General features: G+C 40.1%; 4 protein-coding genes and 1 long non-coding RNA gene across 5 annotated transcripts; 3 read left to right on the top strand and 2 right to left on the bottom strand.

The window, feature by feature from the left end:
- Positions 1–32080: 32080 nt before the first annotated feature.
- Positions 32081–210509, bottom strand: syn3 (synapsin III). The gene is made up of 14 exons (XM_063004723.1): positions 210447–210509; positions 180730–181128; positions 157870–157927; positions 144802–144893; positions 128564–128720; positions 126340–126429; positions 71248–71310; positions 66819–66961; positions 57151–57225; positions 55815–55917; positions 37763–37894; positions 36608–36650; positions 34285–34432; positions 32081–32397 (listed from the first exon to the last, which is right to left on the bottom strand). Exons 2-14 carry the CDS (start codon positions 181122–181124, stop codon positions 32274–32276), a joined length of 1623 nt encoding a protein of 540 aa, XP_062860793.1. The 5' UTR covers positions 181125–181128; positions 210447–210509; the 3' UTR covers positions 32081–32273.
- Positions 96920–119578, top strand: LOC134323254 (metalloproteinase inhibitor 3). The gene is made up of 5 exons (XM_063004709.1): positions 96920–97043; positions 110583–110665; positions 114009–114120; positions 117349–117470; positions 119381–119578. The coding sequence occupies exons 1-5, from the start codon at positions 96920–96922 to the stop codon at positions 119576–119578; spliced, it is 639 nt and encodes a 212-aa protein (XP_062860779.1).
- LOC134323244 (uncharacterized) lies at positions 160698–161950 on the top strand (the record flags this gene model as incomplete). Its single annotated transcript, XM_063004698.1, has 1 exon — positions 160698–161950. A coding segment is annotated over one exon (897 nt), but the record flags the coding sequence as incomplete, so codon positions are not given.
- Positions 210510–219410: 8901 nt separating the features above from the next.
- On the top strand, positions 219411–221879 carry LOC134313656 (uncharacterized). The gene is made up of 3 exons (XR_010012346.1): positions 219411–219556; positions 221485–221566; positions 221667–221879. It is a non-coding gene; the product is annotated as an uncharacterized LOC134313656 (long non-coding RNA).
- si:ch73-252i11.1 (uncharacterized protein LOC553517 homolog) lies at positions 221846–248990 on the bottom strand. The gene is made up of 12 exons (XM_062994692.1): positions 248685–248990; positions 242754–242886; positions 241043–241403; positions 239742–239792; positions 239525–239648; positions 236260–236416; positions 232965–233085; positions 231209–231305; positions 231009–231087; positions 226170–226300; positions 225713–225864; positions 221846–224844 (listed from the first exon to the last, which is right to left on the bottom strand). The coding sequence occupies exons 1-12, from the start codon at positions 248945–248947 to the stop codon at positions 224372–224374; spliced, it is 2142 nt and encodes a 713-aa protein (XP_062850762.1). The 5' UTR covers positions 248948–248990; the 3' UTR covers positions 221846–224371.
- Positions 248991–249699: the final 709 nt, after the last annotated feature.

Genomic DNA, 249699 nt, shown 5'->3' with positions numbered 1-249699 from the left:
ATCTTTATTTAACTGATAAATGTACAACCCCAAATTAGAAACAGTTGGGACAGAATGGAAAATGCAAATACTAAAAAAACACAGGGCTTCTTACATTTACTTTGACTTTTATTTGATTGCAGACAGGATGAACCTGAGATATTTCATGTTTTGTCTGCTCCACTTCATTTCATTTATTAATAAACATCCATTCTGCAACACATTCCAAAAAAAGTTGGGACAGTAAAGCATTTACCACTTTGTAATGTTGCCATTCCTTTTCACCACACTTAAAAGACATTTTGTCATTGAGGATACCAAGTGATTTAGTGTTTCAGCTTTTATTTTGTCCCATTCTTCCTGCAAACACGTCTTAAGATGTGCAACAGTATGGGGTTGTCGTTGTCGCATTTTTTGTTTCAAAATTCTCCACACATTCTCTATTGGGGACAGGTCAGGACTGCAGGCAGGCCAGTCCAGTACCCGTACCCTCTTCTATCACAGCCATGCCTTTGTAATGTGTGCAGCAGGTGGTTTTGTATTGTCTTGTTGAAAAATGCATGGACGTCCCTGAAAAAGAAGACATCTTAAAGGCAGCATATATAAGATCTCACTGTACTTTTCTGCATTAATGCTGCCGTCACAGAAGTGTAAATGACCTTTGCCAAGGGCACTGACACAGCCCCATACCATGACAGACCCTGGCTTTCAACTCAAACTCAAAAGAAGCTTTATTGGCATGACAAATAAGGACATTCGTATTGCCAAAGCAAGTTACAGGGAAATATAAAAATAAAAATAAGAAAAAACAAAAATATACAGAACAGTTACATGTGCAAAAAATATTATAAAATAGAATAAAATATTAATAAAAACAGTGCAAAAATAATAACAATAAAAATTATAATATTTACATTAATGAGGTAGAAAAACGATCAGGGAGGTAAAGTTGGGGATGATGTTATAAAATTTAGGGAAGAATTTGGAGCGGACGTGGTGGTACTTGGTACACCGGGTGAGGAAGTGCAGCTCCGTCTCTACTGTACTGAGAGTGCAGTGCTGGCACAACCTCTCCTCCCGGGGCAGCCAGGACCGGGTGTGTCGCCTCGTCTCCACGGCCAGGTCGTGTGCGCTCAGTCTGTACCTCGTCAGGGTGTTTCTTAATTTAGGGTCGGATACTGTGCTCAGATAATCTGCTGCACTGTAGTGTCTGTTTAGGGCCAAATAACACTGCATTTTACCTTGAGCTTTAGTTTCAGTTTCCCAATAATTCAGATATTTAGTTCCGAGTCTTTGTGTAATTTGGTTTATTCTAATTGAGTTTACAGATTTCTCCTGTTCCTGAGTCTTTATTGTGTTAGTGTGTGTTATTAGTGTGTCGGTGTGTGTTAGCAATGTGTTTGTGTGTGTTATTAGAGTGTCTGTGTGTGTTAGTGGTGTATCTGTGTGTGTTAGTGGTGTATCTGTGTGTGTTAGTGGTGTGTCTGTGTGTGTTATTAGTGTGTCGGTGTGTGTTAGTGGTGTATCGGTGTGTGTTAGTGGTGTATCTGTGTGTGTTAGTGGTGTATCGGTGTGTGTTAGTGGTGTATCGGTGTGTGTTAGTGGTGTATCGGTGTGTGTTAGTGGTGTATCTGTGTGTGTTAGTGGTGTATCGGTGTGTGTTAGTGGTGTATCTGTGTGTGTTAGTGGTGTATGGGTGCAGTGACTCAGGACCAGTTGGATGAGGGGACTGGTATGTTTGCTCAGCTCTTGGTGTTTCAGGGCTTTATAATGATAAGATTGGGGGTCGCTCTCATTTAGATGGTTCCAGAAGTTGATTGCTCTTCTCTGTATGTTGATAATTAGTGGCTTTTGGACTTGTTGCTGATAACAGTTTGGATGGTCTTTTTCGCCTTTGGTCCGGAGCACACGGCGTCCATTTTTGTCCAAAAAAGACCTGGAATGCTGATTCATCTGACCACAATACACGTTTTCACTGTGTGATGGTCCATCCTAGATGCCTTTGTCCTAACTTTTTTTGGAATGTGTTGCAGGCCTGAAATGCAGGAATGGAGGTATATTAATAAATGAAATGATGTTTAGCAGACAAAACATGAAATATCTTGGGTAATTGTAAGAAACACTGTGTTTTTATTTTATATGCATTTTCCATACTGTCCCAACTTGTTTGATTTGGGGTTGTAGAAAGACGTTTATATTTACAAAATACAATGAAGTTAATCAGTAAAACATTAGAAATCTTTTCTTTCTACTTTAACCAGTTAATAAAGATTAAAGATAATTAACAAATCACACATGGTTATTTTATTGTGTTTGGTAAAACATCCCAATTTTTCTGGAAATGGGGTTTGTACATTTTTTAACGTTTGTCCAAACATCTTGAAACATATTCACATGTTTGTTGCTAAAGATTTTATCTTAAAAGTGTTGGTTTTTTTTTTTTAGTCAGGTGACTTGAGAAATGTTACTGCCCTCAGTTGCCACATTCCCTACCAAGTTCTATACTGTCAACAAAGTCAACAGTTGCTAGTTCATCAGGTGCTTTATAGATTGAGTTTCAAAGCAGCTGCACACACACACACAAACCTGTGCTCAATGCTAAGCTTGAATGGTACAAAAAAAAGCATTTCAATTCGACTCCTGAGCAATTAAAACAACTTCACTTTAAAGGTCTGAGACATGACTGCCCGACAAATTGACTGCCCTGCAAAGAGCCCTGGCTGTTGGAATAGGCAATATTCTCCTCCCAGCATTGCATTGACACTGAGGTACTTTGAGTAATACAATAATACTGCTGAACCTGATACACTCAGTACATCTGTATCTGTGTGGGTTTCCTCCAGATGCTCTGATTTCCTCCCACCTTCCAAAACATAGAAGGAGATAGATTGGCTGCTCAGAATTATTCATAGAAGTAAATGGGTGAGTGTGTGATTCCATGCAATGGATTGGCATTCGGTTCAGGATGTAATACTAACTTGCCTGTGTTTTAAAGCGGACATAAGATCCACCAAAACACTGATGAAATATTTATTGAAGATAGAATAAATACAGGGTCAAAATTATGTTAACACTTGAATGGCGGAAACCATTTATTCAAAAAACATACTTCATATGTGTAAGATGATTTACAGGACAGTCTTAACCTGTGTGCCATCATGTTCAACACACAAAAAACAGCGAGCACGAGTACACACATTTCGCAGGGAATAGATCCATTAGCGTTAACATAATTTTGACTCACCCTGTACAGTACAGTTGCCTGATAAATGCATATTTTGACAAAAGACTTGCGATGTAGTTAACTCTATTGAGGTTTTAGCAGAAAAAGTCATGTTTTGACACATAGTACATGCCCTTCATGACCCAACCTCGTTTTTGTGGGGTTTTGGATCTGCATGAAAAGCACACTGACCAGTGCACCTTCTAATAGCCAGACTGTTTGGCCCGATCTTTCCTCAGACATAGACAATCATGTCTGTGTAGATGCTCGACTAGACAATAGAACCTATGAGAGCAACACTAAATGACCTGCCACCCTGATAGTGGACAGCATGAACCTGGAAACAGCTAGAAGTTGTATACCCAATCATGATACTTTCACCTGTTACCAATTCACCTGCTTACTGTGAAGTGTTTTAAACTGGTGTAACTTGAACATATCAAACTTTTACGCACAAAGTCACAACTTTAACTTTGTTGCAGGCATTAAATCCAAAATGTGTTTATTTTTACAAAATACAATTAAGTTGGTCTTAAAACATTGACTTTTTAACTTGTATTTTCAGCCAGTTGAATAAAGATTCTTGTTTTTCTTGAATTCAAGAATTGCATTCCAGAAATGAGGTTTGTAGTTTATTTTGGGATCCCAAGCAAAACAAATGTTTATTGGGTTTGATCCCTGACAAATGGTTGGTGAAATGTAAATAGTTTAAGTATTATTTAACATGAATAAAATTTACATTATACATTTACATTTGTTTTATTTATCTTAATATAAGTGAGTCTTCAGGCAACTTCAAGAAGCCTCTAATCATATAATGGTCTCATGTTTTAAATAGCAAGCGATTTGGGATGCTTAGGAAAACCTTGTACTATTGTCACGTGGGAGAAGCAAGGACCCAAGGATGCAGAGAGAGGTGTTAAATAATAGTTTTTTTTATTAAATAATTATAATAATAAGCAAATAACGGCACAAAAGGGAAACAGCACAGGAACGGGGACGAGCTGCTGGCGCCACTAGCAACTGTAAGGGAAAAACAAAGACACACACAAGGGAAAAAGCGCAGTCCAACACGAGGCACGAAGCCAGGTCGCTCAGGTGCGAGGAGTTCACAAACCTCGTGCGCCACCGCTAGGGGGATAAAAAGAAAGCCCTTGCACTAACTAAGGCTGCAACGGGAACTAACAGAACAAACAGAAAACCCGGGTAAAGTAATCAAAAGAAAGGGGGAAAAATCAATTTAAAGAAAAACCACTCGAGTGTATCTCCAGCACTACAAGGCTGGGAAGGAGCCGGAATTGACACGGCTTAGAGAGCGAACCACTCGTGCGTTAGCACCAGTATTTAGAGACTGGGAATAACCGGAGCATAACGGCTTCTACGTGAGCCACTCGGGGCATTACGACCAGCATATTGCGACTGGGAATGGCCGGAGCGATAACGGCTATACGCAAGCCACTCGGGCATTACTGCCAGCTCGTTGAGACTGGGAATAACCGGAGTGCAAACAGCTTCAGCGTAAGCCACTCGGGGCATTAAGACCAGCATATTGCAACTGGGAATGCCCGGAGCAATAACGGCTACACGCAAGCCACTCGGGCATTGACCCCAGCTCGCAGGTGTACTGGGGTTGGCCGGAGCGAGACTCGGCTTAAAGAAAAGCCACTCGGGCACTTCCGCTAGCACGTAGTGGCTACCAAAGTAAAAGCGTTGGCTAAGGAGGCAAAAGGGCGGATTCGAACCGGGGCTGTCAGACACGGAAAAGCGGTAACTTCACCGATCAGCCATTCCGGCTGTAATGAATCCATGGCAGCTTTTGGCTTACAAGGGTGCTACCAAATGTCGGTCCATTTGGTCCTAGCTTCATGCTAGCGCTGTTTGAGCTAACTGAAGCCAGGAACCACAAACAAACAACAGCGCGCGGGCTGTAAAAACCGCACCAGCTATCCCTAACCAATAGAACCAAAACCCCTAACTTACCTCGGCCTTGCGACCTACACACCCCAATGCCATAAGGGCACCGGGGGCTACCACTGGCCCTGCAAAGCCGGCAGGTATTGTGCCACCATGCCAGGAAAAAAAACAAAGGAAAACAACCAGAAGGTGCGACGCCTGCAGCCTAGCGACGCCCCCCTTAAGTAGGTATGTCACAGCTGCAGGTCGTTCGCCCTAACGAGCTGGCCGTCTACATGAGGCCATGCTCGTTGGTGATCTGTAAAGCCTGCAACGTCAGGAACCGATGGTAGGCTCTACTGACGCCGCAGACACCTTACAACTATAGCTAAAGTATCAATACACATTGTAGCTGCTGTACAGAAGGCACATTTCCAAACACATATTCACCAAATAAAAAAAGTACTATTATTGTGCTTCTGATCCACAGTGCATTTTAAGACTTTGTTGAGTTTGTTAGGAGACTGGGTGTTCCCAGGAGTCATGGTTGGATAATTACTATTGCATATCTGAGAATAGCATCCATAAGAGTCCACATCTCTCCCCAGCTTCCTGTTTCTCACTGAGCAGCTCATAAATTATATTGAGACATAAAAACATATACTCCCAGGTCAGGAATAGTATACTGACGAGGGTTATGCATTATAGCTCATCTATAGCTCTTGTGTTTTGTGATGCACAGGTTTACTGCTGTATGGTAAAGGGTGTGTAAAGGGATTAGTTCCATAAACATGACTAAACAATAATTAAAATTCATACTGACCTAAGCATTCATTAATTCATTTATTCAATAATTTTCATTTTAACTGCTGTCTTATCTTGGTCAGATTGTAGTGACACCCAGAAACAGTATACAGAGTAACACACTTACTTGGGGCATATATAAAAATATAAAATACAAACTACAGTAATATTAGTAAAATAAACAAAGTACATTAATATTAGTAAAATAAACAAAGTACAGTAATATTAGTAAAAAATAATAATTAATAATAAATTACTGATTTATAAATGAGTTCGTATACTCATCCATCAGTGCATTCACTCACATATGATTGTAAATTTGTAGTATTTGCAGTAAGACCAAATAGACATGGAAAAGAACATACCAAACCCCTCACAAACTGTATTTAACACAGCTCAGCTGCTGAATATGTTCAACAGCAAGCTACAGAGGATTCATGTCCTTCTTATATTTATTTCCTAACTTAACATAAAGCCTGGTTCTATTCCAAGTTTCAAATGTAACTAACAAACTGTGCTTTCCTTTTGGTATGCCATCAAATAACTCATTAGCATAGTGGTGGCATTCTCCTCACATTGTGTTGGGACAAAATACATACACATCCAATTTCAGGTAGGTTGATTACAGCTTTGGCTGTTTAATTAATGGGCATGATCCTGAAGCTTTTGTACAAACCAAATCAGAAAAAGTTGGGACAGTATGGAAAATGCAAATAATAATAAAAAACAGTTTGGGAGTTTCTCACATTTACTTTGACTTTTATTTGATTGCAGACAGGATGAACCTGAGATATTTCATGTTTTATCTGCTCAACTTCATTTCATTTATTTACACTGACACAGCCCCATACCATGACAGACCCTGGATTTTGGACTTGTTGCTGATAACAGTGCACACGGCGTCCATTTTTTCCAAAAAAAATGATGATTCATCTGACCACAATACACGTTTCCACTGTGTGATGGTCCATCCTAGATGCCTCAGAGCCCAGAGAAGTCGACACCGCTTCTGGACATGGTTAACATAAGGCTTCTTTTTTGCACAGTAAAGTTTTAAGTGGCATTTGTGCATGTACAGTGTATCACAAAAGTGAGTACACCCCTCACATTTCTGCAAATATTTTATTATATCTTTTCATGGGACAACACTATAGACATGAAACTTGGATATAACTTAGAGTAGTCAGTGTACAGCTTGTATAGCAGTGTAGATTTACTGTCTTCTGAAAATAACTCAACACACAGCCATTAATGTCTAAATGGCTGGCAACATAAGTGAGTACACCCCACAGTGAACATGTCCAAATTGTGCCCAAAGTGTCAATATTTTGTGTGACCACCATTATTTTCCAGCACTGCCTTAACCCTCCTGGGCATGGAATTCACCAGAGCTGCACAGGTTGCTACTGGAATCCTCTTCCACTCCTCCATGATGACATCACGGAGCTGGTGGATGTTAGACACCTTGAACTCCTCCACCTTCCACTTGAGGATGCGCCACAGGTGCTCAATTGGGTTTAGTCCATCACCTTTCCCTTCAGCTTCCTCAGCAAGGCAGTTGTCATCTTGGAGGTTGTGTTTGGGGTCGTTATCCTGTTGGGAAACTGCCATGAGGCCCAGTTTTCGAAGGGAGGGGATCATGCTCTGTTTCAGAATGTCACAGTACATGTTGGAATTCATGTTTCCCTCAATGAACTGCAGCTCCCCAGTGCCAGCAACACTCATGCAGCCCAAGACCATGATGCCACCACCATGCTTGACTGTAGGCAAGATACAGTTGTCTTGGTACTTCTCACCAGGGCGCCGCCACACATGCTGGACACCATCTGAGCCAAACAAGTTTATCTTGGTCTCGTCAGACCACAGGGCATTCCAGTAATCCATGTTCTTGGACTGCTTGTCTTCAGCAAACTGTTTGCGGGCTTTCTTGTGCATCAGCTTCCTTCTGGGATGACGACCATGCAGACCGAGTTGATGCAGTGTGCGGCGTATGGTCTGAGCACTGACAGGCTGACCTCCCACGTCTTCAACCTCTGCAGCAATGCTGGCAGCACTCATGTGTCTATTTTTTAAAGCCAACCTCTGGATATGACGCTGAACACGTGGACTCAACTTCCTTGGTCGACCCTGGCGAAGCCTGTTCCGAGTGGAACCTGTCCTGGAAAACCGCTGTATGACCTTGGCCACCATGCTGCAGCTCAGTTTCAGGGTGTTAGCAATCTTCTTATAGCCCAGGCCATCTTTGTGGAGAGCAACAATTCTATTTCTCACATCCTCAGAGAGTTCTTTGCCATGAGGTGCCATGTTCAATATCCAGTGGCCAGTATGAGAGAATTGTACCCAAAACACCAAATTTAACAGCCCTGCTCCCCATTTACACCTGGGACCTTGACACATGACACCAGGGAGGGACAACGACACATTTGGGCACAATTTGACATGTTCACTGTGGGGTGTACTCACTTATGTTGCCAGCTATTTAGACATTAATGGCTGTGTGTTGAGTTATTTTCAGAAGACAGTAAATCTACACTGCTATACAAGCTGTACACTGACTACTCTAAGTTATATCCAAGTTTCATGTCTATAGTGTTGTCCCATGAAAAGATATAATGAAATATTTGCAGAAATGTGAGGGGTGTACTCACTTTTGTGATACACTGTAACTCTGTATTGTAGTGCTTGACAAAGGTTTGCTAAAGTAATCCCTCACCCATGTGGTTATATCAGCTATTGTTGAGTGGCAGTTCTTGATGCAGTGCCGTCTGAGGGATAGAAGATCATGGGAATTCAGCTTAAGCTTGCGTCCTTGGCCTGTATGCACTGAAATTCCTTCTGATTCCTTGAATCGATGAACTACATTTTGCACTGTAGAGGGAGAAATATGCAAATCCCTTCCAATCTTTCTTTTGGTTACATTGTTTTTAAACATTTCAATCATTTTCTCACACATTTGTTGACAAACTGGAGATCCTCTGATCATCTTTGCTTATCAAGAACTCTTTTTTTGCTGCTTTTTTCCAAACCATGATTACAATCACCTGTTGAAATCACCTGTTTGGAATCACATGATTATTTAGTTTTTTCACCTCATTACTAGCCCTAAATTGCCCCCATCCCAACTTTTTTTGGAATGTGGTTCAAACTGTCTGCAATCAAATTAAAGTCAATGTAAGGACACTGCATTTTTATTTTATTTGTATTTTCCATTCTGTCCCAACTTTTTCTGATTTGGGGTTGTATATTCATTGCTTAATATTTAATTGTAACCCCTTATTGTCTTGTTTAATCTGTTTATAGTGTAATAGTGTAAGGTTTTGATAAATTAATAAGGGGATTTGGCCTGTGTATATATCCCCTTCTCTTTATGCTTTGAAAGGTTTTTTGATTACAGCTTTGGTGTTCCACCGCACCTTTGGGTGGGGTGTTGTATAGTGAGCAAACCACCCTTGGATCCTTTCTGGCCAGTAAGATTAAAAGAATTCGAACTGCATGTCATGGATGGCATGTGGAACAAATGAGACCCAGTGTACAATTTAAGTGGTTAAAGTGTAGCCATCCACATCCACCCTGTTAATGAAGGCTGCTGCAGTTGCAGACGTGATAATGCGCTTGGATTAAAAGCCACATGGTAGTTGAATATCATTAGATAATCACACTTCATATATTAGGAGAGCGTGATCTAGAATCAAGTCATTTGTATGTGTATTTGTATGTCATCAAGCTATGTTTACAGCAGTGAGTGGGTCCTGTTACATTTTGGATGATACCCTAAAATAGATTCTTTAAGTGGATCATGCTTATAGTCATAATGAATATTAAAGTCTCCAATAATTATAGCCTTTTCGGTTGATAGGACTAATTCAGAAAGAAAATCAGCAAGAAATTGTAAATAAGGACTAGTGGCCCGGTAAATAGTAATTAGCTTAAACATATCTGGAATAGTCCTGATGAGTGTCTAGGTTTAAGTGAAGCAGCTCCTCCTGGATACAGTTATGAACATAAGCCACATCTTAATGGTCATAAAAAAGGAGTAGCCACAATTTATGGCCTCACTGGTAAAACAACTCCTATCAGCCTGTTAGCTATGCTGCAAGAAATAAGAGCAGCATCCTCCCACGAGGGGTGGAAACCAAGCCCTCAATGGTGGACTAGTTGTCTACAAAAGCAATGTTGTTTTCCGGGCAACATTTAGACATCCAGCAGTTTAGCAATGCTAACCTGCTGTAGGTTTCGCCACTGCACCAAATTGGTAAGGGACCAGAGCATACTGCTGCCTCGGACATCATTCTAGCTAACGTACTGTAGACACCTCTGTAACATTACTCATTCAGATTTTCTCAGATGTACGTCATTAGTGCCGACGTGAATAACAGTCTTTAAATATCTATGTTTAGCGTTAGCCAGCACATTTAGATTTGCTCTGACGTTGGGTGCCCTGGCCCCCATGAATATAGATGACTATGATTGCTTGTGTCTCTATAAGGGTAGCAATACGCACGTGTCGAAGCTGAGAGTCTCCTATAACCAGAACACTATTTTAACAGGTTTCTCAGCGAGTGCGTCATTAAGTTGGGAATACCTGTTAGACACATGGACCTGAAAAGTTTGGTGCTTAGGCCTATGGCTATGTCACCAAGACGTCACCCAGTCACCTCACTTTGAGGGCTGTAATGCTGGAGTCGGGAGCTCTACCTCTGAACTAGTGGCATTCAGGTCTGTTAACACTGTTTCTTAGCATTTCCCACCATTACTTTTTCTAAAACTTTTCTAAACTCCAAATGCACCCTTCTAACACTGAAATTTTATCTGCCAGACTAACTACTAATGATGGAGAAAGAATAACTGAACATACCACAATGAGAAAAAGAGCTGCTGCAGGAGCCAGGATAAGATTGAAAAGATACTTAGATTAGAATGATGAGTTGAAGTGCTGTTTAAGTTGGATCCTCCAATTCCATTTATTCTCACTCAGTGTTTATAATAGGGCTGGCAGTAATCAAGCTGGGTGTGTCTGGTCTAATTGAACTTCAGCTTGACTTTGTCCCTGTGCACAAAGTGAGCTCCAAGTTTCATGTGGATGAACTCCACTGGCATACACATAGACCTGTCCTCAACCCAAATAAACATGATCAATTGGAAATTTGTAACAAATTTATACGTCAATTGCAAATCAACCCTTCTTGCCCAATATAAATGCTCGATTTTATGAATGCTAATTTGACACAATAGGCACAAATTCTTACAGACATGCTTCAAAATATCCAATATGAAAAGCCTTTCCAGAAGATTGAAGGCTATTATAGCTGCCAACATTATAATGCCCATGGTTTTGTAAAGGGATGTGCAAAAATCATAGTCAGGTGTCTATGTTTTATTGGCCATATACAGTACTTTATATAATGTAAGTTATCAAGTTGCCACTCTGTACTTCATCAGCAGTACCTACACAGTCTGCAAACATGTCCAAATATCTTAAATATGCAAATATATTTCTAAACTATCACATATTTGGCTACATTCTATGTTTTAACTATTATTACTAATTATTTTATAGTCAAGACATAATATAAATGTCATTGCAAGGTTTTGAAAAGTATGGACTCATTTAAGCTGCTGTGATGATAGGAGTTATTTACAGGGTGACTCTAAAAAAGTTTGGGAACCACAAAATATAGCAACCAAAGACATCACTTTGTGTTAGTCATGCTGTGTATATTGGTCTTAGTGCCAGTACACACTGCATTCCTCCTCTACTTCTCCTCCTCTGTTGCTCTGTGTTCACTGAGGTATAGCAGTTTCTATGGAGACCAAGGTCTTTCCTTTTTTGTCAACTTAAGAAAGTGCTGCATCTTATTTTCTTTTTTTCTTTTTAGTGACAGGAAAAACACATGTTTAAAGGCAATGCAGAATGAAGAAACACACACACAAACACACACACACACACACAGGCAACGGGAAGGCTTTATCAAAAGGGAGAAGGCTGTGAATGACGTACATGAAGACCTTGGGAAGAATTTATAAATGAGAGAATATTGTCAAAGCACTTTTTGACTGTAGGCTTTGTGTCAAAAAAAAGATTCAAGTAGGTCTGTGACCATTCACTTAAAAAAAAATATTTGTAGTGTTTGGCACTGATGATGAATGGGAAAGCCTGGCTCACAATTAATGTTCTAATTTATCCCAAAGGCCACTGTAGTTCCTCACTCAAAACTGATCAAATAATGTCCAGATACTTTTGGCCATATAGTGTCAAAACTACAGAAGGTCTAGAGCCTATAACAACACTGGGTGTAGGGCAGAAACACACTGATGTCGTTCCAGCATTCCAGTAACCAGCCACCTAGTGGCATGCATACAAAAGTACCCAGAGGAAACACAAACAGAGATAGAACATGTTAAACTCTTCACATATGTTGACAATAAACAGATATCAAACCCATGTCACTGAAGCAGTGTGAAGCATATCCAAGCAGCATCGAGTTTTCTGGGCTTAAAGGCATCTGGGTTGGACCATCAAACATTGGAAATGTGTATTGTGGTCGGACAAATAAGTATTCCAGATCTTTTTTGGAAGAAGTAGACACTGAGTGCTCCAGACCATAGATGGAAAGGACCATTCAGACTGTTATCAGCAACAAGTCCAAAAGCCAGGGTCTGTCATGGTGTGGGATTGTGTCAGTGCTCTTGGCAAAGCTAATTTACACTTCTACCCTTCAACCAGTTTCTCTGCTGTAAAAATTCTTTCCCTCTCTACTTTAGTCAGTGTTACCCTGGGCCTCAACAGATTGGGAGTGTAAATATGACTTTTGATTCAGATATTTCATGTGGCACTGTAACGGGTCGATTACCTGCGCTGCAGTTGGAAGTGCAAGTCGACCCGTCGTAGTCCAAAATGAACTGCAAATCCCAGGAGCTGCAGCAGCGCCAATCTGCGCTAATTGGCAGCACCTGATTGCGCTCTATTTAAGAGATCCCCATGCACGCGATCAGGGCTGAGACATGTTCAGTCTGTAAGTTAGTTGGCCAGTGTGCGTTCCTCCTTACTTTCCCTAACTTCTTACAGAAGTGAGCGACTTCTTAAAGCTCGAAGGATACAAACGCCTTTAGCGTTCACTTCCGCATTCCAGAAGCCCTTTTTCCTACGCCAGCGATTCTGCTGCTAAGTCGACTCCGAGTTCAGTGTCGTTTTACCCAATTGACTTAGAGTGATACCGTAATCGACTCCCTTGTGATTTTTTTCTCCTTTTTCTCGGTTTAGAATAGCAGAGAAGCATTGGGGCCACGGCTCTGTGTCGGGAGTCTGGTGGACTGAGTAGGTGGGTGACTGGCCATGGTCGTGGTTCCACCTAGCGCTCTCTTCTGATTACACTTAGTGTGTTTTTGTCTACAACAGTGAGAGGTTCTTGGAGTCACCCTCTCATCAGTTTTATATTTTCACTTTTGTTTTCACAAGCAATTTCCCTTCACTTCCACTGCAATTGGGTCCAACCCCTTACTGGTGAGCTTCTCCCCGATCAGGCGCACCAGTGCAGTCCGTTACATGCACAGCTTTTACACCGGCTTCCCACAACATTTTGAAGTGTATCTGTAGGAGTTTGTGTCCATCAGGTAAGGCATTGATGCTGGACTAATAGATTTGGCCTGCAATTGATGTTTTGATTTCTTTCTATGGTGTTCAGTAGCGTTAAAGTCAGGGGTTCATTCAAGCAACACAAGTTCCTTCACACCAAAAACCATTAAACCATGTCTTTGTTAACCTTGTGTACAGGGGAACAGTTCAAATGGAGCATGAAGCAGCATTTTTCAAATTATTGCCATAAAGCTGTGTTACGACCCAGTCTAGGAGACAAGGCCATAACATTTATTTGTAAAGGAGATGAGGAAATAATGCTTTAAATAGACTGGTTTTTCAACTGGTAAAAATGAACCACAAAAGAGACAGACCACACCAAATGCGCGAGAATGGGTTTATAAGAATAAGTGCAGATATTTACAGAAGGTGGGGAGAAGTGATAACGGATGACCATTTACAATTGCTTCTTACTATATACAACATACAGCAAACAACAAACGGATAACAGGACAGACACACTCGAACACTGACGGCAACACTAAATATACAATAAGCACAAACAACGTGACACGCACTAAACAACGCAATCCACAAGTCACCGGAGCCACAATGTCAGTCTGAGCCGAAGCTGCCGAATAGATGCCGATTCTACACTCTTGAAGCATAAGCCCCTCTTCTTCTCCAGGATCCGCCATGGTGATTGGTGATTGGCGATGCCACTGCCAAAATGCGATCGATTCGCTGTCCTCTGGTCAAGCCTCCTGACGGAACAGCGATCCATTGGGCATTTTTGCTGGAGAGAGATGACGGCACCAAAAGCACATGAGAGTGTGAATACTAATAATTCGCTGCGTTAGTGCGAATGCTAATAATTTGCTCCTCAACCGGGCATTAACATCCCCACCCACAAAACGAAACCCATACAAGGTTGTCAAGTCCCCTCTTATGCAAGATTTCTAAATTATATCCTTGCAGTATTAGAGACCACCTCATTAGCCGTTGGTTTGCATTAGTTATTCTGTGTAGGTACAGCAACAGGTTGTGGTCTGTGAAGACATGGATAGGACTACTGCTGCTACCCTGGTAGACCTCGAAATGTTGCAGGGCTAATAACAGTGCCAGGGCCTCCTTCTCCACTGTGCTGTAGGCGAGCTGATGTTTTAGAAACTTTTTTGAAAAGTAGCAGACCGGATGATCAACTCCAAGCCCTCTCTTAAACGAGTACAGCACCTGCACCTGTATCACATGCGTCTACTTCTAATTTAAACGGTTTATCAAACACTGGTGCAGCTAACACAGAGGATTCACGTAATAGGATCTTGATGGATACAAAGGCACTCTCAGCTTTGAGGGACCATGCGAATGGTATGTTTGCATGTAACAAGTTAGTGAGGAGGTTTACTAATGTTGAGAAATTTTTATAAATTTAATAGCTGGCCATACCAAAGAAACGTCGCAGCTCTCGTTTTGTGGTAGGCACAGGAAAGTTCTGCATTGCCTGGACCTTGGCATCTAGTGGCTATACCTGACCACTTCCAACAACTTTGCCCAGGTAAGAGACAACACCTTTTCCAAATTCACACTAAATTAGCTTTTTGGCAAGCAAAAACAGTTTTTAAAACTGACACATACTCTTCCCAGGATTCAGTATAAATGACTACATCGTCCAGGTAAACAGCGCACTGGGAAACATCGGACAACAACATGTTCATAAGGCGTGGAAACATTGCTGGTGTATTCCATAATCCAAACGCCATAACCGGAGAAATGAGTAAGGGAAACCTGCCAATACCCTTTTAGCAGATCCAGCTTGGTTACAAATCTGCTGAACCGACAATATCCACACAATCCTCCATCCTTTGTTAAAAATAGGATTCAAATGTAGTTATTGAATCGACTTTTCGAAAGTCCATACAAAAGCAAAATGTACCATCCGATTTGGGTACCAGTATACAGGGCAATGACCACAGACTAAAACTAGGAGTGGTGAGACCGTCTTGAACTAAATGCGCCGTCTCCTGCTTAATAATTTTGCATTTAGTAGTATTAACTCTGTATGGATGTTGTTTTATAGGTGGATGGTCACCGACCATCAATATCACTGAGGTGCTCCTTATGGTGTTGGAGAACATTTCCGGGAATGAGTCAATCAGGGTATTTAAATCTTGTTGTGCATTTGGAGACATTAAAGCTAATTTTGTGTTTAAACTTTCTAGAGCCATGGAATTTAGCAAACAAACCCTAGGCAAACCATACAGTGTCTGGGATGGATGGGCACGATACCGTTTTAACAAATTTATGTGACACACACAAGCTTTTCAATTTTCATTACTTAGTTTTTCCAAAAACGCCAACCTGAAACGAACGGGGTGCCGACTTACGGTCGTACCCCTTCTTTATCTGATCCTATGACTGCATGACAATTGGCAGCTTGTTTATTATCCCAGTTTTTATTCACTTTTGAAAAGACTGCACATACTCAAACACTGACTTAGGCTTAGATTGTGCCTTCAGGGATAACCACTGTACGATAATCCTGGTGCTCATAAAAACGGAAAATCGTTCATCCCAGTCTTTCACCAACCCAAAACAAAATGTACGAAACATATCTTTGAAAGTCTGGTGAAAATGTTCCAGGGCTCCCTGCGACTCAGGGTGGTATGCCGTGGAACCTTAATGCGTTATCACAGGTTTCTTTATTATAAGTGTGACAAGAAATTAGAGCTTTGGTACGACTGTATCACTTTTGGCAATCCAAATGTGGTACAAAATGAATTCAAAGCCTTTCCAATGACACGAGAGTGAAGGGAACGAATTGGTACGGCCTCTGGGAAATGCACATTATTGTCTTTTATATATATATAAATATATATATTGTTTTATGCATTTTCACTTGCCGAATTGCATCATGCTTTCTCTCCACCAATGCTGATTCCCACTCTGATTGAGGAGAACAAAGCTTACGGTCGTACCCCTTCTTTATCTGATCCTGTGACTGGGATAATAAACAAGCTGCCAATTGTCATGCAGTTTCCATTCTCTTTTGAAAAGACTGCACATACTCCAACACTGACTTAGGCTTAGATTGTGCCTTCAGGGATAACCACTGTTCCTGGAGCGCACGAAGTGGACCTCTAATTACATGGCACCTATGCACAAACCAAGAACTATAAAGACATGACGAAAAGTTTGGTTTAAAGAAGCTCCACTGACCACTCAATGTGAACACAATCAAATGCACAAGGTTTGAAATTTAATGGATTTTATTGCTCATGGTTGTTTATTCTGAAGGCAGCTGTTCTTTCCTCTGTATCTTCTGTCCCGCCTGTCCCAGCGCTCAAGGTGGTCCTGATCTTGGTCACAGTGATCATTCTTACTGTAGTTCCTTCTGTGAAAGAGAAAAGAGAAGAAACTACTAATGGAAAGCAAGCTGGAACGTATGTAAGTGTTAAACTAATATGGAATAGTGTACTACTGTTAGCCTGATGCTACTATAACTCTGAGAACTCATGAAAGCACTAAATGAATTTATAAGTGAAACACGGTGTCTTGCCTAAAAATAAGTATATTTTTCCAATTCAATGCTGGTTTTTGGTTTGATGCCCATATTTTTCCATGAGCATCCTTGTCCAGGGGCATCAAGATGGTGGTAGTTCAAGTTACAAGTCTGTAAATTAAATTAAATAGAAAACGGGGTGTAAGATGAAATGAATTGATGCCCTGACCACAATCTAAAAGTAGAACAACTTTATGTTTACATGACCTCAGATTTAAATCTGGATAAAAAGTGTTTCCTTACACTGGTTTACGTACCTTGTTGATCTTGCTTAGGTGGGATGTGCTGACACTTTGGTTTTTAATGGTCACCTCTTTCTGAGTTTCTCAGAAAGTAATTAGTTATTAAAAAAAAAATTCTAATGCTTTCTTTCAATTTAATTCAATATCAAAACAAAATAAAACCTTAAAGCTTTTAACAATTTACTACACTTAAAAAAAAGAAACCTCTGTGGCTTCATTCAGTTCTTTCTGCTTCTTTGCGAGAATTCTGTCATGCTTCCTCTCCTTCTTCAGTTCCTCCTGACAGCGGCTAAGCAGCAGCTTCTCTAAGCACTCTCAGCTTCCGGCACTTCACACATATTGATTATATTATTACAAGTATTTTATATATTCTTGTTTAGCCTCTTTGTGGACTATCTTGCAGTTTTTGGTGCCCTGATTTTGGCTCTTGGGCTCCCAGTTGTTCTGTTTTACACAGAAAAGGAAGGGAAAATGATTTGAACCCAAAACACAGAAAATGCACAGATCTGCGCCGGCTTGTTGTAGACGAGTCTAATGGGATCAGTACTTCTTGACCAGGAAAAAAATGTCAGTGGTGTTCAAATAATGTGTGACTGAATGCCTGGCCTGAGCCCCCTGGCTTGGCTGAATCCTTAATATGAGAAGGAGGATTTGAAATGGATACCAAAATGAACCAGGCTAAAGATCAGGTCTGTGTGAGGTGCATCAGTTTGACAAAAGCTGATATAAATCCACAGGAAATACTAAAGACATGGTGAGAGAAATAGGGGATGAAGGAATAATGAAATGTTGAAGTATTTACCAGTAGCATACAGCAGATCCTAGATGAGATTTTTCTCTGCTGGGTAATTTTATTGATTGCAGAGAAGTAGAGCTTTATCAAGTACTACACAAACAAAGATGAACGTCGTTACCACAAAACACATCAACACATAATCTACAATAAAGAGAACTGATAAAAATCACCTTCATTTATTACTACTCAACAATTAATCTCAGTGGTTATCAGACTGAACCTGGACTAAAAAAGCTGATTGCAGACCGTTTGACTAGAAATCTGACAACCCATGTTGCTAGTGCATTGTCTCACTTTATACATTTTATGTGTGTTTACTTTCTCTCGACTACTATAAGAGAACCAATGTGCTTCCTACCTGGTCCCCTTCACTATGCAGGTCCTTGCCGGTGAGTAACAGCAGCCTGCAGAGACATTCAAGGTTTTCCTCGCTGGAATTTACTACAAGCTTTTGTTCGATCTAGCTGTTTATGAACAGCTTTGGGAGCATCTTCAATTTAAAAAGTTCTGCAGTAAATTCCATGTTGAGGAGGGAGAGTTGGAAAGTGCTGATCTTCTCTTTCTCTAGGTCATTCTTCAAGTGCTGCTATATTTTCTACAGGGAATGTTAGTAATTAGTTATTAAAAAATTCTAATGCTTTCTTTCAATTTAATTCAATGTCAAAACAAAAAACAAAACTTAAAGCTTTTAACAATTTACTACACTTAAAAAAAGAAACCTCTGTGGCTTCATTCAGTTCTTTCTGCTTCTTTGCGAGAATTCTGTCATGCTTCCTCTCCTTCTTCAGTTCCTCCTGACAGCGGCTAAGCAGCAGCTTCTCTAAGCACTCTCAGCTTCCGGCACTTCACACATATTGATATATTATTACAAGTATTTTAACTAGTTTTAATAATTCATGTTTCAGTTGTATAATTCTATTTTTGTTCATGTCCAAGAATCACATTGGAAAACACAAACCTATTTTATTTATTCATTTTCTCCCCATTTTCTCCCAATTTAGTGTAGTCAGTTTGTCTTCCGCTGCTGGGGGATCGGTCGAGGTGGGTATATTGCTGCTCACGCCGTCTCCTCCAACCCACGCGCAGCCTTTTGCAAAACCATTTTCACCTCTGCACTCTGCACAGGTGCCTCTCTATCTGCCAATCAAGGTCCTTTCACAGCGTTTGGAGATATATACAGTGTATCACAAAAGTGAGTACACCCCTCACATTTCTGCAAATATTTCATTATATCTTTTCATGGGACAACACTATAGACATGAAACTTGGATATAACTTAGAGTAGTCAGTGTACAGCTTGTATAGCAGTGTAGATTTACTGTCTTCTGAAAATAACTCAACACACAGCCATTAATGTCTAAATAGCTGGCAACATAAGTGAGTACACCCCACAGTGAACATGTCCAAATTGTGCGCAAATGTGTCGTTGTCCCTCCCTGGTGTCATATGTCAAGGTCCCAGGTGTAAATGGGGAGCAGGGCTGTTAAATTTGGTGTTTTGGGTACAATTCTCTCATACTGGCCACTGGATATTCAACATGGCACCTCATGGCAAAGAACTCTCTGAGGATGTGAGAAATAGAATTGTTGCTCTCCACAAAGATGGCCTGGGCTATAAGAAGATTGCTAACACCCTGAAACTGAGCTACAGCATGGTGGCCAAGGTCATACAGCGGTTTTCCAGGACAGGTTCCACTCGGAACAGGCTTCGCCAGGGTCGACCAAAGAAGTTGAGTCCACGTGTTCGGCGTCATATCCAGAGGTTGGCTTTAAAAAATAGACACATGAGTGCTGCCAGCATTGCTGCAGAGGTTGAAGATGTGGGAGGTCAGCCTGTCAGTGCTCAGACCATACACTGCATCAACTCGGTCTGCATGGTCATCATCCCAGAAGGAAGCTGACGCACAAGAAAGCCAGCAAACAGTTTGCTGAAAACAAGCAGTCCAAGAACATGGATTACTGGAATGCCCTGTGGTCTGACGAGACCAAGATAAACTTGTTTGGCTCAGATGGTGTCCAGCATGTGTGGCGGCGCCCTGGTGAGAATTACCAAGACAACTGTATCTTGCCTACAGTCAAGCATGGTGGTGGTAGCATCATGGTCTTGGGCTGCATGAGTGTTGCTGGCACTGGGGAGCTGCAGTTCATTGATGGAAACATGAATTCCAACATGTACTGTGACATTCTGAAACAGAGCATGATCCCCTCCCTTCGAAAACTGGGCCTCATGGCAGTTTTCCAACAGGATAACGACCCCAAACACAACCTCCAAGATGACAACTGCCTTGCTGAGGAAGCTGAAGGTAAAGGTGATGGACTAAACCCAATTGAGCACCTGTGGCGCATCCTCAAGTGGAAGGTGGAGGAGTTCAAGGTGTCTAACATCCACCAGCTCCGTGATGTCATCATGGAGGAGTGGAAGAGGATTCCAGTAGCAACCTGTGCAGCTCTGGTGAATTCCATGCCCAGGAGGGTTAAGGCAGTGCTGGATAATAATGGTGGTCACACAAAATATTGACACTTTGGGCACAATTTGGACATGTTCACTGTGGGGTGTACTCACTTATGTTGCCAGCTATTTAGACATTAATGGCTGTGTGTTGAGTTATTTTCAGAAGACAGTTAATCTACACTGCTATACAAGTTGTACACTGACTACTCTAAGTTATATCCAAGTTTTATTTCTATAGTGTTGTCCCATGAAAAGATATAATGAAATATTTGCAGAAATGTGAGGGGTGTACTCACTTTTGTGATACACTGTATATATATATACAGTGGGGGAAATAAATATTTGATCCCCTGCTGATTTTGTAAGTTTACCCCCTTACAAAGACTTGAACAGTCTATAATTTTTATGGAAGGTTTATTTTAACAGAGAGAGACAGAATATCAACAAAAAATCCAGAAAAAAAACATTAAATAAAAGTTATAAATTAATTTGTATTTAATTAAGGGAAATAAGTATTTGATCCCCTACCAACCAGCAAGAATTCTGACCCCCACAGACCGGTTATGTGCCCATGAGGCACACAAATTAGTCCTGTCCCTGTATAAAAGACTCCTGTCACAGAATCAGTTTCTTCCGTTCAAATCTCTCGACCACCATGGGCAAGACCAAAGAGCTATCAAAGGACGTCAGGGACAAGATTGTAGACCTGCACAAGACTGGAATGGGCTACAAGACCATCAGCAAGAAGCTTGGTGAGAAAGAGACCACTGTTGGTGCGATCATTCGAAAATGGAAGAAATCACAGTCAATCACCCTTACTCTGGAGCTCCATGCTAATCTCACCTGGTGGGGTAAGAATGATTCTGAGAAAGGTGAGGTCAGTCCAGAATTACACGGGAGGAGCTTGTCAATGATCTCAAGGGAGCTGGGAGCAGAGAAATGCTGGATATGACCCCAAGAACACCATCCCCACCGGGCATTTCTTTGCCTCCAAACACGGCGAGTGGAGTTGATGCCAAAGAGCTCAATTTTGGTCTCATCTGACCATATCACATTCTCCCAAGCTTTCTCTGAATCATTCAGGTGTTCATTGGCAAACTTCAGACGGGCCTGTACATGAGCCTTCTTGAGCAAAGGGACTTTGCGGGCACTGCAGGATCTCAATCCATTACGGCGAAGTGTGTTACCAAGGATGGATTAAGGATAGTCTGGGCCCCTGGGCAAAGAGTTGCCCAGGGCAACAAGCCCCCTCCCCCCACCCCCCACCCCGCGCGCCCCCCCCTCCAAAAACATAAATAAATTAATACATTAAACAACCTGTCAATAACTAACCCTAACACAAGAATCTATTTTGTAAAAGTTTCTTTCTACTCTTCTTTCTTGCGAAGTCATCCACTAATTCATCAAAATTAAGCTGTCTGACCAAATCTGATTCAATGGCCAGAAGTGACAGTGAGTTCAGGCTGTTTTGGCGCATCCTAATCCTGAGTTCATTCTTAATACGAGCCAGTTTGGAGAATGAACGCTCCCTTTCACAATTTGTGATAGGCACAGTCAAAAAAAGTCTATAGTGCTATGTAGACATTTGGAAAGGTTGACTGTAAATTCAAATTTATCATGGTTTTGAGCATTTTACTAGGACATTTTTCTTTGTCTGTTATGAATGATTTGTATTATATATTATATATCAATTCATCTGCCAGGCTCATGTTCAGATCTGAAGGATATGCTGCAGCGAGTGAGTTAGCCTTTAAAGTGAGCTCACTGTTGGACATATTGTCAGGCATGAAAAGAACATCAAATAGCTCAGTTAAGTGTGTGTATGCATTCAAACTGCTTGAAATTGCTTGTCTTCAATTTAAATAATTGCAAAATTGCTAAATTAATTTGTGTCTCTGCGCTTAAGAGAAATTGAACATAATAATTTTTAAACAATACAAATTCAGAAACATTAAGTAAGGGCCTGAATCGCATATTTGCAACAAAACGTCTGTTATGAAATATGGTAGCTTGCCTGGCAATTTGTAGGTCCCTAGAAAGTCAAGGAGCCATGGTAAACGACTTCTATGGAAGTCAAGGGCCCCATAGCAGGGGCCCTTGTGATCAAGGGCCCTCTAATGGTATGCCCTGCTCTTCTCTAGGGCCCCCTGTTAGGGGCTCTCATAACCAGGGCCCTCTAAAAATATGCCCCCCTCTTTCCTAGGACCCCTAATAGCCAGAAGTCGAAGTCAGAGCAGTGCCACAACGCCTCATCCATTTTCATAAGGGGCCCAAAAGCATGGCTAGGGCCCAAAAGCATGGCTAGGGGCCCCAAAAGCATGGCTAGGGCCCCCGAGAGGCCCTGTGGTCAAAGTCCCTAATAGTCAGAGGATCCTTAAAATGGAGGGCCCTCGGAAATAAAAATATATTGTATCATAAATGTTGATAGGCATCGCAAAATGTTTTGGGCCAGGCCCCACCCGTGGCCCCCTGACCTCAAGGGCCCCTGGGCGCTGGCCCCACTGGCCCGGTCAATAATCCAGCCATGTGTGTTAGTAATGGTTTTCTTGGTGACTGTGCTCCCAGCTCCCTTGAGATCATTGACAAGCTCCTCCCGTGTAATTCTGGACTGATCTCACCTTTCTCAGAATCATTCTTACCCCACCAGGTGAGATCTTGCATGGAGCTCCAGAGTGAGGGTGATTGACTGTGATCTTGTATTTCTTCCATTTTTGAATTACCCATTCCAGTCTTGTGCAGGTCTACAATCTTGTCCCTGACGTCCTTTGATAGCTCTTTGGTCTTGCCCATGGTGGTCGAGAGATTTGAACGGAAGAAACTGATTCTGTGACAGGAGTCTTTTATACAGGGACAGGACTAATTTGTGTGCCTCATGGGCAATTATTTTAAAATAATTTTTGGTTAAAATAAACCTTCCATAAAAATTATAGACTGTTCAAGTCTTTGTAAGGGGGTAAACTTACAAAATCAGCAGGGGATCAAATACTTATTTCCCCCACTTTATATCAGTAGATAGATAAAAATACCTGGCCATAAGGGATGTAATAGCCATGGCCCAGGGGCTGTGGTACCATCATCATTGATGAGAAATAGTGGTATGTATCCACTGGACATTATAGGCCATATTGGCATAATACTCCTGCAACAGCAAAATATAGGCAGGGTTTGGAAATGAAACATTAAAAAAAAAAAAATAAAACAATTAAGAAGCCTGAGACCTACACACACACACATCAGTATTGACATAGCGCTCTAAAGGCACAGTGGGTTTTCATCCTAACCCAACACTGTTTAGATCTGGGTTCAAATCTAAGTGCTGCTGTTGGTCATCCATGTGACTAAACAAACATGATTGACTATGTCTGTATGTCTGTGGCGGGTGGGGGGTGTGCACACTTTGGCATTCCAGTTTTCTATATCCAGCGGGACATCTTGTTTCCAGATCTTGTCTACTTCTGTAGTGCACAGTATGCCATTTGGTCTCAGACTCTGTGTGGTGTAAACCATGTTGCAGTACAGTACATAAACCTCTTGTTGTGCAGACTCTATGTTAAACATAGGCTCTTACATAGTGCAGTTTAAGTGATATCTATAAATCATCTCCTGTACACAGTAACAGATGTTTCCATTACTACATAAATAGTAAACCTATGTGAATATCAGGTAACATACAGAACAGTAAAAATAAAAAAATGCAGAACTTATACCTAATACATTTCACTGTACTGTGAGTTTTGAACATGGCAGTAATTTTGTTTTGCTGGTGCTGCCCTCTAGTCTCCATACAGTCCTATTACATTTAACTACTAACATGCTTGATAAAAAAAACCTAACCAATTATCTCTTTCTCTTCAATAAACAAAAAATGTTTTACACTTATTTAGTTATTTTAAGGTGTACACTAGATACATGACTATCATATACTAGCATGACTATCACTAATTAGTGATTAGTGTTGCATTAGGACCAGTGGCGTAACTAGGAGATTTTGGTCCCCCTCAACAAATTTCATATATATATATACAGTATATACAGGGGTTGGACAAAATAACTGAAACACCTGTCATTTTAGTGTGGGAGGTTTCATGGCTAAATTGGACCACTCTGGTGGCCAATCTTCATTAATTGCACATTGCACCAGTAAGAGCAGAGTGTGAAGGTTCAATTAGCAGGGTAAGAGCACAGTTTTGCTCAAAATATTGCAATGCACACAACATTATGGGTGACATACCAGAGTTCAAAAGAGGACAAATTGTTGGTGCACGTCTTGCTGGCGCATCTGTGACCAAGACAGCAAGTCTTTGTGATGTATCAAGGGCCACGGTATCCAGGGTAATGTCAGCATACCACCAAGAAGGACAAACCACATCCAACAGGATTAACTGTGGACGCAAGAGGAAGCTGTCTGAAAGGGATGTTCGGGTGCTAACCCGGATTGTATCCAAAAAACATAAAACCACGGCTGTCCAAATCACGGCAGAATTAAATGTGCACCTCAACTCTCCTGTTTCCACCAGAACTGTCCGTCGGGAGCTCCACAGGGTCAATATACACGGCCGGGCTGCTATAGCCAAACCTTTGGTCACTCGTGCCAATGCCAAACATCGGTTTCAATGGTGCAAGGAGCGCAAATCTTGGGCTGTGGACAATGTGAAACATGTATTGTTCTCTGATGAGTCCACCTTTACTGTTTTCCCCACATCCAGGAGAGTTACGGTGTGGAGAAGCCCCAAAGAAGCGTACCACCCAGACTGTTGCATGCCCAGAGTGAAGCATGGGGGTGGATCAGTGATGGTTTGGGCTGCCATATCATGGCATTCCCTTGGCCCAATACTTGTGCTAGATGGGCGCGTCACTGCCAAGGACTACCGAACCATTCTGGAGAACCATGTGCATCCAATGGCGGTGCCGTGTATCAGGATGACAATGCACCAATACACACAGCAAGACTGGTGAAAGATTGGTTTGATGAACATGAAAGTGAAGTTGAACATCTCCCATGGCCTGCACAGTCACCAGATCTAAATATTATTGAGCCACTTTGGGGTGTTTTGGAGAAGCGAGTCAGGAAACGTTTTCCTCCACCAGCATCACGTAGTGACCTGGCCACTATCCTGCAAGAAGAATGGCTTAAAATCCCTCTGACCACTGTGCAGGACTTGTATATGTCATTTCCAAGACGAATTGACGCTGTATTGGCCGCAAAAGGAGGCCCTACACCATACTAATAAATTATTGTGGTCTAAAACCAGGTGTTTCAGTTATTTTGTCCAACCCCTGTATATATACACACACACAGTTTTAGTTATTTTAATTGTACTTAACAAAAATATTGTAATATATAATAACGACTTGCCGAGTGCAGCCAATGGGGGTAGTGAGGTGGTTAAGGGTGGTTAAGTTCATGTCGTGGATGCCAATCCGCCCCCCCCCCATCCAGTTTGTGGTAATGTCACTGTTGCCATATTTTATTTGCTTGTTGATGTCTGTCTTTACTGTGGTTCATGGTGTATGTAATGCCTAGGGACTTTTTGTGCATTTCTTCTGACTGATACCTCATTCAACAATGAGATCCTTTTGATTCTTTGTAAGCTCAGACCATAAAATGCAGCTAAAAAATCTCTACTAATAGAACAACTAAACTTATATAGAGTTAATTAGTCACTTGAATGGATGGCAGGTGTACAAATTACTACTTAATATGAGTTTGAATCTGATTGGTTCATTCTCAACACAGCCACATCTCTACTTATTAGAGGGTGTGTGCTATTAAAATGAAATATTTTTAAACAATAAATTTTCAATTAAGACATCTGGACTACTGCACTGTGGACTACTACCATTTGTGTGTAATTTTGTATACTGGTTTACCTGTCACTGGCTTAACTTGAGCCCTCACAGATTCCAGACTGTGCTAATCTTGCAAATAAGTTTGCACTTTTACTTACATTGTTGGTCTTAACTATGTTCTGAAGCTGGATAGTCCTGCAAACTTCATTTGCTTCATCTTTTTGCAATGCTTTTTTCTTAATAGATATTGGAACTGACACATCTAAACACTATCGTTTTGCTAGCTCATGTTTATGTTTATAACTGCTGCGTTGCGTTAGCAAAAGCTCAACATCCCTGCTATATATACTGTATATTGTGGTTCATGGCGTGTGCTTCACAAACCTAAAATAAGTTGTAATTGACTCCAAATTCAGACATATTTTTTAGAGCTCTGTCACAAGACACAAAGATGCTCTGCCACAGCTTCTTTAAAACCCCAGTTTAAAACCCCAGCTGTTTTACACAACACATCTTAAAACAATAAAAATTCATTGTTAGTAGAAATATAGCATTTATTCCTAAAAAAAGTTTAAAATGTCCCTTTTCTTGGTTTGCCCTAGTTTACCTTGTAAATAAAATGCTTTTGCTGTTGTTTATATTAAAAACATGAATTGTGTTTAGCAATAGACATGGTATTTTAATCCCAATGACAATTTTTACTCCCATGACAGTTTGATTATTTTAATTTGATATAAATGTAAATGTAAAATACTGTTACTATGCAGAAAAGGATAGTTGTAGGTGCCCAGGTGGCACAGTGGGATATTCCGCTAGCACACCAACGCCAAGATTCTGAACTCCTTGGTTCGAAACTTGGCATTGCCACCGGTCAGCTGAGCACCATCTGGCAGGCACAATTGGCAGTGCCTGCAGCAGATACTAATTGGCCACCATATCTGCAGGGTGGGGGCCGGACTGTGTGGAATGGGATCTTCATACGCTGTGTAAGGACCCTGATTGGCAGAAGAGACAGCTGTGCAAAATGCATGGGCGAAAAGAGGAGGGCTGTGCACGTGTCGGAAGTACAGCTCTCCTCGGATGCAATCGGGTATCCCTCAGCAGCGGGAAACAAAATCGGGAGGAAAAAAGGGAGAAAACGCATTAAAAAAAAAAAAAAGATAGTTGTATTGTAGTTTTAGTGGCTTTGACCACCTAGTGATTTTGAAATTTTAAACAACAGTTTTATCAGTCAAGGAAGCAAAACAAAAAGACAAATTTATTAAACACTGTCCATTTTATTAGCATTGCCATTAACAAAATAGAGAACCCAAACTATAACAAAATGCCATGTCTGACATTTAACCACACATGTTCATACACACTATACACAAAGCATTCAGACAACAGCAATTTACATGAGAAATATACACCACAGGCACCAGAGAGAGAGAGAGTTTTAATCATGCCACATTTACCTTATACAAAACCACAACACTGCATAACTCACTGTAATATGATAACTGTAGTATGTAATATGATATGATTGTGTTTGTAGATTCTTGTCATGTGTTTCTTGTCAGGCTTGTTTCTGTGGGTGTATTGTGGTTGCACATATTGTTCATTTTAATAGTTATAATGTGTGTATATTATAGGCTCACAAGTACAGGATAACACTAAAATCATCACAAGGATGATCTAGCAATGGCTGGTTATGCTTTGTTTTTATAACTGTTACAAGTCTTCATGGTCATCGTCTAAAAGTAGAAAGTAGAAAAGTAGAAAGAAACTACTGCTATGTATACAATGTGTTACACATCTCTGAGCTTTAATACTTACTGCATAATTTATAAGTTGATGCATGGTTTGCATTTTAATAGATGGCAGACATGAGGTAGCCTTCTAAATGTAGATTAAAATCATTAACAGCTACACCTCAGATTTAAAGCTAATCACTCATAATCTAATTATGCTCAGGTATGTCAAATGTTAGGGGGAAGATCAGTAATGAAGACATCCTTATTAAAGATCTTTTAAGTCCACAAAGGAAAATGCACACTGTGCAAGTCTAATAGTAACAACAACCAAACAACTAAAAATAAATAAAATTTATATGAGAATAAATATTTCCACATTTTACTAAATATAAAATAAAAAAAATAATACAAGTAATTACACTGATCAAAATAAATACAGTGGTACCTTGAAACTCAACGTCAGTTGGTTCTGGGACTGGCGTCGAGTTTAAAAGGCGTTGAGTTTCTGGGTATTTTTTCTCGTAAGGATGTATGGGAAACCTGTTAATGTGTTTCATGGTCCCGTGGACTTGCATATATTTTAGGCTAATGTAAAATAATGGGGTTGTTTTTGACACTTATACACTGAAAATAACACAAATATAATATAAAAAACACTGAAATAAAAAGCTGATTCTTACAATTTCCCAGAACCTCGAGCTGTAACACAAGTTTAAAAGTGAAACAGGAGGAAAATCCAGCTAAACACAGATACATGTGGAGCTTTCAGAGTGAATCTGACGGTTATTCCATACAAATGCAGTTTAGCTCATTCGTGTCATATTGGCACTTTGATGACGTATTACCGCAATGCTCAAGCCGAGCGCTGAACAATGAGACTGTTCATTGTTTTTTTTTGTTTTTTTTTTATAAATTTTTTGAGTTACAAGGTACCACTGTAATACATATAACTGTAATTTCATGTCATACAGTTTATAAACAATGAAGAAAATAATAACAAATACAAAGCCACTGCATTGTAGTAAATAAATGATTCAATTGCTTTGAATCGTTCAACATACAAAGATAATTACATGTATTACTTTGTCATCTTGAGATATCACATATGATGTACATGATTGTATCAGATATATCCAAATGAAACCTAACCGTGTATGCTTGAAGTAAAAAACATGTACGTAAAACAGTGACAGATCAATAATATCACCCACTACAAAACATAGTTCCTCATTACGGTTTTATGGCTTTTAATTGCACATTATTGTGTGCATTTTATTAATAGAGGAGACCACTTCAACACATTGACATTAAGCATTCCCATGAAAGAAAAATTTTGCAGCAATACAGCATAACTCAATTTTCTGAACAGAACATTTGGTCCATTAACATAAAATAAAAACAAACTGCTAATAAAAAAAAACTTATCTATCACAGATATAATTTCCTATAACAAATAATTTTATTTTGTAAAAAAAAAAAAACAATTATTAAAAAAACAATTATACAGAAACAACTATAACAATACAAAGTAACTCATTTCTTCACTTCCAAAAATGTGGCATAACATTTCGGTCCTTATTTTTATTACAATAACAGATACAGCAAGTGGTAAAAACATACAGCTGCATTTTTTTTTGTTTTTCTTTGGGGCAACATTTTATATACAGTATATATATATATATATATATATATATATATATAGAGAGCATAGATTTAGATAGCACTGTTATTTTACTGAGGCGGAACAGTGGCAAAGCAGGTGTTACACAAAGCATGAATCTGGGGGATGTGGGTTCACTTCACTTCTCCAGTTAATGTCTTTATGGAGTTTGGTATGGTTTTTATGTTTTACTGCTACTTCACAAAACACACCAGTAAGTGGATTGCTTTTATACACTGATCAGCCATAACATTAAAACCACCTCCTTGTTTCTACACTCACTGTTCATTTTATCAGCTCCACTTACCATATAGGAGCAGTTTGTAGTTCTACAATTACTGACTGTAGTCCATCTGTTTCTCTACATACTTTTGTAGCCTACTTTCATGCTGTTCTTCAATGGTCAGGACCCCCACAGGACCACCACAGAGCAGGTATTATTTAGGTGGTGGATCATTCTGGATTAGACACAGCAGCGCTGCTGGAGTTTTTAAATACTGTGTCCACTCACTGTCCACTCTATTAGACACTCCTACCTAGTTGGTCCACCTCGTAGATATAAAGTCAGAGACGATCGCTCATATATTGCTGCTCTTTGAGTTGGTCATCTTCTAGACCTTCATCAATGGTCACAGAACGCTGCCCACAGGGCGCTGTTGGCTGAATATTTTTGGTTGGTGGACTATTCTCAGTCCAGCAGTGACAGTGAGGTGTTTAAAAACTCAATCAGCGCTGCTGTGTCTTATCCACTCATACCAGCATGACACACACTAACACACCACCACCCAAATAATACCTACTTTGTGGTGGTCCTGTGGGGGTCCTGACCATTGAAGAACAGCATGAAAGGGGGCTAACAAAGTAGAACTACAAAGTGCTTCTATATTGTAAGTGGAGCTGATAAAATAGACAGTGAGTGTAGAAACAAGGAGGTGGTTTTAATGTTATGGCTGATCGGTGTATGTGAGTGAACTGTCTGAGTGTGTACTGCCCTGCAATGAACGAGAAGCTTGTTTTTGCACCTTCCAGGTGGCACTGGACCAATCTCAACTCAGATCAAGCTTAAGCACTTAGTACAGATTAATGAATGGTATTGAAATTGTTTTATTAGATACTGTATGTTGGTGATTTTTCCCAATTGCATTTTCCACAATTTTCCTCCCAATCTAGTCGTATCCAATTACCCGATTGCATTACGCTTCCTCTCTGCCCAAGCTGCTCTCCACTCTGATTAAGGAGAGTGAGACTGACACACGCCCCCCTCCAGATATGCAGATCAGCTGTGTATGAAGAGCCACACCCTGATCAATGCATTATTTCTCGACTCTGTGCAGGCGCTATCAAGCAGTCAGCAGAGGTCGTTATGGCATCAGTTATAAGGTCTCTATCCAGCTCCCCACCCTGTATAAACAACAGCCAATCGTTGTTTATGTAGGTGCCCGCCCAGTCGGATGAGTTCGAAATGTCAGCTCTGGTGTGCTAGCGTGTTTTACCGCTGCGCCACCTGAGCGGCCGGTGATTATACATTTTAAAGTTTTATTATCATGATATTTTTATAAATAAATAATTCAGTAAGCTGTATTTAGTTAGCAACTGAGTACAGTAGTCTATTTATGCTAAAGTGGTGTAGAAACTGGTTTACATACTGTATATACTGTAGAACTGTGTAAGAAATGTCAAAGAAATTTTAAGTAAAAAAATACAGTTGTATAACTGTATGCTGAGTTTACAATAATAGTAATAATAAATATAGTAACTGAGAACAACAGATTTAGAATGTTTAACAGAGTAGTTTTTATATTACATACACAGTTTAGTACATTTTTATAAAGGGAAGATTGATTAGTAATGGAAGACTGCTCTTATATATACCAGTTAAATATTGCATGTTGAAATACTGCACCAGTCAGATAGTTTGTATCCAATTAATGCTGTTTATGAACCACTTATAATAGCTGAACCTTATTTAATAATGAATTAATTAAATAGATAAGATGATATAAAATATTGTTTATGTATTTCATGCTTATGCTATGTGGGTACAGTGCAAAATGTTATTCCCAGCTTGTTATGGCATTGCCCTGAAATATGCTACAGTATTTTTATACACAGTAGCCTAACTTAACATTTTTGGAAGGATAAACTACTAGATTTGTTTTTAATTGCCATTCAAATTTGGAAGCTGAAAGTCACTTTTGACTTTTGTGTCTTGCATATGAAATTTAATTCTTGCTTTGATATTTTTGTAAAAAAAAATTGCATACAGTTGGAGTACATTGAACTACATTTTAGTTTTATTAGTCTATTCACAAGGAAAGGCCAATTTGGTAGAATCGGAAGTTAGTAAGTACTGGTGTTGAGACCTTATTTGGGAAACGATCTTAAGTAAAACAAAACTGAAGTAAAAAGTATTTAAACAAAATAAGCCACAATCCAAACAGTGACACAAACCTTAGCCTTCCATGCATTTTCCATGATCGTAAGATCAACCAGATTTCTTTTTTAAGCTTACACTTTGCTGAGCCTACACTGCAGAGGGTGCTGGTCATGCCGCGTTTAAGATCGTATTAGTCTGAGAACAGGCTGGCAAAGGACTGGCGTAGGCTGCGTATGGTCTCAGCTTTGGCCTCGTCATCTACGGGGTTTCCTTTCAGTGTCTCCGTAAAGGTGTTTGTGAGAGACTGAGATTTGCTAAAAAAGGTAGATAAACACATTTGAATGATGAGAAGGTCTCAACAATCCTGACATATAGTAAAAGTATCAGTACATGAACATACACCGATCAGCCATAACATTAAAACCACCTCCTTGTTTCTACACTCAGTGTTTGTTTTATCAGCTCCACGTGCCATATAGAAGCACTTTGTAGTTCTACAATTACTGACTGTAGTCCATCTGTTTCTCTACATACTGTTTTCACCCTGTTCTTTAATGGTCAGGACCACCACAGGACCACTACAGAGCAGGTATTATTTAGGTGGTGGATCATTCTCAGAACATTCTCAGCAGTGACACTGACATGGTGGTGGTGTGTTAGTGTGTGTTGTGCTGGTATGAGTGGATAAGACACAGCAGCGCTGCTGGAGTTTTTAAATACCGTGTCCACTCACTGTCCACTCTATTAGACACTCCTACCTAGTTGGTCCACCTTGTAGATGTAAAGTCAGAGATGATCGCTCATCTATTGCTGCTGTTTGAGTTGGTCATCTTCTAGACCTTCATCAGTGGTCACAAGACGCTGCCCACAGGGTGCTGTTGGCTGGATATTTTTGGTTGGTGGACTATTCTCAGTCCAGCAGTGACAGTGAGGTGTTTAAACACTCCATCAGCATTGCTGTGTCTTATCCACTCATACCAGCACAACACACACTAACACACCACCACCATGTCAGTGTCACTGCAGTGCTGAGAATGATCCACCACCCAAATAATACCTGCTCTGTAGTAGTCCTGGGAGAGTCCTGACCATTGAAGAACAGCATGAAAGGGGGCTAACAAAGCATGCAGAGAAACAGATGGACTACAGTCAGTAATTGCAGAATTACAAAGTGCTTTTATATGGTAAGTGGAGCAGTGAGTGTAGAAACAAGGAGGTGGTTTTAATGTTATGGCTTATTGGTGTAAAGTGTGATAGAATTTGAGATACACATTTATATTAGCCACAGTTAGGCACAATTAAGGATGGGTTTGTTCTGAATATCTGTTGTGCCACCTGAGCAGCCTTACCAACAGTATTAAAATATCTTAATAAGAAACAACAGGGCTTAACAAAATATTGGAAATGGTTGGTGAAATATTAATTTAAGGATGCTAATCAGTAGTAGGGCCACTATTTGCCTTTAGAACAGCTTTAGTTTTACTGTAAATGGTCTTGTACAAGTTCTAAATGCATTGTGATGAAAGGTTGGACAAAAGCCTACTCTTTGTTTAAGGGATCAATGAGATCTACTTCACTGTCTATGCACAATGTATGTCTCATAAAATTTCAGTGATGTTTAGATCTGTTGACTGGGGTGACCATGGAGTGTGTGTACAAGGGCATTATCATCTTAAAATATGGGCACATCATCAGGGAAAAGTAAAAGCAATGAATGCGACAGACAGCTGTCACACCATGATTGAATGTATTATTTGGCTTTTTCAAACATAAATCCATACTGATCCATTAATGGCCTCCTCAAAACCATTAGTTTTTTAATTGCTCAGGGGTCCAATTTTCGTGCTCCTTTGGTCTTTGCACACTGGCCTTACAATTTTATGACAGCCCTGCTATGAACTTCATCTTTATAATGGTCACAGCTCATCTAGCTGTCAGAAGAGGTTTAATTAGCACACATTAGAGTCCTGACATATTGAAAGTAATTGCCTTAAACATCATTCTTATCATTTCTTTATTATTTTTAAGACAAACAGTTCTAAGTATAATATGGCATATTAATAATATCTAACATACTAGGCTCTTATACATACTCACATCCCGCAACCCCACCATCAACCTAGTCCTACACCCAGGTTTATTCTAGATTTGTGAGGAGCCCTCAACACAATAAGGAATAAGGAATGAATGAAATGGCTTACTTAAGCTGGGGTGCTTGCTTTTGAGAAGAGGCTGATGGGATTGGGCCAGGCTGGAAAGCCTGACTGGGAGAGGTGTTAGCAGAGCGCGTACGCTGTGGAGATCCCTGTGCCGACTGAGATGGGGAGGCGGCGCCTGAGCGAGAACCTCCTGCGAGCAAACACACACACACACACACACACACACACACACACACACACACACACACACACACTTTAAACTTCACAAAAGTAAAGTAATACATATTCTTTTAGTAATACATATTCATATTTTCCTACTCCCCCCCCCCCAATTTTATCCCCCAGTCTAATTGTGTCCAATTTACCCTGAATGCATCCTCTATACTGATTTGACCCTTCACCGCTGACTGAGGACGCCTCCCAACTGACATACGCCCCCTCCGGCACGCATAGTCAGTACGGATTGTGCATTTTTCACCTGCGCGAGTTGAGTTCATACACTTGACAGGCTCTGTGCTCGGAAGGCCACACCCCCACCAGTGTTATTCCTCAGCCCTTTGCAGGCGCCATCAGTCAGCCAGCAGGGGCCGCAGTTGCACCAGTTATGAGGACCTATGATCCGACTTTCTTTACCCTCTAACCCTGAACAACAGCCGATCGTTGTTCATGCGGCCGTCCAACCCAGTCGGAGAGGCAGAGCTGAGCTTCGATACGATGTATTCAAAACCCCAACTCTGGTGAGCTAGCGTACTTTACCGCTGCGCCACCTGAGCGGCCTAAATAATACATATTGTTGAGTAATACATATTCTTCTTTGTCTTTAAATACATAAATTATTGTTGTATTTAGTACAATGTATACTTTGTGTATAAACCTAAATGTTTAAAAGGAATTTGAGCATAAACTCTACCATCACTGTAAAGTTTTAGCACTGTTGTCAACAATAATAAATTAATAAATAAATGAATGAATTAATTAATTAATTAAATAAAACAGTTTACTTAAACTGGGGTGCTTGCTTTTGAGAAGAGGACAAATATACGTCAAAACATTCCACACGCAACCACCAGAGGTCGCAAATATTGCAATGCTAATAAGTTTCCTTGATCGTTTATTGATTCCTTCTAGTCATTCTTTTACTAACATTTATAATGTTCAGTGTTACTGTGGGTGTGAAAATACTCAAAATCAAAGGAAGCAAAATGTGAAAACGCAATGAACATAAAAAAATTCCATTGCTGGGTTACATGCTTACACGGGTGGCCCGGTGGGTAGCACTTCTGCCTCACAGAAAGGTCCTGGGTTCGATCCCCAGGTGGGGCAGTCCGGGTCCTTTCTGTGTGGAGTTTGCATGTTCTCCCTGTGTCTGCATGGGTTTCCTCCGGGTGCTCCGGTTTCCTCCCACAGTCCAAAGACATGCAAGTGAGGTAAACTGGAGATGCTAAATTGTCCATGACTGTGTTAGAAATAACCTTGTGAACTGATGAACCTTGTGTAATGAGTAACTACCGTTCCTGTCATGAATGTAACCAAAGTGTAAAACATGATGTTAAAATCCTAATAAACAAACAATAAACATGCTTACACAATCACTCAAACCTAGGGGCAGTTTATATCAACCAATTTATGTTATGCATGTATTTAGGAGATAGGAAAAACTGAAATACAAAACTCCTCACAGAGTGACTGGACACAGGGATCTAGAAACCATGTAGTGCAGGACCCATTCTTCCAGCTGCACCACCACCAAGTCACGCTTTTTAACATTGCCACCTTTGTACTGCACTGTTTTATACTGTATTATACTGTTCATGGCTGCCAAACAAAGAAGATATGGATACTGGACTGGCCTCAAAATAGAATGTGTGAAGAATTTTTTAACGGAAAATGTGTCAGCGACAACCCTATTGCACACCTTCAGAAAAACGTGTTTGCAGAAAGAATGGGACAAAACACCTGAAACACTTCATCACTTGGTATCATCCATGGCAAAATATCTTTTAACTGTGGTGAGAAAGAATGGCAACATTACAATGCAGTAAATGCTTTACAATCCCAACTTTTTTTGAAATGTGTTGAAGGCCTGAATTGCATGAATGGATGTTTATTAATAAATGTAATGAAGTTGACCAGACAAAACAACAAGCATGTAATGGAATATTGTTGGAGGTGTGGTTTGCACTTACAAAACTGAGTCTGGCTGTGGAACTAATACAATTCCAAAGAGATGACCTGGTTTCAGTTTTCTTAAGATGTCAACATAGGAAATAATGACTCACAAGAACAAAACACTATCCCTGTCTGATTACTACTATTACTAGATTTTCCAGGCAGTTATGTTTACACTTTGTTCTTTTTGACTCACCTTGAGCTCTTTTGGGCTGGGTTGTCTGTGGAAGAGGCTGTGTCTGTTTCAGAAAAAAGAAAGGCAGATTGTTTATTGTATTACTTTATATGTCATTAAATGTCCTCAGTCTTTTACCAGTTACTGAGGGGTGCCTTATCAGATTGCAATAAATAATATAAAGACATTTGTATGAGTTTGTAAAACAGTGTAATGCAACAATACTTAGGTAGGTGGTACAGGTCAAAGTAACATCCACATGGATAGCAGGACCCAAGGTTTCCCAGCAGAACATTGCCCAAAGCATCACACTGCCTCTGCCGACTTGCCTTCTTCCCATAGTGCATCCTGGTGCCATGTGATCCCCAGGTAAGCGACGCACACGCACCCGGCCATCCACGTGATGTTAAAGAAAACGTGATTCATCAGACAAGGACACTTTCTTCCATTGCTCCCTGGTCCAGTTCCGATGCTCACGTGCCCATTGTTGGCACTTTCGGTGGTGGACAGGGGTCAGCATGGGCACCCTGACTGGTTTTCAGCTATGCAGCCCCATGCACAACAAACTGTGATGCACTGTGTATTCTGACACCTTTCTATCAGAACCACTCATCAATGAGCCTTGGCTGCCCATGACCCTGTCGCCGGTTTACCACTGTTCCTTCCTTGGACCGCTTTTGATAGATACTGACCACTGCAGACTGGGAACACCCCACAAGAGCTGCAGTTTTGGAGATGTTCTGACCCAGTCTTCTAGCCATCACAATGTGGCCCTTGTGAAACTCACTTAAATCCTTACGCTTGCCCATTTTTCCTGTTTCTAACACATCAACTTTAAGGATAAAATGTTCACTTGCTGCCTAATATATCCCACCCACTAACAGGTGCCATGATGAAGAGATAATCAGTGTTATTCACTTCACCTGTCAGTGGTCATAATGTTATGCCAGGTCGGTGTTGATTGCCACCAATTTTATTAAATAACTATATTTCGTTTTGTGTCTTGTTTTGCATTGTTTGTGTTGCCTGGGTCACGGTAAATATCCTGGACAAAATATTGGTTGTTTTAGGATCAGTAGTAATTTTCTGTATTAATACTGAGGCACAGTGTATAACACAGCTGTTATGTAATTGTATGGAAGCAATGTTGTGATGGTAGTGTTTTCTTAGCAGTACCTTGGCATTAGGGGCCTGTGGAGAAGTGATTCCTAGCAGGGAAAAAGCCATTTTGTTGAGAACCAGATCAGCAATAAGTTGTTTGTCCTCTTCCACATGCTCACCAATCAGAGGCATGGAGCTGTCCATTACCTGAGGATATAACATCAAGAATCAGTATATGTATGCATGCAGGCTAATTATGTAACACTGGATGTAGTACCCATCCATGGCCACACTGTGTAGTTGTTGTAATGCTTTTAAATGTTACACTGAAGAATACGTTACAACCGCAATACTGGACGTACAGACACAGTTGTATATAATAAAATAAAATATGTAGACAAATAGATGGACTACAGTCAGTAATTGTAGAACTACAACGTGCCCCTATATTGTAAGTAGAGCTGATAAAATGGACAGTGAGTGTAGAAACAAGGAGGTGGTTTTAATGTTAGGGCTGATCGGTGTATTAGAAACCTTTCAATTGTAGTGGCTTTATAATAGTTAGTTTAAGGGGCTGTTACTTATCCAAACCAGGTATTTTACTAAATAATAAATAAATAATATAATTTTTTGAGTATTTTCTTTTTTATGATGAGAGTTGTAAGTTATACAGCTGGAAAAAGTTAGACTCTGCGGTCAGTGTTTTTGGGTGGCACTGGCCATAAAGCAATTATTGCTAATGTAGCTTGTAACTGTTTGCTAGTACTGTTATTGCAATTTACTAACTATGCACAATTGCTCTTCAGTAATAGTCATTTTCAGAAGTTTTGAACAACAAGAACATACAGAGGTTCAGTCTGTACACTGCCTGTAATATAAGAAGTCCTTCTTATAATGCACTATGATTTCTGCAGCAGTGCTTAACATCTTCAAACAATGCTTGTCCAGAACATACACTCATTCATTATTGAGGGGTATTATTTTTACAAAACACACACACACACACACAGCCACCTAACCTGACTGCATGCCTTTGGACTTGAGATAAAACCCATGCAGACACAGGGAGAACATGCAAACGAAATAGGGAAATAAGAACATAAACAGGAAATAAAATGTAATGATTGAAATGACAACCACTATTACAAACAGTTGTGCAGGTTAATTGCCAGATAATAGTATATACACTAGCATTCAAAAAAAGTACAAGGCCAACTGGCAATTGAAGATGATGCAGTCGCCAAAACTCAGTGATTCAAGGGCAACCATCCACAAGCCATGCCAATTAATGGCAACAGGAAGAAACAGTAACAAATAGACGCTGTCTGACAGGGCTAGACACACTTAATACATAATATTATGCTAAACATCTCAAAAATACAACTACGTAAATACAGATAACCAGGTACAACCACAAATAACACATGATTACATGACCATTAATCTAGTCTGTACATCATTACCTTCACAAAGCTGGAATTTATAGCACAAATGTTTTGTACCCAGGGTGCCAGGATGAAGTCAAGCTCCTGGCTTCTCCAACACCCAGATTTAGGGAGCTACAGCGGTGGCCTTTCTCACAAACTTCAGTTAGTTTTAACCGCTATGTATGACTATGCAGGTCCATTTAACAGTGAGCTTGGCAAATAGTTTGATGAGCCAGTTTATGATTAGAGAGATACATATGCAGAGATGTTAAATAAAGTTTATACAGATCTAAGTAAAATAGTAAAGGAATAGGGTCAGGCTTAGACAAATTGAGTGTCCTTAATATTGTTTATGATTGCTGATTAACAGTAAATAAAGAGATTGCTTACTTAAGCCTCCAAAGAAGAGTATGAATAAGAGGAATGGAGCGAAGCTCCAAATGTGGGTGTTGATCAGAAACATGGATGGGTAGATGAAGATTAGTCAGTTGGGGTTTTGCTTGATGGGTCTTTGTTGGCAGCGGTGACAGGAGGGGCTTGGCCAGTGTTTAGATAGACTTGTAAGTATTGTGTTATTCTAATTTAAGTTATATATATATAAGCTTTAAAAATAGATGTAAAAAATGACTGAACAGTCATCTGATGTAAACACCGAAATAGCTAGCCGAAGCCAATGGTGGCAAGATAAAACTTCATGAGGTACAAAAGAAAGAAAACTTTAGAGGAAGCAGGCTCAACAGGAGAACCCATTCTTATTTTATCTACACAAGTATTGAGGTTAACTCCTGGTGTAGCATGTAATATATTTAATAAATGAATCACAGGTTGGGGCGATTAAAGGGTTATTGGGATAAATTAGAGAAGGGAAATGGATTATTAAGTGAGGGGCTGGACTGTTAAATAATGTACATCTCCACCTCCATCCAAAAAGAATAATTTGGAGGCCAAGTTACCACCTTTAACTTTTTATCATGTTACTCAAACCATTTCTGAACATTTGTTGCTGTGTGGCAGGGCATATTATACTGCTGAAAGAGGCCAATGTAATTAGGGAATACTGTTGCCATGAACGGGTATACTTGGTCTACAACAATGGTAAATGACACACAAGCACATGGTTGTCCACATAATGTAAAAAAACATGATTCATCAGACCTCCTATTCTTCTCCTATTGCTCTTTGGTCTAGTTACGATGCTCACTTGCCCTTTGAAAGCAGAAATGGCACAGCACTCAGCATTGAGTAATGTTATGTAGCCCCATTCACAGTAAGCTGCAATGCATTGTGTGTTCTGACACCTTTCTAATACAGTCGGCATTAACTTGTCAGGCAGTATGTCCTACAGCAGCTTTGCTGTGGTTTCAGACCAGATGGGCTAGCCTTTACTTCATTCACACATAAATGAGCTTTGGTCATGTGGGGTAGCCTTCCTCCTTTCTACTAGGGAGCCATAGAGAGGTCTCATTCTTGTATGATTTGTATTCTCATTCTTGTTTGATGATAAAATGTTTGAGAGTTGTTGAACTAATACTATGCTTTCTGCTTGGATCTCCTTGTTGAGAAATGTGTTTAATGTTCATCATAAGTAATCTAAACCTACTGCTAATGCTAAGGCTATTTCCTGATTTGGGTATTGTATTGTTTACATGCAGTTACCTTTTAACATTAGTAACTCAGCCGCTCAGGTGGGGCAGCGGTAAAATAAGCTAGCACACCAGAGCTGGGATTTCTAATGCATCGTATCGAATCTCAGCTCTGCCTTCCAGCTGGGCTGGGAGGCTATATGAACAACGTTTGGCTGTTGTTCATCCAGGGAGGGAGCTGGACAGGGACCTCATAACTGATGCAATTACGACCTCTGCTGGCTGATTATTGGCATCTGCACAGAGTAGAGGAATATCAGGGTGCGATCAGGGTGTGTCTCTCCATGCACAGGGCATATGAGCTCGCCTCGTGCAGGAGAAAAGATGCAGTTGGCTACTGCTCATGTGTCGGAGGGTGCGTGTGTCAGTTTGCACTCCACAATCGGGGCAGAGGTCAGCACCAGTAGAGAGGAAGCATAACGCAATTGGGTGAAATTGGACGTGCTAAAAATCAGGAGAAAAAGGGAGAAAATGCATAAAAAAAACAAAAACATTAGTAACTCTTTCTTACACATATTCCTAGTTATAACAAAGAACACAGAAGACCTCCATTTCTCCAGTGGGACCTAATATTTCCATTCTTGAGATTTATCGGCATAATATAATTCTCACATAATTCTCTCTTACATAGTTCATGTGACAGTATTATGTTCTGTTTGTGTTTAAGTTTGATGGGGATTTGTGTGCAAGTGGACTAAAGGGCACTTCTGTAAAACTTTTTGGCAACGCGATTAATTCACCTCTAATCCTTTCTACTTGGCTGCTTTTATACATACTTTTGGGCAACATTAGGCTCAGTCATTCCCATTCTCAGTTTTTGTAGCCCTCTCTGTGGTGTGCTCTAGGTGTAACACTGCTTATTGTGAAAATCCCAGTAGACTATCTTAGTTTTTAAGATAGTTGTGTAGCCATCACACTTTGGCCCTTATTAAAGTTGCTCAGATTCTTCTGCTTGCCTATTTTTCATGCTCTTATCACAACAACAACAGACCTGCTGTCTAATATATTTACATTTTCAGCATTTAGCAGACGCTTTTATCCAAAGCGACTTACAGTATACAATCTAAGCAATTGAGGGTTAAGGGCCTTGCTCAAGGGCTCAACAGTGGTAACCTGGCAGTGGTGGGGTTTGAGCCAGTAACCTTTTGATTACTAGTCCAGTACCTTAACCGCTAGGCTACAACTGCCTTATATCGCCCACCCCTAGGTGCCATTGTAATTAAATAATCAATGTTATTCACTTCACCTCTCACATGTTGTGGCTGATTGGTGTATGCGATTTTTACTAAACATTCACACACTGTACTCTTAATCTTTTATCTTTATTGTTAGTTTTATAAGCTGTAGACTCTAGTATGTTTATCTGCTTGTTTCTATCTGCAGTATATCAATCTTTTAGCTGTTTTACTATATCTAATATTGCTCTAGTTAGTAATTGGAATGACCTGTATTCACAAGATTTTTTAAAGTAAGTTGTAGTAAGGCTTACTGAAGCAACACCAGGAAGGTTCTGCCTGTTACACCAGTCATTTCAAATCCCAATGCCCTGGCACATACCTCTCTATAATTTACAGACTCAGAGTTATTCAGCAGACAAGAATATTAAATCAGGAGAAGGGTACAAAAAATTTCAAGGCATGACATATACCATGGAATACAGTGAAGACACAGTCATCAACAAGTGAATAAATGATGGCACAACAGTGACATTACCAAGACCTGGACGTCCTTCAAAAACTGAAAACAAGAAGAAAACTGTTCCCGAGAGGCCCAGAGCTACACTAACGGAGCTGCAAAAATCTTTGGCAAGTACTGGTTGTTAATACTCCTGTATGTCTGGGCAGTAGGGTAAGGTGGCAAAAAAAACATCCAGGCCCAGCTTGCAAAATGTGTTATGGTTTGATGAAACCAAGATTGAACTTTTTGGCCATTATTTGGCTCAAAAACAACACTAAGCATCACCAAAAGAACAGCACGATTTGGTTGAAACTGGGTATTTAGTCAAGGTGACTGGAATTATGAACCGTTCCAAATTTCAGACAATTTTGGCAACCTTGATGTGCTAAAAAGCTAAAGATGAGGAGGATTTTCACCTTTTAGAATGTCAAAGGCCTGAGCTCAGACCTGAATCCAACTGAAAATCTGTAGGGTGACCTGAAAAGAGCTGTACACAGGAGATGATCTCACAGTCTGACAGATTTGGGGTGCTTTTGCAAGGAAGAGTGAGCAAAGATTGCTAAAATAAGAGGTGATAAGCTGATAGACTCCTACCCCCCCAAAAAAAACCGAGTGCTGTCATAAAATCAAACGGTGCTTCAACGAAGTATTAGTTTAAGGGTGTGCATATTGTATGGATTTATTGTAGGTTTTTTATTCTCCCTTAAAAGATTTCAGTTAGTTAATCAATAAGTTCTATGACTAATGAATGCCTATAAAGTCCAAAGGTTTCCCCCACCTCTCAGATTCCTGCCCGTTGGTAGATTGTCCACTCTAACCTGCCCCGAAAGTTATATTAGTCCCCTGTCATAGTTGTATTCCTTTCTTCATTGTTTCTGAGTATGCTCTGAACCCACAATGACCCTGACTAGACTGAACCGGTTAATGAAGTGAATAAGTAATTAATTATAGTATGTGAAAGATGAGGTCATTTACTTGCAGCAACAGCACATTACAGTAACATTCATTCAAGTATGTCAGGGCCCCCACTGAGAAATAGTTCAAAAATGGAATGTGCTGTGTCACAGACTCCCTGGAGCATGACACTTCCTGTCACATCCGGAGTTTCAAAATGAAAGTTAAACTGAGTAAATAAACCAGAGTGTTATATTAACAGGACTGAACTGGACTGAACAGGACTGAATATTAAATGATGCCCAAATAAGGACATTTTAGCAGCACTGTTCGGCTTGTTTAACTGGCTATTCAGAGTGAAAATGCAAAGTACCAGATAGACTAGAAGTCTAGCCCGATAAAAGTTATCAAAGTAAACAATGACCAATGTGTTGTGTAATTGATTTTAAATAAATGTGCAATTTTTACCCATCAATCTACACTTTATTACCTATAATGAAGTAAAGACATGTTTTAGGAGTTTAAAAATTAATTGAAACTAAGAAACTCTCTTACTCACGAAAGTATTCAGACCCTTTGCTGTGGTGCTCCAAATTGTAGTCAGGTGCATCCCGTTTGCTTTAATTATTTTTGAGATGTGTCTAGAACTCAATTGGAGTTCAACTGTTGCAATTTAAATTGATTGGATATAGTTTGGAAACACACACATATAGAATACCTTTATTTGTCATATATACATATACAGTGGACCCTTGACTTACGAATTTAATTGGTTCCAAAGGGCAGTTCTTAAGTCAAAATGTTCGTTAGTTAAACCTATTTTTCCCATAAGAAATAATGTAAACAGAATTAATCTATGCCAGACCTCCCAAACCACCCCCTTACCTAACCTTTCTAATGTCTTAAATGGTCTTTTTTGTTATAAATACAAGTATATTTTCCCTTAATCTTAAATTATAGAATAGGTAATACTGTAATAAACAATAATAAACAACAATTCACAGTAATACAGTACTGTACATAAAAAACACACACATCACATTTCAGTACAGTACGTGTGCTGTACCATACACCATAATACATTTCCTTCTTTTTATATAAAATGTATCTACTAGAAACAACAATAACTCTCATATTTCTCTATTATTTCCTTCTTTATTTCAATAGTGTTGTATTTTGTAGGTGTAACTGCATGAAAGAAAGAATACTTTACTGAGCCGAATTCCTCCTTCTCTCTCACTCACTGTCCCCTCTGTCTGATACACATTGACAGCTACTGGCACAACACATAGTGATTTTTTCATTTTCTCACCACTGCGCTTCCTCTGCACATTCTTTGGGGACATTTTAATATTGAATTTTACAAAATATAAAGAAAACACTGGAAAAACACCGTCTGCTGTCCGAATGTTTGCTCACTGTATGTATATATACAGAGAGACGGTCGGAGTCAACTTGTTCGTGACGTCACATGTTTCACGAATTTCTGTTCGTAATCCGAAATTTGTTCGTACGTTCAGTTGAAAAAGATCGCTCGTAACCCGAAATGTTCGTATGGTAAACCGTTCGTAACTCAAGGGTCTACTGTACTTGTGCCCAGTACAACGGAATTCTTTTCTTTGAATATCCCAGCTTGTTTGAAAGTTGGGGTCAGAGCCCATGGTCAGTTGTTGTACGGCGCCCCTGGAGGAGAGAGGGTTAAGGGCCTTGCTCAAGGGCCCAACAGTGGCTGCATGGCTGAGCTGGGATTTGAACTCTCAACCTTTCAGTTGATAGCCCAAAGCTCTACCCACTAGGCAACCACTGTCCCTTGGGCAATAAGAGCCCACAAATCATAGTACATAGTACAAGGAACTAAATAACCTTTATGTACATAATCAAATTGTGGAGAGGCAAAGATCAGGGTGACCTTGAGTGGTCCTAGAACTACAGTGGCCTAGTAGTAGTCATACTGGTCCTGTTTGCAGTGCACAGTCAATCTAGTCACTCTATTTTCAAGCCATTCATACAGCTACCTCGGTCACTGGACTATTCAGTAAGCGCAACTGTTAGCATTATTCTGTGGAGGTCTACACATATTATTTTGATGCATCTTTAAACCACATTTAAATTCTTATTTTGATAATTTTACTGTATGCACATTGCATTGTTTTTAAATTTTATTCAACATCTGTATTTATATATCTCAAAATAAAATCGTCAGGGCCCTTTAAACACTCAGAGGTGACCTAAGATATTCTAAATATAACATAATGTGCACTGTATAATATAACAAGTAATCAGTTCGAATTTTATTCTATCTATTCATATGGAGGCTGAGGGGGCTTACAGTTCGCATTTGTACAGTTGTTCAGATTTGTTAACAAATCTTTAGTTAAAGAAAAGTACAAAAAAATATTTCAAATATTTGCTCTGAACTTAGTTGCATTTTGTACTGGAAAACAAATGTACACACACCATGAACACACTCAAAAACCAAGCATGTTTACCACTGTTACATCACCTTTCCTTTTTATTACATTTTTTAAATATTTGGGAACCATGAGTACTAATTGTAGCAGTTTTTTAATGAAATTATCTCCCATTCTTACTTGATACAAGACTTCAGCTTGTTAACAGTGTGTGGTCACTTTTGTCTGATTCTTCGACTCTTGATTTATTAGGCATTTTCAATAGGAGAAAGATCTAGACTGTAGGCAGGTCCAGCGACAATTGTACCTTTACTCATATGCAAGTCACCCATGCTGTGGGCACTGATGCACCCCCATACTATGACAGATGTTGGCTTTTGCATCTTTCACTGATAACAGTCTAAATAGTCTGTTTCATCTTTGGCATGGAGAACTCAATGGCCATTTTTTCAGAAAACACACTAAAACCAAAGCAACAAAGCAACCCCAAAACATCTATACACCTTCACAGTGTTCGACTCTAGAGACTGTGTAAGTTCTAGAAAACATTAGTCTGGCTTTAATATGTTTTGTGTCAGCAGTGGGGTCCACCTGAATCTTCCACAACAGTGTCCCATTTCATTCAGATGAAAATGGATAGTGCAAGTTGTACCCTGTGTCTACAGGTGTGCTTTTGGTGTTTAAATGAGGCCCTTTATCCTGGTCATGGTTGTGGTAGACCTAGTTTCACTGGGAAGGACTGACTACAAGGCAGAAACAGGGTTCCAATCCATCATAGGACTTCAGCCAACTCCCCACCCCAACATAGTCAATCATGTCTGTGGTTCTCACATATTCTGACAAATATTTGCTCTTCTTTCTATTCTCTACTAAGTTTTGCAAGAGTATTGCAGCCAAACGCTACATGCTACAGGTGAGTTTAAGTACAAATTAAAGGAGCATCACAGGATTACAATCTAGAAACTAGAATTTCTTACAGTTTCACTCTAAGAAGGTGCCAATAAATTTTCCCAGTCCATTTTTGGAGTTCTGTGTGGATTGTTATTAGATTTAACATTACTTTTAGTTTTTTGTGTTGTTCTAATGCAAACAAAATAAATAATCATATTTAACTGCAACAATTTTCTTGGAGAAGTGCAGTGGGACCTATATTTTGGCTATGACAGTATAAACAGGGCTATAAAACAGTATTTGCCCAATTCCCTACTTTATTCTATTTTAGTATATTTGTCACACTTGTTTCAGATTAACTAATACTTAAGTTGCCTACAGTGCCTACACATGCCTACAGTGAAGCATGGCGGTGGCTTGGTGATGCTCTTGTGCTTGCTAGCACTGGAAACCTGCAGCATGTGGTGGGCAAGATTTATTAAATCAATTATCAGTAAATGCTAGGAGAAAGCGTCATGCTTTCTGTGAGCAAGCTGAAGTTTGGGCTTTCATCCAACAGAACAATGATCCCAAGCATGCCAAGTCCACCCAGGCTTGGTTTCACAAGATGTCCTGGAAGATTCTGGAGTGGTCAGCACGCAAAACCGAAAAACTAAAATGAACTGACGGCCATTGTCCACAAGGAATTAGTTAAGATTCCTCAGGAACACTGCTAGAAGCTGGTCTCTGGCTATGTATTACATTTGCAGCAGGTCATAATAGCACAAGGGTGCTGAGTACTATGGATGCTTGTCATGAAGGGATTGAATAATTCTGATAATAATCTGATAATGCAGTTGTCATTAAAAGTTTCATTTTGTGTTGAACTTGGACTTGAGATATGTAATTGTTCTTGTTTGGTTTATTGCAAACAGCTCGAATTTTGTAAATTTTGCTAATAAATCTACTTTGCAATGTACTGTATGTTGAATAGTTTTGATTGCAACTGTAACTTGTTAAACATTTTTTTAATTAAATGCCAGCAGCAATGCTTGATTAAAATAATGCTTTTGTGGTTGGAATAAAGTACAATACCCTATTTTCAAAAGGTAAAAGTCCAAAATAATGAATGCAAGAAATGTTACACATATTTTCTTACATTTCTACACTTATTTACATTTACATTTTCAGCATTTAGCAGACGCTTTTATCCAAAGCGACTTACAGTACTGTGACAGTACACTATCTAAGCAATTGAGGGTTAAGGGCCTTGCTTAGGGGCCCAACAGTGGCAACCTGGCAGTAGTGGGGCTTGAACCAGCGACCTTTCGATTACTAGTCCAGTACCTTAACCACTAGGCTACAACTGCCTTATCATAATACAGACCCTGATGTGGTTGTGTGTACTTGGTTGCCTAAGAGTAGACACGCTGGTGATTCTTTACTGGGAGTGAGAAAGTGAAACAAAATTGTAATACATCATTACATCATCTCAGAGTAAAGGCAGACTAGGGTCCTTATCTCTGCTGGACCATCATCAATGCGAATACTTGGGAGGTGAGTGCCTAGGACTAATCTGGTTCTCCTGAGTTCACTATGACAAAAGTGCAACAATCTGCTCATTTACACAGATGTGTCCTGCCAAGAGGGTAACACTAGCTGCTCTGCTATAAATAAGCTTGACAAGTGGCCTCAGCATGCCAGGACTCTCAGAGGTGGTAGTGGAGTGCTTTTCTTACACACACGACTTCAGACGTCTGCCCTTCACATTATCTGTGAACCAGAGATATGTGTAAAGCATATGTCCTGCCAGGTTTTCCCCTGTACCGCTCATCAATAAATAATGTTTACACAAAATGCTTTCACAATGGTAGGAGTCTGGGCAAGGTTATGGTAAAAGTCTGAGGACATAAACTATGCATTTTAAATATAATACACTGATATACATCTATTTGTGGTGCCAGTATTTATTTTTCATAACAACTATGTGAACCTTTGTTATAAAGATGGAACCAAAGGTACATATTTTGTTGCTTTATGATGTACTGTATATCTAACAGAGAGAAAGAACATTGTACTACATTGTAAAAGTTTATAAAAGTGTAAGCCCTATTTCAGTGGAAAATCTGGACATTGTTTACAGACAATAGGGTTTTATATTAGAAAGACGAAAGTATAATTATGTTTAACTAACAAAAATACTACTTTTTTATTAGTTATATTAGTTAACCATATGGGAAAAGTTATAGATTGATACAAGATGATACATTTAAGAGGTTAGACTACTAAAGTAGAAAAAATACAATGCATATTTACTATTTACCTGGTCATGGGCTTTCAATATAGTCTGCTGCCCAGTTTGAAATAAACACATGCTCTGGAGTCATTTTGCTTTCTGGCACACACACTAACATTAAGGTTATGTGTGCCATCATTAATATGACTATTTCAGTAGTCACCTTAAAATGCACTGCACTCCATTTAACAGTGTTTGCAAAATGATTTGCCAACAGCGTTTCATTCCTGCTGTACTACATATGTACACCAATCAGCCATAACATTAAAACCACCTCCTTGTTTCTACACTCACTGTCCATTTTATCAGCTCCACTTACCATATAGAAGCACTTGAATTTCTACAATTACTGACTGTAGTCCATCTGTTTCTCTGCATGTTTTGTTACCCCCATTTCATGCTGTTCTTCAATGGTCAGGACTCTCCCAGGACCACTACAGAGTAGGTATTATTTGGGTGGTGGGTCATTCTCAGCACTGCAGTGACACTGACATGGTGGTGGTGTGTTAGTGTGTGTTGTGCTGGTATGAGTGGATCAGACACAGCAGCGCTGCTGGAGTTTTTAAACACCTCACTGTCACTGCTGGACTGAGAATAGTCCACCAACCAAAAATATCCAGCCAACAGCGCCCTGTGGGCGGCGTCCTGTGACCACTGATGAAGGTCTAGAAGATGACCAACTCAAACAGCAGCAATAGATGAGCGATTGTCTCTGACTTTACATCTACAGGGTGGACCAACTAGGTAGGAGTGTCTAATAGAGTGGACAGTGAGGGGACATGGTATTTAAAACCTCCAGCAGAGCTACTGTGTCTGATCCATCCATACCAGCACAACACACACTGACACACCACCACCATGTCAGTGTCACTGCAGTGCTGAAAATGATCTACCACCCAAATAATACCTACTCTGTAGTGGTCCTGTAGGGGTCCTGACCATTGAAGAACAGGGTGAAAGCAGGCTAAAAAGGGATGTAGAGAAACATATGGACTACAGTCAGTAATTGTAGAACTACAAAGTGCTTCTATATGTTAAGTGAAGCTGATAAAATGGACAGTGTGTGTAGAAACAAGGAGGTGGTTTTAATGTTATGGGTGATCGATGCATGTATATGTATTTGTATTTATCAATGCACAGCCTCCTTCCCAACAGACTACATTTATCAGGTCATACAGATTCATTATCCCAGAAGAATGTCCAATTAAACTACACAATCCTAATCAAGGTAATTCATAGCTTATAATGTTTTACTTTCTGTAGTTTCATCTTATTTCCTTTTTGCTCATCTGTTCTGATTATTCATTTTGTTAAGTCCAAATTAAATGTGTTTCATTTGCCCAGGTGTATCATTTGGAGGGTTTTGTATCTCAAGAGAGTAAAAATCCAAAAATGCAGTTCCTGGCTATGAATACATCTCCTTGCCAATAAAGAAGGCATGAGCTCAGTGCAATCTTCACATTCACAGTTTGACAAAAGCTACATACGTAAGCCAATCCAAAAAGATCTGGTACATTTTTTCAATTAAAGTTTCAACTGGCAGGCAGATTTCACTGATCTCTATGTTTAAGAAATGTTTGGCAGTGACTGTTCTCTATGTTTTAGAAATGTGTTAATAATTAGCTAATTCAGTAAATTCCTACATATTTGTAACAAATAAAAATGTTAAATTAACTATGTTGATGTTATGTTGTTAAATTAACTATGTTGACATTTTAGAAACCTGCTACTATCAAAAACTCTAAAGGTCTAAAGGTCACTGGGCATGGTTTTTTAAAAATATCCAAATATCTATAGTAGATTCAAAAAGTATTTACTCTAGTATAGAGGCCTTGACTTTTTGTACACCTTATTGTGTTGTAGATTAAATTTTGAATGAATGTACAGTAAACCCTTGACCTACGAATTTAATTGGTTCCGAGGGGTTGTTCTTAAGTCAAAATGTTCGTTAGTTAAACCTATTTTTCCCATAAGAAATAATGTAAACAGAATTAATCCGTGCCAGACCTCCCAAACCACCCCCTTACCTAACCTTTCTAATGTCTCAAATAATCTTTTTTGTTATAAATACAAGTGTATTTTATTTACTTGTAAATTACAGAATAGACATTACTGTAATAAACAATAATAAACAATACACAGTAGTACTGTACATAAAAACACATCACATTTCAGTACAGTATGTGTGCTGTACCATACACCGTAATACATTTCCTTCTTTTTATATAAAATGTATCTACCAGAAACAACAACTCTCATATTTCTCTATTATTTCCTTCTTTATTTCAGTAGTGTTGTATTTTGTATGTGTAACTACACGAAAGAAAGAATACTTTACTGAGCCGAATTCCTTCTTCCTTCTCACTCACTGTCGCCTCTAACTAATACACAGTAACAGCTACTGGCAGGAGTAATTATACAACAATAAATGTAATAGATTTTTTTCATTTTCTCACCACTGCGCTCTCTCTGCACCTTCTTTGGGGACATTTTAATACTGAATTTTACAAAATATAAAGAAAACACCGGAAAAACACTGTCCGCTGTGCGAATGTTTGCTCACTGTATATATACAGTGTATCACAAAAGTGAGTACACCCCTCACATTTCTGCAGATATTTAAGTATATCTTTTCATGGGACAACACTGACAAAATGACACTTTGACACAATGAAAAGTAGTCTGTGTGCAGCTTATATAACAGTGTAAATTTATTCTTCCCTCAAAATAACTCAATATACAGCCATTAATGTCTAAACCACCGGCAACAAAAGTGAGTACACCCCTTAGTGAAAGTTCCTGAAGTGTCAATATTTTGTGTGGCCACCATTATTTCACAGAACTGCCTCAACTCTCCTGGGCATGGAGTTTACCAGAGCTTCACAGGTTGCCACTGGAATGCTTTTCCACTCCTACATGACGACATCACGGAGCTGGCGGATATTCGAGACTTTGCGCTCCTCCACCTTCCGCTTGAGGATGCCCCAAAGATGTTCTATTGGGTTTAGGTCTGGAGACATGCTTGGCCAGTCCATCACCTTTACCCTCAGCCTCTTTAATAAAGCAGTGGTCGTCTTAGAGGTGTGTTTGGGGTCATTATCATGCTGGAACACTGCCCTGCGACCCAGTTTCCGGAGGGAGGGGATCATGCTCTGCTTCAGTATTTCACAGTACATATTGGAGTTCATGCGTCCCTCAATGAAATGTAACTCCCCAACACCTGCTGCACTCATGCAGCCCCGGACTATGGCATTCCCACCACCATGCTTGATTGTAGGCATGACACACTTATCTTTGTACTCCTCACCTGATTGCCGCCACACATGCTTGAGACCATCTGAACCAAACAAATGAATCTTGGTCTCATCAGACCATAGGACATGGTTCCAGTAATCCATGTCCTTTGTTGACATGTCTTCAGCAAACTGTTTGCGGGCTTTCTTGTGTAGAGACTTCAGAAGAGGCTTCCTTCTGGGGTGACAGCCATGCAGACCAATTTGATGTAGTGTGCGGCGTATGGTCTGAGCACTGACAGGCTGACCCCCCACCTTTTCAATCTCTGCAGCAATGCTGACAGCACTCCTGCACCTATCTTTCAAAGACAGCAGTTGGATGTGACGCTGAGCACGTGCACTCAGCTTCTTTGGACGACCACCACGCGGTCTGTTCTGAGTGGACCCTGCTCTTTTAAAACGCTGGATGATCTTGGCCACTGTGCTGCAGCTCAGTTTCAGGGTGTTGGCAATCTTCTTGTAGCCTTGGCCATCTTCATGTAGCGCAAGAATTCGTCTTTTAAGATCCTCAGAGAGTTCTTTGCCATGAGGTGCCATGTTGGAACTTTCAGTGACCAGTATGAGAGAGTGTGAGAGCTGTACTACTAAATTGAACACACCTGCTCCCTATGCACACCTGAGACCTAGTAACACTAACAAATCACATGACATTTTGGAGGGAAAATGACAAGCAGTGCTCAATTTGGACATTTAGGGGTGTAGTCTCTTAGGGGTGTACTCACTTTTGTTGCCAGTGGTTTAGACATTAATGGCTGTATATTGAGTTATTTTGAGGGAAGAATAAATTTACACTGTTATATAAGCTGCACACAGACTACTTTTCATTGTGTCAAAGTGTCATTTTGTCAGTGTTGTCCCATGAAAAGATATACTTAAATATCTGCAGAAATGTGAGGGGTGTACTCACTTTTGTGATACACTGTATATAGAGAGAGACGTTCTGAGTCAACTTGTTCGTGACGTCATGTGTTTCGCAAATTTTTGTTCGTAATCCGAAATTTGTTCATACGTTAAGTTGAAAAAGATCGCTCGTAACCCAAAATGTTCATATGGTAAACCGTTCGTAACTCAAGGGTCTACTGTAGTTGCTATTTTTATTTATGAGTCTACACTTAATCACTCAAGTGATTCAATTTTTTTCCCAACAGGTTCTCATTTCAGGGCGGCACGGTGGCTTGGTGGGTAGCACTGTTGCCTCACAGCAAGAAGGTCCTGGGTTCGATCCCCAGGCTGGGCGGTCCGGGTCCTTTCTGTCCAGAGTTTGCATGTTCTCCCCGTGTCTGTGTGGGTTTCCTCCCACAGTCCAAAAACATGCAGTCAGGTTAATCGGAGACACTTAACTGCCCTATAGGTGAATGGTGTGTGTATGTCTGTGTGTGTGTATGTGTGTCTGCCCTGCGATGGACTGGCGCCCCGTCCAGGGTGTTACTGTGTGCCTTGCGGCCATTGAAAAGCTGGATAGGCTCCAGCACCCCACCCCACCCCCCGCCCCCGCATGACCCTACTTGGATAAGTGGTTAAAAAAGTGAGTGAGTGAGTGAGGTTTTCATGTCTCTGCACAGTACTTTTGAAGCACTGACTGACTGTTCTTTGTTACCTCCTTGACCCAAGCCCTTTTTGCCCTCATGACCAATTTGTCTGAACAGCCACAAAAATATTGAGGCAACTGCTGAACACTCAAATTCTTACAGTGTTTTATATCCTTTCCCTGATCGATAATTTGTCACAATTTGAGGGACATTCACTTAAGTAAACTTATCAAGGATGCACACACACTACTGAGTGAACTTGCTGGCTGAGTGACAAACAAAAGGGAAGGGCAGTTCAAGCCTGATAACTCAGGACCCACAACCGGAAGGAAGATGGGACAAACAAAGTCCTGGTAGGCATTACTGGATCAAGCTTCTGCTGCTGAGCTTTTTGAATCACCTTTTCAAGGCCACATAAGAGGGGGGCCACAATTCAGCATCCTGGTATGATGGACTCACGGGGTAAGAGGACGTTGGGGGTTCCAACTGGCGGGAGAGGAAGTCTGGCTTTATGGTCCTTGAACCAGTCAAAATACACCCTGGAGAAGGTGCCAGACACCCACACACTCATTCATCCCTGGGGGCAATTTGGAGTAGCCAATCCTTCTATTCGTCTGTCTTTGAGTGGTGGGAGGAAAACAAACTAGCTGAAGGCAACTACTTACTGACTACATTCTCTATTTTCACTGTTGTCCTGATGGTCCTGCTTTTGTAGAACCTGCCATGTCTCTGTATTTGTTTGTGTATGTTTGAACAACTTAAAATCACCACCTCAACTAATCTTGCTATTAAACTTTTATACACACACTTTACTGATTTCAGTATCTTCACTTCTATACCACTTGCGTTTATTGCCTCTGGCTCCAGTGAACGTTACATATTGGTTCTCTGACAGGAATACTATCTGGTCAGATTGCCAGTCCATCACAGGACATCACATATTTAATCATGTAGTCACTCTACACACCTGACAGTTTGATAGTCAATTCTCCTTCTGCATGACAAACTCACAAAAAGTCCAGACATGAAGATAAAGCCAAGGCCCTCGGGACCCACGTTGCTGTGGGCACCAGCTCTACAGATATGCCACAGTGCTGTCTAAATGTTTACTTTATCCACCCTATTAGAACTTGTTATATGCTTGTTTAGTGCTGTTACCCAATACCCATCCGTTGATATTTAAGATATCCTAACAAAATACAGATAATTAGCATATAAATATAATGAGTCTTCGTTCATGCATTGTTTATTACTACCCCTAGCCACACTTGAAATATTACATGGTAAGATGTGTTAGGTTAATTACATTAAAACATGCACTCTCATTATCTTTTTATACAGAAATCCAAATTATTGGTGACTCCATTCTCAATCAAATAAATGACTTACACCATCACAGAATAGTCATAATACTTAGTCATGTTGCTTGTTAAACATTCTTTTTGTACCAGCTTCATCAACAAATTCATAGAAAAGGAACCAAATCCTGACATATAGAAATCACATTTCTCTTGTTTTGCTTTTGATATGCTTTGGACTTTAATTCCACCCAACTAATAGAACATCAGGGAGTTTAGTTTGTCCTACACAAACTCTTAAAACTCAGTGTCATGCCACTTTACCAGCTTGTTTTGGGATAGCAAAGAAAATAAATATTATAAACAAGACTCATTCTATAATAGATTGAGTTCATTTTGAGTCACAAAATTCTACACAAAATAGCCCACAACGACAAAGTGAAATCTGGTTTTTAGACATTTGTGCTAATTTATGACAATGACAAAGTGTCTGTGTTAAAAATAAATACATTTTATTATGCTTATTGTGCTGATAAAAAATGAATATTCATATCCTTATACAGTTTCCTGACATTGGACCATTGTGAGTGATGTTTTGTCAAGTTTAAGATGAAAGTTTTTTAAGGGATTGTGTGTGATGAGTAGTGGATTTGGAGTTTGGAAGTGAATCATACCGGTTCAGCCTGACACATGAAAAAATACAATTCCCTTAGTTTCATTCTTAGTCATCAAATGGCCCTATTAGTGTGATTGATTGTGTGTGATGAGCAGTGGATTTGTTTGATGTACCTCTATAATGTAATCATTGCCATCCTTTCCATGGACAGCCTTGACTGCACAGATATCAAGGCCTCCAAACATCTCAGCACATGAGTCCACCCACAGACGATACCTAAGGAACCAATTTCGTCACAAACAGTTCTGACCTGCTACAAGGGATGTATACAGATGTAAACAACACTAACAAACCTAAAAGATATGAGTATTCAATTAGATCGTTAAATTAAAATGGGTCAGTTAATAATTGAGGCAAGATTTCAACTGGTACCCGTAAATTTTTGTTTTGCTTGTTATAGCATACTTATTCCACTAAATAATTTTAAACTATTAAACAAAACATTACTCAAAATGAACGTCAGTAAGACACTCTGAGTGAACATTTTTTAAAACATTATTTTATTTATTTAATAAGCAAAGTCATTAAACATTCATAAGGGCCTTTATTAAAAGGTAATTGCCCCTTTTTAACTGACTGCACCACCTTTACATGCAATGAATGCAACTAAAAGCCTTGCAAATCTGCTTTAAATCAAATAGCCTGTGAGGTTTTTACATTTAGGTTTTTAGACATGCAAACTGCTTGTTAGAGGTCACATTATAGCATCTCTATTAAGCCAAGTCAAGAATTTGAGTAGGCTACTCTAAAAATTTAATCCTTCCACTCAGATATGGACTGGCATTTGTGGTTTTAAATATTGCTCTGTTGCAAACCTTAAATTACACCCCAGCTTCAGCTAACATACTCAAGACGGTATATTCTTAAAAAAATGTGTCACAGCCTCTGTGTGCTCCTGCTGGAGCTCCTGTGCACCTGCCACGCCCACCTTTCCAGGAGCACATGGTGAGAGAGCGTTTGTTTTCGGTGATGGGCCAACGCCCCCTCGGTATGATTAGTCTCCTGTTAAGGACCCACAGCTGAACCTTGTTGAGGGCTAATTCATTGTGCATTAAAAAGGCAACGGTGGATAATTCTATATTTATTCTTTAAATAATAAATAAAAAATTCTAGATTCATTCTATAAATTAAATTTATAATTTTGCATATTCTGTGAGAAAGCTTTGAATTAATAATGCTATGTCCTAGCCATTCTATCTTTAAACACTTCCCAACATGTAAAACCCCTGAAATGCAGGAATGAATGTATATTAACAAATGAAATTAATTTAAACAAACATAACATGAAATATCTTGGGTTCATACTGTCTACACTTAAATAAAAGTCAAAGTATTTTCTATAATGTGCCAACTGGGGCTGTAATAGTTGTTCCAGGCTTACCTTTAAGTCTAGCAAACTGTTTATTTTCTGTAAATAATATTTTATTAATACATCATACACAGACCCACCTATCTGTCATAGCAATCTGCTCCAGCATAGCAGAGCCTGTGTTGGCTTTCCAGTTTCCTGAGATGGAGGTTCTCCTGAATAAATAAAGAAAGGAAGAGAAAGAATTTGGAAGTGAATCATACCAGTTCAGCCTGAAACATGAAAAAATACAGTTCCCATTGTCACGTGGGAAGAAAGGGACACAAATGCAGAAGTAAAATTATATAAAAAGATATTTTATTTAATTAATAAGGACAACAGAAAAGGTAAACAGCTAACATAAAACAAAACAAAACCCAATCGGAAACTCCGACGGAAGCTGACAAACACCGATCTGAAACAAGAGAAAAACAAATGAGAAAGGTTAAGCAACGGTAGAGTGTGGATTCGAACCGGGGATGCTGGCGTGACTACCGATTACTTTCCGGAGTTGCCACCCAGCGGTTGCAGAATCCAATGTTCCGTTTAACTAACGGCACTGATGCCGGAATTACTACCACGCTAAAACAGCGCGGAGTGAAAGCCGCTAAAGCTAAAGTTAGCGTTTTAAAGAGACAGCGATAAAGAGTCTACCCAGCAACTACACGAGAGCTGGGCAGCTGTAGAGAGTGTGGATTCGAACCGGGGATGTTGGCGTGACTACCGAGTACTTTCCGGAGTCGCCACCCAACGGTTGGAGAATCCAATGTTCTGTTTAACTAAAGGCACTGATGCCTAGGATATAACCAGCGCTAATAGAGCACTGAGTGAGACCGCTAAGCTAATGCTAGCGCTGAAACAAACAGCAGTTCGAGGACTGCGCGGCGTCGCACCACACTATTTCTAAGAGGCAGAAAGAAAACCCTCACTACCTCAAACCTTGCGGTTTTACTTACCCTAATGGCCTAGCGCCACCAGGGCTACCACCTATGGCTAAACAACAGTGTGGACGAGCTGCCACAAGAGACCACAAAACAAACAAAGGTGCGACACCCACTGCTGTGTAGAGCTGGCTTAAATAGCCAGCCCCACAGCTGTGGGTGATCAGCACTAATTGGGAGGTCTGGTATAAGAGCCCTTTGTTTGCTGAGCTCTGTAACGTCTGTTTCGCTGGGAACCCGGGGCACGTTCACCAGCTACCACAGACCTCGTTATAGAACCCCCTCCTCTAGGGACAGCTCCTGAGGTCCCAAGACCCGCAGCACGGTTCCGTCGGAACTCGCGGATCAGTTCAGGGTCCAGGATCTGACGAGCCGGTACCCATGAACGTTCCTCAGGGCCGTAACCTTCCCAATCCACCAAGTATTGGGTACTACCCTGAACCTTCCTGCTGTCAAGTAACCGGCGAACCGTGAAGGCAGGGGCACCCTGGATGATACGAGGGGCGGGAGGTTGGGGAGGGGGTAAAACTCCCCCGCACATAAATGGTCGGAGATGGGAGACATGGAAGGTTGGATGCACTTTCATGCGGGGAGGAAGCTCCAACCTATACGTCACCGGGTTAATCCGCTTTACCACCTTGAACGGGCCAATGTACTTGGGTGCCAACTTATGTGGAACACCTCGAACGGGGAGATCCCTCGTTGAAACAAGTACTCGTTGGCCTGGCCGGAAGGTAAGAGCCGGCTGCCGCCTGCGGTCAGCTTTGCGCTTCACAGAGCGCTGGGTGGCCACAAGTGCCTGCCTAGCTTTGCGCCAGGCGGCGCGGCAGCGGCGGACCTGAAGCTGTACAGACGGGACCGCTACCTGCTGCTCTTGCTCAGGAAAGAGCGGAGGAGGGTACCCGAACTGAGCTTCAAACGGTGACATGCCGATCGCCGAATGATGCAGGGTGTTGTGAGCAAACTCTGCCCACATCAGCTTATCCGACCACGTGGTCGGATTCCCTGCCGTCAGGCACCTGAGCATCTTGCTCAGATCCTGGATAAGCCTCTCCGACTGCCCATTCGACTCCGGGTGGTAACCGGAGGATAAGCTGGCCTTCGCGCCAATAATTTGGCAAAAGGCCCGCCAGCACTGGCTCACAAACTGTGGGCCCCGATCTGACACAATGTCTGAGGGGACCCCATGTGCTCTCACCACATGATTCAGAATGATCTGCGCAGTGCCCATGGCGGATGGTAGCTTGGGCAGTGGGATAAAGAGGCAAGATTTGGTAAACCGGTCGACAATTACCAATACCGCCGTGAACCCTCTGGACTTAGGCAAGCCTGTCACAAAGTCCAGGGCAATGTGGGACCACGGTCTAGCCGGTATTGGCAACGGATGAAGAAGGCCCCTGGGGCGCTCTCTGGGACTCTTGTTAAGAGCACACACAGAGCAGGCACGGACAAAGTCACGTACCTCATTCTCCATCCCCGGCCACCAAAATCTTCGGCGCAGCAAGACCAGGGACTTAGTCACGCCTGGGTGCGCCGCAAATGGGGAAGCATGAGCCCACTCGAAGACCTGACACCGTACGGATGAAGGTACGTACAGTCTGTCAGGAGGTCCCCCACCGGGGTCGGGTTCAGCCCGTTGGGCATCCCGAATGACCTTCGATATGCCCCATGTGATTGGGGCCGCTATCTGGGTCGAGGGGATCACGGGATCAGGTCCGGTCTCCGGCCTGGTCGGTTCCCACTGTCTAGACAGAGCGTCCGGTTTGACGTTTTCGGACCCCGGTCTATAAGACAGTGTAAAATTGAACCTTCCAAAAAATAAGGACCACCGGGCCTGACGGGAGTTCATCCTCTTGACTTGCTGGATGAATGACAGATTTTTGTGATCCGTCCAGACAAGAAAAGGATGTTTGGCCCCCTCGAGCCAGTGTCGCCACTCCTCTAACGCCAACTTAATGGCCAAGAGTTCCCTGTCTCCGACCGGGTAGTTCCGCTCGGCTGGAGTCAGGCGGTGCGAGAAGAAGGCACATGGATGTAGCTTCTTCCCCGGCCCCACTCTTTGGGACAAAACTGCCCCAGCCCCGACCTCGGAAGCATCCACTTCGACAACGAAGGGTTCCTCTGGGTCGGGCAACTGCAAGACGGGAGCAGTTGTCAAGAGTGTTTTTAGCTTGTCGAAAGCTTGCTGGGCCTGCACCGTCCATTGGAACGGGCCTTTGCCTGTGAGGTCCGTTAACGGGGCGGCGACTGAGCTAAAGTTCTTAATGAAACGCCGAAAAAAGTTTGCAAAGCCCAAAAACCTTTGCAGTTGGTGTAAAGAACTTGGAGTTGGCCACTTCTCCACCGCAGATACTTTAGCCGAGTCCATGCGCAGGGTGCCCTCGGACACTACAAACCCCAGAAACGAGACCGTGGGGGAGTGAAAGACTGACTTCTCCAGCTTGACAAACAGATGGTTGTCGAGCAAGAGCTGGAGAACTCGTCGGACATGCCCTATATGCTCGTCGATGGACTGACTAAAGATAAGAATATCGTCTAAGTAAACATAGACGAATTTACCAAGAGTCTCCCGCAAGACCTCATTGATAAATCTCTGGAAGACTGCGGGGGCATTCATTAACCCAAATGGCATCACCGAGTACTCATAGTGGCCAGTGGGCGTAATGAACGCAGTCTTCCACTCATCCCCCTGCCTGATCCGGATCAAATTGTACGCGCTGCGAAGATCGAGCTTTGAAAAAACCGAGGCTCGCTGAAGGGCTTCGAAAGCCGTGGCCATCAGCGGCAGCGGGTACCGATCCTTGATCGTAACGGCATTCAGACCGCGATAATCGATACAGGGGCGCAGGGTGCCGTCCTTCTTGTTCACAAAAAAGAACCCTGCCCCAGCTGGGGAGGAGGAAGGACGGATGAACCCCTGTTTGAGCGCCTCACGCACATACTCCTCCATAGCAACCTTTTCTAGGCCGGAGAGCGAAAAAAGGCGCCCCCTAGGAGGAGTAGTGCCGGGCAAAAGGTTGATGGCGCAATCGAACGGTCTGTGGGGGGTCAAGTCCTGCGCCCGGGACTTGCTAAAAACCTCCCGTAAATCATGGTACACAGGAGGAACAGCTGCCAAATCCGGGATCGCCATCTTGGGTTCGGACGGCTCGGGGCTCGCGCCGCCTTGCAGTAAGCACGAGTCCCGACACTGCGTTCCCCAGATAAAGATCGATCCGGTGGCCCAGTCGATCTGGGGGTTGTGTCTTTGCAGCCACGAATACCCCAAAACCACCTGGAGGTGAGGAACGTGAGTCACAAGAAAGGTGATCCGTTCCTCGTGGTTTTCCAGGCGCAACGTGAGAGGTCGCGTCTGGTGGGTTATCGGGCTGCCCGCTACAGGTCGGCCATCCACAGCATGGACCGACACTGGAGTTGTTAGCGGTTGGACCTCAATCCCCAGCCTGTGTACCAGGTTGATGTCTATGAAACTCTCCACCGCGCCTGAATCCACACAGACCCGAAGGTCTGTGTCTCCCAGGCCCCAAAGCAACCGGGCCTGCAGAAATAGTCCTTGGACAGGGATGGTAGTTCGGCTCACTCCCGAGTCCCTAGCTCGAGAGCGGCCTACTAGTTTAATGGCTGCCGGGGTCGGGCAGGCGGGCCCGAAGCCGTTGGGGCACCAGCGCGAGCTGACCCCAACTGCATGGGTTCAGGATCCAGAACAGGCGGAGGAGAATTGGGAGAGACCTGCGAGCGGGTGAACGGGGAACAGGTGCCCCGTTCCCGGGCTCGCTGGCGAAGGCGGGTGTCTATGGCGTTGGCCAGGACATAGAAGTCCTTAAGAGTGGTAGGAGGGTCCCTGGTGGCCAGCTCGTCCTTCACTTTACCAGACAAACCACGATGGAATATGGCAGTAAGGGCCCCCTCGTCCCAACCGCACTCAGCCGCGAGCGTTCGAAACTCGATTACATAATCGGCTACTGACCGAGCACCTTGGGTAAGCTCGAGTAGACGAGGGCCTACCTCACGGCCACCCGAAGGGTGAAAAAAGGTCTCCTTTATAGCTTCCTTAAAGGAGCTTTCCGAAGAGCATTCCGGAGCATTTTGCTCCCAGAGGGCAGTAGCCCATTCTAAAGCTCGGCCAGTCAAAAGGGATATTATGTATGCAACCTTCGATCGCTCCGTGGGGTAGCGAGAGGGTTGCAGCTCGAACGCAAGGGCACACTGGAGGAGGAAGCCACGGCACCTCTTAGCCTCTCCCGAGTACCTTTCGGGAGGCGAAATAGGGGTGTCGCGGTTTCCACACCCTCCGGAGTGGGTAGGAGAGTGGGCAGGGGGTTCAGGACCGGACCTAAGAATTGGCGGCTGCAGGGTGAGCGCAGCTACCCGCTGCGCCAACTCGTTTAGGGCCACCTCGTGCCTGCCTAACGCTACCCCTTGATGACGTAGCACGTCCGTAAGGGGTGGAACTTCTGCTGCGTCCATGGTATGGTCGCACCTTTCTGTCACGTGGGAAGAAAGGGACACAAATGCAGAAGTAAAATTATATAAAAAGATATTTTATTTAATTAATAAGGACAACAGAAAAGGTAAACAGCTAACATAAAACAAAACAAAACCCAATCGGAAACTCCGACGGAAGCTGACAAACACCGATCTGAAACAAGAGAAAAACAAATGAGAAAGGTTAAGCAACGGTAGAGTGTGGATTCGAACCGGGGATGCTGGCGTGACTACCGATTACTTTCCGGAGTTGCCACCCAGCGGTTGCAGAATCCAATGTTCCGTTTAACTAACGGCACTGATGCCGGAATTACTACCACGCTAAAACAGCGCGGAGTGAAAGCCGCTAAAGCTAAAGTTAGCGTTTTAAAGAGACAGCGATAAAGAGTCTACCCAGCAACTACACGAGAGCTGGGCAGCTGTAGAGAGTGTGGATTCGAACCGGGGATGTTGGCGTGACTACCGAGTACTTTCCGGAGTCGCCACCCAGCGGTTGGAGAATCCAATGTTCTGTTTAACTAAAGGCACTGATGCCTAGGATATAACCAGCGCTAATAGAGCACTGAGTGAGACCGCTAAGCTAATGCTAGCGCTGAAACAAACAGCAGTTCGAGGACTGCGCGGCGTCGCACCACACTATTTCTAAGAGGCAGAAAGAAAACCCTCACTACCTCAAACCTTGCGGTTTTACTTACCCTAATGGCCTAGCGCCACCAGGGCTACCACCTATGGCTAAACAACAGTGTGGACGAGCTGCCACAAGAGACCACAAAACAAACAAAGGTGCGACACCCACTGCTGTGTAGAGCTGGCTTAAATAGCCAGCCCCACAGCTGTGGGTGATCAGCACTAATTGGGAGGTCTGGTATAAGAGCCCTTTGTTTGCTGAGCTCTGTAACGTCTGTTTCGCTGGGAACCCGGGGCACGTTCACCAGCTACCACAGACCTCGTTATACCCATAGTTTCATTCTTAGTCATCAAATGAATTAATCAGTGTGAACAGAGTATGCAATCACATTACGGTTCTTCTAAATTTCAATCCCTCATTCCTCACATTCATCTCACTCATATTTATCACAAACACACTGCCCCAACATACATACCTACATTCACACAATCACATATCTGAGCCTATCTTTAACAAATACTTCATTTGTTGACGTATTCACACACCAGATTTGCTCCTGGGTTTTTGTTTTAGTGGTAGTGGTGTGGTCTTTGGCATTTATGATTGTTAGGGGTTTATAGTTGCTTATGCATGTGATGTTTCTGTTGTTCTGTTGTTCACTTTGGAGGTTCAGCCATTGCTACACACGTTTTTACAAATGTTAAGGTAGGTTCAGGATGCAGCATTTAGTTTCCTGGGCAATTTACTTATTTTGGTGTGTTTTAGCATCCTGATGATCCTGATCATGTTCTAGTTTACTGTAATTGCAGCAGGTGGTATTATTTATGACGCTGGTTGCTCCATGACTGTATTTTAAACATTTGGGTGGGTTTGGTATGTACAATTCTACTTGTATCTGATGTCTTTTTTCAGGGGATGTGGTCTATTAAAGGGTAGTGTTTGTTCTCTCTAAATCCACATGTACTTTATTGGGTAGAACGCAACACTGGCCACCTATCAAAATGCAAAGACTCAGAACCACTCTGAGCTAGCCATGCCTTTTTCTAATACTGAGCTCAGATGTGGTGTATCAGCTCTGATTAGTGTGTCAATCACCTGGGAGATGTAGTTTCATATCTATGCTCACAAATGAACCTGCGCTTTTTTTGACTGGTGGAAGCGGCAATCAACTTTCCCTGAGTTAGCCATCTGATCAAATTTGGCATCTGTGCAAAAGGAGAATTGGTCAGAAAGATAAGAATGGATCCAATGGTCACTTTAAATAGCTCAAAAAGTGATGTGTAGAGATGGAAGAACATGTTGGATGAACAATCATATTTGTAGCACTCCACAATCAGGCCTTTATGACAAAGTGGCAGGATGAAAGTCACTGTTGAGTACAAGGCATTATCCATCCTTATACACACAAACATATTACGTAAGGCTCTTTCCTGTTCCTCTTTATCAAGGTCTTTTGAAGGTCAAGACATGAAGAAAAGCTTGGTTTAAAGAAACCCCAGTGACCTGCACAGAACCCTGACCCCCAGCCCAACTGAACAACTTTGCAATGAACTAGAACATTAGTTGAGGTTTTAATGTTTACCCATACAAATGCTACTTTCTGAATCCAATGTATTGAATAAATTAGTGAATTTTAGCTTGTATGCAGCTGCTTGGCAACAAATCAATCCATAAAGCTTTCTACAAACAGTTCATGGCTATTGTTGTGTTTATAGGCAGTTTGGAACGTTATTACACTATGGAATGTTTTACTCTATATATGCCTTAGCACTTGGTGGTCCAGGTTTGTGATCTTGTGTGGTCTATTGCTTTATGGCTGAGTTTCTAATGCTCCTTGACTCAGACACAAGTTCTGAAGGGCCATAGCACTTTAGCATCCTACCTATTTCACCACACTTGATTCAACTACAGTGCTGTAAAAAGTCACTCCTTCCCAATTGGTCACATATAAATGTTTCAGATCATCAAGCTAATTTTATTACAAGATAAAGACAACACAAGTTAACACAAAATACAGTATATTCAAAAACAGTATTAGCCGTGTGAAAAAAGTAACCCCCTAAAACCTAATAACTCATTGTGCCACCCTGTAACAACTGGAATCAAACATTTGTAATTACTTGCTATGTATTTTTCATCTCTGTGTTGGAATCTTGGCCCACGTTTCTTTTCAGAATTTGGCTACATTGGAAGGTTTTCAACTGTCAATCTTCTTCAGGATTTTTGACAGAGAGCAGAATTTACACCGATCAGCCATAACATCAAAACCACCTCCTTGTTTCTACACTCACTGTCCATTTTATCAGCTCCACTTACCATATAGAAGCACTTTGTAGCTCTACAATTACTGACTGTAGTCCATCTGTTTATCTGCATACTTTGTTCGCCCCCTTTCATGCTGTTCTTCAATGGTCAGAACCCCCACAAGACCACTACAGAGCAGGTATTATTTAGGTGGTGGATCATTCTCAGCACTGCAGTGACACTGACATGGTGGTTGTGTGTTAGTGTGTGTTGTGCTGGTATGAGTGGATCAGACACAGCAGCGTTGCTGGAGTTTTTTTTTCAATATTGTGTCCACTCACTGTCCATTCTATTAGACACTTCTACCTAGCTGACAGCAGCGCTGATGGAGTTTTTAAACACCTCACTGTCACTGCTGGACTGAGAATAGTCCACCAACCAAATATATACAGCCAACAGTGCCCCGTGGCAGTGTCTTGTGACCACTGATGAAGGTCTAGAAGATGACCAACTCAAACAGCTGCAACAGATCGTCTCTGACTTTACATCTACAAGGTGGACCAACTAGGTTGGAGTGTCTAATAGAGTGGACAGTGAGTGGACACGGTATTTAAAAACTCCAGCAGCGCTGCTGTGTCTGATCCACTCATACCAGCACAACACACACTAACACACCACCACCATGTCAGTGTCACTGCAGTGCTGAGAATGATCCACCACCTAAATAATACCTGCTCTGTGGTGGTCCTGTGGGGGTCCTGACCATTAGAGAACAGGGTGAAATCAGGCTAAACAATTATGTAGAGAAACAGATGGACTACAGTCAGTAATTGTAGAACTACAAAGTGCTCCTATATAGTAAGTGGAGCTGATAAAATGGACAGTGAGTGTAGAAACCAGGAGGTGGTTTTAATGTTATGGCTGATCGGTGTATGGTTCAATGAATTATTACAAGTCATCCAGGTCCTACCACCACCATGTTTGACTGTATGTGTTCGTATGGTGGAATGCAATGCTAGAGTTATGCCAGATGTAATGGGACCCATGTATTCCAAAATGTTCCAACTAGTTCCAACCAGTTCAAAGAATATTATCTAAAAGGCTGCCTCATGTGTATAGAACAGAATGTTTCTGGTGCCACACCACTGGCGACTCTGGGCGCTGAGGCTAGCCACATTCTGGTTGAGAGAGGCCCACTTAGACGCCACTGCTTCCACCCTGACGATGCTTTAGATAGGCACAGCTTTGGGAGAGTACCGCGCTAGAAGTATTTCTGTGACAGGGCCAAGGCTACAGGGCTATTGTGCCCTGTCATTTGTGGTTAAACATATACTTGTTTTTATGTGAACCTGTTCGTCTGCTGTGTTGCCAGGCATGATTAAACTCACATAGGATATAATAAAAAAGAAATATAAGGCATATAAGAACACACACACACACACACATACAGAGCTAGTAAACACAGTCTTACATGTATGCTTTGTAGTTGTTGCCGATTTTTTGGATACGAATGTCATACTTGGAGTCAACAAAGGGCTCTGTTGTTGCATATGTTTGAGCAAGAGCCACCACGCTGGTGATGTCCTGGAAGTCGCCAGCATTTTCAACCTTAACCTGTGTAGAAGCATGCAGAAGAAACACAAGTAAACACTAATTAGCAACTACTAAACATATTTTACGTCAATGGTTTACAAGCTCAAAGATGCAAAAAATGTCTGCAAATATACATTTCCTCTGCTGCTTGAACCATCTCTATACTGACAAGATTAGCAGTCAGAGACTAGCACAGGGCCCAAGTGACACCAGCACAATCATTCATTTATTTATTCGTTGTCTGTTTTACAACAGCTTTATCTGATTCAAGGTCACAGTGGGTACAGTTCACCAGGCAAAAGCTAGGAAACACCCTGGACAGGTCATCAGTCCATCAAAAGGCATCACACACACAGAGCAATGTAGTACCTCCAATTAATCTGACTACATGTCTTTGGACTCTGGAAGGAAATCCCACACAGACACAGTGAGAACATGCAAACTCCACACAGAAAGGACCAGTACCGCTTCACCTGGAAATCAAACTCAGGGCCTTCTTGCTGTGAGGTGACAGTGCTACCTACCATGCCACCGTGCCACCCACTTGCAAAATTAATAAACGCTTTATACCAGTGAGTGGTGGATTTTTGTAGACAGTTGTATGACATATGGAAAGCCACACTAAGCCTCTGTATATCCTCCACTACCAGTGCCTGCCACTAGACAAAAGAGGTAACATTTGCAGAGGCAGTAAAGAGAGACCTTATTCATTTCTCCCTTCCTCAGACACATCCAACTGTGTTTGTTAAGATCTGGCTAGATTGGTTGTGGTCAACATGACTGGAACCCTGATTGTTTAGTATAAACAAATAAATGGATATGTACCAATGTTGCTTAGCATGTCCAAATACGTTAATCAAAAAAAGCTGACCTGTCAACATACAGCAGTCAATTTAAAAAAGAATAAAGAAGAATCATAGTATATAACATAGACAGGATTAAAGTCACCCTTCTCTAATACTTGGTTGCACAACCTGTGGCAACAATGACAATTTCCAAACATTTTTGTAGCCATCTGTGAGCTTCTTGCACCTGTTGCACCAGAGTTCCTTTTCCTAATCACAGATTTCAGCTCCAAGAAGGTCCTGGGTTCGATCCCCAGGTGGGGCGGTCCTGGTCCTTTCTGTGCGGAGTTTGCATGTTCTTCCCGTGTCTGCGTGGGTTTCCTCCGGGTGCTCCGGTTTCCTCCCACAGTCCAAAAACATGCAGTCAGGTTAATTGGAGACACTGAATTGCCTTATAGGGGAATGGGTGTGTGTATGAGTGTGTGTGTGTGTGTGTGTGTGCCCTACGATGGACTGGCGCCCCGTCCAGGGTGTTACTGTGTGCCTTGCACCCATTGAAAAGCTGGGATAGGCTCCAGCACCCCACCCGCGGCCCTAATTGGATAAGCGGTTAAGAAAGTGAGTGAGTGAGATTTCAGCTCCCTCCAAAGATTTTTAATTGGATTGACATCTGGACTAATTGCTGGCCAGTCCATTTTGTCCTTAAAACAGTCTATTTTGTCCTTAAAACAGTCTATTTTGTCCTTTTTAACCATCCTTGTGCACTTTTGGATGTGGGCTTTTGGTCATTATCCTGCTGTAGGACCAATTTTGTTCGACTCAAACCTGTTTTTTTACGTTTAGGAGCACATTTCCTTTACATTCGGGAGCACATTTTACTCTAAAATGCTCTCATAATCCTCTGATTTCATTGTTTTTCTAACCTGTTCAAGGCCTTCAGTCCCAGAGGGAGCAAAGCAGCCCCACAACATTATGGATCCTTTAACATGTCTCACTGTCGGTAGGTTGCATTTTTATAGACTTGCTATATGCATTGCCAGAGGGTTTTAGATTGGTTTCTGTCCAAAGAACATTTCCCAGAAAGATTTGGTTTTGCCTATGTAAACTGTGGCAAAGTTCAGTCCCTCTTTTTATGCCATTCTTGAAGCAGTAGGGTCCTTCCCGGCTCTGCTTTGTTCAGTGAGTGGCATATGGTACTGGTTAAAACCATGACTCCAGATGTTTCAGCTTTGCCTGAAGTTCTTTGGATGTTGTTTTTGATTTCTTTGCCACATTTTTGTTCATTTTACTGTTTCCACCACACCCTGGAAGGGTCTTGACTGGTTCCATAAGTAGCAAACTTCTTGATAAAATTTTGGAAAGCAGGTCTTTCTGGTCTGGTCTGCTCAGACAGCTCTCTTTTCTTTGCCATTGTAAACAAAGAACTGGCCTTTTTATGCATCAAAGCCACCATTTATAGACTAATGTGAGTACTGACAAGGTAGGAACAGGTGAGTCTAACTTCTAATTAATTACAGGTTAGTCTGTTTTTGTTTCAAGCTGAACAAAGGGGGCCATTTATCATGTTCTGAAATTTTTTGTAATTTTGTATGTCGTTCTGCCAAGTTTTCCCTTTGCCACTTTTGTTACATATTTTATGTTAAATAGTTTATTATATTTAATGCAGTAATTTATATTAACACATCTACAATTAAATAAAATTTTATACTGTCTCATAAAGTCCATATTTTTCTCATTTGGGGCTATATATATTTCAAGTAAAAAAAAAAGAGGTTAAAGTCTTCTGCAGCAATGGGGACTGGGAGCAGGAGGCATCAACATCCAACGGTAAATCCAAAATCAAGGTCAAGAATACATGCAAGAATCAGTTTATAAAAGTAAATAACATCAAGGTGAACATTTACAAAATAAAGTACCGTCTAAAAGTACTGTCTAAATAAACAGTACAGGACATACACAGAATAACAAGATATATAATATACATGTAATATAAGATATACACTGATAAACAATAACATTAAAACCACCTCCTTGTTTCTACACTCACTGTCCATTTGATCAGCTCCACTTACCATATAGAAGCACTTTGTAGTTCTACAATTACTGACTGTAGCCCATCTGTTTCTCTACATACCTATTTAGCCTGCTTTCACCCTGTTCTTCAATGGTCAGGACCCCCACAGGACCACCACAGAGCAGGTATTATTTAGGTGGTGTATCATTCTAAGCACTGCAGTGACACTGACATGGTGGTGGTGTGTTAGTGTGTGTTGTGCTGGTATGAGTAGATCAGACACAGCAGCGCTGCTGGGGTTTTAAAATATTGTGTCCACTCACTGTCCATTCTATTAGACACTTCTACCTAGCTGATCCACTTTGTAGATGTAAAGTCAGAGACGATCGCTCATCTATTGCTGCTGTTTGAGTTGGTCATCTTCTAGACCTCCATCAGTGGTCACAGGACGCTGCCTACGAGGCGCTGTTGGCTGGATATTTTTGGTTGGTGGACTATTCTCAGTCCAGCAGTGACAGTGAAGTGTTTAAAAACTCCATCAGCATTGCTGTGTCTGATCCACTCATACCAGCACAACACACACTAACACACCACCACCATGTCAGTATCACTGCAGTGCTGAGAATGACCCACCACCCAAATAATACCTACTCTGTAGTGGTCCTGGGAGAGTCCTGACCATTGAAGAACAGCATGAAAGGGGGCTAACAAAGCATGCAGAGAAACAGATGGACTACAGTCAGTAAAAGTGCTTCTATATGGTAAGTGGAGCTGATAAAATGGATAATGTGTGTCGAAACAAGGATGTGGTTTTAATGTTATGGCTAATCGTTGTATATGATCTAAAAAAAACTTTGAACTTAAACAGTGCTTGGAAATTGTGTGTTCTGAACAAGGAAAGTGGAGAAGCACGGCATAACAGACTCTGGGCTATCCCGAGGAGGAAGTGAATGACGCACAACACCTACAGAAAAATATCTAGTGCTTTACATCATTGTCTGCATTCCTAACAGAATTCCTGTAGACACAGGGTGAGCGTGACCTCTCTGCCTCCGCCAACTGGAATGCCATTGAACAAACATGCGGGAAAAGTCTGGAATGTGTATTTTGAATGTGTATAAGTGATTTTCCGTCATTTGCAGTAAACGGCCCAGACATTATTTGCCTGAAATGCAGGAATTAGTGTATATTAACAAATGAAATGATGTTGACCAGACAAAACTGGAAAAATCTTGTTTTCATACTGTCTGCAATAAAACAACAGGCACATTAAATGTAAATTACTGTGTTTTTATTTGTATTTTCCATACTGGCCCAACTTTTTCTGGGGCTGTACATTTTAAGTTGGATTTTCTTTAATGGTATGTGTGTAAGATTGTTGAAGTGAGATTATTAAGCCATCAACAAATGCATAAAAAGTCACTATAGATCCCACAGAAAAGTCAAATACCAAGTATTCAGTGCACTTAACTTCATGTGATAACTTAAGAAGGTGCTGTGATCCTTACCTTTCCCATGCCGGCATGGGCATGTCCCATCTTAACCACAACTGGAAATGTTGGAGCAGGAAGCTGTGGGAAAAAAAACAAAGACATGCATCAGAGACAAGTGTAAACCACATTTTGGGAGATATAAGCCAGAAGTTTGTTAATCTGAACGCTGTGGGTGGCTAGGTTGTATCGGTCAGACCACTCACTGTCCTAATAGTTTATAGTGGTAGGTATCACAGCCGCTGCCTGGTACCAGTACACACACACACACACACACACACATGCACACACTACATAGTGGCAGTTGTCAGATCTATTTTGAGACTTTATTATATACTGCTGCATCTCAACCTGCAGCATCTCAACCACACACCCTGAAATACCCCAGCACATTGTAAAGTCACTTCTGAATCCACTGAAGAAAGAAACCACTGAGGGCATTTTAAAGATGTCTGTTGTTTAGGTAGTGAGCTATTCTGGGAAGAATGTAGGTTTTATCATGACACAAAAAAGACATTTTCCCAGAAGTTGGAAGGGAAAACCAAAGTTTGAAACGGTTTGAAAGAAAAATGCATGTCTTTATGTGAGGAGAATAAAACAAGATCACCTGATGACAAAATGATTGGGTCCAAATGTCTGCTTAATGTCATATGTACTCTAGACTAGCTACTGGTAAATACAAACTATATATACAGTGGGGGAAATAAGTATTTGATCCCCTGCTGATTTTGTAAGTTTACCCCCTTACAAAGACTTGAACAGTCTATAATTTTTATGGAAGGTTTATTTTAACAGAGAGAGACAGAATATCAACAAAAAATCCAGAAAAAAAACATTAAATAAAAGTTATAAATTAATTTGTATTTAATTAAGGGAAATAAGTATTTGATCCCCTACCAACCAGCAAGAATTCTGACCCCCACAGACCGGTTATGTGCCCATGAGGCACACAAATTAGTCCTGTCCCTGTATAAAAGACTCCTGTCACAGAATCAGTTTCTTCCGTTCAAATCTCTCGACCACCATGGGCAAGACCAAAGAGCTATCAAAGGACGTCAGGGACAAGATTGTAGACCTGCACAAGGCTGGAATGGGCTACAAGACCATCAGCAAGAAGCTTGGTGAGAAAGAGACCCCTGGTGGTGCGATAATTCGAAAATGGAAGAAATACAAGATCACAGTCAATCACCCTCACTCTGGAGCTCCATGCAAGATCTCACCTGGTGGGGTAAGAATGATTCTGAGAAAGGTGAGGTCAGCCCAGAATTACACGGGAGGAGCTTGTCAATGATCTCAAGGGAGCTGGGAGCACAGTCACCAAGAAAACCATTAGTAACACACTTCGCCGTAATGGATTGAGATCCTGCAGTGCCCGCAAAGTCCCTTTGCTCAAGAAGGCTCATGTACAGGCCCGTCTGAAGTTTGCCAATGAACACCTGAATGATTCAGAGAAAGCTTGGGAGAATGTCATATGGTCAGATGAGACCAAAATTGAGCTCTTTGGCATCAACTCCACTCGCCGTGTTTGGAGGCAAAGAAATGCCCGGTGGGGATGGTGTTCTTGGGGTCATATCCAGCATTTCTCTGCTCCCAGCTCCCTTGAGATCATTGACAAGCTCCTCCCGTGTAATTCTGGACTGACCTCACCTTTCTCAGAATCATTCTTACCCCACCAGGTGAGATCTTGCATGAAGCTCCAGAGTGAGGGTGATTGACTGTGATCTTGTATTTCTTCCATTTTCGAATGATCGCACCAACAGTGGTTTCTTTCTCACCAAGCTTCTTGCTGATGGTCTTGTTGCCCATTCCAGCCTTGTGCAGGCCTACAATCTTGTCCCTGACGTCCTTTGATAGCTCTTTGGTCTTGCCCATGGTGGTCGAGAGATTTGAACGGAAGAAACTGATTCTGTGACAGGAGTCTTTTATACAGGGACAGGACTAATTTGTGTGCCTCATGGGCACATAACCGGTCTGTGGGGGTCAGAATTCTTGTTGGTTGGTAGGGGATCAAATACTTATTTCCCTTAATTAAATACAAATTAATTTATAACTTTTATTTAATGTTTTTTTTCTGGATTTTTTGTTGATATTCTGTCTCTCTCTGTTAAAATAAACCTTCCATAAAAATTATAGACTGTTCAAGTCTTTGTAAGCTTTGTAAACTTACAAAATCAGCAGGGGATCAAATACTTATTTCCCCCACTGTATATTCTTGTTTCTACACACATTGTCCATTGTATCCACTCCACTTACCATTTAGAAGCACTTTGTAGTTCTACAATTACTGACTGCAGTCCATCTGTTTCTCTGCATGCTTTGTTAGCCCCCTTTCATGCTGTTCTTCAATGATCAGGACTCTCCCAGGACCACTACAGAGCAGGTATTATTTAGGTGGTGGGTCATTCTCAGCACTGCAGTGACACTGACATGGTGGTTGTGTGTTAGTGTGTGTTGTGCTGGTATGAGTGGATCAGACACAGCAGTGCTGCTGGAGTTTTTAAATACTATGTCCACTTACTGTCCACTATTTTAGACACTTTTTAGTTCACCTTGTAGATGTAAAGTCAGAGACGATCGCTCATCTATTGCTGCTGTTTGACCTTCATCAGCGGTCACAGGACGCTGCCCAGAGGGTGCTGTTAGCTGGATATTTTTTTGGTTGGTGGACTATTCTCAGTCCAGCAGTGACAGTGAGGTGTTTAAAAACTCCATCAGCGCTGCTGTGTCTGATCCACTCATACCAGCACAACACACACTAACACACCACCACCATGTCGGTGTCACTGCAGTGCTGAGAATGATCCACCACCCAAATAATACCTGCTCTGTAGTGGTCCTGTGGGGGTCATGACCATTTAAGAACAGCATTAAAGCGGGCTAAAAAAGCATGCAGAGTAACAGATGGACTACAGTCAGTAATTGTAGAACTACAAAGTGTCTCTATATGGTAAGTGGAGCTGATAAAATGGACAGTGAGTGTAGAAACAAGGAGGTGGTTTTAATGTTATGGCTCATCGGTGTATATATATATATGATTTGTAAAAATCAATATATAATATATAATTATGAGGGTCACAATTTAAAATTACATTAATTACACAATAATACTAAAATGAAATTGATGACAACTTAAAAACAACTATCTACTAATGATACAGATTGTGTGCTAAGACTTTTTTGGAAATGACCTACAACTGACATTTTTTATATAGTGCTGACCTAGTGTTGGCTAGTAACAATAGCAGTTCTTCACTCTGACTTTCTATCTAAATAATTTGACCAAAAGACACTCCATTGTTGTTTTGGATTCATGCTTTCTCTTGTCTACATAGAAATGTGATTTGTCAACCCAAGACGTTATTTCCTCCACAAAGAAAATCTGTTTCCTCATGGTACATTAAGTGCTTTATTTGACGGACCATAGGTCAAGGGAGGAAGACTGAAGCAGGGAAGCGACCTTGGTGACATCAGGAAAAGCAGTGGCGACCTTGGTACTGTTGGCAATTGCTGCACCGTCAGAGGGCAGAGAACCATCCTCTGTCCTCACTGGCTGCTAAGTATTGACTAGGTTCTCTGGTAGTCACCCAAGCCCAACTGACTGGCTGCTTACAGCTCAAAGCCCTTGTGTACCCCCCCAAACATTTCTTGGGTTTGACCCAGCTCAGGGATGAACCCCAAGTGTCCCTTTAAGATTACTGTTCTGCCCAAGACTGTGCTTCACTGGTAAGCCATGAAAGCTAAAAGCAAAGTCTCTCATTAGATTCTGGGGCAATGACACAATAAATAAAATTTCATGTTAAAACAAGATCGCTGTTTTTTTGTTATTTAAGCCACTGTGAACACCTGTCTCTTATAATAGACATTTTCTTGCCCCAGAGACAGTCAAACATGGGCATGGAGAAAGAGAAAGGATTCAGCTTACCAGACTTTGTAATCAAAACGTCTTTGAAAAGCCAATTCTGAATACAGCTTAAATAGTTCTAAAAATAGTTCTGCTGGATCCATGATTTGTGGTAAAGTCTGCTGTAGCAATACAGACTCAGCCGGAGGATAAAGATCCATATGCAGCTTATTAAAAATACAAAATAGTCAAAATCCAGTGGTAGATCAAAAATCGAGACTCACAAAATAAAATAAATACAGGCAAACAGTTACCAAACAAGGTCTAAAAGCTTAGTCAAATTAACAGTTCAGGTCATACAAAGAGTAAAAATATACACGTGTAATACAAGAAAACAAGGCTTCCTTTTATACGAAACAAACAGGAAGTCACATGTTCTGAACAAGGGAAGCGAAGAAAAAAGGCACACCAGGCCTCAGGACTGTCCCAAAAGAGAATGTAAATGGCACACTACACCTACAGAAAAATATCTTGTTCTTTCCATTTCTGTCTTCATTCCTGTGGACACAGGGTGAGTACGACTTCCTTGCCCTCGCCATTCGGAATGTCCCGGAACAGACGTGCTGGAAAAGTCTGGAATATGTATTTTTGGTGTAAAGGAAAGCTTTCTGGTTAGTATTTATTCTTCTTTCCATTGTAGTAACCGAGGCTATAGTGTGTGCTTTATTAATAGTAAGGCGCTCCACAGTTTTTATGGTAAATGTCGTCACAAGCCTGAGATCTGTCTGACGAAGTGAATTTACATCATTTGCAGTACACTGCCCAGACATTCTAAGTGTGTTTTAGAGAAGTGTTCCACCTAAACAACCTGTATTACAGACTTCACATAGGTGTGTGAGTTCTCAGTTACAGAAAATAAGAGTTGTAAACAGTCACACAGAAGATCCTTTAAACTGCAGTATAACTCACTTCCCTAATTCTGAAACACCTCTGTGTAACATTCCAAATGCTTTAATCAAACAAATGTTTCACTGATTGCAGTGAAGACGTCAGTAGTTAGACATAGACGCAACAGACGCAAATAGGTGTCAAACTGAGGAGCTCATGATGCACTGAAATGAGAGCATGTTGGTAAAATGTACACCTCTTATTATCATGGATGAATACCAGTTTATGCAAAAAAATCAGGACAGAATTTAAGCTAAATGAAAATGTCATGAGTAAATACAATGCCTTACAATTATTTATTCCCTAACCCTTGTAGAGTATTTAGAACGAGGCCTGGCATTGCCATACTGAAAAACCCATGGACTTCCCTTGGCAACATATGTCTCTCTGAAATATACAGTATGCCTCCACATTGATACCTTCCTTAGATGTTGACTTTCACACCCTTGACTTGACTTTCACAGAGCTGTTACTTGTTCCTGAAGATCAATCTCCAGCCCAGGACCTAGTCATCTCTCTTGATGACTCCCAGATCAGACCATCTGATAATGTAAGGAGCCTTGATGTTGTCCTGGATAACCAGCTGACCTTCTCTTCTCATGTAGCCAACATGACAAGATCGTGCCGGTTCCTCTTCTACAATATCAGGAAGATTCGGCCATTTCTCTCTATGAAAGCCACTCAGATTCTTGTCACTTGTAATTTCACGGTTGGACTACTGCAACTCCATCCTGGCAGGTGCTCCCATGTCCACTATTAAACCCTTGCAGCTCATTCAAAATGCAGCTGCTCACCTGGTTTTTAACCAACCTAAACACTGTCACATCACCCCACTGCTGTGTTCTCTTCACTGGCTTCCTGCAGCTGCCTGCATTCAGTTTAAAACACTCGCCTACAAAGCCAAAAATGGACCAGCCCCAAGTTACCTTCAAGGTCTAATAAGGCCCTGCTCTTTATCACGCAACCTCCAAGCCACTAGTCTCATTCAACTTGATCCTCCACCCAGGACTCGAGAAAGACAAGCATCAAGGCTCTTCACTGTACTGGCACCCAAGTGGTGGATCTAGCTTCCTCTGTCTGTCCGAACATCTAAGTCTCTCGCTGTCTTTAAAAAATGATTAAAAACCTACCTCGTTACTAAACACTTAAGCTGACATGTACTTACTTACTCACTTACTTACTAAAGCTCTTATTCTTATTCTCATTCATTTCTTGAAAAAAAAAATAAGACGCTCTGGATAAGAGCGTCTGCTAAATGCCGAAAATGTAAATTCCCCAAAAAAGCTAAAACTAAACTCCTCTGACCACAGCACATTTCCAGTCTTTCAGTCCATCTGAGATAAGTTTGGGAGAACTCGGCAGCATTTCTGCATAGAATTGATACATGGTTTTCTATTAATGTAACATAGTTTTAGGTTGCATTTCATGATGCAGTGGCAAACTGTGTTAAGTGATGTTTTTCCAAAGCTGTCCCCAACCAGTTGTGGACATCAACTTTAAAATCAGTTAAAAAATTTACAAAATACAATCAAGACATTTGACAGAGATTCTTGTTTTTATTTTCCAGAAATGAAGTTTGAACATAAATTATTAATAGATTTCCCAATACAACTTCAAAGGTCACCAATCCATTCATAACTGGTTAATCTTAGCCAACTATTTTACATCCAGTAATGGTGCTGTTACATTCAGTAATAATAGAGACAATTTCACCCAAAACTTTTTACAAAATTGTTATGTATAATGCAGTATATCGCCACATATAGCATATACACTGATCAGCCATAACATTAAAACATACCTTTTTAGCCTGCTTTCACCCTGTTCTTCAGCGGTCAGGACCCCCACAGAGCAGGTACTATTTAGGCGCTGGATGAATCTCAGCACTGCAGTGACAATGACATGATGGTGGTGTGTTAGTGTGTGTTGTGCTGGTATGAGTGGATCAGACACAGCAGCGCTGTTAAACACTCCTGCCTAGTTGGTCCACCCTGTAGATGTAAAGTCAGAGACGATCGCTCATCTATTGCTGCTGTTTGAGTTGGTCATCTTCTAGACCTTCATCAGTGGTCACAGGACGCTGCACACGGGCACTGTTGGCTGGATATATATATTGGTTGGTGGACTATTCTCAGTCCAGCAGTGACAGTGAGGTGTTTAAAAACGCTGCTGTGTCTGATCCACTCATACCAGCACAACACACACTAACACACAACCACCATGTCAGTGTCACTGCAGTGCTGAGAATGACCCACCACCCAAATAATACCTGCTCTGTAGTGGTCCTGGGAGAGTCCTGACCACTGAAAAACAGCATGAAAGGGGGCTAACAAAGCATGTAGAAAAACAGATGGACTACAGTCAGTAATTGTAGAACTACAAAGTGCTTCTAAGTGGTAAGTGGAGCTGATAAAATGGACAGTGAGTGTAGAAACAAGGAGGTGGTTTTAATGTTGTGGCTGATTAGTGTAATTGATAGTCAGAATTTTGACTTGAACACTTAAAGACACAAGTTTCTTTCATTTCAATCACTCCCAGGTTGCTTTGACAGTGTGCTTTAGGTCACTTTTATATTACAATACATACTTCCTTTCCAGGTAAAGTTCTTTGGCAGAGGGTGACAGTTTTTTTTTTAATTTTATCTAAGATCTTTCCATATTTTTCCCTTTAACTCTAAACAGACTGCCAGACTGCCAAACATGATGTTACAATAGATTAAAAACAGTGAACTGTAACAGGTATGTGGAAAATATTACTTACTAAGTTGTATGTATTTTATATTGTAAAATGATGAATTTTATTGTAAATATACTGAATTATAAATTATTAATATTTCAAGTGTTAAACATGTAAGCTCTGATCATGATGCCTGTATCCTAACCTTAAATACTCCTCTAGATACTTAGTCCTTTTTAATGTGAGGGTTAAATGTTGCTTAAAATCAGTACAACATAAATAGCTTTACAAACATTATCAGCAATCTACATCTTCCACAAAACAGTTCTGCAAATCCCAGTCAAGAGTACAGAACAGTCATCATCTTTATGATCTTTCATTATGTAATGTGCATATGAAACATCACCAGTACCCAGTAGCTCAGTAATGTAATTACATCAGAGAGAGAAAAGGAGTGTAATACACTAAGCTTTTTATGCAATAAGTGGCTCTCATAAAAGTCCACTCAAAGAAAATTGGCTTGCATTTGAATCTTAGCTAATACTGTATGTTCTTCCAGAGATCACATAATAAACAGCAGAATATAACTGACTGAATCACTTAAGTCAACTAAATATGACGAAATTAAAAGGTCATATGATTCATAGGATTACTGAAATAGAATTATGGCTTTAATTAACTATTGCTTAACTTAAGAGTAGCTGAGGTTAAAAAAGTGTAATATAATTTTTTTTATATCTCTTATATCATCTTTTTAAATGAAACATGTCAAAATATTACATCATTCATGGCTCTGTTATTAAGAGCAGTTTATATATATATATAAACTGCTCTTGATAACAGAGCCATGAATGATGTAATATTTTGACATGTTTCATTTAAAAACATGATATACAGTAAGTATATATACAGATATACAGATATAATATATATATATATACAGTATTATACTGGTGGCGGCATGGTAGCACTGTCGCCTCACAGCAAGAAGGTCCTGGGTTCGATCCCCAGGCAGGGCGGTCCTGGTCCTTTCTGTGCGTAGTTGCATGTTCCCCCCATGTCTGCGTGGGTTTCCTCCGGGAGCTCCGGTTTCCTCCCACAGTCCAAAAACATGCAGTCAAGTTATTTGGAGACACTGAATTGCCCTGAATGGGTGTGTGTATGTGTGTGTGTCTGCCCTGTGATGGACTGGCACCCTGTCCAGGATGTGCCTTGCGCCCATTGAAAAGCTGGGATAGGCAACCCCCCACCCCCACCCCCGCGACAATAATTGGATAAGCAGTTAAGACAGTGAGTGAGTGAGTGAGTGAGTGAGTGAGTATTATACTTATTCATTCACTAAAACTGAAAACTGCTTCATCCTGATCAGGCTTGATGTGGGTACAGAGCATACCAGGAAAAACTGGACACAAGGACAAACAACCTGGAACCAATCCATTGCAGTGCACAGCACATTTACCCACTCATATATACAGTGCCTTGCAAAAGTATTCAGCCCCCTTGAACTTTTCAACCTTTTGCCACATTTCAGGCTTCAAACATAACGATATGAAATTGTAATTTTTTGTGAAGAATCAACAACAAGTGGGACACAATCGTGAAGTGGAACGAAATTTATTGGATATTTTAAACTTTTTTTAGAAATAAAAAACTGAAAAGTGGGGCGTGCAATATTATTCAGCCCCCTTGCGTTAATACTTTGTAGCGCCACCTTTTGCTGCGATTACAGCTGCAAGTCGCTTGGGGTATGTCTCTATCAGTTTTGCACATCGAGAGACAGAAATTTTTGCCCATTCTTCCTTGCAAAACAGCTCGAGCTCAGTGAGGTTGGATGGAGAGCGTTTGTGAACAGCAGTTTTCAGCTCTTTCCACAGATTCTCGATGGGATTCAGGTCTGGACTTTGACTCTGCCATTCTAACACCTGGATACGTTTATTTGTGAACCATTCCATTGTAGATTTTGCTTTATGTTTTGGATCATTGTCTTGTTGGAAGATAAATCTCCGTCCCAGTCTCAGGTCTTTTGCAGACTGCAACAGGTTTTCTTCCAGAATGGTCCTGTATTTGGCTCCATCCATCTTCCCATCAATTTTAACCATCTTCCCTGTCCCTGCTGAAGAAAAGCAGGCCCAAACCATGATGCTGCCACCACCATGTTTGACAGTGGGGATGGTGTGTTCAGGGTGATGAGCTGTGTTGCTTTTACGCCAAACATAACGTTTTGCATTGTGGCCAAAAAGTTCGATTTTGGTTTCATCTGACCAGATCACCTTCTTCCACATGTTTGGTGTGTCTCCCAGGTGACTTTTTATAGATATCTTTGAGAAATGGCTTTCTTCTTGCCACTCTTCCATAAAGGCCAGATTTGTGCAGTGTACGACTGATTGTGTCCTATGGACAGAGTCTCCCACCTCAGCTGTAGATCTCTGCAGTTCATTCAGAGTGATCATGGGCCTCTTGGCTGCATCTCTGATCAGTCTTCTCCTTGTTTGAGCTGAAAGTTTAGAGGGACGGCCGGGTCTTGGTAGATTTGCAGTGGTCTGATACTCCTTCCATTTCAATATGATCGCTTGCACAGTGCTCCTTGAGATGTTTAAAGCTTGGGAAATCTTTTTGTATCCAAATCCGGCTTTAAACTTCTCCACAACAGTATCTCGGACCTGCCTGGTGTGTTCCTTGGTCTTCATGATGCTCTCTGCGCTTTAAACAGAACTCTGAGACTGTCACAGAGCAGGTGCATTTATACGGAGACTTGATTACACACAGGTGGATTCTATTTATCACCATCAGTCATTTAGGTCAACATTGGATCATTCAGAGATCCTCACTGAACTTCTGGAGTGAGTTTGCTGCACTGAAAGTAAAGGGGCTGAATAATATTGCACGCCCCACTTTTTAGTTTTTTATTTCTAAAAAAAGTTTAAAATATCCAATAAATTTCGTTCTACTTCACGATTGTGTCCCACTTGTTGTTGATTCTTCACAAAAAATTACAATTTCATATCGTTATGTTTGAAGCCTGAAATGTGGCAAAAGGTTGAAAAGTTCAAGGGGGCTGAATACTTTTGCAAGGCACTGTATATACTCACAGATCTGGGGCATTGATGAGTAGCCAATCTACTTTCATAAGTGTGTAACAGGCAAGAAAAAACTGACATTGACATAGATTGAACACTCCAAACTATACACAAACTTAGGTTTTAAAGCTATTCAGCATCCAGACTGCATTAAGTGTGACTTGCTGCCCAAAATAAATAAAGCAGAAGGAACATACTGATAAACACTAAATACTTTATTAGATACACCCTTTTGGTACATACATTTGTTGATTATTTGAATAAGCCACCATACAGGTGACCATTGTGGGTATACATCTACTGAGTGTAGCTCACCCATTGCTCTGTGCACTTGGTCATTGTGATAGCATAATGTTGTTGGAATTACTGTTTAAACCTAATGGCCTCTTATTGTAGGTACACATTTTTTCCATTGATAAATGGGACACAGAGGGGTAAAAGGTATACAGAGCAACAGTAGTTACTAGAGTCACTAGGGTTTAGTTTATAAAGCATCTTATCTATGAATGTACATACCAGATATGTAAGTGCTTGGTGAGTGTATATAGTCATGCATAGTGATGTTTATTCATTTAGCTACTTGTGTATCTTTGCAAGTAGAGAAAAATTGTAACACCCAGAGAAAACCGTACCACCCACAATATCAACTAAACCTCCAGTAGCCAACCAGTGTTGCTTTATAGATACATTAATGGTGTCTGCTTTTGGTTTCCATCTGTGTGTGCTTTTGTTTAGTCTGCACCTTTGCAATCATTCCACTAAAACACACTAAAGAGAGAAAATAACAAATAAGCTTTATAAACTAACAGTGACATCACACTCTTCACGGACTGGAAAGATTTAGCTGTTTATGTGAGAGTAAAAGCTAGTAGCTACATAAAGCTTTTAACAGGAGTTCTAATATGCTTTAGCAATTACAATGCAGGGTTCTGTTTTCATCTGGCTTTCATTATGATCTATGCAGGAAACAGGCGTCTGAATGAGACATAATCTATTTTTAGGTTCTGGAGGATTGCATAATGGAAGATTCCTAAGAAATGACTTTTTTGCTGCCTGATACACCTATTCTGCTAAAACACCTGTAATGATTTTCTTTTTTTTTATTCAAACAGATGCAAATTAGCAATTAAACAAATTTCTAGTAGGCAGCACAAAAGTGCCTTTAAGATTAACCAAATAATTTAAGCTACAGACAACAGACATTAAATAATTTTTCTGTTGAGGCAAGTATGCAGTTAAGAAATTATTGTAATTAAATTTATAATTAGCCTACAAATGCACAAATGCATTTATTTGTCCTTACCACTTTATTCTAGTAGGTTTGGGGTAGGTACATATAAGATAAATTTAATGTAAAATGTAATATTTTTTATAATATTAATGTATTACTTAATCGATGAGTGATTTAAATTATTTATTCACAGAATATAAGTCATACTCACAAACACCAAACTATTTCCTTAATTATATTATTTAATCCTGTTGTTTATTTCTTTTTTATGATTTCACTCTTTAGTACTGGTAAACACATGGTAAACACAATGCTTTCCTGCTGTCTGACACAGGAAGTATTCAACAAAGTAACTTGTTAACATACTAACGACTTATTACTTATTATACACTCACACTACACACTGTCTAAAAAATTTGCTGGAATTAGGCCTCACCCAAGCAACTACTACTCCAACTACTGGATTATGCTGGTTTTATTACTACATTGGTACTCAGATAACTGTAGAAATCTATTCATGGTTGGATTATTACTTTTAATCCCTAAAAAGCTGTTTGAACTTTCTGTAACTGAATAACTTTTTTATAATCTTAATTAATAATTCATAGTAGCTACTGAATTATATACTTTAGAACAAATATCTCAACAATAGTTAGGCAAGTTGAACATATACAACTCCAAATTAGAAAAATTCCACACACATTTAAAAGAAAGTTGGGACAGTAAAGCATTTACCACTTTAAAATGTTGCCATTCCTTCTCACAACACTTAAAAGACGTTTCAAGTGATTTAGTGTTTCAGGTGTTATTTTGTCCCATTCCCAAGGTATGCAACAGTACGGGGTTGCCGTAGTAACATTTTCGTTCCAAAATTCTCCACACATTCTCTATTGAGAACAAGTCAGGACTGCAGGCAGACCAAACCAGTACCCGTACCCTCTTCTTCCACAGCCATGTTTTTGTAATTTGTGCAGCAAGTTATTTTGCATTGTCTTGTTGAAAAATGCATGAACGTCCCTGAACAAGATGACGTCATGAAGGCAGCAAATGTTGCTCAAAGATCTCAATGTACTTTTCTGCATTAATGCTGCTATCACAGAAGAAGTGTTAATGACCTTTGCCAAAGACACTGACACAAACCCATACCATGACAGACGCTGGCTTTTGGACTTGTTGCTGATAACAGTCTGGATGGTCCTTTTCATCTTTTGTCCAAAGCACAAGAAAAGATCTGAAATACTGATTCAATATATGTTTTAACTGTCTGATGGTCCATCACAGATGCCTCTGAGCCCAGAAAACTCGATGCATTTCTGGACATTAAAATAAATAAAATAAGCCTTCTTTTTACACAGTGGAGTTTTAAGTGGCATTTGTGAATGTGCCGTCTGAGGATGGCGATCATGGGTGTTTAGCTTAGACTTGCACTCTTGTCCTTTACACATTGAAATTTATTTAGATTCTTTAAATTGTTTACTGATATTATGCACTGTAGAGGGAGAAATATGTAAATCCATTTTAATCTTTCTTTGAGGTACATTGTTTCAATATTCACCTGTTTGAAATCACATTATTTAGCTTTTTTGTTTAATTACTTTCCCTAAACTGCCCCTGTCCCAATTTTTTTAAATGTTTTGCAAGTCTGAAATGCAGGAATGTATGCAGGTAGGTAGGTAGGTAGGTAGGTAGGTAGGTAGGTAGATAGATAGATAGATAGACAGACAGACAGACAGACAGACAGATAGACAGACAGACATACAGATAGATAGATAGATAGATAGATAGATAGATAGATAGATAGATAGATAGATAGATAGATAGATAGATAGATAGATACAGTAGATAGATAGACAGACAGTCATACAGATAGATAGATAGACATATAAATAGACAGACACAGGAAGTTTATACTGTAAGCAATGAAATAAAAAGTCAAAGTAAATGTAAAACACTGCATTTATTATTATTATTATTATTATTTTATTATTATTATTAACATTTTTCTTACTGTCCCAAGTTTTTTCTGATTTGGGGTTGTACAAGCAGGTGGTTAAGTGATTTGCTTTAATAATAGTGAGCAGTGAGTACTATTTTATTTACCTTTGATCAGTATAGATACAGAGTTAAGTACAAGTCCAGACAGACTAGATTATTTTGGGACACACTTTGCTGTGGTCTGTCTGTACAGTGCCAAGTACTGTATGGTGTTTTATTATGACTAAACCATATTTTGTCTGGATACTGGAGTCATATACGTGCCAACTCTGCAGACTTTGGTAAACTGTCTCTGCTGAATCCATCCATAGCAAAAAACACATTACATTGAGTCTAAAAGCAGAACGTGCTGTTTTAATATTTTACTTTATATTATTGTGTCTAGAAAATGTAGTTTAGACTGGCCAAACAGTCACACTGTGGTATTGTTATATGAACATGTAATTACCATATGTATAAACTGTAAAACACCTCAGACTTGAAAGAGTAATATCTCAGAAGGTTGTTAGTAAGGTTGACTGTAAATACAACTTAAATATAGGATATATATATATATATATACAGAATTGTAACATTTAGAAAAAGTAAAACTGTCCTTATGTTTTCATAATTATTAACATTTGTGATTCATGTTTTATGCTTTTTAAAAGCAATACATGTTGTAGTTAACTTAGACTGCATAAAGGTAATATGAAACAGACTATTATTTCACCCGTGAAATACTGTATTATCAAAATTAATGGATTCTTACATTTAGTTTACATTACCACTACTATACTGACAAGATCGACAAGATTGGATATGTAATGAGGCCGGTGCCCCTAAGTGGTAGATGATGCACCAGCTGTACCCAAAATGTTGTTATTAATAAGGACCCAAATGCAGAACTTAATTGAGTATGCAAAACCAAACAAGAGTAGTAAGAAAAACAAAGTAACTTTTATAATTGATGTATACACTGATCAGCCATAACATTAAAACCACCTCCTCGTTTCTACACTCACTGTCCATTTTATCAGCTCCACCTATCATATAGAAGCACTTTGTAGTTCTACAATTACTGACTGTAGTCCATCTGTTTCTATGCATGCTTTGTTAGCCTCTTTGCACCCTGTTCTTCAATGGCCAGGACTCTCCCAGGACCACCACAGAGCAGGTATTATTTAGATGGTGGATCATTCTCAGCACTGCAGTGACAATGACATGGTGGTGCTGTGTTAGTGTATGTTGTGCTGGATCAGTGGATCAGACACAGCAGCACTGTAAGAGTTTTTTAATATTGTGTCCACTCACTGTCCACACTATTAAATGCTCCTACCTATTTGGTTCACCTCGTAGATGTAAAGTCAGAGATGATCGCTCATCTATTGCTGCTGTTTGAGTTGGTCATCTTCTAGAGCTTTATCAGTGGACACAGGACGCTGCCCACAGGGCACCAAATAATACCTACTCTGTAGTGGTCCTGTGGGGGTCCTGACTATTGAAGAACAGGGTACAAGCAGGCTAACAAAGCATGCAGAGAGACAGATGGACTATAGTCAGTAATTGTAGAACTACAAAGTGCTTCTATATGGTAAGTGGAGCTGATAAAATGGACAGTGAGTGTAGATACAAGGAGGTGGTTCTAATGTTATGGCTGATCAGTATCTATAGACTTATGTAAACTGACAAAAATCTTTATATGTCATTGAAGCTATTGAAAGAAGATAATGCTTCATGGTGTTTTATATGACAATACAACTGCTGCTTTTTAAAAACAATATACTGTACAGTAACATACTGTAGCTACAGATAAAATAATATGTGTTAATGTGGCCCACTTAATTTGCTCCCCAAACTAAACAATGTCCTTTATAAACAACAAAGCCATTAACAGTGCTTTGAACATAGCCATGTTCCACACATTTCCTATATTCACCCATTGATTTCCTGAGAGCTAGGATAATTCTGTTTAAACAATATCCTAGTTAAGGTACACCTCTTTTTTTCCAGGGCTGACGCATACATCCAACTCCCTTTTGACCTAGACAATTCTCACTTCAGTGAGTCACTAGCACCCACTCTTCCTTCTTTAGGCCCCTTTTGCTCATTGCATGTTCCATTTGCCTTTCTTTGTCTCCACTATTATACTGTGCTCACACAGATGTCTTTTCTTACAAATTTACTAAAAGCAGAGCCAAATGTGTATGAACATGAACATGAGTACAAAACAAGAAGACAGAATTTGATAAAATTTGATTAAATACCCATAGCGGACGCTGTGACAACTGGGGTGATCGGGGTCCAGGAATTCAGCAATTTAGTTGATTGAAATTTAGTAAAATGTTATTTATTTCTGACTTTATTACAGTTTTTGCTACTACTAATACTGCTACTTTAATTACTCATTGATACATTCTTAACACATTTTTGATTGTTGGGACAGTTTGTAAAATGCACTGAAAACTACAACTTGATAATCCTCTTAAATCTTTAACTGATAAAAGTACAAAGAAAAGATTTCCAATGTTTTTACAGACCAACAGGAATTTTGATGGCTGCAACACACTCAGTTGTAAACGAGGCATGTTTACTGATGTGCTACACTGCCTTCCCTAATAATTGCACCTTTTGCCTTGTATTGTCTCATTGAAATGAGCATGGACTTTCTGAAAAAAGACATTGGTTGATGGCAGATGGAACATTCAACAGTGTTTTCTGTTCGTTCTGACTAGGATTTCTGAGGGTCCCTGAAATAAAATACGGACAGATCTACAACCCCAAATCAGAAAAAGTTGGGACAGTATGGAAAATGCAAATAAAATAAAAAATGCAGTGTTCTTTACATTTACTTTTACAGACAGTTTGAACCCGAGATATTTCATGTTTTTTTTCTGTAAATAATTCATTTTATTTATTAATAAACCTTCATTCCTGCATTTCAGGCCTGCAACACATTCAAAATAAAGTTGGGACAGGGGCAATGTAGGGCTAGTAATGAGGTGAAAAAACTAAATAATGATGTGATTCCAAACAGGTGATGTCAACAGGTGATTGTAATCATGGTTTGGTACAAAAGCAGCATCCACGAAAGGCTGAGTCTTTGATGAGCAAAGATGATCAGAGGATCTCCAGTTTGTCAACAAATGCATGAGAAAATTATTGAAATGTTTAAAAACAATGTAACTTAAAGAAAGATTGAAAGGGATTTGTATATTTCTCCCTCTACAGTGCATAATATCATTAAACCATTCAAGGAATCGGGAGGAATTTCAGTGCATAAAGGCCAGGGGCACAACCTTAAGCTTAATGCCAGTGATCTTTGATCCTTCAGACGACACTGCATCAAGAACCGCCACTCAACAATAGATGATATAACCACATGGGTGAGGGATTACTTTGGCAAACTTTTGTCAAGCTCTACAATACAGAGTTACATGCACAAATGCCACTTAAAACTTTACTGTGCAAAAAAGAAGCCTTATGTTAATCATATCCAGAAGCGATGTTGACTTCTCTGGGCTCAGAGGCATCTAGGATGGACCATCACACAGTGGAAACGTGTATTGTGGTCAAATGAATCAGCATTCCAGGTCTTTTTTGGAAAAAATGGACGCCGTGTGCTCCGGACCAAAGACGAAAAATGTCCTGACCTGTCCCCAATAAAGAATGTGTGGAGAATTTTGAAACTAAAAATGCGACAACGACGACCCCGTACTGTTGCACATCTTAAGACGTGTTCGCAGGAAGAATGGGACAAAATAAAAGCTGAAACACTAAATCACTTGGTATCCTCACTGCCAAAATGTCTTTTAAGTGTGGTGAAATGGAATGGCAACATTACAAAGTGGTAAATGCTTTACTGTCCCAACTTTTTTTGGAATGTGTTGCAGGCCTAAAATGCAGGAATGGATGTTTATTAATAAATGAAATGAAGTTAAAATAAAACAGATAAAACATGAAATATCTCAGGTTCATCCTGTCTGCAAAATAAAAGTAAAAGTAAAAGTAAAAAACTTTTTTATTATTTGCATTTTCCATGCTGTCCCAACTTTTTCTGATTTGGGGTTGTAGATTATTTGCAATTTTACACTGAAAGATGTTCCTTTAAAACTGATTGACAATTCGTTCATAAAGTTTGGCACAATGAAGACTATTGCCATTAAGGTATGTAATGAGCAGGTAAATTGCTTCAAGGGGTTTCATGAACAAGAACATTTTGTGAATCATCTGCCCTGACGCTAATGGCCGGCAGGTGGTACAAAGGTCTTTTTAATCAGGCAGTAACTTCATCTAACTTCATCTAATCGGCATTAATGCTCTGCACCTCGAAGTGTGACGGTGCTGTGAGGAGGAACAACGGTCTCCAGCCATCACTGGGAAAATTAACCTCAAATTGCAGAAAGATGGACAGAGAAGGCAAGTATCTCACAACTGAGAAAAAGGGTAAAGATTAAAAGTGATTTTACTGAGGTATTTAAAAACTCATCTGATTAGTATTTGATAGTTCGCAGTGGAGCGTAAGCTCTTCAGCATGATCTATTTGAGTAATAGAGACAGCAAAGCAATGAGCTAAAGTAGAAGACAGTGATCAGGGAGACTAACTGCCTGGAACTAGGGAGTGAGAGCACTAGGTGGAACAGCAACCGTGGACAGTGCGTTAGCAATTCAATCCATCAACACACTGCTTCGGGACTGCAACCCCAATGCTTCTTACTTGACCCTAACTGATGACAGTTGGGAGTGAGGTCAAAACATTTTTCCAATACAATAGAAAAGAACGTTTTAGACGTTTGCTACCAAATATGGTAGTTTCTATAATAAATTTGCTGAGAAGCTCTGAGAAAACTTTAGATTACTTTTAAATAGAGCTGAATACAGCTGCAATGCATTGGTCATGACAAGCACCATGGCAACTGGACTGTTAGTACTACAATAGGTGGTTTTGCTTATAGCTGACCTACTCATTATATAGAAAGCCCTTTAAATATTGTACACATTTGGCTTTGCATTTGTGTGCAAACCATGCCTCATTAACATCTACATACTCTACAAGACCAGTATCTTTTGTTTCTGCCTCAGTGGTGAGGTGTGGTCCATCCTAGTACAAAACCAATCCTTAAAAAAATATTATAAGTATTGAGGCGAGCGGCGCCAGCGATAATGTAGTGATTTTTGTAACCCTAAGTCTCATTTACTGTATAGAGTCAGTCAAAGAGTGGAACCCTGCTTTGCCTTGTCCTTGATTCACATCAAGAGCAGATTTCTTCTTGCCTTGTCTCTGTCTTCGGCATCACCACAATATAATTAGAACAGAACGCCTTATTTGTCATATATACATATACAGGTGTACAGTACTATGATTTTTTTTCCACGTATCCCAGCTCGTTTGAAAGCTGGGGTCAGAGCACAGGGTCAGCCACTGTACAGTGCTCCTGGAGCTGAGAGGGTGAAGGGCCTTGCTCAAAAGCCCAACAGTGGTTGCATGGCAAAGCTTGAAATTGAACTCTCAACCTTTTGATTGATAGCCCAAAGCTCTATCCATTAGGCAACCACTGTCCGACCTCTCCTCTTCAATCATTTCTAAATGCTTAGGTCTACATTCTGGAGCAGGGAACTGCCAATGACTGTCTGCACTGCTTGTGGTTGTCTACATATGCAGTTAAAATGTGAACATAATAATCAAAGAATAACAAAAATCTAGGTGACAACAGAAAATATTAATTGTTCCATACCAATAAGGTTTCTATATCTCAGAAAAAGACCATGCCACCAGTTGCCACACAATTCTGCTAGGGAGAGATGACCGGACTATGTGGGTGGGGTGTTCAAACGCTGTGTAAGGACCCTGATTGGCAGATAGAGAGGAGCCTGTGCAGAATGCATGGGTGAAAAGGGGTTCCGCTAAGGGCTGCACGCGGGTCGGAGGAGGCGTGAGCAGCAATATACCCTCCTTGACTGCAATCAGGAATCCCCCAGCAGTGAAAGACAAATTGACTACGCTACATTGGGGAGAAATTTGGAGAAAATGCATGAATACAATAGAAAAAAAAGAATAGGACCAACATAGAATTCTGTCCTGATTTTTATTTTGTACACTTTTTTTTTACATTACACACATATTTTTATTACATAGGTTTTATTTTCTTCATCAACCTCATTAAAATTCTATCGGAACATTTCCACACTGTCACTGCTTTGGAACTCTTCGCTGTCTTACATCATAAATATTTGCAGTAATTTAAGGGCTTTTCTGACCACAATTTAAATATAAAAGTAAAAACAGGGACACATAGTGAAAGCAGAAACTGTGTGGTTTGGTTTTAGACTGAATCACAAGCATGATCTGTCATACCACAAAAAACTTCATCTCTAGTCTGAAAAGCTCCTTTTGTGGAGGAAGGTTGTGTTTGAATTTCCTTTTCAGAAATAGCTCTGGTATTTCAAACGATCTGTAAAAAAAAAAGTTTAAACATTATCTAACAATAGCAGCCTCACACTTCAAAGAAACACTAAGTGATCCAGCTCAAATGCCGCTGGCACAGGGAGAAAGAAGAGACAGCCAAATAATGGCAAAAACCCCAATTTAATTTCCAAGTTAAACAAGATGAAGGATAGGGTGGAGGTTCTGATGTGTCATTAATGTAGCTAGAATAATCAGCACACCAGTGACAGGGCCAAAATAATCAGATTTAATATGCCCTGTGATATAACAAGGATGGAATGTTCAACAAGCTGAATAAATTCGGAATGTTTAAATAAAATTTCCTGTATCTTACATTCCCTTTGGAAATACTGTACAACAAAGGATGCAGACCACCTTTGTTATTCCAAGCATCTCTGTATCTGGGCAACATTGTTTCTGCACAGATACTACAGTCTCATTTACCAGATGTGTATTCTATGCCACAGAGTCAGGATGTATTTAAATACTAATACATTAACCTAAGAGGGTACTATCAGCTTGGTATGTAACCAATGAGTAGATGGAAAAATAAATTTGTAGTAAGTAGTTTACTTTGACTTATTTTACTCACTCTCACTCACTGTCTTAACCGCTTATCCAATCAGTGTTGTGGGGAGGGGGGTGCTGGAGCCCATCCCAGCTCTTCAATGGGCGCAAGGCACACAGCAACACTCTGGACGGGGTGCCAGTCCATCACAGGACAGACGCACACACACACACACACACACATACACACACTCATTCACCCACTGGGCAATTCAGTGTCTCCATGTAACTTGACTGCATGTTTTTGGACTGTGGGAGCTAGGAAACCGAAGCTCCCGAAGGAAACCCACGCAGACACGGGGAGAACATGCAAACTCCGCACAGAAAGGAAAGATCCCCGCCTGGGGATCGAACCCAGGACCTTCTTGCTGTGAGGCGACAGTTCTACCCACTGAGCAACCGTGCCGCCCTTGACTTATTTTAGTTTAGGCTAAAAAATAAAACAGCATTATAATACCATTCTTCCTGTGATGTTTTCCTTTGTTCTCACCTGTCCAGTGTTTGCCCTCTTAACTGGTCCTTGTATAAGTACCCATTGTTTGTCTGTTACCCTTTGCCAAGTATTGTCTTAATTACACTTTTTAAAACCATGCTCCTTGTGTTCTGTTTCTTGTTTTGTATATGATTGATCTTCTAGGTTGAAGCTGTGTCTGTTCATCATTGTCTAAGGATTGTGATACTGATTCCTGGATTTTCTCTAAAATAATAAAACTGATAATTCACACTTGTCCTGTACCTACTTTTACCCACCAGACAAGACAATTATAAAGATGTTGAGAAACCGAAAAGCTATATATATATGTATACAGTGGGGCCAAAAAGTATTTAGTCAGCCACTGATTGTGCAAGTTCTCCTACTTAGAAAGATGAGAGAGGTCTGTAATTTTCATCATAGGTACACTTCAACTATGAGAGACAAAATGAGAGAAAAAAAATCCAGGAAATCACATTGTAGGATTTTTAAAGAATTTATTTGTAAATTATGGTGGAAAATAAGTATTTGGTCAATAACAAAAGTTCAACTCAATACTTTGTAACATAACCTTTGTTGGCAATGACAGAGGTCAAACGTTTCCTGTAAGTCTTCACCAGGTTTGCACACACTGTAGCTGGTATTTTGGCCCATTCCTCCATGCAGATCTCCTCTAGAGCAGTGATGTTTTGGGGCTGTCGCTGGGCAACACGGACTTTCAACTCCCTCCACAAATTTTCTATGTGGTTGAGGTCTGGAGACTGGCTAGGCCACTCCAGGACCTTGAAATGCTTTTTACGGAGCCACTCCTTCGTTGTGTGTTTGGGATCATTGTCATGCTGGAAGACCCAGCCACGTTCCATCTTCAATGCTCTCACTGATGGAAGGAGGTTCTGGCTTAAAATCTCACGATACATGGCCTCGTTCATTCTTCCCTTAACATGGATCAGTCGTCCTGTCCCCTTTGCAGAAAAACAGCCCCAAAGCATGATGTTTCCACCCCCATGCTTCACAGTAGGTATGGTGTTCTTGGGATGCAACTCAGCATTCTTCTTCCTCCAAACACGACGAGTTGAGTTTTTACCAAAAAGTTCCATTTTGGTTTCATCTGACCACATGATATTCTCCCAATCCTCTTCTGGATCATCCATATGCTCTCTGGCAAACTTCAGACGGGCCTGGACATGTACTGGCTTAAGCAGGGGGACACGCCTGGTACTGCAGGATTTGAGTCCCTCTCGGCGTAGTGTGTTACTGATGGTCCCTTTGTTACTTTGGTCCCAGCTCTCTGCAGGTCATTCATCAGGTCCCTCCGTGTAGTTCTGGGATTTTTGCTCACCGTTCTCATGATCATTTTGACCCCACGGGATGAGATCTTGCGTGGGGCCCCAGATCGAGGGAGATTATCAATGGTCTTGTATGTCTTCCATTTTCTTACAATTGCTCCCACAGTTGATTTATTCACACCAACCTTCTTGCCTATTGTAGATTCACTCTTCCCAGCCTGGTGCAGGTCTACAATTTTCTTCCTGGTGTCCTTCGACAGCTCTTTGGTCTTGGCCATGGTTGAGTTTGGAGTCTGACTGTTTGAGGCTGTGGACAGGTGTCTTTTATACAGATAACGAGGTCAAACAGGTGCCATTAATACAGGTAACGAGTGGAGGACAGAAGAGCTTCTTAAAGAAGAAGTTACAGGTCTGTGAGAGCCAGAAATCTTGCTTGTTTGTGGGTGACCAAATACTTATTTTCCACCATAATTTACAAAAAAATTCTTTAAAAATCCTACAATGTGATTTCCTGGATTTTTTTTCTCATTTTGTCTCTCATAGTTGAAGTGTACCTATGATGAAAATTACAGACCTCTCTCATCTTTCTAAGTAGGAGAACTTGCACAATCAGTGGCTGACTAAATACTTTTTGGCCCCACTGTATATTATGCTGGTAGGACTAGGCAGTAGGAAATGTTTGCTCATTTTCTAAATTGTAACCATCTTACCGAGCTTAGCCACACATAAATCATTGTCAGTCTATGTCTTTTATTGAAATAGCACAGCAGGCATGGCACACAGGCTTCTGAGTCTTGATGACCCCTGCCACTGCCATCTCTCGAATCTTATCTTGCGTCTGACGTTTTACTAAAAACAGGCTGTGAGGTCACTGACGTTCCAGTATTGATGGTGTGTTGGACCAAGTCTGTTCATGTGCAGTCAATGTTGCTTGCTGTGAACACGTGGTGAAGGTCTTTAAGGTAAAGGTCTTGCTGCCCTGTTGTCAACCCCACACTGCTACACCACACAGCTCCACAGTGCTTCTTAGGGGCTAGGCACAGTTCCATTAGTTCCCCCTGTATCCACTAGTGCTGTCTCCTCCCGCAGACATGAAATCACCAAACGAGAGCCGCAGTGTTGTCTAAACTGTGGAAGTTCCCTTACTCGATTCTGACACTGCGTGTTTAGCTCCTCCAGACCGGCTGTGGTTGTGATTAAGGTCCATGGTGTTGCAGGCCTGGGGACAGCTTGGTCCAGTAGCCCAGGGTGGGGCAAGCTGGCTCCATCAGGCAGGGCTGGCCAGGCGCACTTCTCGGTACCCAATGGAGGGAGCATGTGTTAGTCATGGCCCTCTTCAGTCAGGAGTGGAGATCAGCATCAGTGGAGGGGAAGAATAATGCAATCAGGTAATTGGATATGACTAGATTGGGAGAAAAATTGGGGGAAATTAAGATAAATTGGGTTCAATTCCCAGGTGGAGCAGTCCAGGTCCTTTCTTTGTGAAGTTTGAATGTTCTCCCTGTGTCTGCCTTTGTAACCTCCAGGTGCTCCGGTTTCCTTCAACAGTCCTAAGATATGCAGTCAGGTTGATTGGAGATACTAAAGTCCCCCTAGGTATGAGTGTGTGTGAATGTGTGTAAGTCAATTTTATTTGTATAGCGCTTTTTACAATGAACATTGTCTCAAAGCAACTATACAGAATCCAGGACCTACAGACCTAAAACCCCTGGTGACCAAGCCAAGGGCAACAGTGGAAAGGAAAATCCTTATTTAAAATTACAGGAAGACACCTTGAGAGGAACCAGACTCAGCAGGGACCCCCATCCTCCTTGGGTGGCCTGGAGGATAGTTTGAATAAATAGGATTTACCCAAATCATACATACACAAAATTAAATTAAACTAAAAGTTATAATTAGCAAAAAAATAATTGGAGTGTGTTGTATGTGTGTTGCCCTGTGACGAAAGGGAAGAAATTTTTCTATCACAGCTGTGACTGTTCTGGAGTCTGTCTTGCCTTGGAATATCGTAGTCCAATCAGTGTCGAGTTGTGTTCCGTACAGTACCGCCTCTTTTGGGGCGATTTCAGCCTAACTGAAAATCGCCCCAGATTGCTCTCATAGACTCACATGTTAAGGCTCTTTTTTTCGAACTGCAGGCACTGCAATACAATCTGAATGGGTTCCGGGAGGGCACGCACTTACGTGCTTGCATCACGCGTAACCTGGTGTCGCGATCTCGTCACCATGACTAAAGAATTAGGGCCACCAAGACCAAATTTAACAAAAGGGGGGAAAAATCATATAAGTTACAAGTAAATTACAAGTAAGTAATATAATTTTTTAACTGTGAATTGTGATTGCACTCATTGTATCTCCCCAATTGTTTAATTGTACTTCTTTATTCATTGCACATCAGCCCCAATGCCAATCTTTATTCTGGATCTGCTGCATCTAAAATAAAATGCTATCTGATGAAGACTGAAGTAAATTGTTAGTGTGAAGGCTTTACTTCATTTTATGATTAATGGTAAAGCTGGTCTCTCTCCATGTTCAAAGTTATTTGTGAGGGCAAACTGATAGATGACTTAAGATGTTAATTATTTAAGCTTTAATTTACCCATTGAACGGGTCACCTTGGCCATCATCGCAACAATTGCCCCCCTTGAGAGATTTGGCAGGAGCCGCCACTGGTTACGCCCCCGAAGCAGTCATAAGTAACTGCTTAATATTAGCCACTGGTTGTCAATGAACACATGAAGTCATGTCCAGTACTGTTATGGACAGTAGTAAACGGTTTCCAGAGTTGATGTTTAATTTGCGGTTTATTTTTTCCATGAGGCATTGTGGCTAGTGATGACGAAGCCGATCTTTCCAGACCAGAAACCTTAAACGTGAAAAGTGTTAATGGAAATTTTCAAGACAATTGGAAAGTCGGCTCCAATGTGGCTGTTTGATGTTTGATTGAACGATCGACGCTGGGATTGGGCGGAGGAGCGGTTCTGGTGGGTGGTGTTTTATAGCAACTATATGTACAAGCAGCTCCCTCTCCCCCAAACACACACACACACACACACACTGAGCTCGGCTGTAACCGCGCACTTACACTGACACACTGGAAAAGACCAAAGGCTCCTTTATAGAAGCTTTGTAAGCTCGAACGGAAGAGAACATATAAATAAAGAAGAAAGAAAATGAAGTCTGTCTGCCAGCTGCTCAGCTTACTGTTCGTATTCGGCAGTCTGCGCGTGGACGAGCTCGAGGCTTGTTCATGCGCGCTCACGCACCCACAGGACGCGTTCTGCAACTCTGACATCGGTAAGAAACGCTTCATATGGCGCTGTGGTTACATGTTTACTTTGCTGACAACGACTTGTTTTTTTAATCCATTTCTCACGCTGTGCACCTTATAAATAATTAAAAGTTAGATTAAAGCAAAGTTTAGCCGTTTTTGAGAGGCGTGTTCAAGTGCGCAGTTGTGAAAGACGCGCGTTAAACGAATTTGGATCTGTCATTTTACACCTCAAAATGATAATAAGTATTTAAAATATAAATTCAGAGTACAAAATATTGATAGTCTAAATACATTTAAGAAAAAAATCAGATAAATAAAATTACTTAATGAGAGCACAGATTTTTTTCCTTCAAAACACATGCAGAAGGTGGATTACCCATAAGTGTGAGCAAGGGAGTTATTGCATGAATGTATAACGCCCTGCATTAGTCTGTCCTGTCCATGTTGTATTAACCCTGACCCTGACTAATGGCGGCAGTTGTAGCCTAGCGGTTAAGGTACTGGACTAGTAATCAAAAGGTCGCTGGTTCAAGCCCCACAATTGCCAGGTTGGCACTGTTGGGCCCTTAACCCTCAATTGCTTAGACCACGTGTCAAACTCAAGGCCCGCGATGTGGCCCGCAAGAGCTTAAAAGACGATTGTCTTAAAATACACTGTAAAATCGTACATAAACTGCATCTCCCACAATGCATGTCGTTTTTGTGACCTGCAAAGTGACCGCATCCCGCCACTACATGGCTGTGTTTCCACATCAGCATTTAACTGAGGCGGTTTTCCAACAAGTGATGTTGAGAAATATTTACAAATAATCCCAAAATGTACAAGAAGAGAAAGTTAAAGCAGAAGAAGGTAATTTAATGAAAGATGGGAAAGTGAATACAAGGTTTGTGCTTCAAGAAGAAAAAACGGTACGTCTCTTGTGTTATGTGGCCGTGTCTGTGGTAAAGGAGTACAATATAAATGTAGATCTATATTATAAATATACAGTATAAATTTGGCATTTTGACACCAAACACAGAATTTAGCCTCCAAGAAAAACAACAAATTGTACAAGGCTTAAAAGGCAGACTGCAATCACAGCAGGATACGTTACAATCGGCCCTTTGAGGGCCACCGTAATGCAGATGTGGCCCTCGGTGAAAATGAGTTTGACACCCCTTGCTTAGACTGTACACTGTCACAGTACTGTAAGTCACTTTGGATAAAAGCGTCTGATAAATGCTGTAAATGTACCACTAGAACCACTATTATAGAACCTTGTTTTGTAAATATTTGTTATTTATTGATAAAATGGTTAAATGAACAATGGGTTATTTGAATTAACTTTTTCTTAATTAAAATGCAAATGTATTTACAGTTTTATTTTATCAGTTATCCACATATTGATCTGTTTTGTTATGTATTTAGTACTCATCCATGAATAATCCTGTACCTGATTCCCTAATGATAAGGCAGTAGCAGCTTAAGGTACTGAACTAGTAATTGGGAGGTCCCTGGTTTAATCCCTACTACCACCAGATTGCCAATGTTGGGTCCTTGAGCAAGGGCCTTAACCCCCACTTGCTTAATTTCTACATGGTCACAATTGTAAGTCGCTTTGGATAAGATTGTCTGCTAAATGCTGTAAATGTAATGATTCCTTATTAAAAGTCACTGTAAACAACCAGTGTTACTTTAAAAGTAGATACATTTCTGTTGTTCCAGTAGGTTATTTGCACCTAAAATTGGGTTCATAAGGGTTGTACTTGGAACAATTTGGTTTCTCCTTTAACACGATCCTACTAGAACCTTACGTGTCTGACATTGAGACAAACCTCAAGTAAGAGTTAACTTAGAGTGCCAGGGTAAACCTTTTAAAAGAGCGTATGGAATAGGTTTCCATGCACTAAACTCCGTCACTGCACACTTGGAGAAAAGTTGAAGTGTTGCTGCAGCTGGAGGGAGAGAGGAGTTAATGGTAACCATGGTAACATGGCCCTGGCCTTGGACCCAAGTTGTTTTCTTTAACAAACAGGCACTTGCTGAGTGATGAGTACAGCAGGCCTGATTTACTAGCTTTACACTCAGGTGTGATTAAAGGATGGGTTTAGTACCACACAAGATTTGCCATTACGTTTATCCTCCTTGAGTAAGAGTCTAGCAAAAAATATAAGTTGTTTTACCATGTTTCTGCATGTGTATCACTGTCATCTCCCTTTAAACCACACTATGTTGTTACTCTAGATTTAAACATATATTTGGTGGACGTACATTAATTAAGCAACTTATGATTTATAAAAGACTTTATCAGATCGTAGAGCCAATGCTGTTTTAATAAACTCAGTATATAAAAAACAATGAAGGGTTATATACACTCACTGGCCAATCTTTTAGAAACATCAATAGAAAAACTGTAGGGGACTCCATTTGTGCTGCGCTGATAAAAAGTGGCATTTTTTGAGGCATTGGAAAGTCTGTTTAGTTTCCAATGTTTAGTCCACATTGACATGATTATATAATATAGTTGATAAAGATTATAAGATGGGTAAATTGTGGCCACATGGGTATGCAGATACTCAGCAACAATACTCAAATAGACTATGGTATTTAACAGTGATTGTTAATGTAGGGCTCTGAACCATACACCTCTAAACCTTTACAGACAGATGAAACTGTTAACACAAGCCATGTTGGGCACTTGCATGCCTCAACTGATGCCTGATTAGACCGTTTCTCGTTTAAAGATGCCTCCTTATTTTGACTGGTTTTGAATTCTTGTTTGCCGGAACATCACATTAAAGCACACATTGTGCCTGCTTAGTGACAGTTTTTTCTTATTCTTATCAGTATTATGCAGGATGCTCTAAGGAGGCTCATGTAGAAACAGACCCACTTATAGATAGCTCTTCTGTACTTTTTATTTGTATTTATTTCCTGGAGTTGCCATTTAGTTGTTTGCATAGTTTGTGTAAACAGAGCATACAGTCCATTTCTATTTTGGAGGAACAGTAAGGAAACTCCTAATTGTGCATCTCTAGCTTGCTGAATAGAAAATCATCTCACAACTCTTCTCATTTTTTTCACCCACCAGTTTAAAACCACTGGATTAGACCAGTCAACTTTTTTTAATGGTGAGCCTGTACCCATAGCAGAGATGTTCACAAGTCACAAAATACGAGTCCGAGTCAAGTCACGAGTCTTTAGGCTAGAGTCCGAGTCAAGTCACGAGTCAACATAATATACACAAAACATATATTGTAAATGTAGCGTAGAAATAAATAATATGTAAGTTCAAATAAAAACAACAACAGATTAGCAACTGTGTTTTGCCGTTGCAAACCAAATACATGCAAATAACAGTATTTCTTACTAAAAATTACAATCAGAAGGTCTGATTGGTTCAGAAAGCGGTTCTTACAATCATTAGCGCCAATTCTGTAGGAGCGTTCCATTCAGATTATCTGTTACTGTGAAGTGCACTACGTATTCCACCATTTTAAGTAGGGAGCGATGCTTTATCACTACGCCGGAAGCTGGCTGGAACATTTACCCATTGCATGCGTTGCAGTTTAAAACGGCTGGAGCGTTATTAGAGAGCAGAAAATGACACGATCAGAATGATGTCGGATCATATACATATATATATATATACAGTATATATATATATATATATATATATATATATATTGTCACACATAACTAATGTTGCTGGCTTTTGTTGACCAAAAGTCCTTTTATGTGAGTCACGAGTCGAGTCTGAGTCATTTGAAACGAGTCCAAGTCGAGTCTGAAGTCGCTGTGTGCGCGACTTACGTTCGACTCAGACTGAGTGCCTACTGTACTGAGATGCTTTTTGCCTACCAAGGATGCAAAGAATGGTTGTTTAGGTTACTTTTTCTTTCCAGTTAGCTAAAACCTTGTCTTGTCTATTGTCATCCTACTGTCCTACTGTTAACTGTTTACAGAACTGTGTCTGTATGAGTTTTTTGCATGTTGCTGCTGCTACATTGCATAGATTGTGTAATATGTGTATTTTAATAAAAAGTTAAATGTCTAAAAATACAAATTAAGAGTATAAAATGTATAATGTATAAAATTGAAACGTTAAATGGACTCTTAAATGAACACCTCTGTGTAGCCAAATTCCAGTCAGGGTAGAGTAGACTAAAAGCCCTCCTAAATGACTGTTTTGCCCTTAGAAGGCATGTCATACATTCAGACTGAGGTGTCCAGTTACAGCCTACAGTGTTGAATGAATGCATAAAGCACTGAATGAACTCTTAGAGTTAAATGAACATGCATACAGAGCTGCAGTTACTCCTACATGGAACTTCCACACAGTGAGAAATTAACTCTTACACTGCCTGAATGAATTCTAGCACTTTTGATCCACCACCTACAGTGTTGAATTAACATGCAGTTTTTATTTGCATCCAGCTGGACATAATCTCAAAAAGCACTAAATTGGGATCAACAACAAATGTGTAAATATGAGTTTGCACCTATATAGGTATGTCTCTTGTATAGTTAAAGGAGCATGATGAATGTGCGTTGTAGAGAGAAAGCTAAATTTTGGGGGTATATTTACATTGTTTTGAACCACATCTTGTTCACTATACTTTCTTAGATCTAAAGCAGCTTATGGACCGTGCTTGTAATAAACAAACTCAACCTTACTATTATCTACTCACTAATTCACAAGCTCACTCCTGTTTAGCAGGTGAAATGTTCTCCACAAGGCTCAGCAGTTGGCACTGTACTCTCTTTTTTGTGCATCAGGTCACATCGGTGCTTAGCGACAATTTATTGTCGGTATACATTTGATACTGTACTACCTGTCTACTGTTATGAAGTGCATTTCCCAGCAGCCTCTGTCTCATGTTCAGCCCCTAGCTAAATGACCAAGGCACTCAGCATCTTCTGAGTACTAACACCTGGAGCTCATTTCATGACTCATCAGGGTTGTACTTGTACTCCTCCTGTACGTCTCAACACTTCCTTATACCATCCATGTTCCTACCCATGTTTCCTTATGTTTCCATAGTGTTCCCAAGTTGGTTTGCTTACTTTCTAGTAGTTTAGTATAGTTATATTATTCTGTATCGCTGTCAGATTTAGCATTTAGCATAGCTCTTACTGTTACACACATTAGCCATTAGTATCAGGGTAGTACGAGGGTTTTTCGAAAAGTTTCCACACTTTTTAAAACTCTATTTATTAATAATTTCAAAGACAAATGACATCACTTTTCTACAGCATTATTCCCAGCGTCGTACCAACTTTTAAATGCCATCAGTAAAAAATGTTTTTTTGATTGCTTTCACATCATCATCACATGAAAATCTTCTTCCCCTTAAAGCTTCTTTGAACATCCAAAAAGATGGAAATCAGATGGAGCTAAATCCGGACTATAAGTTCTCTCTCAGTCTCTCAGACACGACTAATTACTACTCCTCCCACCCTCACCGTTTCCAACCAAAATATTAAAGTTACAGTAGAGTTCTTAACATGTGTCTTAGTACCTGCATATTACATAATGCTTTGCCTAGGCGCAACAGTTGCTACTGGTACGACGGATATCACACAGGTGGAAACAGTTTATAAAATCTTAGCTGTAACATCAAAATGCACTAATTGTTCAAATGCTGACTTACGTCACTCACCAGCTGATAATCACCCAACTGAATTCTCCAGTGAACCTAGGTAAGGTGAGTCCCTGTTGTCCTATGGTCCTCTATGCCTTCCAAACCCAAAAATATGACAAAACGCCTGCAGAGAGTTTTTATTGCTACCTTTCCCACAATGCTTCCCCACAGAAAGTGCTAATGTGGCCTCTGTCATATCCCAACTGGCTGGTAGAGCATGTGAGTGGGTAACTGCAGAGTGGAAACAACAAGGAGAGGAGGCTAATCATATAAGCAAAGTGAGGCTACCATCAGAACAGTGTTTGAAAATGCAACAAGGCAGAAGAACCACAGCTGTCTGCGCTTACTCTGGAAGCACAAAGTGGGTGGAACGAACAAGCACTTATCACCACTTAAAAATGGAAAGCCGACACCTTGTCCCCAGTCCCAATCCTCTCACCCATTTCCAGCCCACTTGCTTGGTTTTTACAATCCTATATTGACAAATTAGAGATAATTGGTAGATTAGAACCAATCGAAGCAGCAAGATATTATAAGATAATATTCCCATTGAGAAGGAAGTACATTCCACTCGTCGTCAGTGGTAGGCCCATTACTTTGGCCCATAGTTCTTTAGCCACAGCCCACCCAGGAGTTCGGTGTGCTCCTTGTAACTCTGTGTTTCTTAGTGTTTTCACAGTGTTTCCTAGTTGTTTCTCTTAGTTTACAGTAGTATACTGAAGTATAGTTATATTCTTAAGTCACCGTGTAGTTTGGCATTTAGCATAGCTCTTACTTTTAGACCAATTAGTGCCATTAGACACTTAGGCCTAGCATATAGCTTTTGCACCAGTGTGATTGTTAGGAGAAAGATGCAATGCTGATCCTCAGATAGAAGTCTCAATGAGAGTGACAAAGAACAAAAGTAAGGTCACACAGCAAAAAGTAAAAATGTACTAGGTGAGTAATCGACTGTTTGTTTTTGTTTTATTAGGATTTTAACGTCACGTTTTACACTTTGGTTACATTCATGACAGGAACGATAGTTACTCATTACACAAGGTTATTCAGTTCACAAGGTTATATCGAACACAGTCGTGGACAATTTAGTGTCCCCAATTCACCTCACTTGCATGTCTTTGGACTGTGGGAGGAAACCGGAGCACCCGGAGGAAACCCACGCAGACGTAATCGACTGTAATTGACTGTGGACTTGTGAAACAAGGTTAAGACATCTTGTGGTTAACCACTGCTACAGGCAGTAGCAATTTATTAGTGTTTTTAGTGATTTTATTGACATGGCAGAGAGGAAAACCAATTGTTTTTAGAGCAGGGCTATTTATTACCTCTCTGACCACTGGGCATAGGCACCATTGGCATTTTTAGGATTGTAAAACAGCAGCCCTTAATTTCTACCCATTGCCTTTTATTGCACTATTATAGTTTCGTGCCTAAAAACAAAGACGTCACTAAATTCCCTTTTTAAGGGCCTCTTCGGTTCTAAAAGGCTTCCCAGTGTTTGTGTGCTTATGACATTAGATTGCTCCCATGGCTCTGCTTTCTGCTTGGTTAAAATGCTACAGATCCTAAAAACTGATGTACACAACAATAAGTGGATTAACATATGTGCCAGACCTAAAACCTGTACACAGTATTGGTGGTGTTATACTAAGAAATCAGCTAAGAACATAAATCAGATAATCATCACAAAAATTCTAGGTATCTCAGGTTTTTTTGTTTAATTAAGCCAGGCAGTATATCTGAGCTCTTAAGCTGTAATAAATTACTAAGGGCAAACGTTAAAAGCATTCTTAAAATATTTAAGGCTGATTGTTTTATATATTTTGGCAAGAGCTGTTAAGATGGCACAGATAGAGCCCATGAATTTCAGACACATGCAAACATATTACTTGTTAGAACACATTTAACTGAACATCTGTTAGAGAAAAGAACTAACCCTTCCCTGCCTTTTGATACTGTATACTATTGCTAATGTACATAATAGATTTGTTTAAGCTTTTGAGCTTCGATATACTATATAGCCAAAAGTATTTGGACACCTGACCATGAGCTTGTTGTGCACCCCATTTCAAAAACAAATTGTATTACAGTAGAGTAACTTATGTGTCATCCTTTCAGCTATAGCAACAGCCATTCTTTTGAACTGTGTCTGTGGGAATTAGGGGCCGTTTATTCAAATGAGCATTTGAATGGCTGGGCACTGATGTTGGTCAAGAAAGCCTCAATTCATGTTGCAGTTCATTTCAAAGCTGTTCAGTGGGGCTTAGGTCAAGGCTCTCTGCAGGCCACTGGAGTTTAAACAAGATTTTCTTGCTTTGTGTTCAGGAAAGGGCCTTCCCTAAACTGAGAGTTGGAAGCATTTAATTTCCTTTATATAACTGATTTATTGTCATGGCTGAAACAGATGAATTCAAAAATTTGAACAGGTGTCCCAATTCCTTCGACGATATAGTCTAGTTTAGATTTTATATTATATATATATATATACATGTATATATACTGTATATATACACTGATCAGCAATAACATTAAAACCACCTCCTTGTTTCTACATTCATTCTCCATTTTATCAGCTCCACTTACCATATAGAAGCACTTTGTAGTTCTACAATTACTGACTGTAGTCCATCCGTTTCTCTGCATGCTTTGTTAGCCCCCTTTCATGCTGTTCTTCAATGGACCACCACAGAGCAGGTATTATTTGGGTGGTGGATCATTCTCAGCACTGCAGTGACACTGACATGGTGGTGGTGGGTTAGTGTGTGTTGTGCAGGTATGAGTGGATCAGACACAGCAATGCTGATAGTTTTTAAACACCTTACTGTCACTGCTGGACTGAGAATAGTCCACCAACCAAAATATCCATCCAACAGCGCACATGGGCAGTGTCCTGTGACCACTGATGAAGGTCTAGAAAATGACCAACTCAAACAGCAGTAATAGATGAGCGACCATCTCTGACTTTACATCTACAAGGTGGACCAACTAGGTAGGAGTGTCTAATAAAGTGGACAGTGAGTGGACATGGTATTTAAAACCTCCAGCAGCACTGCTCTGTCTGATCCACTCATACCAGCACAACACACACTAACACACCACCACCAAGTCAGTGTCACTGAAGTGCTGAGAATCATCCACCATCTAAATAATACCTGCTCTGTAGTGGTCTTGTGGGGGTCCTGACCATTAAAGAACAGGGTGAAAGCAGGCTAAAAACACAGATGAACACAAATAGAAACAACTGAACCCAAAAAATCATACTAACATGGGGGAAGTAGTATAGGGCTGTTTCAGGTCCTGTCTTACTTGCTGTTATTAGAGGAACCATTAATTTTTTTATTTTTAAAATGTAGCATTTTGAATTGGCCTGACTTCCTGTGGCAGTTAGGTTTGACAAATATGCAAAGATTAATAAAGAATCAGGAGGGGGCAAACACTTTTTCATGTTGTTGCACATGTCTCTTGAAAAAAAATATTCAATACAAACTGCAATACACAGCTGACTTCTTTACACTGATTTTACTTTGTTTATAAAGAGCCTAGTCTTTGAATCTTCAAAGGTGGCATGAAGGAAGATGTCTCAGCTGCAATTATATAGGGGTTGAATAATTGTGGCATGGTAGTACTAACCAAATGCTGTACTACTTTACCATACTACATCATTTATTTTCTTTGTTCATTTTCTCTGTCATTAAACTGATTCATTTAAAGCAAAATCTAGCTCTATTGAAAAGGGTTTAAGTGTTGAATATTTCTGATTTAAACTGTTTTAATTTACTTTTAGTTGGAAATGAAACATGGCCACACTTTAACATGGGCCCTTTAACATGGGCCCTAGTGACCTGGGTTCAGTTCTTGTCTCTTTCACATGTTCTTACGCGTCCATGTGGGTTTTGAGGCGATTGCATGAAATGAATGACAGTTACTATATGTGCTAACTGTATAACCTCCATTATAGTAGGCTTTGCTATAACTGGAAAATGTGAGGTGGTCAGTGTGAACTACAGTGGAAAGGCAAACCCATGGGTCCAAGACCCACAATTTACACCACAAAGCCAAAACTAAGCCATGAAGTCCAAGAACTGTGTGCGGATCTCCATGATCAAATTGTGGCAAGGCATAGATCAGGGCCTTGGTCATGGAGAAAGAACCCAATGGTTACTCTACAAGAGCTCCAAAAGACCTGTGCAGAGATGCGTGAACATGTTAGGTCAGACAACCGTCTCTGAAGTTAAAAAGCACAGACATCTGTAGATGATATCAGTAAGGTTTTTTTTTTATACTTAAAGCATGTTGGAGATTTACACTCTAAACTTTTGACAGGAACACTTTCTACATTTACAGGATAGATAACCAAAACTGTAGACAAAATCACTTTTGAAACAATGTCTAGTTGTCAGTTCTATGCACTGAACTTTTAAAGTTCCTGGACGACCATTGACTTTTTCTTACTTGGGACACCCCATCTATTTTTTAATTCACATGTTTCAGGTCAACAATTGCTAAAAGGTGTAATAAATCGGTTATATATAAGAAATTTATATGCTTTTAAGTGTGCAGCAACAGTTTAGGGAAGGCCCTTTTCTGTTCTAGAATGACTATACCCCTGTGCACAAAGCAAGGTCTATAAAGACATGAAGGAAAGCTTGGTTTAAAGAAACTCCAGTGGCCTGCACTGAGCCCTGACCTCAGCACCACTAAACAGCACTGGAATGAACTGGAACATCAATAGAGTTTTCTTGATCAACATCAGTACCCAGTCATAGAAATGCTTTTTTTACTGAATGGGCACAAATTCCTGCAGACAAACTTCATACAAAGACATATTTTGAGAAGTCTTGTGAGAAGCCTTTTCAGAAGAGTGGCTATTATAGCTGAAAAGATCATGTAAAGGTCACTCTATTTTAATATAATTTTTTTTTTTTGATGTCCAACAAGCTTAGGTGTCCAAATACCTTTGGCCATATAGTGTATGTTACACTTTAAAGATTTTAAAGACGAGTTCTAAGATTTGCTGAAAAAGTTTCCTGGAAAGTTAAGGCACATCAAAATCGTTCTTATCGAATCTCCTGTGAAGCCGAGCAACAATGCTGGAGAAGATGCTAGAACTTTCTGTCCCTGCTGGGCCAGTGGAGTGAGTCTGCTTTCTTTTTTTGGAGCAGCCTGAGGAATGCAAGCCTCAAGGAAATGTAGGAAGGAAATTCCTGTGGGGGGAAAAGATAACAAACACTCCTATCACCCCAACATTTTGTGTCACCTCCTACTTTTTCTCTCCCTCTTTCTGGTTGAGAGCAGCAGGTGAACTTTACATACTGCTGGTTGTTTTAAAAGTTGATATTCTTCTGAGGGTGCAGGATCAGGTCCTACAGGGCATGCCTATACATTGCTGCAAATGAGGCATTACATATTTGACCAGTTTTGTCTTTGTGTCTTCTTGTTTTGACTATTCTTCCTGTTTTGCTGTTGTTTATGTGGCTCTTACCAGACATGGTTTAAATTAGATAAGAACTGAATTAGAGAGCGAGATGGCGCAATACTAACATGCCCTCATTCGTAACTCTCTGAGGAGGCAGCTCAGTTTCTCTGATAGAGTGAGAGACACTTAGTGAATATGTCCTACTTTGATCAGTCAACAGCTGGATAAATAATGCATGATCTCAGAATAAAAACTACTTGCAGACAATCTTTCAGTGTCGCAATCACAAAAATCCTTAATCCTTAAAAAAATATTTTGATGTGAGTGAGTATTGGTATTCTTGAAGTGTACAGTACGATTAAGTGCTGCTGCGACTAAAGAAAGCCGACAAAAAAGTTCGGGTAGTTTGAAATTGTGGATCCAGTTATCACAATGCGAGATGCTTGGGTGCCCCAGCAATCTATCACTCTAGTCCACCACTTTAGAGCTATCAGCCAGCCGTGCATGTACACATAAATAATTGGCTATGTCTGAGGGGTGTCCAAAGCTTTGTAATGGATTGGCATTCTGTCCAGGATATCTATCTTATATCTACTGTTTACTGGTGAAACTGGACCTGCCGTGACCCTAACCAGGATAACGCAGTTGATGAAAATAATCAATAATAATATTTAATGTTACAGTGTGACTGCTGCTACAAGACTCATTTAAATCCACCAATAGGACTGCTGAAAATAATACAAAACTAATATAACACTGTGTTTTTGTTACATTGTGTGAGTGATCATTTTATGTTGTATTGATGCAATTGCTCGCAATGATTTCTACCAATATTCACAGCAACCTCGCCTTTCTTACAATGGCATAGCAGCAACAGATGTTTATGTGTGGGGAAATGGGCATTTCATGTACTGTCACCAACACTTGATTGATGTACTAATATAATGGTGTATATAATATAATGTGTTAAAAAATCTAATATAATTATCATGTCATAAAATCAAAATCACCATAATTTAATGCTCACTTATCAAACAGTTTGTTATGTTTAGCTTTTACACTGCAAAACCAGATCTATTTAACAATGATTTAATAAATACATCATTTTTTTAGCTCGAAATTAATATATTACTTGAAATTATACAGCAGAGCACTTTTTGGGGCATACGGTTTTGACCAGTAAGTAAAAACTAATAATAATTCAATGGCCGCTCAGGTGGCGCAGGTAAAACACGCTCATATGGTAGGATAAAGCTGGAGAGGGACCTCATAACTGAGCGAATTATGACCTGGTGTCTGCACAGAGTTGAGAAGTAATGCTGATCAGGGTGTGGCTCTTCATACACGAAGCTGATCGGCCTATGAACTTGCCTCGTGCAGATGAAAAGATGCAGTATTCTACTGCACATGTGTCGGAGGGGGCTTGTGTCAGTCTCACTCTCCTCAATCTGGGCCAGCTCCAGTAGAGAGGAAGCATAACGCAATTTAGTAAAAATTGGACACGCTGAAACTAATAATAATTCATTGAGTTTAAGTAACTGCTTAGTGTTGGTCAGGGCATGGTGGTTGTAAGACTAGAATGCATTCTTTACAGGTTGCTACTGCATAGCATAGCTATGTATTCACTTAATCTGCACTTAAAAACTTACACCACTTACACTTAGTGGCAATGGTCCATAGGAGGAAACCAGAGTATCTAGATAATACAGATGGACACCATTGTAAACCTGGCTCAACTGCTAGTTATGAAGAATAAAGATTACCTTTGCTAATTAGGGTAGATCTTTATTGGTAACTACAAATTGCTGATGAATCTATATTTGGTGGCACAACAGGTACTAAGGGTGCCACACATTTCTAGTGTCCTTTCATCCTTCAAAACTTGCTAGTAGGAGGTTTGGCTGGTCTATATTTCCCAATGTATGAATGTTCGATGAATTATGCTCTGCAATAGACAGGTGAACTCCCACCTTGAATCCATTAATTCTGAGTGATCTCTCAATCCACTGTGAATTTAAACAAGATAATCCATTTAGTTTTACTTGTTACTGAATGCTCAGGAAACAAAGACAAGTGAAGATGACTGAGAGGATGCACTGGTCATCTAGGACAGCTTTAGAGTATCATGCAAAAGTTTGGACACCCATAACTTGGTCAAGTTTTGTGTTTTATTAATTTGAAAATGTGAACATAAGGTTATACTATCCCCAAAATCAATGTTAAATATTAAACATAAAATATTGAAAGTTCCTTAACTTTTGCTAACATTTAACATTATTATTAATGTTTTAACTGTTTAAGGCAACAAAACATACAATTTAATGAGGGGTTTTAAAAGATTATGCTAGCCTAAATCATAATAAATTGTAACTGACAGTCCGTTCTAAGCATCACCCCAAAATAGACCATGTCTGTCACTACTGTTTAGACATTGTTCCGTTTAATGTGAAACATCTGGGCTTCTGCCATAACTTTTTGCACTTGTGACTTGAGCTGTCTGCTTTTGTGCTTCTGTTCGCAGTGATCAGAGCCAAAGTGGTGGGAAAGAAGCTGCTAAAGGAAGGCCCGTTTGGCACCATGCGCTACACAGTCAAACAGATGAAGGCAAGTTAACACTACTGGCACTGAGACTTGCAACTGTCTACTGTATAGAGGCAGCACTTAAACTGTAATGTTGTAATGTTGAATATACTTATTTACTATCTACACCGATCAGCCATAATATTAAAACCACCTCCTTGTTTCTACACTCACTGTCCATTTTATCAGCTCCACTGACCATATGGAAGCACTTTGTAGTTCTACAATTACTGACTGTAGTCCATCTATTTCTATACATACTTTTAAGCCTGCTTTTAACATGTTCTTCAATGGTCAGGACTCTCCCAGGACCACTACAGAGCATGTATTATTTGGGTGGTGAGTCATTCTCAGCACTGCAGTGACACTGACATGGTGGTGGTGTGTTAGTGTGTGTTGTGCTGGTATGAGTGGATCAGACACAGCAGCGGTAATGGAGTTTTTAAACACCTCACTGTCACTGCTGGACTGAGAATAGTCCACAAACCAAAAATATCCAGCCAACAGCACCCCATGGGCAGCGTCCTGTGACCACTGATGAAGGTCTAGAAGATGACCAACTCGAACAGCAGCAATAGACGACAATCGTCTCTGACTTTACATCTACAACCCCTGGCAAAAATTATGGAATCACCACTCTTGGAAGATGTTCTTTCAATTGTTTAATTTTGTAGAAAAAAAAGAAATCACAGACATGCCACAAAACTATCATTTCTCAAACTGTCAACCCTCTGGCATTAAGAAACAATAAAAAAAGAAACAAATATAATAGTTGTGGTCAGTCACAATTGCTTTTTTTTAGATCAAGTAGAGGAAAAAAATATGGAATCACTCAAATCTGAGGAAAAAATTATGGAATCATTAGAAAACACTGCACCATTATTACTTTGTTGCACCACCTCTGGTTTTTATAATGGTTTAAACTCTATGAGGCATGGAGTTAACTAATGACAAACAGTATTCTTCATCAATCTGCCTTCAACTGTCTCTTGCTGTTGCCAGATCAGCTTTGCAGGTTGGAACCTTGTCATTGACCATTTTCTTCAATTTCCACCAGAGATTTTCAAATGGATTGAGATCCGGACTATTTGCAGGCCATGCCATTGACATTATATGTTTTCTTGAAGGAAAGTTTTCACGTCCTTTGCCCTATGGCAAGATGCATTATCATCTTGAAAAATGAAGTCATCATCACCAAACATCCTTTCAACTGATGGAATAAGAAAAGCGTCCAAAATTTCAATGTGGACTTTGGCATTTATTGAAGACCATCTCCCCTGTGCCTTTACCCGACATGCAGGCCCATATCATCAACAACTGTGGAAATTAACATGTTTTCTTTAGGCAGTTATCTTCATAAATTTCATTGGACAGACACCAAACAAAAGTTCCAGCATCATCACCTTGCCCAATGCAGATTCGCGATTCATCACTGAAGATCACTTTTATCCAGTCACCCACAGTCCACGATTGCTTTTCTTTAGCCTACTTTAACCTTGTTCTTTTCTTTTTAGGTGTTAATGGTGGCTTTTGTTTGGCTTTTCTGTATGTAAATCCAATTTCTTTTAGGTGATTTCTTACAGTTCAGTCACAGACATTGACTCCACTTTCCGGCCACTTGTTTCTCATTTGTTTTGTTGTGCATTTTCTGTTTTCAAGACATATTGCTTTAAGTTTTCTATCTTGATGCTTTGATGTCTTACTTGGTCTACCAGTATGCTTCCCTTTTACAACCTTCCCATTTTGTTTGTACTTGGTCCAGATTTTAAACACAGCTTACTGGGAACAACCAACACCTTTTGCGACATTCCACAATGATTTATCTTCTTGAAGGAGTTTTATAATCCTCTCATTTGTTTCAACTGACATATCTTGTGTTGGAACCATGATTCATGACAATCTGCTTTGTGCAACAGCTCTCCGAGGTGTGAGCACTCTTTTTAAACTGAAGAATAATTAGCAAATCTAATCTGCTGCATATGTTTTGTTTTTAAACTGCAAATTACAGAGTGATTCCATAATTTTTTCCTCAGATTTGAGTGATTCCATATTTTTTTCTTCTACTTGATCTAAAAAAAGCAATTGTGACTGACCACAACTATTATATTTGTTTCTTTTTTTTATTGTTTCTTAATGCCAGAAGGTTGACATTTTGAAAAATGATAGTTTTGTGGCATGTCTGTGATTTATTTTTTTTCTACAAAATTAAACAATTGACAGAACATCTTCCAAGAGTGGTGATTCCATAATTTTTGCCAGGGGTTGTACAAGGTGGACCAACTAGGTAGGAGTGTCTAATAGAGTGGACAGTGAGTGGACACTGTATTTAAAAACTTCAGCAGCATTGCTGTGTCTGATCCACTCATACCAGCACAACACACACTAACACACCACCACCATGTCAGTGTCACTGAGAATTGCAGTGCTGAGAATGATCCACCACCTAAATAATACCTACTCTGTGGTGGTCCTGTGGGGGAACTACAAAGTGCTGATAAAATGGACAGTGAGTGTAGAAACAAGGAGGTGGTTTTAATGTTATGGCTGATCTGTGTATATATCTGATGATTAAGCTTTTTCCTGTTGCTTAAGTCTTGGTATTAGAACTTTTCCAGATCACCAGTACAGAATGTTTATCACTGAGCTACCAGTGTTTTATTATTAAACTTTCTGCTACCATAGACTGGTTACTTAAAGGGCATTCTGGCACACTGGTAAAGTATACTAGCCCACTGCTGCTGAGATCCAGGGATCCAGGTTCCAATCTCAGCCGTGCTATGCTGTTTCAGATACTTATGATCCCCAGCTTAAAACAGATATTTCCTATTATAAATTGACATTTATACAATACATTTCATTGCAAACGTTTATGTTGTTTGGAAGCTTCTGGTTTACTCAAACTAAATGAAGTAGAAAAAGCTATTACTATTATATAGCATACAGATGAATCATAGTTATACAGGGTGAGTCAAATTTATGTTAACACTAATGGATCTATTCCCTGGTGAAATGTGTGTCCTGGCTTTAAATGGTACTGTTGCATCGCTACCGGTTTTTGTGTGTTGAACATGATGGCAAACAGGTTGAGACTGTCCTGTAAATCATCTTACACATATGAAGTATGTTTTGTGAATATATGGTTTCCACCATTCAAGTGTTAACATAATTTTGACTCACCCTGTATATATGTATGTAACTATAATTTTGTTATGAAAATAAGGATCAGTAGGATCAGTCTAGCACTGAATTTTGATATCCCACTTAAGTATATGTAACTGGTTAGTTATTTTAACAGCTGTTTTGTTGTATTTTTACATTTGTGACTTCTGATGCAACTGTAACTTTATTGTTTTATTTTCTTCTGTAGATGTACAAAGGATTCAACAAAATTCATCATGTTCAGTACGTTTACACAGATGCCTCAGAGAGTCTGTGTGGAGTCAAGTTTGACATTAACAAATACCAGTATTTGATTACAGGTAAGTTCCAGCCATATCATTGAACCACTGTCTTAGCTTCACGTAAACATGAGCGGTGGCGCGGTGGCTTAATGGGTAGCACTAGGTAGCGAGAAGATCCTGTGTTCGATCCCCAGGTGGGGCGGTCCAGGTCATTTCTGTGTGGAGTTTGCATGTTCTCCCCGTGTCTGGGTGGGTTTACTGTCCCACTGTCCCTCTACTCTCCCACCGTCTAAAGACATGCAAGTGAGATGAATTGGAAATACAAAATTGACTGTGTTTGACATTAAACTTGTGAACTGATGAACCTTGTGTAATGAGTAACTACCGTTTCTGGCATGAATGTAACCAAAGTGTAAAACATGATGTTAAAATCCTAATAAACAAACGTAAACATGAGCTATATATAATAGTAATAAATATAATAAACTGTACATTTATTGTGTAACTGCAATAGTATTGTAATGTTTTAAATGTTTTACCACAGCTATCAAGGTCTAATCTGAAAGTGGAAAGGCTAACATGATTTAATACGCTTTTGGAAAGGCAAGCATCAAGACATAATATGTTTAGATTGACATGATACACAGCCGCTCAGGTGGCGCAGCGGTTAAAACACGTGCTGCAACCAGAGCTGGATCCCGAATACATGGTATCGAATCTAGCTCTGCCTTACCGGCTCGAGGCTGAGTGGCTACATGAACAACGATTGGCCGGTTGTTCAGTTGGGGGGTGGGACAAGGGGCCGGAAGTGAGTTTCTCTCTGTTAGAATGGTGCAGTTACGACCTCTGCCGGCTGATTAGAGGCGCCTGCACAAGAGATGAGGTAGGAGTGCTCTTAGGGTGTGTCTCTCCGCATGCAACGCTAGGTGGTGCAACACTCGTCAGTGTGTAGGTGAAAAGATGCAGGCGGCTGCTGCTCATGTGTCAGAGGGGATATGGGTTAGCTTCGATGTCCTTGGCAGAGAGGAAGCACGATGCAAATTGGATAATTGGACGCGCTAAAGGGGGGAGAAAACGCAAAAAAAAAAAAAAAGATTTACATGATACACTAATCTATAATTTAACACACTAAATACCTTGTTTTGAATTATTTCTTGTTTCTTTAACCTTTTTCTTCAAGGGTAAGGAAACATTTGCCATGTTGCCAACTAAATGCTTTTAATTATTGCCCTACGTCTTGCTTAACAGTACAAAGTGCAATTCATGTGCGGATATTAAAAGCACCTAAAGCCAGCATCACAAAATTAGCAACCCCTTCTTCTTTGGAAGTTGTTAAGTGACAGTAATGCTCAGTCAGTAGAAAACATGATACCATTAGACTCGCCAGTGCTTCTCCTGTCTTTGGTACAACAGCAAGCTTGCTAATGGCAACCAGAGTTTGTTTTGCTGATATGCTATATGCTCCACAACCCAACCACACACGCAAATACACAGCTTACAAAATCCAAGTACATATGACATTAAGAAACAGTGCACTAGTACTAGTGCACTAGTAGCACTATTACTAGCACTACAGTCTTATACTGGTAAACATAATAAAAATGTTCATGCATTAAACAATTGGAAGGAAGTTCTGGAATTGTACATTGGCTTATTTACTGTGTTATATGATTAAAACATGACCACATGCTTCATTTGAAGAAAACAATCATTCCACTAAGAATATTTAGATAATTGTAGGACTACCGCCAGGAGAAAGATTAAATCTTCTTTCAAACATACAAGGCCTTGATTGTTCCTGATTGGCTGAATAGCTCCACACTCCCCCTTTCCGTCTTACCCACATTCATACACAGATCACTTCGATCTGCTTGTACGCATTTCAATTGAGTCATAACTGGGTCTCACTTTTGAAGCTCCAGTAGCTTCATAAGATAAGACAGAAGACGAGTGTGCTTTGATCGCCCCACATTTACTTGCCACATGACGAGCTTGGTGGGAGTGTGTCTCACTCGAGATGCCATGATAAGATCTCTTTTTACCAGTGACTAAAATAATCCGGCCATAAGGATAAGCTACCTTCAGGGACAGAGAGCACGGTCAGAGTTTAAGTCCACTGTGCTGCAGTGCTGGGCAGTTGCACCTGTTGTAGAGGTTGGGATTCTGTCATAGGTGATAAGCTTCTAACAGTTCAAAGCTAATAATAAATGTTACAGGACCTTCAGAGAATTTACATATAGAGGACATCAATTTTATTTAATGGAACAGAACAATCGTTTAAAAAGGCCATAAAGTGCCCCTAAACTAAAACAATTAAATTGTTAAAACTTATTGAATGACCTGTGTCAGTTCCATGACACCTTTTCTGTACAAAGTTGATCCTTAAAGAGCCAATACACATACAGAGGAGAATTGTACTCTCTCCTAATTTGTCTGCTGCTGGTGCCAATGCTTTCACCTGACAATAGAAGCTGCTGTGGAACCTTTACTTTGTCAGACATCGCCAATTGTGTCTGGCCTGGTGGTACAGCCAGGATTTGAGGCTTCAGACTGTGGTCTGGGGTGATGGTGGGCTTGTGTATTAGATTGCTGTGCAACTGATATTCAAACATTTTTAAAAGATAATGAAGGGCTTAGAAAATGTAAAGCTTTCTACAAGTGACAAAAGCTATCATCGAAGTTGCTGACTTCGGAATGGGTCACATTGCCATTTGTGCACTATGTATGGTCAGTGGACCAAAGAAATAATGGGTAGTGCACTGAATTGAGAAGATACTTAGTTCGGGTTTTTAAATACAGTGGTACCTTGTAACTCGACGTCCCCTAAACTCGAAATCTTTACTGAACGGAATACGGTATTCCGGGATCAAGCATCTCCACAATTAAGAAGCATAAGGAAACAATAAAGAGCAGATTTCATTGATTTTTAACTGTTTTTAATTGTATTTCAGTGTTTTTATATTATATTTGTGTAATTTTTAATGTACGGGACCATGGAACACATTAACAGGTTTCCCATACATCCTTATGGGAAAAAAAATACCTCAACGTCTTTAAAACTGGACGCCAGTCCCTGAACCAATTAATTTTCAAGGTACCACTGTGCTTTTAACTTGGGCAATGCCAGTTATTATATGAAAACATGGTTACAGTTTGCATATTCATAAATGTAAATTATCATCTTATGCGGTTTAACTCGCAACCCAAAGTTTTCTGGTTTTGATACAATATTAATATCAGAACACAGAATAAAGTGTCATAGCTGATACTGGTCCTAAACAAAGTTTACTTGTGTTTCCTTCCTAGGTCGTGTGTATGATGGAAAGGTCTACACAGGACTGTGCAACTTTAATGAGAGGTGGGAGCGTTTGTCCTTAGCTCAGAAGAAAGGAATCAATCATCGCTACCAGTTGGGCTGCAACTGCAAGGTGAGTAGAATCAGGGTATGCAGGGTGGTCAGCAGAGGCAGGAACGGATTTGTATACACAAAATACAATACTATCATGTGATAATACAAAGACCTGCTAAAATATACATTTTTTTACTGGCTGCCTGTCAATGAATCTAATGTCTTCTTTTTAAAGCAGCATAGTTTTGTGTGCCCACCCAGTGGCAAGATATAGCAAAGTTGCAGCAGCACATGTAACCCATTTATTTAATAGCTAAACTCTGTTGGTTAAAGATCAAATTCAAAGCAAAATCATACATCTGTAACGGAATGTATGTGTGTGTGCTTAAACTGGGATAGGTTTCTATTTACCAGCACTGCGTGACTGTCACAGTTTAGTGGTCACACCAAAACATTCTTTGGAAATTTTTGGGAAATTATATAAAGCGGATGCACACCAAACATTGCATGCCTCACATCACCCAAACTGCTGTTAATTTGTTATCTGGCTTTTTCTGATTTAGGTTTTCCTCTGGCCACTCGCATTTAATTAGTGAGTTGTGAGATTTTTATTGAGTTGGGCTGTTTTTACACCTCTTCACACCCTGTAGTTTGTTCGTTCGCGTCCAAATCAGCTGTGAGTTTGTTTACTTGGAGCGCTTTTCCTCTTGGTTTGGTTTGTTTTCACACAGAGGAAAATTCTAGTAAAATGCATCACAGCAAACCATGTGAGAACGTTCACTTTGCTCACTTTTGGACAGATGTGTTTGGCCGGGAGCACGGAAATAAATACAGGAAAAAGATTCTGTGTTTTAGACTAGTGTATATACACTGATCAGCCATAACATTAAAACCACCTCCTTGTTTCTACACTTATTGTCCATTTTATCAGCTCCACTGACCATATAGAAACACTTTGTAGTTCTACAATTACTGACTGTAGTCCATCTGTTTCTGTACATACTCTTTTTAGCCTGCTGTTGCCCTGTTCTTCAATGGTCAGGACCCCACATGACCACCATAGAGCAGGTATTATTTAGGTGGTGGATCATTCTCAGCACTGCAGTGACACTGACATGGTGGTGGTGTGTTAGTGTGTGTTGTGCTGGTATGAGTGGATCAGACACAGCAGTGCTGCTGGAGTTTTTAAATACTGTGTCCACTCACTGTCCACTCTATTAGACACTCCTACCTAGTTGGTCCACTTTGTAGATGTAAAGTCAGAGACGATCGCTCATCTATTGCTGCTGTTTGACTTGGTCATCTTCTAGACCTTCATCAGTGGTCACAGGAAGCTGCCCACAGGGCGCTGTTGGCTGGATATTTTTGGTTGGTTGGTGGACTATTCTCAAGTCCAGCAGTGACAATGAGGTGTTTAAAAACTCCATTAGCGCTGCTGTGTCTTATCCACTCATACCAGCACAACACACCACCCACATAATACAGTATCTACTCTGTAGTGGTCCTGTGGCGGTCCTGACCATTGAAAGGGGGCTAACAAAGCATGCAGAGAAACAGATGGACTACAGTCAGTAATTGTAGAACTACAAAGTGCTTCTATATGGTAAGTTGAGCTGATAAAATGGACAGTGAGTGTAGAAACAAGGAGGTAGTTTTAATGTTATGGCTGATCAGTGTATAGTGCATATATGTGCAATTAAACATAAAGCATGGCATTTGTTCATAGCTGTGGTAATTATCTGGGCATTATACCAGGCTAAAGTACATCAGCAGAATGTCAAATCCACGTTGAGAACACGTTTTAAAAATACTGTACTGCTTTAGACTTTGCGTAGAGGACATACTGCTTTCAAATGACTATACAGAAGAAGGGAGCTAATATTAAGAGTGTACAGGTCCTCTTGTATAATAAAATGACAGTGCGCAACATCTTTTCCAATTGTCTTCTGCTTTAATTACATCTATAATCTTCTGTCTTTTCATCCATAGATTAAGTCTTGCCACTATTTGCCCTGCTTCGTGACAACAAAGAACGAGTGCTTATGGACGGACATGTTGTCTCACTTCGGCTATCCTGGCTACCAGTCACGGCACTACGCCTGCATCCAGCAGAAAGAGGGCTACTGCAGCTGGTACCGGGGCATGACCACACGTGACAAAACCAACATCAACAACACTGATCCCTGAAAGCTCCCATGTATCAATTATTTTACATTTTTCTACTACTCAAGAAATCAGTTAATGAATTTTCTTTTTTTTTTTTTATTCCACATTACCCAAGAAAATTGGTCATTTACATTTGGAGCCTGCCAGCCTCACCAACTGTAATGCTGCTTGGGTAGCACTTTTTATGTAAATAATACCTGTGGTCAAATGTGTACGCTACGATGTGACCCATTCGATTTGCACTCTGTTGACCACAGAGACACACACAAAGCATATCCACTAATAGAACCATCAAAGAGAGATACAAGAGCTGTGTCAGGTTAAACAGTTAGTATTAAAACCAGTGATTCATGTTAATAAAATAGAGCTGATTAGGGGTATGATATGCCAATGTACGTAGACTTAGCTTGTAAGAAGCAGACACAAGACGTGAACACAACCTTATTAGGTGGTGTTATACTATGATGAGTTTTGTACTGTATGACCATTATACAATAATCATTTCATACCATTCCATGACTTCTGCTTTTGCAAAAATACAACACAATGTATTTGTATCAAACAACTAGTTACATTTTACAATGTTTCGGAAATTACATATTCCATTTTGATTTCTTGTATCCCTCTTTAGGTCTATTAAGAATGCACTAAACTGTTTTTTTTTTATGCTGCCACTCCCAATATTGCAATATACAGTGTATCACAAAAGTGAGTACACCCCTCACATTTCTGCAAATATTTCATTATATCTTTTCATGGGACAACACTATAGAAATAAAACTTGGATATAACTTAGAGTAGTCAGTGTACAACTTGTATAGCAGTGTAGATTTACTGTCTTCTGAAAATAACTCAACACACAGCCATTAATGTCTAAATGGCTGGCAACATAAGTGAGTACACCCCACAGTGAACATGTCCAAATTGTGCCCAAAGTGTCAATATTTTGTGTGACCACCATTATTATCCAGCACTGCCTTAACCCTCCTGGGCATGGAATTCACCAGAGCTGCACAGGTTGCTACTGGAATCCTCTTCCACTCCTCCATGATGACATCACGGAGCTGGTGGATGTTAGACACCTTGAACTCCTCCACCTTCCACTTGAGGATGCGCCACAGGTGCTCAATTGGGTTTAGTCCATCACCTTTACCTTCAGCTTCCTCAGCAAGGCAGTTGTCATCTTGGAGGTTGTGTTTGGGGTCGTTATCCTGTTGGAAAACTGCCATGAGGCCCAGTTTTCGAAGGGAGGGGATCATGCTCTGTTTCAGAATATCACAGTACATGTTGGAATTCATGTTTCCCTCAATGAACTGCAGCTCCCCAGTGCCAGCAACACTCATGCAGCCCAAGACCATGATGCTACCACCACCATGCTTGACTGTAGGCAAGATACAGTTGTCTTGGTACTTCTCACCAGGGCGCCGCCACACATGCTGGACACCATCTGAGCCAAACAAGTTTATCTTGGTCTCGTCAGACCACAGGGCATTCCAGTAATCCATGTTCTTGGACTGCTTGTCTTCAGCAAACTGTTTGCGGGCTCTCTTGTGCGTCAGCTTCCTTCTGGGATGACGACCATGCAGACCGAGTTGATGCAGTGTGCGGCGTATGGTCTGAGCACTGACAGGCTGACCTCCCACGTCTTCAACCTCTGCAGCAATGCTGGCAGCACTCATGTGTCTATTTTTTAAAGCCAACCTCTGGATATGATGCCGAACACGTGGACTCAACTTCTTTGGTCGACCCTGGCGAAGCCTGTTCCAAGTGGAACCTGTCCTGGAAAACCGCTGTATGACCTTGGCCACCATGCTGTAGCTCAGTTTCAGGGTGTTAGCAATCTTCTTATAGCCCAGGCCATCTTTGTGGAGAGCAACAATTCTATTTCTCACATCCTCAGAGAGTTCTTTGCCATGAGGTGCCATGTTGAATATCCAGTGGCCAGTATGAGAGAATTGTACCCAAAACACCAAATTTAACAGCCCTGCTCCCCATTTACACCTGGGACCTTGACACATGACACCAGGGAGGGACAACGACACATTTGGGCACAATTTGGACATGTTCACTGTGGGGTGTACTCACTTATGTTGCCAGCTATTTAGACATTAATGGCTGTGTGTTGAGTTATTTTCAGAAGACAGTAAATCTACACTGCTATACAAGCTGTACACTGACTACTCTAAGTTATATCCAAGTTTCATGTCTATAGTGTTGTCCCATGAAAAGATATAATGAAATATTTGCAGAAATGTGAGGGGTGTACTCACTTTTGTGATACACTGTATACACCGATCAGCCATGACATTAAAACCACCTCCTTGTTTCTACACTCACTGTCCATTTTATCAGTTCCACCTACCATATAGAAGCACTTTGTAGTTCTACAATTACTGACTGTAGTCCATCTGTTTCTCTACATACTTTTTTAGCCTGCTTTCACCCTGTTTTTCAATGGTCAGGACCCCCACAGGACCACCACAGAGCAGGTATTATTTAGGTGGTGGATAAGTCTCAGCACTGCAGTGACAATAACATGGTGGTGTTGTGTTAGTGTGTGTTGTGCTGGTATGAGTGGATCAGACACAGCAGTGCTGCTGGAGTTTTTAAATACTGTGTCCACTCACTGTCCACTCTATTAGACACTCCTACCTGGTTGGTCCACCTTGTAGATGTAAAGTCAGAGACGATCGCTCATCTATTGCTGCTGTTTGAGTTGGTCATCTTCTAGACCTTCATCAGTGGTCACAGGACGCTGCCCATGGGGCGCTGTTGGCTGGATATTTTTGGTTGGTGGACTATTCTCAGTCCAGCAGTGACAGTAAGGTGTTTAAAAACTCCATCAGCACTGCTGTGTCTTATCCACTCATACCAGCACAACACACACTAACACACCACCACCATGTCAGTGTCACTGCATTGCTGAGAATGACCCACCACCCAAATAATACCTACTCTGTGGTGGTCCTGGGAGAGTCCTGACCATTGAAGAACAGCATGAAAGGGGGCTAACAAAGCATGTAGAGAAACAGATGGGCTATGGTCAGTAATTGTAGAACTACAAAGTGCTTCTATATGGTAAGTGGAGCTGATAAAATGGACAGTGAGTGTAGAAACAAGGAGGTGGTTTTAATGTTATGGCTGATCAGTGTACAGAAATAAGTGTTACATGCTGAGAACTTCTTTTTCTTTAATTTGGGTGACAGAACAAAGCAATCAATTAACATGACATGACAAATCCATTTAGAAGGCAGTTTCTATATGAGGTAATAATAATAATAATAACGAGAGCAATAGTAAAATGGTTAAGAGTTATTTTTATGATAATTTAAATTTTTATGATTTTTTTGTCCACCATGTATACTGTAATATATCTATTTATAAATGATGGTTGCTTTCCTGCTACTTTGTGCTGCAGAGTTCCATAATATAATCTCTTCCATTTAGTAAAAGTTTGTTGTAATAATCACAATTAACATTTATAATGCATTTTTAAGCAAAAAAGAACCTTATAGCACAAACGTTGGCGAACATTATTTGCTTGAGCAGTGCAGAATATGAAATTAATCATTTTTTTCTCGGTTTATAAGCTAAGAAAGTGATCTGACTGAAACCTCTGTTGTATGTCATTGTACTTACTCAGTTAGCTTTTCAGTTTAACCTGAACAACACAGAATTATTAATCGGCTTTGAATTGTGTTTGCTTTCAGTTTTTTTTACTGTTTTAAACTGCCCTATAGTATTTAGTAAGAGATATTAGTGAGAAATAAAATCTTCTGCCATTGTGTCAAGCATCAGATCCTTAAGGCAAACAATGGCAAAATGTATTTTATAGGGTAGCCACTATATTTTTATTGAAATACCATAATTACTATTATTTATGGCAGTGGTCCCCAACCTTTTTTGCAGCACGGAGCGGTTTCATATAAGATATAATTTCACAGACCGGCGGAGGCGGGAGGATTTAATATGGAATAACTATCAGAATCAGAATCAGATTTATTGGCCAAGTATGTGGATACACACAAGGAATTTGGTTCCGGCTGATGGTATCTCTCCAGTATACATACAGTATACAAGCAACGTATGCATTAAACATTAAACACAAACATATACAAACTATAAGACTATATATACAGGCAATATACAGATATGTAAGTTAGCAGCGTGTGGAATATTTACAAAAACAGTAAATTGCACAGCATGTAAGATGAGTAATACAAAGTGTAGTCTATTCTGATTCTGTAGAATGGAAAATCAGTGTGAATCCTGAGCTTTTTTCGATGCAACGAGACGCTGCTCCCACCTAGTGGTGATTGAAGACAATAATACCCGAAGAGTTTTAGAAATTGAATTGCTCTTGTAGCAGTCTCTAATTATTTATTCGTTCTGTGCTGCCTGGCAATAAATGACCCAAGGACCGGCCCGGTGGTTGGGGACCACTGATTTATGGCACTTACTTTCCTGAAAATAAACTGGTACCAACAAAAATCATAGTATTTTATGGACAAAATATGTCCTAATAGGTATCGAACTCTTTAAAATGAACAGAGGCAAACTCTTCTTTAGGGGAGTATTCACGGCATCTTTAGTTATTAAAATTATTAAAGTAATTAAAGAGACAGTAATAACACTTCAGCCATAACTCACTGGCTCACTATAAAATCACTCATAACTCACTATAAAATCATCAAATCATGAAAAATAATTGGTTTCAGTGATTATCTCACTTTATTTATACTTGCCAAGCTTAAAGCTCAGAAAAGATTTTCCAAAATGAAATTAAAACTTGAGGGTTGTCAGGTAACATCTAAGTTTTAATCTGGTATGAAAATGTATGAGAAGTCATACCCTAGGTTAAAGGCTAGTGAAATAAGAATGAAAAGCACAAAAGACTCTTTGTTTTACACTTTTAAGTAATTACCTACAACATTTTTGTAATATTGCCATCTCAAATTCAACCCCATTGTTTAATGGTGTTAATGCTATGTAAATACTGTCTGTTTAACACATCCACACATTTTACAGTCAATCCTGTCCTGCTCGTGCTGATGAGACTGAAAACAGTTGTTTTGTACGTTGTGTGTGGATGTGTGTGTGTGTACACTGATTCCTGAGAGGGACATATTTCTTGGAGGAGCTTACAGAAATGTTATTATTTTTAATTTTTGTTTTATATTTTTATAATAAATATATAAAATAAAAGAAATTTGCATTTGTGCACATGTTCTATTTAACAAAATGTATATGTACCTAAAATGAATGCCTAAATTAAACTGGGCAAAGTGTTTGTATATACGTAATATTAGATTCCAGATCTAAATAAATACATCAAGTTACCTCTTGTATGGCCTTACTTATGTAGGGATTTATACATGGAATTTTACACTTATTCATTTCTTTCAACTTCAATTAATCTGGACAACAGATATTTAACAGCCCCGGTTCTGGACTGTTTTGCTTGGGGAGAGCAGTAAAACATAATGGTTGGGCATGTCGTTAGTCATATTTTTTGACACTGGCAAGTTCGGTTGATTTTTTTTTTTTATCAGAAAACGATGCATTATAGGTTTTCCTACAATGTATGTTTATTAAATGCAAAATTCACACCAAAAAAAAACAGAAAGGTATCAAGTAAAGTTAAGTCCGAGAGACTAGCTGCTACTACCAGCAGCTAACTGCTAATAAAATTATTTAAAAAAGATTAAAAGTAAGTAATATTAAGCAATGAATCACCATGTTAAGCAAACGTTACCATGTGGAAGTGAGTTTAAACTCAAAGAAGTGTTTTAAATCGCCTCTCCTGTTCACACTGACAGAACCTGTCTGCTCGAAACAGTCTGCCTGTTTCATATGACTCAAAGAGCCAATCAGAAATAAGCAAAAAATTAAAAAATGTAGCCTTTGCTTGCTTTGTGTTGTTGGGGGGGAGAATGAGAAAAAAACCCCCGGCACTGATAATTTAAACTAAAATGTTGGCATAAACCAACCCAATATCAGTTAAAACATAGACACCTGATCACATTTGAGGAAGATGATGCATGTTGGCAAGCCGTAGCCTAGTGGTTAAGGCACAGGACTAGTAATCCAAAGGTAGCTGGTTCAAGCCCCACCACTGATAGGTTGCTGCTGTTGGGCCCTTGAGCAAGGCCCTTAACCCTCAGTTGCTCAGACTGTATACTGTAACTGTAATGTAAGTCGCTTTGGAGAAAGGCGTCTGCTAAATGCTGAAAATGTAAATGTTTGCCACATGCTATATAGAAGTAAATACAGTGACACAAAAACAAAATGCTTGAATAAAAACGGTCCTTATGTGATTATGACCATGTTTACAGGTCACGTAATAGTATTCTCAATCTCAAACCTTTTTTAAATAGACGTAACACAGAATTTGCTTTTTCATGACAGGAAAATGATCAAAAGGAAAACCCTGTTTCCAGAAAAGTTGGCAAACTTTTTAAAAATGCAATTTAAACTGAAACTTGTTCATTCACATTTACCACTTTACCAGACAAAAGATTTAAAATATGAATAAACAAAATGATTTACAATACAGACTTTTGGTTGTTGTATAATGAGCTGATCTGCATATTATGTGAAGCAAAAGCTGAATGTTAACTCACCCACCCAGAGATCCATTGACTACAATGCATGTAGTCACATCAACAACCTGGTTATAAATGATGTCTTAGCTTTTTTTGGTTTTCAGTAAATATTATAAACCTTGGTCTATCATGTGGATTAAAATAAGCAGCCAATTAACAATACATCAGGGGACTCACCATTTGTGTGTGGTTGGGAAAGAAGTTCTGCTCGTTCAGTGGGAATTTTTCTGGGCCCAGTGCGTGGTAGAGCTTGATCAAATGAGCAAACTGTGTACAAAAGAGCAAAAACAATACTTTAGTAGACAGGCTGAAAATGCACTAACTAAATAAATTACTAAGTATAATCAAAAGAAACAGAATTATATTGAATTATGGTACAGGGGCAGTCCTCACAAAGTTAAATTCCCGGAAGGATTAGTATGTTTTGTCTAGATCTACAATTTGTTTAGTCTGTGGCTTTATCTGAACCCAAACGAAGAAAGATAACCAGTGTACACCTAAACAATAATACAGATGCTTTATTTCCATAAGTATGACATAAGATATACAACCCCAAATCAGAAACAGTTGGGACAGTATGGAAAACGCAAATAAAACAAAAAATGCAGTGTTCCTTACATGTACTTTGACTTTTATTTGATTGCAGACAGGATGAACCCAAGATATTTTATGTTTTGTCTGCTCAACTTCATTTCATTTGTTAATATACCTCCATTCCTGCATTTCAGGCCTGCAACACATTCCAAAAGAAGTTGGGACAGGGGCAATTTAGGACTAGTAATGAGGTGAAAAAACTAAATAATGATGTGATTCCAAATTGGTGATGTCAGCAGGTGATTGTAATCATGGTTTGGTATAAAAGCAGCATCCAGGAAAGGCTGAGTCTTTGATGAGCAAAGATGATCAGAGGATCTCCAGTTTGTCAACAAATGTGTGAGAAAATGATTGAAATGTTTAAAAACAATGTAACTCAAAGAAAGATTGGAAGGGATTTGCATATTTCTCCCTCTACAGTGCATAATATCATTAAACCATTCAAGGAATCGGGAGGAATTTCAGTGTATAAAGGCCAAGAGCGCAAGCTTAAGCTGAATGCCTGTGATCTTCAATCCCTCAGACGGTACTGCATCAAGAACCACCACTTAACAATAGCTGATATAACCACATGGGCAGGGGATTACTTTGGCAAACCTTTGTCAAGCACTACAATACAGAGTAACATGCACAAATGCCACTTAAAACTTTACTGTGCAAAAAAGAAGCCTTATGTTAACCATGTCCAGAAGCGGCGTCGACTTCTCTGGGCTCAGAGGCATCTAGGGTGGACCATCACACAGTGGAAACGTGTATTGTGGTCAGATGAATCAGCATTCCAGGTCTTTTTTGGAAAAAATGGACGCCGTGTGCTCTGGACCAAAGACGAAAAGGATCATAGAGACTGTTTTTCAACAAGACAATGCAAAACCACCTGCTGCACACATTACAAAGGCATGGCTGTGGAAGAAGAGGGTACGGGTACTGGACTGGCCTGCCTGCAGTCCTGACCTGTCCCCAATAGAGAATGTGTGGAGAATTTTGAAACAAAAAATGCGACAACGACGACCCCGTACTGTTGCACATCTTAAGACGTGTTTGCAGGAAGAATGGGACAAAATAAAAGCTGAAACACTAAATCACTTGGTATCATCTGTGCCTAAACATCTTTCAAGTGTGGTGAAAAGGAATGACAACATTACAAAGTGGTAAATACTTTACTGTCCCAACTTTTTTTGGTTGTGTGTTGCAGGCCTGAAATGCAGGAATGGATGTTTATTAATAAATGAAATGAAGTTGAGCAGATAAAACATGAAATATCTCAGGTTTAAACTGTCTGCAATCAAATAAAAGTCAAAGTAAATGTAAGAAACTCTGTGTTTTTTTTATTATTTGCATTTCCCATGCTGTCCCAACTTTTTCTGATTCGGGGTTGTACAATGAGCTTTAGAATGAGATATTTATGCCTAATTAGCTAATTACTTAAAAATGTATCTAAAAATACATTTATTAAAAAATCATTCTTTGTAAGTGCTAGCTCTAGAGACATCGCATGTACCCCATTTTAATGCAAACAATAACTATTTTTTTGATCTGTCTTTATGATTTTAAACATTGTGCTGCTGCCACATGGCTGATTAGAAAATTATGTAAATAAGCATGTGTACAGGTGGATACAAGTTGTTAAAATGGATAACAAGTGTTTATTTTAAACAGAACCAAGTGTCAGTTATTGTCACTATAAGTAATTCTATAGTTTTTTTTTAAAGCTTTTAGAACTTTTTACAGCATATAACTGGCCTGAATAAAAGTTAGGCTACAATAAACAACAAGCAAACAAAGGTTGTAGCAGTAAAAAGTCACTTACAACCCATGGTTTGCTGCAAAAGTTGTAGATCGAATGCAAGGAGTTGATACTTGGCACACAGCCATACTGGAGACCAATCACAAGACTTCTGAAATCTTCGCCAGGGGTCATGCTGTATGCGTGCTGGCGAATTAGGATGAAATCTGGCTTGAAGGACCTGTGGATGAAAAAAATAAAATAAAATAATGTGCAAGATTTCTGTATTTCATTGAGGATATTTAATGCCATGAAAAAAACAGCATTGCTGTTGCCCTAAAAATACAGATAGGTGACAAATTAATGGACAAAAAAAAGGAACATACAGTATGTGTTTTGACCCTCGAAACCTCAACATAATTGTAAACTCCAAGTATAGTTAAATTCAGCTACTGTTTCACACAATATGCAAATCAGCTCATTTAGCAGAGTCTGGAATGTCCTTTCCTCTCAAAAAATTTACTTAGACTAACTACTAAATTGTGTATTCAGGGAGCCAGGGGGACCAATGTCAGACCATACCCAAAAGTGCTGGCTAAAGCTAAACATACATAAACATACAAGATTGTTATTCATGTCCACACTAATGACATCGACAATGACACCAATCTCACTGTCCATTTTATCAGCTCCACTTACCATATAGAAGCACTTTGTAGTTCTACATTTACTGACTGTAATCCATCTGTTTATCTGCATGCTTTGTTACACCCCTTTCATGCTGTTCTTCAATGATCAGGACCTTCCCAGGACCACTACAGAGCAGGTATTATTTGGGTGGTGGATCATTCTCAGCACTGCAGTGACACTGACATGGTGGTGGTGTGTTAGTGTGTGAAAAAATACCCAGCCAACAGCGCCCCTTGGGCAGCGTCCTGTGACCACTGATGAAGGTCTAGAAGATGACCAACTCAAACAGCAGCAATAGATGAGCGATCGTCTCTGACTTTACATCTACAAGGTGGACCAACTAGGTAGGAGTGTCTAATAGAGTGGACAGTGAGTGGACACAGTGTTTAAAAACTCCAGCAGCGCTGCTGTGTCTGATCCACTCATACCAGCACAACACACACTAACACACCACCACCATGTCAGTGTCACTGCAGTGCTGAGAATGATCCACCACCTAAATAATACCTGCTCTGTGGTGGTCCTGACCATTAGAGAACAGGGTAAAAGCAGGTTTAAAAGGTATGTAGAGAAATAGATGGACTACAGTCAGTAATTGTAGAACTACAAAGTGCTTCTATATGGTAAGTGGAGCTGATAAAATGAACAGTGAGTGTAGAAACATGGAGGTGGTTTTAATGTTATGGCTGATCGGTGTATGTTAGAGATAGTCTGAGGTTAGAGTAAAGTTAAAGAGCTTTCTACATTAGCTAGATTGATGTCAGAGAAAGTAGTATGCCCTGGCCTGTTACTAATTTGGTGCAGTAGTAAAACCTACAGCAGGTTACCTACAGGTTATTGTTTCTGAATTTCTGGATGTCTATATATGGTGCTCAGCAAATTGCTATTGTAGATAACTAAGGGAAGGCCTGGTGCCCACCCCTCAAGGAGGGTGCTGCTCTCATTTCTGTAGCATATCTGGCAGGTTTTAGGGTGTTAGTGTGGCAGCATATAGTGATAATTGACTATCCAAAGCCGAGAACAGGCAGCAGACAAACAGGCTAACAGTCTGTGAGTCATCATCTGACGTCACCTACAACCTTTAGATACAAAACGATTGAGATTGTGTTTGTTCTCCATGCCATTTGTAAACACAGACGTTCTCAAAAAGTAGATTTTAATAATGTAAAAAGCGTTATCCTAAATTTTTATCCTGATAAAAGTAATGAAGTTAGATTAGGGTTAGGACTACTAAACATTAGATCACTTGCATGCACGAAATGAGCAGTTGTAGCCTAACGGTTAAGATACTGGACTAGTAATCTAAAGGTTGCTGATGCAAGCCCCACCACTGCAAGGATGCCACTGTTGGGCCCTTGAGCAAGGCCATAACCCTCAATTGCTTAGACAATATACACTGATCAGCCATAACATTCAATCCACCTCCTTGTTTCTACACTCACTGTCCATTTTATCAGCTTCATTTACCATATAGAAGCACTTTGTAGTTCTACAATTACTGACTGTAGTCCATCTGTTTCTCTGCATGCTTTGTTAGCCCCCTTTCATGCTGTTCTTCAATAGTCAGGACTCTCCCAGGACCACTACAGAATAGGTATTATTTAGGTGATGGATCATTCTCAGCACTGCAGTGACACTGACATGGTGGTGGTGTGTTAGTGTGTGTTGTGCTGGTATGAGTGGATCAGACACAGCAGCGCTGATGGAGTTTTTAAACACCTCACTGTCATTGCTGGACTGAGAATAGTCCACCAACCAAAAATATATCCAGCCAACAGCGCCCCATGGACAGGACTTTAAGATATGCTTGGGATCATCAGTGACGTCCAAGCTTCAGCTCCCTCAAAGACAGCATGACGTTGTCTCTTAGGATTTTCTGATACTTGACTAAATTTATCTTTCCCTCCACAAGCTACAGTTTCCAGTACCACAGAGGACAAAGCAGCCCCAGAGCCACCACCATGCTTCACTGTAGACAGGGTGTTCTTTTTTCAGGATATGCTTCATTCTTCCTCTTTCAGACATACCACTAATCCAAAGGCCGAAAAGTTCCAAATTTGGGTCAGTAAAGGTGTACGATTTGGAGTTCGGGCATGGAGACCTTCAGCGTTTAGTATGCATTTTACAGTGCCAACTAAAACCTCAGTGCCAGCTGCCAGCAAATTTTGCTGCAGGTCTTTTTAACTACCTGCCTCCTCAGGAATCTGGTGGCAGCTGGTAATAGCTTCCTCTTTTGTGTTCCTTTAACTAACAAACTATGCTTCCATGTATCTCCAGGAGCAGTGGCGATTTCTCTAAGACTGCAAGGGAAGCTCAGCTTCCCCTAAAATGTCCAAAATTAAATGGTCAAATATGTACAGTTGTGTTAACATTTCATTGACTACAAATGCGTTAGAACACGTATATCTCGAAGACGAGTTCGTTCAGAATCAGCCTCGATTTTCTTAACTTAACTCATACATTCCCGTAGCGTCAATGCATTTGCCCACAGAAGCTGAGCGTCTCTTCACTTCTATGGGACTGCGTTGAGGTTTTTTTTTTTAATGCTCTGAAACTCGCCGGTCATTGGATAAATGCCTCGATTTTGTCCTGCCCCCGGACGCTGAGCATCTCTGGGGGTGAATGGGGCTGTGGGCGGGTGTGGACGCTAAGCTTCTGCAAGATGATTGGAGGATCAGTGGAAAGGCTGAATCCCGTTTTGATTGACAGCTCGTTTGAGCGCTACACCGTCACTTCTCAAACTCAAACTCAAAAGAAGCTTTATTGGCATGACAAATAGGGACATTCGTATTGCCAAAGCAATACACTTCATTAGTCACTTAATCACTGGGAACTTCAGTCCCATCGCGGATTTTGCGAGTGAAGTCGAAAGACAAACTGCAACCCATTTCAGGCCATTTTCTTGTAAAAGGAACAGAGGGCAGAATTTATGTGTAAATAAATTGACAAATTTTATGATGTAAGCCGACAATGAGCTTCCCCTCTTTGAAAGACCAGCAGCCGCCACTGTCCAGGAGCATCCTTTTTCTTGTTTGTGCAAGCCTGCAAGGCAGTTATCTCTTCTCTTAACTTTTTGAACATTTCTCTTGCCTCAAACTTCAAAGTCAACAAACCTCTAGCTAATCCAGGTATTTGATATTTTATCTCAGGTACACCTAATGTGCACATGTGGCACTTATGAGGGATTCTATTCAGGGGGTGAATAATTCTGAGACTGAAGTAGTTATTAAATGTGGCATATTGTGTCTAATTTGAAGAAACCACTTGTTATATTACTTGTATATTAGAGCTATTTAATTTGCACCTGTTTGGTTGATTGGTTTATTGCAAACAGCTGGAAGTTCGTAAATTCGCTAATAAAGTTAATATGCAATAGGGGAAGAATAAATTTGATTGCAAATGTACTTACTGCTGTAAACATAAAACATTTGTTGTTTTACCACAAAGTGACCCACCTCCTTGTTTCTACACTCACTGTCTATTTTATCAGCTCCACTTACCATATGGAAGCACTTTGTAGTTCTACAATTACTGACTGTAGTCCATCTGTTTCTCTGCATGCTTTCTTAGCCCCCTTTCATGCTGTCCTTCAATGGTCAGGACTCTCCCAGGACCACTAAAGAGCAGGTATTAATTAGGTGGTGGATTATTCTCAGCACTGCAGTGACACTGACATGGTGGTGGTGTGTTAGTGTGTGTTGAGGTGGTATGAGTGGATCAGACACAGCAATTCTGATGGAGTTTTTAAACACCACACTGGTCACTGGGCAGTGTCCTGTGACCACTGATGAAGGTCTAGAAGATGACCAACTCAAACAGCAGCAATAGATGAGCGATCTCGTCTCTGACTTTACATTTACAAGGTGGACCAACTAGGTAGGAGTGTCTAATAGAGTGGACAGTGAGTGGACACAGTATTTAAAAACTCCAGCAGCGCTGCTGTGTCTGATCCACTCATACCAGCACAACACACACTAACACACCACCACCATGTCAGTGTCACTGCAGTGCTGAGAATGATCCACCACCTAAATAATACCTGCTCTGTGGTGGTCCTGTGGGGGTCCACATATCTGTTAAGGGCACTATTACTACAGCTGTGTTCATTAATAACACATCAGAATTAATGACTATGTCACATCAACTGTATGCCAAGGCTAATAAATGACAATTTTATTTGTTTACTATCACCCTACTAGGATAGATTCTCTCTCCAGACACTGTACGCACAAGAAGCTTCAGACAATGTAGGACTGTGCTCAGCCAACAATGTGAGCTTCAAAGGTTCTTTGGATTTCCCACCTGAGCTTAATTTGGAAATTCAGCACTGTGTAAGAAGTTCTATCCCATCACACATAACTCTAAGAAACTATTGTTTGCAGAAAGAAATTAATTTGTGGATACTTAGACATTACTTGGCATCAAGCTGGCCCACAAGGAGTGTGGTTACTATCTAGTGGGTGCTTTTCATCCAAGTGGTATTCACTGACCTTAAGAACCTGGAATATATCAAAAAGGTCTAATGCCTTACTACTTGCCAGGCCAGGTGATTTCTTTTCTTTAGCCAGTTCCAGTTCACAATTCCTATAGACCTGTATCTAAGAACATAGAAGGTGCATATATACATATATATACTGTATATATACTGTATATACATTTTAAAAGAATTAGCATTATTATTAACATTAACATCTTATACTATGTCAGGTATGCATGTGTGTGTGTGTGTGTTTAACAGTCCCACTGTATTTTTATATTTATCTGGTGGTGGTTTACATCATTATTTGATATTGTATAGTTGTATTTGTATATATGTTGTGTTTCACTGTGTAACAAATACACCAGCACTAGTGTTCCTAATCCATTATTACATTTCCCTTTATTCCTAAGAGATTACTGATAAACAATAAAGCTTTGTGTTCTAAATGTCCCCCAAGCATGTACCAATATTTAAATACCAGTTGTTAAATTATTCCATTCTTTTGTGCAATAGGAAAGAAATTCCACAGGGCATGGCTAGTGTCCAAAATACGTTCCAGAGCAAGCTGTTCTGAAATAAACTAGGAGGAGAGCGTTTTGACTGTTCGATTGGCATACAAAAGTATTTTGTTCTCACCAGCCACAAAGTATGCAGTGAAAAAATAAAAGGCTTGAACAAGCTTACAGCTCTACATGTTGAGGACAAAATAGAAAGGAGTATATATATAAAGTGAAAGTGACAACATGTGAACATGTGAGTAAGTGTGGTACAGTGGTAAACACGCAGGTTATTTTGGGCCATAGGGATAAAGTCAGTGCTACATACAGCTCGCCAACTGGGTGGAGGGGTGGTGGGGTCACTACTAAAGCATCATAATAAGTGTATTAATACACACACATGGACACACACAAACCTAGTGAACCTGCTCATACTTTTTATGCCTGGCTTACAATAAAGGAAAATGCGGTATACTAAAATGGCAGCAGAAAACACTGCAGGTGGATACATGAAGCTCAGAGCAAAACACATACCTTTGCAAGAATTTTGGACTTGGACTGGTGTGCGGTTCAGACATGGGGCCAAAACCATAACACGTGTACACCTACTTGGGTAAACTGAACTTGTAGATGGAGATTTTTGAGCGCAATTCACACAATTATTACACACAAAGGTATGACTTGGACCATAAAGTATTTAACACACACTATATTGACATACCTATTAGAAAACTACAGTGTATCACAAAAGTGAGTACACCCCTTACATTTCTGCAAATATTTCATTATATCTTTTCATGGGACAACACTATAGACATGAAACTTGGATATAACTTAGAGTAGTCAGTGTACAGCTTGTATAGCAGTGTAGATTTACTGTCTTCTGAAAATAACTCAACACACAGCCATTAATGTCTAAATAGCTGGCAACATAAGTGAGTACACCCCACAGTCAACATGTCCAAATTGTGCCCAAATGTGTCGTTGTCCCTCCCTGGTGTCATGTGTCAAGGTCCCAGGTGTAAATGGGGAGCAGGGCTGTTAAATTTGGTGTTTTGGGTACAATTCTCTCATACTGGCCACTGGATGTTCAACATGGCACCTCATGGCAAAGAACTCTCTGAGGATGTGAGAAATAGAATTGTTGCTCTCCACAAAGATGGCCTGGGCTATAAGAAGATTGCTAACACCCTGAAACTGAGCTACAGCATGGTAGCCAAGGTCATACAGCGGTTTTCCAGGACAGGTTCCACCCGGAACAGGCTTCGCCAGGGTCGACCAAAGAAGTTGAGTCCACGTGTTCGGCGTCATATCCAGAGGTTGGCTTTAAAAAATAGACACATGAGTGCTGCCAGCATTGCTGCAGAGGTTGAAGACGTGGGAGGTCAGCCTGTCAGTGCTCAGACCATACGCCGCACACTGCATCAACTCGGTCTGCATGGTCGTCATCCCAGAAGGAAGCTGACGCACAAGAAAGCCCGCAAACAGTTTGCTGAAGACAAGCAGTCCAAGAACATGGATTACTGGAATGCCCTGTGGTCTGACGAGACCAAGATAAACTTGTTTGGCTCAGATGGTGTCCAGCATGTGTGGCGGCGCCCTGGTGAGAAGTACCAAGACAACTGTATCTTGCCTACAGTCAAGCATGGTGGTGGTAGCATCATGGTCTTTGGCTGCATGAGTGTTGCTGGCACTGGGGAGCTGCAGTTCATTGAGGGAAACATGAATTCCAACATGTACTGTGACATTCTGAAACAGAGCATGATCCCCTCCCTTCGAAAACTGGGCCTCATGGCAGTTTTCCAACAGGATAACGACCCCAAACACAACCTCCAAGATGACAACTGCCTTGCTGAGGAAGCTGAAGGTAAAGGTGATGGACTAAACCCAATTGAGCACCTGTGGCGCATCCTCAAGTGGAAGGTGGAGGAGTTCAAGGTGTCTAACATCCACCAGCTCCGTGATGTCATCATGGAGGAGTGGAAGAGGATTCCAGTAGCAACCTGTGCAGCTCTGGTGAATTCCATGCCCAGGAGGGTTAAGGCAGTGCTGGATAATAATGGTGGTCACACAAAATATTGACACTTTGGGCACAATTTGGACATGTTCACTGTGGGGTGTACTCACTTATGTTGCCAGCCATTTAGACATTAATGGCTGTGTGTTGAGTTATTTTCAGAAGACAGTAAATCTACACTGCTATACAAGTTGTACACTGACTACTCTAAGTTATATCCAAGTTTTATTTCTATAGTGTTGTCCCATGAAAAGATATAATAAAATATTTGCAGAAATGTGAGGGGTGTACTCACTTTTGTGATACACTGTATATGCTTCCAATTTTGCAGCAACAGTTTAGGGAAGGCCCTTTCCTGTTCCAGCATTACTGTACCCTGTGCACAAAGCAGGATATATTAAGACGAAGATGAAGATGAAGAAAAGCTTGGTAAATAAAGTCCAGGGCCTTCACAGAGCCCTGACCTCAACCCCACTGACTGGGCACAGATTTCCACAGACATACTTCAATGTTTCGTGAGAAGCCCCCTCAGAAATTAGTTGTTGTGGCCGCTCAGGTGGCGCAGCGGTAAAAACACATGCTGGAACCAGAGCTGGGATCTCGAATACATCGTATCGAGTCTCAGCTCTGCCTGCCGGCTAAGGCTGAGCGGCCACATGAACAACGATTGGCCTGTTGTTCAGATATGGGCGGGACTAAACCGGATGGGGTCTCTTTCTCTCTCCCATGACTGGTGCAATTACGACCTCTGCTGGCTGATTGATGCCGCCTGCACAGAGATGAGAAAAGAGTGCTGTCAGGGTGTGTCTCTCCGTACACAACGCCGAGCTGCACTGCACTCGTCAAAGTGTAGGTGATAAGATGCATACGGCATGCCGCCTACGTGTCGGAGGGGACGTGGGTTAGCTTCGTTCTCCTCAATCAGAGCAGGGATCGGCATTGGTGGAGAGGAAGCATGACGCAATAGGGCAATTGGACGCGCTAAAAGGGAGAAAAGGGGGAGAAAATGCGTAAACAAAAATAGTAAAAAAAAATAGAAATTAGTTGTTTTAGCTGAAAAAAAAATCCTGTTTGCCATTACTATGGTTGGGAGAGTTCAACAGACGACCACACCACCACTGTAATTAGAGCACTAACAGCCCATCTACAGTACACAGAACTTGGCATTTGGTGTTCCTCTTCCACAGGATAACGGGTTATTTTGGGTACCTTGTAAAAAGCAGTATTGTTCATTCTAATTCTGTACTTTAATGCACTCTTTGTCTAACTCTAGTTTGTCCAAATCATGTTACTAAATTTACACTCATGTACAGAACACTGCCCCTTCGTAAACATCTGAGACTATACACAACTTCATTCAGAATACGCTTTCAAGTATTCTTCTCTTAGTCAACTTAATACACTGTCATTGCATATTTGTTATAATAAATGATCTCAGATCATTTAATAACACGTGCCGTACAAACGTGATTTAAGTAGAACACAACATGTTTATAAATATAAATATTAATTAAAACATAAATTAATTTATTAAAAGGACATTTATCCAGGGGCTCAGGTGACACAGTGCTAAAAACACGCTAGCACACCAGAGCTGACATCTCAAACTCGTAAGGTCGAATCCCAACTCTGCTACCAGCAGAGGATTCCTCATAACTCATGCAATTATGACCTCTGCTGGGTGATCAAAGGTGCCTGTACAGAGATGGGGGATAGTAAGGATCAGTGTGTAACTCTCTGAGCTCCATATGAACTTGTCTTGTGCAGGTGAAAAGATGCAGTCGATTACTGCACATGTGTTGCAGGGGGCTTATGTTAGTCACTGAGTGACTTCTTGGTCAGGAGTGAGCAGTAGCAGTAGGGAGTAAGTTAAATGCAATCAGGTAATTGCATATGACTAGATTGGGAGAAAAACTAAAAAAAAATGCAAAAAGGACATTTATCCAACACCCATATACCTTGTAAGAAATGTTTTAACCCCAGTTACTGATCAGCCATAACATTAAAACCACCTCCTTGTTTCTACACTCTCTGTTCATTTTATCAGCTCCACTTACCATATAGAAGCACTTTATAAAAGCACAATTACTGACTGTAGTCCATCTGTTTCTCTACATATTTATTTAGCCTGCTTTCACCCTGTTCTTTAATGGTCAGAACCCCCCACAGGACCACCACAGAGCAGGTATTATTTAGGTGGTGGATGATTCTCAGCACTGCAGTGACCCTGACATAGTGGTGGTGGTGTGTTAGTGTGTGTTGTGCTGGTATGAGTGGATAAGACACAGCAGCGCTGCTGGAGTTTTTAAATACCGTGTCCACTCACTGTTCACTCTATTAGAAACTCCTACCTAGTTGGTCCACCATGTAGATGTAAAGTCAGAGACGATCACTCATCTATTGCTGCTGTTTGAGTTGGTCATCTTCTAGACCTTCATCAGTGGTCATAGGACGCTGCCCACGGGGCGCTGTTGGCTGGATAATTTTGGTTGGTGGACTATTCTCAGTCCAGCAGTGACAGTAAGGTGTTTAAAAACTCCATCAACGCTGCTGTGTCTTATCCACTCATAGCAGCACAACACACACTAACACACCACCACCATGTCAGTGTCACTGCAGTGCTGAGAATGATCCACCACCTAAATAATACCTAGTCTGTGGTGGTCCTGGGAGAGTCCTGACCATTGAAGAACAGCATGAAAAGAGGGCTAACAAAGCATGCAGAGAAACAGATGGACTACAGTCAGTAATTGTGGAACTATAAAGTGCTTCTATATGGTAAGTGGAGCTGATAAAAAACTTAAGAGTAAAAATGTTATATGGCACTATCCACTAACAGTTAATGCTCTGTGTTTCAGATTACAGTGATGCCAGTGATCTACTGTATTCTGTGAGTGCTGGTCAGTGAGAGAAACAAGGACAAAAATAGAAGAAAGTATCAAAATAGGGTTAACTTAGTGGTTTCAATCTCGTGTTTACAGCAAACTGGCACATGAAAACAACAACAATTAAACATGAAAACAATAACCAATTTACTAAAACAGACAACTGGGAGTTCAGCACAGGCCCAATCCCACATTAATCCATTACATTACAGTATTTTTCATTTTAATCAGGATAAATCTGTTAAAGAAATATAAAAAAACTCAAATGTGATGGCTTTTTGCTTATACTGAAGCTCACAATAAGATTTTTAAGACTTTTTTTTTATTTTGGACGGCCTACAATAAAAAGTTCACATCTGACTCATGTTTTCAACAAGGATGGCTTGTGTTACTGGCAGCTAAAGAGGGAAAAAGGATGATCACTCACTGCAGTCTGTACAGTGGCTGATTATGCTGGTGGGAGAATAAGGCAAGTTGTTGTTGTATTGACTATTCAGAGTTGGCATTTTACTTAGCAAATGAAATTAAAATGTTATTCAGGGAAAGTTAGTAGGTACACAGGAAGGGTTACAGTTGTAAACAAAGGATTAAGTGTACCAGTGCAATTTATAAATTCAATACACAATAATTACTTAGACCCACTTGACTTTATAATTGTGAATGTGATTTAGAATGGCTATGATCGCTATACCTACATTTTACACTGACATGAACTTTTAACACATTCCATTCTAAATCCATAGGTATTAATATGGGGATGGTCCCCCTTTAGGGACTTGGAAGAGTGGTTGGGATCATTGTTTTGCTAAAGAGTCCAATTATCACCAAGGTTATATCACCACAGAGGGCATACAACTCATCCTCAAAATGCCTTTTATTCTGTGAATTCATGATGATGATGAATAAAAACCATGATGATGAACAAAAATCATCCTCACATCACTAAACCACCTCCATGCCACCACCTCCATGCTTGACCAAGGGGACAGCATTCCTCTGGTCATAAGCTTCACTTTTCTTGGACCCGACAAACCACTGATCCATATGGCCAAACAGTTTCAGTTTTGATATGTCATTCCATAGAACTGTGCCCCAGAACTCTACAGGCCTATCTGAATTGCTTATGGCATATTTCTGAGCCTTCCTGTGCTTCTTAGTGAAGAAAAGTCTGTGGTTGCTAAGAGATGGTAATGGTTGCCACTAACACACGAGTCTAAGCCTTTATCAGATCATACTGTAAGTCTTTTGCAGTAATTTATCTATCTATCCATCCATCCATCTATGCCTTTGGATACATTTTAGGCTTTCTCCCACAGCCTGTCAGGTTTGCTGCTTTAATTGCCCTTTTGGTGCAATTAACTATTTATTATCTCACCTTTCCTATTACATTCTAAATATTGTGTGTATTACAACTGCAGACATCCTAAGTTGCAAAAACTCATTTCATTTCCCCTCAAAAAAGCTAAAAAACCTCTCGCACACACCAAAGGATATGGGTGACAACAGAACTTTTAGGAGCTGTTAACTGAGCTACTAAGCTAACTGTTCGCGTCACAAACACATTAATGTGTACTACATAGTGCACTAGATAGTGTGAAAGATAATAGATTTATGTTCCCTACATAGTGCACTAGGTTGTATATTAAAAAGAATTTATGTTCCTTACTTAGTGCACGAGATAGTGTACTAGATAATAGACTTATGTTTCTTACATAATGCTTTAGGTAGCGTATTAATTAACGGATTTAAGTTCCCTACATAGTGCACTAAATTGTATATCAGATAACGGATTTATGTTCCCTACATAGTGCACTAGATAGTATTTTAGATATGAATTTATAATCCCTACGTAGTGCACTAGATAGTGAATTAGACAACTGGTTTATGTTCCCTACACAGTGCACTAGATTGTATATCAGATCACGGATTTATGTTCCCTACATAGTGCACTAGATAGTGTATTAGATAACGCATTCATGTTCACTACATAGTGCACTAGAAAATATAACTAGATGATGATTTGTGTTCCTTACATAGTGCACTAGATAGTGTATTACATAATTAATTATGTTCCCTACATAGTGCACTAAATTATATATCGGATAACGGATTTATGTTCCCTACATAGTGCGCTAGATTGTATATCAGATAACGGATTTATGTTCCCTACATAGTGCACTAGACAGTATATTAGACAATTGATTTATGTTCCCTACACAGTGCGCTAGATTGTATATCAGATAACGGATTTATGCTCCCTACATAGTGCACTAGACAGTATATTAGACAATTGATTTATGTTCCCTACACAGTGCGCTAGATTGTATATCAGATAACGGATTTAATACGCGATCGGGAATAAAGTCTTTGTATTTTTTTATTACAGACGGTATCAGAGAAACGTTAAGGGCCTTGCCTATAGGTCCCAACTGTCATGCATGAAACAGACTCTGTAGTTCAAAACCCAGACTTTTCTCAGTCAGCTAATGTAAAAATGCCTCTCCAGCACTACAACTCCCAGGAAGCATCAGCTTGTCACATGTACCCAGATTCAACCAACCACAGACAGTTCTCACTTTCATCATCACCTGAAATCTAATTGTTCTCACCTGTTTTCCATTTTTAGTGCCTTAATAAGCAGGCTTGTTTATAATAGTTATTGTGAAGTATTGCCACTGTTTTCAGCGTTATACTGAGCATTATTTCTCTGTTTGTAACTTATGGTTTTGATCTATTTTCCCTGATTTTTGACTTTGGTTTTTGGATTACCCTTGCACTTTGTTTGCTTTGTGTCGGTATTGGTTTTTGAGTCTGTTTTGGCTCTGGTTACTCTTTTGGCGTGTGGTGTTTGGCACCGATGTTCTGGTTTAGTTTCTCTCTGGTTCTGACTCATGCTTGTACTCCGTCTTCTGGTTTTGCCCTTTGCTGTATTAAAACATCTCTTAATTTTTACCGAGAACGTTACACCAACAGTGACAACTTGCAGTGGTAGAGCTTCAAAAAGCAATCTTTCAATCAATAGTTCAGTACCTTAACCACTGCTACAACTGTCACATATCTCTATTTCTAATCTATTTCTAATTTCTTACATTAGATTTACTCATCTGTCATAAATGGTACTTTTCTAGATCTCAGATCATCCATTTTTAGTCTGATTTACCCTAATCTGTCATAAATGGTATGTTTCTAGATCTCAGATCATCCATTTTTAGTCTGATTTACCCTAATCTGTCATAAATGGTATGTTTCTAGATCTCAAGTCATCTATTTTTAGTCTGATTTACCCTAATCTGTCATAAATGGTAAGTGTCTAGATCTCAGATCATCTATTTTTAGTCTGATTTACCCTAATCTGTCATAAATGGTATGTTTCTAGATCAGTGTTTCTCAACCTTTTTTCAGTCATGGCACCCTTTAAAAGTATTCAAAATCTCAAGTCACCCTAGTCTAAAATGTATTAAAAAACTTACACTCTGCATCCCTCTGACTGCTAACACACAAAAACACTACAGGGATGAGACGTACTGTGGTTGCATTGCATTAAGTTTCAGAAAAATCCTCTCTTGTGCAGAGATGTGCCTGTGTTTGTTTCTGCTTTAAAACATACGCACCATGAACCGATCAGATTTAACATCATTAAACAAGTTTATAGTTTATTTCTCAATTATTTGTCATTATACCACTAGCACTGCTCATTGTCTGCATGTTTTTTCTGTAGCTCGGTTACGGCTCTCAAACCTAAACTCAAAAGAAGCTTTATTGGCATGACAAATAAGGACATTCGTATTGCCAAAGCAAGTTAGAGAGAAATAATAAAAATAACAATAAAAAAGAACAAATATATACAAAACAGTTACATGTGCAAAAATATAAAATATAGTAGAATAAAATATAAATAAAAACAGTGCAAAATAATAACAATAACAATTATAATTATCTCTGTGTGTATGTGTGTGTGTGTGTGTGACGCTTGCTCTCTCCGCGATACTGAAAGTGATTTGAATATCGACAATAAACAGCTCTTATTATGACTGATTAATTCCCTCTACTGATGGAAGCGGAATGGTTGAATTACAGCCGATAAGAACTGCACAGAAATATAAATATATATTATAACGGCTCCCAGAGGCGCGACTCGGTTCCTTTTGTTCATTTTAAAGAGCCGTTCAACAGAATCAGATCGCTCGCGAACGACTCATCATTATAGGCAACGCAAGCAACCCGCGTTGACGTTGTAGCATGTGGAAAGGGGCGTGTGAGACAATTTTTGATGTTTGAGGCGGCTAATGGTCTACATTTTCATGATAAGTTGACTTTCTTGTATTTAAAATTAATTTCATTTTTATTATCAGTAACGGCAGAATATTTTTGACGGCACCCCTGACGAAGCCAGACGGCACCCCAGGGTGCCGCGGCACCCCGGCTGAGAAAGGCTGTTCTAGATCTCAAATCATCTATTTTTAGTCTGATTTACCCTAATCTGTCATAAATGGTACTTTTCCAGATCTCAAATCATCTATTTTTAGTCTGATTTACCCTAATCTGTCATAAATGGTACTTTTCCAGATCTCAAATCATCTATTTTTAGTCTGATTTACCCTAATCTGTCATAAATGGTACATTTCTAGATCTCAAATCATCTATTTTTAGTCTGATTTACCCTAATCTGTCATAAATGGTACTTTTCCAGATCTCAAATCATCTATTTTTAGTCTGATTTACCCTAATCTGTCATAAATGGTACATTTCTAGATCTCAAATCATCTATTTTTAGTCTGATTTACCCTAATCTGTCATAAATGGTACATTTCTAGATCTCAGATCATCTATTTTTAGTCTGATTTACCCTAATCTGTCATAAATGGTACATTTCTAGATCTCAAATCATCTATTTTTAGTCTGATTTACCCTAATCTGTCATAAATGGTACATTTCTAGATCTCAGATCATCTATTTTTAGTCTGATTTACCCTAATCTGTCATAAATGGTACATTTCCAGATCTCAAATCATCTATTTTTAGTCTGATTTACCCTAATCTGTCATAAATGGTACATTTCTAGATCTCAAATCATCTATTTTTAGTCTGATTTACCCTAATCTGTCATAAATGGTACATTTCTAGATCTCAAATCATCTATTTTTAGTCTGATTTACCCTAATCTGTCATAAATGGTACATTTCTAGATCTCAAATCATCTATTTTTAGTCTGATTTACCCTATTCTGTCATAAATGGTATGTTTCTAGATCTCAAATCATCTATTTTTAGTCTGATTTACTCTAATCTGTCATACATGGTAAGTGTCTAGATCTCAAATCATCTATTTTTAGTCTGATTTACCCTAATCTGTCATAAATGGTACATTTCTAGATCTCAAATTATCTATTTTTAGTCTGATTTACCCTAATCTGTCATAAATGGTACATTTCTAGATCTCAAATCATCTATTTTTAGTCTGATTTACTCTAATCTGTAATAAATGGTAAGTTTCTAGTTTTCAAATGGCTTTAAGAGACATGAAAAAGTCTTTCTGTGACATTTTAAAAGATGCTTGAAAAATACATCATAGTGCAACAGTGGCTGTGCAATATCATAATAATGTTATAGGTATAAAGTGCAAAAGTGCAGTCCTAACTGTAATGTTGTGAGCAGGGAATGGTCCACAGAGCACATGCAGATTTTTATTTTGAATAACTTTAGCAGAGAGCTCGTTATGATTGTAAGGATAATGAAGCTTCTTTAAGTCCTTACCTGACAACTTTGGTACCACCTCGCGTGACCTGCATATCGACCACACAGCCAGTGGCGACGCTGGATGCCAGATTGATCTCTGAAAACTCAGCCTGGGAAAAATGGGAATGAAAGATTGGCTTTAGGAATAGCTTATTATATTTTTAGAGATGCAACAATAATTCATAAATAATTGGGGTTGTACAGTAAATTCAGAAAATGTTTAGCCCTGTTTAGACTTTCTGCACACTTTTGTGTTGTGGATTTAATTTTAAATAGATATAATTGCCATTTGTACCCATTAATTCTAAAGTTAAAACATGTTTTAAGAGCTTTTTTAAAGTTAAGAAAAAAATATCTTAAAGCTTTGTTGTTACACTCTGAAATTATGGTAATGTGCATCCTGTTTGCCTTTATTGCCCCTAGGCTGTCAACCTCTTGTCATTTAAGGTCCTCTTGTCATTTAAGTTTACACTCTTTGGGCAGACAGCAAGCACTATGTTTAGTAACAAACCAAATAGCATCCCAAAGGTGAAATATAGTGGTGGCAGCATCATGCTATTGGGGTGCTTCACAGCACAGAAAAACAGACTGGTAAGACTTAAGGGACAAATGAATGGAGCCAAAAACAGGAACAATTTTAAGAAAATCTCATAGAGAGTACACAAACTTAGTCTGAGATAACAGTACTTTCAACACATCAATGTCCCAAAGCATGCTGCCAAAACAACACTATAATCGCATCTGTAAGGTTTCAGACTTAAGTTCAAACTTAAACCTCATCAGACATCTGTGGAGAGACCTAAAGATGACAGGTCACAGATGCTCACCATCCAACCTCACAGAGCTTAAGAGGATCTGCCATGAAAACGGTATAAACTGCTCAAATCCAGATGTGCAAAGTATGTAAAGACATATCCAAGAACACTGAGCATAAATCATTGTTTATGCTATCCTCTCCACTTCTTTTACCACAAAATCACCATAAACATGAACACAACTCACCAACACAATCCTTGAATTACAGCCTACTTTTTAATTTTTTCACATTGTGAAAAAATTCGAAGTTGGACTGTTTTGGATAAGAAATAGTGAGGCCTCATGCTGGGAGTCTGAGTTGGGGGAGGAAATTTCGGAAGAGCTATGGAGTATGGCACTGAAAAAGGTTCATAAATCGTCCATCTGTGCTAAACATGGCCTTATTCAATGTAAAATAATTCACAGATTTCACTTGACTAGAGTTAAACTCTCTCATATACATAAGAATATAGACCCCATATGTGACAGATGCCATCAAGCCCCAGCTGACCATGTTCACACATTCTGGTCCTGCCCCTCTCTATCCCCATTCTGGTCAGAGATCTTTAAATCTTTATCAAAGATAATGAAAAAACCTCTTGAGCCCAGTGCTCTAACACTGCTCTTTGTTTGGGGTACCTCCTATATCAGCCCCGGTTTCATCTACAGAGGCCGATTTGATATCTTTTGTCACTCTCCTTGCCAGGAGATTGTTATTGCTCAAGTGGAAATCACCTATACCTCCTTCACATACTATGTGGATTAGAGAGGTTGTTTATGTAATGAAGCTGGAAAAAATTAGGCATCTTAGGAATGGCTCAGTAAGCAAATTTTATAAAGTTTGGGACCCTTTCTTAGACCATATTAGAAATATATCTACATTAGACTGTCCTTAATTAGCTGAGCTGGTTGTTCATTGTATTTGGACTACATGCTTTGCTCTGTTTTAGGTGTGACTGTCCCACTCTATATTTGGTTTATTTTTATTATTTTACTATACTATTTTGTATTTTTCCCCCCTGGGTATTGCTTTGTCATTTGTTTCGACTATGTACACTTCTATGTATATCCAGAATGTTTTGCTGTGTTGTTTAAAAGTTAAAAAAATAAATAAAATAAATAGTAAGGCCTCAAAACCACCTGGCAATTGGCTGGCATACTAAAAAAGTGAACCATCAGTTAGTCCTGCTGGATGACCAGCACTGAGCAAGTCACATTTTGGTCGAGAGATGAGCAGTGCATCAGCATGGGATAAGCAGAGCAGCAGTAAGTTCAGGCTACCATAGTAACAGTCAGAGAAAAAGTCAGGCTTTTCTTATACTTCAACAGGAAGGAGTTCATGGGACAAATGCCATTGAACTGTTTACCATTAAGATTACCCACTTTGATATTTGTATTGATGTCATATAGTAGCAGGCTATAAGCTAGCAAGGCCAGTTTGCTAAAAGGGAAGGTTTTATTTATTCCAAAATGTGAATACTTGTTAACGATCATGTACTACGAGGTTAAAAATAAGTGGACATCACATCAATTATCTATAGTACATTAATGATATGATATCCCCACTGACACACTGTGAAGCTCAATGATTTCAGACATTACACTCATATGATCAATTGTTTCAACAATTGTTGACAATAGCTTAGTTTTAAACTCGCAAACCATACAATCAGAATCTGGATCCAAAAGGCCTCTGGTAAAAACAACAGCCCACAAACAGACTGATAATTTTATGATTTGGATTTTAATGGCCACTATTTTTAGGAAAAGTCTACTGTATAAAGAAAAAAAATTTAAGTTAGAGAATACAGATATTTATGGGTACTGGAATTTTTATCTCAAGCTTATCCAATGCTGGAGGAACTGGAACACTGCAAGTGAAACAGGCCTTATTACCTAACATCTGTGTTCAAACACATGAGTGCACTTGAGGCTGAATGGAAGTAAATGTCCATGCATGTTCTAAACCTATTGCAATCACAACAAATTATACAACGTAAAAAGTGACTCCATAGTAATATCCATGGTTTGAATGTGATGTAATATGTCAGCTTTGTACAATATTAAGCTATGAAGTGTAGGTCATACTCTGTGTCTGAATATAAAACCCACAAAATACTTGTGTAATGTGTAATACTTTGTGGCCAAACCAAAAGTTATGAGCTCATAGTTCATAGCTAGTATATAAAGTCATTAAGCAGCATTGCCACAAGATGTAGAAAATGTCCTTTAAATAAAACTCATTCTCAGTCATGAATAAGCTATTCCTTAAACTGTCTTCCTACCTCAATGATAGTAATTTCTTGAAACATTCCACTTTGTTCAGCTTTGCAATATGCACTTTTTTACATTTACTTTGACTTTTATTTGATTGCAGACAGGATGAACCGGAGATATTTCATGTTTTGTCTGGTCAACTTCATTTCATTTACTAAACATCCATTCCTGCATTTCAGGCCTGCGACACATTCCAAAAAAAGTTGGGACAGTAAAGCATTTATCACTTTGTAATGTTATCATTCCTTTTCACCACACTTAAAAGACGTTTTGGCACCGAGGAGACCAAGTGATTTAGTGTTTCAGCTTTTATTTTGTCCCATTCTTCCTGCAAACACGTCTTAAGATGTGCAACAGTACGGGGTCGTCGTTGTCACATTTTTCCGTTTCAAACTTCTCCACACATTCTCCATTGGGGACACATTCTCTATTGCAGGCAGGCCAGTCCAGTACCCTTACCCTCTTCTTCCACAGCCATGCCTTTGTAATGTGTGCAGCATGTGGTTTTGCATTGTCTTGTTGAAAAATGCATGAACATCCCTGGAAAAGATGACATCTTGAAGGCAGCATATGTTGCTCTAAGATCTCAATGTACTTTTCTGCATTAATGCTGCCATCACAGAAGAAGTGTTAATGACCTTTGCCAAGGGCACTGACACAGTCCCATACCATGACAGACCCTGGCTTTTAGACTTGTTGCTGATAACAGTCTCTATGGTCCTTTTCGTCTTTGGTCCAGAGCACACGGCATCAATTTTTTCCAAAAAAGACCTGGAATGCTGATTCATCTGACCACAATACGTTTCCACTGTGTGATGGTCCATCCTAGATGCCTCAGAGCGCAGAGAAGTCAACGCCGCTTCTGGACATGGTTAACATAAGGCTTTTTTTTTTGCACAGTAAAATTTTAAGTGACATTTGTGCATGTAATTCTGTATTGTAGTGCCTGACAAAGGTTTGCCAAAGTAATCCCTCACACATGTGGTTATATCATCATGTTGAGTGGCGGTTCTTGATGCAGTGCCGTCTGAGGGATCAAAGATCACGGGCGCTCAGCTTAAGCTTGTGCCATTGGCCTTTACTCACTGAAATACCTCCAGACTCTTTGAATCATTTAATGTTATTATGCACTGTATAAACATTTCAATAATTTTATCACACATTTGTTGACAAACTGGAGATCCTCTGATCATCTTTGCTCATCGAAGTCTCAGCCTTTCCTGGATGCTGCTTTTGTACCAAACCATGATTACAATCACCTGTTTGGAATCACATCATTATTTAGTTTTTTCACCTCATTACTAGTCCTAAATTGCCCCCATCCCAACTTTTTTCGGAATGTGTTGCAGGCCTGAAATACAGAAATTAAGTTATATTAACAAATGAAATGAAGTTGAGCAGACAAAACATGTATAAAAGTAAATGTAAGGAACACTGCATTTTTATTTTATTTACAAGTCTTAGAGATGTGTTCACACACTAGCTATTTGAAGTATCAGAAATATAAAAATAGATGACTATGAAGAGAAGTGAGACAGATGTTTCCTGTACAGATGTATATATTTATACATATTTGTTGGCTTTACCCAGGCTTTGATCAGGTTTTAGACAGCAGACAGGTATACCATGTCATAGTCCATTTGAAACATAGTCAACTGGAATCTTTGTACAAACAGTAGACATGTTCAGACTTGTCTATAAATATTAAAAAGGTTGTGATGTAGGTAATATGCTATTTTAGATTTAGAAATTCCATTGTACACATTAACTTAAAGAGTCTATATATATTTTAGCATAACTTGCATCAGTACCAGGCAGCTTCCAGATGCTGCACACCTTACTGTGAGCCCAGAACGGAAGGGTAACCTTAGTTTAACTTGGTTCCAGCTGCAAAGGGCAGATCTAGAATTTAGTGGGGCCACAGGCCTGTTGAACAGATGTTTCCTCTAACAACCTGCTCAGTCAGTGAAAAAGAACATTAGATCAGTCAAATATTTGAACTATCTGATTCGGGTAATTTGCTCAACTGCTGTAAGTCCTTTCTTCTCCCAGAAAGATGTTGCCAAATTTAGCGCACACCTGAGAATTCATACCTATTTATTTCCTTAACTGTACATTTAACGAGTCTAATGTTTAGTGGTTCCTTCAGCTAACAGCTTCTTACTGAAATATGAGTTCCACACTCATACCATCACAGTCATGATAAAGGTTTGTTAAAAATCACCCTTTTACTTTACTTAAGATACAAGTTTAAAAGAGCACACAGGCAACAACATTTCCAGTCAGGTCAGAATGTGCTAAAGAGAAACCTAGGAACTGGATCAACAATACAAGCTATGTTAAGCATGCCATGCTGGGCCTTTTACAAGCCAGCTTGGCAGTAATCTTTGTGCTTGGCTTAATGCATTTGGTAACTTGGACACAGGCATTCTAAAAAGGTTGAAGTACTACAGTCCTAAAAGTTCTGACATAACATGAAAAGTAATAAAATGTACACAAAGCAAAGTGTGAGGTAGTACATTTACATTTTCAGCATTTAGCAGACGCTCTTATCCAGAATGACTTGCAGAAGTGATTCCACTGTAAACACTAGTATGACTACTCTAGTTTAAGTACACACCAGTTTAAAAATACAAACTGCTGTTAGAACAAAGTTTTTTTTCCATATGATGTTATAGAAGGTTAGTAGGTGCATGTTATTGTTTAGCCTAATATAGTAATTTCCATATTACTAAGAAAACCCTAAGAAAGAGAATGAGGCTGCCAGCTGCCAACTGCAACTTTGCAAGCTGTAGTTCAAACAATGTCATTGGACTGGTCAGTACATTGTGCGTGCTTTACGGCCACTTCCGGTACATAGTCGTTCAGGGACAGGCAGAAATTCTGTTCCTTGTACTCAGAAAGAAAGGGAGCTGCAGCATGCCCAAAATGTTGTTCACTTACGGTGGGTCCACAAGTCTTTAAAGGGAAGGTTGACCAAAAAAAATACATTTTATTCTGACTAATTATATTCTAATTGGAGTGGTCACTATTAGAATGACAATGCATCTCACCACAGTACTAGACACCGCTCTCCACCATCATTAAATAATGAATTTAAAGAATACAGAATATCTACCTTTTCATTGTTTTGGGAGGGATAAGGAAACCAACATAGCCAGAGCAACTGACAGTGACCAGAAGGATCAAATCTAGCATAAGAATCACACACAGTATATATCCCCAGGGACCGTGTGTGGCACCCATTCTATCAGCTGCTCCACCGAGCCGCCCAAGAACTAAGTTTGGTATATGTAAAATGAGCTGTATGTACACAACTTTTTGAATATATGGTAAAGCAAAATTGGAAACTACTATGTAAATTAATTGCATTAAAAACTTCCTAGAAACACAATAAGCAGTCTATACAGGGTGCCAGTCAATCACATGGCATCAAAAACCTAATCATTCACACTTATTTTTCCACACTTATTTATTTACAGCGAGTACTTAAGAAAAGAAATCTAAGTACTTGAAGAAAAGCTGAGCAGACATAGAGGTAAACTCCACAAAGACCGTAACCAAAGGTGATGCTGTATGGCACCAATACTGTGTTGTGTCACAGTGCCAGCATATGTAAAATATTACCATAGAATTAGGTAGACAATTGTAATAATGTTCCTATTTTTTTATTAAGTGCAAGTTGAACTACAAGGTAAATTCATCCTTCTCTACAACTTTCCTCAGGACAACCACAGACAGCAAAACCTTCCGGTGCTGTCTGGGTGGTCTTAAGCTTGAAGTATTCTCTGAAGCCAAATGCTTCCTTATAAGGTAGCAGAATTGAGCAGTGACAACACAGGGAGGAACCACAGGCACGAGCTAGTATATACAGTGTATCACAAAAGTGAGTACACCCCTCACATTTCTGCAGATATTTAAGTATATCTTTTCATGGGACAACACTGACAAAATGACACTTTGACACAATGAAAAGTAATCTGTGTGCAGCTTATATAACAGTGTAAATTTATTCTTCCCTCAAAATAACTCAATATACAGCCATTAATGTCTAAACCACCGGCAACAAAAGTGAGTACACCCCTTAGTGAAAGTTCCTGAAGTGTCAATATTTTGTGTGGCCACCATTATTTCCCAGAACTTCCTTAACTCTCCTGGGCATGGAGTTTACCAGAGCTTCACAGGTTGCCACTGGAATGCTTTTCCACTCCTCCATGACGACATCACGGAGCTGGCGGATATTCGAGACTTTGCGCTCCTCCACCTTCCGCTTGAGGATGCCCCAAAGATGTTCTATTGGGTTTAGGTCTGGAGACATGCTTGGCCAGTCCATCACCTTTACCCTCAGCCTCTTCAATAAAGCAGTGGTCGTCTTAGAGGTGTGTTTGGGGTCATTATCATGCTGGAACACTGCCCTGCGACCCAGTTTCCGGAGGGAGGGGATCATGCTCTGCTTCAGTATTTCACAGTACATATTGGAGTTCATGTGTCCCTCAATGAAATGTAACTCCCCAACACCTGCTGCACTCATGCAGCCCCAGACCATGGCATTCCCACCACCATGCTTGACTGTAGGCATGACACACTTATCTTTGTACTCCTCACCTGATTGCCGCCACACATGCTTGAGACCATCTGAACCAAACAAATTAATCTTGGTCTCATCAGACCATAGGACATGGTTCCAGTAATCCATGTCCTTTGTTGACATGTCTTCAGCAAACTGTTTGCAGGCTTTCTTGTGTAGAGACTTCAGAAGAGGCTTCCTTCTGGGGTGACAGCCATGCAGACCAATTTGATGTAGTGTGCGGCGTATGGTCTGAGCACTGACAGGCTGACCCCCCACCTTTTCAATCTCTGCAGCAATGCTGACAGCACTCCTGCGCCTATCTTTCAAAGACAGCAGTTGGATGTGATGCTGAGCACGTGCACTCAGCTTCTTTTGACGACCAACGCGAGGTCTGTTCTGAGTGGACCCTGCTCTTTTAAAACGCTGGATGATCTTGGCCACTGTGCTGCAGCTCAGTTTTAGGGTGTTGGCAATCTTCTTGTAGCCTTGGCCATCTTCATGTAGCGCAACAATTCGTCTTTTAAGATCCTCAGAGAGTTCTTTGCCATGAGGTGCCATGTTGGAACTTTCAGTGACCAGTATGAGAGAGTGTGAGAGCTGTACTACTAAATTGAACACACCTGCTCCCTATGCACACCTGAGACCTAGTAACACTAACAAATCACATGACATTTTGGAGGGAAAATGACAAGCAGTGCTCAATTTGGACATTTAGGGGTGTAGTCTCTTAGGGGTGTACTCACTTTTGTTGCCGGTGGTTTAGACATTAATGGCTGTATATTGAGTTATTTTGAGGGAAGAATAAATTTACACTGTTATATAAGCTGCACACAGACTACTTTTCATTGTGTCAAAGTGTCATTTTGTCAGTGTTGTCCCATGAAAAGATATACTTAAATATCTGCAGAAATGTGAGGGGTGTACTCACTTTTGTGATACACTGTATATATAAATTATACATTAATTATATATAAATTTTATATATATATATATATATATTCAATATATATATACAATATATAGTATATATATATATATATATATATATATATATATATATATATATAACTGAACCTTCATTCCTGCATTTCAGGCCTGCAACACATTCCAAAAAAGTTGGACGGGGCAATTTAGGGCTAGTAATGAGGTGAAAAAACTAAATAATGATGCGATTTTAAACAGGTGATGTCAACAGGTGATTGTCATCATGGTTTGGTATAAAAGCAGCATCCAGGAAATGCTGAGACTTTGAGGAGCAAAGATGATCAGAGGATCTCCAGTTTGTCAACAAATGTGTGAGAAAATTATTGAAATGTTTACAAACAATTAACCTCAAAGAAAGATTGGAAGGGATTTGCATATTTCTCTTTCTACAGTGCATAATATCATTCAACCATTCAAGGAATCAGGAGGAATTTCAGTGCATAAAAGGCCAAGGACGCAAGCTTAAGCTGAACACCCGTGATCTTCGATCCCTCAGACAGCACTGCATTAAGAACCGCCACTCAACAATAGCTGATATAACCACATGGGCAGGGGATTACTTTGGCAAACCAAGCTCTACAATACAGAGTTACATGCACAAATGCCACTTAAAACTTTACTGTGCGAAAAAGAAGCCTTATGTTAACCATGTCCAGAAGCGGCGTCGACTTCTCTGGACTCTGAGGCATCTAGGATGGACCATCACACAGTGGAAACGTGTATTGTGGTCAGATGAATCAGCATTCCTGGTCTTTTTTGGAAAAAATGGACGCGGTGTGCTCCAAACCAAAGACGAAAAGGACCATCCAGACTGTTATCAGCAAGTCCAAAAGCCAGGGTCTGTCATGGTATGGGGCTGTGTCAGTGCCCTTGGCAAAGGTCATTAACACTTCTTCTGTGATGGCAGCATTAATGCAGAAATGTACATTGAGATCTTAGGGCAACATATGCTGCACACATTACAAAGGCATGGCTGTGGAGGAAGAGGGTACGGGTACTGGACTGGCCTGCCTGCAGTCCTGACCTGTCCCCAATAGAGAATGTGTGGAGAATTTTGAAAGGAAAAATGCGACAACAACGACCCCGTACTGTTGTACATCTTAAGACGTGTTTGCAGGAAGAATGGGACAAAATAAAAGCTGAAACACTAAATCACTTGGTATCCTCGGTGCCAAAACATCTTTTAAGTGTGGTGAAAAGTAATGGCAACATTACAAAGTGGTAAATGCTTTACTGTCCCAACTTTTTTTGGAATGTGTTGAAGGCCTGAAACGCAGGAATGGATGTTTATTAATAAATGAAATGAAGTTGACCAGATAAAACATGAAATATCTCAGGTTCATGTAATATATGAAAATATATGGCTAAACATGAAGAGAAAAATCAGGCACTAGAAACAAGAGTGCAAATCTGCAATTGCTAGTATCCTCAGTACCACAATGATTAAAACTTTAAATAATAGGAAAGGTAATGTGATAGTAAACCTACTTTTACTTTTTCTGAGTGTGTAGCAGACATCAAATTCTAAAGTTTATATATTTACAAAGTACAAAAAAGTTTGTCAATGAAAACTTTGGAAGTCACAGATTGTTTTTAGTGCATTTTTTAAAATGTCCCAACTCTTTTCTTGAACGTTTTGCACATATATTTCTTTAGATGCCATGGCACAGCAAGTTTATACTATGTGTGTGTGTGTGTGTGTGTGTGTATGTATGTATGTATGCATGTATGTATGTATGTACTTACTTAAATAAGTCAGGAAGCATTACAATTAAGATACATTTAAAACTATTTTTTTTCTATCCACTTGTGAACCAAAATCACCTAACATGTACTTGTTTAGTGTCCTCATACCACCCTGGTATCAGGAAAACTGATTAGAAAGTACAGACGTGTTCATTATCGTATTTGTTCATATCAGTTTAAACAAATTACTCCATTGTGTGCATAGGGGACTTTAGAGTTATTTACATGGATATAATTTAATACCGTTATTTGTGTTTCTATAATTTAAAAACAACTTCTTTTGAGTACTCCTTAACTAACCATTTCCCTCAGACATTAGGACGTGACCGCAGCAACGGGTGCGAGGCCAACAAACAACTTTCAAATTGCTCCTTCTGGCTGGCTCCTTTGATCTTTTTTGCATATAATAGCCCCAGTAGCCCATTTGAAAATACAGACCAAGTGTTTTTAATGACTTACAGATGTACTATGAATGCTGTGTTATCTTCCTGATTAAATAACAAGTGTCTAGACTCTGGGTAAAGCTACATACTGTGGGCACTGTGGCTGTGCTGATGTTGATCTAGTGGGGCATAGTAAATAAGGGATAACAGTGGTATCTGCTTGCAGTATTGACTATACATGTAGCACTGTTTGTAGTGAAGGCTGTTCCATAAATACAGTGGTTCCTTGTACTCGACGTCCCCTAAACTCAAAATCTTTGAAACTTAACGGCCTTCGGTGAGAAATTTGTACCTTTAAACTCTGCGTTTACCTTAAACTCGTCCTGTTCAGCTTTTTATAAAAATAAATGATTTATCTATTTAAACAATAAAGAAGTAAAGGTAAAGTGCAGGTTCTTGTATTTTTTATTGAACTTTTTTCAATTGTATTTCAGTGTTTTTTATATTATATTTGTTTTATTTTCAGTGTATAAGTGTCAAAAACAACCCTATTATTTTACATTAGTCTAAAATACTCTGATCAGCCATAACATTTAAACCACCTCCTAGTTTCTACACTCACTGTCCATTTTATCAGCTCCACTTACCATGTAGAAGCACTTTGTTGTTCTGCAATTACTGACTGTACTGACTGTTTCTCTACATATCTTTTTAACCTGTTTTCACCCTGTTCTTCAATGGTCAGGACCCCCACAGGACCACCACAGAGCAGGTATTATTTAGGTGGTGGAACATTCTCAGCACTGCAGTGACACTGACATGGTGGTTGTGTGTGTTGTGCTGGTATGAGTGGATAAGACACAGCAATGCTGATGGAGTTTTAAAATGCTGTGTCCACTCACTGTCCACTCTATTAGACACTCCTACCTAGTCGGTCCACCTTGTAGATGTAAAGTCAGAGACGATCGCTCATCTATTGCTGCTGTTTGAGTTGGTCATCTTAGAGACCTTCATCAGTGGTCAAATGACACCGCCCACGGGGTGCTGTTGGCTGGATATATTTTTGGTTGGTGGACTATTCTCAGTCCAGCAGAGACAGTGAGGTGTTTAAAAACTCCATCAGCATTGCTGTGTCTTATCCACTCATACCAGCACAACACACACTAACACACCACCACCATGTCAGAGTCCTGACCATTGAAGAACAGCATGAAAGGGAGCTAACAAAGCATGCAGAGAAACAGATGGACTACAGTCAGTAATTGTAGAAATACAAAGTGCTTCTATATGGTAAGTGGAGCTGATAAAATGTGTGTAGAAAGGAGGTGGTTTTAATGTTATGGCTGATCGGTGTATATGCAGTTCCACGGGACCATGGAGCACATTATCAGGTTTCCCATACATCCTTATGGGAAAAAATACCTTGAAACTCAACGTCTTTTAAACTCAACACCAGTCTCAGAACCAATTGACATCATGTTTTGAGGTACCACTGTAACTAGTTCTTTAGTGCAAGACTTATCATTAGCAGGACTTTTTGATTTTTTGATTAAACATGGGTGGAGACTCTTTAGGGTGGGATAGTTTCAGTGTAATGTGCGAAATTAAAAACATGTTTAACTGGTTAATATACAGTATATTTGCAATTTTTGCTTTATACTATAATACTGTGCAATTGTGTGTTTTTTTATTTATTTTTCCCCTTTTTCTCCCCCTTAAGCGCATCCAATTGTTCAATTTGCATCGTGCTTCCTCTCTGTCTACGCCGAACCCTGCCCTGACCGAGGAGATCGAAGCTAACCCACATCCCCTCCGAAACATGGGCAGCAGCCGGATGCATTTTTGCCACCCACACATTGATGAGTGTGGCGCCACCTAGCGTTGTATGCGGAGAGACACACCCTAAGGGCACTCTTCCTCATCTCTGTGCAGGCGCCTCTAATCAGCCGGCAGTGTTTGTAAGCGCATTCTGACAGAGAGAGACCCACATCCGTTTTTTTGTCCCGCCCCCCAACTGAGCAACTGGCCAATCGTTGCTCATACAGCCACTCAGCCTCAAACCGGTAAGGCAGAGCTGGATTCGATATGATGTACTCAGAATCCAGCTCTGGTTGCAGCGTGTCTGGAGCGGCGTGCAATTGTGTATTATTGACAGAAGCCTGTATTGTACAATATTGTACCTTAACACCCTTAAATAGACAGTCAGTAAAATTAAAAGTCTATGACACTGTGTACATACAATTACCCAGAAAATACTTTGCCACGGTGCTAAAAAGTTACAATAGCAAGGGTGAAATGTGATTTGAAATCAGTAAAAATAGAGAAACTCACCTGTTCAACACGAATCTCATATTCTCCATTCAGCTTCTTCCCTCTAAAATACTTCGCCCTGCACAGAAAAGATTATCAGATTATTACCAATCAATGCCTTTATTAATTTTTTCATATATATAAAATTAAGATACCAGTTTAATCTGATCAGAAGTCAGTTTTACATGAATGACATCCACACTTTAAATTCCAAAGCAGGCACTACTTATTCTACTTAACTAGATACTGATTAAATTAGATGCATGTTGAGTAAAGTTTAAATCAGGCTTCTAGCATCAAGGCTAAAGTTGCGCAAAGCTCAAAAAAAGCCCTTCACTAATGAGAAGCGAAAAGATCCAGGCAGTGGTTTGTGAAAGATTAACGAATGGACTGCAGAGAACTGGAGTAAGGTCCTCTATTTTCAGCTAGGGGAAACACCTAGTTATCCACTAGAGAGGCCTACAAGTCACAGTTTCTCACACCCACTGTGAACATTTTTAGATCTGTCTTTGTAAAAGATGCATGTACCAAGCCACATACAAAGTTATCCTGAAGGAAAACTTGCTTCCTCCTGCTCTGACAAGGTTCCCCAACTATGAGGACTGTTTTTTCATGAATGCTCCAAACCACACAGCCAGCTCAATCTATGTGCAGATAGAGAAACACCAGATGGAGAACCTTGTTATAGCCAGCCTGAAGCAAACTGAAAACCTCTGCAATTGTTCTCAAATGGCTTATTACTAAAAATTTACATTTAACAGATGCTTCTTACTCAAAGCGACTTACAGTGCTATGGCAGTATTCTGTCTAAGCAATTGAGGGTTTAGGGCCTTGCTCAGGTTCCCAACAATTACAACCTAGCAGTGGTGGGGTTTGAACCAGCGACCTTTAGATTACTAGTCCAGTACCTTAAGCACTAGGCTACAAATAATTCTTCATAATGAAAGTAGTGCAACTGTCTTTTATAAGAAGAAAAATACCAAGCTTAAACTGTAAAAGATTTCCAGACCATTATTCTTTCCTCACCAACCAATTTGCATGATGGTAGCCACGGTGCTTAAGTTGCGCAGCAGTTTAATAGTCCACTACCGCTGAGATTCAGATAGATTTCACTGTTAAGACTGTAAAATGGTTAAGACTGTAAAAAATAGCAGTGTCATTGCTTAGCGAAGAAAACACAATCAATGAAGCTCCCAATCCAGTGTTGTGCTCGTGTTGCTTTCTAAGGCAGTTAGAAAAGTGGTACTGAGTATACCAAGAACATGTATTTTATGTCCTACATTAAATACATTTATCTTCTTTTTATTGTATTTAACTGGCTGCACAAATATTTCTCCAACAGACGACACAACAGCTTCCAGTATAGACAATTTTAAGCTCTAATAATTCAATATTTGATTATAAAAAGTAGCCATATAGACAAAATAGATTCACTCTTGACTCTGCTGAGTGCATTCAGAGGAAACTAAGAGTAGAGTTAATTCAGTTTATCATGCACTGCTGTGTGCATGAATGCAGTGAGTTTCCTTTACTGTTTGCCTGTATGATGTTTGTTAGTGGTGTACTTGAGTTATTTTCACTTTCACATATGCAGTTTGAATAGTGGTTAAAGTGAGCTGCTGTGTGTAGCGCCGAACATTTTGTTTAGCATTTTGTTTATGTATTTGTAGCGCTGCTTTGCAACTCAAAACCTAGAGACTGTATTGCGCACAACCTTAGATAACGTAGCCCCACTCAAAACTAAACTGATTAGGGAGAAAAAACTTGCTCCTTGGTACAATGACCACACATGCGCACTTAAACAAGCAGCACGAAAATTAGAACGCAAGTGGCGTCACACTACACTAGAAGTGTATAAGATTGCTTGGAAAGATGCTCTAACTGAGTATAAACATGCACTTATAAAAGCTAAATCTTTATATTATTCATCCCTAATAGAGAAAAATAAAAACAATCCCAGATTCCTTTTTGAGACAGTGTCCAAATTAACTAAAAACGTTAATGAAACTGAATCTAATATACCGCCTGACTGTACCAGCGATGATTTTTTAAAATTCTTTAATGACAAGATAGAAAAAATACGACTTCAGAGTCAGAGTGTGTCACTTGCCAATGTTAAGTATGGACTCACTCCGAGCAGCATTGGTGATAATAGTAACGAGTTAATCCAACTAAATTCCTTTAATCCAATCTCCCAAAATGAACTAACTGTGTTGATTAAATCATCGAAGTCATCATCGTGTATACTCGATCCTGTTCCAACTCGTTTACTTAAAGATTTACTCCCAGCTATTGTAGAGCCCCTGCTTACATTAATCAATGCATCCCTTAGCCTTGGATATGTACCTAAATTGTTTAAAAGTGCTGTTATTAAACCTCTGATTAAAAAACCTAATCTTGATCCACATGTACTAGCTAATTATAGGCCAATTTCAAACCTTCCTTTTGTCTCTAAGATATTAGAAAAAGTCGTTTCCAAACAGTTATGTTCTTATTTGAATGAAAATTGTATTCATGAAAAATTTCAATCAGGATTTAGACCCAATCATAGTACCGAAACCGCATTAATTAGAGTAGTTAACGAGTTGTTAATGTCTTCTGATAATGGATGTGTCTCTTTTCTTGTTCTATTAGATCTTAGCGCAGCGTTTGATACGGTCGATCATAACATTTTACTGGAGAGGCTAGAAAATACAGTAGGTGTTAAAGGACTCGCACTCTCTTGGTTTAAATCATATCTGACTGACCGCTCTCAATTCGTTTATGTAAATAATAAATGCTCGGAAACTACAAAAGTAAAGTATGGTGTTCCACAGGGGTCGGTACTGGGACCGCTATTATTTACACTCTATATGCTTCCACTAGGTGAAATTATTCATAAACATGGCATAAACTTTCACTGCTATGCAGATGACACACAGCTGTATATATCAGCCAAACCAAATGATACTGACACAATCAGTAAGATAGAAGATTGTGTAAACGACATAAAAAACTGGATGTCGAGTAATTTTCTTTTACTTAATTCAGATAAAACAGAGGTTTTACTTGTTGGCTCTAAAGCTGCAAGAGACAAGTTGTCTAACCTGGTGCTAAACTTAAACACGTTCTCTGTTACTCCCAGCCCAGATGTAAAAAACTTAGGTGTCACAATAGATTCAGATCTCTCATTTGATACACACGTTAATAATATTACTAGAGTTGCTTTCTATCATTTGCGTAACATTTCTAAAATAAGAAATATACTATCTGTTAATGACGCCGAAAAACTGATCCATGCGTTTATAACTTCTCGGTTAGATTATTGTAATGCTCTTCTAACTGGATGCTCTGGTAGATCCTTAAACAAACTCCAGTTAGTTCAAAATGCAGCAGCTCGAGTGCTAACTAGAACTAAAAAATTTGACCATATTACTCCTGTTCTATCGTCTCTACACTGGCTGCCAGTTAAATTTCGCATTGATTACAAAATACTTTTACTAACTTATAAAGCGCTACATGGTCTGGCTCCACAGTATCTGAGTGAACTTATTAATCACTACAGCCCAGCGCGTCCACTTCGTTCACAAGATGCAGGGTTACTTATAGTTCCTAAAATTAAAAAGATCACGGCTGGTGGAAGAGCATTTTCTTACAAAGCTCCACAACTCTGGAATAATCTTCCTGCCTCTATTCGGGATTCGGACACAGTCTCAATGTTTAAGTCTAGACTGAAAACATATTTATTTTCTCAGGCTTTTGATTAGTATAGACAAAGGCGCAGAGCTTGGGGGTTCTTGGTCATAGAAACTTGTGGTGATCAGGGATGTTGGGTTGCTGTCGTTCTGCCTCTCTTGTCCGATCACTCAGGTTTGGTGACGGTGGGGAGATGGGCGCTGATGTCCTGTGAAAGCCTTCATGACCTAGTTACCTGCTCGCTCTCCCTTTTAGTTATGCTGTAATAATTAGGGCTGCCGGAGTCTAAAACTCTCTGTAAAACTGTTTGTCAACTAGCATTGTGCATTATTAACTACATTCTCTGTTGTTTTACCCCGAGGGCATTCTGATGGAAATCTGTTTACCCGCCGAGCTTAAGGATTGAAGTCGAGACTGCCGGGACAACGATGCTTCTCCTGTCAGATGTGACGGGTCTGGAGTAATTGCAACGACAAGAAATCACTACAGACTTTACTGAAGACTAGAGCGGATAACAACTCTATTATTATTTAATTGTTTATTTATCTATTTATTACCAGTTATGACTTTTAGATCATTTAATTCTGTGTTTGTATGATTTGTGTAAATCGTGTATTTATTTAAAGTATCCTCCAGGCCACCCATGAAGGATGGGCCCTGCTGAGTCTGGTTCCTCTCAAGGTTTCTTCCTGTAATTTTCAGGGAGTTTTTCCTTGCCACAGTCGCCCTCGGCTTGCTCAACAGGGGTTTTTGTATCTGTTGGTCCTGGATTTTGTAAAGTTGCTTTGAGACAATGTCTATTGTAAAAAGCGCTATATAAATAAAGTTGACTTGACTTGACTTTGTGTTTGTAGCATTGTTGTGGATGATGTATGTACAGTGTATCACAAAAGTGAGTACACCCCTCACATTTCTGCAAATATTTCATTATATCTTTTCATGGGACAACACTATAGAAATAAAACTTGGATATAACTTAGAGTAGTCAGTGTACAACTTGTATAGCAGTGTAGATTTACTGTCTTCTGAAAATAACTCAACACACAGCCATTAATGTCTAAATGGCTGGCAACATAAGTGAGTACACCCCACAGTGAACATGTCCAAATTGTGCCCAAAGTGTCAATATTTTGTGTGACCACCATTATTATCCAGCACTGCCTTAACCCTCCTGGGCATGGAATTCACCAGAGCTGCACAGGTTGCTACTGGAATCCTCTTCCACTCCTCCATGATGACATCACGGAGCTGGTGGATGTTAGACACCTTGAACTCCTCCACCTTCCACTTGAGGATGCGCCACAGGTGCTCAATTGGGTTTAGTCCATCGCCTTTACCTTCAGCTTCCTCAGCAAGGCAGTTGTCATCTTGGAGGTTGTGTTTGGGGTCGTTATCCTGTTGGAAAACTGCCATGAGGCCCAGTTTTCGAAGGGAGGGGATCATGCTCTGTTTCAGAATGTCACAGTACATGTTGGAATTCATGTTTCCCTCAATGAACTGCAGCTCCCCAGTGCCAGCAACACTCATGCAGCCCAAGACCATGATGCTACCACCACCATGCTTGACTGTAGGCAAGATACAGTTGTCTTGGTACTTCTCACCAGGGCGCCGCCACACATGCTGGACACCATCTGAGCCAAACAAGTTTATCTTGGTCTCGTGGTCTGAGACAGGGCATTCCAGTAATCCATGTTCTTGGACGGCTTGTCTTCAGCATACTGTTTGCGGGCTTTCTTGTGCGTCAGCTTCCTTCTGGGATGACGACCATGCAGACCGAGTTGATGCAGTGTGCGGCGTATGGTCTGAGCACTGACAGGCTGACCTCCCACGTCTTCAACCTCTGCAGCAATGCTGGCAGCACTCATGTGTCTATTTTTTAAAGCCAACCTCTGGATATGACGCCGAACACGTGGACTCAACTTCTTTGGTCGACCCTGGCGAAGCCTGTTCCGAGTGGAACCTGTCCTGGAACACCGCTGTATGACCTTGGCCACCATGCTGTAGCTCAGTTTCAGGGTGTTAGCAATCTTCTTATAGCCCAGGCCATCTTTGTGGAGAGCAACAATTCTATTTCTCACATCCTCAGAGAGTTCTTTGCCATGAGGTGCCATGTTGAATATCCAGTGGCCAGTATGAGAGAATTGTACCCAAAACACCAAATTTAACAGCCCTGCTCCCCATTTACACCTGGGACCTTGACACATGACACCAGGGAGGGACAACGACACATTTGGGCACAATTTGGACATGTTCACTGTGGGGTGTACTCACTTATGTTGCCAGCTATTTAGACATTAATGGCTGTGTGTTGAGTTATTTTCAGAAGACAGTAAATCTACACTGCTATACAAGCTGTATACTGACTACTCTAAGTTATATCCAAGTTTCATGTCTATAGTGTTGTCCCATGAAAAGATATAATGAAATATTTGCAGAAATGTGAGGGGTGTACTCACTTTTGTGATACACTGTAAATGACGCTCAAGTTAGTGAACATTTAGTCACTCGCTGTTCATTTAACAGATGCAGACTCTCTCTCTCTTTCACACAGAGACACACATGCCCTCATATTGATGATGCTGAAGTCTTTATGATTATAAATGAGAAAGTTTAATCATCTGCACCCCTGAGCTCTGAAAAGAACTCTAGACTGACTCACACCAGTAATACAGTAATAAAGTCTCTGACTTTACATCTACAAGGTGGACCAACTAGGTAGGAGTGTCTAATAGAGCGGACAGTGAGTGGACACGGTATTTAAAAACTCCAGCAGCACTGCTGTGTCTGATCCACTGAAACCAGCACAACACACACTAACACACCACCACCATGTTAGTGTCACTGCAGTGCTGAGAATGATCCACCACCTAAATAATACCTGTGGTGGTCCTGACCATTGAAGAACAGAGTAAAAGCAGGCTAAAAAATTATGTAGATAAATAGATGGACTACAGTCAGTAATTGTACAGTAGAACTACAGTGCTTTTATATGGTAAGTGGAGCTGATAAAAGGTTTTAATTTTATGCCTGATCAGTGTATTATCTTTAAGGGGGTCCAACTAACCTGTATCACTAGGCTTGCTGCAGTGTTTTCCACCTTTTGTATGTTTAACCAACAATACCAAGTTAAAGTGGCTCAGGAGTTCCATCATAGGTAAGGCCTTCAGATATATTTCCCTGTGATGGGATGTTATTCCTTTTGTAATCTGCTCTAATTTCATGTTTATGTGAAATTCTTACATTCCCTGGGCTTGTTTTTATAGGCATTTAATTGGGGTTAACCCCAAAAGGGTAACGAAGGCCAGCCGTGGAAAGACCATCTCTAAAAAGACAGACAAGATTGAAAAAGAAGACGCAGAACGTAAAACCACATGTTGCCACCCCATTAAAAACCTGATGTATTTTGAGTGGCACTTTATAAGGGTTTCATGTTTGAAATGTTGCTCTAGCCTTCAGTCGTTTCATTTCTCATTCTCATTAAATATTAAATTAATATGAAATAAAATACAGGAAAAAGTACAGAAACTAAAAGAGAAGTAAAAAGGGAAATTAAAGCTAAGGATAAAAGAGTTAAAAAGTGTCCATTGTAACTGGAGAGAAGGAATAAGAAAGAGAGAGATGGAGATGGTCTGGTGAAAGCTGATGTGTGTGGAATCATTGTGCCCACAATGAGAGAGGGAGCTGAGAACGAGGTCATGTCTGTCAGGGGCAGCCCGGGTCTCCTAGCTACATGATCCCTCTCTTCTGGAATGCTCACAGAGGAAGAGAGAGAGTGTGTGTGAGAGGAAAAGGGCGAGAGAGATGAGAGAAACGACAGGCTGCTTGACCACTGCTCTAGAATCACAGACAAAAAACTTTCACTCTATGCCACATCACAACATATCTGATGAACATGTACATTTCCTAAAGCTTTACACTGCACAAGACATAAGTGTATTTTATATAACCTTAACATATTATATTAAGATAGAACATTTGACTTTCGGTAATACCCAATGAAATAAGTTCAGCTCAGTAATTTTTAACCTGGAACAGTCATAGTTGCCACCTTGTCTGGAAGTCTGTTTGTTAAATTTGTGCCCAACAAGAGCTTCTTCAGCCAACTGTGTAATTATTGTGAAATGGAAACATTAACTTATAAAACAATATTAAACATGCTCAGTCTGTAGAGAATATCATACACAGTGTATTTCAAGTAGTACCCTCACATTTGGTCAAAATTGAATTTAGCTGACTGTTAGGTATAAAAGGTATTATTTGGAACGTAACAGCTCTCCTCTGCTCCATGTGCTGACAAATACAGCAAGATACACTAATCAGCCATAACATTAAAACCACCTCATTGTTTCTACTCTCACTGTCCATTTTATCAGCTCCACTTACCATATAGGATCACTTTGTTGTTCTACAATTACTGACTGTAGTCCATCTGTTTCTCTACATATCTTTTTAATGGTCAGGACCCCCACAGGACCACCACAGAGCAGGTATTATTAAGGTGGTGGATCATTCTCAGCACTGCAGTGACACTGACATGGTGGTGGTGTGCTAGTGTGTGTTGTGCTGGTATGAGTGGATCAGACACTGCAGCGCTGCTGGAGTTTGTAAATACCGTGTCCACTCTCTGTCCACTCTATTAAACACTCCTACCTAGTTGGTCCACCTTGTAGATGTAAAGTCAGAGACGATTGCTCATTTATTGCTGCTGCTTGAGTTGGTCATCTTCTAGACCAGGGGTGTGAAACTCACGGCCCGCGGGCCAGATCCGGCCCGCCACGTCATTTTATGTGGCCCGCGAGAGCTTAAACGACTGTATGATTGTTGTGATGGTTCGAGTCGTTACAGAGACGCGCTTATAATTTAATGGGACACCTGCGCCTAGAGTAGACAGAGAGTGGACACGGTATTTACAAACTCCAGCAGCGCTGCTGTGTCTGATCCACTCATACCAGCACAACAAGTGCAACTGTTGACATCATAGTCATGGCAACTAACTTTGACCTTCGCTGAGAAGCCATGTGACTTTTACGGCAAAAGGACACGGGTAGTAATGTAAACAATAATGATAAATATACATAATTATCTTGCAGTATAATACCAAAGCATCGTCTGTAAGTAGTGGCGTTTATATTCTCAGTTGTTTGTAAATGTTTAGTGAGTATATCACAGCGCTTTAGTTACAAATTTACCGTAATTAAATACAATTGTTACCGTTACTATAGCAATTAGTATCTTTACACAAAACTAACTGCTTAGCGCTATTTTACGTTTGGTTAAATCTCACATTGTACCAGATGTAACACTTGACTACAGCTGTGTGCTTGTACTGTATTAAGTTCTTTATTGTTTTTATTGTTTGTATTTTTACTTCATTCTGGTGCACACAGTGTATCACACAGCTGGGAAGCAAATAAAACCGACTGTATTCTGAAGAGAGCTGTCTGTCTGTCTAGCTGAGCAAGGGGGATAAACTAATAGTGAGGGCAGAACAATTGTCTTAAAATACACTGTAAAATCCTACATTCACTGCATCTCTCAAAATGCATGCTGATTTTGTGACCTGCAAAGTGACACATCCCGCCAGTAGATGATGTTAAGAAATATTTACACATAATCCCAAAATTTACAAGAAGATAAGTAAGAAAATTAAGCAGAAGGAGGAAATTTAATGAAAATGAAAACAAGTTTGTGCTTCAGGAAGAGAAAACGGTGCGTCTCTTGTGTTATGAGGCTGTGTCTGTGGTAAAGTAGGACAATATAAATGCAGAATTTAGCCTCCAAGAAAAACAACAGACTGCAATCACAGCAGAATACGTTACAATCGGCCCTTTGAGGGCCACAATAATGCTGATGTGGCCCTCGGTGAAAATGACTTTGACACCCCTGTTCTAGACCTTCATCAGTGGTCACAGGACACTGCTCACGGGGCGCTGTTGGCTGGATATTTTTGGTTAATCTCAGTCCAGCAGTGACAGTGAGGTGTTTAAAAACTCCAGCAGTGCTACTGTGTCTTATCCACTAATACAAGCACAACACACACTAACACACCACCACCATGTCAGTGTCACTGCAGTGCTGAAAATCATCCACCACCTAAATAATACCTGGTCTGTGGGGGTCCTGACCATTGAAGAACATAGTAAAAGGAGGTTACAAAGTGTTTCTATATAGTCAGTGTAGCTGATAAAATGGACAGTGAGTGTAGAAACAAGGAGGTTATTATCTATTCATTAGTTTTATATTTCTGTTATGCAAAGAGAAAGCAATACATCAATTCTATGGGTTCTATCAGTTCTCTGGGCCCAAGAAATCTCAGATAGACCGAAAGACTATAAACATGTGATATGGTTAGATGAGTCCATGTTTCAGCTTGTTTTTGGGGAAAAAAACATAAAGTTCTCCATGCCAAAGACTAAAATGATCATCCAGACTGCTATTAGTGAAAGCCAGCATCTCTCATGGAATTAGGGAGGCAACAGTGTCTATGGCAGTGACTGCCATACATGTGAAAGAATTGTTAACATGAAGGCTTATAAGCTCAAGGCGACATTTATTCCCAGAAAGTCCATGTCCAAGTAATTTAGGAAGACAATGCCAGGCTCCATTCTGCAATGCACAACAACAGTGTGACATTGTAGACACAGAGTGTATCTGCTTCACTAGCCTGCCTGCAGTCTGAATCTGTCACATATTGAAAATGTATGACGGATAATGAAGATGAAAATCAGACAATTGAAAAAACACAGTGTTGAGCAGCTGAAGGATTGTGTTAAGCAATAATGGGAAAACATTTCCTCTGTAAAACAAGTAGTATCCTAAATTGAAAGTGGAATTAATAGAAACATGTCTCTGTCACAATCTGTGTTATAGTCATTAAATTTTACATTTGGTTATATTCACAAAATATAAGTATGTTGGTCAGTAAAAGCATTGACAATCTTTTCTTTCTACTTTTGTCAATTATATAAAGGTCAACAAAATTAAATGATTGCTCTTTGGTTTCAATGTTCAGTTCCAATTTACCCTGTCTGTTTACCCATCATAGGCGCTTTCAATAGTGAAAGATACCTCTTTCACTGGCTTGCGACTATCGCTTATGCATATACAGGAGGTGTGTTGTGATACATTCGTCTCATAATGAGCATTAAGATTGTCTACAATTTGAGACACTGTAGTCCTTCTGTTATATTACACATATTACATAACCAAGTGCTGAACAATTTAACTTGAACAAACATCTGCATATTACTTCATAAACGCTTTACCCTGTCAGCAAACCTTGTACAAAACAGCAGCAGCATGAGATACAGACTCCTCAGGCAATGGCTAGGCTCAATGTGTGCTTTTAAACAGACATAATTGTCCCCAGTCCTCAAAAAACCTTTTTATTTTATTTATAGCCTCTTGCTGATGACTCCACAAAGTAAGTAAAATACTCCTGTATACAACTCCTGGAAAGTTCATGATGTAATCTACCTTACCTTCTATCATAGAAGGATGAGGACAATATCAACTTCTTTCAACATTATTTTGTTCCACATTTTGTTATTGATAGCATTTGTTTGTTTCACTAAAAGTTGTGCACATATTTCATGAAAAATGTACAGTATAATGAAACTTTTATAAGAAGCAAATGTTTATGGCTAGACAACTGTGTTGGAGTATGCTGAAACAGCAAGGGGTGTTTACAGGTAGCCGTTATCAATACCCATAAACAGTGGTTCGAAGAAGTAAAAACCATAAACAGCCAACAGGTTGTTGGAAGGCCAAGACTTAATACCAGAGGACATGAAGGCTATGGGGTCAGGTACAGACCAACAGAAGGACTACTGTTTTTCAAATTGCAAATAATCTTAATATGTATTATAAGATAAATGTGTCTCAACACACCTCCTGTATTTGGGGTTGCATAAGCAAAAATCGCAAACCAGTAACAGTGCCCATGCTAACTCTTATTCACTATTAAAAGCACCTATGGTGGGTAAACAGGCACTGGAACTGGTCATTGAAGCCAAAAAGCAACTTTTTGAACTTTATAAAACTGACAAAAGTAGAAAGAATTATTGCTTATGCGACCGCATATACAGGAGGTGTGCTGTGACACATTTGCCTTATACTGAGCATTAGGATTATCTGTAATTTGAGACACAGTAGTCCTTCTGTTGGTCTGTACCAGACTCCACAGCCTTCATGTCCTCTGGTATTAAGGAATCTTGGTTAAAATAAAGTTAATAAAGAGAAAGTTCCACAAAAAGCAGTTTAAAAGGTAACAGGTTGGGTCACCAAGATTAAGTATAAAAGAAGCCTCCACCAAAGGCCAAGTCTTTGCAAACAAGAATGGGTCACACGAATTATATTATTGATCTTTGGCTTTAATGACTAGTTCCAATGTCTGTTTACCCATCCTATGTGCTTTCAATAGTAAAAAAGAGTTAACATGGGCATTTTTACTGGTTTGCGATTATCGCTTATGCAACCCCAAATACAAGAGGTGTGTTGTGACACATTCGTCTTATAATGAATGTTGAGAGTATTTGCAATTTGAGGCACAGTAGTCCCTCTGTCGGTCTATACCAGACCCCATAGCCTTCATGTCCTCTGGTATCTTGGAGTCTTGGCCACCCAACAACCTGTTGGCTGTTGATAATAGGAGTTAACATGAATAAGAGTTAACATGGGCACTCTGGCTGGCCTGCGATTATACAACCGCGTATACAGGAGGTGTGTTGTGACACGTTCGTCTCATAATGAGCATTAGGATTATCTGCAATTTGAGACACAGTAGTCCTTCTGTTGGTCTGTACCAGGCCCCATAGCCTTCATGTCCTCTGGTATTAGGGAGTCTTGACCTCCCAACAACCTGTTGCTGTTTACGCATTTTACTTCTTTGAACCACTGTTAATGGGTATTCATCATGGCTACCTGTAAACACCCCTTGCTGTTTCAGCATACTCCAACACAGTCATCTAGCCATGATAATTTGCTCCTTATAAAAGTCACTTTATACATTTTACATGAAATATGTGTGAGACTTTCAGTGAAACATAAACAAATGCACTTAATGTTAATAATGTAATGCAAAATAATTTAGAAAGAAGAAGACGTGTCTTTTCTTAAGGTTGATGAAAGCATAAAATGGCCAGGAGTTGTATACAGGAGTGTTTTACTTACTTCAGTCATCAGCAAGAGGCTATGAATAATCCGAGAAGCTCTGAGGCATACCTGTATCTTTACAAAAAAAAGCTGAAAAGGTTCTATTGAGGACTGGGGACAATTATGTCTATTTAAAAGCACACACTGAGCCTAGCCGGAGCCTGAAGAGTCTGTATCACCGAGCTTAAGCTGTCACTTAAAGAAATATTCACAAAGAAGGATGCTCATACATCAAGGGACTCGGGAGTTTATAGTCATGCTGCTGCTATTTTGTGTAAGGTTTGCTGACAGGGTTAACAGTTTATGAAGTAATATGCAGATGTTTGTTCAAGATAAATTATTCAGCACTTGGTGATGTAATATAGGTCCCAAACATTATGCTAGATTTGTTTTCAACAACAAAACAGCTAAATATATGGTCTGAAACAGGACAATGCAGTCTTATCTTTGTCTTAAGTGTTCATGCTTGTTTAGTTTCAACCAGTCAATTTCAGAATAAAAACAGCCTTGGAATGAACTAGAACATGAACTGAGGCTTTTTTGACCAACACCAGTGTCCAGTCATACAAAGGTTTTTTTGGCTGAACAGGCAGACATACTTCTTGTGAGAAGACTTCTCAGAAAAGTGGCTGTTGTTATAGCTAAAAAGAATCACACAGAGGTCACTATTTTAATACTTTTTGTTTTTGAAATAGGATGATGGTCAAGTGTCCAAATAGTTTTGCTCATATAATGTACATATACAGAATTGTATATATAGACGTTTAAATCACAAGCATGCTTAAAATTTTATTGCATTTTTGTTACTGTGCATGAAAGGATATTTCCTTTCAGATGCCTGGTTGTAAACTGAAACGCAGAGCTTAGGTTTGTCAGTTGGATAATTGCTCCATCTTGAGGTTACAGCACTTATTGCAGCTGTTGTACAGTTTTGTACTGTGTCAGTAATGGTCATACAACGTATAAAAGTAAAAAAAGTTTACCTATACACTATACTGTATAATGCTTAATGTGTTTCCAGGACCACAATATGCTAAACAATTTTGAAATGGAAACTGGCACAACCTTAAACCTTTTGAGGGTTGACCGTTTGACCAAATTGGACATCCCAGCAAGCAGGGCATTGGTCAGCAAGGTAAAGAAGAACCCAGTGTTTACTTTATAATTCCTTAAACCCCCCCATAAATTTGGCACAAGAAGGAAGCCACTGTTGGATTTGGAGATTGCTAAGTGACATGTAAAGGACAAGATAAATAAAAGATTCTATTCTGAAATACACTGCCTGGCCAAAAAAAAAAAGGACACACACACACCGCCTTTAGCTTTGATTACGGTACGTATTCGCTGTGGCATCGTTTCCACAAGCTTCTGCAATGTCACAACATTTATTTCTGTCCAGAGTTGCATTAATTTTTCCCCAAGATCTTGTATTGATGATGGGAGATTTGGACCACTGCGCAAAGTCTTCTCCAGCACATCCCAAAGATTCTCAGTGGGGTTCAGGTCTGGACTCTGTAGTGGCCAATCCATGTGTGAAAATGATGTCTCATGCTCCCTGAACCACTCTTTTACAATTTGTTAGCCTCACTGACAAGTGGTTTTCTTAATGCTACACAGCTGTTTAGTCCCAATCCCTTGAGTTCCCTTCGCATTGTGCGTGTGGAAATGCTCTTACTTTCACTATTAAACATCTCCCTGAGTTCTACTGGAGTTTTTCTACCATTTGATTTCACCAAACGTTTAAGTGATCGCCGATCACAATCATTCAAGATTTTTTTCCGATTACATTCCTTCCTCGAAGATGATGTTTCCCCACTGTCCTTCCACTTTTTAATAATGCGTTGGACAGTTCCTAACCCGATTTTAGTAGTTTCAGCAATCTCCTTAGATGTTTTCTCTGCTTGATGCATGCCAATTTGACCCTTCTGAAACAGATGAACATCTTTTCAACGACCACAGGATGTGTCTTTCGACATGGTTGTTTAACAAACGAGAAGCTACTCACTGCATCAGTTAGGGTTAAATAACTTGTTGCCAGCTGAAACATAATCACCCATGCAGTAATTATCCAATGGGAGGCTCTTACCTATTTGCTTAGTTAAATCCAGGTGGTGACCTTTTTTTTGGCCAGGCAGTGTATTTGAGCGTAACATCAAACACTATGCCTGGTGAAAAAACATGCCATGGACAGCACCTGGCTTATACTATTAGCTATGATGGAATATGGAGGTGGCAGCAGCATCATGCTATGTGGTTTGTCTCAATGGTAGGGGCAGTGAGACTGATTAGCATTATGTGACTGATAAATCCAGCCAAATACAGAAATATGCTTGAAGAAAACCTGCTCCCAAGCACACACAAACTCAAACCGGTGTGCCGGGTCACCTTTCAATATCAAGATGACCAGAAGAATACAGCCAAAACCACACTGTAGTAGCTTCTGGGCAAGACTATTAATGTCCTACAGAAGCTCAGATTTAAACCCCATTAAATATCTGTAAGGAGACCTGAAAATGCACAAATGCTTACAGCATAGCTGCCATTAAGAATTGGATAAACTGGCGAAACCCAGATGTGCAAAGCTTGTAGAGAGGTATCCAGGAGGACTTGCAGCTGCCAAATGTGCTTCTAAAAAGTGTTGAATAAACAGTCTAAATAATTTTGTGAACAAGATATTTTAGTTTTTGATCCCTTGTGTAGTTCACACTACACGACTTTCCAAGTCGCCAGATTATTGTACAGTTCACACTACACGACTGGATCTCTTGCAGTCTTTTAAGTCATTGTGTATTTCACACTACACAACTGATCGGCGATAGCGGGTCACACACTACACCATCTATCACCGGGAGGAATCACAGGCGAGTCTATCTGGTCTCCCAAACCACGTTTTGTCACAAAAACACACACGAGAAGTGACGAGAGGTTTAATGATACCACGTCCAAAAATGTACTTCATCAAAGTTGTTTGTGCGCTGATGTGCTGCGTAAAAGCAAGTACGAAAAATAAATGAATCTGAGTGGATTGGGCTGCGCGACCAGCAGGGATTGTCTGTACTGTAGTGAGTTGGAGGTTAATAAATATTTTTTTAAATGCAGTGTTGGTATTATGGTTTGTCGTGGACAATAAGATCACAAAATACTGTAAAGCTTGTGTGTGTGCTAATGTATTCTGATAGAAACTATATTATGCCCCTGTCCCATGTTTTTACACTCCTCCCATGGGTTTCCCCTCACCCCGTATCTGACGTTCTCATTGGCTGTAGCAGACATCCCAAGTTGCAAAAACTCATTTCAGGGAGGTACCTCCAGACCCGGACACCGAAATCCCCCCCCCCCCACAAAAAAAAGGAAACTAAAAAACCTAAGGATATGGGTGACAACAGAACTTTTAGGAGCTGCTAACTGAGCTACTTAGCTAACTGTTCACGTCGCAAACACATTAATGTGTACTACATAGTGCACTAGATAGTGTGCAAGATAATAGATTTATGTTACATACATAGTGCACTAGATTGTATATTAGAAAATAATTTATGTTCCTTACTTAGTGCACTAGATAGTGTACTAGATAATAGACTTATGTTTTTTACATAATGCTTTAGGTAGCATATTATTTAACGGATTCAGGTTCCCTACATAGTGCACTTAATTGTATATCAGATAACGGATTTATGTTCCCTACATAGTGCACTAGATAGTATTTTAGATATGAATTTGTTTCCTATGTAGTGCACTACATAGTGAATTAGACAATTGGTTTATGTTCCCTACACAGTGCACTAGATTGTATATCAGATCACGGATTTATGTTCCCTACATAGTGCACTAGATAGTATTTTAGATATGAATTTGTTTCCTATGTAGTGCACTAGATAGTGAATTAGACAATTGGTTTATGTTCCCTACACAGTGCACTAGATTGTATATCTGATCACGGATTTATGTTCCCTACATAGTGCACTAGATAGTGTATTAGATAACGCATTCATGTTCACTACATAGTGCACTAGAAAGTATAACTAGATGATGATTTGTGTTCCTTACATAGTGCACTAGATAGTGTATTACATAATTAATTATGTTCCCTACATAGTGCACTAGGTTGTATGTCAGATAACGGATTTATGTTCCCTACATAGTGCACTAGACAGTATATTAGACAATTGATTTATGTTCCCTACACAATGCGCTAGATTGTATATCAGATAACGGATTTCATACGCGATCGGGGAAAAAAGTCTGTGCGTGCGTGTGTGTGTGTGTGTGTGTGTGTGTGTGTGCGCGCGCTCTTGGCTGCTCGTTCTAGATTCCGGGAGATTTTATCTGACTTGCGGGCATCAGGGAGCTGCTATGTACAGTGTATCACAAAAGTAAGTACACCCCTCACATTTCTGCAGATATTTAAGTATATCTTTTCATGGGACAACACTGACAAAATGACACTTTGACACAATGAAAAGTAGTCTGTGTGCAGCTTATATAACAGTGTAAATTTATTCTTCCCTCAAAATAACTCAATATACAGCCATTAATGTCTAAACCACCGGCAACAAAAGTGAGTACACCCCTAAGAGACTACACCCCTAAATGTCCAAATTGAGCACTGCTTGTCATTTTCCCTCCAAAATGTCATGTGACTTGTTAGTGTTACTAGGTCTCAGGTGTGCATAGGAAGCAGGTGTGTTCAATTTAGTAGTACAGCTCTCACACTCTCTCATACTGGTCACTGAAAGTTCCAACATGGCACCTCATGGCAAAGAACTCTCTGAGGATCTTAAAAGACGAATTGTTGCGCTACATGAAGATGGCCAAGGCTACAAGAAACTGAGCTAAAACTGAGCTGCAGCACAGTGGCCAAGATCATCCAGCGTTTTAAAAGAGCAGGGTCCACTCAGAACAGACCTCGCGTTGGTCGTCCAAAGAAGCTGAGTGCACGTGCTCAGCATCACATCCAACTGCTGTCTTTGAAAGATAGGCGCAGGAGTGCTGTCAGCATTGCTGCAGAGATTGAAAAGGTGGGGGATCAGCCTGTCAGTGCTCAGACCATACGCCGCACACTACATCAAATTGGTCTGCATGGCTGTCACCCCAGAAGGAAGCCTCTTCTGAAGTCTCTACACAAGAAAGCCTGCAAACAGTTTGCTGAAGACATGTCAACAAAGGACATGGATTACTGGAACCATGTCCTATGGTCTGATGAGACCAAGATTAATTTGTTTGGTTCAGATGGTCTCAAGCATGTGTGGCGGCAATCAGGTGAGGAGTACAAAGATAAGTGTGTCATGCCTACAGTCAAGCATGGTGGTGGGAATGCCATGGTCTGGGGCTGCATGAGTGCAGCAGGTGTTGGGGAGTTACATTTCATTGAGGGACACATGAACTCCAATATGTACTGTGAAATACTGAAGCAGAGCATGATCCCCTCCCTCCGGAAACTAGGTCGCAGGGCAGTGTTCCAGCATGATAATGACCCCAAACACACCTCTAAGACGACCACTGCTTTATTGAAGAGGCTGAGGGTAAAGGTGATGGACTGGCCAAGCATGTCTCCAGACCTAAACCCAATAGAACATCTTTGGGGCATCCTCAAGCGGAAGGTGGAGGAGCGCAAAGTCTCGAATATCCGCCAGCTCCATGATGTCGTCATGGAGGAGTGGAAAAGCATTCCAGTGGCAACCTGTGAAGCTCTGGTAAACTCCATGCCCAGGAGAGTTAAGGCAGTTCTGGGAAATAATGGTGGCCACACAAAATATTGACACTTCAGGAACTTTCACTAAGGGGTGTACTCACTTTTGTTGCCGGTGGTTTAGACATTAATGGCTGTATATTGAGTTATTTTGAGGGAAGAATAAATTTACACTGTTATATAAGCTGCACACAGACTACTTTTCATTGTGTCAAAGTGTCATTTTGTCAGTGTTGTCCCATGAAAAGATATACTTAAATATCTGCAGAAATGTGAGGGGTGTACTCACTTTTGTGATACACTGTATATGCGGGAGACTCCCAGAACTTCCGGGAGACTTGGGATGTCTGCTATAGTTCGACACCCCACTCGCTGCCTTTCAGACTACACGATTTTGAGTCGATGACTGGTCCAGATATTTAACATGCTAGATATTTTTCTTGAGTCGCTCGGATCAAGTTGTTGAACAGTTCACACATAGCGATCGAGAGCCGAGTGTGGAGCCCAAAGCGAAGTTGCTTCCAAGCTGCAACATCTAGCAGTCGGCGAGTGAAAATCATGTAGTGTGAACTAGGCATTAGTCATTATGACAAATTCAACACATTTAAGTGTGGAAAAGGCCAAAGGTTCTGAATACTTTTTGAATTTATATATAATTATACAGGTGTCAAACAGTAAAATGGAAAAACATTATAAACTTTATATTGCATACATAATAAAAACAGTTACACTGCATCAAATCGATTATTAATCATAAATCTTAGCTCTACACCACGTTCTTGTTCTGAAATATCATTTTAAACATTAATCTTTAGAGTGAAATATATTTTGGGCAATGTGGTTCATTGCAGTTTTGACTCAGGCCAAGTGCAGTCAGTGGACAGTTAGGCCACAATTGGCTTGATAAACAACAGCTTCAGTAAATGAAATGCCAGATGAAACGTAAGCATGAATTGTAGTCACAGATTCACATTGTAACAAGTCAACTCTTTAACATCTTTTCTAGGTACTGAAATCAGTACAGAATAAAGCATACTAAAACAGTTTCACAGAACGCAGTGGAGTTACACATCTGTGTGCCAGCAAAAATGTTTTCTACAAAAGCACTTTTTTTTCCTTCCCTAAATGTTGTTTCAAAACACTTAACACAACCAGATCCCTATATAACACTCAAATGAAAGTTTGCTGCAACAGCCAAACAGAATGGCTCATTAATCAGGCTTTCTAATAACAGAGGGAACATTAACAGTGGGTTGTAAATCCCTACTGAAATTAATGGGCTGTTTGAAACCATCTATAATAAAATCTTTCAGTCTCTCAGAAAGGTGCAGTAAAAGACTCATCATGCAAAAGTATTTTTATATACAGTCAAGCCAGAAAGTCTGCACACAACTTTCACTTTCTCCACGTTTTATTACATTACAGACACAATTCTACACAAAATAGCCCACAATGACAAAGTGAAAGCAGGTTTTTAGACATTTGTGCTAATTTATTAAAAATCGAAATGTAAAATATATCAATATCATTTCATATGAGCTGAGGAGTATTTTGTTTTCACTGATACTGCTTGAGATGTTTTTACAATTTAACTGGAGTCCATCTGTGGTAAATTCAATTGATTGGACATGATTGGGGATTGCCAACACCTGTCTATATAAGGTCCCACAGTTGACAGTGCATATCAGAGCAAGCTCCAAGCCATGGTGTCAAAGTAATTATCTGTAGACCTCAGAAACAGGATTGTGTCAAGGCATACATTCATAAATGAAAGAAGTAAATGGAAGAAGTTTGGAACCACCAAAAATCTTCCTAGACCTGACCACCCGGCCAAACTGAGCAATCGGGGAAGACGGGCCTTGGCTAGGTAGGTAAGCAGGAACCCAAGGGTCACTCTGACAGAGCTCCAGTGTATCCTTGTGGAGATGGGAGAACCTATCAGAAGATCAGCCATCCAGGCAGCACTCCACAAATCATGCCTTTATGGTAGAGTGGCCAGACAGAAGCCACTCCTTAGTAAAAGAAACATGACAGCCCGCTTGGAGTTTGCCAGAAGGCACCTAGAGGACTCTCAAACCATGAGAAACAAAATTATCTGGTCTGATGAAACCAAAATTAAACTTTTTACCAAGCGTCATGTCTGGAGGAAAACCAGGCACCGCTCATCACCTGGCTAATGCCATCCCTACAGTGAAGCATGGCAGTGGCAGCATCATGATGTGGGGATCAGCAGTGGGACCGGGGCGACTAGTCCTGATTGAGGGAAAGATGAATGCAGCTAAGTACTCAGAGATCCTTGAAGAAAACCTGCTCCAGAGTGCTCTGGACCTCAGACTGGGGCGAAGGTTTACCTTCCAACATGACAACCAACCAAAGCACACAGCCAGGAGAACAAAGGAGTGGCTTCGGAGAAAGTCTGTGAATGTCCTTGAGTGGCCCAGCCAGAGCCCAGACCTAAATCCAATCGAACATCTGTGGAAGGAGCTGAAAGTGGCTGTTGCAAGGATATGCCAAGAGGAATGGGCAAAAATGTCCAGAAACAAGTGTGCCAAGCTTGTAGCTTCTTTCCCAAGACGCCTTAAAGCTGTAATTGCTGCCAAAGGTGCGTACAGGCTAAGGGTGTGTACAGATATGTAACCCCTAAAATAAAATTGCATATTTTCAAAACTCTGGTTTCACTTCAGAATTATTGGTAATTGTGTGTAGATGTTTGAGGCAAAAAAAGAACTCAATCTATTATAGAATGAGTCTGTAACGTAATAAAACGTGGGGAAGGTGAAAGGGAGGTGCAGACTTTCCGGCTTGACTGTACATTAAAAAAAAAATTTTTTAATTACCTAGTAGTAGTAGTATGTAGTATGTAAGGAAAAATGTTATGGGCCACCTATAATCACACATATAAAAAAGTAACTGCCCCCTCTGTATGGTTGCTACACATGTCACAGCAACATAATGCTTCAGACACCGGCAATCACTTTGGAGAAATGTTAGCACACCTGTCTAAGCTAAATTGCTTTAATATTGCTATTTTGAAGTGCTTTTGTGCACACATTGCCTATTCATGCTTCAGCCAGAGTATACCACTGCCATGTTTATCTGCAAATTTGATGCTCTTATTGTGGAAGTATGTGATATGTTTATGTCAAATATAACAGGACCATGTGTTCCAAAAAGCTCAATAAGACTTAAATTCATTAGTTCACAAAACAATAAACCATGTAAACTCTCGTTAGTAGTAGTTTTCCATCTATACCAATTTTTGCTTGGTCTTTGTCTAATGCTAGTATCATAAACACTGACTTACCTTAAAATAATAAAGTAACTGACCTAATGAATAAATGACTTATTTTAATAAAATAAAAAATCTTACAGTTTATTTGATGTTCGGGTTCTTTTGTGACTCCCTAAGTGATTGTTAAAGCACTAATGACAGCATTTTAGCAGATGGATTAAAACCACCTTCTTGTTTCTACACTCACTGTCCATTTTATCAGCTCCACTTACCATATAGAAGCACTTCGTAGTTCTACAATTACTGACTGTACTCCATCTGTTTCTCTACATAATTTTTTAGCCTGCTTTCACCCTGTTCTTCAATGGTCAGGACCCCCACAGGACCACCACAGAGCAGGTATTATTTGGGTGGTGGATCATTTTCAGCACTGCAGTGACACTGACATGGTGGTGTGTTAGTGTGTGTTGTGCTGGTATGAGTGGATCAGACACAGCAGCGCTGCTGGAGTTTTTAAATACGGTGTCCACTCACTGTCCACTCTATTAGACACTCCTACCAAGTTGGTCCACCTTGTAGATGTAAAGTCAGAGACGATCGCTCATCTATTGCTGCTGTTTGAGTTGGTCATCTTCTAGACCTTCATCAGTGGTCACAGGACGCTGCCCACAGGGCGCTGTTGGCTGGATATTTTTGGTTGGTGGACTATTCTCAGTCCAGCAGTGTCAGTGAGGTGTTTAAAAACTACAGCAGCGCTGCTGTGTCTTATCCACTCATACCAGTACAACACACACTAACACACCACCACCATGTCAGTGTCACTGCAGTGCTGAGAATGATCCACCACCTAAATAATACCTGCTCTGAAGTGGTCCTGTGGGGGTCCTGACCATTGAAGAACAGCATGAAAGGGGGCTAACAAAGCATGCAGAGAAACAGATGAACTACAGTCAGTAATTGTAGAACTACAAAGTGCTTCTATATGGTAAGTGGAGCTGATAAAATGGACAGTGAGTGTAGAAACAAGGAGATGGCTGATCGTGTATAACTGATGTACTCTCTGCATTGCTGGCATGAGTAATGTTTTCTAGCAATATTAAACCAGAGTAATCACATCTCAGTAGAGACTTACCAATCAGTGTGTGCATCATCGATGACTAACAGTACTTTGGGCTTGCGGACTGCAGGCTTAAACAGGGCTGCAGCAGAAATGGTGGAAGCGGCAGCGGTGGCGGCATCCCCATGAGCGGCAACTTTGGCCTGGACAGCACTGGCGATCTGAGCTGTCTTCACGACGCTGGAGAAGGAGCTGAGAAATGTGCCTGAGGAGGCAGGCTGGGATGGGCCTTGGGCTGGTGCAGCAGGCGGCTGTGGCTGCGGCTGACGTCTCTCTGTGGCAGGAGACGCCGGGGAGCTAGTGGAGCTGCTGCCGCTGGAGCCAGATGGCCTTTGCAAGTCCATCATGTAGCCATTGGGCAGGTTGGCTACAAAGCTGCTGTCTGACAGACGTCGACGCAAGTAGTTCATTTTGCTGAATGGACAGATAAGAAAAAGAAATATGAGACCAACATAATACAGTGAAGGATTGCCTTTGTAATAACACAATATCTGAACTGAAATAGTTGAGTTGTACAGTTGTAGATTTAAGCAGTTACAGTTTGGTATAATATTCTACAGCAGAGGTGGTAAGTAACAAATTACATTTACTCGCGTTACTGTAATTAAGTGTTTTTTTTGTGTACTTGTACATTTTTAAATAGATTTTACAACCAGTAATTTTACTTTTACTTAAGTATGTTTTGTATTAAGAATTGTAATTCGCTACATTTTAAATAACATCCGTTACTGAGTTTTAAAAAAATGCTAAAAAATCGCGTCTGGGAAACTGCTGCAGTGAATTCTTCGATGGAAAATAAACTGGTGCTAAAATAAAGAAGCTGTAATCTAGGTATACAGTTGGGAAGGGCGATTTTTAAAAGTTTAAAAAAAGTTTAGTGATGAAAAGAAGGCTGGTCTATAGAATCCACAATTAATGCCAACTTCAGTGGTTATTAGTGATGGGAATTATAGATCTTTGAAGGGAGCCGGATCTTTTGGCTCCGTTCCTTTTAAAGAACCGTTAAAAAAAATGGCTCTTCGTTCTTTTTTTCAGGCAGCGAGAGGCGCTACTGGGTTACTATAAGACACCCCCGATATTAAAATCAATGATGAACAATCATGCAAATTTTGCTACCTTCATTAAATGTAGGCCTAATTCAAACAACACTTAAATGAGAAAAAAAGATTGTTGTCAAAAGTATACATACTGACAAGAAGTATATTTTAATAACAAAATAAAAAATAAATAAAAAATAAATCATCTGTTGTATAACTTGTAGCCAAACTGGGCTTACATTTCAAGCATAAAAACATTAGAAACACAAAAACAATTTAGTAACATTTACAAAAATTTGCATTAAAGGCAAGTTTGCATAAAAAAAAAACAAGTTCTTTGACTTTTGAAGGTCCGCTGGGTAATACGTGATAGAGAAAAAACTACAGGGAAGAAACATACTGTGGTTGCATTGCATTTAGTTTCAGAAAAATCCTCTCTTGTGCAGAGATGTGTCCGTGTTTGTTTCTGCTAAGCGGAATGGGTGGATTACCGCCGATAAGAACTGCGCACAAATAGAAATATATATAGAACGGCTCCCAGAGGCACGACTCTGTTCCTTTCATTCATATAAAGGGCCGTTCAATAGAATCGGATCGTTCACGAACGACCCATCACTAGTGGTCATACAGTTTGAAAAATGGTCTGTACTAAAATGACACATTTCACATCCCTAAATGTTGTGAATGTTGTATCAACGAGTTTATTTCTATTATATTTTAATTAAAAACAACTATATTGTGAGCTATATCCACTTGTCCTGTTTGCATTACACAGGAGAGACCCCCCCCCCCCCCCCACCGCTGTTAAAAAAGTAACTAAGTAACGTTTACTCTGAGTACATTTTAAATAAGTTACTTTTTACTTGAGTAGATTTTTAGACTAGTAATTTTACTACTTAAGTAAAAATATAAGTACAATATTTTAGTACTCTTTCCACCTCTGTTGTACAGTTACTAATCAAAATCTAATTAAAATATATTGTTTGGTGATACTGAAACTTCACTAGCAATAGCCATGAGTATTCAGCCAATTTATTGGGAACATGTCTTGACCCAGGATTAGTTCAAATCCTAAAAAAATAAAATAAAATGGACTTTTAATAAGATGGCAGTATGTGTACTACCAGCACTGCTGCAGACCCCTACCATGACCAAGCAGGGTATTGAGGGTACAGAGGATATATCATCTCTGTGCAGATGCTTTAGACCAGCCTACAGAGGGCGTAGTTGCAGCAGTAATGAGAAATATCTTTGCCCAGACAGAGCCAACTTAGATCTCACTGGTGGTAAATTAGAGTATTAGCATGCTTCCACACCAGAGTGCCCCCCCCCTTGCTAAAAAAAAAAAAAACAGAAATGAATGTAAAACAGCTTTTCATAAAGTGTAATGTATTCTACTGATTATATGGTTATTTTACATTATCATGGTATGTTATAGCAATAGAAAACATTATTCTGAAAAAGTAAATAAAATAAAGAAATCCATACCACTTAACAAACTCAACAAAGACTTTGGGACAAAACTGTATCATCACCTTATTTTTTTTTTTTTTTAATGCATTTTCTCCCCCTTTTGCTCCCCCCTTTAGCGCGACCAATTGCCCAATCATGCTTCCTCTCACAAATCATGCCGATCCCTGCTCTGGCCGAGGAGATCGAAGCTAACCCACGCCCCCTCCGACACGTGGGCAGCAAGCCATATGCATCTTATCACCCACACATTGACGAGTGTTGTGCCACCTAGCGTTGTGTACGAAGAGACACACCCTAAGAGCACTCTTTCCTCATCTCTGTGTAGGCGCCTCTAATCAGCCAGCAGAGGTCGTAATTGCACCATTCTGACAGAGAGAGACCCATATCCGGCTTAGTCCCGCCCATCTGAACAACAGGCCAATCGTTGTTTATGTGATTGCTCAGCCCAGCCGGCAAGGCAGAGCTGAGATTCAATACGATGCGCCACCTGAGCAGCCAATCATCACCTTATAAAGTGGAAAAATGTCTATAGCAAATTGAATTTACCTTATAGAAATTGACATAGTATAGGAAAGCGCACACCTGGGTCTATCAGGGTCCACAATTTACACTGTATTGTCAAGACCAAACTAAGCCATAACATCTAAAGAACTGTCTGCTATATCTGCAATCAAACTGTGGATAGATCAGGGCAAGGATATAAAATAATATCTTAATATTTGAGTGTTCCCACGTCCACAGTGACCTCAGTTATTTAAAAAAAAAAAAAGATAAGGCCGCTCATGTGGTGCAGCGGTAAAAGACAAGTTGAAGACCAGAGTTGGGATCTCGAATACATCATATCGAATCTCAGCTCTGCCTTGCCCATTGGGCTGAGCGGCCTCATGAACAACGATTGGCCTGTTGTTCATATAGGGGTGGGATAGGGTCTCTCTCATAACTAATGCTATTACGACCTGTGCTGGCTGATTGATGGCACCTGCACAAAGACGGGAAAAGAGTGCTGTCAGGGTATGTCTCTCCATACACAGTGCTGCTCCGCATTGTACTCGTCAAAGTGTAGGTGACAAAATGCATACATACTTCGTTCTCCTCAATCAGAGCGGGGATTGGCATTGGTGGAAAGACAATTGAACGCAAAAAGTGGAGCAAATGCATAAACAACTTAAATATACAAGGAAGATAAGCACAACTCTTTACATTCCTAGAGTTGGTCGTCCAGCCAGATTGGACATCCAGGCAATAAAAAGGAAGGTAAAAAAAAAATGCAGTGGTCACTTTGAAATACTACTTTGAAATACTATCTCGGCAGCACCACAAACCAGAGAAGAGTTTTGCCGCTTTGCTCAGTGCTTGGATTGAGCTGTGTGGTAAAACGTCATCAAAGTGCACCATGACACGAATATGCATTTATGTGAAACAACCACCAAATCCACTCTGAAAGCATCCACATGTCTCTATGTTTAGCTGTATTTTCTTCACTGTGTGTCTGTCTGCTCTCATCTCCGAAGACAACTTGGTGCCAGTGGCGGACCTGCCAGTTCTGATTGACTCTGACGAATGCCAATCATGCTCCACGGTGCTGAGCTGTGAGCACAGGTCCCACTAGTGGACCTTAAGTCCTCATGCCCTTATGGAGTCACTTTTGAACAGATCCTGGTTCTTCTGCTGGGTTGATGCCCTTCTACTGCCCAGGCCAGCTCTCATAGTGCTCTGTTACCTTGGATTTATGCCTTAGTTGTCATGGTGATGGTGGACCCTGGCGCATCTGGCTGCCGCTACCGTTATCGTATTTTATAGTATTTTATCATATTTTATTGTATTTTTATCTTATTTTTCTTTTCACTTTTATCTTTGTACACACTCATGTTATTGCTACCGCTCATGTTGCTTTATTTCTTTTTCATCGGATAATCTCAGCGCCTGTTGGATACTAAAAGACTGTGGTGTGTGTGTTGGATCATTTTAAAAGACGCGGACGCTGGTACGTTTTCTTCACATCCTGAAACGGTCTGGATTACAATTTACAGCTACGTGGTGAATGGTTGGGTGAGTTTTCCTGCGATCGGCACAATGTTGAACTATTCTGCTGACCAGCTGATGAAGTTCAACAATTACACTACTCCATCGTGTATTCTAGTCATCAAACAGCTTGGACTCCTTCGCCGGCCTCGTTATATTCACAGGGGCTCCTGGAGAAAGCTTGTCCCAGTGAGAGTAAGGAACTGCTCGGATGGTAAAGTGGGGTTTTCTAGGCATGCGCCATATACTCCCAATGGCCAGAACTCCCGAGCAGTACCTCCGTGTAGTCTCGAACCGCGTTACACCTGGCTGGTACCTGTGGTTCCTGATCAGCCCGCTACACACCTCCAGCCACGGCAGAGACTCCGAGCCAGAAACAGAGGAGTTAATACTGTCAGTCTCAGAGCACTGGAATACACACCGTTACCCCAGTCTCATTCTGTGTCAGTCCATATGGCACTGATAAATGCGCGCTCTGTCCACAATAAGACGTTTATTTTAAATGACTTTTTCACTTCTCATGGTTTGGACCTGTTGTTTTTAACTGAGACATGGGCTACAGGTGGTGAATCGGCTAGCGACTCCGCCCCCTTCTTGGAACTTTGCCCAATAGACTGCGGTTTCTTCAGTTTACCTCGGAATACGGGTAGAGGCGAAGGAGTTGCGGTGGTTTTTAAACAGCGTCTGAGATGCCAAATGCTGAATATTGGGACTTTTAAAAGTTTTGAAGCACTGGTTTTTAAATCTCACTCTGTTCTTCCATTACTCTGTGCAGTAGTATACAGACCTCCAAACCAAACAGCGACTTCATCACTGAGTTTGCTGAATTCCTTGCTATGATTGTACCTATGTCTGACAGCATTCTGCTTCTTGGTGATTTTAATATTCATGTCTGCTGCCCTGATAAATATCAGGTGAATGATTTTAATCAGCTACTGGACTCTTTTGGTTTTATTCAACATATTCATAAACCCACCCATATGCAAGGTCACACACTTGATTTAGTGTTTTCATCTGGTTTTGATATTGACAAACTAGATATTGAGGAGGCTAGTTTCTCTGATCATATGCCAGTAGTCTTTAGCTCAACTTTAACTGCGCATTTCCCTGCTCCTGTTTTAGGGCACTGGTCAAGGATTATCACTTCGTCTACATCTAACGATTTTTCCAGAGCCTTTTCTGACATGTTAAAATTGCCCAACTATGGTCAGACTCATGCTAATGCGGATGAGTTAGTTACTTTTTTTAATTATAACTGTTCAACTGTTCTGGATTATCTTGCCCCTATGAAATTTAAACGCTTAAAACCAAAAGTTCAGCCCTGGTTAAATGCATCCACACAGGAAATTAGACAGGCTTGTAGAAGAGCGGAACGGAAATGGAGAAAGGACAGATTGCAAGTAAGTTTGGATATTTTTAAAGGTTGCCTGGAAGACTATCAGCTAGCTGTTAAGTCTGCTAGAGAGGCATACTTTCCAAGCATAATTGCCAAAAATTACAACAGACCTAAAGTACTGTTCAGTACAATAAATTCTTTACTTAAATCATCACCCGAAGTTGGAAATGTTCCTTCTCCTAGAGTATGTGAAGAGTTTTTAAACTTTTTTGTGGAAAAAACTGAAACAATTAGGTCTGGCATTACTTACTTGGGTATAGATTCTCCACTTCCACCGCCGTGCCCAGGTGTGTTTGAAAAGTTTGAGGCTGTTTCAATCTCCGAATTAACAGATTTGGTGCTGAAAACAAAGCCAACAACCTCCCCACTTGATGTGATGCCCCCACAGATAGTTAGGGAGACATTTGATATATTAGGACCTTTTGTCCTGGATATCATTAATACTTCCCTTGCCACTGGTACTGTTCCAGCATGCTTTAAACATGCTGTAGTTACACCTCTGCTCAAAAGCATAATCTTGATGCTACAGTGGTTAGTAACTATAGGCCGATTTCTAAATTACCATTCTTGGCTAAATTGCTGGAAAAGGTTGTATATTCTCAGCTTTTACCATTTTTGAGTAGAGATGGTATTTTTGAGATTTTTCAATCTGGCTTTAAGTCTATGCACAGCACTGAATCTGCTCTTCTGAAGGTGACAAATGACTTGCTACTTACTGTTGATGAGGGAAATTGTGCCATCCTCATTTTATTGGACCTTAGTTCTGCTTTTGATACTGTTGACCATGACATACTTGTTGCTCGCCTGGAAAAGTGGGTGGGGTTACAGGGAGAGGCCCTGAATTGGTTCATATCTTATTTTAAGAATAGAACCTTTTCAGTGAATATTAGCAGCTATTTCTCTTCTTCTGCTGATGTCTCTTGTGGTGTTCCACAAGGGTCCATACTAGGGCCCCTCCTTTTTTCTCTCTATATGCTGCCATTGGGTCAAATAATTAGGAAGCACGATGTCAGCTTTCACCTGTATGCTGATGACATACAGCTTTATCTTCCCATTAGACCGAATGACAATGGCTCGTTAACATCTCTTAGCAGTTGTCTTGAGGACATAAAGAGGTGGATGGCTGACAATTTTCTTCAGCTGAATGAAAGCAAGTCAGAGGTTATCGTTTTTGGGGGTCCTCATCACATCAATAGTGTCTCCAATAACCTTGGTCACTTGTCTACATGTGTCAATACATGTGTGAGAAATCTTGGTGTTATCTTTGACTCTGACCTCCGATTTGATAAACAAATCAACTCTGTGGTAAGGAATAGCTTCTTCCAGCTCAGAAATATTGCGAAGATTAAGCCTTTTCTCTGCTATTCTGACCTGGAAAAAGTTATTCATGCATTCATTTCTGCAAGAATTGACTACTGTAATTCTCTGTATATTGGGATTAGTCAGTCTCTGTTGTGGCGCTTGCAGGTAGTCCAGAATGCAGCAGCAAGGTTACTGACTAATACCAAGAAAAGAAACCATATTACACCAGTCCTTGCCTCACTACATTGGCTGCCTGTTCAGCACAGGATTCAGTTTAAAGTGCTTTTATTTGTTTTTAAAGCGCTTAATGGTCAAGCCCCGGCTTATCTCAGTGGTATGCTTTCTCCCGCAACCGCACAGCGATCTTTGAGATCAGCCACTCAGAACTTGTTGACTGTTCCTAGGGCTCGTTTGAAGCTAAAAGGTGATCGTGCATTTGCAGTTTATGCTCCGAGGCTATGGAACACTCTACCTCCTACTATTCGACAAGCACCTTCGGCCACTGTTTTTAAATCACTCCTAAAAACATACCTTTATAAGCTGGCATTTGAACAGTGAGGAGCCGTGTTAATTTTAATTGTTTAGTCTATTTGTATCTGTTTTATTTTGTCTCTTACTCTGTATTTTTATTTGGTTCTTACTTTTTTTTAACATAATGTTGTCTTATGTATGCTTATTCGATGTACAGCACTTTGGTCAACGTAAGTTGTTTTAAGAGTGCTTTATAAATAAAATTTACTTACTTACTTACTATAATAAACCTATAAGGATTAAAAGCATAAAAAATTGACTAGTTCTGACATACGCTTGAGGACCAAGAGAATAAAATGCTGGAGACAAGAGTTTTCTGTTTTGTAAGTGTTGCAAAAAATAACAGTTCTATGTTCTGGCACATTATGTGTTTTTCACTTTGCTGTCTCCTAGTAACATGGTTTAGTGTGAGCTTGGTGTGATTTCAGTAGAACACAAGTCGAGTAATAAGTGATCTTCAGTTATCTACCAAAAAAAAATCAAAGATAGTGAGATGTCCAGCATTTCCATTATTTTTACTTTAAAAGTACTGTATTGCAAACGTATCCGAGGAGCAATTACCATTTGTTATTTAATTTTTTCATTATTTTATTTCCATTAACCATGTTATACTGGACAGGATCATGGTGGGTCTGGTTCAACCGGAAAACACTGGCCACAAGAAATACCATAAACAGGGCACCAATCCACCCCCCACCCCCTGAGACATAGCAAATCATGTCTGTGTATACACCTGGGAAATTTCAGAACTACCAATGAACGTATTAAATTTTAAACAGTTTACTGTGTTTTATGTCAACAACGCTACAGGTATCATGCAATAAAAAGGGTTCATTATTTAGCTAGTGCACTGATATTATCGTGCTATCAAATTTCCATCTGCCTCAGAGATACTTAAACAAAGCATTGCACTAAAAGAGTAAACAAACCTGAGGCTCTGCACAAACAGTATTTTAAAAGATCATAGATACCCTTTCCTGTTTCAGCTAGTAAGCTAATGGTAGCCAGTTCTCTCTTGCTGAGGTCTGCCCACGCCTTATTAACCTGATTGCCATATGTGGCTATTATTTATTTCCAGCTGTCCTATATAGTAAACTGCAATACACCCACATTTTATTAATTATCAACAACATTACACAAAGTCTTTTAACTAAACTACAATTTTATGCATTTTCTCCCAATTTAGTGTAGTGAATTTGTCTTCTGCTGCTGGGGGATCCCTGATATCAGTCGAAGTGGGTATATTGCTGCTCACGCCTCCTACGACCCACGCGCAGCCCTTTGCAGAACCCTTTTTCACCTATGCATTCTGCACAGGGTCCTTACACAGCGTTTGAAGACCCCACCCACATAGTCCGGTCACCCCGCCCTAGCAAAAACTTGTCTGCTTCAGGCACTGCCAATTAAGCCCGCTAGATGGCGCCCTGCCGACCGGTGGCAACACCGAGTTTCAAACCGAGGGGTTCAGAATCTCCGAATATCCCGCTGCGCCACCTAAGCACCAGCTAACTACAATCAGTTTGCACATACAAATTCATTTTTTTCTTTATGAATGAGAACCTCAGTTTGTCCACAAGACTAAAATGATCAATTATCAGTACAAACTGGTAAAATAACATAGCTCATTTGCAAACTAAGCAAAGTTTTGCTGGCAATAAAGTAATACTATAACAGGTTAAAATGTTGATGCAAAGATGGAAACATACAATTTTCTGTATATAACATATATGTTACTGTTAGCAACTGTAAAAAACTCCAGAAAAGGACTCCAAACCCCAGAAGCCCTTGCTCCAGGAAAGGGTGGGGCTTAGTATTTAAAGGGAGCAGTCAGCCATTTTCTTTAAGCACACTAATTGTGTAAGGTGCCATGAGGCCTATTCCTGATTTGGATGTGTGTTAAGTTTGTTTGCTACAATTTCTTGAGTTTATTGTTTAAAATAGGATGGTAATTATATTCCTGGATATTTAGTTATATTAGTTGTGTTGTACTGTTATGTTTGTTAATTTGTTCTTTGTATTTATTTAGTGAAAACTATCCATTCCTTCAGCCATTCCTTCAGCAAATCCACCAGCCAATCCATCCATTCCTTCATCCATTCCTTCAGCAAATCCACCAGCCAATCCAGCCATTCCTTCAGCCATTCCTTCAGCAAATCCACCAGCCAATCCAGCCATTACTTCATCCATTCCTTCATCCATTCCTTCAGCAAATCCACCAGCCAATTCATCCATTCCTTCAGCCATTCCTTCAGCCATTCCTTCAGCAAATCCACCAGCCAATTCATCCATTCCTTCAGCCATTCCTTCAGCCATTCCTTCAGCCATTCCTTCAGCCAATCCACCAGCCAATCCAGCCATTACTTCATCCATTACTTCATCCATTCCTTCAGCAAATCCACCAGCCAATCCAGCCATTACTTAATCCATTCCTTCATCCATTCCTTCAGCCAATCCACCAGCCAATCCAGCCATTACTTCATCCATTACTTCATCCATTCCTTCAGCAAATCCACCAGCCAATCCAGCCATTACTTAATCCATTCCTTCATCCATTCCTTCAGCAAATCCACCAGCCAATCCAGCCATTACTTCATCCATTACTTCATCCATTCCTTCAGCAAATCCACCAGCCAATCCAGCCATTACTTCATCCATTCCTTCATCCATTCCTTCAGCAAATCCACCAGCCAATCCAGCCATTACTTCATCCATTACTTCATCCATTCCTTCAGCAAATCCACCAGCCAATTCATCCATTCCTTCAGCCATTCCTTCAGCCATTCCTTCAGCCATTCCTTCAGCAAATCCACCAGCCAATCCAGCCATTCCTTCAGCCATTCCTTCAGCCATTCCTTCAGCAAATCCACCAGCCAATCCAGCCATTACTTCAGCCATTTCTTCAGCCATTCCTTCAGCAAATCCACCAGCCAATCCATCCATTCCTTCAGCCATTTCTTCAGCCATTCCTTCAGCAAATCCACCAGCCAATCCAGCCATTCCTTCAGCCATTCCTTCAGCCATTCCTTCATCCATTCCTTCATCCATTCCTTCAGCAAATCCACCAGCCAATCCATTCATTCCTTCAGCCATTCCTTCAGCCATTCCTTCAGCCATTTCTTCAGCCATTCCTTCAGCAAATCCACCAGCCAATCCAGCCATTCCTTCAGCCATTCCTTCAGCCATTCCTTCAGCCATTCCTTCAGCAAATCCACCAGCCAATTCATCCATTCCTTCATCCATTCCTTCATCCATTCCTTCAGCCATTCCTTCAGCTAATCCACCAACCAATTCATCCATTCCTTCATCCATTCCTTCATCCATTCCTTCATCCATTCCTTCAGCCATTCCTTCAGCAAATCCACCAGCCAATCCATCCATTCCTTCAGCCATTTCTTCATCCATTCCTTCAGCCATTTCTTCATCCATTCCTTCAGCCATTCCTTCAGCCATTCCTTCAGCCAATCCACCAGCCAATCCATCCATTCCTTCAGCCATTTCTTCATCCATTCCTTCAGCCATTTCTTCAGCCATTCCTTCAGCCATTCCTTCAGCTAATCCACCAACCAATTCATCCATTCCTTCAGCCATTCCTTCATCCATTCCTTCATCCATTCCTTCATGTACTTGCATCCAATTTTAACTTTGCACCTAATGAAGTTCAAGTAAATAGAACTGTTTGTGTAACTGGCAATAAAAGGAACTTATCAATCTGTTCACTTTCTGTCCTATGTGTTTTAATGGGCACACCATCACGATAGCATAACCATCTATTACCAGCTATTTTTCAAACTTCTACATATTGCTGAATAGGCAATATTTTACAGCAACTGTTGTTGAATTTGAAAATTAGAAGTGATTTCCTAATACCAATAAGAGGAAGACTAGGTGCATTTACATTTACGGCATTTAGCAGACGCTTTATCCAAAGCGATTCACAGTACTGTGACAGTATACAGTCTGAGCAATTGAGGGTTAAGGGCCTTGCTCAATAGCCCAACAGCAGCAACCTGGCAGAGGTTGGATCTTGAACCAGTAACTAGAGATGGGACGATCGATCGGCTATGAATCGGTATCGGCCGATTTTTAATCAAAATATGCTATCGGCGATCGGCCGATATCTCCTAAAAGTAGCCGATCCGATCGTGTGATATATAAAGATCATGTTAAGTTAACAGCTCAGTGGATTGATCCAGACGCCAACCATCACATCACCATTCATCAACCATCGTACAGAAACCACAGTGAAAGCTCTTCATGACCTAAAATAACATCATTAACTTTGTGCATCATACATACGATGTAATTTTGCTGATTGTAATATTTACTTTAAAAAGATCATTCAACCCGGTCACATCTGAGTCGATTCTATCAGCACGTTATATAAACTCGTGGTTCACTTTGGTAAATCGTAAGCGGTTCTTACTTGTGATGTAGATGAGAACAGAAAATGTTACAGAGCCAATCCGAGGCAAAAGTTTATTCATTACCAAATTCGTTAGTTCAGGATCATCTGCTGAACTTTTAGCTCCTTAGACGGAACGAGTCTGACGGTCGGTTACAGATCTGTGGTAATAACAGTTTAATTAAGCTTTTTAATGTAAGAGAGTCACACAGAATGTTCTGTAGTAGCTGGTGTTTATTTAAAACCACGACATTTAATTAATAACAGTAAACACGCAGAGATAACTGAGAAGAGAAACTTACGCTTGGCGAAAAATGAATCGACTCATGAATCAATGAATCACTTATAGCGATACTGTGAACAAAGCGTATCTTCTAAGGGCACACACACACACAAACACACACACACACACACGCGCGCGCGCGCGCTGCTCCGGTTTATCTTCACTGTGAGGCTCTTTTTAAGTTTATTTATTTTATTTACTGCTAAACCCCCCCAACCCCCCCTCCCCCCAATCGCAATCGGCTATCGGCCGATGTCCCTGAAAGGAGATCGCAGATCGGAATCGGTGCCAAAAACCCCGATCGGCACATCTCTACCAGTAACCTTTTGATTACTAGTCCAGTACCTTCACCACTAGGCTACAACTGCCTTAGGTATACAAAAAAACCTGAAGACAATCAGCACATACAACATTGACATGGTGAAACAACGCAGTCTTGAGAGATCAGTGAGGAATGTTACATGACATTGATTCCAGCTGTTTAAAATCTAATAACTAAAACACATTACAGTATATGCTTAAACTTGCATGACTGTACCACACACAAAGGTCTACGTTTGGTGTAGAGATGTGGCCTACACAGAGCCCTGACCTCAACCCAACTTATCATATTTAACATTTATATTTACACCAGTCAGGCATAACATTATGATCACCTTCCTAATATCGTGTTGGGCCCCCTTTTACTGCCAAAACAGCCCTGCAACTGCGATGCACTGTGTATTCTGACACCTTTCTATCAGAACCAGCATTAACTTCTTAACAATTTGAGCTACAGTAGCTCGTCTGTTGGATCGGACCACACAAGCCAGCCTTCGCTTCCCACGTGCATTAATGAGCCTTGGCCGCCCGTGGCCCTGTTGCCAGTTTACCACAGTTCCTTCCTTGGACCACTTTTGATAGATACTGACCACTGCAGACCGGGAACACCCCACAAGAGCTGCAGTTGTGGAGATACTCTGACCTTGTCGTCTAGCCATCATTCAAAGCTCATTCAAATTCTTACACTTGCCCATTTTTCCTGCTTCTTTGAGAATAAAATGTTCACTTGCTGCCTAATATATCCCACCCACTAACAGGTGCCGTGATGATAAGATAATCAGTGTTATTCACTTCACCTGTCAGTGGTCATAATGTTATGCCTAGTCTGTGTACATTTACAGCATTTAGCAGATGCTTCTATCCAAAGCGACTTACAGAAGTGCTTCCATAGTGAACATTACAGTGGTAGCCTACAGTGGGTAGAGCTTTGGGCTATCAACCGGAAGATTGACTCCAGCTTCCAAAACAAGCTGGGATATGCGAAGAAAGAATTTCATTGTACTGTACACCTGTATATGTATATATGACAAATAAAGTATATGTTCTTCTTCTTCTTCTTACTCTAGTTCAAGCACAAAACAGTCCAAGAATACAAATCTGCTGAAAACCCTGTTAGAACCAAAAGGTTTTTTTTAATGCAAGAAATAAATAAGAGCATTAGTAAGTACATGTCAGCTTAAGTGCTTAGTAAAGAGGTGATGAAGGTTTTTAATCGTCTTTTAAAGACAGCGAGAGACTCAGATGTTTGGACAAACAAAGGACATTCATTCCACCACTTGAATGCAAGTACAGAGAAGAGCCTTGATGCTTGTCTTCCTTGAGTTCTGGGTGGAGGATCAAGTCGAGCAAGACTAGTGGCTTGGAGGTTGTGTGGTACAGAACGGGGTTTTATTAGACCTTAAAGGTAGCTTGGAGCTGGTCCCTTTTTGCTTTGTAGACGAGCATCAGTGTTTTAAACTGAATGCCTGCAGCTACAGGAAGCCAGTGAAGAGATCATTTGGGGTGTCTTTTGTAATCCAGATGTTCTGGCCAAGCATCTGTGCCTCACCCTGAATGAATTTCTGGAGACACACTGTAAAATATTGTAAAAAGCCTTCCCAGAAGAGTGTAAGATATAATAGATACAAGGGGTGCAAATTCATATTAATGCCCATGGTTCTGGAATATGATGTACTGTATAATAAGCTAATGGTTAGGTGTAGGGCTGAAACGATTCCTCGAGTAACTCGAGTAATTCGATTACTAAAAATGATCGATTCAAATTTTTCGCATCGAGGAATCTTCTAGCTCACGGTGTTCCGCACGGGAACCCAGGGCTGCGTCCCAAATCTCTCAATTAAACAGTACCTAACAGGACTTAATCCGGGTACTTTTCACCTGTTTGTACACACTCGTACTGTTCAGTATGTAGTAGCGATTTGAAACGGAGCCGAGATTTGAAAGCGCGGACTGTAAAATAGAGAGAGAGAGAGAGAGAGAGAGAGAGAGAGAGAGAGAGAGTACAGCGGGATGAGCAGAGAGGAACAGAGAAAACGACTGAAAGTTTGAGATCAGTTGCACAAATTAGAGGCAATGTTTATGTATTATTGTTTATTACATATATATATATATATATATATATATATATATATACAGTATATATATGTGTGTGTGTGTGTGTGTGTGTGTGTGTGTGTGTGTGTGTGTGTGTGTGTGTATATACAGTGTATCACAAAAGTGAGTACACCCCTCACATTTCTGCAGATATTTAAGTATATCTTTTCATGGGACAACACTGACAAAATGACACTTTGACACAATGAAAAGTAGTCTGTGTGCAGCTTATATAACAGTGTAAATTTATTCTTCCCTCAAAATAACTCAATATACAGCCATTAATGTCTAAACCACCGGCAACAAAAGTGAGTACACCCCCAAGAGACTACACCCCTAAATGTCCAAATTGAGCACTGCTTGTCATTTTCCCTCCAAAATGTCATGTGATTTGTTAGTGTTACTAGGTCTCAGGTGTGCATAGGGAGCAGGTGTGTTCAATTTAGTAGTACAGCTCTCACACTCTCTCATACTGGTCACTGAAAGTTCCAACATGGCACCTCATGGCAAAGAACTCTCTGAGGATCTTAAAAGACGAATTGTTGCGCTACATGAAGATGGCCAAGGCTACAAGAAGATTGCCAACACCCTGAAACTGAGCTGCAGCACAGTGGCCAAGATCATCCAGCGTTTTTAAAGAGCAGGGTCCACTCAGAAAAGACCTCGCGTTGGTCGTCCAAAGAAGCTGAGTGCACGTGCTCAGCGTCACATCCAACTGCTGTCTTTGAAAGATAGGCGAAGGAGTGCTGTCAGCATTGCTGCAGAGATTGAAAAGGTGGGGGGTCAGCCTGTCAGTGCTCAGACCATACGCCGCACACTACATCAAATTGGTCTGCATGGCTGTCACCCCAGAAGAAAGCCTCTTCTGAAGTCTCTACACAAGAAAGCCCGCAAACAGTTTGCTGAAGACATGTCAACAAAGGACATGGATTACTGGAACCATGTTCTATGGTCTGATGAGACCAAGATTAATTTGTTTGGTTCAGATGGTCTCAAGCATGTGTGGCGGCAATCAGGTGAGGAGTACAAAGATAAGTGTGTCATGCCTACAGTCAAGCATGGTGGTGGGAATGCCATGGTCTGGGGCTGCATGAGTGCAGCAGGTGTTGGGGAGTTACATTTCATTGAGGGACACATGAACTCCAATATGTACTGTGAAATACTGAAGCAGAGCATGATCCCCTCCCTCCGGAAACTGGGTCGCAGGGCAGTGTTCCAGCATGATAATGACCCCAAACACACCTCTAAGACGACCACTGCTTTATTGAAGAGGCTGAGGGTAAAGGTGATGGACTGGCCAAGCATGTCTCCAGACCTAAACCCAATAGAACATCTTTGGGGCATCCTCAAGCGGAAGGTGGAGGAGCGCAAAGTCTCGAATATCCGCCAGCTCCGTGATGTCGTCATGGAAGAGTGGAAAAGCATTCCAGTGGCAACCTGTGAAGCTCTGGTAAACTCCATGCCCAGGAGAGTTAAGGCAGTTCTGGGAAATAATGGTGGCCACACAAAATATTGACACTTCAGGAACTTTCACTAAGGGGTGTACTCACTTTTGTTGCCGGTGGTTTAGACATTAATGGCTGTATATTGAGTTATTTTGAGGGAAGAATAAATTTACACTGTTATATAAGCTGCACACAGACTACTTTTCATTGTGTCAAAGTGTCATTTTGTCAGTGTTGTCCCATGAAAAGATATACTTAAATATCTGCAGAAATGTGAGGGGTGTACTCACTTTTGTGATACACTGTATATATATATACTGTATATATATACAGTATATACTGTATATATAGGCACTCACTCGAACACACTCATACTCACTTCATGGAGGGACAGCACCTTCCCAGGATGTCTGGTAAAGCACTGGAATCCAACTCCAACGGCAACTCCACCGCTTCATCTAAAGCTAAGTATACTTTCGCTGTTACTACGGCTCCTGTAGGTGCTCTATACTCCAACTCCCTTTTTACTTTAAGTTTTACTCGCTGCCACTACTCTCTGTAAACTGATATTTTGACGATTTCACATTGTAACTACATCTTCTGTTTTTTACCCCGAGGTAGTTCTGACGGAGACCTGTTTAACCACCCGAAGTTAATGACTGCGGATCGAGACTGCAGGGCCAACGGTGCTGCTCCTATTAGATGGGACAGGAACCTGGTGTGCTCCTACAAGATGGGACGGGAACTTGGAGTGCCCCTACTAGATGGGATGGGAACCTGGCATGCCTCTACTAGATGGGACGGGAACCTGGCATGGTGCAACAAAAATCTGGCGTGCCCCTACTAGATGGGACGGGAATCTGGCATGTTGCAACAAAATGTCCAGAACTTTATAATGTCCAGGTCTTCTTCAAAGACTGGATTAAAAAATAAAGAACTCCTCCAGGCCACCCAAGAAGGATGGATGGGGTATCTACGTCTCATTCAGCTGTTGGCAAACCTTCACCTCTTACCAATTCACCTTCTTATTAAGTAACTTATCTTAATGACTGTGTAACTTGAATATTTCATAAACTATAACAGGCTACTCAGACCAAACATTGAAAGTAATTTATTTGTACTTTGGTTAATTCTTTTAAGCATTTTTTAATTATTGACTGACAATCACCCACAAAAGTTTTATTGCACTTTACAAAATGTCCCAACTTTTCCAAAATTGGGGTTTGTATATCACCTCCCAGCAAGAAGGTCCTGGCTTTGGTCCCCAAACAGGGCGTTCCGGGTCCTCTCTGTGTGGGCCCGTGTCTGCGTGGGTTTCCTCCGGGAGCTCCGGTTTCCTCCCACAGTCCAAAAACATGCAGTCAGGGTAATTGGAGATGCTGAATCGCTCTATAGGTGAATGGGTATGTGTATAAATGTGTGTGTGTCTGCCCTGCGATGGACTGGCACCCTGTGTAGGGGGTTACTGTGTGCTTTGCGCCCATTGAAAAGGTGATATAGGCTTCAGCACATAAGCGGTTAAGAAAGTGAGTGAGTGGGGTTTGTGTATAGGATGACACTAGAACACAAGAGTTCTCCTCTGGTCCATGTGCATCCTAATACAGTGGATTTCATACTGATATGCACATGTGATGGTTTTCTTACATTTATAATATTATATATTTTATATATATTTGTATATAGTTTTTATATTTTATATTTCAATTCTTATTCTCTACTCACTTAACTTTAGTTTATTAATTCAATTCAAAACATCTTAGACGTTTATATTACAAGTGGGAGGTGGTGTTATATTTTAGGTCCTCCTTTGCCTTGCATTGCGTCCAGCATTCTGTCTTGTAGCTTGTGAGTAACACACAAACCCATAGGGCCATTATTACTGTTAGACACGTAATGCTTTCATAATATTGTTATGCTTTTTGACACTGGGTGAAGCAAAGCCCAACAAACATGGCTCGAGGACAGTCTTACTAAGCAATTCCTGCTGGCCACTCATCCAAGGCCAAACAGAAGAGAGGCATGAAAATGCAAAAGTACGAAAACAAATGTGCTTTTTAACTGCATTACAATAAATAACAGTTCTTTCTTTTTGCATTATACACAGACTTGCAATAATTGCCCTTTAGGCTTCTGCTACTGTCGTTATTAAGATTCAGCACACTCTATCCCATGAGCGCAATCTCCCTAAAGAAAGCCTTTTCACTCTTATTTCCCTTTTTCTGCAAATTAACAAAGCATTTCTCAAGCTACCACATCATGACCTGCATTTTTGACAGAAATCAATAAAACAAACAATAAATACATAAACTAATAAAAACAAACATGTTAACACATAAATGCACATTATTTTTAATAACAATCCATTAACATTAAACCACCTCATTTCTACACACACTGTCCATTTCATCAGCTCCACTTACCATATAGCAGCACTTTGTAGTTCTACAATTACTGACTGTAGTCCAGCTGTTTCTCTGCATGCTTTGTTAGACCATTTTCATGTTGTTCTTCAATGGTCAGGTAATATTTGGGTGGTGGATCATTCTCAGCACTGCAGTGACACTGACATGGTGGTGGTGTGTTAGTGTGTGTTGTGCTGGTATGAGTGGACCAGACACAGCAGTGCTGCTGGAGTTTTTAAACACCTCACTGTCACTGCTGGACTGAGAATAGTCCACCAACCAAAAATATCCAGCCAACAGCGTCCTGTAGGCAGCATCCTGTGACCACTGATGAAGGTCTAGAAGATGACCAACTCAAACAGCAGCAATAGATGAGCGATCGTCTCTGACTTTACATCTACAAGGTGGACCAACTAGGTAGGAGTGTCTAATAGAGTGGACAGTGGACACGGTATTTAAAAACTCCAGCAGCGCTGCTGTGTCTAATACACTTGTACCAGCAAAACACACACTAACACACCACCATGTCAGTGTCACAGCAGTGCTGATCCACCACCTAAATAATACCTGCTCTGTGGTGGGCCTGTGGGGGTCCTGACCATTGAAGAACAGGGTGAAAGCAGGCTAAAAAGTATGCACAGAAATAGATGGACTACAGTCAGTAATTGTAGAACTACAATTAAGTGCTTCTATATGGTAAGTGGAGCTGATAAAATGGACAGTGAGTGTAGAAACAAGGAGGTGGTTTAAATGTTATGGCTGATCAGTGTATGGTCTCATGGAATTCTTGACTTTTATTCCAAAATTCCTATATTCCATTTACAATTTTCACAGATTTTAATAATTGTTTTAGCTTTTCGGATTTTTACTTTGGTAACTTCTCTGAAATCAAAATGTTCTAAAAATATTAATACATATTACTCAATCCCCATTTCCAGAACATTTGGGACGTTTTGTAAAATGCATGCAAATGAATGGATGGATGGATGGATGGATAAATGGATTTATGGATGGATGGATGGATGGATGGATGGATGGATGAATACTTTTTTAATCCCGGGTGAAATTATTGGCCTCCAGTAGTTGAACAAGCAATAGAAGAAGAACTAATACAAATAGAGTGTATCAAATGTACAACGTGCATATATACAATATACCATATACTGTATGCAAAAAAGTATGTGCAAAATGTGCATCTGGCATAATAACAGAAGCAGTAGTGTATCTATTTTATAAACAATATATACAAATATATACACTATATTGCCAAAAGTATTCCCTTGTCTGCCTTCACATGCATATGAACTTGAGTGACATCCCATTTTAAATCCATGTAGTGATAAATATAGAAATAAGGATAAAGGTATTGTTATAGGTATAAATATATACAATATAATATAGTGGTTATAGGTATAAGTATATACGATAGGTGCAATAATATATATTGTTTTATAAGTATATATAAAGGGGCAGCACGGTGGCTCAGTGGGTAGCACTGTCGCCGCACAGCAAGAAGGTCCTGGGTTCGATCCCCAAGCGGGGTGGTCAGAGTCCTTTCTGTGCGGAGTTTGCATGTTCTTCCTCCCCGTGTCTGCGTGGGTTTCCTCCATGAGATCCGGTTTCCTCCCACAGTCCAAAAACATGAAGTCAGGCTAATTGGAGACACTTAATTGCCCTCTGTGATGTTCTGTGGGAGGGTTTTGTGAGCACACCTCCAAAATAATTCACTGACCTCACAGTCAACATAATGCATAGACCATCCTAGTGGTCTGACCTAAACCCCATAGACCTGTTGGATGAGCTTAGAGGAGCATCCATAAATTTGTGTACCTTAAAATCTTAAGGATCTGAAGAGAGGTATAGTTTAGATTCTTTGCCATGTTATCTCCAGTCACAGTAAGCATTATAAAAGAAGACTCTGAGCCCTGGACGGAGCACCAGTCCATTGCAGGGCAGACACGCATACACACACACATACACCCATTCACCTATAGGGCAATTCAGTGTCTCCAATTAGCCTGACTGCATGTTTTTGGACTGTGGGAGGAAACCAGATCTCCCGGAGGAAACCCACGCCGACACGGGGAGGAAGAACATGCAAACTCCGCACAGAAAGGACTCGGACTGCCCCACCTGGGGATCGAACCCAGGACCTTCTTGCTGTGAGGTGACAGTGCTACCCACCGAGCCACCGTGCTGCCCGATAAGCAATGCATGAATAAGCAATATAGAATCAGCAATACAAAATGTTTTAGCATCCCATGTTGTTCAAGGTTTTCAGTGGTGCCAATGTTTGTTGAGGGGGTAAGTTAAATCCAAATACATAATCTCTTTAAGCAAAACACATTAATGAAAATAGCAACACTAAAATGTGCTTATTTCAAAACAACATGTACAGCTTTCTGAAATTAAGCATCTTTCTTCAGCGAGTAATGAGCCAAAACATCATGAGCTAAAAATAAAGAGATGAAGAGATGCTGCAGCAGTCCCAAAATGCTTTAAGGCTTAAATGGTTTAGAGTTTTCATATTTCTCTTTTCTCACTAAAGTAACACTGTATTCTAATTATTAATTGCTAATAAATAGAAAATAACTGAAAATCCATCAAAAAAGGGATCCAAACTGTGACATGTTTGTTTGTTTGTTTATTTATTAAGATTTAAACGTCATGTTTTACACTTTTGGTTACGTTCATGACAGGGACGGTAGTTACTCATTACACAAGGTTATATCAAACACAGTCTTGGACATTTTCGTATCTCCAATTCACCTCTCTTGCATGTCTTTGGACTGTGGGAGGAAACCGGAGCACCAGGAGTAAACCCACGCAGACACAGGGAGAACATGCAAACTCCACACAGAAAGGACCCGGACCGCCCCACCTGGGGATTGAACCCAGAACCCTCTTGATGTTAGGCGACAGTGCTACCCACTGAGCCACTGTGCCACCCTTGTGACATGTAATTTATGAAATGTATTTTACTATTGGGGTAAAAACACTTCCTTAGCCTAGCAGTTCAGGTTCTGGACTAGTAATCAGAAGGTGTCTGGTTCAGGCCCCATCACTACCAGGTTGCCACTGATGGGCCCTTATGCAAGGCACTTAACCCTCAATTGCTCACTGTCACAATTATGAGCAGCTTTGGATAAAACCGTCTAAGTGTTGCACATGTAAATGTTTTAATATGTTTTAGAAAAGTTCACTGTATGGACAAAAGTATTGAGACACCTACACTTTACACTTACTTTTATGACATCCCATTCTAAGCTTCCACTATTCTGGGAAAGCTTTCTACAAGATTTTGGGGCGTGTCTGTGGGAATTTTTGCCCAATTGTCTAGAAGAGCATTTGTGAGGTCAAACACAAACGTTGTACCAGAGCGCCTGGCCTGCAATCTTCATTCTAATTAATTCCAAAGTAGGGCTACCACTTAGGGCTGGGCGATATATCGAGATTTTATAATATATCGATATATTTTCATACGCGATATAAGATAAGACAATATCGCATATATCGATATACAGTAGATGTTGCGTTCCAGTTAGATCCGACAGTTCGTCTTTCTCTTCTCCCAGTTTGTCTCTGCACATGTTCACCTTCCCCGCCCCTCTCCCTCACTGAACACAACTCGCCCCTCCCCACCACCAATCCCTTTCATTTGTAAATAGAATAATAATGGCTCAATTATTTGGAGATGGTTCGGATTCAGTGGTGGAGAAGTGTCAGGTGAGCAGCAGAATAATGTATTCTGTAGAGAACGCCGAAAACAAGTCCAGATAAAAGGTTCCAGCTCCGTGTACCTTCATTCGTTTTTCACTTCAAATCCCAAAGTTGAAAAACAAGAAAACGAGTCGTTATTCGTTTCAAAAAACAATATTGGAAAACGGAAATACATACAAGCACATGCTCGCGCTGACATGCACGTATTTACTTCATATATAAACGTTTATACTGGATGATCGCCCGACGTCCGACACGTCATTTATTTATTTATCATGTATTATAGTATTTGTTGTTCTTAGCCAATAAACAACCAAAAATTAATAAAATTGCATGAACTAACTCTGCAGTAAAGAAGGAGCAAACAGCAATTAAACAACAAATAAAGCTGTTAAATAATAATAAAGTGCATAAAGCAGAACGCTGATTAAAATGCATTAAATGATGTAATAGTTACACAGTAACATGAACGATTAGTTATACCTGTATTACAGAACTGAGTTCTATACGGTAAAAAAAATATATTAATGTAAATGTTAATGTTGTGGCGACTGATGTAAAATAATTGTATAAAATACAAGTGTGTGTGTGTGTGGGGGGGGGTGTTAACGAGAACGCACAGCGGGAGATGATAAATTCTGATCTCTTCCCTACACACTCGCTCCCTGCGCCCTATAGTGCACTTAACATTCTTAAAGGGCCAGACAATATATTTGTAATTCACATTACACGACAGGCGAGACGTTAGAAAACAACAAACATTTTTTTAGAATAGTTCTTTTTTTTTTTTTTAAGGAAAAATAGTTCTTGTGTGAAGCTTCCCCAGCATGAATATGAATAAAAGTGCCTGTAAAAAATTTGGAACATGTAGCTTTGTCTCAGAAGTGTCTTTTTGTTATTACCTTATGGGATGAAAAAATATCGAGATATATATCGTATATCGCCATTCAGCTAAAATATATAGAGATATTACTTTTGATCCATATCGCCCAGCCCTACTACCACTAACGACTATTTTTCTATCAATTAATCTAGACTATTTTATCGATAAGTCGATTAATCTAAACTATTCCTTTTCCTCCAAAAAATTTAATTCAGAATCTTATTTAAGCTTATTTAATCTTATTTAAGCTTATTTAATCTTATTTTAAGCTTATTTAATCTTATTTTAAGCTTATTTAATCTTATTTTAAGCTTATTTAATCTTATTTTAAGAACAAACTGTATGGCATAATAATATGACACAAACCTAGATGTAAACAGGGTTTATGTCCATATTATAAAATTCTCAAGAGCTCTATATTAAACAAAGTGCAACATGTGTTTATGGCGCTCCGTACACAAAGCAAAGTGTTTAAACTTATAGCAGAAATAAAATATTTAGAGGTGAGAATGTCTCATTAAGTCCAACGTACAGTAACAACAGAATGTGCCCCGATTCTAATCTACACATTCACTCAAAACTTACTTCAAATTCTAAGCGATGTAAACACAGTGACAGTGGTAAGTGTTTTACATGAGAAGCTTTTTGTGCTTTGAGCGCCGCAGCAACCGCAAAAATCGCGAGCCCAACGCAACAAAGTGCGCAGCGGTCTAACTGAACTCACTAAGGAATACAGTATTTCAAGATCTCCACGATTAAGAAGCGTAAAACAATATAGACGTGCATCATGGCACTAGTGCTGCTGTGGTACCATCAAAGCTGTGCAGTGTGCAGTTTTTGTTTTGCCAGTTTTAAGTATTCCTTTTCTTTTGATGATTTGGGTCTTGGAAAACTTTAAGCTTTTCTTTGAAAGCTCTCTACAATCGGCTTCTGACTGCAGACGGCATTTTTTAATACTGCGCTTAATGCTGCCAACCAGTGACTGGACCAAATACGACTTAGGTCATAAATGCAGCAAGCAGTGCTGAGGGAAATTATATGAATGGTTATATGAATGAAAACTTTGTAGAAATTATAAAGGATCATTTATAAACATAGTTTTAAAAATGATGCATCGACTTGAAATATTGACGTTGACGCATTTTTAGCATCAACGTCATCAACTCGGTCGACCAATCGCGGCAGCCCTATTCCAAAGGTTTTCAAAGGGTTTGAATTCAGGGCTCTGTGTAAGCCACTTAGGTTTTTCCACACCAAACTCACCCAATCAGCTCTGGGGATGCAGAACAATGACTGACCCTGTGCTCTCACCCCAGCTTCCAAACAAGCTAGGATAGGCGGAAAAAGAATTGAATGTACTGTACTTGTGTATATGTATATATGACAAATAAAGGCATTCTTCTTCTTCCTCTAATCATGTCTTTTTGGACCTTGCCTTGTGCATTGGGCCACAGTCATGCTGAAACAGAAAATGGCCATCCCCAAACGGTTCCCCCAAAGTTGAAAGCAATTTATTGTTTAAAATGTCTTGATATGCTGAAACTAATTTCACTTCTTTAGAATTAGGCCCAGGCCAACCCCCTGAAAAACAACCCCATATCATTATCCCTCCTATACCAAACATGAAGTCAGGCAGGTAAATTAAATAAAGACTCAAATGAATTAGCAAATCTCTCTTAAAATCCCTCTTAAAATATTTAAGTTTTTTATATATATTTTTAAAAATATTTTTGAGTATCTTACAATAAATTACGGTGACACTAATAAATATATAAATGAATGAATGAGTTAGTAAATTGCTCCTAGGTTTGAATCCCAGTTAGCCAGGCAGCTAAATATGGGCTTGATATGTATAGTGCAGTGTGAGATGGATGAGATGTGCAGTAGGAATGACAAACAGGTTTAAAGTGGAAGTAAGTCTATATGCAGGGTCAGCTCTGAGTCCTGTCTTGTTTGCAATGGTCATGAACAGGCTGATGGATTTCCATGGATGATTCTCCATGGAAAATGATGTTTGTGGGTGACATTATAATTTGTAGCTAGATAAGGAAGCAGGATAAGGGAAGCCTCAATAGATAAAAGTATGCACTGGAGAAAAGGGAAATGAAAGTAAGCAGGAGTAAAACGGAGTGCACGGGTATGAATAAGAGGAAGGGTGACAGAAAGGTTAAGTTGATAAGGTGATGACAGTGGACAAGTTTAATGAAATATTTGGGTTCGAGCGAACAAAGTAACAGAGAGTGTGGCTGACAGGTGAAGATGAGAGTGCAGGCAGGGTGGAGTGAATAGAGTAGCGTGGCAGGAGTGATTTGTGATAGAAGGGTATCTGCTAGACTGAAAGGTAAAGTAATGAGGCCTGCTATGTTATATGGCTTGGAGGCAGTGGCACTGACTAAAAGACAGACAAGGGAGCTGGAAGTAGCAGACATGCAAATGCTGAAATTCCTATTGCAAGTGACAAGGATGGACAATATTAGGAAGAAGTTTATTAGAGGGACAGTCCAGGTAGGGTGCTTCAAAGACAAAGTTAGGAAGGAGAGATTGAAATGGTTTGGGCATATGCTAAGGAGGGATGAGAGTTACATTGTGAGAAAGAGGAGGTTTATGGATGTGGTGAGGGAGGACATGCAGGTGGTTGCGGTGACCAAGACAGGGCAAGGTGGAGACAAATGATGCGCTGTGGTGACCCCTAAAAAAAACAGCCTAAAGAAGATGAAGTTTCCAAAAAATATCAAATTTCTTTAAACAATGTGTTTGTATCAAGTTTAAATCATAAGTCTGAAAAAAACAGCTTGTATTAACACTCTGCACCCATATTTTTCGAAGTACCATTTTACACACCCACCACAACTTTGATCAGGATTAATTATTCACACTACGGAATAAAAGTATATTTTAAATACTTGTACTCTATTACTGTCCAACCCATTCACATACAGTGTATCACAAAAGTGAGTACACCCCTCACATTTCTGCAGATATTTAAGTATATCTTTTCATGGGACAACACATAGTCTGTGTGCAGCTTATATAACAGTGTAAATGTATTCTTCCCTCAAAATAACAAAATATACAGCCATTAATGTCTAAACCACCGGCAACAAAAGTGAGTACACCCCTTAGTGAAAGTTCCTGAAGTGTCAATATTTTGTGTGGCCACCATTATTTCCCAGAACTGCCTTAACTCTCCTGGGCATGGAGTTTACCAGAGCTTCACAGGTTGCCACTGGAATGCTTTTCCACTCCTCCATGACGACATCACGGAGTTGGCGGATATTCGAGACTTTGCGCTCCTCCACCTTCCGCTTGAGGATGCCCCAAAGATGTTCTATTGGGTTTAGGTCTGGAGACATGCTTGGCCAGTCCATCACCTTTACCCTCAGCCTCTTCAATAAAGCAGTGGTCGTCTTAGAGGTGTGTTTGGGGTCATTATCATGCTGGAACACTGCCCTGCGACCCAGTTTCCGGAGGGAGGGGATCATGCTCTGCTTCAGTATTTCACAGTACATATTGGAGTTCATGTGTCCCTCAATGAAATGTAACTCCCCAACACCTGCTGCACCCATGCAGCCCCAGACCATGGCATTCCCACCACCATGCTTGACTGTAGGCATGACACACTTATCTTTGTACTCCTCACCTGATTGCCGCCACACATGCTTGAGACCATCTTAACCAAACAAATTAATCTTGGTCTCATCAGACCATAGGACATGGTTCCAGTAATCCATGTCCTTTGTTGACATGTCTTCAGCAAACTGTTTGCGGGCTTTCTTGTGTAGAGACTTCAGAAGAGGCTTCCTTCTGGGGTGACAGCCATGCAGACCAATTTGATGTAGTGTGCGGCGTATGGTCTGAGCACTGACAGGCTGACCCCCCACCTTTTCAATCTCTGCAGCAATGCTGACAGCACTCCTGCGCCTATCTTTCAAAGACAGCAGTTGGATGTGACGCTGAGCACGTGCACTCAGCTTCTTTGGACGACCAACGCGAGGTCTGTTCTGAGTGGACCCTGCTCTTTTAAAACGCTGGATGATCTTGGCCACTGTGCTGCAGCTCAGTTTTAGGGTGTTGGCAATCTTCTTGTAGCCTTGGCCATCTTCATGTAGCGCAACAATTCGTCTTTTAAGATCCCCAGAGAGTTCTTTGCCATGAGGTGCCATGTTGGAACTTTCAGTGACCAGTATGAGAGAGTGTGAGAGCTGTACTACTAAATTGAACACACCTGCTCCCTATGCACACCTGAGACCTAAAAACACTAACAAATCACATGACATTTTGGAGGGAAAATGACAAGCAGTGCTCAATTTGGACATTTAGGGGTGTAGTCTCTTAGGGGTGTACTCACTTTTGTTGCCGGTGGTTTAGACATTAATGGCTGTATATTGAGTTATTTTGAGGGAAGAATAAATTTACACTGTTATATAAGCTGCACACAGACTACTTTTCATTGTGTCAAAGTGTCATTTTGTCAGTGTTGTCCCATGAAAAGATATACTTAAATATCTGCAGAAATGTGAGGGGTGTACTCACTTTTGTGATACACTGTATACAAATACTATTTCACATGAATGGATGTTCTGGTTCTCCAGGCTTACTTATATGGCTCGCACTACCCTTGCCAATAAATCACTGTAATTAAGTTAATCAATAAATCAATTACCAGGAGGACAGTTTAAAAAATTAAGTGTAGGCTACTTAAATAAATAGAAAGAAGGCTTTTGCATGTAAAAGGGCAGCAGCAGTGTTATATTTAACGCAAATCTAAAGCCACTTTTTTTACTAATAGATCCTGGACTTTCTAGTTTATGTCATATTGATTGATGCAAACTCAGTGATGTAATTTGTCCAATTTTCTCTAATTTAAACATAATATTATGTGTTATTTAATATACTTTCAATACATATTTCCTATATATATATATATATATATATATATATATATATATACCTAATACGCCGATCAGCCACAACATTAAAACCACTCACTGTTCATTTGATCAGCTCCACTTACCATATAGAAGCACTTTGTAATTCTACAATTACTGACTGTAGTCCATCTGTTTCTCTGCATGCTTTGTTAGCCCCCTTTCATGCTGTTCTTCAATGGTCAGGACTTTCCCAGGACCACCACAGAGCAGGTATTATTTGGGTGGTGGATCATTCTCAGCACTGCAGTGACACTGACATGGTGGTGGTGTGTTAGTGTGTGTCGTGCTGGTATGAGTGGATAAGACACAGCAGCGCTGCTGGCGTTTTAAAACACCTCACTGTCACTGCTGGACTGAGAATAGTCCACCAACTAAAAACATCCAGCCAACAGCGCCCCGTGGGCAGCGTCCTGTGACCACTGATGAAGGTCTAGAAGATGACCAACTCAAACAGCAGCAATAGATGAGCGATCGTCTCTGACTTTACATCTACAAGGTGGACCAAGTAGGTAGGAGTGTCTAATAGTGTGGACAGTGAGTGGACACGGTATTTCAAAACTCATACCAGCACAACACACATTAACACACCACCACCATGTTAGTGTCACTGCAGTGCTGAGAATGATCCACCACCTAAATAATACCTGTGGGGGTCCTGACCATTGAAGAACAAAGCATGCAGAGAAACAGATGGACTACAGTCAGTAATTGTAGAACTGCAAAGTGCTTCTATATGGTAAGTGGAGCTGATAAAATGGACAGTGAGGGTAGAAACAAGGAGGTGGTTTTAATGTTATGGCTGAACAGCACCAATGTAATTGTTTTCTCTATCAAGCAACAAAATTCAATTAAAAGTCTTCAATCATGGATTTGCTCGTTTTTGTCGTGTTAAATGTGACAGAGCCAGTGTTCTTCTTGCATGTTGCAAACACATAAATATTTTAAAGTAAAATAATTCTTCCCCCCCTCAAGCTCTGGCATTAAACAGCATTTTTTTTCCTTTTAAAGCTCATCATGTTCATGGCAGAACGCTATGCAAAATAAAACTGTCAACAAGTGCACAAGAGTGACTGTATAATCAACATGTGCAACATGGTAAGATGTGCAGGCAGTATGTACTGTTGGTATACAAGGACTAATAGATAAATGAATACGTGTGTTTGATCAGGATCAAACACAGCCGATGGAGAGGGCGGGGAATCCCCCTAATGGGGTAAATCTGTAAAAGGTGTAGTATCCTAAATCAATGCTGTTTCTCATGCATTAAATAAAGAATGGTTAAACCTATAATGTACATCTGGTGTCTGTATATTTCATCACAGGTTGATTTATCAGCAATAGGCCAGTCGTTAGAACTGGGAGCGGTTTGCGTTTTAGCCGCATCCCTTTTCATTCACAGCTTTAGGAACTATATTACGCTGCGCAAAAATATCAATAAATACACAGATTATATAGTAAATAATAAATGAACGTTTAGCGTTTTTCTTTACCTCGGTGAGTGTGTAGTGCGTCCGTTTATCTGCAGTATTGAAGGATATAGGAGAGGATGATATTCCTGTGCGCTGGAGGCTGAACAGTTACACGACTGGCCGCGTTCGGCTCTTTCAGTAAAGCGTCTTCCAGTGCATGCCGGGAATGCGCCGCATCTCCTCCGCTACCACAGCCAACAGCGATGCTCTGATCACGTGACCCGAATCGTCAATAATTCATCCGAGCCGCGCAGCAGCAGAACGAATGGAGGGAGAACGCTTAACGTGAAAACAACGTATTATTATTATATACAGCCTGGCCAAAAAAAAAAAGATCACCACCTGGATTTAACTAAGCAAATAGGTAAGAGCCTCCCATTGGATAATTACTGCATGGGTGATTGTTTCACCTGGCAACAAGTTATTTAACCCTAACTGATGCAGTGAGTAGCTTCTCATTTGTTAAACAACCATGTTGAAAGACACATCCTGTGCTCGTGGAAAAGATGTCAATCTGTTTCAGAAGGGTCAAATTACTGGCATGCATCAAGCAGAGAAAACATCTAAGCAGATTGCTGAAACTACTAAAATCGGGTTAAGACCTGTTCAACGAATTATTAAAAAGTGGAAGGACAGTGAGGAAACATCATCTTCGAGGAAGGAATGTGGTCAGAAAAAAATCTTGAATGATCGTGATCGGCGATCACTTAAACGTTTGGTGAAATCAAATGGTGGAAAAACTACAGTAGAACTCAGGGAGATGTTTAATAGTGAAAGTAAGAGCATTTCCACACACACAATGTGAAGGGAACTCAAGGGATTGGGACTAAACAGCTGTGTAGCCTTAAGAAAACCACTTGTCAGTGAGGCTAACCGGCAAAAACGGCTTCAATTTGCTAGGGAGCATAAAGATTGGACTCTGGACCAATGGAAGAAGGTCATGTGGTCTGATGAGTCCAGATTTACCCTGTTCCAGAGTGATGGGTGCATCAGGGTAAGAAGAGAGGCGGCTGAAGTGATGCACCCATCATGCCTAGTGCCTACCGTACAAGCCTGTGGGGGCAGTGCTATGATCTGGGGTTGCTGCAGTCGGTCAGGTCTAGGTTCAGCAACGTTATGTGCCCAAAGAATGAGGTCAGCTGACTACCTGAATATACTGAACGACCAGGTTATTCCATCAATGGATTTTTTCTTCCCTGATGGCACGGGCATATTCCAAGATGACAATGCCAGGATTCATCGGGCTCAAATTGTGAAAGTGGTTCATGGAGCATGAGACATCATTTTCACACATGGATTGGCCACTACAGAGTCCAGACCTGAACCCCATTGAGAATCTTTGGGATGTGCTGGAGAAGACTTTGCGCAGTGGTCCAAATCTCCCATCATCAATACAAGATCTTTGTATTAATTAATTAATTAAAATTAATGCAACTCTGGACAGAAATAAATGTTGTGACATTGCAGAAGCTTGTGGAAACGATGCCACAGCGAATGAGTGCCGTAATCAAAGCTAAAGGCGGTCCAACCAAATATTAGAGTGTGTGACCTTTTTTTTTAGCCAGGCAGTGTATTATTACTTTCTTTTTGGTTTACATTTTTGTTATTTCAGAAGTAGATTGTTTTTTGTTTTTTTTATTGATAATATGTTTTATTTTTCATTTATTCATTGTCTGTTTTATCACCAATGTATCGTATTCAGTGTTGCAGTGGGTCAATCACAGGGCAAACACGCACACACACACACTTATATCTGTAGGGAATTTAGTAAGGTTGGCATGGCTGCTCAGTGGGTAGCACTGTCGCCTCACAGCAAGAAGGTCCTGGGTTCGGTTCGAGCGGCCCAGGTCCTTTCTGTGTGGAGTTTGCAGGTTCTCCCAGTGTCTGTGTGGGTTTCCTCCGGAGGTCCCCCTAGGTGTGTGTAAATAGGTGTATGTGTGTTTGCCCTGTGATGGACTGGAGACCTGTCCAGGGTGTTTCCTACCTTTCAGCAAGTGAATTTTACTTTAATTTCACTGCAGCCCTGAATTGGATAAAGCAGTGGTAAAACAGACAATATATGAATGAATATATAAGGGTGGCATTGTGGGTAGCACTGTCACCCCACAGCAAGAAGGTCCAGGGGTTCAATTCCCAGGTGGAGCTCTTCACATGAGTTTGCATGTTCTCCCTGTGTCTGCATGGGTTTTCTTCCCACAGAACAAAAACATGCAGTCAGATTAGTTTGAAATTATTTATTTATTTGAAATTTATTATTTATTCATTAGTTAATTTCCCTAAGGGGATCAATAAAGTCTTATCTTATCTTATCCTATCTTATCCTTTCTTATCTTATCTTATCTTATCTTATCTTAAATATTAAAAGCCCCCCAGGTATGAGTGTGTGTGTGTGTGTGTGTGTTTGCCCTGTGATGGACTGGCGACCTGTCCAGGGTGTTTCCTACTTTTCGCCCAGTGAATTGTACCCATCGTGTCCCTGAAATGGATAAAGCAGTGGTAAAACAGACAATGAATGAATGAATATACTACAATGGTGGCACGATGTCTTGGTGGACAGCACTGTCACCTCACAGGAAGAAGGTCCAGGGGTTCAGTTCCCAGTTCCCACCTGTCCCAAAACATGCAGTTAGGTTAGTTGTGTGTGAGTGTGTGTTTGCCCTGTGATGGACTGTCAACCTGTCCAGGGTGTTTCCAGCCTTTTCGCCAGTGAGTTGGACCCACCACGACCATGAATTGGATAAAGCAGTGGTAAAACAAACAATGAATGAATGAATATACTACAATGGTGGCACGATGGCTCGGTGGACAGCACTGCCAACTCACAGCAAGAAGGTCCAGGGGTTCAGTTCCCAGATGGAGCTGTGTGGAGTTTGCATGTTCTCCCTGTGTCTGCATGGGTTTCCTCCCACAGTCCAAAAACATGCAGTCAGATTAGTTGTGTGTGTGTGAATAGGTGTATGTGTGTTTGCCCTGTGATTGACTGGTGACCTGTCCAGGGTGTTTCCTGTCTTTCGCCTAGTGAATCTGACCCACCATGACCCTGAATAGGATAAACCAGGCAATGAATGATGAATTAATATATATTATATATATATGTATATAAATACAATACATACATATATAATTATTAGGGATGCATCGATACCATTTTTTCCCAACCGAGTACAAGAACAAGTACATGTATTTTTGTACTTGCCGATACCGATACCAATACCAATACCTATTTAGAATACCATTTTTTTTTTAAACAAAAACACACGTGAGAAGTGACGAGAAGTTTAATGATACCACGTCCAAAAATGCACGTCAACAAGTAGCGAGAGATCAAAGGGTTTGTGCGCTGACGTGATTAAATCAAGGAGGAAAAATAAATGAATCTGAGTGGATTTGGCAACACGAATAGCATGGATTGTTCTGTAGTGAGTTGGAGGTTAATAAATATTTTTGCAATGTTGGTGTTTTGTTGTTATGTTTTGTAGAGAACGATCAGGTCAGAAATACTGTAAAACGTGTGTGTGTGTGTGCCGGTGTATTCTGATATAAACTATATTATCCCCCTGTCCCACCTGTTTACACTCCTCTCCAGCGTTTCCCCTCACACTGTATCCTGCATTCTCATTGGCTGTTCGACATGTCACTCATTCCCTGTCGCACATCTGAGATCAGATATCTGACGTGCTAGAAAACTCGAGCGCTCGGTGAGCCGGTCGGATCGAGTTGTTGGATAGTTCACACTTCGAGAGCCGAGTTTTGTTCGCCGAGCAAACGCCGAGTTGCTCCCGAGCCGGCAAATCTAGCGCCGACCAGTCGCCAAGCGAAAATCAAGGCAAAAATCGTGTAGTGTGAACTAGGCATAACGCAGCAACGTGCACTAGGCACACGGTATCGGATGTTTAGTATCGGAGCCTCGTTTGCGAGTACGAGTACAAGTTAATGAGCGCGGTATCGGGCAAATACCCGATACCAGTATCGGTACTCATGCATCTCTAATAATTATACACCGATCAGCCATAACATTAAAACCACCTTTAATAAATTACATGTTATTTACACATACTGTATATATTTTTTTCTTCATAACCACTAATATTGTTGCGCCTTTATTACAGTCTTCATTTTGTGAACAACCAATGTACAGTTACAGTAGTTGGAGGTTGGACGTTTGATATGAGCTGTTTGTGTCACGATTTAGGGACCGTCCCAAAAGTGATTACAAGAGGCCAGCCCCACAGCCTTAGTGTACTCAAGTGAGAAGTTTAAAACACTTGTGAGCATGTTCAACACGATTTCAAAAATAAACTGTGGGGCACCATCGCTTTAACCCTATGTCTGAAGCAGCCATTAAAAAAAATTTATATAGGCTACATCAAGACGTTTAGTAAACTTTGTATACAGTCTCCGGGGCGGCACGGTGTCTAAGTGGGTAGCACTGTCGCCTCACAGCAAGAAAGTCCTGGGTTTGATCCCCAGGTGGGGCAGTCCGGGTCCTTTCTGTGTGGAGTTTGCATATTCTCCCCGTGTCCGCTTGGGTTTACTCCGGGTGCTCCGGTTTCCTCCCACAGTCCAAAGACATGCAAGTGAGGTGAATTGTAGATACTAAATTGTCCATGACTGTGTTTGATATAACCTTGAGAAGTGATGAATCTTGTGTAATGAGTAACTACCGTTCCTGTCATGAATGTAACCAAAGTGTAAAACATGACATTAAAATCCCAATAAACAAACAAACAAACATACGGTCTCTGTTTTACTATACAGCTAGCCATAGTCATCACAATTCTGTTAACCAGCCACTACTAATAGCAAGTCAATATAATTAATCAAGTTAACAGTTTAATTTTGAATTTTAATATTGAAAATTCATTGATTGGTGGACTTTGACAGAAAAGTTATCGACAAGTTTGTCCAAGTGAAAGATTGTCTGTTTGTCAGAGTCTGTTTTAAATTAATACTAGGCATGTAATTTTGGCTGTAGGTTAAGGCACGGAAAGCATTGGGTTTCCCTGCTCTGAAATGTTGCTTTGGATGTATTAGTACAATTGCAGCCCACAATTATCAAAAACTGCTTAACTGCTTTAGATTTGTAATGTGATGCTCTGTAGGGAGGTAATATAAAGTTGTGTGAGATGAAGTGCCATTATTGGACACTCATATTGCAGTCTCCACTTCTGCTAACTCTTGCTTTAAGGTAATTTGTGCACTGTGCCTCCATTGATAAATTTGGATTCACTGACGAGTCGGATATTGTCCAGTAGGACAGTGTTCATACAGAGTTTATTGTCCCTTATTAGGCTCTGTGCTAGAGATGCCACTATTTCTGTGTTTGAAAAGGTAACTGTGGACAGACTTTGGTATGAAGAGAATTGATTCATATGTAGCAAAGAGACAGTTGGTAAAAAGTTGGAAAAGCTCAGAGCACAGTGAGAAGCAATGTATATACAGTGGGGGAAATAAGTATTTGATCCCCTGCTGATTTTGTAAGTTTACCCCCTTACAAAGACTTGAACAGTCTATAATTTTTATGGAAGGTTTATTTTAACAGAGAGAGACAGAATATCAACAAAAAATCCAGAAAAAAAACATTAAATAAAAGTTATAAATTAATTTGTATTTAATTAAGGGAAATAAGTATTTGATCCCCTACCAACCAGCAAGAATTCTGACCCCCACAGACCGGTTATGTGCCCATGAGGCACACAAATTAGTCCTCTCCCTGTATAAAAGACTCCTGTCACAGAATTAGTTTCTTCCGTTCAAATCTCTCGACCACCATGGGCAAGAGCAAAGAGCTATCAAAGGACGTCAGAGACAAGATTGTAGACCTGCACAAGGCTGAAATGGGCTACAAGACCATCAGCAAGAAGCTTGGTGAGAAAGAGACCACTGTTGGTGCGATAATTCGAAAATGGAAGAAATACAAGATCACAGTCAATCGCCCTCACTCTGGAGCTCCATGCAAGATCTCACCTGGTGGGGTAAGAATGATTCTGAGAAAGGTGAGGTCAGTCCAAAATTACATGGGAGGAGCTTGTCAATGATCTCAAGGGAGCTGGGAGCAGAGACATGCTGGATATTACCCCAAGAACACCATCCCCACCGGGCATTTCTTTGCCTCCAAACACGGCGAGTGGAGTTGATGCCAAAGAGCTCAATTTTGGTCTCATCTGACCATATCACATTCTCCCAAGCTTTCTCTGAATCATTCAGGTGTTCATTGGCAAACTTCAGACGGGCCTGTACATGAGCCTTCTTGAGCAAAGGGACTTTGCGGGCACTGCAGGATCTCAATCCATTACGGCGAAGTGTGTTACTAATGGTTTTCTTGGTGACTGTGCTCCCAGCTCCCTTGAGATCATTGACAAGCTCCTCCCGTGTTATTCTGGACTGACCTCACCTTTCTCAGAATCATTCTTACCCCACCAGGTGAAATCTTGCATGGAGCTCCAGAGTGAGGGTGATTGACTGTGATCTTGTATTTCTTCCATTTTCGAATTATCGCACCAACAGTGGTCTCTTTCTCACCAAGCTTCTTGCTGATGGTCTTGTAGCCCATTCCAGCCTTGTGCAGGTCTACAATCTTGTCCCTGACGTCCTTTGATAGCTCTTTGCTCTTGCCCATGGTGGTCGAGAGATTTGAACGGAAGAAACTGATTCTGTGACAGGAGTCTTTTATACAGGGACAGGACTAATTTGTGTGCCTCATGGGCACATAACCGGTCTGTGGGGGTCAGAATTCTTGCTGGTTGGTAGGGGATCAAATACTTATTTCCCTTAATTAAATACAAATTAATTTATAACTTTTATTTAATGTTTTTTTTCTGGATTTTTTGTTGATATTCTGTCTCTCTCTGTTAAAATAAACCTTCCATAAAAATTATAGACTGTTCAAGTCTTTGTAAGGGGGTAAACTTACAAAATCAGCAGGGAATCAAATACTTATTTCCCCCACTGTACACTGATCAGCCATAACATTAAATCCACCTCCTTGTTTCTACACTCACTGTCCATTTCATGAGCTCCACTTACCATATTGAACACATATTTAAACACCTCACTGTCACTGCTGGACTGAGAATAGTCCACCAACCAAAAATATCAAGCCAACAGCGCCCTGTGGGCAGTGTCCTTTGACCACTGATGAAGGTCTAGAAGATGACCAAATCAAACAGCAACAATAGATGAGCGATCTTCTCTGACTTTACATCTACACGGTGGACCAACTAGGTAGGAGTGTCTAATAGAGTGGACAGTGAGTGGACACTGTATTTAAAAACTCCAGTGTCTGATCCACTCATACCAGCACAACACACACTAACACACCACCATCATGTCAGTGTCACTGCAGTGCTGAGAATCATCCACCACCTAAATAATTTCTGCTCTGTGGTGGTCCTGTGAGGGTCCTGACCGGGGCGGCTCGTTCATTAGGGCGATCGGGCGACGCACCACCAAAGGGCGAAAGAGAAGAAATTTTTCTATCACATTTAACCAGTGTTGAACTTTCTGTGACTGTTCTGGAGTCAGTCTTGCCCCTGAACGTCGTAGTCCAATCAGCGTGGAGCTGTGTTCCGTACAGTACCGCCCCTTTTGGGGCGACTCGACTCTAACTGAAAATCGCCCCAGATCGCTCTCATAGACTCTCATGTTAAAGCTCTTTTTTTCGTATTGCAGGTGCTGTAATGCATTTTGAATTACTTCCGGAGGGGCACGCACTTACGTGCCTGCGTCACACGTAATCGTTCCTTATTTGGAAACTAAACGAGGTGTTCCGTATTTTTATCAATGAGAGAGAAATGCTGCAGGTTAGACTGAGACCGGGCGATGTGTATGAAACAGAAGGAAACTGCTGCTACCATGGGAATTAAAAGGGGTTCGTTATTACTGTAAGTAGTGTTCACTTTTAGTCTTAATAACGCCGTGTGTAGGGAGAAAGTAAAGTAACACAAGCAGGGCCAGCACTTTTCTCACTGCCCCCTAAGCAACGCAGTTCAGAACCGGGGCTGCATGTCAGTGTGAAGATGGATCATGTAAAAATGTTGTTTACACCATTGAGAAGAAATGTTACATCATGTTCTTTATGTTGTTTTGCCTAAAATATAGTTCTTTATTATTATTATAAAGAATGAAAATAATAAATGTTTAACAGTCTAAATAAAACTGTGTATGTTTTATTCTTTATAGGTGCAACCCTAACCGCCTACCCCCCGCTCAGGTAAACACCTGCCACCCCCCACCTTATGCCCTCCGCCAACCCACCAGCCCAGGGTGTTCCTTATTTCCAGTTCTGACAGTTGGCAACCCTAGTTGGAGCAGCTAGCACCTAAAATAAAATGCTGATGATTACTGAATTAAATTGTTAGTGTGAAGGCTTTACTTAATTTTATGATTAATGGTAAAGCTGCTCTCTCTCTCTCTCTCTCTCTCTCTCTCTCCATGTTCAAAGTTATTTGTGAGGGCAAACTGACAGATGACTTAAGATGTTAATTATTTAAGCTTTAATTTACCCATTGAACGGGTCACCTTGGCCATCATTGCAACAATTGCCAACCCCTGAGAGATTTGGCAGGAGCCGCCACTGGTCCTGACCATTGAAGAACAGGGTGAAAGCAGGCTAAAAAGTATGCAGAGAAATAGATGGACTACAGTCAGTAATTGTAGAACTACAAAGTGCTTTTTTATGGTAAGATACAAGCCTTCTGTTCTACTGCGCATGCGCGGAAAGACTGGCCTTAAACTGCTGGCGTAAACCGTGACTGCAGTCAGACGCTTCTCGTTTTAAGAAACGAAACCTAAGCAAGCCTTTAAACCTGGTTGCCAAATCCATCGATACTCCCATCTATATTTGTGAATGCAGAAGGACTCTTGCTCAAAGAAATATGAGATCAGAACAGAAGTAAATGTAAACATCGAGTTGTTATGCTAAAGGCGTGTCTATGGACAGATCATATGTGACCAAACAATGGCTAAACAACAGGTGACACACACACAAACGATCAGTTGCCAAGACACTTTTTTTTTTATCTCAACCATACAGAAGAACATTCAGTGCTTAAAGATAAAGTACAAACCATAAGTTCACTGCCAAAAAATATTGAAATCTCACTTTACACACCCAGTGGCTGATTAAGAAGGTAAGTCTGTATATCAATAACAAAGAAAAATGACTATAAGGAGTGTGCAAACTATTGTACAATCTTCCTAATATCACAGTAAAACAATCAGTAAAATTATGATAAAAATTATTCAAGCCAAACTAGAGCCTTACATTGAAAGAGAACTGCCAGATGTGCAGGTTTATGGAAAAAGCCAAAGGAATTCAAGAAGTCATGACAGAAAATGGACAGCCTGGTTCCACATTAGCAAAAGAGTTAGACCAGACTGCATTCTGTCACCATCCCTGTTTAATTTATTACAATATACACAGATCAGCCATAACATTAAAACCACCTTTTTGTTTCTACACTCACTGTCCATTTAATCAGCTCCAATTACCGAATAGGAGCACTTTGTAGTTCTACAATTACTGACTGTAGTCCATCTGTTTCTCTGCATGCTTTGTTCTTCAATGGTCAGGACCCCCACAGGACCACCACAGAGCAGGTATTATTTAGGTGGTGGATGATTCTCAGAACTGCATTGACAATGACATACATGGTGGTGGTGTTAGTGTGTGTTGTGCTGGAATGAGTGAATCAGACACAGCAGCGCTGCTGGAGTTTTTAAATACCGTGTCCACTCACTGTCCACTCTATTAGACACTCCTACCTAGTTGGTCCACCTTGTAGATGTAAAGTCAGAGACGATCGCTCATCTATTGCTGCTGTTTGAGTTGGTCATCTTCTAGACTTTCATCAGTGGTCACAGGACGCTGCCCACGGGGCGCTGTTGGCTTGATATTTTTGGTTGGTGGACTATTCTCAGTCCAGCAGTGACAGTGAGGTGTTTAAAAACTCCATCAGCACTGCTGTGTCTGATCCACTCATACCAGCACAACACACACTAACACACGACCACTGTGTCAGTGTCACTGCAGTCCTGAGAATCATCCACCACCTAAATAATACCTGCTCTGTGGTGGTCCTTTGGGGGTCCTGACCACTGAAGAACAGCATGAAAGCAGGCTAAAAAAGTATGTAGAGAAACAGATGGACTACAGTCAGTAATTGTAGAACTACAAAGTGCTTCTATATGATAAGTGGAGCTGATAAAATGGACAGTGAGTGTAGAAACAAGGAGGTGGTTTTAATGTTATGGCTGATCGGTGTATAATGAGATCATTACAAAGAGAAAACAGGGTTTAAAAAATATGCAATTTTATTTTACTGACAAAAATGGTTTATTTAGGGGTTACATATCTGTACACACCCTTAGCCTAATACTTGGTTGATACACCTTTGGCAGCAATTACAGCTTCAAGGCGTCTTGGGAAAGAAGCTACGAGCTTGGCACACTTGTTTCTGGACATTCCTCTTAGCATATCCTTGCAAGCTCCGTAAGGTTTGATAGAGAGCGTCGGTACACAGCCATTCTCAGCTCCTTCCACAGATGTTCAATTGGATTCAGGTCCGGGCTCTGGCTGGGCCACTCAAGGACATATCAAAGGTGTTATATTAAAGGGTGTGCACACTTGTGTACATATGATATTTTACATTTTGATTTTAATAAATTAGCACAAATGTCTAAAAACCTGCTTTCACTTTGTTATTGTGGGCTGTTTTGTGTAGAATTTTGTGACAAAAATGAACTCAATCTATTATAGGATGAGTCTGTAATGTAATAAAACATGGAGAAGGTGAAAGGGGTGTGCAGACTTTCCGGCTTGACTGTATATGCAATTGTGAGAAGCCATCCATCTACTGGAATCAAACACTCAACTAGCTAGTATACACAATGCCCTTGTCCTTACCCAACCAGTAGTTAATGTTTAGCGCATGCTGATCGATATGCTAAGATCTCATTGTAAAATGTATTACAAATAGAGGGATTATGTGTAGAACATGCATTTTTTTATATATATATTTTTCTTTATGCATTTTCTCCCCTTTTTCTACCTTTTTAGCGCATTCACCAATGCCGATCCCTGCTCTGATTGAGGAGAACGAAGCTAACCCACGCCCCCTCTGACACGTGGGCAGCACGCCGTATGCATCTTATCACCTACACTTTGACAAGTGCAGTGCAGCTTAGCGTTGTGAACGGAAAGACACACCCTAAGAGCCCTCTTTTCTCATCTCTGTGCAGGCGCCACCAATCAGCCAGCAGAGGTCGTAATTGCACCAGTCATGGGAGAGAGACCCCATCCGGCTTAGTCCCGCCCATCTGAACAACAGGCCAATCGTTGTTCATGTGGCCACTCAGCCTCAGCCGACAGGCCCTAGAACATACAGTGCATCTTTTAGTATGAAATAAAAAATTCCACATTTATTTTAAATCTTTATTTTTTTACCCAAATTACCCAATATGTTTGTTGAAAAGAAATCAAAGTAAACACATACAATTTTACAGAATTATTTTATAATAACACTTTTATAAGAATAATTACAATAATAATGCTTAAAGCAAATAAAGCCCTTTGTGCAATGTAAGTGTGAAACCTGAGCAATTTTATTTCATGACATTTAAAATAGGTTGCATAATCAGATCATTAAAAAACACCCAACATTACTTCTGTGGTTTCACATTTTACTAGATTGTCTTTGCCCTAGGTTTAAACGTTACAGTGACACCAGTTCATTTAAACAGATTCATAAAGACAGAGTAAATCTTGAGAACTAAAGCAAGACATGATTTATTAACTCATTTTAAAATAGTCAACAATAGTGCAGTTAAGATCATTAGCTACAAATCTACAATTCAAACTGTTATCAGCTAATTTACCCATTATGTATTCCAACCAATACTGTTATTAACATGCCTTCTCCAACACAACACTCCAACACAACACAATGGTGGCCATTATTCAACTTCACAAATGAGTGTTATTAAAGCAGATTTTTAATAAAGTTCCAGGCACCAAGCATAAAGTAGTTTAGAAAATTATTTCAGCATGTTGTAGTCAATTCCCTGCACACTAACCAGCTAGTACATAGCTAACTAGCTAGAGTAATGTGTCTGTAACCTGTAACTACTGTGGGCTATAAGCAGCTTTCCAGCCTGCAAACATTCCCAAGACTAACAAAATGCCACCTTTCAAATACATTTGGCATGCTACATAGTGTCTGAACAGTTAAGACCCCTATGACAGCACTATTTTAACATCTTACTTACCGCAGTATTGCTAATTTCATACAGAAGCAAAATTGTAGCTCTAAATAGTCCGCCCATAACATGGTATGTAAATGTAAAAATACTAAGATGCAAATCATGTGTCCAATAATCTAATCTTTAATACAACCACTATTAAAATGTGTACATTTATTAAGTTCATTAACATGTAGCTATCGCTTGGGTGCTGCAGTGGTCCATTGTGCTAGCCCACCACTACTATGGCACCTAAACAGACATGATCAGCTATCTCTGATGCCCCACAGTAGATTGACACTCTGTTCAGGGTGAATTCCTGCCTCGTGCACAGTGTTTATAAGGTAACCGTACCCATCAGGATAAGAAAAGCAAGCCAGTCTACTCTGAAATGAGATTAAATATGTAATGCTGGTTCTATGCGGGTTGTCCAGAGCGACTTACAGAAGTGCTTCCACAGTAAACATTCCCTACTCTAGTTTAAGTGGACAACATTCCAAGGATACAAATCTGCTAAAACCCTGTTAGTTTATTATTATTTATTTTTAAATAAGATGCTATAGAAGTTTAGTAGGTGCATGTTACTGCTCAGCCTAAGTGCTCAGTAAAGAGTACTTACACTTTGATTGGGTCTAACTGTACTTAGAAAACAGTATTAACGTATACAATTACAGTTTTATTTTTGTAATTTACTGCAATGATCTAACAGCATGAAACTATAAAATCCAATTATAGTACTGTAATAATAAAGTAGTAATCTTAATAATCATCATCCCCACGACTACCATAATGATCCATGTTCACTAGTCCTCAGCTTAGCTAGTTTTCAGCTTAACTACCATAGGTGCACTCTGTAGTACAGAACAGGGGTTGGCTAACACTCGTGGTGTAACGGGCCACGGATAATCCATTTATTAACAAAAGCCAATTAAAGCAGTTGCCAGTATTATCAATTAAAGTTTAACCATAATAGAATGAAATACAGTTTTAGGAATAGAAATGTAAAAAATATATTACGTAGTTAAAGGCTCAAAACTATTCCTCTGGAAAGATATAGACAAAGCCGCTGTGTGATGAACGGAGCAGGTTCTAAGCAGTTAACAGACAAAGTCATGACTGCCAAAATAGAAGAAGAACATGAAAAACCTCCTGCATCTTTTATATTTATTATATTATATTTATATTTTCAGCATACGCTTTCATTCAAAGCGACTTACAGTATACAGTCTAAGAATCTGAGGGTTAAGGGCCTTACTCAAGGACCAAACAGTGGCAACCTGGCAGTGGTGGGGTTTGAACCAGCAACCTTATGTTTACTAGTCCAGTACTTCAACCACTATAGGCTACAGCTGCCCCTTTTGTAATCTTTTAAATTACAAGTATGGGAGCATTTTGGTTTCCATGTAAGATACACTGATGACAGAGGCCATATGACAAAGCCATATGACCACAGCAATACAGTATGACAATTAAAGCGGCAATACCGTAGTGTGTCAGGGACCAAACTGGGAGCCAAGACACAACCACAACAACTCGACTGAACAACAAATGAGTACTGATTATTTTATATGGATGATTTTAAGTTGTCCTAACGTTCTGTAAGTATTACTATTGGAAAGCAAAGTTACATTCGCCTTGCTTTTTATGCTGATTCAAAAAACTGTGACTGTTTGATCTGTGATCCGTTACACCCCCAGCAAACACCCTTAGCTGATAACGCAAGAGTTGTCGGGTTTTGATTTTGCAGGGCTAGGCGAGCGGGAGTATGAAGGTGTGGGTGTTTGATATAAGGAAGAAGAGAATGAGGAGCTGGAATATGTAACTGAAGACTGATTGGGTTGATATCTAGGCGTTGCAGGCTGAACTGGGTTAACTCTGTTTACTACAGGGGCTGGCCTGTAATTTGAAGGCGATAACAGGCTTCCCTCTTGGTACTTGATCAGATATTCGGGATAGATCTGATGCTTCTCAAAAACCACAAATATAGATGGACTGTGGAGATTGTCCACACAGCTGTCGTAAAAGATGGTGTCTCCTCCGTCTTTGGAGGGTGGACGGAGATAGCTGGAGCTGCCAGCGGTGTAGTCGCCCACCAGCACACGACAAATGAACATGCAGCGTGTTGTGTCTTCTCCGGTGTAGTTGTGAGAGTACTTGGCATCCCTGGCAAAATAACTTCCTGTAAGAGACCAAATGATTCTTTTTTTAATAATTTAACTTAACATACTAAATACTTAACATATAAATACTGAAATGTTGTTATGATGTACCAAGCTGTAATTTCACTCTAAGGACCCCCACAGGACCACCACAGAGCAGGTATTATTTAGGTGGTGGATCATTCTCAGCACTGCCATTACAATGACGTGGTGGTGGTGTGTTAGTGTGTGTTGTGCTGGTATGAGTGGATCAGACACAGCAGCGCTGCTGGATTTTTTAAATACTGTGTCCACTCACTGTCCACTCTATTAAACACCCCTACCTAGTTGGTCCACCTTGTAGATGTAAAGTCAGAGACGATCGCTCACCTGTTGCTGCTGTTTGAGTTGGTCATCTTCTAGACCTTCATTAGTGGTCACAGGACGCTGCCCACGGGGCGCTGTTGGCTGGATATTTTTAGTTGGTGGACTATTCTCAGTCCAGCAGTGACAGTGAGGTGTTTAAAAACTTTTAAACTGTCTAATCCACTCATACCAGCACAACACACACTAACACACAGTGCTGAGAATGACCCACTACCCAAATAATACCTGTTCTGTGGGGGTCCTGACCATTGAAGAACAGGGTGAAAGCAGGCTAAAAAAGTATGTAGAGAAGCAGATAGACTACAGTCAGTAATTGTAGAACTACAAAGTGCTTCTATATGGTAAGTGGAGCTGATAAAATGGACAGTGAGTGTAGAAACAAGGAGGTGGTTTTAATGTTATGGCTGATCGGTGTATACCACATATAATGTATAATTTATGTAAAACATAATGCAAAATATAATGCAAAAGTAAATACTTCATAGTTGTCATTTAAATGATAAAAATACGTCAGATAATTACCTCTCCCGTAGGCAGTGCCATGAGTGCCACAAATTCTCCAGTCAAAATTATTGAGGCAGATGGCATCTATGTGTTTAGAGTCGGTTCCATGAAACAGCTGTTTCTCTGTAGCATCCCTTCCTGAGTTATTCTTCTTCATGTGATCCTTCTGCCTGAAGATTCAAAACAATACAAGAGATGTGAAATGTGAGTATTTCATTTCCTGCTATATTTGAAATCATATAAAATGCATTAGTATTGTATACAATTGTCTTTATTTCTTTGTATTTTACTTTAATGTTGCTTTTTGCACTCTATTTCAATTTTATAGTATAATAGTCAGAAGTTAATATGTATCATAGTAATACCATTCTATATATAGAGATACTTTGTTGTTTTATTATTTATTTTTTCACTAATTTAATAAAATAAATGTAACAAATCATGTAGACTACATGCACAGAGCATGTACACATACCACTGAAACACTTCCCAGAGAGATCTGTTTTGAACTCTTTCAATCTGCTGGATTGAAAAACCGTGCATGGTGCTATTGAAGAGCCTCTGAACTGTCATGTATTCACTTGAATCACTCTGAAGCGGCACTCTCTGTATAGACATACATACAGAAGGAAATAATGAAGTTGAGAAGGTCATATCAAAAGTCATATGGTAAAAACATCTGTGCTTTTTAAACGCTTATGTGATTGTGGTGGTTCGTAAAAGTTTTACCATCCAAAATGATGTCAGAAATGTCAGAGCTTTATGGCAAGGCAAGGCAAGTTTATTTGTATAGCACCTTTCATACACAGTGGCAATTCAAAGTGCTTTACATAAGGAAAAAAAAATTTATTAAAAGCATTAAAACATTCCCGAGATTTAGAATCTCAGAAAGACTTCTTGCAAACATTTAGTTACAATTAAGAGAACATGAAATTCAAACAAGAGAGATAAAAAATTAAGAACGTGAAAAATTAAAAGAAAATATTGTAAAATATACCCTACAATTTGGGAAATACGAAATTAAAACAAGAGAGATAAGCAATTAAAACATGAAAACTAAAAGAAAATATAGTAAAATATACCCTACAATTTAGAATGTACACTAAAATGGCATCATTTAGCTGTGCGTGTATCCTTCAAGACATGTAGTCAGACAATATTTTTATAGTGCAGCTCACGCCACAAGCATGAGCTCACACAGAAAGCAGAGCAAATTATGTTCTGTTCACTTTTGACTATTCATGACTGTAGCCTACTTGTACAGTAACTTAACGTCCACTAAACTGAAAGATTTGAAATTCGACGTACTTCTGGAAGAAATTTGTACCCTTAAACTTGACGTTCCCTTAAATTCGATGTGTTCAGCCTTTTTAAAAAAATATTCATTTAATTTCAAACTAACAATGAACAGCAGCTTTGTTCAGAGCTTGGCTTGAGCGGTGCGGTGAAACGTCATCAAAGTGCAAATATGAGACGAAAAACAATAAAATCCACTCTGTGTTTAGCTGCACAGTACTTTCCTTACTGTATCACTTATAAACTTGTGTTATAGTGGGGGGTTCTGAGAAATTGTGAGAATCAGCTTTTCTGGGTCTAAAACGCTCATCTTGAAAAAAATAAAGCTTAACGTGGAATAATGTACTAAAAGAACGACACAGGAACACTAAACTTCTCTTAATTATTTCAATCTGCTCATAAGTTCTTTTCACTAATGAAATTCATTGGTCGTTGTTTTAGTACAAGTTTAAAAACACAATACAATTAATCAAAATAAATATAAAAATACAATAAAACCTGCACTTTACCTTTACCTCTTTATTGTTTCCTTGTGCTTCTTAATCGTGGATGCTTGATCTTGGAATTGGAATACCGTATTGTCACTTCTCATGTGAATGTGCTTTTACTGAACGGAACACGGTATTCCAAGATCAAGCATCCACGATTAGGAAGCATAAGAAAACAATAAAGAAGTAAAGGTAAAGTGCAGGTTTTAGTGTATTTTTATATAAAATTTTAACTGTTTTTCAACTGTATTTCAGTGTTTTAATATTATCGGTGTTACTGTCAGTGTATAAGTATCAAAAACAACCTCATTATTTTACATTAGCCCAAAATATATGCAGTTCCACAGGGCCATGGAATGCATTAACAGGTGTCCCATACATCCTTATGGGAAAAAAATACCTTGAAACTCAACGCCTTTAAAACTCAACGCAACTACCAGAACCAGTTGACGTCGAGTTTCAAGGTACCACTGTACATAATTTGCCGTGTGCTCATCCAAGGGCTGTTCAATGTGATTAATAGGATGAATAAAATGTATGGCAACTTCCCCATTTCTATCGTCCACTCATTTCTGATGCAACTACCTTTTCTTGTGACAATGAACAACTGATAACAAATGCTCTGTTCCATCCAAGTGCCAAAACACACGGGAAAAAAGGATTTATATCAACCAGTGTTTAAATAACTGTCACCATGTGATATGTAATAGTCTGACAAAGGACTTACATTGCTAAAGCAGTAAAATATTTTATCATGTTTTATACATTTTACAACTATTAAGTCTCTTTGCATGTTTTAATAAATCATTTGGTTCCATTACTCCATTACAAAATTCCTCAAGTTCCATTAGGTTCACTGGGAAGCAGGTGTAAGCAGGTTTCTTTATTGCAAGGCTATACTTGAAATCATATAAAATGCATTAGTATTATACTCTTTATAATACTCTTTATCTCTGTATTTTATTTTTGTTTTTCTTATTCTATTTGTATTTTTAAGATATTTAAAATTATATGTAGTTAACATGTATCATAGCATTGCCCTTTACAAAATTCCTCAAGTTCCACTAGGTTCACTGGGGAGCAGGTGTAAGCAGGTTTCTTTCCTGCAACGCTATACTTGATGTGATCTGCTGTCTCCATGTAGTTATTTCTGTTGGTTTTATGTTCTATGTAATGGTCCTAGTGCGGTTGGTTTGCATTTTATTTTTGTGTCCGTGAGCCACAAGCTATGCGGCTGTACATTAAATATATGCGAGTGTGACCACCATCTTTAGTCTGATCTGATGGCAGCATAAAATCTCAATATATGCCTCCACATCACTTGTATCTTTATATATATATACAGTGTATCACAAAAGTGAGTACACCCCTCACATTTCTGCAAATATTTTATTATATCTTTTCATGGGACAACACTATAGAAATAAAACTTGGATATAACTTAGAGTAGTCAGTGTACAACTTGTATAGCAGTGTAGATTTACTGTCCTCTGAAAATAACTCAACACACAGCCATTAATGTCTAAATGGCTGGCAACATAAGTGAGTACACCCCACAGTGAACATGTCCAAATTGTGCCCAAAGTGTCAATATTTTGTGTGACCACCATTATTATCCAGCACTGCCTTAACCCTCCTGGGCATGGAATTCACCAGAGCTGCACAGGTTGCTACTGGAATCCTCTTCCACTCCTCCATGATGACATCACGGAGCTGGTGGATGTTAGACACCTTGAACTCCTCCACCTTCCACTTGAGGATGCGCCACAGGTGCTCAATTGGGTTTAGTCCATCACCTTTACCTTCAGCTTCCTCAGCAAGGCAGTTGTCATCTTGGAGGTTGTGTTTGGGGTCGTTATCCTGTTGGAAAACTGCCATGAGGCCCAGTTTTCGAAGGGAGGGGATCATGCTCTGTTTCAGAATGTCACAGTACATGTTGGAATTCATGTTTCCCTCAATGAACTGCAGCTCCCCAGTGCCAGCAACCCTCATGCAGCCCAAGACCATGATGCTACCACCACCATGCTTGACTGTAGGCAAGATACAGTTGTCTTGGTACTTCTCACCAGGGCGCCGCCACACATGCTGGACACCATCTGAGCCAAACAAGTTTATCTTGGTCTCGTCAGACCACAGGGCATTCCAGTAATCCATGTTCTTGGACTGCTTGTCTTCAGCAAACTGTTTGCGGGCTTTCTTGTGCGTCAGCTTCCTTCTGGGATGACGACCATGCAGACCGAGTTGATGCAGTGTGCGGCGTATGGTCTGAGCACTGACAGGCTGACCTCCCACGTCTTCAACCTCTGCAGCAATGCTGGCAGCACTCATGTGGCTATTTTTTAAAGCCAACCTCTGGATATGACGCCGAACACGTGGACTCAACTTCTTTGGTCGACCCTGGCGAAGCCTGTTCCGAGTGGAACCTGTCCTGGAAAACCGCTGTATGACCTAGGCCACCATGCTGTAGCTCAGTTTCAGGGTGTTAGCAATCTTCTTATAGCCCAGGCCATCTTTGTGGAGAGCAACAATTCTATTTCTCACATCCTCAGAGAGTTCTTTGCCATGAGGTGCCATGTTGATTATCCAGTGGTCAGTATGAGAGAATTGTACCCAAAACACCAAATTTAACAGCCCTGCTCCTCATTTACACCTGGGACCTTGACACATGACACCAGGGAGGGACAACGACACATTTGGGCACAATTTGGACATGTTCACTGTGGGGTGTACTCACTTATGTTGCCAGCTATTTAGACATTAATGGCTGTGTGTTGAGTTATTTTCAGAAGACAGTAAATCTACACTGCTATACAAGCTGTACACTGACTACTCTAAGTTATATCCAAGTTTCATGTCTATAGTGTTGTCCCATGAAAAGATATAATGAAATATTTGCAGAAATGTGAGGGGTGTACTCACTTTTGTGATACACTGTATATATATAAGCAGGTCACCCCTTCCATCAGCACTGATGCACATAATAGCATGCCACTTTCTCATGCAGTGTTGTCTGAGGGCTGGAAGGTCACACACATTCAACTGTCGTTTCTGACCTTGCCCTACACAAACTGACATTTCTCTAGATTTCTTAAATCTTTTCACATTGTTATGTAGGGTAGATGGTGAAACACCTGGGCACTGTGGGTAGCACTGTCGCCTCACAGCAAGAAGGTCCTGGGTTCAATCCCCAGGTGGGGCGGTCTGGGTCCTGTCTGTGTGGAGTTTGCATGTTCTCCCCATGTCTGCGTGGGTTTCCTCTGAGCGCTCCGGTTTCCTTCCACAGTCCAAAAACATGTAGCCAGGCTAATTGGAGACACTAAATTGTCCTATAGGTACCCGGTCGCTAGGATGCATAAACCAGTGCATTGTAGTGCCGGTCCCAAGCCCGGATATTGTCTGAGTCTTTGATGGATCCTCATTTTATACCCAATTATGATACCCTCATCTGTTACCAATTCACCTCAGGGTCAAAAATAGTCCATCAGAGTATTTTATCAGGACATTGTGTGTGTTGCATGCACTAAAATTACCTTATAACCAGTTTCAGGTGTCAGTGCCTTATTCCAGTGACTTGGCAGAGATTTCATCTGGTTGGCAGGAGCTGGTTTGCTGGAAACAAAAACCAAAACAATTGCTCAGGTTGCATAGTGATGCTTATGACTATGTTATTATGTTTTAGTTTAACATTTTAGATTTAATAAAATAATTGAAAATTGCCTCATGTTCCTACCTTGTTCTGATTCTTTGAGCATCTGCTGCAGACACAAATGTAGGTCGACGCTTTACAAGCTTTTTGGTTCCATAGCGCTTGTTTGTTTGTAGCATATCTAAAAAAGAAGATAAATTTGACATATGGTAAATGATATTAACAAAAATATTATTAGTTGTTTTAATAAGCATGCACATACAGTCAAGCCGGAATGTCTGCACACCCCTTTCACCTTCTCCATGTTTTATTACATTACAGACTCATTCTATAATAGATTGAGTTCATTTTTTGTCACAAAATTCTACACAAAATAGCCCACAATAACCAAGTGAAAGCAGGTTTTTAGACATTTGTGCTAATTTATTAAAAATCTAAATGTAAAATATCATATGTAATAAGGTGTGCTCACCCTTTGATATGAGCTGAGGTGCATTTTGTTTTCACTGATACTGCTTGAGATGTTTCTACAATTTAACTGGAGTCAACTGGAATTCAATTGATTGGACATAACTGGGGATTGCCAACACCTGTCTATATAAGGTCCCTCAGTTAACAGTGCATATCAGAGCAAACTCCAAGCCATGGGGTCAAAGGAATTATCTGCAGACCTCAGAAACAGGATTGTGTCAAGGCATAGATCTGGAGAAGGTTACAGAAAAATTGCTGCAGCTTTACAGGCCCCAAAGAGCACAGTGGCCACCATCATTCGTAAATGGAAGAAGTTTGGAACCACCAAAAATCTTCCTAGACCTGGCCACCCGGCCAAACTGAGCGATAGGGGAAGACGGGCCTTGGCCAGGGAAGTGAGCAGGAACCCGAGGATCACTCAGACAGCTCCAGCATATCCTTGTGGAGATCAGAAGATCAACCATCCAGGCAGCACTCCACAAATCACGCCTTTATGGTAGAGTGGCCAGACAGAAGCCACTCCTTAGTAAAAGGCACATGACAGCCCGCTTAAAGTTTGCCAAAAGGCACCTAGAGGACTCTCAAACCATGAGAAACAAAATTCTCTGGTCTGATGAAACCAAAATTGAACTTTCTGGCCTGAATACCAAACGTCACATCTGGAGGAAACCAGTCACCGCTTATCACCTGGCTAATGCCATCCCTACAGTGAAGCATGGTGGTGGCAGCATCATGATGTGGGGATGTTTTTCAGCAGCAGGACCGGGGTGACTAGTCCTGATAGAGGGAAAGATTATTGCAGCTAAGTACACAGAGATCCTTGAAGAAAACCTGCTGCAGAGCACTCTGGGCCTTCCAACAGGACAATGACACGAAGCACACAGCCAGGAGAACAAAGGAGTGGCTTCTGAGAAAGTCTGTGACCCCAACCAACCTGATGGAGCTCCCCAACCAACCTGATGGTGCTTGCAAGGATATGCCAAGAGGAACGGGCAAAAATGTCCAGAAACAAGTGTGCCAAGCTTGTAGCTTCTTTCCCAAGATGCCTTGAAGCTGTAATTGCTGCCAAAGGTGCGTCAACCAAGTATCAGGCTAAGGGTGTGTATAGATATGTAACCCCTAAATAAACAATTTTTGTCAGTAAAATACAATTGCATATTTTCAAAACCCTGTTTTCACTTCTTAATTATTGGTGATTGTGTGTAGATGTTTGAGGCAAAAAAATAACTTGATCTATTTTAGAATGGGTCTGTAACATAATAAAACTGAGAAGGTGAAAGGGGTGTGCAGACTTTCCGGCTAGACTGTAGGACTTCATTGGGAGGAACAAAGTAAAATAAAAACACCAGAGCAGAGCATGTAAATGTACCTTGAAAGCTGAGTATATAAGTTTGTGATCCAGCTGTAAACTCCAATTCTGCTTTGTTGTTCTCTAAAAATTTTTGCTCTAAGTCTTCCCTGTTGATGGAAGCCAAATTGTGACCTCCATTCTGTATGAGATAAAAAAGACATGTTGTATGCATTCTTAAACTTGTATGGAAAAATACTACAGATAATTGTAAATATAGTATAGCAGCAATTCATATGTTGTACCGTGTCTAAAATCTACTTTTCACAATACAATACTGCATGATCCAACACATAATTTGATTTATTACCATTATTATTACATTGTAATCTATTAAGATTTGGTACAGAAAGTACATCTAATGTCTGAGAATGTTAATATTAGGGATGCATCAATACCATTTTTTCCCAACCGAGTACAAGTACAAGTACATGTATTTTTGTACTTGCTGATACCTGTTATGAGGGGAGAGGAAGGACCCAAAGATGCGGAGAGCAAATCATAATTCAAATCATATTTTTATTTAACAGTAAATAATAGTAAACAAAAGACAACATAAAAGGGGAAAATAACGGGAACGGGGCGGTGAACCCCGAACGAAGCTGCTGGCGCTGCAACTGAAAAAGAAAAAAAAAAAAACCACACAAGGAAAGGGGAAGCGCGGGGCACGAACCCGGATCGCTCAGGAGTGAGGCGTTCGCTTAACTCACCGCGCCATTTAGCCATGAGTATAAGGAGCGCTGTGGGTGCCGGCGCACCGGTAAGCCAGTCAATGAGAAAACAAACAAAACAAAATATAACAAAATACAGCTTTATATAAAAGCTGTTCAGTCATTGTCACTAGCACTAGCTATGCTGGGAAGGAGCCGGAGCAAAACGGCTTATAATGAAAGCCACTCCGGCATTGTCACCAGCACTAGCTATGCTGGGAAGGAGCCGGAGCCAAAACGGCTTATAATAAAGCCACTCCGGCCACGTCACCAGCGCGATCTGGCTGGGAAGGAGCCGGAGCAAAAACAGGCTTATAATAAAGCCACTCCGGCCATGTCACCAGCGCGATCTGGCTGGGAAGGAGCCAGAGCGACAAAGAAAGATAGAAGGGCGATACTGTCAAACGCGCAGATTCGAACCGATGCTGAGGGGAACAACAAAGCCGTAGCTTAACCCGCTCAGCCAAAGCAGTTGTGGGGAATCTGCTTGAAGCTTTTGACTTAAGAAGCTGCTGCACAGTGAACGTTAGCCCAGCGCTAACCCGCAGCTAACGTTGCATGCGGTGGCTGGTTACCAAACGCCAAACAAAGAGCATGGATTGTTCTGTAGTGAGTTGGAGGTTAATAAATATGTTTGCAATGTTGGTGTTGTGTTGTTATGTTTTGTGGAGAACGATCAGGTCAGAAATACTGTAAAACGTGTGTGTGTGCCGGTGTATTCTGATATAAACTATATTATCCCCTGTCCCACCTGTTTACACTCCTCTCCTGCGTTTCCCCTCACACCATATCCTGCGTTCTCATTGGCTGTTCGACATGTCACTCATTCCCAGTCGCACATCTCAGATCAGATATCTGACGCAGCAACGTGCACTAGGCACACGGTATCGGATGTTTAGTATCGGAGCCTCGTTTGCGAGTATGAGTACAAGTTAATGAGCGCGGTATCAGGCAAATACCCGGTACCAGTATCGGTACTCATGCATCTCTAATTAATATAGTGTAAAAATTTATTAGGTGTAAACAAGCTTTGGGGTAGGTTAACCAACCTTGTCTCCATCTATGGCAGAAATGAAAAAAAAGCTTTTTTGTAATATGATATTAGTCTTTTATGTCAAGACAGCTGAGTGAGACCAAGTAGTGCCAATGTAATCGATAGGGGAAACATAAATGCCATCCTTTGACCCACAAAGCAGGTTGGACAATGTTTTATTTGACTCCTCGCCATGGAGGACTGCAGCACTGGCAGAAATAGAACTCAAAATCACTTGTGGCATGAAGTGGAGTGAGTGAGCAAAGGTGTGTCTCCCTGCAATAAACTGGCACCATGGCAAGGTGTGTTCCTGCCTTGATATTAGTGTTACTTTGACTTTTATTTGATTGCAGACAGGATGAACCCAATATATTTTGTTTGGTCTGGTGAACTTCATTTCATTTATTATTAAACATCCATTCCTGCATGTCAGGCCTGCAACACATTCCTAAAGTAAGTAAGTGCCAGTAATAAGGTAAAAAATAAAATAAAAATAAATAATTATGTGCACTGCATAAAGAACCGTCATTCATGTATAATTGATATAACTACATGGGCAGTGAATTACTTAAGCAAACCTTTGTCAAGCACTACAATACTGAGTTACTTTCACAAATTCTATTTAAAACTTAATTTTGCAAAAAAGAAGCCTTATGTTAACCATGTCCAGAAGCAGAAATTGTCTGGGCTCAGAAGCATCTGGAATGGACCATCACAGAGTAAAAATGTGTATTGTGGTCAGACAAATAATTATTTCGGGACCATCCAGATTGTTATCAGCAACAAGTCCAAAAGCCAGGGTCTGTCATGGTGTGGGGCTGAGTCGGTGCCCTTGGCAAAGGTAATTTACACTTCTGTGATTGCAGCATCAATACAGAAATGTACATTGAGATCTTAGAGCAACATATGCTGCCTTCAAGACGTCATCTTTTCCAGGGACGTCCATGCATTTTTCAACAAGACAATGCAAAACCACATGCTGCACACATTACAAAGGCATGGCTGCGGAAGAAGAGGGTACGGGTACTGGACTGGCCAGAATTTTTAAATACAAAATGTGGCAAAGAAAACCCTAAAGACATGTTTTCAAGATAAATACACAAAATAACACCTGAAACACTTCATCGCTTGGTATTCTTAGTGCCAAAATGTCTTGTGATAGTGTTGTGAGAAGGAATGGCAACATTACTAAATAGTAAATTCCCAACTTTTTGGAATGTGTTGTAGGCCTGAAATGCAGGAATGGATTTTAATTAACTCATTAAATTAAGTTGACCAAACATAATTAATACGGTCTGCAATTACATAATCAAAGTAAATTTGCATATTCCATACTAACTTTTTCCCCGATTTAAGGTAGAACATTTTGTTCTCAGCCTTAGGTTGTTTATTTACACTGCTTATAGTGGTAGAAATTCAACACAAAGTACAACTACTTCAGATTTTCTCATTATAAAATACTATCGTATTAGTATATCAATGCATTTCTATTCAAAATACAATTTTAATTAATAACTAAAAGTTTTATATCAAATACACTGTAAACAAAGTTTTAGAAATCAGTGTTACTTACTGATGATGCATACTGGATCCAATTGCCATATTCATCCTCCCAGTACCATGCCCAGTTAGTAGTAAGGATAAAAGTGGGTTGGAGCACCGAGGACACAGTAGAGAGACGCCGCACAGGGTAAGATCCAAATGTCAATGTATCAAAATTAATTCCAGAGCTTTAAAAGACACAAAAATACAGAATGAAAGAAAATGATGACATGTATTTACAGTGTATCACAAAAGTGAGTACACCCCTCACATTTCTGCAGATATTTAAGTATATCTTTTCATGGGACAACACTGACAAAATGACACTTTGACACAATGAAAAGTAGTCTGTGTGCAGCTTATATAACAGTGTAAATTTATTCTTCCCTCAAAATAACTCAATATACAGCCATTAATGTCTAAACCACCGGCAACAAAAGTGAGTACACCCCTTAGTGAAAGTTCCTGAAGTGTCAATATTTTGTGTGGCCACCATTATTTCCCAGAACTGCCTTAACTCTCCTGGGCATGGAGTTTACCAGAGCTTCACAGGTTGCCACTGGAATGCTTTTCCACTCCTCCATGACGACATCACGGAGCTGGCGGATATTCGAGACTTTGCGCTCCTCCACCTTCCGCCTGAGGATGCCCTAAAGATGTTCTATTGGGTTTAGGTCTGGAGACATGCTTGGCCAGTCCATCACCTTTACCCTCAGCCTCTTCAATAAAGCAGTGGTCGTCTTAGAGGTGTGTTTGGGGTCATTATCATGCTGGAACACTGCCCTGCGACCCAGTTTCCGGAGGGAGGGGATCATGCTCTGCTTCAGTATTTCACAGTACATATTGGAGTTCATGTGTCCCTCAATGAAATGTAACTCCCCAACACCTGCTGCACTCATGCAGCCCCAGACCATGGCATTCCCACCACCATGCTTGACTGTAGGCATGACACACTTATCTTTGTACTCCTCACCTGATTGCCGCCACACATGCTTGAGACCATCTGAACCAAACAAATTAATCTTGGTCTCATCAGACCATAGGACATGGTTCCAGTAATCCATGTCCTTTGTTGACATGTCTTCAGCAAACTGTTTGCGGGCTTTCTTGTGTAGAGACTTCAGAAGAGGCTTCCTTCTGGGGTGACAGCCATGCAGACCAATTTGATGTAGTGTGCGGCGTATGGTCTGAGCACTGACAGGCTGACCCCCCACCTTTTCAATCTCTGCAGCAATGCTGACAGCACTCCTGCGCCTATCTTTCAAAGACAGCAGTTGGATGTGACGCTGAGCACGTGCACTCAGCTTCTTTGGACGACCAACGCGAGGTCTGTTCTGAGTGGACCCTGCTCTTTTAAAACGCTGGATGATCTTGGCCACTGTGCTGCAGCTCAGTTTCAGGGTGTTGGCAATCTTCTTGTAGCCTTGGCCATCTTCATGTAGCGCAACAATTCGTCTTTTAAGATCCTCAGAGAGTTCTTTGCCATGAGGTGCCATGTTGGAACTTTCAGTGACCAGTATGAGAGAGTGTGAGAGCTGTACTACTAAATTGAACACACCTGCTCCCTATGCACACCTGAGACCTAGTAACACTAACAAATCACATGACATTTTGGAGGGAAAATGACAAGCAGTGCTCAATTTGGACATTTAGGGGTGTAGTCTCTTAGGGGTGTACTCACTTTTGTTGCCGGTGGTTTAGACATTAATGGCTGTATATTGAGTTATTTTGAGGGAAGAATAAATTTACACTGTTATATAAGCTACACACAGACTACTTTTCATTGTGTCAAAGTGTCATTTTGTCAGTGTTGTCCCATGAAAAGATATACTTAAATATCTGCAGAAATGTGAGAGGTGTACTCACTTTTGTGATACACTGTATCTCAGGATTAAGTAAACATGACATTTTATTTTTATCATTTTATTTCATGTGACTCCATTTTGTGGTGCTAGATGGTGCTGGTTTGAGTGGATAAGACACAGCAGCGCTGATGGAGTTTTTAAACACCTCACTGTCACTGCTGGATTGAGTATAGTTCACCAACAAAAAATATCCAACCAACAGCACCCCGTAGGCAGCTTCCTGTGACCACTGATGAAGGTCTAGAAGATGACCAAACCGCAGCAATAGATGAGCGATCGTCTCTGACTTTACATCTACAAGGTGGAACCACTAGGTAGAAGTGTCCAGGGCTGGACTGGGAACAAAATCCAGCCCTGGACTTTTTTCTTGACCAGCAAACTACAAGCACATCGCGCCACACATATCACCGCCATTTACATAAAGAATACAATTTCTACAATATTTCTTAAAATGTACAGTTTCTTAAATGGTTCTATTGGATTTCCCCATCCTGTCTTATTAAATCGCATGAAATAAAATCAGTCTTTAAACCTTTAACAATACGCTTTTTCGCACTTTTATTCATATGTGATTCACGTTTGTTCCAAATTAGCACATTGCTCCGATGAGCAAAGAAATAAATCGCATGTGTAAATACTTTAATATGTTGACAAGGGAAATTAACCATGTGAGCTATGCACATAATCACTCTAAAATGTCCTGAACAACTGCATTTTCCTTTCTGTATTATAGAGGACAAGATAGTGTTTACTTTTTCTGAGGAGCAGAGACTAATTAATAATCTCAAATTATATCCACCGCCCTATGTAGTGCACTATGTTGGACATGACATAATAGAACTTTCACAAAAATTTTCCTTAAAACGGCTGGTTTAAAGCCCCTGGTATCCAACAGTAGCTTAGATAACTACTTATTAATCATTCAGTGACTGTTAAAAGAAATGTTTTGTACTGTTAGGAAGTACCCTAAGTAGGGCATAGGTGACATTTGAGATGGGCCCACAGTATCTTCTTAAACGGCATTACTAACGAAGCAGAGGCACTGAACACTAACTTTTCCCTTTGTGCTCTCTGGCTATGCTGTAGTTCCTCACTGCCAAACAGGTTGTCCAGTTTCCTGCACTTTTCTTCACCTCCTTTACGCTTTTTCGACCATTTCTCCATCTCGCACTCATTTGCTACGTATTTTTTGAACTGGTGGTTGTGATTACGGTTTATCCTGGGGGAGGGACATTTCTGTGATTGGCCAATGGACATGCAGTGAGGATACTGTGGTGGGCCAATGCACACTTCAGGATTATTATTCAGGAATATTTAAAACAGAATTTATTTTTCACTCTCTCAGCGGCCCACATACAGAGCGGCTGTCAAATAATTATGATTCAGTTAAAATCAAAATAAACTATTCTAAATATAAAATACTGTGTTTACCTGTGTGTTTTAGCTGGGTTGCAGTAATCTTTCTCTATCCCCTCATTGTCAGAAATAGATTGCCAGAGTCCAGTATTTACCTCCCATTTATAGGGTACTTTGGAGTGTTCTTTAAAGCATTTTTCTGTAGGAAAGAAAACAAGCTTCCAAGTTTTTATTTAGAAAGAAATAACTATTAATTCACATAATTATTAAAATCTCCTAACAATGGCCTTACCACCATGCTTGCAGAAACCTTTGACAAAGTACATGCAGAGCTCCGTTTTCTCTAAACAAACAAAACAAAACAAAACAAAAATTCAGTACAATTTTTAGGGCTTGCTCAGGCTTCAAGTACATTCAAAATGAAGTTAGATTGCATTGTGTCTTCCTAATCTAGTCTGAAGACCCCCCACCCAGACCAAGGAGAGCTGCAGACTATTATGTGCCCCTTTGCTTCTTTTTACCTGCCAGAGGTGGAGGTATTACACAGAGTAGTACACTACTATTAATTATTTCAGTCTCTTGCAAGCACCATCACAGCAAACGCTGGCTTTTACAACATATAATCTGTCTAGATAGTCCATCTGTTTCTCTGCATGCTTTGTTATCCCCCTTTTATGCTGTTCTTTAATGGTCAGGACACCCACAGGACCACCACAGAGTAGGTATTATTTAGGTGGTGGGTCATTCTCAGCACTGCAGTGACACTGACATGGTGGTGGTGTGTTAGTGTGTGTTGTGCTGGTATGAGTGAATAAGACACAGCAATGCTGATGGCGTTTTAAACACCTCACTGTCACTGCTGGACTGAGAATAGTCCACCAACAAAAAATATCTACCCAACAGCGCCCCGTGAGCAGCGTCATGTGACCACTGATGAAGGTCTAGAAGATGACCAACACAAACAGCAGCAATAGATGAGCGATCGTCTCTGACTTTACATCTACAAGGTGGACCAACTAGGAAGGAGTGTCTAATTAACAGTGGACAATGAGTGGACACGATATTTAAAAACTCCAGCAGCGCTGCTGTGTCTGATCCACTCTTACCAGCACAACACACACTAACACACCACCACCATGTCAGTGTCACTGCAGTGCTGAGAGTCATCCACCACCTAAATAATAACTACTCTGTGGTGGTCCTGGGAGAGTCCTGACCATGCAGAGAAACAGATGGACTACAGTCAGTAATTGTAGAACTACAAAGTGCTTCTATATGGTAAGTGGAGCTGATAAAATGGACAGTGAGTGATTACACTGAAGAGATGGAGAGAGAGATGGAGTAAACTAGTGTGTAAGATTTTTGTAGGAAGGAAATAAAATTTGTAAAAGTAAATATGTTCTGAAAACATTAAATACATTTAGAAAATATGTCATAATTGTTACAGTCTTGAAAACATTCACTTAAAATGACCCAATTATTCATGAAACCCATCCAGCACGACTTCAACAGATGAATTACTCTGTAGACTTTCATAGACTGAACAGGTTCTCTTTATAAAGAATGAATGTAAAAAGCAGATGTTACATTTACCTGCAGAATTAGCATAGTTATTTGAAGTCTGCTGCTGCCCAGTGGTGTCTTTCCTGTCTTTTTGGCCGCTGCTTTTGTCCATTTTTGCTGTACGATTTGCATTATGGTAAGCTGGTTTGTTTCTGACCGTTTTCCGTACAGCCTCGATGTTTGAATACAAAGTCTTCATAGACGGCATGAGCTCTGTAGGTACACCCCTGTCCTGCAGTGTCTTCAGAGGATGGGGCTCATAGAAGTCGTGTGCCCGCGGACACTGGCATGGCTCTCTCAGGTATCTCTCACAGATGTGCAACCTCTTGCAGTTCTCGCCATCCTGGCAGCGCCCGTACGGACCCGTGCCATTGTTGTAGGAGAAGCACACCTGACAAGAGAGTGACAGTAAATAATGCTACAATTAACAGATGGTTCAGGACCAGAAAGGCATGAAGTATATGTATTTTTGGACACCTTTGATGGCAGGTATGTGTTTTTAAACCAAGCAAAGTTATAATCATTTTATTAAGTAGTAAGTGGGTTGTGCAATGGTGCAGCCGGTAGACTGGGTAATGTGCAGCAACAGCTACTTGTTTTTTGGCTTTGCCTCCATCTGTGTAGATCGGGGTGCCCACACTTTCATGGCTTGAGATCTACTATTTCAGTCGACAGGTCATCACCATCTACTTAGCTCTGAAGCTTTTTTAAATGTGCTTTAGTTGCCCATATTGATATCCAGCTTTACAGGACAAGCGACTGAAAATCACACTAACCTTATTCTGATGATTTGCACTGAATGGTGTCAGCCAGGTTTATGTAGTCTGGACAATAGCTGCTGATGCCAATTCTCAAGCAGCTTCCAAGTGTTTGTCAGTAAGGGTGGATTAATATTTAGAATATGTTTATTTTTACAGAATACAGTTGATTAGTGAAAACATTGAAAATCTTTCTACTTTTGTCAGTAAAATAAAAATGTATAAAAATTTACAAACCACAGATTCTTCTTTTATTGTGTTTTACAAAACATCTACAGCTACTTCAACCTTTGCTCTTTGGGTACATATCCACATAATTTTTTGGCTCTTTTTGTTTTGAACATGCTTGTTTTTACTATTCACACTTGTTATTTCTGTATGTTTGAACAAATTAGATTTTCTACTTGAACCTTCCTCATGCACACCACTCTGATCTGTCGAGCGTCCTTTACCATCCCAGCTACCCCAAACATGCCCTTCTGTATAAAAATAGTCACAGCTTTGTTGGTTACTTGATTAGGATCAACTTCTTCAAGTTGTTGAGCTACGTGCCAATGGCAAGGCGTGTCAGCAATTCTGTTTCCAGGTCTTGATCGGTCATCTTTCTTTTGGGTTTTGTTTTGGTTCCATGTTAACGTCTCACATTTCATCACTCCTACTCCCAACTCAGAGCCCAACAAGGGGATAGACAGAGGCGTGGAACTCCAGTGGGTTTGTACCAGGACTATAAGAGTGATGAACTATTCTGCAGAGATGTTCTGGGGATTTTGAAGGAACAGCCAATTGATTGGAACAGACCTAAAATGTAAAATAGGAGCCGAAGCACTGTGTTGGTTTGCTAGTAGACCATGCTCCTCGAGTGCTAGGATCTCCTTCCCCACATACTCTTACATTCAGCAAGGGAGTTGCTGAGAACCTACTTTACCCTAATGAGGTAAGTCTGAGTAATAAAATGATAAACAAAAAAAATGCTAGGGGTTTACCGGAGGTAGTATGGTGTCACTCTGGAGCAGTAGGACACATAGCTCTTCTTTGTTCAGCTGACTTAGGCCATATTGTTTCAGAACTTTGGCATTTTGCTCTGATGTCAGGTCATGGCTGAATCGGCATCCTCGTCTACAATGTAAAAAAGTTTATGTTTACAATAGTAATAGAAATCATATGTATCATACAGTATGTAAAAAACATATGCACAAAAAGCCATATGCACAAATGGTTTATCATCCCACAAACACTGACATTGATATTTAAATACATGTTACTTAATTTACTAAACAAAAGAGATTTTAGACCCTATTTACACTTTTTCAAAAAGAGATCAATCTTAATTCTAGATTGAAAAGGTTTTAGATTGATTTACCATTTTAATTTATTTACTTTTATTAAGTGCTTCATTCTGGTTAGGGTCATGTTAGGTCCAGTGCCACCTGAAAATAATGGGTGCAAAGCAGGAACACCAGCCCATGGCAGGACGACACATACTCACTCACAAGGGTAAATTAGTGCAACCAATTCACCCTGTCTTTAGAAGTTGGGAATAAAATGGCATATCAGGGGGGAAAAAAAACAAGAAGCAAACCCGGTCATCAGGAATCGTGTTGCAATTTTTTATCACAATGTAGCAGTTTTAAATAATTCGGAAAAAATACATCATGTGGAGCCTACATTAAGTGTTTTTTTTTACAGTGAGTCAGACTGTTACTGGTAAAATGTGAATTTATTGTCAATAGGACAATATAAGGTTCTACATGGAGTAAAGATTGTGTTCAGAATCATTATTAGCATGTAAGCTAGAAATTACAGTAATTAAATGGAATTGCAGCTCTGATAACACATACTTACAACAAGACTTGGTGTGAGCACTTTAACGTGGTGTTTTTAACAGTGGACTTGAATTTTTATTGTATATTTTTGTGATGGTAAAGTTTTTGTATAATTTCTGCTTGTTTAATGCTCATCATTAACATATATTTTCTAAACTAAGCCTGATTCTTCAGTATAAGAGCAGAAAATAGAATACAAAAGTCAGGTACTATTGTTGAACCATAAAACATGGCTTGCCATGTTTGTTCCATACCAAAAGGGTCATGTTCTCCAAGGTGTTTTACACCAAACTATTTCTTTATTAACCTCTCTTTGAGCACTGGGGATTGCCATGCTTAAACAGTTGCCACAAGGTTAAAAGCAAGCAGCTTTTCATGATATCTCTGGTTCATCTTAATAAAACTATAAAGTTTACACTATGCACACAGGCAGGTAGAGCTATTGGCTAAATCCATATTAATCTTTCACCCTGCCAGATGGTGAACCGTGATTCACTACTCAAGCCCACTGCTGTTATGTTTAACAACATTCAAAGTCACCCATATATCCTGCAATTTACTACAGACACAAGAAACTTTTAACCCTTGAGGCCAGGTTTCAGGAACTTGATTAGTTCTGATCCTAGACTAAAAGAAACAGCATGAAAAATGCAAATAATAATAAAAGAAAAACACAGAGTTTCTTACATTTACTTTGACTTTTATTTGATTGCAGACAGGATGAACCTGAGATATTTCATGTTTTATCTGCTCAACTTCATTTAATTTATTAATAAACATCCATTCCTGCATTTCAGCACAACACATTCCAAAAAAAGTTGGGACAGTAAAGCATTTACCACTTTGTAATGTTGCCATTACTTTTCACCACATCTAAAAGACGTATATGTTGCTCTAAGATCTCAATGTACTTTTCTGCATTAATGCTGCCATCACAGAAGTGTAAATGACCTTTGCCAAGGGCACTGACACAGCCCCATACCATGACAGACTCTGGCTTTTGGACTTGCTGATAACAGTCTCTATGGTCCTTTTCGTCTTTGGTCCGGAGCACACGGTGTCCATTTTTCCCCAAAAAAAGACCTGGAATGCTGATTAAACTGACCATAATACATGTTTCCACTGTGTGATGGTCCATCTGAGATGCCTCCAAGCCCAGGGAAGCCATCGCCGCTTCTGGACATGGTTAACATAAGGCTTCTTTTTTGCACAGTAAAGTTTTAAGTGGTATTTGTGAATGTAACTCTGTATTGTAGTGCTTGACAAAGGTTTGCCAAAGTAATCCCTCACCCATGTGGTTATATCAGTTATTGTTGAGTGGCGGTTCTTGATGCAGTGCCGTCTGAGGGATCGGAGATCACGGGCGTCCAGCCTAAGCTTGCGCCCTTGACCTTTATGCACGGAAATTCCTCCTGATTCCTTGAATCATTTAATGATATTATGCACTGTAGAAGGAGAAATATGCAAATCCCTTCCAATCTTTCTTTGAGGTACATTGTTTTTAAACATTTCAATAATTTTCTCATGCATTTGTTGACAAACTGGAGATCCTCTGATCATCTTTGCCCATCAAAGACTCCTTTCCTGGATGCTGCTTTTGTACCAAACCATGATTACAATCACCTGTTGACATCACCTGTTTGGAATCACATCATTATTTAGTTTTTACCTAATTACTAGCCCTAAATTGCCCCCGTCCCAACTTTTTTTGGAATGTGTTGCAAGCCTGAAATACAGGAATGGAGGTATATTAACAAATGAAATGTCAAGCAGACAAAATATCTCCGGTTCAAACTGTCTGCAATCAAATAAAAGTCAAAGTAAATGTAAGAAACTCTGCATTTTTCTTTTATTTGCATTGTCCCTACTGTCCCAACATTTTCTGATTTGGGGTTGTAAAATGGCAGCACATTCTCTAACAGAAATTGGTGCATGCGCAATAAGGGCAAGTCTCACCCTGGCGGTTTGAGCTCTGGTGGAGTTCTGAACCTCCTCTCTTAGTTTCAAGGACGTCATCTTTGGGCGTTTGAATTATTTATGCGGGCAACAACATTTGGTTTTTAAATAGGCTGTATAGATAAGGGTGTAGTATAATTTTGAGAAGGAACAAAAGAAACGACAGCATTGAACTTTTAGGGAGTTGCCGAGCCACCTATCAATACTGGAAGATTTACCTAACTAACTGAATAAAACTAATCGCCCAACAAATAAAACAATTGTACCCAACAAGCCAACTCCAGTGACTAGCAATAAATCAGCAATAGCTAGCTAGCTGGCTAATCACTAAACCATTGGCCACCAAGTGAGCTGGTAACTTCAAAGAAACACACAGGTTCCAAAATAAACACAACCTCAACTGCGAAACTACACAAGACTTATAAGTCTTGTATAGTTTCACAGTTGAGGTTGTGTTTATAGACCTATAATTATTGTATAGTTTCACAGTTGAGGTTGTGTTTAGAGACCTATAATTATTGTATAGTTTCACAGTTGAGGTTGTGTTTATAGCCTTATAAGTCTTGTATAGTTTCACAGTCGAGGTTGTGTTTAGAGACTTCTAAGTCTTGTATAGTTTCACAGTTGAGGTTGTGTTTATAGACTTATAAGGCTTGTATAGTTTCACAGTCGAGGTTGTGTTTATAGACTTATAAGGCTTGTATAGTTTCACAGTCGAGGTTGTGTTTATAGACATAAGTCTTGTATAGTTTCACAGTCGAGGTTGTGTTTATAGACTTATAAGGCTTGTATAGTTTCACAGTCGAGGTTGTGTTTATAGACTTATAAGGCTTGTATAGTTTCACAGTCGAGGTTGTGTTTATAGACATAAGTCTTGTATAGTTTCACAGTCGAGGTTGTGTTTATAGTCTTATAAGTCTTGTATAGTTTCACAGTCGAGGTTGTGTTTATAGACTTATAAGTCTTGTATAGTTTCACAGTCGAGGTTGTGTTTATAGACTTATAAGGCTTGTATAGTTTCACAGTCGAGGTTGTGTTTATAGACATAAGTCTTGTATAGTTTCACAGTCGAGGTTGTGTTTATAGTCTTATAAGTCTTGTATAGTTTCACAGTCGAGGTTGTGTTTATAGACTTATAAGGCTTGTATAGTTTCACGGTCGAGGTTGTGTTTAGAGACTTATAAATCTTGTATAGTTTCACGGTCGAGGTTGTGTTTATAGCCTCATAAGTCTTGTATAGTTTCACAGTCGAGGTTGTGTTTATAGACTTATAAGTCTTGTATAGTTTCACGGTTGAGGTTGTGTTTATAGCCTTATAAGTCTTGTATAGTTTCACAGTCGAGGTTGTGTTTATAGACTTATAAGGCTTGTATAGTTTCACAGTCGAGGTTGTGTTTATAGACTTATAAGGCTTGTATAGTTTCACAGTCGAGGTTGTGTTTATAGACTTATAAGGCTTGTATAGTTTCACAGTCGAGGTTGTGTTTATAGACATAAGTCTTGTATAGTTTCACAGTCGAGGTTGTGTTTATAGTCTTATAAGTCTTGTATAGTTTCACAGTCGAGGTTGTGTTTATAGACTTATAAGGCTTGTATAGTTTCACAGTCGAGGTTGTGTTTATAGCCTTATAAGTCTTGTATAGTTTCACAGTCGAGGTTGTGTTTAGAGACTTATAAATCTTGTATAGTTTCATGGTCGAGGTTGTGTTTATAGCCTTATAAGTCTTGTATAGTTTCACGGTCGAGGTTGTGTTTATAGCCTTATAAGTCTTGTATAGTTTCACAGTCGAGGTTGTGTTTATAGACTTATAAGTCTTGTATAGTTTCACAGTCGAGGTTGTGTTTATAGACTTATAAGGCTTGTATAGTTTCACAGTCGAGGTTGTGTTTATAGCCTCACAAGTCTTGTATAGTTTCACAGTCGAGGTTGTGTTTATAGCCTTATAAGTCTTGTATAGTTTCACGGTCGAGGTTGTGTTTATAGCCTTATAAGTCTTGTATAGTTTCACAGTCGAGGTTGTGTTTATAGACATAAGTCTTGTATAGTTTCACAGTCGAGGTTGTGTTTATAGACTTATAAGGCTTGTATAGTTTCACAGTCGAGGTTGTGTTTATAGCCTCATAAGTCTTGTATAGTTTCACAGTCGAGGTTGTGTTTATAGCCTTATAAGGCTTGTATAGTTTCACAGTTGAGGTTGTGTTTAGAGACATAAGTCTTGTATAGTTTCACAGTCGAGGTTGTGTTTATAGACTTATAAGGCTTGTATAGTTTCACAGTCGAGGTTGTGTTTATAGCCTCATAAGTCTTGTATAGTTTCACAGTCGAGGTTGTGTTTATAGCCTTATAAGGCTTGTATAGTTTCACAGTTGAGGTTGTGTTTAGAGACTTATAAGTCTTGTATAGTTTCACAGTCGAGGTTGTGTTTATAGACTTATAAGGCTTGTATAGTTTCACGGTCGAGGTTGTGTTTAGAGACTTATAAGGCTTGTATAGTTTCACGGTCGAGGTTGTGTTTAGAGACTTATAAATCTTGTATAGTTTCACGGTCGAGGTTGTGTTTATAGCCTCATAAGTCTTGTATAGTTTCACAGTCGAGGTTGTGTTTAGAGACTCATAAGTCTTGTATAGTTTCACAGTCTAGGTTGTGTTTATTTTGGAACCTGTGTGTTTCTTTTAAGTTACCAGCTCACTTGGTGGCCACTGGTTTAGTAAAAGAAAAAGAGGAAGAAGTGTTGTGAACAATCAAAGTGAAAAATAAAATGTACATTTTTTATTTTATTTTAACAATTTTTCACATATAATTTATTACAGTACCCATATGGTAGGGTATTTATTCTGTAATACAGCTATATTTATTGAAACATATCGCTAGGTAACTACTACAAGTAGCATTATAGTGTTGTAAACAAGTGTTTCGCTTTATGCACTTTTTAGACGCTCCCTTAGTTCTACAAAGCAGATGAACCTTGCGTTTAAGAAATAATATTAACTATGTTAATTAACAAAGGAACTTTTGGAATAGATTTGATTGGAATAGACTGCAGAGTAAAACTGGTCGAGAACAAGAAGAATAAAACTCGAATGTCAGGTGAATGTCCAACATATGTAAAACTAACTTTAGCAGGGTCACTTACCTTCCTCTGCCGTACCGACAGTCACCGAACAAGTAAAATTTACAGAGGTGTAATTTCATGCACCCGTTACAATCCTTCGCCCTGCACAGCTTCACCTCGCTTCTGGCGATCACAGTTTTCTGTCCATTTAGCCAAGCGATCACGAACCATTCGTTTCTTTCAATAACACCATCGACGTCACAGTTAAAGTTCGAAATCAGTTCATCGTAGATCATAGAGCCTCTGTTGGCGCATATGAGTTTAATAATGGTTTCAGGTTCCATCGCAGCTTGTATCCAGTTTAGGTAAGAACAGTCACTGCACCGCTTTCCTACAATCCCTCGAGTATAAAGTCCATCTGATTACACATCCTGATGATTGGAAAACGAAACCTAACTACGTGAAACGGAAGGGAGAAAACTGCTGGTTGCCATGTCACAAAAAACCCCACGTTCATAAATGACTTTAATAGACCGCTGAAGTCGTGCGTCATTCTGTAGTCCTCGTTATGCCCATATTTGGAGACCCGGGTCTAACTCAGATTTCCTATGGGAAATTTGAATGGGGTTTTCAAAAAAACCGGCTCTAACTTATCCTGTGCTAAATAAACATGTTCAGAACCCTGTACGTTTTGTCCTGTGTACATTTTTCTCCTGTACATCACTGGATCCTCTGAATTACGAGGTTGTTAAAGGGTCGTAATACTAATAATGCTACACGAAAGCTAATGCTACTGCACATTAATTAGACGTCACTGAACTACACCAATCAAAACAACGAAACGAGCAGCTCGATTTTGTTAAGTACAACCAAAGGCGTAACACCCGACCATCCTTGCTTGCTACTTTAATGTAGCTACCTACTAAAAATATCAACCAAAACTTGTGAATATCACTCCACTGTTACACTTTTGAATCGCGCTGCTTCGTGCGGTTATTTAAGAGGCTTATAAAAGAAAAAAAAAAGAAAACATTAAGAGGCTTCAAGTCTAGTGACGTAAATTCCGTGCGCAGTAGCATTAGCTTACGTATAGCAA

This window comes from Trichomycterus rosablanca, chromosome 1 (assembly GCF_030014385.1).
Source record: "Trichomycterus rosablanca isolate fTriRos1 chromosome 1, fTriRos1.hap1, whole genome shotgun sequence".
Classification (NCBI taxonomy): domain Eukaryota; kingdom Metazoa; phylum Chordata; class Actinopteri; order Siluriformes; family Trichomycteridae; genus Trichomycterus; species Trichomycterus rosablanca.
Note: the sequence above shows the minus strand (reverse complement) of the source record. Positions and strands in the feature narration are given on the sequence as shown.

Coding starts and splice junctions, on each gene's coding strand:
- LOC134323254 (XM_063004709.1), top strand. CDS start 96,920: ATGAAGTCTGTCTGCCAGCTGCTCAGCTTACTGTTCGTATTCGGCAGT. Junction 110,666..114,008: donor ACACAGTCAAACAGATGAAG/GCAAGTTAACAC, acceptor TTTCTTCTGTAG/ATGTACAAAGGATTCAACAA. Junction 114,121..117,348: donor ATACCAGTATTTGATTACAG/GTAAGTTCCAGC, acceptor TTTCCTTCCTAG/GTCGTGTGTATGATGGAAAG.
- si:ch73-252i11.1 (XM_062994692.1), bottom strand. CDS start 248,947: ATGGAACCTGAAACCATTATTAAACTCATATGCGCCAACAGAGGCTCT. Junction 236,417..239,524: donor AACCCAGCTAAAACACACAG/GTAAACACAGTA, acceptor TGTCTTTTAAAG/CTCTGGAATTAATTTTGATA. Junction 231,088..231,208: donor GCTCAAAGAATCAGAACAAG/GTAGGAACATGA, acceptor TTTTGTTTCCAG/CAAACCAGCTCCTGCCAACC.
- syn3 (XM_063004723.1), bottom strand. CDS start 181,124: ATGAACTACTTGCGTCGACGTCTGTCAGACAGCAGCTTTGTAGCCAAC. Junction 57,226..66,818: donor AACAACTACAAAGCATACAT/GTAAGACTGTGT, acceptor TTATTTATTCAG/GAGAACCTCCATCTCAGGAA. Junction 36,651..37,762: donor CACAGGCCCCTAATGCCAAG/GTACTGCTAAGA, acceptor TTTCTGAAACAG/ACACAGCCTCTTCCACAGAC.